The sequence below is a fragment of the Hypanus sabinus genome, chromosome 11 (genome assembly GCF_030144855.1).
Source record: "Hypanus sabinus isolate sHypSab1 chromosome 11, sHypSab1.hap1, whole genome shotgun sequence".
NCBI classification, from domain to species: Eukaryota; Metazoa; Chordata; class Chondrichthyes; order Myliobatiformes; family Dasyatidae; genus Hypanus; species Hypanus sabinus.
In genome coordinates this window covers 77,708,707-77,940,708 of record NC_082716.1, presented here as the reverse complement: position 1 = coordinate 77,940,708, position 232,002 = coordinate 77,708,707, and the positions used below count along the sequence as shown (strand labels likewise).

Below are 232,002 nucleotides of genomic sequence, written 5' to 3'. Positions count from 1 at the left end.
TTACTGGAAATTGGAGAATTCAATGTTCATACCTCCAGGCTGGAGCCTACCCAGACGGTAGATGAGGTGTTGCTCCTCCAACCTGAGTTTGGCCTCATCACGGCCGTAGAGGAGGCCATGTATGGACATATAGATGGGAATGAGAGGCAGAGCTGAAGTGGGTGGCAACCGGGAGGTCCTGTCTATTGTCACTGACATCTTCTGCAAACCCACTGATTCCCATAACTATCTTGACTATACCTCTTCCCACCCTGCCCAATGCAAAAATGCCATTCCCTATTCCCAGTTCCTCCGTCTCCACCACATCTGCTCCCAGGATGAGGCTTTCCATTCCAGGACTTCTCAAATGTCCTCTTTCTTTTAGGATCATGGTTTCCCTTATGGCATCATCAAAGATGCCCTCACCCGCATCTCCTCCACTTCCCATACTTCTGCCCTTAACCCATTCTCCCGTCACCACAACAGCGATAGGGTTCCTCTTGTCCTCACCTACCACTCCACCAGCCTCCGGATCCAACACATTATCCTCTGCAGCTTCCGCCACCTTCAACAGGACCCCACCACCAAGTACATCTTTCCCTCCCTACCCCTCTCAGCTTTTCGCAGGGATCGTTCCCTCCGCAACTACCTGGTCCACACATCCCTCCCCACAGAACTCTCACCTGGCACTTATCCCTGCAAGCGCAAATGCTACACATGTCCCCATACCTCCCCCCTTACCACCATTACAGGCCCCAGACAGTCCTTCCAGGTGAGGCAACACTTCACCTGCGAGTCTGCTGGAGTCATCTATTGCATCCGGTGCTCCCGGTGCGGCCTCCTCTACATCAGCGAGACCCGACGCAGATTGGGGGACCACTTCGTCGAGCACCTCCGCTCCGTCCGTCACAACAGACAGGACCTCCCAGTTGCCACCCACTTCAACTCTGCCTCTCATTCCCATCTCGATATGTCCATACATGGCCTCCTCTACTGCCATGATGAGGCCAAACTCAGGTTGGAGGAGCAAAACCTCATCTTCCATCTGGGTAGTCTCCAGCCTGGTGGTATGAACATTGAATTCTCCAATTTCTGGTAATTCCCTCCCCCTCCCCCTATCCCAGGTCCCTCTCCCCTTTCAACTTCCTGCTTCTTTATCGCTACAGTTCTTTCATGCTAATCTCCCCCCTTTTATCTTTCCTCTGATTGGTTTTCCACCTGGCGCCTCTGGGCCCTACCCCCTCCCCTATCTCTATTACTGGGCTTCGGCCCTCTCTTCCCTCCCATTCCTGATGAAGGGTTTCAGATCGAAACATTGGCTACTCTTTTCTCACAGATGCTGCCTGATCTGCTGAGTTCTTCCAGCATTGTGTACATATTCTTCCCTTACTACATCTGCCTATCACAAGCCATTTCACTGTATCTCAATAAATAAAACTAAAACATTTGATTCCTGTTTCTATCCTATATCATCATTCTCATCTCCAAAGGGATCCTGTCACCAAACATACCTTTACGTCCCTCCCCTCTGCTTTCTGCAGGGATCACTCCCTCCACGATTCCCTTGTCTATTTGCCCCCCCTCACCCACTAATCTGCCTCCCAGCACTTATCCCTGCGAGCAGCCAAAAGTGCCACCCCTGGCAATTCATCTCCTCTGTCAACTCCATTCAGAGCCCCAATCGGTCCTCCCAGGTGAAGCAGCTCACCACCTGTGAATCTGCTGGGCTCGTCTATTCTGTCTAATGCTCTCGAAGCGGCCTCCCCTACATCGGCGAGATCTGTCGTAAATTGGAGGGGGGCCCTTTGTTCAGCACCTCCGTTTCATTGCTGGTCATTGAATACCCCACTGGGGAAAAAAATTCTTTTCCTACTACTCTGTTTTATGTCCTTTAACCAATCCTCTATCAATGCCAATATATTACTCCTGATCCTGTGAGCCCTTAGTTTGTGGAAACTTTTGTGTGATGTCTTTTGAGAATCAAGTACAGATCTAAATTCTACAACTTTTTACATTATATATTTGAAGGCAATTTGAATTTGACTTTTATGGGATGATTAACAAGTCTGTCCCAAAATGCCTTTGTTGTTTTATTTCTAACACCGACAGTGCTGCAGCAGTTAGCACAACATCGTTACAGCTTGGGGCTCCAGAATTCAGAGTTCAATTTTGACGTCACCTGTAAGACGTCTGTATTTCCTCCCCATGGAATGTGTAGGTTTTCTTCGGGTGCTCTGGTTTCCCCCCATGTAAAGACGTACTGATTAGTACGTTAATTGATTATTGTAAATTGGCCCATGATTGTTCTGGAAAGAAAAGCCTCATTTTGAGAGCAGATGCTGCAGAGATGAAGGAACTGAGAAAAGGGATTGGCATTTTTGCAAGTGATGGGTTGTGAAGTGGTATAGTCCAGATAGCAGTGAGAGTCAGTGGGTTAATTAACTGTCCAGAAATGGAGACAGGGAGGTCGAGAAAGGGAAGAGCAGTGTCAGAGCTTGTTAGGAATGTGATAACAAGAGTTGATAAGTTAGCCCCAGGGACTTGCTCCCATTGAATTCATGGCTGTTTTGAACCCTAGCTGATCTAGCCCTCATTTGCTGCATGTTCCTTGACAGCCCTACCCAAAAAAGGTCTTACATGACCAGTGGAAAAGCAAACCACTGCAGATGCTGGAAATCAGAGATATAAGTGGGAAATGCTGGCAATTACTGGTGGGCCAGACATAATTGTGAAGGGAGAGTGACAACTTAAATGTTTCAACTGGAGCTAGTGTCAGCTACGTCCGAGTGCTGGTCTGACACTTGCATGCTCCCTAGGTCTGACCAGTAATATATGACAATTTCTGCATCCCTGGAGACTTCATGGAGCCACCTGCATGTAGCCAAGAGCAAGATTTACATCAAAGAGATCACATGATCCGATTCTACAAATGATTTTAGGCAAGTGCTCATAGGCACCCAACATCAAGGGCTGTCCGCGTGCCAGTTGAGAACTACAATGTTCAGGTCTCAGAGTGGGTGCTCTCGGAAAGATCCAAAGCATGGTTGATAGGAGGTTCAAGTCCTGTTGGGTTGATCACTTCAGGTCAGCACTGAGGGAGTGCTGTGTGCTGCCATATTATGAGAGTGTTGCAGCCAGCGGAGTCACCTCCTAGACAAGATACAAAGCTGAAGCCTTTTGAGATTGTGTACTAATGATCCCATGGCACGATTCAAAGGTGAGTAGGAGAGTTTTCTGTTCAGTACTCCAGCCAGTATCTAGTTCCAATATCTAACCCCCAGCACATAAACTGGTCATTTTTTTTCACTATCACTTGAGGGAAGTAGCTCTACTTAAATTGGTAGCTACATTGTTTACAATAGTACTACAAAATTAACCGCATATTAATAATATTTCTGCCGCTGCCTGTAAAGAGTTTGTACTGTGTGTTCTCCGCATGACTTCATAGGTTTCCTCTGGGTACTCTGGTTTCCTCCCACAGTCCAAAGACGTACCTGTTGGTAGGTTAATTGGTTATTGTAAATTATCCTGTGATCAGGCTAGTGTTAAATCAGGGGTTGCTAGGCAGCATAGCTCGAAGTTACAGAAGGACCTATTACGCTCTAGATCTCATTAAGTAAATTTAAAAAAATTTTAAAAACATACAACACTTTGTAAAGTCCTGGGGGCCATGAATGGAATCATACAAATGTAAAAAAAAACCCAAAAGATAGGAAATAACCAACAGTTCAAGCAGCGTCTGTCACGAAAGAAAAACTCAGTTAACATGAGAGCTTTCTGATATGAAGTAACATCTCTCATCAAAATCTTATTCTTATTTTTATGATATTTTGTTGCAGAAGTAAGTTATCTTTAGGTTTGTTTCAGTTCTTCTGCTCATTATCTTAAACTGGCAGCAACTTATTAAAGTTGTTCCTTGATGAAATGTTCTTTCAGAGCAACAGGTAAAGTAATAAGGAGATCAGATCAAATTGCTAGAATTTCCAAAATAATTCATAGAAATCAAAATGCTTTAAGCAAAAATATTACTAGTATTATTTATTATTAAAGTTATTTATAATCTGCATTGCTTTCATTATTTGGGCAACACAGTAGTACAGGTAGTGGCATTGTTGCCTCACAGTTCACGGGCCCAGGCACAATCTTGACCTCCAGTGCTGTTTGTCTCCCTATGACTATGTGGGTTTTCTCTAAGTTCTCCAGTTTCCTCCCACTTCCCAAGTTGGGAGGTTGTTTGGCCAATTACATTGCTCCAAATGAGTGGTAGAATCTGTGTGAGGGGATGGGAAGTTGCGATTAATGTCGGAGTAGGTGATTAAAACATAGAACAGAACAGCACAGCAATAGGCCCTTTGGCCCAGAATATTGTGCCGAACCAGCTAAAATCAAATCAGAAACACCCAAGATTGAATCCCTCCCACCTACACGGTGTACATACCCCTCCATTTTCTTCATACTCATGTGCCTATCTAAACATCTCCTAAAAGTCTCTAATGTATTTGCTTCTACCATCACTCTCTGAGTAAAAAACTTACCCCTCACATCCCCTGTGAACCTACCCCCTCTCACCTTCAAAGCATGCCCTCTGGAACTAGACAATTTCACCCTGGGAAACAGATACTCCCTGTCCACTCTATCTGATGATAACATTGTTGGGTTACAAGAAAAGGTCGACTGAATGAATTGAAAAAAAAATCAAGATAATTGCAATCAATGTTTAATTTGCTACTATGTTCATATTACCATTCTTTGCTGAAAATTACAATTGAAATGTTTAAGTGTACTTAGTTCTGTATACTTCATGCTGTTGTTTCCAAATCTGAATCAATTGTTTCAGCCAAGTAAGGCAGCATTTTATGAGCGGATAGACAATAAGTTCCAGCCTGGACAATGGTGCTCATGTCACGTGACCAAGCAAATTTAATGAAGTTATTTTGTGTCAATCTCTTGTATTTGGCCTACCATTCAAAAAAAAATCATGACTGATCTTTTTCCTCAGCACCACTTTTCTGCATCAACTTTGTATTCTGTGATTCTTGAATGTTGTAAAGTATTTTCCTCCACCATCTCCTCAAGCAGTGCACACTGGATTATAATCACTTCTAGGTCAGGAAATTCTTCCTCAGATCCACTCTAAACCTCACCTTAAACCTACATTCTCTACCTTTAGACACCTCAGCATGCGGAAAAGTTTGTTATGATCTACCCTATCTTTGTATATCTCCATTTAGATCTGGGGTTCCCAGAGCTCTTTATGCCATGGACCAATACGTTAAGCAAGGGGTCCGGAGACCCAGGTTGGGAACCCCTGATTTAGGTACCCCCTTCCCTCCAATGTTACTCTTGCTAAAGAAAATATTCTAGCCTTTTCAGTTCTCCTAGTGGATGCCCTCTGCACCCTTTTCAGTACAATTACATCTTTCTGTAGTGTGGCAATTGGAATCATATATAATATTCCAGTGGTAGCCCTATCAATGTGTTTTGAAATTGTATCATGACCATCTGCACTTCTATTCTATACCTTGGCTAATGGAGGCAACCATCCCATATCAATTTTTCACCTACTATCTACCTTCAAGGATCTTTGGACTTGTACACCAGGGTCTCTTCATTCCTCTATACTCGCTATGGTCATTCATGGTTTCTGTCCTATCCCTGTGTGATCCCCTCCCCCAAATGATCTCCCCCTTGAATATTACTCAACAACTGTACCTCTACAGCTTGGGCAGAGTGTTCCAGAAATTCAGCACTCTCAGGGTTAAGAAATTTCTTTTTATCTCTGTCCTAGCTAGTAACCCCTTATTTTTGAGGCCAGGGCAAAATCAACTCCACATTTATCCTGTAAAAAAATTATGCTGCAGTGAGATTACCTCTCATTCTATTGTACTCAAGAAAGCAAAATTAAATATAAAATATAGATTTATATACTATGAAAAGAATAATAAAAAATAATGCCCTGTGCTCTGAAAGGGATGCATAACTCTTAAATGCATCGGTAAAGATTTATAAAAATGTGACTTTCTAAGCTGTATAAACAGGAGCACTGGTTATGAAAGAAGAGGAGTAATTACATGCGACTGACGAAGCTGAAGATGGAAGACCGTGGCCAATGTTGTGAACTTCGAAAACAATATTGAAGTACCATGTTAAATGGCCTAACGTTCTTCATTTGTGAGACAAATAAAGATGGTGGAGCTCATTATATTGGAAATTAAAAATCTTCAAACTTACATGTATGTTGTATATAGAAAAAGCTGGAAACAGTATTCAATTTCTTTGTCTTTGTGATTTTGATAAACCATGTCGCCTGTACAACATAATACCTTATTTGACTTTCATTCCACTTGTTCTGGATTTCATCAAATGATCAAAAGATCTCTAAATTGGACCATGTGTGACCCATTGATTCATACTGTTGCAGTATGAAAATTATCATTTTGCAAGACCATACCCAACATACAATTTAGAAGCAGTGTACATCTGAACGGTAGACACTGTCTGTTTATAAAACTTCAGCAGAATAGCTATATCAGGGAAAGAGAACTATTTATTTCAATAGATTGTATGCACACTCTTGTAATCACTCACAATTGCAGAGATATACAGCAATGCCGAAGCTGTGTACAAAAGGGTTATTAACTCATATGCTTTTTGTGAATTTATTCATTCATGGCTGGGGACCACTTAGCACCTATTGTCTATCCCTAATTCCCCCATCATGCTATTTCAGAGAGTAGTTAACAGCCAAATGTCTTGCAGACACAAACATGCCAGAGTAAAATTGGAAATTTTCCTTTGCCAAAGGGCATTAATATCCAGTCATTTCATAATCGGTACCATTGATAAATGGTTTTTAATTTCAGATTTATTCAATTACCTTGACTATTGCAAACTACAACTGCCTTTAGTGGGATTCAACCTTTTGATCTTCAGGGCTATTGTCCAGATTTCTAAATGTAGTCAAGTAACTATCAATTATGATAACATACCAGGAATGCTATTTCTGAGTTAATTGAAAGCTTGGTTTGCAGTTTAATCAAGGGAATAAGATTTTATTGTATAAATTGTATACAATTTTATTGTATAAAATTGAATGCTCACATAAAGAAGGCCAATACTTGTTCACATTTTTATAATAGTGTTATTAACTTTTTAAAACTTTGGAATGTTTTTGAATGAAACATTCTCCTTTGATGGCATCGGTACATTTGTACAGGGCCCAGGTGAGACCATACCTGGAGTATTGTGTACAGTTTTGGTCTCCAGGGTTAAGAAAGAACATCCTGGCTGTAGAGGAAGTGCAGCGTAGATTCACAGGGTTAATTCCTGGGATGTCCGGACTGTCTTACGCAGAGAGGTTAGAGAGATTGGGCTTGTACATGCTGGAATTAAGGAGATTGAGAGGAGATCTGATTGCAACATATAAGATTACTAAGGGATTGGACAAGATAGAGGCAGGAAATATGTTCCAGATGCTGGGAGAGTCCAGTCCCAGAGGGCATGGTTTGAGAATAAGGGGTAGGTCATTTAGGACAGAGTTAAGGAAAAACTTCTTCTCCCAGAGAGTTGTGGGGGTCTAGAATGCACTGCCTCTGAAGGCAGTGGAGGCCAATTCTCTGGATGCTTTCAAGAAGGAGCTAAATAGGTATCTTATGGATAGGGGAATCAAGGGATATGGGGACAAGGAAGGAACCGGGTATTGATAGTAGATGATCAGCCATGATCTTAGAGTGGCGGTGCAGGCTTGGGGCCGAATGGTTTACTTCTGCACCTATTGTGTATTGTCAAAAGGGAAAAGGGATGGATTGCATCTTAATAGGCGGGGGACCAGCATTCTGGCAGACAGGTTTGTCACTGCAACACGGGTGTGTTTAAACTGAGTAGTGGGGGGGGGGGGGGGGAAGGGGATGAACTGGAAATATAAGAATGGAGTTAAAGGGAAAGTGAAAATAAGAAAAGTTAAAAAGGACAACAGAATCAATGAAGTAGAAAGCTCAAGAAGAGATCATACAGTATGGCTAAATGAAATAGGAATTGATATGAAAGGAGAGGGGAGTACCGAATTAAAAGTATCATATATGAATTTACGAAGTCTAAGGAATAAAGCTTGAGGCTCAGTTGGAAATTGGCAAGTACGATGTTGTGGGAATAACTGAGACATGGCTTCAAGCGGACAGGGCCTGGGAAATGAATATTCAAGGGTATACATCTTATCGAAAGGACAGACTGACTGGCAGAGGGGGTGGGGTGGCACTGTTGGTGAGGAATGATATTCAGTCCCTTGCGAGGGGCCACATAGAAACAGGGGATGTAGAGTCAGTATGGATAGAACTGAGAAATTCTAGGGGTAGAAAGACCCTAATGGGAGTTTTCTACAGGCCCCCAAACAGCAGTCTGGATGTAGGGTGTAAGTTGAATGAAGAGTTAAAATTGGCATGTCGCAAAGGTAATGATACAGTTGTCATGGGGGATTTCAACAAGCAGGTAGACTGGGAGAATCAGAATGGTACTAGACCCCAAGAAAGGGAGTTTGTGGAGTGCCTCCGAGATGGATTCTTAGAACAGCTGGTACTGGAGCCTACCAGGGAGAAGGCAATTCTGGATTTAGTGTTGTGCAATGAACCGGATTTGATCAGGGACCTGGAGGTAAAGGAACCTTTAGGAAGTAATGACCATAATATGATATATTTTAACCTACAATTTGAGAAGGAGAAGGGAAAATCCGATGTGTCAGTATTACAGTTGAACAAAGGGAACTATGGAGCTATGAGGGAGGAGCTGGCTAAAGTTCAATGGAACAATACCCTAGCAGGGAAGACAGTGGAACAAAAATGGCAGGTACTGCAGAAGGTGCAGGATCGGTTCATTCCAAAGAGGAAGAAAGATCCTAAGGGGAGTAAGGGGCGGCCGTGGCTGACAAGGGAAGTAAAGGGCAGTATAAAAATAAAAGAGAAGTATAACATAGCAAAGATGAGCGGGAAACCGGAGGACTGGGAAGCTTTTAAAGAGCAACAGAAGATAACAAAAAAGGCAATATGCCAAGAAAAAATGAGGTACGAAGGTAAACTAGCCAAGAATATAAAGGAGGATAGTGAAAGCTTCTTTAGGTATGTGAATAGCAAAAAAATAGTTAAGACCAAAATTGGGCCATTGAAGACAGAAATGGGTGAATTTATTATGGGGAGCAAGGAAATGGCAGCTGAGTTGAACAGGTACTTTGGATCTGTCTTCACTAGGGAAGACACAAACAATCTCCCAGATGTAATAGTGGCCAAAGGAACTAGGGTAAAGGATGAACTGAAGGAAATTTATATTAGGCAAGAAACGGTGTTGGATAGACTGTTGGGTCTGAAGGCTGATAAGTCCCCGGGACCTGATGGTCTACATCCCAGTGCACTTAAAGAGGTGGCTCTAGGAATCGTGGATGCATTGGTATTCATTTTCCAATGTTCTATAGATTCAGGAAGAGTTCCTGCTGATTGGAGGGTGGCTAATGTTGTCCCACTTTTCAAGAAAGGAGGGAGAGAGAAAACAGGGAATTATAGACCGGTTAGTCTGACATCAGTGGTGGGAAAGATGCTGGAGTCAATTATAAAAGAGGAAATTACAACACACATTTGGATAGCAGTAGAAGGATCAGTCTGAGTCAGCATGGATTTATGAAGGGAAAATCATGCTTGACTAATCTTCTGGAGTTTCTTGAGGATGTAACTATGAAAATGGACAAGGGAGAGCCAGTGGATGTAGTGTACCTGGACTTCCAAAAAGCTTTTGATAAAGTCCCACATAGGAGATTAGTGGGCAAAATTAGGGCACATGGTATTGGGGGCAGAGTACTGACATTGATTGAAAATTGGCTGGCTGACAGGAAACAAAGAGTAGTGATTAATGGGTCCCTTTCGGAATGGCAGGCTGTGATCAGTGGGGTACCACAAGGTTCAGTGCTGGGACTGTAAAGTTACGTACCCCGTAACTAGGTCACTTACCAGCAAAGATAGATAGGTCCGTTCAAGTCTGATGGTACTATTTTTAAAAGTCTTTATTTATAAGGGGGCACAAAAATAAGATTAATACAAACATTCAGATAATAAACGTCGTCACTATTCAATCTAAAAGCGCGGGTATAATAATAACCATCAATAAGAAATAGTTCGATCGTTTGGCTAGGGGATAATATATTGTCCGATGGAAATATAAAAGTCACTCAGTTCCTGCAGGCTTCAGCCTTTGGGGACCGCTGGGTTTTCACTTGTTGGAGAGAGAGAGATTTGTGAGAAAAGAAACTTGCCCGGGTCTTTCATGAAGCAAATCCGTTGAATCGGGGAAGTTGGTTCCCCGTTGTTAGTTCAAGAAAATTGTTTCTGTGGTACCTGCCACCGGCTCCCAGGCGAGGGAACCGAACGCATGTGGCTTCCTTCAAATGGCTTCCCGCTACTACGGGATCGTTAGCGTTTCTTCTGGTGCGTCTGAAGGGGTTGTTCCCCCAGACTCTCTTTTATACTTCCTCATGGGGTCTCAGATGTCAATCAGGTTGGGATGATGCAATCTCTCTCTCAACCAGCCCACTTTGCCCAAGGGCTTGCACGTAGCATAGTCCCCAATCCACAAACGTGGTCTCCAGGAGACAATGGTCAATGTCGCGTTATTTGGCATCGCCGGGGAACGAGGCATCCGGCACGTCTCTCTCCCATTGCCTGGGTCTACTGACCCCCCCTCCCCCAACTAGTGCTCTTGCGATTCTCACAAAGGAGGGGGCTGCGGGCATAACAGTAGCTCTTTACAATATACATTAATGATTTAGATGAAGGGATTAAAAGTAACATTAGCAAATTTGCTGATGACACAAAGCTGGGTGGCAGTGTGAAATGTCAGGAGGATGTTATGAGAATGCAGGGTGACTTGGAGAGGTTGGGTGAGTGGGCAAATGTATGGCAGATGCAGTTTAATGTGGATAAATGTGAGGTTATCCACTTTGGTGATAAGAACAGGAAGGCAGATTACTATCTAAATGGAGTCAAGTTAGGAAAAAGGGAAGTACAACGAGATCTAGGTCTTCTTGTACATCAGTCAATGAAAGCAAGCATGCAGGTACAGCAGGCTGTGAAGAAAGCTAATGGCATGCTAGCTTTTATAACAAGAGGAATTGAGTATAGGAGTAAAGAGGTCCTTCTGCAGCTGTACAGGGCCCTGGTGAGACCCCACCTGGAGTATTGTGTGCAGTTTTGGTCTCCAAATTTGAGGAAGGACATTCTTACTATTGAGGGAGTGCAGCGTAGGTTCACAAGGTTAATTCCCGGAATGGCGGGACTGTCATATGTTGAAAGATTGGAGCGACTGGGCTTGTATACACTGGAATTTAGAAGGATGAGAGGGGATCTGATTGAAATACATAAGATTTTTAAGGGATTGGACACACTAGAGGCAGGAAGCACATTCCCGCTGAAGGTTGAGTCCAGAACTAGAGGCCACAGTTTTAGAATAAGGGGTAGGCCATTTAGAACAGAGATGCAGAAAAACTTTTTCACCCAGAGAATGGTAGATATGTGGAAAGCTCTGCCCTAGAAGGCAGTGGAGGCCAAGTCTCTGGATGCTTTCAAGAGAGAGTTAGATAGAGCTCTTATAGATAGCGGGGTCAAGGGATATGGGGAGAGGGCAGGAACGGGGTACTGATTGTGGATGATCAGCTATGATCACAGTGAATGGCGGTGCTGGCTAGAAGGGCTGAATGGCCTACTCCTGCACCTACTGCCTATTGTCTATAAGAGGAATAATGTAGGTGAAAGTGTGTGATAAACTTGGGCAGCTCTTACAGTATGGAAAATATGTAAATGTCTGGACTGCACATGAGGGGTTTTATTTTAGATAATGTCATTATCTAAGTTAAAACTTCCCTAAACAATGAGATGAACCTTAACCTTCATTTTCCTCATCACAGGCATTCTCCACACTTGTGGAATTGTGACTCCTGCACAGGGAAAATAGGGGGTAGTTTTGTAAATCTTCTGCCTTCATTTTGATAGCACTTTAATGTTGCAAAACGTCTCTAGGCACCAGACAAGGTCTGAGATCAGACTATTTTGGTGTACTTTAGCAAAAAGGAACCACATTTAAATCCTTAAAATCCTGAGCACATAAGTGAAAAAAATAAATTCCTGCCACCACAAACAATTTGAGCAGGAAGCTATTGCCAGGAAGAATCAAATATTAAATAAGAACCAGGTCAGAAAAGTATGTGCAAAAGATTTAATCTCACTATTTCAATTGTCTTAAAAAAAACTTTACCTCAGTACTTAGAACATTGGCAATGTTTGCCATTCTTGAATCATAATACTGTGGCGACCCACTTCCCAGCGCACTCGAACCAGCTTACAAAGTGGCGTGCACCAGCATAGAGGCCGGTCCCAAAAAGGGCGCCAAGTCTGCTGCACCAGCAAGGGGAAAAGCCCGCGCGCAGGATGGGACTGTGAATATGCGCCCCCTACAGCATTCCCGCCTGGGGAGGGCGGGATCAGGAAGGCTTTAAAGTGAGGCCGCAAAGTTTGAATAAACCTCTTTTGCAACTGCAGCTCACCGCTCCATGTCATTATTTCAGCGCTGCGTGTAGCACACCGCTACAATTGGTGACCCCGATGGCCCAAACGATATTTGAGCCGAAGATGAATGACACCACATCTGTTCAGGCAGTTTCGTTAAAACTGCCAAGCTTCTGGATGCTGCGACCTCACCGATGGTTCCAGCAAGCAGAAGCCCAATTCCACATTCGGCAGATAACATCTGATGACGCACGTTACTACTACGTGGTGAGCTCCCTCGAACAGGAGACAGTCGCCCAGGTTGAAGAGTTCATACAGTCGCCCCCAGTGGACGGCAAATACACAGAATTCAAACCCTGCTCATAAGGACTTTTGGACTCTCACGGCGCGAGCGGGCTGACCGTTTACTGCACCTGGATGGTTTGGGTGACAGGCCACCATCGACTTTGATGAACGAGATGCTCTCCCTAGCCGGGGGTCACAAGCCCTGCCTCATGCTTGAGCAGGCGTTCCTGGAGCAGCTGCCAGAGGACATACGCCTGCTGCTGTCCGACACGGATTTCAGTGACCCCCGGAGGGTGGCGGCCCAGGCAGACGTGCTGTGGAAAGCCAAGAAGGAGAGTGGGGCGTCCATCGCACAGATTGCCAGGCCACGCTCCCAGCAGCAAACCTGCCCTGCAAGTTCCCGGGAAACGCCAGGGCCAGCTGCCGCTGATGGCTACGGCAGCTGGCCATCGGGATAGCCTCCTGTATGTCTGGGACAAACGGTCGGGACACCACTTTTTAGTCGACACCGGAGCCGAGATCAACGTCTTACCTCCGATGAGTTACGACACCCGCAACAGGGCACCGGGTCCCCCCGAGGGCCATGAACGGTAAGGACCTATGGCACCCGTCAGGTGCAGCTACAGTTCTGCTCCAGCCAGTTCACGTGGGACTTCACACTAGCTGCCGTAGCCCAACCGCTTCTGGGTGCGGATTTTTTGCGAGCTCACAGCCTCCTGGTTGACCTGCCACGGAAGAGACTGGTCCACGCTGAGACCTTTCAGACGTTCTCCCTGGGTGCAGTCCAGTTGCCAGCCCCTCACCTCGGCTCCATCACGCTGTCCGACAACGACTTCACTAGGGTCCTGGCGAATTTCCCATCGGTTCTGGCACAGCAGTTCACGGCAGCCATGCCCAGACATGGCGTACAGCACCACATCCTGACCCAGGGTCCACCCCTCCACGCCCGTGCTCGAAGGCTTCCTCCGGACAAGCTCCGACTGGTGAAGGAGGAGTTCAAGAGGATGGAGGAATTGGGGATCATACGGTGGTCCGACAGCCCATGGGCCTCCCCCCTGCACATGGTGCCCAAAGCAACAGGGGGCTGGAAACCATGCAGCGACTACCGCAGGCTGAACGAGGCTACAACACTGGACCACTACCCTGTGCCGCACATTCAGGTCTTTGCAGCAAACCTGCACGGCGCACGGATCTTCTCCAAGGTAGACCTCGTCCAGGGATACCATCAAATCCCGATGCATCTGGACGACGTCCCCAAAACGGCTCTCATCACCCCGTTCGGCCTTTTCGAGTTCCTCCGCATGCCGTTTGGCCTAATGAATGCTGCACAGACATTCCAGCGGTTAATGGACACGGTTGGACGCGACCTGGACTTCGCTTTCATCTATTTGGACGACATCCTCATAGCCAGCAGCAGTCGTCAGGAGCATCTGTCCCACCTCTGTCAACTCTACGCCCGACTGAGTAAATACGGCCTGACAATCAACCCGGCCAAGTGCCAGTTCAGGCTCAACACCATTGACTTCCTGGGCGACAGGATTACTAAAGACAGGGCAACCCCTCTGCCCGCTAAGGTAGACGCGGTCCGCCATTTCCCCTGACGCAACACAATCAAAGGTCTTCAGGAATTTGTGGGTATGGTGAATTTCTACCACCGCTTCCTCCCTTCAGCTGCCTGAATCATGCACCCCCGTTCGCCCTGTTGTCGGGTAAGGGCAAGGACATTACCTGGGACGAGGAGTCCGCCGCCGCTTTCATTAAAACCAAAGAAGCCTTGGCAAACGCCGCGATGCTAGTGCACCCCAGAACGGACGTCCCTACCGCCCTCACAGTGGACGCATCCAACACGGCAGTCGGTGGGGTGCTGGAGCAGCTCATCGAAGGACACTGGCAACCCCTGGCGTTTTTCAGCAAACACCTACGACCACCTGAGCTTAAATATAGTGCTTTCGACCGGGATCTGTTGGCACTATACCTGGCAATCCGGCATTTCAGGTACCTCTTAGAAGGTCGGCCCTTCACCGTGTTCACGGACCACAAACCACTCACCTTTGCGTTCACGAAGACATCCAACCCCTGGTCGTCACGCCAGCAGCGACATCTGTCCTACATCTCCAAATACACAACGGATGTCCGACATGTCTCGGGAACGGACAATGTCGTGGCGGACGCCCTCTCCTGCCCTAACACCCTAGCCCTGTCCCAGGGGGTAGACTATGAAGCGCTGGCGGAGGCGCAGCAGGCAGACGAGGAGATCCCTAGTTACAGAACTGCAGTCTCTGGTCTGCAGCTCCAGGACCTCCCTGTAGGCCCAGGTGAGAGGACCCTACTCTGTGACGTCACCACTGGCCAGCCCCGTCCCGTCATGACGCATTTTCGACTCCATTCACAACTCAGCGCACCCCTCCATCAGGACAACTCTCCAGATGGTTTCCAGCAGGTTCGTTTGGCACGGACTCCGCAAACAGGTCAGTGAATGGGCCAGACCGTGCATGCACTGCCAGACGGCCAAGGTGCAGCGGCACACCAAAGCCCCACCGCAGCAGTTCCACCCCACCCACTGGCGTTTCGACCACATTCATGTGGATATCGTGAGCCCCCTGCCAGTGTCGCGTGGAGCACGGCACCTCCTGACTATTGTGGACCGGTTCACAAGATGGCCAGAGGCGGTCCCGCTCACCGACACCAGCTCCGAATCTTGTGCTCGGGCACTGATTGCCACGTGGGTATCTTGCTTTGGTGTACCGGCCCACATTACCTCTGACAGAGGCGCCCAGTTCACCTCCAGCCTGTAGTCAGCTATGGCCAGCCTTTTGGGGACTCAGCTGCACCACACAACTGCCTACCACCCACAATCGAACGGGCTAGTGGAGCATTTCCACCGTCACCTGAAGTCGGCTCTCATGGCCCGCCTCAAAGGGCCTAACTGGGTGGACAAGCTTCCCTGGGTCCTGCTCGGAATCCGCACAGCGCCCAAGGACGACCTGCACGCCTCGTCGGCCGAGTTGGTATACGGCGCGCTCCTGGCCGTCCCCGGGGAGTTCCTACCAGCCCCAAGGGGGCAAGAGGAAGAACCCGCAGCAGTCCTGGGCAGACTATGTGAGAGGCTTGGTAACCTGGCCCCCATACTCACTTCACGGCATGGGCAGAACCCGACCTGTGTACCCAAAGACCTACAAAACTGTACGTTCATTTTTGTACGACGGGGCGGACATCGGGCACTGCTACAGCAGCCCTACAAGGGGCCATTTACAGTGATCAGAAACAACGGGTCCACATTCATACTGGACATTGAGGGGAAAGAGGAGGTTTTCACGGTGGACCGACTCAAACCGGCCCATGTGGACTTGGCGCAGCCGGTCGAGATTCCGGCACCGCGGCGCAGAGGCAGACCTCCCAAACAGAGGCTGATCCAGACCGTGGACATTGGGAGGTGTATCACCGGTTCTGGGGGGGGGGGGGGGGTTATGTGGTGACCAACTTCCCAGCGCACTTGAACCGGCTCACAAAGTGGCATGCGCCGGCATAGAGGCTGGTCCCAAAAAGGGCGCCAAGCCTGCTTCACCAGCAAGGGGAAAAGCCCGCACGCGGGACGGGACTGTGAATCCCAGGGAGGGCGGGATCAGGAAGGCTTTAAAGCGAGGACGCGAAGTTTGAATAAATCTCTTTTGCAAATGTAGTTCATGGACTCCCTGTCATTATTGCAGCGCTGCGTGTAGCCACACCGCTACAATACATCCATTTCACAATCCTTGTTTGCCTGATCAGCTGCATCTGTGTATTTCTCTGGGTCAACATTTACAGATTGAATCACCCCCTAAATGTATGTAAACATGAGAACAGAAGCCAAATATGTTTATTCTGCAAGCATACAAACAGAATAGGTAGCCTGCATAAACTTCAGCTGTCAATTTACCCCAATCTTAAAAAATATTCTTAAGAATTTTCTGATAATTGAAAGCCTGAATATTATTAGGTAAATATCTCAGAATGTTCTCAACACACAAATAAATAGTATTATACTTGTAACCCCCTGGGTCGCCCCAGGCTCGCTCAGCTCGTTCTCGTCTAGGGGTAGTAGCCTTCGGCCCTGCCAAACTGGGTAATCAGCTGATGTGGATGCTGTGTGATGTCCCCACCCCGCCCAGAAACAGACAGTACACCATATGCGATTAAATGAGTACAATTTATAAAGGTTACTATAACTAAGTGATTAATAACGATACAGTATATATGAAGGGAAAAAAAATAAAGAAAAGGCGGCAAACTTATCAAAGTCCAAACCACTTCGTGCACAACCGTTGGAGCTCAATTACTGAAGTCTTCTGGCCACCAGTCGATACCCTCAGACCTCCTCAACTCGCAGCTTAGGACCACCTGAAGTGGTCAACTAAGCACATCTATCTTTGTCTCCTCTCCTCGGGGTACCTCCTGACCTTGGACCCCCACTTAGGGTCTGTTCCTCGCCCAGTTTACAGCATTGTGTCCTCTCTTTCTCACCCCCTCGCACCGATCTCCCCAAAAGCCCGCCAACAATAGCTTACAGACTCAGAAGAAAGAACAACATTAATCCCAATTGGTTTACAAAGGAATACAACTCTTGTTATCAGTAAATTTTAACCCAAACAAGCTTCCAGCACTCTCTCGCAACAAAGAAGCATTCCTACTTTTAATAAAATCACAGGTAGATCCCTCCAAATACAACAGAAATTTCTAGGATAAAACTGAATGATTTGCCATTAGTTGAGTGAAGAATATTGGTCAGGGCATGAGAAGAACTGATCTATCATGCCTCAGCCTTAAATTTGATAATTAAGTGTAGCCAACAACACTGAGTTGAGTATTTTGATACAAGATTACGAACTTCCACTTCTGGGATAACGCACAACTTCTGTGAAGAAGTATTTTTCCATAGTCAGACAAGATCACACTTTTTCACCTCTTTCATTTCCAAATTGCAAACTCAAAATGGAGTGCAGATCCCTCAGTCACTCAAGTTAGTGTTGTCTGAGCATTTTAAAATAGCGTTTGATTCATAGTGTTGGCGTGTGGCATCGGATAAGGCATTGGACCAATAACCTGAATGTCACTGGTTCGAGCGTCAGTGACATTCGAGCCTCAGCTGCGGTAACTTGTTGTGAGCACTCAACAACACACTAAACAAAGCACTTCACACCACATTGCTCTGCGATAACAACAGTGCCAAGCTGCTTGGCTCCTAAAGCCCTTCCCTTGGACACCATCAGTGGCGTGGAGAGGGGAAGGCTTGCAGCTTGGGCAACTGCCGGTCTCCCATACAACCCTGCCCAGGCCTGCGCCCTGGAAACCTTCCAAGGCACAAGTTCATGGTCCTACGAGACTAACGGATGCCTATATGATTCACATTTACTTAAATGCCCAGCTATATACTTACAGTTCCTGAATGATAAAAGGACATTTTTAAAATTAGTGATTATGAAAAAAAGGCACATTTTGCTCATTGAATGAGCAAGACTGTTTCTTGGCAAGATGTTCCATTCAATATAAACAATAGAACCAAACCTCAGGTTTGTTTCATTCAAGGCACTTGAGTTCTTTCAAAGTGTCATCAATAACATAATTAGTTACAGTTCGTTTGAAACGATTGGATGCGAAACAATCTCCATTGTTATTTGGCTTGGCAACAGAAGCCGAGCTTGACTAATAGAGAAATAGATAAACAGCACAGAGTGCCACCAGTATGGGCAAGAATTTCAGCAGGATTGGCCAAGAGGCATTTTGCTGACCACTGGGAACCACACGCGTTTTAGTGGGCTTGATGGTGCGGTGCCACTGTGTCAAGATGGTTTCCCGGGCTTTTGGCCATTTTCCAGGTCCCATCAATCGAAACTGGAAAGGTGTGCAGGGGCCAAGGAAAACTTGAAATGCCAGCTGTGGATCAGTGAGGAGGAGGTGCTTGATGTTGGGTTTTACACCGATCAGCTCAGCTATCTCATCCATGTAGGGTATGAACTCGACTTGAATCTTGTGCCTTTGGGAGCTGACGTATCTTTTGCATGGAAAGAGAAACAGAAGGGAATTAAAGTCAAAAACAATACAATGCAAATGGCTATAGTTGGAAAACAGAAAACTGCTGAGAATCATCAATGGATTAACAGCAACTGCGGAGAGAAACTGCATTACTGTTAGCAACCTTTCAGCCGAACCTCTCTGCTTCGTATGAAACTTGTATGAAACTTCATATGAAAATGTAACCCCGCTTTTTAAAAAAGGAGGGAGAGAGAAACTGGGGAATTATAGACCAGTTAGTCTGACATCGGTGGTGGGGAAAATGCTAGAGTTGGTTATCAAAGATGTGATAACAGCACATTTGGAAAGAGGTGAAATCATCAAAGTCAGCATGGATTTGTGAAAGGAAAATCATGTCTGACGAATCTTACAGAATTTTTTGAAGATGTAACTAGTAGAGTGGATAGGGGAGATGTGGTATATTTAGATTTTCAAAAGGCTTTTGACAAGGTCCCACACAGGAGATTAGTGTGCAAACTTAAAGTACACGGTATTGGGGGTATGGTTTTGATATGGATAGAGAATTGGTTGGCAGACAGGAAGCAACGAGTGGGAGTAAACGGGACCATTTCAGAATGGCAGACAGTGACTAGTGGGGTACTGCAAAGCTCAGTGCTGGGACCCCAGTTGTTTATAATATATATTAATGATTTAGATGAGGGAATTAAATGCAGCATCTCTAAGTTTGCGGATGACATGAAGCTGGGCGGCGGTGTTAGCTGTGAGGAGGATGCAAAGAGGATGCAGGGTGACTTGGATAGGTTAGGTGAGTGGGCAAATTCATGGCAGATGCAATTTAGTGTGGATAAATGTGAGGTTATCCACTTTGGTTGCAAGAACAGGAAAACAGATTATTATCTGAACGGTGGCCGATTAGGAAAAGGGGAGATGCAACGAGACCTGGGTGTCATTGTACACCAGTCATTGAAGGTGGGCATGCAGGTACAGCAGGCGGTGAAAAAGGCAAATGGTATGTTGGCATTCATAGCAAAAGGATTTGAGTACAGGAGCAGGGAGGTTCTACTGCAGTTGTACAAAGCCTTGGTGAGACTGCACCTAGAATATTGTGTGCAGTTTTGGTCCCCTAATCTGAGGAAAGACATTCTTACCATAGAGGGAGTACAGAGAAGGTTCACCAGATTGATTCCTGGGATGGCAGGACTTTCATATGAAGAAAGAGTGGATCAACTAGGCTTATACTCACTGGAATTTAGAAGATTGAGGGGGGATCTTATTGAAATGTATAAAATTCTAAAGGGATTGGACAGGCGAGATGCAGGAAGATTGTTTCCGATGTTGGGGAAGTCCAGAACGAGGGGTCACAGTTTAAGGATAAAGGGTAAGCCTTTTAAGACCGAGATAAGGAAAAACTTCTTCACACAGAGTGGTGAATCTGTGGAATTCTCTGCCACAGGAAACAGTTGAGGCCGGTTCATTGGCTATATTTAAGAGGGCGTTAGATATGGCACTTGTGGCTAAAGGGATCAGGGGGTATGGAGAGAAAGCAGGTACAGGGTTCTGAGTTGGATGATCAGCCATGATCATACAGAATGGCGGTGCAGGCTCGAAGGGCCAAAGGGCCTACTCCTGCACCTATTTTCTATGTTTCTATGTTTCTAGCTCTTCAGTTTGGTGAAGAGCTAGAAGTTTCACCAACCAGAAGAGGTAGAAGTTTCCTTCTATAATGGGTTCAACTGCAATACTTAAGAGGCATTTGGATATGTACATGGAGGGTTATGGGGTGAACGTGAGAACTGGGACTTGCAGGGAGGACGCTGTGATCACTATGGACTACTGGGCTAAAGTGTATATTTGTGAGCTGTATTACTCTAGGAATCTCTAGATTCTGTTTAACCTTCTCTGTATTTTAAGTACTTTCTGCTTTACAAATCTGGTTTTGCCTTGAATTTACCAAAACCAACTCCCTGATAGGCAAAGTTCTCACAATGGGGTGCTGTAACAGAGATAGCATCAGTTTCCACTGCAAAAGGCACCCTCGCTGCATGAGCTTTGACAGAGATTGAGAAGCAGGTGATGTTGCCATCATGTCTGAGACTATCCCCTGTTCTTATTCAATGTTCTCAGTGTAATTTCAGAGTCAAATAAGAGGACCATATTTGTCTACTGGCTTAGGATAACACTCAATAATGCATTTACCCAGCTGGAAGCTCGCATAGTAATCAATACAGTTGTTGACAGTGAGAACGAATTGACTCACTCACAACAAGCAGTCAGCCCCAGCATTATATGAACCTCATTGCGAGAACATTTTGGGGATATATAAACAGTGAAATAATGGTCAAAACAGAAAGAGGGATAAAACAGTCTAGTAACAATTTACATTGAGGTCTCACCTGTATTAAAACACACTAAAGGAATTGGAAAGACAAGCTAGCTCGTTTTTACTCTCATATAAATCCTGTCTGTGATAGATGCCATTCGGAAGTAGCCTCTTTGACTCATATGTTCTGGTTTTGCCCTCTTTTGAAGAAATATTGGAAAGACATTCTTGAGATTATTTCAACAGTTTTGAATATTGATTTACATCCCCATCCTATTACTGCAATTTTTGGCTTACCAATGGTGGAACATAGTTGTCTATCCACTTCAGCTTGTCAGATGATTGCATTTGTCACATTAATGGCCAGAAGATTCATTTTATTGAATTGGAAAGAGATTAATCCTCTTACTACATTTCAATGGTTCTCCCAAACTATATCTTGTTTAAATTCAGAAAAAATCAGAAATGTCATTTTCGATCCTTCAGTTAAATTCGAAGAAACTTGGAGACCATTTATTCAACACTTTCATATGATGTAACTTGACCTTTCCCAAATCCTTTTTATTATCTTTAGATATTTGGATAGATGAGCGGAGTTATTGACTGTATCCGATGCAATATAATAGCCCAGCTTTGTTTAGCTTAGTTTTGTTTAAATTAGTTAAAATTTTTTTTTGATTTCTAATTTGGGGGTTTTTCTCGATATGTTTTTTTCTATCATGTTTAATACATCTAGAGTTTGGGAGGCTTAGTATACCTGGGTTATTTATAGCTTGTATATGTTGTTTACCAACTATGTATTCCCAATCTCTCTGTATTAATATTATAACTATGCCTATGTATTTGAAAATTAATGAAAAGATTTAAAAAGAAAGAAAGAAAGAATTGGAAAATGGCTTTGCAGACAGGGAGTTAATAGGCCAGGCCCTGAGGTACAAATTAATCCTGATTTTAGAGGCTTATATTTACATTTGATTTTATATTAACAATTTATCTTGAAGTAGTGAAATATTTGCTACATTATTTTAACCTTTCTTTGAAAAATGAAGAATATTGTGACAGGGTAGATTGAAGAGAGTTGGGAAAAGGTCATTTAGGGTCTCAGAGCAAGGAAACAGTGACCAACATGTTTAACTGAGCACTTACCCCATCTCTTTCTAAGCACTGCCTTTCACATACCTGTCCAAGGGGTTTTTGAAAGCTGTCAATTTACCTACTTCAATTACTTTTTCTGGCAGTTCATTCCACTATACTGGCTACTCTCTGGGTGAAAATTATATGCCACAGTATTCCGGCTGAATAAAATAACCAATCTCTGTGCTGTCAATTTTGTACAACACTATGTAATACCATATATGGTATTACATATATGGTAAAGTTACCATATATGTAACTTTGATAATAAATTTATTTTGAACTTTTAATACCTTTTGACCCTTTGTTCTTTTTTCTCCAATATTTCTGCCATCATGCTGTTAGCACAGGGTAGTGTAGCTGAGCCTACAACACAAAATACAACATTAGAGAATGGGGTTTACCTCAGTGAATAACTTAAACGTAGTACAGCACTAAATGTGGAAGGAATCTGTTGCCCTAAGTTCACTGATAATACAGAGCAGTCCTATGTACCACAAGTGACTGGCTGCTGACAGGATGGCTTTAGCAGCCAGCAACGTCCTACAACACCCAGTTCACGCCCATTCCTGTGCAGCCACTAAACTTGCAGGATGTCCAAACCACCACTGAATTACCTTGACCTACTTCAATGCACTGTGTAATGATTTGGTTTGTGTCAATGATATGCCAAACAAGCTTTTCATTGTACCTCAGTACATATGACAATAATAAACCAATTCCAATTTCAACGTCACTGCTTGTGGTTGTGTTTCACCGTCCATAAAGTATGGAAAAATAAACATATTACAAAGTATTCAATAATTTTTACTAAATAACTCACAATTCTCTAAATAATTAAACACATAAATTACGTGAAATAAGTCACAAAAGAAAATTGATAGGCAATGTCCTGGCTGCCCAGATCAGAATTGTCGTTCAATCCCTTTGACTACTAAATTTTGCCTTGCCTTCTCAAATGTGTAACAGCTCATAATTGGACTCAAACAAGGGGAGAAATAATTTCACCAACACAGAGAGCTGTACGTTCAGAGAGAAAAAAAAATTAAAGATGATGGTTTCCTTATTATCATAGCAACCACAACCACATCTATTAATCTGAGAGGTCATCTGAGGAACTGCTCATTAATTAAATCAGGGCTACGATCATTGACAAAGTCATGAACTGTGTCATTTTGTGGCAGCTGTACAGCACAAGGCATAAAGAATTACTGTAAATTACAATAAAATAAATAAGCCAGCTGTGCAAAAGAGGATTAGTGAGGTGGTGTTCAGGGTCTGTTTAGAAATCTGATATCAGAGAGAAAGAAACAGTTTCTAAAATGTTCAGCGTGGGTCTTCAAGCTCTGGTATCTCTTTCCTGATGATAGAAATGAGAAGAGGGCCTGTCCCAGATGATCCATAATGTTGGAGGTTGCTTTCTAGAGGCACCACCTTTTGAAGACGTCCTTGATGGTAGGTTGATTTGGAGCTGCTGGAGTCTACAACCTCTTTTGATTCTGTGTATTGAAGTCTCCATACAAAGGTGTGATGCAATCATTCACAATATGCTCCACTGTACATTTGTAGAAATTTGTTAGGAGTCTTTGGTGGTATAACAAATCTCCTCATACTCGTAATGAAGTATAAGCGCTGACGTGCCATCTTTGTGACTGCATCAGTATGGTGGGCCCAGGACAGATCCTCTGAGATGTCGATGCTCACCTTTTCCACCACTGATCCCACAGTAAGAATCACGTGCTCCCGTGACTTCTTCCTCCTGAAGAGCCAACCAATTCCTTGGTAATGCTGACGTTGAAGGCAAGATCGTTGTTGCATCTCTAACCAGACCATCTATCTTGCTCCTGTGTGCCTCCTCATCACTATCTGAGATTCTGGAACAAGTGGTGCTCTTGATGAATTTATAGATGGCATTTAAGTTGCACCTAGCCATACAGCCCTGAGTGTAGAGCGAGCAGAACTGTCAGAAAGGAGGAGATCTTACTACTGATCTGCACTGCCTGTGGTCACCTGGTGAAGAAGTTGCAGTACTTAAGCCCAAGGTTTTGAAGCCAGTTGAATTGTATTGATGGAACGATGGCATCAAATGCCAAGCTGTAGTTAATAAACATCAGCCTTAATGCAGGTATTGTTGTTGTCCAGGTGGTCCGAGACTGAGTGGACAAACAGTGAGATTGCATTTACAGCAGACCTTTTGTAGTGATAGGCAAATTGCATTGTGTCCAGATCCTTGCTCAGTCAGCAGTTAATTTTAGCCATGACCAACCTCTTAAAGCATATTATCACCGTGGATGTGAGCGCTACTGGTTCATAGTCATTGAGGCAGCTTACCCTGCTCTTCTTGGGCACTGTATAACTGATGCCCTTTTGAAGTAGATGGAAACTTTTGAGTGCAGCAATAAAATATCCCCATAACTACATCATCTCAACAACCAATGGAAAATATGTATAATGCATATTATCAATGAAAAATGCACACAATGCTTGTTATTGATATTTTCAAAAAATGCCTGCATACCTTTAAGCACCCTTGTGGCCCAACGAGCCTGCATTTCAGATACTGGTATAATGGATCCAAATGCCTGGATAAGGCCAATGATGGCTAGAGTCGGCTGCTCCAGCTGAGGTGGAAAGACATTCTTATAAAGAGCAGCATGGTTTCTGTTAACTTTGATGACAGACTCACTCAGAAATGGGAAAGCAAAACTGTATCCTGTTGCAAAAATAACAGCATCAATATCTTCCACAGTGTCATCTTCAAAGATGGCTGCTGATTCAGTGAACTGCTTCACGTTAGGTTTCACAAGAACACGTCCGGATAAAATGCGATTTGGCAAATCGTCATTAACTGTTGGATGTTGGCTGTATAAACTGAAAAAAAAAGAGAGAACATCCCATCTGCACTGATCTTAGGACATTAATGTTAATCTTTCAGAATTGACACAGATGGTTGATACAATAAAATCAGCATGAGATAATCAAAAGCAAAAGGACTTTATTATTGGACTATATTGGGAAGGCGAGTCCTTTCATGGGATTCTCCCAATTGGTGAAAACTAGTAGTGGATAGAGCATAGGGATAATGCAACAGTGACAGAAGTGTGGAAGTTGATATACGATAGACTGGAGATGCAGTTAGATGATACACTCTCATAAATGATCAGAAGTGGAGAAAAACCATTTTGGGCAATGAATGCAAAATTCGAGTGCTGCATTGATCTGGTAAAAGAGAAAACCCTTACAAAATAAAAGCATATAAATAAGTAACTACGTCCACAACTACCTGTATGGAAAGTAAGTTGAGGCTGATCAGAATCAAGGGAAAGGTGATGCTAAGATGCGCAGCAATTAAGTACATAGGAGAAAAAGGAAAATTAAAATTAGCTTGGGTGCCATGGCATAGAAATTGAACACATGTGCGAGTATTGGCTTGGTCTTTGCTCCATGTTCCAATGACCCTTGTTTCTGGACGACATATGGGATCTGGATTAGTTTGCTCCGGTATAGAACAAATATACACCAGAAAATTGGGAAATTAGGTAGGGAAGAATAAGTAAGATGAAAGCAATTGTCACAATGAGCCAGTCACTGAAAAATTGCAAACTTCTGCCCACTCACAGTTAAAAATAAAAGCTTATCATTACAACCTACAGCAATCTTATGATCCAAACTTAAATGGTGCAGATGCCGAAAACTCTGAAATAAAATAGAAAATGCTCAGCAGCTCCGGCAGCAAATGTGGAGAAAGAAACAAGAGTTAAACTCAAGCACAAGAAAATCTGCAGACGCTGGAAATCAAAGTGACACACACAAAGTGCCGACGGTACTCAGCAGGCCAGGCAGCATCTATGGAGAAGAGCAAACTGTTAACATTTTGGGCCAAAACATCAGGTTTCGTCTTTCAGGTCAATGACTGGTCATCAGTTCATGGGAATTCCTTCTGCTGGAGACAACCAGTTCAAGGGAGCACAACTTAAAAGCAATATTAGACCATTAAAGAGAAAACCCAGAGGTTTGTTCAAGGGTTGAACCATCTGCTAAAAAATGGAGCAGAAGACAGATTAATTTGAGATTGACTGACATTTGGCCAGAAAAAGATATAAAAGTACACAGAGCTGATTTGACAGGTGAGGTACTCCTGCCAAAGGGTTTTAGTCCGAAACGTCGACTGTACATTTCCTCCAGCGTTTTGTGTGCGTTACTTGAAATATTATCTTGTGGCGACCCACTTCCTAGCGCACTCGAACCGGCTCACAAGTAGCCAGCGTGCAGGCACAAAGACCAGGTCCGCAACAAAGGGTGAAAAGCCTGGGGGGTTTGTGAGTACGTGTCTCTTGGAGAATCTGCGCCCAGGGAGGGCGGGATGAGGTAGGCTTTAAAAGCAAGGCTGTGAAGTTCAAATAAAATTATCTTTGACTGCAGTTTACCGACTCCATGTCGTTATTTTAGTGCTGCGTGTAGCACACTGCTACAATCTCTTGTTTCTCGCTCTTCACAGATGCTGGCTGATACTGTGATTATGTCCAACATTTTCTGTTTTATTTGCAATTCTATAGCCTTTGAAGCATTCCCAAATGCCTCACATGAGAATGAACAAATAAAGTGTGACATTAAAGCACATTTAAATAGGACAAGGACAAAGTGAGGTTTCTAAGAGCAGTTTAAAGCAAAATGAAGATGAATCTGCATCACAAAGTTTAGCCCCATGAGCAGAAAGCTGCCTGGTATTACAGACCTGTGGGTAGATTGCAAACCATAGTTTGCATGATCAAATCGATTGTTTAGCTTTCTCTGCATTAGTGAGGCAGTTAAAGGTGAAAAAAACAGGCTATAAATGCGACGGTTATGCATCATGTCAGTAGGGTATCCTCTTTCAGCCACACGATTAATTACCCAGTTACCCCTTCTTGTACTCAGAAACACCTGCAAGACATTTGAGAAAATAAAGGATAGTAAATTGTAAAATTTTGCAACGTGGACATACGTCAAGATACACTATCAAAAATGCATTTATTTTTCCCTCCAGAGAAAGCTATGTTCTTTTGATTCTGGAGGATGATGGGGAAGAAGATGGCAAAGGTAATGTCACAGTAGTTATGGGGGATTTCAACATGCAGGTGAACTGGGAGAATCAGGTTGGTGCTGGTCCCCAGGATAGGGAGTTTGTAGAGTGCCTACGGGATGCATTCTGGGAACAGCTTGTACGAGAGCCAACCAGGGACAAGGCTATTCTGGATTTAGTCTTGTGTAATGAACAGGATTTGATAAGCGATCCTGAAGTAAAGGAGCCATTAGGAGGTAGTGATCATAATATGATAAGTTTTTATCTGCAATTTGATAAGGATAAGGGCAGCTCAGAGGTGTCAGTGTTGCAGTTGAACAAAGGAGACTATGGAGCCATGAGGGAGGAGCTGGCCAACATTAACTGGACGGATATCCTAGCAGAAAAGACAGTGGAACAGCAATGGCAGGTATTCTTGGGAATAATGCACAAGGTGCCAAATCAGTTCATCCCCCGGAGAAGGAAGGATTCAAAGGGGGGAAAGGGGCCAAAGTGATTGACAACGGAAGTCAGAGATTGCATAGCATCAAAAAAAAGGAAGTATGACAGAGCTAAGGTGAGTGGGAGGACAGATGATTGGGAAATTTTTAAGGAACAGCAGAACTTAACTAAAAAGGCAATATGGGGAGAAAAAATGAGGTACAAACGCAAGCTAGCCAGGAATATAAAGGAGGATAGCAAAAGCTTTTTTAGGTATGTGAAGAGAAAGAAGATAGTTAAGAACAATGTTGGGCGCTTGAAGAATGAATTGAGTGAAATTGTTATGGGAAACAGAGAAATGGCAGAAGAATTTAATAAGTACTTTAGATCTGTTTTCACTAAGGAAGACACAAGCAATCTCCCAGATGTATGGATGGGCCAAGGACATAGGGTAACAGAGGAAATGAAACAGATTGACATTAGGAAGGAAACGGTGATGAGTAGACTGATGGGACTGAAGGCTGACAAATCCCCAGGTCCAGATGGTCTGCATCCTAGGGTACTAAAGGAGGTGGCCCTGGAATTTGCGGATGCATTGGTAATCACTTTCCAATGTTCCTTAGATTCAGGATCGGTTGCTGAGGATTGGAGAATGGCTAATGTTATCCCACTTTTTAAGAAAGGAGGGAGGGAGAAAACAGAGAACTATCGACCTGTCAACCTAACATCAGTAGTGGGGAAGATGCTAGTCCATTATTTAAGATGAAATAGTGGCATATCTAGATAGCAGTGATAGGATTGAGCCGAGTCAGCATGGATTTACCAAGGGTAAATCATGCTTGACTAATCTATTGGAGTTTTTCGAGGACGTAACCAGGAAGTTAGATAGGGGAAGATCCAATGGATGTAGTGTACCTCGATTTTCAGAAGGCATTTGATAAGGTCCCACATAGGAGATTGGTGGGTAAAATCAGAGCTCATGGCATTGGGGGCAAGACATTGACATGGATAGAAAACTGGTTGGCAAATAGAAAGCAAAGGGTAATGGTGAATGGGTGTTTCTCTGAATGGCAGGTGGTGACTAGTGGGGTGCCACAGGGCTCGGTATTGGGACCACAGCTGTTTACGATTTACATCAACGATTTAGATGAAGGCATTGAGAATAACATCGGCAAGTTTGCTGATGATACTAAGCTGGGTGGCAGTGTGACATGTGATGAGGATGTTAGGAGAATTCAGGGTGACTTGGATAGGCTGGGTGAGTGGGCAGATATTTGGCAGATGACGTTTAATGTGAATAAGTGTGAGGTTATCCACTTTGGAAATAAGAACAGGAAGGCAGATTATTATCTGAACGGTGTAGAGTTAGGTAAGGGAGAAATACAAAGAGATCTAGGAGTCCTTGTTCATCAGTCACTGAAGGTGAATGAGCAAGTGCGGCAGGCAGTGAAGAAGGCTAATGGCATGTTGGCCTTTATTACAAAGGGAATTGAGTACAAGAGCAAGGAAATCCTCTTGCATTTGTACAGAGCCCTGGTGAGACCACACCTGGAGTATTGTGTACAGTTTTGGTCTCCAGGGTTAAGGAAAGACATCCTGGCTGTAGAGGAAGTGCAGCATAGATTCATAAGGTTAATTCCTGTGATGTCAGGACTGTCTTACGCAGAGAGGTTAGAGAGACTGGGCTTGTACACGCTGGAATTAAGGAGATTGAGAGGGGATCTGATTGCAACATATAAGATTATTAAGGGATTGGACAAGATAAAGGCAGGAAATACGTTCCAGATGCTGGGAGAGTCCAGTACCAGAGGGCATGGTCTGAGAATAAGGGGTAGGTGATTTAGGACAGAGTTAAGGAAAAACTTCTTCTCCCAGAGAGTTGTGGGGGTCTGGAATGCACTGCCTCGGAAGGTAGTGGAGGCCAGTTTTCTGGATGCTTTCAAGAAGGAGCTAGAAAGTTATTGCAGTTACTTGGAAATCTGATTTATACTTAACTATGGATCATTGAAATAATGAAATATATAGTTGTATTCCACTTGAAAAAATTACATACAATCTAAGAAATGAATATGATATATTTTTGAAAATGTGGCTACCATACCTACAAAAGATAGGATTAAATACATAGGTCCTTTGAAGATAAAAGTATAAAGTAATTGGGGAAAGTAAAAATAAATATTAGAATTATTTTGAACTCCATGGAGCATGTGGGGATCCTCCGATATCCAGGCAATCTTTTTCTTCTTTCTTTCTTTTTTTTCTTTCTTTAGACAAGGGTTAAGGGGGGGGGGGTTAAGGGGAGGGGGAAGGGTTAATATTATTTTTCTCTTTCTTACTATTTTATCATTACATTTATTCTTTGTAATTTTCTAAAAAATTAATAAATAAATAAATAAATAAATAAATGAAAAGGAGCTAGATAGGTATCTTATGGATAGGGGAATCAAGGGATACGGGGACAAGGCAGGAACTGGGTATTGATAGTAGATGATCAGCCATGGCTCGAAGGGCTGAATGGTCTACTTCTGCACCTATTGTCTATATTGTCTAATGATTGCATTAGGGGTTTCCACTTCTCGTCAATAGTCAAAGACAAGAAAATCTGCAAATGCTGCAAATCCAAGCAACACACACAAAATGCTGAAGGAACTCAGCAGGTCAGGCAGCATCTATGGAAAAGAGTAAACAGGTTGGAGGCTACCCAGCTAGAATATAAAGTGTTGCTCCTCCCTGATGGAATATAAGTGTTGAACATTGATTTCTCTAACTTCCATTAATGCACCCCTCCCCTTCTTACCCCATCCCTCATTTATTTGTTTGTTTGTTTATTTATTATTTTTTCCCCTTTTTTTCTCTCTCTGCCCCTCTCACAATCACTCCTTGCCTGCTCTCCATCTCCCTCTGGTGCTCCCCTCCCCCCTTCTTTCTCCCTAGGCCTCCCGTCCCATGATCCTCTCCCTTCTCCAGTTGTGTATCCCTTTTTCCAATTAACTTCTCAGCTCTTAGCTTTATCCCTCCCCCTCCTGTCTTCTCCTATCATTTCAGATCTCCCCCTCCCACTCTCAAATCTCTCACCACTTCTCCTTTCAGTTAGTCCTGACGAAGGGTCTTGGCCTGAAACATCGACTGAACTTCTCCCTGTAGATGCTGCCTGGCCTGCTGCGTTCCACCAGCATTTTGTGTGTGTTGCTGGAATATAGGTGTTGTTTATATTCTCTCTGGGTAGCCTCCAACCAGGTGGCATGAACATTGGTTTCTCAAACTTCTGGTATTTGCATCCCCCTCTTTACCATTCCTATTCCCGTTTCCTTCTCTCACCTCATCTCCTTACCTGCTCATCACCTCCCTCTTCCTTTTCTTCAATGGTCTTCTATCTTCTCCTATCAGACTCCCCCTTCTCCAGCCCTTTATCTCTTTCACCTATCAGCTTCCCAGCTCTTTACTTCACCCCTCCCCTCTCCCAGTTTCACCTGTCACCTACATCCTTGTACTTCTTTCTCCCCTCCCCTACCCCTTCGCTCTAACTTCTCATCTTTCTTTCCAGTCCTGACGAAGGGTCTCAGCTCAAAATGTTGGTTGTTTACTCTTTTCCACAGATGCTGCCTGGACTGCTAATTAATAGTCAGTTCCTTTAGCCTAAGAAAATGTGTAAACATCACATAGAGAAAATAATTAGTAATGATTCTTAAGGAGTCCATTTAGAATGTGCTGACACAGAAAGAACGTGCAAAGCAACTTGCAGGGCAACGTATAAACCAATTTGCAAAATCAGGATGAAACAATAGCTTGCTGATTAAAGAAGCGATACGGGTAACGGGAAGACATGCTTAACGGTTGAACAATAACGGTGTTAATGCGCTGAGGCTGATAAATGGGCCAAAGGGGTAATCACATTTGTAATTTTGTAATGAGATTAAAGAAGAATGTAGGGTATAAAAAACTGTGCAAAGTGTAATTCGGCACTCAATCTAGCAGGAGCTGGTTGGGTCCGACTCTGCAGACTCGAAAAATAAAGTTTACCGTTCTGCAAATTGCTGAGACTCAGTGTGTTTCTGACAACGTGGGGGCTCGTCCGGGATCCACACTCCGGCCGCGGTGGACACGAGGAAGGACATCGGAGACGGTGCACCCCGCCGAGTTTGGCGGTCCCTGACTCCTTGCTCGTCGCTCCAACGCGGCTTGAGCGAGTGATATCCGGACAGCGCAGAGCGGTAAACGGGGAGAAGGGGATAGTACCTGGTACTGGAAGTCCCCAGGACGCACCGGGTAAGTGCCTACTATTATAGTAGAAAGGTGCGGGAATAAGTAAGGACGGAGAAGACCGGGATCGCTACCCGGGGGTCCTCCTGATTAAGTAAGAGCGGAATAAGATGGGAGGGGGTGGCTCTAAAAAGAAAGAGGAAACGGAGAGACCGGGACCATACCCGGGGGTTCCTCCTGATAGCCCCCTCGGTAGAATGTTTGAGAATTGGGGATGTGGAAGACTAAAAGGGAAACAAAAGAAAAAAATGATACAGTACTGTTTAATTTGGTCGAAACAGCCGATAGAAAAACCTGCGGTCTGGTGGCCGCGGCTTGGGTCTGAGGAGGATTGGGTACGACAAGCCTTAAACATTTACGTTAATTCAAAACCAAATGTAAAACCGGAAGAAATTGCTTATGCTTTTTGTTGGGCTCCCTGGCCAGGAGTAACAACAAAGAGTTTTAAGTTGGGCATTAAAGGGGAGCGGAAGTGGGACCCACTCGATCATTTACCCCCTCCCTATGTCCAGCCTTCTGCGCCCCTTGCCGGAGCAGAGGGAGGACGTGAAGAAAGTAAAAAAAACAGAAGAAATAGACCCGGAGAGGGAAGGAGGATGAGGAGGGCGGCACGATGTTTTTACTGCAATGAGGAAGGCCACTTTAAGAGGAAGTGCCCAAGATATCGAAAAGAAGTCCGAGCTTATGCCCTCATGGAAGAAGAATAGGGGTGTCAGGGGTCCCAACCCTTGGGGACGAGATACAAGCAGGAACCCCTGGTAAATTTAAAATTAGGTCCTCAAGGGTCAGAAGTAACCTTTATGGTCGACTCAGGAGCTGAAAGAACTAGTATAATCCAAGCCCCTCCGGGAACCAAGATTGGGACCAAAACCATTGGGGTTTCCGGAATAGGAGGAAAAACTATGCAGGTCCCAATAATAGAAGATGTACAGATAAAATGCGACGACCGGGAAGGTATCCAGGATGTGTTATTACTTCCGTCAGCCGGATTCAACTTATTGGGAAGAGATTTGCAGGCACTGCTAGGGATCGGGACAGTGCCATATCAAGGTGAAATTCAGGTGAAACTGTTCGTAATGACTGAAAAGGATGATCAGGAAATAAAGGCCAGTGTCTGGTATCAAGAAGGTAATCGGGGCGGCCTGGACATCACCCCACTGAAAATCACCCTGTTGCCAAACAGCCGCCCGGTGAGAAGACGGCAATATCCCATTGCCATGGAAGGGAGGAGGGGATTACAACCTGTAATTGAGACATTAGTATCAGATGGACTCCTGGAAGAACGTATGTCACCCTTTAATACCCCCATCCTACCGGTCCGAAAGCCCGACGGCACGTATCGAATGGTTCAAGATCTGAGAGGCTTAAATGCGGTAGTCCAAACACGATACCCGGTAGTGCCTAACCCCTATACATTAATGAGCAAAATACCTCCTGAACATGAATGGTTCAGTGTGATAGATCTAAAAGATGCTTTTTGGAGTTGCCCGTTGGAGGAAGGTAGCCGAGATATGTTCGCATTTGAATGGGAAAATCCCTTCACTGGGCGGAAGAAGCAACTCCGGTGGACCGTCTTGCCCCAAGGGTTCACGGAGTCCCCAAACCTATTCGAACAGGTACTGGAGCAAGTATTGGCTGGATTCCATTGTACCGAAAAGAACCAACTATTACAGTATGTCGATGACCTACTACTATCGGGACCAGCAGAGGAGGTAGTGCGAGACGATACTATAAGACTCCTGAATTACCTAGGAGAAAAAGGATTGCGGGTGTCCAAGAAGAAACTGCAATTTGTCGAGAAGGAAATAACATATCTCGGACACAGAGTCAGTAAAGGGCACCGCCAAATAACCCCAGAAAGAATAGCGGGAATAACTAAAATACCGCTTCCCAGGACAAAGAAGGAAATAAGACAATTTCTGGGCTTAGTGGGCTATTGCCGGATTTGGATAGAGAATTATACCCCCCTGGTGAAGTTTATGTACGACAAATTGGCAAAGGAAGACCGGGGAATAATCAGCTGGACCGAAGAAGAAGAACAGAAGTTCAGGAAAATAAAAGGGCAACTAATTCGGGCCCCGGTATTAACACTGCCAGCACTGGAAAAGCCCTTTCAGCTGTATGCAACAAACAATGAAGGAACTGCGTTAGGAGTACTAACCCAAGAAAAAGGAGGAAAGCGGCAACCTGTGGCCTTTTTATCAAAAATGTTAGACCCGGTATCCCGGGGATGGCCGACGTGCATACAAGCCGTAGCGGCAGCAGCCGTACTAGTAGAAGAAGCACGGAAATTAACCTTTGGGGGAAGAATGACGGTGTATACCCAGCACTCCGTTAGCACCCTCTTAGCCCAAAAAGCTCAGCGGTGGTTGACGGACTCTCGCATACTGAAATACGAAACCATTCTGATGGTCGGGGATGATGTAAGCTTTGAAAGGAACAATAGTTGTAACCCGGCACAGTTCTTATACGGGGAATCAACAGGGGAGCCCGACAAACATCAGAAGGCGAGTGGAAGACCCCCGACGGACGGCAAGTACTGAATAAGGAAATAACTCGTCATATACTGCAACAACTACACCAACAAAGCCATTGGGGAGTGCAAGCTATGTGCGACACTATCCTAAGGGACTATGTTTGTAAAGGGATATTCACACTAGCTCAACAGGAGGTGTGGGGCTGTTACACCTGTCAAAAGGTAAACAAGAAAATGATGCGTGCCACCCAGAAGGGGGGACAAACACTAGCCGTCCGACCGTTCCATCGGATCCAAATAGACTTTACGGAACTACCACAAGTTCAGAGATGGAAGTACCTGTTAGTAATTGTGGATCACTTCACTCAGTGGGTGGAAGCATTCCCAACCACTAAAGCGGACGCCCCTACAGTGGCACGGATCCTATTAGAAAATATAGTCCCGAGATATGGAATAATGGGGTCTATTGATTCAGATAGGGGAACACACTTTGCCTCAAAAACACACCAGCTAATCTGTGACGCCTTAGGAATCCAGTGGAAGCTGCACACCCCCTGGCACCCTCAGAGCTCAGGAAGAGTTGAGAGGATGAACAGTACTTTGAAGACGCAATTGACAAAACTAATGATGGAAACCAAGCTACCCTGGACCAAGTGTCTACCCCTGGCCCTACTAAGAATCCGCACGGCTCCTCGAAAAGATACAGGAGTATCCCCTTACGAAATGTTGTTTGGCCTTCCATATTGGAACAAGGTGGAGGGCTATCCTTCCCTGCAAGGGGGAGATGTCTTTGTAAGGGACTATTTACAGGCACTGTCTCGTTCTTTTGCAGAATTGCGCAGGAAGGGGTTACTCGCACAAACCCCACCTCTGGACTTCGCACTCCACCGAACTCAGCCCGGTGACTGGGTCCTGATTAAGACTTGGAAGCCAGAGAAGTTACAGCCGCAGTGGGAAGGCCCATTCCAGGTGCTACTGACCACTGAAGCCGCAGTAAGGACAAAAGAAAAAGGGTGGACACACGCCGCGAGAATCAAGGGACCCGTAAAGCCCGAAGAAGGTGCAGAATGGACTTGCGTCCAGGGAGAAGACCCGATGGTGCTAAAGCTCAAAAGACGGACAGAATGAACTTTGGGACTGTAATGTATATACTGCTAGTGTTGAGAAGCGCTGAAGGGGGATGTGATAAGTGCAGGACGACGGTAAGGGTGGGCATGACGGTTTTTCCAGGGTCCTTTGTATCACACTCGCATGTAAACGAGAAATGTTATGACTACAACAAAAAGGAGGAGTATGTGGAAAGTTTAATCTAACCAACTGCTGCTTAAAGATAGATGACAACGGAAAGGTGGTTCAAAAAATATCAGATAAAATAAGGAAACTGGCCCACGTGCCGGTACAGACCTGGAAGCCGCTGGGGTATTGGGACTGGCTGGACGGATGGTTGAAAGGAGGCTGGTGGCGAACCGCTTTAGGGGTTATAGGAGGGGGATTGATGGTCCTCCTTCTGCTACCATGTCTGATCCCCTGCTTGAGGGAGCTAGTAGCTCGGGTGGCAAGACAAGTCATGCAACCAGGGGCCCCAGCTGATCCTGTTCAGGTACTCCTACAAAGGGAAATAGAGCTAGAGGAAGAAGCCTATGTAAACCCGTGGCAAAAGCCCAACTGATAGCACATTCTAAAAAGAAAAAGGGTGGATTGAGAGAAATGATTCTTAAGGAGTCCATTTAGAATGTGCTGACACAGAAAGAACGTGCAAAGCAACTTGCAGGGCAACGTATAAACCAATTTGCAAAATCAGGATGAAACAATAGCTTGCTGATTAAAGAAGCGATACGGGTAACGGGAAGACATGCTTAACGGTTGAACAATAACGGTGTTAATGCGCTGAGGCTGATAAATGGGCCAAAGGGGTAATCACATTTGTAATTTTGTAATGAGATTAAAGAAGAATGTAGGGTATAAAAAACTGTGCAAAGTGTAATTCGGCACTCAATCTAGCAGGAGCTGGTTGGGTCCGACTCTGCAGACTCGAAAAATAAAGTTTACCGTTCTGCAAATTGCTGAGACTCAGTGTGTTTCTGACACTTCACCCCTCCCCTCTCCCAGTTTCACCTGTCACCTACATCCTTGTACTTCTTTCTCCCCTCCCCTACCCCTTCGCTCTAACTTCTCATCTTTCTTTCCAGTCCTGACGAAGGGTCTCAGCTCAAAATGTTGGTTGTTTACTCTTTTCCACAGATGCTGCCTGGACTGCTAATTAATAGTCAGTTCCTTTAGCCTAAGAAAATGTGTAAACATCACATAGAGAAAATAATTAGTCCTTGAAATGCAGAAGGAAGAATTTCTAGGTAAGGTATTTAAATTGGCTTTATTAAAGGTGTTATAAGTGTAAAGGGGGTTTCTTCTTTTTCTTTGTCACTTCGTATGTTAATCAAAATGGCTTCTTTGTTTTGTTAAAAGTAGGAATGCTTTGTCGCGAGAGAGTGCTGGAAGCTTGTTTGGGTTAAAATTTATTGATAATGAGAATTGTATTCCTTTGTAAACCAATTGGGATTAATGTTGTTCTTTCTTCTGAGTCTGTAAGCTATTGTTGGCGGGCTTTTGGGGAGATTGGCGCGAGGGGGTGAGAGGCCAGGAGGTACCCCGAGGAGAGGAGACGAAGATAGATGTGCTTGGTTGACCACTTCGGGTGGTCCTGAGCTGCAAGTCAAGGAGTTCGGAGGGGATCGAATGGTGGCCAGAAGACTTCAGTAATTGAGCTCCAACAGTTGTGCACGAAGTGGTTTGGATTTTGATTAGTATGGCGCCTTTTCTTTACTTTCTTTTCCTTCATATATACCGTATTGTTATTAATCACTTAGTTATAGTAATCTTTATAAATTGTAATCATTTAATCGCATATGGTGTACTGTCTGTTTTTGGGCGAGGTGGGGACATCAAATAGCATCCACACCAGCTGATTACCCAGTTTTGTGGGGCTGAAGGCTGCTCCCCCTAGACGAGTACGAGCTGAGCGAGCCTGAGGTGATCCGGGGGGGGGGGGGGGTGCATAAACATAAATCGAGCAAAGAATTCAGAAGAAATTCTTTTATCCAGCTGTTGGCTAGAATGTGTAATTTGCTACTGTTGGAATAGTTGAGACAAACAGCATGAAGCACATTGGGAGAAAGAAAGGAAAAGAAGGACATGTTGATAGGGTTAAATGAGGAGTTTGAAGGAGGATTGTGCTGTGGGTAATATAGGAGTATAGCAACAAAAGGACTACCTCCCCCTTTATTTCTGGCATTACAAGGTCGACAACATTTACTGTTCTCCCTGTGCTCCAAATCTAACAACGTTTCTGATTAATGCAGATCTAGCCACCTTAGATTTTAAGTTTTAAATTGCTTTATTATTGTCACATATACTAAGACAGTGATAAAATTTGTTTTGCAAGCCTTCAATGCAAATTATGCCAACATATCAGTACACTGTGTTAAAACAAGGCAAAACCAATAACAGGTTGCAGAGTAATCTGGTTGCAAAGAAAGTGCTGTGTAATAAATGATAAGGTGCAAGGCCATAATGAGTTCAAGAGTCCATCTTATGCACGGTTCTACTCTGGTCACACAAATAAGCAATGAGAGGAGCATTAGCTGTCATTATGGAGTCACAGAGTTATAGACCATGAAAACAGGCTCTTCAGCACAGCTCCGCCAAGTTCATCCCATTTCCCCACATTTGGCCCACATCCCTCAAATATTTCTTATCCATATACCCATGTAAGTGTCTGTTCAATGTTGTAATTGTACCCACCTCTACTACTTTGTCTGGCAGCCCTTTCCATTTACTCACCATTCTCTGTGTGAAAGTGCTGCCTCTCATAGCCCCTTTTAAATCTCCCCCCTCACCGTAAACCTATACCTTCTAGTTTTAGACTCCCCGACTTTGGAAAAAGACTGAGCATTCGCCTATCTATACCCCTGATAATACTGTGTACAGTGGATTCCAGTTAATTTGGAAGCATCAGGACCAGTACATTGTAGCCCAATTAAACGGCTGCTCCAATTAGCTGAAGCTACATGGAAATAGTTAAAAAGGTATAAATAAAGGCAAATTGAACAATAAATTATGTATTTAAGTGAGTACAGAATGAATCAGAACACTACCAATACTACCACCATACTATAAAGCTGTATTAGTTCCTAATACTAATTGACAGAGGAACTCATCTGTCTTGCTTTCTTTTTATCCATGGAAAAAAATCAGCAGATGAAATGGACTGCCTTAATACGATGTTATTGATGATAGCATCCACCAAGTCTTCATTTTAATTGTCACATTCAAGGTTATTATTGATACCTTCAAATTCTTCATAGTGCTTTACTTGATGAAGTAGAGAGATTGTTTCATGTTCTATCCTGGCCATTTGTAGCACCGCCAAACCTGAATGCTTGAAACCGCAGCGAGCAAAGCAGTTCTGAATGATCTTACTGCTTACTTCGTACCAACTATCAGTGACAAAAACCAATACATCTTGAAAACAAACAGGCACAACTGACGTTACTTAAAAACTGTTGGCTCTAAGCATGGTGTAGTGTCTAACAGCAATGCAAGTGCATGTGACTGACACTAGTTAGAAACTGTTCGGTAACAGCATCCTGCCACAATTAAATGGCTTAGTGTCCCAAATAAATGAGGGGATTATTTTTCTAGTAGTGTTTGTTCTTTAAGAGTTGTCCCAAATAAGAGACTGCCCCGATTAGCTGGTGGCCCAATTAACCAGAATCCATTGTACCTCTCTAAAAGCTCACCCCTCAGTACCCAATACGTAAGAGAGCTAATTCTTTAGACGTTTATTCAATATAAAAGGATGAGTTAATTTAAGTTTATAATGACTTTTAAAGAAATTAGTAGCAAACAGGGGAACTTTTTCTGCTTTTGGGGAACGTTTAGTTAGGTCATTATGAAGAAAAGCTAAAATACTTCACCCAGAGAATGATAAAAAAAAATTCTCTTGAAAAGGGCACTAAACGCTTGTTCAATTAATAAATCTTAAATTTGAGACTAGACTGGATTTTAATGTACAGTGACATAAAGGGATACATATGGATGGAACAATGATATATCTCACAGAACACAGACCAGGTTTAGATACTTTTGTCTGTGCTGCTCCTCACCTGTTTCGCATGTTGGCTGATTTCAACTGCAAGGTCGCCCCCAGTGCTCCCAATTCCAATTATTACCACTCTTTTCCCTTCGAATTTTAAGGGTTCTTTATAATCTTTACTATGTATGTATTGACCCTTGAACTTTTCTATGCCTGGGGAAAATCAGGAGAGACAATGTTAGAGCATTTGCTTGGTGAGTATACTCGGTAATTATAGTAAATATACATTACACAGTAAGCTAAATAAATTTCATATTTATGCTTGTGCAGTAAATTGTCATCAAAATTTCAGTACAGGAGGTGGTTATTTACTCATTGACTCTGGCTGTTTGCTCAAGCCTATTTTCCTACTGTGGTGAACTGCATATACCTGTCTGGACACGCCCCCTGCTGACTGCTCCTGTGGCTCCTCCCACAGACCCCTGTATAAAGGCGATCGAGGCCTGAGCCCGGCCTCTCAGTCTCCAGGATGTAGTATGGTGGTCACTCACTGTTTGTTCCTTCTTCCAGTCAATAAAAGCCGATATCTCGCCTTACGTCTCAGAGTGAGTTATTGATGGTGCAACACCTACTGCTTTACATTTTCTCAAATCCCTGGTCAAGTTCCACCAATTGGGCTCAACAAGCACAAACTCCATAAATATATTTTGTAAAGAACATGCTAAATATGTCCACGCTGTCCAATCCCACTTGAAAAGTACTGTTCTTTTTCTCACACTTTTCTGTCTAAATTGGGTGGGATTACAACTAGAGGTCATGGGTCAAGGGTGAAAGGTGAAAATTTTAAGGGAAACATAAAGAGACACTTCTTCATTCAGAGGGTTGTGAAAGTGTGGAATAAGCTGCCAGTGCAAGTGATGCATTCAAGCTCAATTTCAACATTTAAGAGAAGTTTGGACAGGTACCTGGATGGTAGGGGTACGGAGGGCTATGGGCCTGGTGCCAGTTGACAGGAGTAGGCTGCTTAAATGGTTTGGCATGGCCTAGATGGGCTGTAGGGCCTGTTTCTGTGCTGTACTTTTCTATGACTCCATAACTCTAAACATGTCATACATGTTAAATATTTTCTTTCTCCCCTATCAAATTGTTTAAGATTTCCCAACACTTAAAATATTCTCTAATTTTCAAAACCTTTCCTGTTAACACTTAGACTGATAGTCATTTTTTCCCCTCATTTCTACTGATCTCCTCGATTTGCTTTTCTTTCTGCTTGCTGTATTTTCACTGTATTGTGAACTCTCATTTTATGGTAAATCTTTCGATTGGATTTTATTTTTAGTCTCATATCTTTATCCCTCACACCTGCAATGCCGTTTATATTTGGCAAGCCAGATTAAAGCTGCATCCTAATGTTCTTTTAATGTTTCTTTACTAATGTCGCCACCTAGAAAAAAAGTGTCATTGTATCTCCTGTCACTGAATCCTTCTACATTTTACTAATTTTTAAAAAAAACTTAGAAGTGTACCAAAAATAGCACACATTGAAAATTTGTTGCTTAATCCATACTTTGAAATAGTTAAGTTGTAAATTCCTGCTAAAGTCAGGATTTGAATAATGAAAATCATTGTTTTAAATTGAATTCAGAAAATATTTGAGAGCTTCTGGGGCTTCCAGTTCTCCATGCCAAATCAAGATAAATAGAGAAAATGTGCAGCAAAGGTATAGGACCTCTGTTGAGGTTGCAGTTGGTGGATGGAGTGGTGAAATGGTTAGGAAAGAGGAAACAGCAGCACCCAGGTCTATTTTCACAAACACACACACACACACACACACACACACACACACACACACACACACACACACACACACACACATGGTTTGGTCTTAATTAAAACATTTAGTGATTTATATATTTGCTCTCTCAGAATCCTTTGACCCACAACTTCATTTATATTCTTCTCTTGCCATGTAAAACGTGGCCTCTTAATTTTTTCTTACCAAAAATAATATTTTGCAGTTGTCTATTTTAAAACTATTTTCTAATTACACGTCTGTTGTACATGCAACAAATTACCCAAAGAAGAAATATTTAACCAGTCATCATCCAAGCTGACCATTCCTCCTCGTATGATCTCATCTAAAAATTTTGAAATTGTTATGGAGTCCGGTTTCACAATTTATATTAAAAGTAGGTTTCAGCTGGTGGTGTCAGCTCTCATCTTCGAAGGAACTCGCTTCCCAGTTCCTGCCACTTTGGAAATTACACATTCCTCCTGCTCTGTGTTCTACCAAGGACCTAACAAGCTACTTCACAACTTGTCTCCCAACTCTGGATGTACTGACTTTATCAAGAGTTTTGGTTAGTATCACACTGCTCTTTGGGTGACATTGCTGACCATAGACTAGTAGACGGGTGACGTAAAAAAAACATTAAATATAATATTTGCAATGCAGAAGCTGCTTTATGAAACACTGTGCAAACAGAAATACTTTCACTAATTTCTTACACTGTATGTTCAGCTTAATTCCCTCAACCTGTGCTTTAACTGATGAATTGTGGTGAACTACATATACCTGTCTGGACACGCCCCCCCCAACTGCTCCTGTGGCTCCTCCCACGGACCCCGGTATAAAGGCGATTGGAGACACTGCCCCGGCCTCAGTCTCCAGGATGTAGTATGGTGGTCAATTGCTGCTTGTTCTTTCTTCCAGCCAATAAAAGCCGATATCTCGCCTTACGTCTCAGAGAGAGTTACTGATGGTGCATCAGGAATATACTCATTTTACTCACCAGGAAATGTATCCAGAGGTAAATGAGGGTCAGCGTGATGACCGATACAGACCAAAATAGCATCAAAGGTAGTCGTTTCCAAATTTCCCTCAGTGTCGCTCGTCACTACATCCCACTGTCCAGTGGTAGAGAAATCTGTCCGCTGTGTAATACTGCAGACATTGGTCTAGAGGAAATGCAAAGGGAAGTGGTTAGATAGTGATTGTGAAGGGAGTTTTCTAAGACAGCATTAAGATGCAAGTAAGAATTGCCATGTCATTAAGTTAAATAATAAATATTCCTCTTCCAGTTTTCTGCATTTTCAATGACCCAAAGAAAGCATTGCTACTTTAATAATTCTCTTGTTTAGGCTGACCAGCTCTTTGTATTTGACTCTCACACTACATCTTTTTTGCTGGATACCTGTTTGAGTTAGAAAGTTAATCAGACAACGAAAGTAATTACATTTAAAATAGGTCTATTCACTTCCCCAATTTGACCTCACTGGAAGGAGACTATTAATATTATACGTGAGTCTCATGCATCGGAAATACAAAAACAATGATTTGGGCATCATCTAGTCCAAACTAGCTTCCTAGACAAGTTTGCATTTGTAAAGATGTAACCATCACAAGTTTCCTTTTGACGACAATCTCTAAACGCACCAATGTCTAACTAGTTTCAAAGGCTAGTAAGAGTAGAATGTGCCTAATAATCATTTTTCACAATTGTCTCCACTGCTCAGTGACACCCTTGTTTTCCAGCTGTGCCCAATAATGTGTTTGGGGTTCTTGCTGAGTTACATTGCAGAATCTTGTGCATCTGTGGAGTGTAAAAGGGGGAAAAATCTTGTTGAGTAAGGGAATTAGGTTAATGGAAAAGGAAAGCTATGATTGTACTTAGAAACAAAGCATTGTGTTCAGTCAAGAACGCACAGCAGTGCCTCCACTTCTTTTGGAGACTGAGGCGAGTGAGGCTTCCCACCCCCATTCTAACCACATTGTAATGGAGCATCATTGAGAACATCCTGGCTGGCTGGATTACTGAATGGGTTGGGAATTGCTAGGCATCTGACTGCAAGTCACTGTAATGGATCGTGAGGACATGAGAGAGTCAGAGAGTCATCAGGCTCTCTCTTCCATCACCTCCCCCCCCCACCCCCAGGACATGTAACAGAAGTGCTGCGTTCGCAGTGCCCTCAACATTGTCTACCATCCCTCTCTCAATCTCTTTGACCTCATACCCTCAGGCAGAAGGTACTGCGGTATAAGAACAAGGGCTGTTAGGCTTCTTACCCCAAACTGTGAAGTTTCTGAACACCCTATTTATGACAGCACCCATAGCATTATACTGTTATATATTTATCTATATGTCATACATGCACTTTCTTCAACCTATACTTCTACAGAATATTTTTTAATCTCTTAATACTGTTGTGTAAATATCATTTTATGTGTGTATGTGATATATGCACTGTCTTTTGCACCTTATTACCTGGGAATATTGTTTCGCTTATCTGTATACATGGGCATGGTTGAATGACAATGAACTTGAACTTCAACCTTCAGATAGCTGATTCACTGATTCCCTGCTGAGCACCCTGGATTTCTCCCTAGCATCAAGAGTGCTACTGGAATCAGCACTAAAAGTGGTATCTCCCAATAACAGTAATAATGATAATAATCCAAAATAGTGGTCTGTTCTATTATTCCTATTTTTGCAGCATTCAATGTTTTATAGCATGCTGAAGAATTTAAGATTGCTATCCTCATCTTAGATCCTTCCAGGTCCTTTCCTTGCTTGGCTCCGTTATTTTTTTGAAGCTTAGTTCCTTCAATAAGATTCTTACTAGTTTTTTTTCCAGCATACAGAAGGAAAAGGGAGTGAGAAAGGCTATAATAAGCACAAAGTAGACAGCGGAGGTCAGTTAGAATAAAGAGTGTTGGGCAAGTAGAACAAAGTGCAGAATATAGACCCAGAAGTTATTTTAAGTTCATGAAGATCTGAAAAGGGGAGTTTACCACATTCAGCCTGGTAATGGCAGTGATGTGGAGGCATTGGTGACTATTTCTATATTAGATGTGTTGAGAAATGTCTAATATAAGCAATGTTATAAAGTAAACTTACTCTAATTTCGAGGAAATTATATTGCAAGCTCCCAACAGCATGAAGTTCAATAGTCAGATTCATCATGATAATGGCTGGAATGGTAAAAATGTATGGACCCAATTAATATTGAATAGCTTATAGGAAATGTTCAGAGGTGAGAGAACATACCAACTTCCATAAAATTATGTCGTTATTTTCTGGATTTCAATTCTCCAGCATGTCTTGGAAGGCAACAAAGGGAGCCTGAATTGGTGAGGTGATACAACAAGCATGTCGTTTCCATCTGGTTATAGATGGCATCAAACAGAGTCACCAGGTCATAGGAGCACAACACAGAAACAGGAGCTCCCAAGGGGATCATGCTACTTGCATCTAGCTGAGAAGCAGTACCTGTGGAGGATTCAGTTGTTGCTTTAAACTACAAGTGAAGATCTGACTGGAATTTACTCTGCTGGATCACCACTGCCTGTTGCTTCAGTGACAAAGGCTGATTCCAGACACCACTGGGGCAGCTGTACCAAAATACATTAAATCACTCGACATAGTGGTGGCTACATCAGAAATATCGCCAAGTTTGATGATACAATATGTAATTCACTGGTGTATACTGAGCTATTGGGACAGTATTTTGAACCTAATGAAACAGTGAGTGCCAATTTTGCTGAGCCCATCAGGTCTAAAGGTATCCAGTTTGCTTTGGAGTTTGACTGTTCCAGCTGACCATCAGAAGTGAGTTTTTCTGAGATTGAACATTTGGAAACATCAGGACTGGATGAAGAGTCTCGGCCTGAAACATCAACTGTTTACTCTTTTCCATAGACGCTGTCTGGCCTGCTGAGTTCCCCTGGCATTTTGTATCTGTTGCCTAGATTTCCAGCGTCTGTTGATTTTCTTAGTTTTGACATTTAGAACCAAAGCCATTGTTGATTGTAGAAGATTTTAGGTTTCATAAGTGGAATCAAATAGAAAGGGAGCCCACTTCAGCATATGTGGCTGAATTGCAAAGATTGTCTGAGCATTGTCAGTTCAGTAATGGGCTTAATGATAGTTTGTGGGATCTTAAAGGAAAGCATTCAAAAACAGCTCCTAACTGAAACACAGCTTACATCGAAATGAGCAGTGGAAATCACTGTTTCAATGGACACTGCAGACAGAGACACAGTCAGGAACAAAAGTGAGCATAGGACAAGCGACTATAAACAGAAACCAGCCTGGCCAATCAAATTGTGCCACCGTTATGGCAGGGGCTCCCATGAACCAAAGAAATGCAGATTTAAAGACAGAACATAGAAAATATAACAAAGTAGGACAAATACAAAGAGTTTGTTGGGCAGACAACAAAAGGAATGTCCAGGGAAGAGAAAAAAGCTAAAAAGTCAAGTTGCAGTTTCAAGAAGAGCACTAATGTGTATGCTGTTAACATAACATAAGAACATAAGAGATAGGAGCAGGAGTAGGCCAATCAGCCCCTCAAGCCTGCTCCGCCATTCAACAAGATCATGGCTGATCCAATCTTAACTCTAGTTTTCACCGAATCCCACAAGGCAACAGTGCCAACCAACAGGGCACCATGCCGCCCATTTTATTTTATTATTCATCCCGCCCAAACCCATGTGATCACCCGGGGAAAAAAAAACGATTTGCCAATTGAGGAGAAAAAATCTGGAAAATTCCTCTCCGACCCATCCAGGCTATCGAAAACTGGTCCAGGAGATCTAAACCTAGCCTCATGTCCACTTACCTGCTCGCTCACCATATCCCCTAATGCCATTTTTATCCAGGAAAATGTCTATCTCCGTTTTGAGTTTATTGAGTGTAGTAGCTTCCACAGCTCTCTGGGGCAGTAAATTCCACAGCCCCACTACCCTCTGAGTGAAGAAATTTCTCCTCATCTCAGTCCTGGAACGACATCCCCTTATTTTAAGATTATGCCCCCTAGTCCTAGTTTCACCCCGCATCCACGCGATCAAGCCCCTTCACTATCTTATATGTTTCAGTAAGATCGCTTCTCATTCTTCGGAACTCCAAGGAGTAGAGTCCCAATCTACTCAACCTCTCATCATACATCAACCCACCCATCCCCGGAATTAACCTAGTGAACCTTCTCTGCACTGCCTCGAGAGCCAGTATGTCCTTTCTTAAATATGGACACCAGAACCGCATGCAGTACTCCAGGTGTGGTCTCACCAATACCCGGTACAACTGCAGTACAACATTTTGAGTGTCCACTACTGTAAAAACTGATACAAAATATTTGTTCAGCGTTTCCACCATCTCCATGACCCCTACCATTAATTTCCCGGTCTCATCTTCTAGGGGACCAACATTTACTTTAGCCACCCTTTTTCTTTTTATGTAACTATAAAAACTCTTACTATCTGCTTTTATGTTTTTCACCAATTTACTTTCATAATCTATCTTCCCCTTCTTAATCAATCTTTTTGTTATTTGCTGCTGATCTTTAAAAGCTTCTCGATCTTCAATCTTCCCACTAGATATAGCTACCTTATATAACTTTCTTTTTAGTCGTATACTTTGCTTTATTTCTTTACTTAGCCACGGATAACTATTTTTTCTTTTACACCCTTTTTTCTTCAGTGGAATATATTTTTCTTGATAGTTGTAAAATAACTCCTTAAATATACACCACTGATCAAGTACCGATCTACACTTTAATCTATTTTCCCAATCCATCTTAAGCAATTCCGTTCTCATACCATCATAGTCTCCTTTATTTAAGCTCAGTACGCTTGTTTGAGATCCAACCCTCTCATCCTCTAATTGAATATGGAATTCGACCATGTTATGGTCACTCACTCCAAGGGGATCCTTTACTAGGACATTTTTTATTAGTCCTGTCTCATTACACAGGACCAGATCTAAGACTGCTTGCCCCCTTGTCGGCTCAGTAACGTATTGTTCAAAGAACCCATCCCGAATACACTCAATAAACTCTTCTTCAAAGCTGCCGTGTCCAATTTGATTAGCCCAGTCAATATGAAAGTTAAAATCCCCCATAATTATAGCTGTTCCCTTATTACAAGCCCCAACTATTTCCTGATTTATGCTCCGACCAACTGAGTTACAGCTGTTTGGAGGCCTATAGACTACTCCCACCACTGCTTTTTTCCGTTTACTATTTCTTATTTCTACCCAACTTGTTTTGTTATCCTGATCCTTTGAGCCAATATCATTTCGCTTTATTGCAGTGATTTCTTGCTTTATTAACATAGCCACCCCACCTCCTTTTCCTTCTTGCCTGTCTCTCCTAATTGTCGAATACCCTTGTATGCTTAATTCCCAGTCCTGGTCACCCTGCAGCCATGTTTCCGTAATTGCCACAATATCATAACCATACGTAATTATTTGTACCTTCAACTCATCAATTTTATTCCTAATACTACGTGCATTCAAATAAAGGACCTTCAAATATGTTTGACACTTATTTTCTACCTTTTCCTTTTGTACAACTTTATGCTTATCTCCGTACATTCTTTCCCCTCTTGACACACTCTGTCTTTTTATTCCTCCACTTTTACCTACACCCATTACCTTCTCCATTGTCTTTTTAATTATTTGCTCTCTAGAATCCTCCCCCCCACTAGTTAGTTTAAAGACCTCTCTGCAGCCCTAGTTATATGATTCGCCAGGACACTAACCCCAGCCCGGTTCAGGTGAAGCCCGTCCCTCCGGAACAGTTCTCTCCTGTCCCAGTACTGGTGCCAGTGTCCCAAGAAGCAAAACCCACTTCTCCCACACCAGTCTTTGAGCCACGCGCTTAACTCCCTAATTTTATTTAACCTAGCCAAACTTGCTCGTGGCTCAGGTAATAATCCAGAGATTATTACCCTTGAGGTTCTGTTTTTTAATTTGACCCCTAGCTGCTCATATTCCTGTAACAGAACCTTCTTCCTTGTCCTATCTATGTCATTAGTACCGACGTGTACTAAGACAACTGAATCCTCGCCCTCCCACTGCAAGTTTCTCTCCAGCCCAGAAGAGACGTCCTTAACCCTGGCACCAGGCAGGCAACATAGCCTTCGGGACCCTCGCTCTCGGTTGCAGAGAACCCTATCTATCCCCCTGATGATACTGTCCCCTATTACTACAACATTTCTATTGTCTCCCCCCTCTGGAATGGCCCCCCCACTCCATGGTGCTAAGGGCAGGTTGCTCATCCTCCCCACAGTCCCCGCTCCTGCCCTCACAGGGAGTTAAAGCCTCGAATCTGTTGGACAAGAGCAAGGCCTGCATCTCCTCCAGTCCTACCTCCTGGATTCCCCTACTTTCCTCACTCATAGCCACACCATCTTGTGCTTGACTGCAATCTACATTAGTTAATCTATTAGGCGTGGCTATCTCCTGGTACACAGAGTCCAGGTAACTCTCCCCCTCTCTGATGTGTCGCAGTGTCTGAAGCTCGGACTGCAGCTCATCAATGTGAAGCTGGAGTTCCTCGAGCAACAAACACTTGCTGGAAATGTAGTCGCCATGTCCCTCATTTGGGTCTACTGGTTCCCACATCTCGCAGCAGTAACACATCACAAGAAAAAATCTATTGACAAAAAAAAATCTAATAATGATGAAAGTGACACAGGATTGTGCAGTCTTGAGATTTACAATGTTAAAATTAATAATACAAAGCACGGAAACAGGCCATCTCGACCTTTCTAGTCCATGCCAAACGCTTACTCTCACCTAGTCCTACTGACCCACACTCAGTCCATAACCTTCCATTCCTTTCCTGTCCATATACCTATCCAATTTTACTTTAAATGACAATACCAAACCTGCCTCTACCACTTCTACTGGAAGCTCGTTCCACACAGCTACCACTCTCTGAGTAAAGAAGTTCCCCCTTGTGTTACCCTTAAACTTTTGCCCCCTAGCTCTCAACTCATGTCCTCTTGTTTGAATCTCCCCTACTCTCAATGGAAAAAGCCTATCCACGTCAACTCAATCTATTCCCCTCATAATTTTAAATACCTCTATCAAGCCCCCCCTTAACCTTCTACACTTCAAAGAATAAAGACCTAACTTGGTCAACCTCTTCCTGTAACCTAGGTGCTGAAACCGAGGCAACATTCTAGTAAATTTTCTCTGTGCTCTCTCTGCCAACTGAAAGCAAATTAAGGAAGGTACTGGATGATGCCACAGCTCTCTCCATGCTGTACGCTATGAGCCATTGTCCAAAGGAGGAAAAACAGGCATTGGTGCCAACCTCTGTGTGCCTCCAGTTGGAAAGCATATTGGATCAAAGAAGGACTATGCTGCTCAGAGGAACTGTGGAAGTGATGAAGGCAAAGGTCCAACAACACAGTTTTTCTAAGCAACATATCTGAGAAAGCTTCTGATATGTTAATCAGGCAGATACTTGTGAAATGTGGCTTGGTGTTACTTATTGGAGTATAAAGTTGCATTGTTTGCTGTGTAACCAAAACTACGTAGTCAGCTTTGTGTTTGCTATTTGCTATGTATGTATCCAATTTAGTAGGAGAAAGAAATCTCTGTTTTGTCTCTGTACTATTGAACACATCAGTGACTTAAGAATGTAGCTAAATAAGAAGATAATGGTGTGTTAATGAGAGGCTAGCTAAGAGATAACTGTGGCCAGGGATGAGGTAACAGGTGGCCGGAAAAAGTAGATTAGAACATGATTAAGTTAATGGGTAGAAACAATAGTGGGAAGTAGGGAGCTGATGTACTGGTGATATGCAACTGTAGACCGATTGGATATGCTAATGAAATTAAAGCAGGAGATTGCTATAAAAAATGCTATGCACAAGGATGGGGGGGGGGGGGGACAATCAGCGACTAGCTCAATGACTGTCTCAGCTTTGATTTGCAAATTAAAGTTTAATACTTCTTGAAGAATCTACTGCGTCTCCTGGTCATTTGTGGGGCTGAAGAAACCACGACGTATGCTGGGAGTTCAAAGAGCTTCTGAAAAATTGCAAGCATTCAGCTTTTGTGAGTATAAAGATCCAGAATCTACACTGCGTGCATAAAAGTTATTGTATGAATTTCAAATGGGAGACAAAAAGCTGCTTGTAAAAGTAGATGCGAAGACCAAAAGTCCAGCTGGATGAATGGAAGGCCGAAAAGAAAGGAGTCAATAGAGATATGATAACAGAGGTTTTGTCAGAGGATGTTGTGGATGAGAAAATGGACAGGAGAGATCAGGTCATAAAGGGAGCAATAGAACAGTTAATAAGAAAATATCCCAGTGAAACTAAATGGACCTTCCTAAAATCAAGGTGCACGATCTAGAATGAGAAAAACAAGGTGACGAGAAAGGGAAAGGCGTGAGAAGGAGTGCAGTGAAAGAGAATAGGAACATGAGAAAGAAAAAGAAAGGGATTGAGGTATTTCCAGAGAGGGAAAAGGAGAAGAAAGTTGTGCAGAGTTGTCAGAAATATTTCCTAGAATATCAGAATCTTGCAATGACCATGGAAGAGGCCCCAGAATCTGAGGCTAGTTCCACACTACACAAGATAAATCCATAACTGAAGCTTTTTCTCTTCGTTTTGATCCTCTGTCCACACTAAAACAGTGTTTTCATCCCCCGAAAACGGAGATTTTCTGAAATGCTCTCCAGAGTGTGCAATTTTGAAAACGCCGGATTTGCCGGAGCAGTGTGGACGGGGTAACCAGAGAAATCTGAAAATGCTGTCATGACGTGCCAGAACAGATGGTGACGGCAGGGCGCCATTTCATTGTTTTGTTGAACGCAACCTAACAATTTCAGAACAGACGGCAACCAGACTGAAGCTAGAAGAGTTAGAAATATACTCACCAAATACTTTGACCCATAACTTACTGAATAAATAAGTATACTCAGTTTGCCCTGTTTTCTGTCCTTGCTCGTATGAAGATGGTTCACCTATTTATGCAAGAACTTCTCTGACAATAGATGTGTAACAGCCTAATGTAACGTTGTATGGAAATACAAGATAATACTGATGCAGACATGTTTTATACATTTAACAAGGGGCTTTATTAATGCGACAGAGTTAGTGAGTTTTTCAATGTTCATCCTCAGCCGGGTCCTACTGTCCGTGAACTCCCTGTTGGTTGCCTCCGTATGCTCCAGTATTTGTTTTTTTTTCACTTTTAAGTTCTCCTGCGCGAGAGCCAACAGCTGTCCGTTGTTTAAGTTTTTCTAGTCTATAACTGAACAAACGCGCACCAAGACTTTCACAGCGAGATTCGACACCAAACATGTCGCTTCTTTTTGGTAGATGTGTCCCGTGCATGCACAGTAGGAGGAGATTCGCCGAAATATCCGTTTTAATGTGGACAGAAGTATTTTCAAAAACGCTTAGTGTGGATGCCTATCATTCTTATGCGAAACCAGCGTTTTCAAAATTATCCGGTTTGGTATGGACATAGCCTGAGATTGCTTTCAGAGCCACAAGTCTCATCTACCAAGCAGAGTGATCCCTGTTTCAGGAAAGACATTATTCTGCAAGAGTAAGAAATCCTCCACAGTGATAAAATATTTCAGCCTGAATGGGACAAGTTAAAATTTACTATGCTGTGGATGTCTCTGTATAGTAGTTGTATTACATAGTACACAGTGTATATAGTTAAGATGAGTTCTTTATTGAGTTGTTTATACCTAAACAGGAAGGAGTATTGTATAGTATTGTTGTATTTCAACACACACACATACACACACGCACATGCACATGTTAATTGCATATGTCAACATGCTACCATGTGATACATGTACACCTTGCTAAAAGTAAAGATGAAACTAGACCTGCTTTCCCAGACTCCCAGGTTTCCTTTGAATTAATTTAAAATTTTGATAATAGACAACAGATAACTTTCCTCAAAAATAGATGTAAATTTTACCGCAAATCGTATATACTTCCTCAGATTGAAATGTGTAGCATAAAGGACCAAATACTCCATAACTTTGGAGTGATGCATATAGTTTGAACAATCGTCAGGAAATGGGAAGTCACTGTAGCACATCATCTCTTTCGAGGTATTGCTGATCAGCGACTTATAGATGCTAGCTCTCCCATCTGACACTTCTTCCTGAATAAAGTTAAAAAGAATACATTTATTAGCAAGTTAATACAAAATTACTAGTATGATTCACCCCACCCTCAAATCAGTTCTCTAGAAAATCAGCTGCTTTGTTTTGAGAATGAAAGTTTTATGCACATTTTCCTTGTACCTCTTTCTCAATGGTACGGCAACCAAGACTGCAATTTCCCCAAGTCACAATAATCAGACTGTTCATGGTTGACCTATAATCACAGTGTGGCTTGGATTTTGCTTGGCTTTAGTTCACTTGCAGACTGTTGGCAAATCCAAACACAAAAGTTGTCAAAATTGCCGACAGATTCCTGTGGACAAAACCAATTGTCACACTCAGTTGTTGGTCTTATGTACAGAACCCTGCTGCGTACCACAAACAGACTGCAATTAACCAGTATTTAAAATCTGCTCATTGATCGTACAACATGCACAGGATCCATAAGCCCAGTGCATAAATGGAAATTTCACAGCAGAAATCATGAAAGCTAAATAAATAAAAGGAATCCAGCTATTTTCTCAATTCGTTTTTGTTCTTTAAGAGTTGTCTCAAATAACTGGCTGTCTCAATTAACCAATGGCCCAATTAACCAGAATTCACTGTATTTTCAAAGGCATCTATCCAATGTCAATTATTCTTTCTCTTGGAGGAAAGAAAATCATTTGTTATTTTTCTCCTTATCATTTGGTAGCCACAGCTTAAGTTTTGCTAGTTGTTCATGTTACATAAATACAACAATTCGGAATTCTAATTTCAAGGAATGTGGAGGGAAGAAGATCTTAATAATGTTCATGTTCCACACTTTAACTTCTGACTCTGGATCCACAACAAGAAGAGAATGCGACTTGATGTAAACATTTCAGTATTGCTTCTGGATACTTTGAGCATCTTCCTGTGCTTACTGTAGCCAATAAGTGGCCACGAGGTACATGCTCATGGTCTTCTAGTGCTGTAGACCATCCACATCAAGGTTTAACATGTTGTGAATTCAGAGATGCTCTTCCGAACACCACTGTTGAAAGCCATGGTTATTTGAGTTGCAGTCACCTTTGTGTCAGCTTGAACCAGTCTGGCCATTTTCCTCTGACTTCTTTGCAGATCAGCTATTTGCATTAATGAGCAGGTATACAGCTGTACCTAATACAGTGTCCACTGAGTGTATATTTCCAATACTTTTAAATGCAGAAAAGGTGTGCATAATTTGTGAAATATTTAGCAAACTGTGCTTCAGTGTGCAGGACACCACCAAAGTACAGTTAACAGAGACCATCCTCCACTGCCTACATACTATGTCCTCTTTGTGCTCCCATTGCAAAACCAAGGTTCTCAGTCCCATTCTGAATGGAATGCTATTGGACCCCTCAATGTAAATATTCATCCTAAATTGTCAAACCAGAACAATGAGAATTCCATAGTTTTGGATCATTGTCACAATTGTACCTCTGACACGTGACAGTGTTACACAATCCTGGAGTTGTATTCCCTCTTCACAATGAAGCTTCATTGTGAGAGCTGGATAGAGAAGTGAGGAGTCAATTTCGAGAATTACTCAGATATAAAGTTAAAAAATCAAACCCATGGCCAATCCAAACCAATTTGAAAACTGTAGGAATTTGCAGAAAAGCAGTAAATGTGTTGTTGTGCTAAACGAACTTTGTTCTGGGGCACAGAACAGAAGCTAACCATCTTGACCATCATCATTCAAGATGGCACCAGTGACCGATGATCCCTTGGGAAACATCTTTCAGATAGTTAATCCCTTCAATTATTTCACTTTCTCTGCGATTGTTCTTTTGGTCTTGATTGTGTTACAGAAACTATTGGAGCCTGCGACATGCAGTTTGGAATTCGATCGAATGTTCTAACGCTCTCACCAGGTCCAGAGAGGACCGAGGGCACAAGTTGCATCGTGGAAAAGATGAGAAATGGGGCGCGGGGGTGGGGGGGCCATGATGAACTCCATTTCAAAGTGCTGAGGAAGATTGAAGCACCAAAGCGAAGGAGATCGGCAGTCACTCTTCACAGAGGCCGTGGGGTCGACAGCGGCTGGCAGCCCGATCGGCAGCTTTCAAACCCGGCGCGGCAGTCGCTCCTCGCAGAAGGACTGAGTTTGTGCAGCTGCTCTCCTCAATGCTGACAGGAAGGTGTTTCCGAAAATCTGAGATCTCTGTGATTATTGGACTGTACTTTATATTGCTGTCCTTCAGTTTTTGGTGTGTTCTTTCTTGTTGCCGGCTGGCAGATGGGGGATATGTTACTTTCTGTGCAAGGGAGGGGTTGGGCTTTTGATGCTAGTGTCACTATTCTCTCCTGTGAGGGAGGAGGTTGGGGGTTTGATGTTACTGCCACTTTCATTTTTTGAGGGAGGGGTTTGATGTTACAGCTGCCGTTTTCCATGTGGGTGATCTGTTAGCTTATGTGCGAGGAAGGGGGTGGGGGGTTTTGGGGTCTGCGAGTTTTGTTTCTTTTTTGTTTCCATGTTGGGGGAGGGAGATTGAGGTTTTTTGTCCTTCAACAACCCCCATGGTTTTTCTGTACTTTGTAGCGATCTGGAGAAGATAAATATCAGAGTTATGCTGTGCATGCATACTTTGACAATAAAATGAATGATTCGAGGTTGAGAAAGTACCGAGTTAGTTTGGTAAAACATGACTTAAACTGAACTCACAATTTCAACCTTAACGCAAGTCATCAAGGTCCCTTGGGACTGGGTAGCTGTGCACCAGGTAGAAAAGTTAATATACATAAAAATAATATTTTTGTGGAGTTACACCCATTTTAAATTGATCTCAGTGAAAGCAGGAGATTTTTTTAAAGTGCAAATGTTGGATATGTGGAATAAAAACAGGTGTGCAAAAACTCAGGCCAGGCAGCATCTGTGGAAAGAGCAATACAGTTAACATTTCAGGTCTGGGATCCTTCAACAGAACGAACTTGGTGGAAACTCACTTTCTTCCACAGGATTACTCAATAACAAGTAGGTTTCATTGGTGCCGAGGGCAGTGGTCACTAGCGGGTCGCGAAGAAATGATGTGATTAGGCGATATGAAACGATATGAGTCAGCTGCACCTTTTCTCATTGCCTGTCACGCAAACTGTTGAAATTGAATGCATGCGAGGTCATTACCCATGCGAAGTCATCAGTCGCCTAAACGCAGTGACACCCTCGCGCCAGGGATCACTGGTTGGCCTCAGGTAACCAGCTGGCGAGAAGTGCCGTTGATACTGGCCTGGAGCAAGGACCGATGGGCGCCGCCTCTAAACCTATTTGGTACACCAAACGTTCGTGGGGAACCCGGTGCTAAAATAATTGCAGACAACCTAATTCAGGCTCAGGGTTTCGTAAGAAGCAGAGCAGCTACCTTGCTGTGATCTACTGAAAATCATCCCTTGAGCCAAACTTTCATTGGCCAATAGATTCTACCTACCTACAAGGGGGCTGGGCACAGTCACACTCCTGTCACACTCCTCGCTCGGTCGGTTGCTCTCTCTGGACTGCGACCGCCACGGCCCTGGTACGGGGACCACCTTGTCCTCTCATTGGTGTGTTGCAATGATTTTATATGTTCATATGAGGAAAATATGTGCTGTGTGTTTAATATCCAAACGTTACTTAAAATGTTACAATGCTATTGACTTAAAAGTGAGTTATAATTAGCTTATCACTATGTTCATGCGATGAAAACACGCACTGTGTGTTTAGTATTAAATTCGTTAGATAAACCCTTTTAAAAATGAAATTGAGTGTATTAGCCACTTATAACTGACATAGTAGTTGACTTATCACCTATATTCTGGTTGTTATTAACAACCCCCCCACCCTCCATCGGCTGGTCCGCAAGAATATTGTCAATATTAGCTGGCCCGCGGTGCAATAAAGGTTGGTGACCCCAGGTCTAGGAGTTCATGCTGTTACCATATCTGATTAGGTCTCCCAGGCCTGAAACATTATCTGTTTTTTTTCACATATGCGGTCTGATCTGTTGAGTATTTTCTCTTTTTATTGGCAAGGGCTGGCATGGAAACAGCAAAAAAACCAATAAAACACCCAAACGTACCTGGAAGTTCCAGAGCCCTCCAATGTCGTTGCTTTTTTCAAAGCATACAGGCTCCAAGCCTTCATCCAAACAGCATTTTATACATGCTAGCCCACTGGCTCCAGCCCCAATGATAGCGACTCGCTTGGCCATCTTCACCTGACAAAGGAAAAAGCCAGTAGCTTGACTTCATTTTACAAAATAAGAATAGATCTGGAAACCATATCTATCATGTTCCCCAAATATTTACAGCTATACTTTAGAGCACAGCCACACTATACTTGGGGCAGCATGGCAGTGTAGTGGTTAGCACAATGCTTTACAGTGCCAGCTACCTGGGTTCAATTCCCACCGCTGCCCGTAAGGAGTTTGTATGTCCTCCTCGTGACCGTGTGGCTTTCCTCCAGCTGCTCTGGTTTCCAAAGATGTACTGGCTGGCAGGTTAATTGGTCATTGTAAATTGTCCTGTGATTAGGTTAGGATTAAATTGGGGATTGCTGGGTGATACCGGTTGAAGCCTAATCTGTGCTGCATTTCAATAAATAATTATTACACAACACAGCATGAACTCTTTTTAGGGTCGTTACACCAAGCTAATGGAAATGTTGGGCTCTTTTAGGTTTAAATTTTTGTTGAGTATTGTCTATGGTTGTTAATTGATAATAATGGATAAAATGTTGGGGTTCCTGTTACAACATGGTACACATTCTGCGTAACAACACTAACCACCCCCCACTTCATCATCTGGAGCAAAATCTCGGTTAAGTCTGCACAATGGCATTAGCTGTTCCCAATCAGCGTGTCTGTCAGAAATGTGTTTAATTATCACCTGTTTTTAAAATCATTGGACAAGAAGCATATCCTTCAGAAACACAAAGCCACCCAGGATAACAACACACACAAAATGCTGGTGGAGCACAGCAGGCCAGGCAGCATCTATAGGGAGAAGCGCTGTCGATGTTTCGGGCTGAGGCCCTTTGTCGGTACAGGATGACAGCTCTGGAAATTGTGACTCAACCTTTGCTCTGACTGCGAGGTCCAGCAGATCATGTTTACTAAGCCTCTAACCCTGGTCTTTACCCATACCAGAAAAAAAGCATTTAAATTTGTTTTTTCTGTTCTTATTCTAAATGCCTGTTTAACACGCTGTTTTAAACAATGCACTGCATTAGCCCTTCATATGACAATAAAATCCAGTCATCTTTATTTTTCTTTGTTCTATTCATTGACAATACATGTGCAATCTTAACTGTGAGATTCTATTTCCATAATGTTAAATCAGACTTTAGATCCAAATTCCCTTGAAGATTGAGATTAACATAGGATTAGTGACAGTGGATGACTGATGGTCAGTAAAGAACCGATGGGCCAAAGGGCTTGTCTCTATGCCAACCTGGAGCAATCCCATTCCTCCAGTTATTTACTGGAACACTAACTGTCCCCCCCCCCCCCCCCCAACCCCATGGAAGCTGTTTTACGAGCTGAGTTCTTCCAGTGTTTCAACGGCTCATTCCTTGAGAGAACTACATTAAGTCACTGTGTTTTTAAATTTAAAATAAGAATCTAAGCAGTTATTTAAAAAAATCTCCCGATTGCTCTTCTTACTGGGTGAAATTTCAGCAATATTTTGGTTCTTTTGTATAATCAAACTTATTTATTTATAATTATAGGGAAAAAATGGCTCTCTGGTGGGAATTGAAGTTGATGTAACAAAGTTTAGCTTTGGGTATTCATTCTTAATAATGGCAAGTAAATAAAACATGGTTAGCACAACTGATACAGACTTTTCTTTTGGAATTTGCATAAATAGTACGGCAGAATCTTCAGATTAGTTTATACCTCAGATTGCAATAAAAATTCTTGCTTGTATGAAGCTTCTTAATTCCTTGCAGTTTTCCCTGGAAGTGAAAATTATGCCGAATCTATTGCAATTATTTCATCTTATTTATCTCTGAGAGATTGTAACTGACAAAAAAAATCTTCTGTGTCCACTGTTAATAATTGCTGGAATCCCACAATATTAAATAGTTCAACACGTTCAGTGTAAAACGTTGAAGTACACTTAGCTTGATGGTCTATCAATATGTAATTTTCTCCCATTTATTTTATATATAGTTGGAGGGAGCACAAATTCTTAAACGTGTTACCATCAGAGGCACTTCCTGACAGATAGGCAGAGTGAGTTTATAATTACCCTGCTCTGCTGCCAAATATTAACTTACATTAAGTCACTGTGCCACCAGCCGTGATGTCCACAGAGTAGGAAGGTCATGATGTTAATCATCACAGCCTGTAACTAATGCACTCTCTTAATCACATGTGGCTGAAGGTACATTTGGCACAGGAGGAATGCCATCTAACTGACCCATCCCCATGCTGGCTGGTAAACTGTTTGGAGGGAATCAATGAATCTGACAGATATTTCGACGAATGTCAAGTGCAGTGAGGATTTTAGAACTGGCAAATATTTTGGTGACAAGAAGGACGGGGTGTCCAGTGTTTGAAGGGTGTAATAAAGACAGTACTGGCAGCACATATTGGAGTCGGTTTGTGAAGAGCTGAGGAAGTGAAACAAGAGGGAACTGGCCCAGAGGAGTTCAGCTGAGATCAGCCATGATCATATTGAATGATGGGGCTGGCAGGCTTGAGGGGCCAGGCAGCTTAATCTATCTCCTAGTGTTTTTGTGCAGTCCAGCGGTGGGTAGGAAAGGGTGAAGCAGTCAGGCTTGAAATCAGAGTAAAGTCGAGATTGCAGGTTAGTGTGAACCATGGTGAAGGAGCCAGGTTGAAGATGCTATCACCTTACAGACCTCCCAACTGTTGTATTCCAATGATCAAGCGATCCTGGAGTGTTCAACAACAGACAACCCCAAGCCAACCCGATCCAAGCTCCAAACTATGTTCCTAAGGGAAAAGTGTAAGGAGAGTGAAGTTATCCCAAGTGCTTCATAGCTGGAAATTTCATTGGACACACAAGTGTGCCTCACATTGGGAAAAGTCTGTTCGTATTTTTTTCAAGTGACACACTATAATCCTGGAAATGGACATCACTGTGTGTTGGTCAGAAGCAAAAAACAGCAATGACACTGATATACAACTGGATGCACCTGAATCATAATCAGAATCAGGTTTAATATTGTGGCATACATTGTAAAATTTGTTGTTTTCCAGCAGCAGTACAGAGCAATACATAATAAAAACCCTATGCATTACAATAAGATACATACATATATATATAAATTAAATAAGTTAGGCAAAAAAGAGAGCAAAAATAGTGAGAAAGTGTTCAAAGGTTGGGTCAGAAATCTGATGGAGGAGGGGAAGAAACTGTTCCTAAAGCATTGAGTGTGTGTCCTCAGGCTCTTGTACCTTCTCCCTGATGGTAGCAATGAGAAGAGGGCATGTCCTGGGTGATGTGGATCCATAACGATGGATGCTGCCTTTTTGAGGCATCGCCTTTCGAAGATTTTATTTATTTAGTGATACAGTGTGGAGTTGGCCCTTCTGGTCCTTTGAGCAGCGCCGCCCCGATTTAACCCTAACCCAATCACAGGACAGTTTACAAATGACCAATTAACTGACCGGGTATGTCTTTGGATGGTGGGAGGCCACTGGAGCACTGGGGGGAAACACATGCATTCCATGCAGAGGACATACAGTCTCCTTACAGAAGATGCTGGGATTGAACTCCAAGCTCCCACGCCACAAGCTGTAAATGCATCATGCTAACCACTATGCCCTCATGGTGGCCTCTATGTCCTCAATGTTGTGGAGGCTAGGGCCTGTGATGGAGCTGCCTGTGTTTTCAACCTTCTGCAGTTTTGTTTGATTATGTGCAGTGGTCCCTGGATACCAGATGGTGATACAACCATTTATCTCCATTGTACACATGTAGAAACTTTTCTGGAGTCTTTGGTGACACAGAAAATCTCCTCAAACTCCTCATTTTCATGCCTTCTTTGTATTTGCATCAATAGATTAGGCCCAGGATAGACCTTCAGAAATGTTGGCACCCAGGAATTTGAAACTGCTCACCCTTTCCATTGCTAATCCCTCAATGAGGATCGCCTTCCTGAAGTCCACAAACATTTCCTTGGTCTTACCGATGTTGAGTGCGAGGCTGTTGTTGCAACATCATTCAACCAGCTGATCTATGTCGAGCTGTGGGTTAAGCTGCCATCTTTTGAGGTGTGCTGGTGTTGATGGCTAGCAAGGAGGAGACGCTTTTTCTGATCTGCACTAACTGTGGTCTCCCGGTGAAGAAGTCAAGGATCCAGTTCCAGAGGGAGGTACAGAGGTCCAGGTTTTGAAGCGTGTTGACTCATACTAAGGGCATAATGGTTTTGAATGCTGAGCTGTAATCAATAAACAGCAGCCTGACGTAGGTATTACTGCTGTCCAGATGATGCAAGGCTGAGTGAAGCGCCAGTGAGAATGCATCCACTGTAAATCTACTGCAGTGATGGGCAAATTGCAGTGGGTCCAGGTCCTTGCTTAGGCAGGAGTTGATTCTAGCCATAACCAACATTTCAAAGCACCTGATCACCATAGATGTGAGTGCTGCTGGGCAATTGTCATTGGGGCAGCTCACCCTGCTCTCCTTGGGCACTGGTATGATTGTTGCCCTTTTGAAACAGGTGGTGGGAACCTCCAGTGAGAGGCAGAAGATGCCCTTCAACTTTTCTGCCAGTAGGTTGGCACAGATTTTGAGTGCCTACAAGGTTTCGCCTGCTTGAAAGATGTCCTGATGTTGGCCTCTGAGACAGAGGTCTCAGAGTGGCCAGATGCTACAGGGATTTGCACAGTTTAGTTTTATTCTCTTCTTCGAAGCATGCATAAAAGGCATTGAGCTCATCTGGAAGTGAAGCATCTCAGAATTTCATGCTGTTGGGTTTTGTTTTGTAGTAAGTAATGGTCTGCAAATGCTGCCAGAGCTGGCATGCATCCAATTCAGTCTCTAACTTCAATGGGAATTGTTTTACCTCTCTTAAAATAGCCTTCATATGGTGTGCCTGGACCTCTTGTAGAGTTCTAGATCACTGGTCTTGATCACCACAGGTCTAGACCTCAGCAACTGCAAATCTGCTGTTTTTTTTTACCGAATTGCATTTAATTGACTTTATTACTTACACCTTTCATATACATGTAGCAAAAATCTTTACATTACGTCTCTGTCTAAATGAGCAATGTGCGATTTATAGTAATTTATGATAAATATTATGTACAACAGGATAGTCAATATAACAGAAATACAGTTGCTGTGGTACCATTTTCTGGATGGTAGTAGCTGGTTGGGTGACTCAGGTCCCCAATGATCCTTAAGGCTCCTTCTACACACCTGTCTTTGTGCGTGTCCTGAATCCATGGCTTTTGGTTTGGGTATGTCCGGTATGTTCTCGGAGGCACACACACATCCCCACAGGTTCTGATGAAGTTGGTGACAACTGTGGTGTATTCACTCAGAATCCAAGATGAATCACTGAATATTGTCTGGTCCTCCGAGTCGAAGCAGCCCTGCAATCGCTACTTTGCTTCCCTTCATCACTAGTGCTGTGGTCTTTAGCGTCAGCCTGGAAGCCAAGAGATAGAAGCACAGCCAGATAATCGGACTTGCCAATGTGATGGCACGGTAACAGCTCCTGACTGTGATAAAACAGTATTCAAGTGTGTTGGCTCCTCTGGTTCCACAGGCGATATGTTGGTGGTAGTTATTCAGAGACTTCTTCAAGCCGGCCTGGTTGAAGTCCTCTGCAATGACAGGGAAGGCATCAGGGTACACTGTTTTATGGCTGCTGATCACGGTGCTCAGCTCCTCCACTGCAGGCCTGATGTTGGCCAGGGTGGAATATACACTGCTACCAGGATGACAGCAGAAAACTCACTCGGCAGATAAAATGAATGACACTTGGCTGCTAGAGGTTCCAGGTCTGGTGAGCAGGACTGAGATAGCACTGGGTCTGTACACCACAATGAGTTAAACATGAAGCACACTCCACCCTCTCTACCTTTAAGAGTCTCTCCAATCTGTGAGTGCAGTGAATGGTGAAGCCCTGGGCTGCAGCACTGCATCTGAAACAGTGGGAGTAAGCCATGTTTCCATGAGGCAAAGTACACAGCAGTCCCTGATGCCACTCAGTTCCTGCAATCTTGCTCTGAAGTCCTCAGTTTTAATTTCCAGAGCACGTACATTCATCAGCAAAATGCAAGGGGAAGGGGGTCTTAATCCTCTGTGTGTCAATCTTACTTGCAGCCCAGTACGTTTCCTGCAATTCCTTTCTCTTAAAGGGAAACAGCACTCGTGACCTGAGTTGACAGTCCAGGGTCCATCAATTTTGTGGATTAACAGATTTTTTAAACAGTTGCTAACTGATGTACCCAAGGCTGTGAGTGTGAATTTTGTAACACCAACAGTTCTAAACAAAAGTCCTTATCTGCACTCATTGTCATATAGATATCACATTGTATATCATCTTTCTTTTGTTTTACTGATGATAGGATACCAAGGATAATTAAAGTAACTAATGGTTATTTTTAAGTTGAAGATAAGATCAATACATGTATTCACCATCCAACAAAGTGATTAAATCAGTAAAAGAGAGATACTTATGTGGATGTTGAATCCAAAAGAATAATGGGTAACAAATTCAAATAAGAGAAAATTTGCAGATGCTGGAAATCCACGCAGCACACACAAAATGCTGGAGGAACTCAGCAGGCCAGGCAGCAGCGACAGTCCATAGGACCGGAGAAAAAAAGATGAGGGGTAGAGTTAAAAGGTGGGGGAGAGGAGGGAGGAACACAAGGTGATAAGTGACACTGGGAAGGGGTGGGGTGAAGTAAAGAGCTGGGAAGTTAATTGATGAAAGAGATACAGGGCGGGAGAAGTGGGAGTCTGATAGGACAGGATAGAAGGCCATGGAAAGAAAGGGGGGAGGAGAGATGGGCAGGCAGGGAGATAAGGTGAGAGAGGGAAAAGGGGATGAGGAATGGTGGGGGAAGGGGGTGCCATTACCGGAAATCGAAGAAATTGATGTTCATGCCATCAGGTTCGATTGCTTATAAAATACATAATCCTGAAGCTTCAAACGTTGAAACTACAGGTATTCACAAATGAAATCTTAACGTAATACACTTGCTGCAGGGAAGATTTAGCTCCATTCTTCACAAGTAGTAGTATGACATAAAAGATGCGGATTTTGTCCTGTGGTGTTAGATAATTATCCACAAGAAATCAGAGTGTGTGAATGCGGTCCAGTCTATCACACACACCAGCCACCCCTCCACTGACTCAGACTACACCACCCGCTGCCTCAGGAAAGCGGGACCGAGGATCCCGGCTATTCATTCTTGTCCCCTCTCCCATCAGGCAGAAAGTACACAACCTTGAGATCACCTGCCATCAAACTCAAGGGCAGCTTCTATTTCATTCTTATTAGATTCTTGAAAAATACTAAAAGAACTCGATCGCCTAATCTGCCTCGTGGCGACCCTTTCTTTGTACTTTATCTGTCGGACCTGCAGTCTCTCTGTAACTATCACGATATTGTTCTATTACTAACTGGATGTCGTGGTCTGTCGGCGTCGCTCACAGCGGTTTATCGTTGTCTCGGTACACGTGACAGTAATAAAACTATCCAATGGTTTTTTGATTTACTACTTTCAGGAGTTTTGTGGCAGGTATCACTTTCTCCTTCTTGTTTTCACTGTCCAGTTTCACTTCCTCATTCTCTTGCAAAGCTTTAATCTCAGGCCAGTTTCTGCAGTTGGATCGCTTGCTGCGAAGAGTGCAAGTCCAATCCCAACACTCACCGAATGACAGGCAGTGACCAGGGTTTGTCCGGTCCCAGTAGGTGGACACGGTCTGGACTGGTTCAGCCCCGTTCGGTAGCCAGTCTGATCTGTGTCTGATCCTGGAATCAAATAAACTGCAAACAGTCCTTTCTGCCGAAGTTGCTCGGGCCAACCATGATGCCTTCTTGACATCCTGAGCTAGTTTCCTTGATCTGTATTTAGCCCACTTCTCTCCGAGTCTTTCCTGTCCACATGGCTGATCCTATCTGATGGCTAAGGTTTGGATGGGTCAGCCCCGGGCGGGTGTGGGGGTTTTGGTCCAATGTGGTCTCCTCTGGACATCGGGAGTCTGACCTGATTAGGGCCGGTCTGCCTCGGACCTTGACTTGAATCACTTGTCAGTCGGAGACGGTAGCAGGTTGCCGAGTCTCCGCTCCTGGCGGGACAACAGCTCACGACCTGACCTCTCTGAACGGCTGATCTGAACTAGTCCCACTTAACCTGCACCTGACCCTGCACCTGACCCTGCACCCCGCCAATCCTTTCCTACCCATGACCTATCCAAATATCTTTTAAATGTCTGATTCCCTCTAATAGCCAGATTTTGGCCATTAAGACATTGACTGCTCATTTCAACGGTTGCTGCCCGACTGCTGAGTTCATCCAGCTTGTTTGTACGTGTTGATTTGACCACAGCACCTGCAGTGTACTTCGTGTTTAGGTCGTTAGGTCAACCTTGGTGGGTGTGGAGATCATCGTCTGGGGAATCGGGAATCTGACCAGGTCAGCCTCGGACCCCAACTTGATCACCGGTTAGTCAGAGGTACGGAGTCACCAGCTCTTGGGCAGGACAACAGCCCACGACCTGGACTTCTCCGGCAGAATGAATGAAATTCAAATAGACCAGAGCGGCGCGGCGGGGGAGGGGGCGAGGCACACCTTCGGTTATGGGTAATACAAAATAAATACTCTGTAATTCTGTAATATGCTGTATTAGTTAATTTTCACCTTGGTGAAAATTCCCAGAAGGATGGGGGTGTTATGAGTGATGAATAGATCTGATGGACAATGGGGTGCAGAGTTACCCGTTTCCCTCACCCCCCCCAGAACCACGAACCATTCCTGTTGCTATGCTGCTCTTGAGAGAGAGATGGAAAAGAAAACATGCAAGAACATCTGCTACAGATAAGAGAGAGGAGAGAGACTGTTGATTTACTGTATTATGACTTCTGCAAAGGTTATTTATCTTCTACTATTTTTGCTCATTACTATTCTTCAGTGGACTGCAGGAGTGGGCTGGTTTGATGGACACAGTCATTCAAAATTAATTGATAGCTGAGACCCCGTGAGTGGGGATAAAAAGACAGGTCTGGAGAGACACCCTTCAGACACACCAGTGGACCCTGACTGAGGGTAGTGAACCCACAAGGAAGGAGGGGGCATCGGAGACCGGACCAGGAGATCGGTCAGTTAAACTCAGTGTTAAAGCAGGGCCGGTGGGGACGTGTGTGTGTGTGTGTGTGTGTGTGTGTGTGTCCACTCATGCCAGAGTGACGAGTCCACCACAGAAGAACGGTCTAGCTGAATGACGGAGGGTTCATAATTGAATGGCCACAACGACATGACAGATCAAGAAAGGAGTAAAAGGTTTGCCTGCTACAACAGTCGCTGTTACATCTCGCTCTCTCTCTCTCCCCAACGATTACAACACAACAACCATAACTACATCAGCACTCATGAACTGAACTGAACTTTGTACTTTTCTATGACATTTCATTTACCCCTAGACATCGATAGAGCTTGTTTATTATTGCGTATTATTATTCCTACACTTTTAGGTTTATTAATGCTAACTTGTGTTATATATATATTTTCATTATTGGTATTGTTTTGCCTATTTTACTAATAAACACCTTTGAATACAGTACCACCAGACTCCAAAGGATTCTTCTTTCTCTGCTGGTCAGACACCTAGTTACGGGGTACGTAACATCCAGGACTTTTGAAATTTCTGAGTTAGAGAAAGTGGAGCAGAGTTGTCTGAAACAAATGGCGGTCGCATTCCAAAACAGGTTGAAAACAACGTTCGGGTCAACTTCACCATTCCGTGTGACCTACTCACCCGTTGAATCACAGCCCACAACCTCGGCTGCCGGCGGGACTCATTCCCAGGACGACCCGACGTCGCTCTCTCTGCGCAACGTGTGAAGCTGCAGCGAATCGGATCTGATTCTTGCTTCGCCACTGTGTCTGTTCGGTTGTACCTACACCCTCTAATGCGGGCTAGCTGCCAAATGCGTACGGGTTGGTACATTCATTGGTGTGTATGTGAGGCAAAATCAGTGGGGGGAATTGATGAAATCATTGTAAAGATAAAATTGTATTAGAGCCAACAACTCAGTCGTCCGTTTCAACTACTGATTTGCCTTATTATTGAATTAAACGTCTATTTTAAAATTATAAGGGAAAAAACTGCCTTTTCCAAATGCTACCCAACCCCCTTTCCGATCTATTGGTCACCAATTTGTGTTGAGCTACTAACACAGTATTTTTTGTTGTTTGACATTGGAGACACTTTCTTTTCCAACTGACTTACATTTAAAATTCTGTTCTCTGGTTAACAAATTCGGAAATGTACAAGATCATACTACAGTGAAAATTAAAAGTTCAAATAATAAAATGTACTGTAAGTTGAACTTTGAATGCTTAACTCTCAATGCATAATCTTGTGTATTTCAGAATATAAATTGTTTTAGAGTAGTCCTAACTGGTCTACAGTAACCAAAGGTGAGCACAATGCGTAATCTTATTTATCTGTATTTGCCCATTTCCCTCTAAAACTTGATTGTCAGTGTAAATTTTATTACTGTATCTGCCTTAATGACTTCCTCTGTCAGCTCATTCTATACACTAACCACTCTCTAAGTGAAAATTACTTTACTCTTCAGGTCCCTTTAAAAATTTTCCTCTCTCACTTATGCACAGACCTTGAGTTTTAATTTAATTTATTTATTTATCTAGAAATACAGTGCAGAACAGGCATCTCCAGCCGCATCTCCCAACAACCCTCAGTTTACCCCAAGCCTAATCACAGAGCAATTCACAATGACCAATTAACCTACGGACTGGTAGGTCTTTGGACTGTGGGAAGAAACTGCATTTCATTGGGAGGACATATAAGCACCTTACAGAGGACAGGAACCTATCTGATCTTTGGCCTCAGCTCCCATTTTACTCTTTGAATCTCAGTATCCTTGATTTTCCTGTTAATCAATAAAATTAAGTGCAGCTTTGAAAACACAGTTTGAGCCAACCTCTACAGTTCCCTGAGTGGAAAATTCTGAAGATTCATTATTTGAGGGGAATAAATTTCCCTTCATCTTAGTCTTGAGTGGTGAACAACCTTTTTCCCGAGACTCTACTCTATTGTTCTAGACTTTGGATGAGGAGAAACATTCTTACAGCACCTATCCTGTCAAGAACTTTCAAAATTTTCCGTGTTTCAACAAGACTCTCAATCTCTAAAACTTCAGAAAGTTTTGGTTCATATCACTCACTGTTTCTTCATATCGTAACCTCATGGCAGGAGTCTTCATTAACCTTCACTACAGAGCCTGGCTATGCAAATGAAGGAATTAAACTCTATGTTTCTGACTCAAATTGGGTTGTGGGTATAACCTTACGAACCAGTTGGGTTCAGTTGGATCTGGCTAAGTTGTGATTTGAGAAATGAAAAAGAGAGAAAATGAGATGGGTACATGGAGAAAGGCAAACAATGTACATGAAAGAGGTGGAGAGATGGGCTGGGGGATAGGCAAGCAGAGAGAAGGCATTGGGTCAGACTGACCTTACACCTATACAAAACTTTATTTAACTGCACTGCCTCTAAGTTAGTACATGTAGTACTCCAGTTGTGGCCACATTTAAGTTCATAATGGTTAGGTAAAACAGCCTACTCTTACTTTCTATTTAGCCCATGTGGTAAACTATGTATACCTGTCTGGGCACGCCTCTCTGCTGACTGCTCCTGTGACTCCTCCCACAGACCCTTGTATAAAGGCAATTGGGGCACTGCTCCTCCCTTAGTCTTCGTCATGCTCCCTTTTCACTGTTAATAAAAGCCTATCATTCACTTCCAGTCTCCTAGAGTTATTGATGGTGCATCACCCCACAATAAGGACCAACATTTAATCTGCCAATTGACTACAGTACTTACAAAGACTAATCTGACCTTTGGCCTCAGCTCCCATTTTACTGTTTGAATCTCATTATCCTTCATTTCCCATTGATCAATAAAATTAATTGCAGCCTTGAAGATACTGAATGATGCAACCACTAGAGTTACTCCATGCTAACTTTCTGCAATCCTAGCTGCACTGCACATTCTTTGTAACTGCAACACCATTATATATTATGCATTCACTTTTTAAAAAAAAACCTTGATGTAATTGTGTATGGCATAGTCCACCTGGATGGTATGCACAACAAAAGCAACTCATTGTATCTTCTCACATGCAACAGATCGTTTGTTATGTGCCATGTCTATGACGTGCGAGATCATGATCTTTCCGTGACCATGGTTGTTCTTGGAAAACTTTTCTACAGAAGTGGTGTGCCATTGTATTCTGGGCAGTGTTTATACAGGACAGGTGACCCCTATCATTATTAACATTCTTCAGTGATTGTCTGGCATCAGCACTTGTGATATGCACCAGCTTCTCATATAACCATCCATCACCTGCTCCCATGGCTTCACATGGCCCTGATCAGGGAGCTAAGCAGGTGCTACACCTTGCCCAAGGGTGACCTGCAGGCTAGGGGAAGGAAGGAGCGCCTCACACCTCCTTTGGTAGAGACGTATCTCCACCCCAACACCCAACTTGCGGCAGTAATAAACCAATATTAATTATCTTGTAAAAGGATTTCTCTGAACAATAACCTTTATCAAAATTAGAAACGGGATTTCTAGAAATCTAAAATAATGGCAAAAAAGTGTCAGAAAGTCTCAGCAGCTCAGGCAACATCTGTGGAATGAGAAACAGTTAATTTTTCAGCTCTGGGATTCTTTGTCAGAACTGGGTATTTCACGAGTACACTTCTGACAAACAGCATAAAAGGACAGAGATAAATTTTCCATCAGTCATGTTTGATTCCTATTTGGTATGTACTAAGATGTGATTGTAAAACAAAATCAGAATCAGGTTTACTATCACTGTCTTACATAATGTAAAATCTATTCCATCAGTATGTGGACTTTGCCACGAGGGGGGAGAACATGTTGAACCTGGTTTACACAAACATTCCCGATGCGTAACGGGCAGAGCCCCGCCCCCACCTCAGATACTTAGACCACATCTCTGCTATGCAAATCCCAGCATACAGACCGCTCGTCAGGTGCTCCAGACCAGTTCAGAAGCAGCTGAAAACCTGGCCAGCAGGAGCCATCTCCGCTCTTCAAGACTGCTTTGAGCACATTGACTGGCACATGTTCAGGGAGGCTGCAATCGATGGCGACTCTACCAACTTAGAGGAGTACACAGCATCAGTGACCAGCTACATCAGCAAGTGCATTGACGATGTTACTCTGTCCAAGACCATCACTATACGTGCCAACCAGAAGCCATGGATGATCGCAGACGTGCGTGCACTGCTGAGGTCCCGCGACTCTGCCTTCAGAGCAGGCGACAAGGCAGCTCTAACAACAGCTTTTTTAATAGTTATCAGACCACTGGAAAATGATGCTGTAAAAGTAGTAGTAGAAAACAAGGAAAGGTCTGATGCACTGCAGAATACTTATTGCATCAGTCTTCACTGTCGAAGGCACTAGCAATATGCTGGATGTTTGAGAGTGTTGGCAGTTGCTATTACTGGGGACAAGGTGCTTGGGAAGCTGAAAGGTGTGAAGGTAGTTGAGCTACCTGGACCAGATGGACTACAGCCAGGGTTCTGAAAGAGGTAGTTGAAGAGATAATGGAAGCATTAGTAATGATCTTTCAAGAATCAATAGATTCTGGCGGCATGGTTCTAGGGGACATGAAAATTGCAAATCTCACTCCGAGAAGGGAGAAAGGAAATTATAGGCCAATTAGCCTGACCGCAGTGTTTGGGAAGATGTTGGATTCAATTGTTAAAGATGAGATCTCAGGATATACTTGAAATAGGCTAAAGTCAGCATTATTTCCTTAAGGGAAAATTTTCCCTCACAAATCTGTTGGAATTTGAGGAAATAACAAGTAGGATAGACAAAGGAGAATTGGTGTACTTCGATTTTCAGATGGCCTTTGACACATGAAGCTACTTAACAAGACATGAGCCCGTGGTATGAGAGGAAGGATACTAGCTTGGATAGAGCAGTGGCTGATTGGCAGGAGGCATAGCGTTGGAATAAAGGGAACTTTTTCTATTTAGCTTGCGGTGTACTGCAGGGGTAGGGGTTTGCTTCTTTTTACATTATATGTTAATAACTTGGATTATGGAATTGATGACTTTGTGGCCATTTGTGGATGATATGAAGATTGGTGGAGAGGCAAGTAGTGATTAAGAAGCAGGGAGTCTTAGATTAGGAGAATGTGCAAAGAAGTAGCAGATGGAATACAGTGTCAGGAGTGTATGATCATGCACTTTGATAGAATGAATAAAAGTGTAGACTGGTTTCCAAACATGGAGAAAATTCAAAAACCTGAGGTGCAAAATGACTTGGGAGTCTTCGTGCAGGATTTCCTAGAGGTTAGACTAGAATAAAAAAAAAAGCAAGGATGTAATGCTAAGACTTTATAAGGCACTATAAGGCCTCACTTGGAGTGACACGAGTAGTTTTGGGCCCCTTATCTAAGAAAAGGTGTGCTAACATTGGCGAGGGTTCAGAGGAGGATCACTAGATCGATTCCAGGAATGAAAGGGTTATTGTATGAGAGTATTTGATGGTTCTTGTCATGTACTCATTGGAGTTTAGAAGGGTGGTGGGGGGGGGGGTGTTGAGGGGAGTAATCTCATTGAAGCACATCAAATGTTGAAAGGTCTAGATAGAGTGGATATGAAGAGGACATTTTCTATCAGCTGTATAGGATCAGGGAGAAGGTATATCCTCAGAATAGAGGGGGCACAGCCTCAGAATAGAGGGAGATTCCATTTAGAATGGAGATGAGGAGGAATTTCTTTAGTCAGAGAGTGGTGAATCTGTGGACTTCGTTGCCACAGGTGGCTGTGGAGGTCAAATCATTGGGTGTATTTAAGGCGGAGATAGATAGGTTCTTGATTAGCCAGTGTGTGAAAGGTGATGGGGAGAAGGCAGGAAAATGGAGTTGAGAGAGAAAATGGATCAGCCATGATGAAATGGCAGAGCAGAGCAGACTTTGCTCGGCTGAATGTCCTAATTCTGCACATACGTCTTTTGTTCTTATTATTGAATACTAAAAAAATTCCTACATACCATATTTTGGAAGGTGGCCCATGTTAAGCCAAAGGACCTGGATATTCCTTTCTCAACAATGACTCAACATGGAAGTGTACTTCAAGATGTTACATCAAGCCACATTCTTTTGGTTCATTGCCCTGGTTTCTACATTTGGCTTCAGAAACTAGAAGTTGTTGTTACAAGAGCAGTGGCAGATGGAATACAGTGTAGGAAAGTGTATGGTCATCAATGCAAGAAGATCACTGCTGTGAGCTTAACACCCCAAGATACACAGCAGACCAAAAGGACAGGCAGACAGGAAGAGTGGGTGTGGTGGCTTTATTGCTAACAATGAAATCAAATCCTTAGAAAGAGGTGACATCGGATCCGAAGATGTAGAATCCCTGTGGGTAGAATTAAAGAAACTGCAAGGGTAAGAAGACCCTGTTGGGAATTATATTCCCAACAGTAGCCAGGTTGTGGGGTACAAATGAATAAGGAAGACAGAAAAGACATTTAAAAAAGGACAATGTTATGATAGTCATAGTGGATTTTAATATGCAAGTAGATTGGGAAAAACAGGCTGGAACTGGATCGCAAGAAGGAATTTGTAGAATGCCTATGAGATAGCTTTTTAGAGCAGCTTGTGGTTGAGCACACTAAGGGAATGGCAATTCTTGACTGGATGCTGTGTAGTGAACCAGATTTGAATAGAGAATCCTTCGGAGGTAGTGATCATATTATGATAGAATTCACCCTGCAGAATTTATCTTAAACTTCCAGATTAAGATGGCCCGGCTGAAGATGGGCGACAGCTTACTGGCAGTTCATATAGCAAGAAATGCAATTAAATGCTCTATTAATAACAGTTTTCTGTGGAAAAGTGTAATATGTAATCACCACACCGCAAACAACGAAAAGCTGAACAAAGGTGAAGCTGACTCCAGGGTCGAGGTGTAATGCAAAGTCAAAGCGAGGTTGAGGAGAAGTGATCAGAGTGAGGTGGAGACATGTTCAAGCCAGAGTTGGAGCAAGTGGAGCGGAGAAAAATCGGAGCAGAGGAGTTTCGGAGCACTTCCATCTAAATCGAGAGCGAGGTATGATTGATTTAAGCACCGGGCCGATTTGGAAAGGTCGGGGATGGGCCAGAATGTGGAGACAATAGAAAATAGACAGTAGGTGCAGGAGTAGGCCATTCGGCCCTTCTAGCCAGCACCACCATTCACTGTGATCATAGCTGATCATCCACAATCAGTACCCCATTCCTGCCCTCTCCCCATATCCCTTGACCTCGCTATCTATAAGAGCTCTATCTAACTCTCTCTTGAAAGCATCCAGAGACTTGGCCTCCACTGCCTTCTGGGGCAGAGCATTCCACATATCCACCGCTCTCTGGAGTCAGCGGGGCCTGGGTCCTAGCGTGGGGAACAACCTGATGTTTGGATGATCTAAGTGCCAGACCAGATGGTTTAAAAAGGCAGAGTGCTGGGACCGGAGGCTAGGGTCAGGCTGGTTCCGCTTGCTGCCGCATGAAATTTACTCCACTCTCTACTGAGGCTGAGGCTCAGGCTGTGGGCCTGCTCTGGGTTTCATGTCTGCTGGCTTCGTGTCTATGAATTCACTTTCGTTCTCAATGGTGTTGCTTGCTTTTATTGGTTGCACAATTTGTGTCTTTCTTCTCTCTGCATTTTGGGTGCTCGTTGGTCTTTTTAAACTTGGGTTCTTTCAGATTTCTTGTTTTGTGGCTGCTTGTAAGGAGACAAATCTCAAGGTTGTATAACTTACACATACTTCAATAATGAATGTATTTTGAACTTTGAAAGGGAGATCTAAATTAGATCACAGTTCAGCGAAGGAGACTACAGAGGCATGAGAGAGTAGTCAGCCAGTTTTTTGAAGGGGGATGCTAGCAGGGATGACCGTGGAACTGCAATGGCTCTGGTTTCTGTGAGTAATTTGGAATCAGGATTGGGTCATTGCAAAGAAGTAGTATTCTTTCTTTTCCAATCTTTTTATTATTATTAATAATATGAACAAAATACAATTGATATATTAATAAAGGGATTACAAACATACACATTCCCATTGCACATGAAAGAATACATAAGCAATGATTACAGTATAAATGAGTATTCCCAAAACATGAACAATACAGTATATATATGAACAAGGTAAATCTAGATATTTCATAATATATAATATAAAAACAGAAAAAAGAAAAGAAAAAATATGCAAAAATAACTAAACTACTAATCTAATAGCTAATAAAGAAAAAAAAAGCAAAAAAGAAAAGAAAGAAAGAAAAACTAGAAAAAGAAAAAAAAAAGGGCTGTTTATAATATCTCGCAAGAATACATAATCATCAGTGTCGTCAACTCCGATCCTCTCAACATAAATAAGATTAAAGCTGGAAAAACAAATAGGTTTGGAACAGGGTCATATTACATCATATGAAAATATTGAATAAATGGTCTCCATATCTTTTCAAATTTAATAGAAGTATCAAATACACCACTTCTAATTTTTTCTAAATTTAAACATAACATAGTTTGAGAAAACCAATGAAATACAGTGGGAGGATTAATTTCCTTCCAATTCAGCAAAATAGATCTTCTCGCCATTAGAGTGAGAAATGCAATCATTCGACAGGCGGAAGAAGATAAATGAAGTAAGTCCATCATTGGTAAACCAAAAATTGCGGTAATAGGATGGGTTTGTAAATCGATGTTCAATACCGCAGAGATAGTATCAAAAATATCTTTCCAATATTTAGAAGTAGTATTCTAATGGAAGGATGAGGCAACCATTGCTGACAAAGGAAGTCAAAGTGGGGTGCTAGACAATTGGGATGCTTTTAAAAACCAATAGAAAGCAACAAAATAGCCATAAGGAGAGAAAAGACCATAAGACATTGTGGTAAACTATGTGTATACCTGTCTGGACACGCCCTCTGCTGACTGCTCCTGTGGCTCCTCCCACAGATCCCTGTATAAAGGCGATTGGAGACACTGCTCCACCCTCAGTCTCCAAGATGTCGTGGTCACGTTTGCAGCTAATAAAAGCCTATCTTTAGCCTCCCGTCTCCGAGAGTTATTGATGGTGCATCAATTTTATTAGCTGCAATTTTAAACTATGGAGAGCATTTTACGACTGGACCGGTTTGACATTGATCCACAAGCTCCAGAAGCAGCCATTGCCTTTGAACTCTGGCTTTCATGCTTCCAATCCTACCTGGAAGAGATTCCCATGACTGAGCCTGCTATCATGCACAAAGTTCTGCTTTCCGGGGTCAGTCCGTGGATATACTCCCTTATCAGAAACCTGCCGACCTACCAAGGGGCACTGGACACCCTCAAAAGACAGTACCTGCAGCCAGTGAACACCATCTATGCAAGACATCGCTTAGCGACGTGGCGGCAGTGGGCCTGAGTTTGTCCGGGCCCTACAGACACTCATGCGGGCCTACGACTGCAGGGGACTGACAGTAGAACAGCATGTGGAGCTCCTGGTACGAGATGCCTTTGTTACGGGGATCAGGTCAGTGTACGTGCGCCAGCGGCTGCTGGAAAACGCCGATCTTACTTTACAGTCGGCGATCGAGCTGGCCGACATGATGGAGGCTGCTCTGCACAACGCTGTTGCTGTCCAGCCACGTAATCTCCTGCCAGTCCCATGGATGTCGCAGATCCCACCACCCACCAGTGAATCGACCACAGCTGCTGCCAGTCGCGAGTCCGTAAACTCCCCGCAACCCTCCAGCGAATCGACCACGGCTCCTGCCAGTCGCAAGTCCGTGCAGTGTTACTTCGGCAGACTCAAAAAGCACCCCTGAAAACACTGCCCGGCCTGAAAAGCTACCTGCTCCAGCTGCAGAAAGAAGGGCCATTTCACCAAGGTCTGTAAATCTAAACCACAAGCGGTGTCGAGCAGCGCCGCATGCGAGGCATGGGGGTTACCATCTTGGTCGCCGCCATCTTGCCCACCTGCCTCGTGCGAGGCATGGGGGTGGCCATCTTTGTCGGCGTCACCTCGCTCCGCCTCCGAACCACGGGTGCTTACCGGGCACAAAGACGGCGATTCAACTCTGGCCTCCGTGTCCCTCGACCAAAGCGTCCCACACCAGCTCGCAAGGTCAATGATGGACATCCTGGTGGGGGGGGGGGGCACAGGACTAGCTGCCTGTTTGACACGGGCAGCACTGAGAGTTTTATTCACCTGGACACCGTGCAATGCTGCGGACTCGTGACACAGCCAGTAAGCCAGAGGGTCACCATGGCTTCTGGATCGCATTCCACAGACATCCCGGGGCGTTGTGTAGTGACACTGGTGGTGCAGGGCACAGAATATTGGAACTTTGCGCTACTGGTCATGCCTCAACTGTGCTATTGGGGCTCGACTTCCAGAGCCACCTCGAAAGTGTGGCTATGAAGTATGATGGGCCCCTCCCACCAATCACTGTCAGGAATCCTCAGTTTTGTGGAGCTTCGTCATATACCCCACTACTGACCACACACACACACCGACCCACACATCCCACCCAGCACCATGCCGACAGCTGCGCTACTGACACCACTTGCAGCCTCTCCACCCTCAAGATCCCTCCCCCACCGCTGTTCGCCAACCTGACCCCCGACTGTAAACCTGTGGCAACTAAAAGCAGGAGGTACAGCGCGGGGGACAGGACCTTCATTCAGTCAGAGGTGCAGCGGCTGCTCAGGGGAGGGGATCATTGAGCCAAGCACAAGTCCTTGGAGGGCCCAGGTGGTCGTTGTTTGGACAGGGCAGAAAAATAGGATTGTCGTGGACAATAGCCAGACCATCAATAGGTTCATGCAGCTTGACGCGTACCCCCTACCCCGTATCGCAGATATGGTCAACCAGATAGCTCAGTACAAGGTGTACTCGACAATGGATCTGAAATCCGCTTATCACCAGCTCCCCATCCACCTGGAGGACTGCCCCTACACCGCCTTCGAGGCGGGCGGCAGGCTCTATCACTTCCTGCACATCCCCTTTGGTGTCACAAATGGTGTCTCTGTCTTCCAGAGGGAAATGGACCAGATGGTGGACCAATGCCAACTGAAGGCCACGTTCCCATATCTGGATAACATCACCATCTGTGGTCGCAACTGGCAGGATCACGACACCAACCTCCAATGATTTTTCCAAGCAACCAAAGCTCTTAACCTCACCTATAATAGAGACAAGTGTGTGTTCGGAAACACCTGACTTGCTATCCTTGGGTATGTCATGGAGAACGGGGTCATTGGCCCTGACCCCGACCATATGTGCCCCCTATTGGAACCCTCTCCCCACCACCCTCAGAGCCCTCAAACGGTGCCTGGGCTTCTTTTCCTATTACGCCCAATGTGTCCCTCATTACGCAGACAAGGCCCGCCCCAGGTCAAGTCCACTGCATTTCCACTGTCAGCTGAGGCCTGCGCGGCCTTCAGCCGCATTAAAAGGGACATTTCCAAAGCAACGATGCATGTGGTGGACGAAATCATTCCCTTCCAAGTAGAGAGTGACGCCTCCGATTTCGCGCTTGCTGCTACCCTCAATCAGGCAGGAAGGCCGGTAGCATTCTTCTCTCGTACCCTTCAGGGCTCTGAAATTCGGCACTCCGCGGTGGAGAAAGAAGCCCAGGCCATAGTGGAAACTATTAGGCACTGGAGGCACTATCTTGCTGGCAAAAGGTTCACCTTGCTGACCGACCAGCGCTCTGTTGCGTTCATGTTCAGCAACCAACAGCGGGGCAAAATCAAAAATAATAAAATTTTGAGGTGGAGAATAGAATTCTCCACCTACAACTATGATATCCTGTACCGGCCTGGAAGGCTCAATGAGCCCCCTGATGCCCTATCATGGGGAGCATGTGCCAGCGCACAGCTCGACCAGCTATACACCCTCCATGCAGATCTTTGCCACCCGGGGGTCACCCGACTCTACCATTTCGTGAAAGCCCGGAACCTGCCGTACTCCCTTGAGGACATCAGGACGATGACCAGGGACTGCCAAGTCTGCGCTGAGTGCAAACCACACTTCTACCATCCTGAAAAGGCGCAACTTATCAAGGCCACCTGCCCCTTTGAGTGACTGAGTGTCGACTTTAAGGGCCCCCTTCCCTACACCGACCGCAATGTCTATTTTCTCAACGTCATCGATGAGTACTCACGGTTCCCCTTTGCCATCCCCTGCCCCGATACCACTACCACGTCTGTCATAAAAGCCCTGCGCCAGCTCTTCACTCTGTTCGGATATCCCTGCAATATCCACAGTGATAGAGGGTCCTCCTTTATGAGTGACGAGCTGCGCCAGTACCTGCTGGCTAGGGGCATTGCTACTAGTCGGACCACGAGCTATAATCCCCGGGGGAATGGACAGGTGGAGAGGGAGAATGCCACTGTGTGGAAGGCCACACTTTTAGCCCTTAAGTCAAAGAGGTTGCCGGTCTCTCGCTGGCAGGAGGTCCTCCCCGAGACACTCCAGTCCATCTGCTCCCTGTATGCACGTCCACCAATGCCACCCCTCATGAGCGACTCTTTTCTTTTCCCAGGAAGTCTGTCACTGGGACCACCCTACCAGTTTGGCTGACGTCCCCAGGGCCAGTGCTGCTCCGGAAACTTGTGAGGAGTAATAAATACTCCCCGCTGGTCGAGAGGGTTCACCTACTTCATGCGAACCCCCAGTATGCCTACGTGGTCTTACCCGATGGGTGGGAGGACATGGTCTCTGTCTGCGACCTGGCGCCCGCAGGAGCACCAGACCCCTACCCCGAACACTCCAAGGTGACTATGCACCCCGTACCCACCGATATAGATATATATATATATATTTATACCACGAGACCCCGTGCACACTCCCCTCTCAGCCGAGGCCCACGCGCACACCAAGCCCTACGCAGACTCCTCACGACACTCCCATACCGGGTGCCAGGCACATGCATGAGAGATTACTGACGCCTAATGGGCTGGCGCCTCAAGTCAGGCCAGAGCCAGCACAACCACCGTCACCGGTGCAATTACCACTGGCACTGGTTCAATCACCACCGGTGCTACGTAGATCACAGCAACAGACTTGGTCACCTGATTGACTTAACCTGTAAATATACTTGTGAGAAACTTTGCCCGTGGGGACTCTCTTTTAAAACAAAGTGGTAAACTTTGGAATGTGGTAAACTATGTGTATACCTGTCTGGATAGGCCCCTCTGCTGACTGCTCCTATGGCTCCTCCCACAGACCCCTGTATAAAAGCGATTGGGGCACTGCTCCTCCCTCAGTCTCCAAGATGTCGTGGTCACGTTTGCAGCTAATACTTTTGCCTCCCGTCTCCGTGAGTTATTGATGGTACATCAGACATAGGAGCAGAATTAGGCTATTCAGCCCATCGAGTCTGCTCTGCCATTTCATCACGGCTGATCAATTTCCCTCAACTCCTTTGTTCTGCCTTCTCCCCGTAATCTTTCATGCCCTCACCAATCAAGAACCTATAAGCCTTCACCTTAAGTACATGCAATGATTTAGCCTGCACAGCTGCTTGTGGCTCTGAATTCCACAGATTCATCACTCTCTGGCTAAAGAAATCCCTCATCTCCATTCGAAATGGAAGTCCCTCTATTCTGAGGCTGTGCCATTTGGTTCTACAGACCCCACAAAAAGAAACATCCTCTCCACTTCCACTCTATTAAGGCCTTTCAACATATAAAAAGCAAACACAAGGAAATCTGCAGATGCTGGAAATTCAAGCAACACACACAAAATACTGGTGGAACGCAGCAGGCCAGGCAGCATCTATAGGGAGAAGCAGTGTCGACGTTTCGGGCCAAGACCCTTCGTCAGGACTAACTGAAATAAAAGATAGTAAGAGGTTTAAAAGTAGGAGGGGGAGGGGGAAATCCGAAATGATAGAAGAAGACCGGAGGGGGTGGGATGAAGCTAAGAGCTGGAATGGTGATTGGCAAAAGTGATACAGAGCTGGAGAAGGGAAAGGATCATGGGACAGGAGGCCTAGGGAGAAAGAAAGGGGGAGGACAGCACCAGAGGGAGATGGAGAACAGGCAGAGTGATGGGCATGCAAGTAAGAATTGGTTAAAGATAAATGGGGAGATTGGAATCAGAACCTAGAGACAGCACTGGCTCAAAGGACTGAATGGCCTACTTTGTGAAATAAATAGACATGAAGTCAAGTCCTCCCAGATTTGTAAATCAAATTTTATTCGATAAAATCTAAATCCCAATTGTTTCCTATGTTTTATTTCTACTTTTACTCTTCAGGATAAATTTTGCCAATAATAACTTACATTAAACCTTAAAATCAAAGACAATCAAGAACCTCCCCAGCACCTTTACTTAATAACATTTTCCAATACTAGGACACTATTTGAATTTTGTATTTCAATTTAACTGATTGACATGGTCATCAAATAAATAAAAAAGTCACAATTATTTTATATAGTTCAAAAGCAAACCTGTCCAACTATTCATAAAGTTGTTTTATACTCTATTTATAAGGCCTTTTAACATAAAATGTATAATTCAGAAACAGTTCAAAAATGCCAACATTTCTGCTGTACACTAGCCCCCTTCGAAATTGTTTCAACCAGTCTCAATGTATTCCTTCCCACCTCTTCTATTCATATAGCTTCTCTTTTTTCACCTGTGCAGCCTCGAAGTGGAGATCAACAGTAATTGATTAGTAGAGTAGGAAATGCACCTTATCCATTTCTTTTACACAAACACCTTAACCATTCCATATTTGTGAAATGTTAGTCATAATAGCATACGCACCTCAGAAGGTTGTGCATCTGCCCTATTTCAGAGACGAAAACCTCAGCACCACTTAAATCTATCAGAATTAAAGAACAGGTGCAATGTCAAAGGCTAGCTTCTTCAACTGAGATTAAACATGAGTGGCAACATGAAATATGAAGGTAAGCTAGCCGATCATATAAAAGAGGATTCCAAAAGGATTTTCATATATGTAAAGAGTAAGAGAGGCACGACTGGACATTGAACTGTTGACAAATGAAATCGGAAAGGTAGTAATAGGGTACAAGGAAAGGATGGATGAACTGTATAGGCATTTAGCATTAGTCTTCGCTGTGGGAGACACCACCAGCACGTTAGAACTTCAAGAGTATTCGGGAGCAGAGGTGAGTGTAGTTGCTCTTACTAAGGAGAAGGTGCTTGGAATGCTGAAAGGTCTGAAGGTAGAGAACTCACTTGGACCAGATGGACTAAACCCCAGGGATCTGAAAGAGGTAGCTGAAGTGATTGTGCAGGCATTATTAGTGAGCTTTCACGAATCACTAGATTCTGGAATGGTTCCATAGGACTGAAAATTTGCAAATGTCTTTCCACCGTTTAAGAAAGGATGGAAGCAAAAGACAGGAATTTATAGGCCAGATGTTAGAGTCCAATATTAACGATGAGGTTTCGGGGTACTTCAAGGCTTCCGATAAAATAGGCCCAAGTCAACATGGTTTCCTTAAGGGGAATGCCTGACAAATTTGTTGCAGTTCTTTGAGGAAATAACAGGCGGGATAGACAAAGGAGAATTAGTGGAAGTTATTTGCTGAGATTTTCAGAAGGCCTTTAACAAAGTGCCACACACGAAGCTGCTATATGAGAGCCCGGGAAAGATACTAGCATTGCCTGACTGGTAGGAGGCAAAGAGTGAGAGTAAACTGGGCCTTTTCTGATTGGTTGTTGGTGTCTAGAGCTGTTCCACAATGGTAGGTGTTGGGTCTGTTACATTTCACTTTATATGTTAGTGATCTGGATGACAGAATCGACGCTTTCTGGTCAAGTTTGTGAATGATACAGATATAGGCAGAGGGGCAAGCAGTGTTGAGGTAGCAGGTACTTTGAAAAAGACTTGAACATATTTGGAGAATGGACAAAGAGGTGACAGTTGGAATACAGTGTCAGGAAGTGTATGGTTATTCACATCTGTAGAAGGAATAAAGGTGTGGACGATGTTCCAAACGGGGAGCAAGTTCGGAAATCAGAAGTGCAAAGGACTTGGGAGTCCTTGTGCATATTCTTGCAAGTTAACTTGCAGGTTGAGTTGGTGGTAAGGAAGGCAAATGCAATGTTAGCATTTATTTCAAGAGAACTTGAATATAAAAGCAAGGATGCACTACTGAGCCTTTATGATGTCAGGCCTGCACAGGCAGGCACCTCCCAGTCTCCACCCAACTAACGAGTCACCAGCCATTCGTTTCCATCTCATCACCTGCAGCCTATTTAAACCCAACTCTCATCCACAGTCCTTGTTCACCCATTGAACCAGCCAGCCTCAATTAATTGCACCTGACCTTCAGGTACCTTGTTGTCCAGTCATGTTCAGTATCTGCTCTCTCTTGTTTTGTGGCCCCACATTATTGACACTTTGGAGTTTATTATTAAAGTTATCACTCACTGCTAAATCATCTCTGCTGCTCTGCTTTTGGGTCAAGCCTTCTCTACATTCCCTGAGAGGCTGAATGAGCCAATGATTGGCCCAGCAGAGTTTGCTTGCCTGAAGGAAGTTGTTCATCAATGTGAGAACATGATCTAGAAGGTGCAGGAAACCATTGACCAGTGAGGAATTCACTGCTGAGATGCACCGTTTTCCACCAGTTGGGAAGTGGATTAGATACTTTGCCTGCATTGAGGCTCATACTCTGCATTGGATTACACTGTGGAATTCAGGATCTTCATGGCAGAGTGCAGCTAGAAAACAGACATGCTGTGGCTCATTACTATCTCGGACTCTTGGAGCACTTGAAGGATGAGCTGTCTACCCGGGAGATGCTCTCCGACCTCAAATGCCTCATCACTCCGGCCCTCCATATTGACAAGTGTCTTAAGGAATGACCCTCCAGATCACCAGCCAGAACTGCAATTCCATTCCCAGGACCAAGTCAAGCTGCAGGTGATTGATCATCAGCAATGCCCCCAAAACCCATCTAATTAGGGAGAGTTCCCTTAACCCCAAGAGTGTGAGCACCAGCGAAGAAACAACTTGTGTGCTTACTGTGGAAAAATGCATCAAATGCCCACTACATCTGGGAAATGGCACCACCAAGTAGAGACAAGGACCTGCTAACTGGTAAGATAAACCTGTCCCCTAGTTCCAGCTCCATAGTCCAGCTCACTCTATCTTCCTCCACACTCTGATGATTCTACACACTCAGGAGGCTCTGGTGGATTTCAGCTCAGCAGGCAACTTTCTGGATTCTGTGTGTGCAACTTTGACTCCCTACTGAGCCTATTTCTCACCCCTACTTCTTCCCAGCCATTAACAGGTGGCCCTTGGCATGGGGGATGGCCAGAGTATGGTGGGATTCACCAGTTCTGTTGACAGAACTTAGAACAGAAAGGGACAGATGTCAAGGAGGTCTAACACCACATGGTCTTCACCACTGTACCTGCCTGTAATTTCTCAAAAAGAGCTATGAGAATAGTATGAAGCCCCGAAGGTGTAGGAAAAGCATATTCATTACTAGAAGGTCTTGGTTTGAAAGGAATACTGTAGATTACAGTCAGTAAAATGACTATGGAGTGTGATAATTTGGACAGCTCTTTCAGCATGCAAAATGTGTAAATGTATGGGCTAGACATGAGGAATCTTATTTTAGATAATATCAATGGCACCTAGCCAGCTTCCCTGAACAACTTCCCTGATACACCTTAATCTTCATTCTCATAATCACAGTCATGAGCGTGACTTGTAAAATTGCAACTCCTACACAGGAAAAATGGGGAGGGTCGGGCCAATTTTGTAAGATTTTTTTTCCTGCATTTAGATAGCACCTTTGATGTAGTGTAACATCTGTAGGTGTGATGGTTTTGGGATCCTTGTGCACAAAGCACTCAATTCAAATGAAAATTTTAAGCCCTAGCCAATAAAGATAAAGGGGTAACCCTCACTATAGGGAGGTAATATTGTATCCACCTAATCTTCAAGGACCAACTACTTCCCTGTCTAACTTCTGCGGTGAGAATTTAGCTGCCAATGCCCACTGCTGGAGTAGTGGGTGGCCCCTGCCTACCAAAAACAAGAATATTCTCGGTAACAGCGTAGTTTAAACAGTTATTTTATTTTTAATGTTACATATTTAAATATCATTCTTAGCCCACATTCATAGAGGATTTTTAATTTATTAGAGGTTTACAAATTACAAAGGATTTTCAAACACAGGAACAATTCTGTCAAACTAGAAGAACACCAACAAATTACAGATGAACAATTGTCTGAAGCAGAGAAAGAAAGCTGTGCAAGAAAGCAGAGTTTAGCAATAAGCCTCTTGAGTACTGGGAAGTGAATATTCATCACGTAGGCACTATATTGTTTTGTTATCAGTTTATTTCAAGAAGACTCAGCAAAAAAGAACTCATTTAATCCTTATAATCCAGAGCACGTAAGTGAAAGAGAATTTCCTGCAATCATAAACAATTTGGCAAGAAGAAGTTGTTAACAATACTCAAATAAATAATATTAAATGATTTATACTAAAAATTGATATAATTTGCAAAGGATCATATTTGGAAACAAAAATAAACATATCAGAACAAGAAGTGCAAAAGATTTGATCTCACTTATATTATGGTCTTAAAAGACTATAGACTATATCTTAGTGCTTATAACAAGTACATTTACAAGTTATTGTTATGCTCCAATTCTTTGTGTATTTTCAAATTATTAATACCTCCCTATCACAATCCTTGTTTACTGAAATCGTCTTCCTCTGTGGACTTTACTGGGTCAACATTTACATCTTGAATCACTCCCTGAAAGAGTTCTTCAGGATGGCGAGTGCAGCAAACTCAACCAAGCTGAGAGCTTGTGATACAATCTGATAACTCCTGCTACCGGGATAAAGTACAACCTCAGGGAAGAAGTTTGTAAATACTTTTCCCAGAGTCAAGTATGAGAATAGAAAGCCAGCAATGTTTATGTACTAATTACTATGGTTATAGCTCAATTGTAGACTGCATTTGCTTCAACTTTCAATTTAGTCTAATTTTTGAAAAATTAAGTTAGTTTTTAAAATATTTGTAAATATGAATATTATTAGGTGAACATCATTTAGAATTAGTTTAACAATTCACAGAAATACACACAGCACACTATTACACCATTTTTCAGTAAAGTATACAATTAAGTTCTGTACTTTTCAGTGAGATCCATATATGTCAGTAAGATCACAGCAAAATCCCAGATTACAAGAGAAAGGTCTGTGATAAAACTGCCTAATTGGGCATTAGTTGATGGAGAAATGTTGGTCAGGATGTGAAATGAACCCATGGACCATGCTCCATCCTTGGTCTGGGATCTGAAATTTAACAGTTGTCGAGTATGACCAACACAGCCAAACTTCCACTTCTGGGATAAAGTACAACTTCTGTGAAAAAGTGTGCAAATACTTCTGGCATATTCAGATCACAACATGCTTGTTCACCTCGTTCATTTCCAAATTGCAAACTCCAAATGGAGTGCAGATCCCTCAGTCACTCGTGACACCTCAGACAACTGGCTATCTCTGAAGGGATTTATTCAATGAATGTTAAATATTAGAATACAAGATTAGAGTTGTCTGAACAGTTAAAATGCGAATAGTACGCTAGGTGTGTTTCATTCAAGGCACGAGCTCTTTCAGAGTGTAATCAAGAACATAATTAGTTACAGTTCATTTGAAACGATTGGATGCGAAACAACCTCCATTGTTATTTGGCTTGGCAACAGAAACCGAGCTGAACTCCTCGTTGGACTTCTGACTAATAGAGAAATAGATAAGCAGCACAGAGTGCCACCAGTATGGGCAAGAATTTCAGCAGGATTGGCCAAGAGGCATTTTGCTGACCACTGGGAACCACACGCGTTTTAGTGGGCTTGATGGTGCGGTGCCACTGTGTCAAGATGGTTTCCCGGGCTTTTGGCCATTTTCCAGGTCCCATCAATCGAAACTGGAAAGGTGTGCAGGGGCCAAAGAAAACTTGAAATGCCAGCTGTGGATCAGTGAGGAGGAGGTGCTTGATGTTGGGTTTTACACTGATCAGCTCAGCTATCTCATCCATGTAGGGTATGAAATCAACTTGAATGGTGTGCCTTTGGGAGCTGACGTATCTTTGCACAGAAAGAGAAACAGGGAATTTAACAAGACTTGCAGCATAAACCAAAGGCAATACAATCTAGCCGTCTATAATCCAATAATAGAAAAATAGTGAAAATCATCAACAGTTTAACAGCAACTGTGGAGAGTAACTGCATTCCTGTTAGCATCCTTTCATCAGAACTTCTTTGCTTTGCATGAAACTTCCCCAACTTGATGAGCGAGAAGTTTCCTTCTGTAACGAGTTCAATTGCAACACTTGGGAAGCATTTAGATATGTACATGGAGGGGTGCTGTGATCATTATGGACCAATTGGGCTAAAGTGCATGTTTGTGAGCTGTATTACTCTAGGAATCTCTAGATTTTGCTTAGCCTTCAGAGTATTTCAAGTACTTTCTATTTTACAAATCAAAACTGACTTGGCCTTGAATTTACAAGACCAACTCTCGTCAGTATTCAATGCAAAAAGCACCCTTGCTGCATGAGCAAATGAGGAATTAACTTTGTCGAGTGCCTCAGGATGACACTCAATATTGCATTTGCTCAGTGGCGAAGCTCGCACACTAAACAATGCATTCATCAACCGGCCCAACAAATTAATCACTCACTACCAGCAGCCAACTCACATTATTATATGAACTCCCATGGAGAACATTTTGGATTATATAAACAGTGGTAGTCCCATAGGTCACACATGGAGTTATGATTTACATTGAGATCTCATCTGTAATATAACAAAATACGCAAAAAGAGTTGGAATAGGTGGGTAATAAATAGGCCAGGCCCTGAAGTACAGGTTAATTACCATTTTAAAACTGTATATTCACTATTTATCTGATATAAATAGTCTCTCTTCCATAGCTTTTTTTACAATAAATTTGCCGTCTCATTTAAAAAAAAATAACTATTAAATGCAGATGGAGCACTTGAGAAACTATATAGGTCTCGTCCTCATTTAAATCCTTCTAAATTAATTAATTCTGTACTTTATTATCAGTTAAGTCTGCACACTTCTAAGGGTGTTTTGAAATGTTGCTGCTGTAATGAAATAATTTCCCATCTGGGATTAATAGGTACTTATTATTATTATTTTGGATTTGTCCAAAACAGTGGGATTGAATGCAGTGTCTATTATATCCCGAACACTGTGGTTTTAGTAGGGATTTCAGGTGGGCTAGAAGGTTAAGCCGAAGGAAAACTTAATGATATTAAATGAAAATTAAGGAGTTTAGTTGGTTTAAAGAAAGTGTTGGGGAAAAAAAAGCCCTAGGTTCAGAGTCAACAATCAAAAAGTACCACTTGAAGAGACACAAAGAAAGTTGTAATATTGACTCTAACCAAATGGCTGTAGTAACAGCTTGTTTATGAGATCCGAGTAAGGAGAATACTAGCATTTGGAATTTGTACGGTTTACCACTGGCTCTAAGTATATTATTAACTAGACTCGTGGGTACAAGCAATGAGAGTTAAATTTGCAGATGAAACTAGAATGGCCATTAGTGTGAAATGCCAGTGAATAGTGATAATAAACAAGAGATTTTGTAGAAGCTGGAAATTCAGAATAATCTGTGAAAAAATAATACTGGAGGAATTCAGCAGGTCAGGCTGCATCCATGGAGAGGAATAAAGAGTTGATGTTTAGAGCCAAGGACCTTAATCAGAATTGGATAGGGAGGGATAAAAAGACAGAATAAGTAGGTCGGGGGAAGGGAAGGAGTACAACTGGAAGGAGATAGGTGAAGCCAGGTAAGGAGGGAGGTAGGTGGGTTGAAGTGAGAAGTTAGGAGATGATAGGTAGAAAAGATAAAGAACTAAAGGAGGAGGAATCTGGTAGGAGAGGAGAGTGAACCATGAGAGAAAGGGAGGAAAGTGACAGGCAGGTGAGGAGATGAGAAGGGGTAAGAAGCATAAAAACATAATAAAAAATCATAAAATGACAAGGGTTTGAGACAGAGTGGATAGTGGGAAGCTGTTCCAATTAGAATAAAGAGTAGCTCTGATAGAGAACTAGCATGGACACAGTAGGCCAAATGGCCTTTTTCTGTAACTATTCAATGATTCAATGAAAATGAAGAATATTATGAAAGGGTTGTAAAGCTATATTGTCTCAGAGCAAGGCCCTGGTTCATGCTGACTAACATGATTATCTGAGTGTATCCCATTTGCCTGCATTTATCCCGTATTTCTCTAAACCGTTTTTATCCATGTACCTGTCCTAAAGCCTCTTGAATGTTGTCAATGTACCTGCCTTAACCACTTCCTTTGGCAGTTCAATCCAATATACTGACCACCCTATGGATGAAAAATATATGCCACTGGTAATTCTGCTAAATGAAATACAGTTGGCCCTCCTTATCCACGGGGGATTGGTTCTGGGACCCCCCACAGATACCAAAAAATGCAGATGCTGAAGTCCATTATTTAACCTGTCTGAATGTGGTGACCTTTAGGACCCAGGGGAACACAGGACTTTATTTAACCTGTATTAGTGCAGTGGTCTTTAGGACCCAGCGGCAGAGCTCTGAATCTGCAGGGTTTCCGTTCATGAAAATAATCATGATCACGATTGAAAATAAAGTGGAAGTAATAAGGCGATCGGAAAGAGGTGAAACACCATCAGTCATTGGAAAAGCGTTAGGCTACAGTCGGTCAACGATTGGAACAATCTTAATGGAGCATTTGAAAGGCCCTGCCCTGATGAAAGCTACAATTATTACTAAGCAATGCAGTGGTTTAATTATTGAAATACGTATGTTTCTTATGAGTTTTATATGCATAGAAAGGTAAAATATATACTATACACTAAGACAAACATTTACTGACTGAAGCTACATAATACCGGATGTACCTGTCCTGACTTCAAATCCGACTTAAAGACTGTCTCAGGAACAGAACTCGTTCATAACCTGGGGACTGCCTGTACTTTTAAATCATCTCTAGATTACTTATAATACTTAATACAATGTAAATGTATGTAAATAGTTGTTATACTGTGTTGTTTAGGGAAAATGACAAGAAAAAATAGTCTGTACATGCTCAAACAATGAGTGCTGGAGAGAGAACTTCTGGGTTTTAACTTATGGTTAAATCCGCAGATGCAGAACCTGCAGACAAGGAGGGCCAACCGTAGCCCATTTCTCTGCAGTCAATTGTGTATAACTCTTTGTTGTGTCATACCTTTTGGCCATATTTTCCTTCTTCTCCAAAATGTCTGCCATCATGTTGTTAACAGAAGGTAGTTTCACCAACCCTAAAAGAAACAGATTAAGACAATGGGGTTTACTTCAGTGAATGACTTAAATATGGTACAGTGCTAAATTTATTAGGGATTTGTTGCCCTAAATATACAGAGTAGTCTTGAGTTCCACAAGTGGCTAACTGCTGACAGAATGGCTTTGGCAGCCAATGAGGTCCTACTGCACCTCTTGTCACTCCCATTCTCTTGCAGCCACCACAAGGCTACAGGATGATCATCACTGAACTGCCTTGTACAAGCTCAAAGCACTGTGCAATGATCTGGTCCGTGTAAACAGTATGTAAGATGGCCATTCCTCTGTACCTTCGTACAACTGACAATAATAAACCAATTCCAATTTCACCTTGGGTGTCTGTGAATGTGTTTAACCATCCATGAATTATTAAAATATTACAAAGTAATCAATAATTTTGAGCAAATAAAAAACAGAAATCACAAATTTAATAATAATTGAACATATTTAAATTACCTGAAGTAAATCATATAAAAGTCAACTTGGTATTGTCATGGCCAAGGTGATGAACGGTTTAGACCAGAATCCTTGATTAAATCCCTGGTAGTTACTGTATTAATATTTATTCTCTTTGTTTACTTCATTTTTCCTTGCCTTCTCACTGTGTAACACTTTTTTCACATGCAGTCTCCCCAAACAAGGGGAGAAATAATTTCTCCCAGAGAGCTGATAAATAATCTTTTAAGATGATAGTTTCATAGTTCTTATAGCAACCACACCTAATAATTTAAGAGGCCATCTGAGGAGTGGCAGATTATCAATAAGAAATCCCCAAAATGATATCATGTCAACAACCAAGCTACGTTATCAATGGAAAATTCACACAGTGCAGGTTATCGCTTTTTTCAGAAAGGTCTGCACTGCCTGCATACCTTTAAAAACCCTTGTGGCCCAACGAGCCTGCATTTCAGATATTGGCATAATGGCTCCCAATGGCTGGACAAGGCCAATGATGGCTAGAGTCGGCTGCTCCAGATGAGGTGGAAAGACATTCTTATAAAGAACAGCATGGTTTCTGTTAACTTTGATGACAGACTCATTCAGAAATGGGAAAGCAAAACTGTATCCTGTTGCAAAAATAACAGCATCAATATCTTCCATGGTGCCATCTTCAAAGATGGCTGCTGATTCAGTTAACTGCTTCATGTTAGGTTTCACAAGAACACGTCCAGATAAAATGCGATTTGGCAAATCGTCATTAACTGTTGGATGTTGGCTGAAAACACTGAAAAGAAAGATAAAATTCCATCTCCATCAGTTTGAGAGCATTAATATTTAAGAATTAATTCAGTTGATTGATGAAATAATTAGATTGTACACTCTTACAAAGCACTTTCATAAAGCAATAAAGAATAATTATTTCGGCAATGAGTGCAAAACTCAACTGCAGCATTTATCTGATAAAAGATAGCCCTAACTGAATAAAAACATTTACATTGGTAACTATGTACACAAAGTCACATGAGTGTTTGACCAATAAAGAAAATGAGTTGAGATTCTGTTTAACTAGCTGATCAGAATCAAAATGAAAGATGACACTTAAATGCACAGCAGTGATTTATATGGGGAAGAGGAAAAAGTGGCCTGGGTGCCTATGGCATAGAAAATAAGTATATGTCAGAGTATTGATTGGATTGGTCATCACTCAATGTTCCATTGATCCTTGGTTCTTGAAGACAATTCAGGATCAGGGTCAGTCTTCCCAGCATGGAACAAAGTTGCCTTAATGAATGGTGTAGAGTAATAACTAATGAAGAAGACAAATGTCAGAATGAGCTGGTCACAGATAAACGTGTTTAGGATTCTGTCAACTCATTGTTAAAAATAGAGTTAATCTTTCAGGTCAATGACAGGATGCTGGTATTACATGCAGTTATAATGGGTGACTTCAATCTACACATAGATTGGGTGAACCAAATTGGTAAGGGTGCTGAGGAAGGGGATTTCTTGGAATGTATGCGGGATGGTTTTCTGAACCAACATGTTGAGGAACCAACTAGAGAGCAGGCCATTCTAGATTGGGTATTGAGCAATGAGGAAGGGTTAGTTAGCAATCTTGTCATGTGAGGCCCCTTGGGTAAGAGTGACCATAATATGGTGGAATTCTTCATTAAGATGGAGAGTGACATAGTTAATTCAGAAACAAAGGTTCTGAACTTAAAGAAGGGTAAATTTGAAGGTATGAGACGTGAATTAGCTAAGATAGACTGGCAAATGATACTTAAAGGATTGACAGTGGATATGTAATGGCAAGCATTTAAAGATCGCATGGATGAACTACAACAATTGTTCATCCCAGTTTGGCAAAAAAATAAACCAGGGAAGGTAGTGCACCCATGGCTGACAAGGGAAATTAGGGATAGTAATAAGTCCAAAGAAGAAACATACAAATTAGCCAGAAAAAGCAGCACAGCTGAGGAATGGAAAAAAATCAGAGTCCAGCATAGGAGGACAAAGGGCTTAATTAGGAAAGGGAAAAAAGATTATGAGAGAAAGCTGGCAGGGAACATAAAAACTGACTGTAAAAGCTTTTATAGATATGTAAAAAGAAAAAGATTGGTTAAGACAAATGTAGGTCCCTTACAGTCAGAAACAGGTAAATTGATCATGGGGAACAAGGACATGGGAGATCAACTGAATAATTATCTTGGTTCTGTCTTCAATAAGGAGGACGTAACTAATCTTCCGGAAATAGTAGGAGACCGAAGGTCTAGTGAGATGGAGGAACTGAGGGAAATACATGTTAGTAGGGAAGCAGTGTTAGGTAAATTGAAGGGATTAAAGGCAGATAAGTCCCCAGGGCCAGATGGTCTGCATTCCAGAGTGGTTAAGGAAGTAGCCCAAGAAATAGTGGATGCATTAGTGATAATTTTTCAAAACTCTTTAGATTCTGGATTAGTTCCTGAGGATTGGAGGGTGGCTAATGTAACCCCACTTTTTAAAAAAGGAGGGAGAGAGAAACCTGGGAATTATAGACCGGTTAGTCTGACATTGGTGGTGGGGAAAATGCTAGAGTCGGTTATCAAAGATGTGATAACAGCACGTTTGGAAAGAGGTGAAATCATCGGACAAAGTCAGCATGGATTTGTGAAAGGAAAATCATGTCTGATGAATCTTATAGAATTTTTTGAGGATGTAACTAGTAGAGTGGATGGGGAGAGCCAGTGGATGTGATATATTTAGATTTTCAAAAGGCTTTTGACAAAGTCTAACACAGGAGATTAGTGTGCAAACTTAAAGCATATGGTATTGGGGATATGGTATTGATGTGGATAGAGAATTGGTTGGAAGGCAGGAAGCAAAGGGTGGGAATAAACGGGACCTTTTCAGAATGGCAGGCAGTGACTATTGACTGGTGACTTGTGTCTAGTGACTAGTGACTCAGTGCTGGGACCCCAGTTGTTTACAATATATATTAATGATTTAGATGGGGGAATTAAATGCAGCATCTCCAAGTTTGCGGTTGACACGAAGCTGGGCGGCAGTTTTAGCTGTGAGGAGGATGCTAAGAGGATGCAGGGTGACTTGGATAGGTTAGGTGAGTGGGCAAATTCATGGCAGATGCAATTTAATGTGGATAAATGTGAGGTTATCCACTTTGGTGGCATGAAAAGGAAAACAGATTATTATCTGAATGGTGACCGATTAGGAAAAGGGGAGGTGCAACGAGACCTGGGTGTCATTGTACACCAGTCATTGAAAGTGGGCATGCAGGTACAGCAGGCAGTGAAAAAGGCGAATGGTATGTACAAGGCCTTGGTGAGACCACACCTGGAGTTTTGTGTGCAGTTTTGGTCCCCTAATCTGAGGAAAGACATTCTTGCCATAGAGGGAGTACAGAGAAGGTTCACCAGATTGATTCCTGGGATGGCAGGACTTTCATATGAAGAAAGACTGGATCGACTGGGCTTATACTCACTGGAATTTAGAAGACTGAGGGGGGATCTTATTGAAACGTATAAAATTCTAAAGGGATTGGACAGGCTAGATGCAGGAAGATTGTTCCCGATGTTGGGGAAGTCCAGAACAAGGGGTCACAGTTTAAGGATAAAAGGGAAGCCTTTTAGGACCAAGATGAGGAGAAACTTCTTCACACAGAGAGTGGTGAATTTGTGGAATTCTCTGCCACAGAAAACAGTTGAGGCCAGTTCATTGGCTATATTTAAGAGGGAGTTAGATATGACCCTTGTGGCTAAGGGGAACGGGGGTATGGAGAAAAGGCAGGTACAGGGTTCTGAGTTGGATGATCAGCCATGATCATACTGAATGGCGGTGCAGGCTCGAAGGGCCGAATGGCCTACTCCTGCACCTATTTTCTATGTTACTTTGTTTCTATATTACAGACCTGTGGCTAGGTTGCAAACCATAATTTCCATGATCAAATCGTTTGTTTATGGATCGCCGAATTAGCAGCTCAGGTAGAAATGAAATTAATAGGCCATTAATGCGACGGGTAAAGATCAAGTCTGCAGGGTAACCGCTTTCAGCCACACGATTCAATACCCAGGCACCCCTTCTTGTACTCAGAAACACCTGCAAGACATTTGACGAAGTCAAGATGGTCAGTTTTAATATTTGCTGCTGGGACAAACACCTAAAGACACTATCAAAATTGCATTTAATTTTCTCTCAAGAGCAACAGTTATGCATTTCTAAATCTGAATGATGAGGGGTAAGGAGAGCAATTGCAATAGGATTTTTCACTTCTAATTTATAGCGGCTTGTTCAGCTGAAACAACACAGTCCTTAAAGTGCCAAAGGAAACATTACCATGTAAACACAGGAGATCATATAGATGCTGGAAATCCAGATCAACACACACACGATGCTGGAGGAACTCAGCAGATCAGGCAGCATCGGTGGAAATGAATAAACAGTCAACTTTTCAGGCCGAGACCCTTCTTCAGGACTGAAATGGAAGGGGGACGATGCCAGAACACAAAGGTGGGCCAAGGGGAAGGAGGCCAGCTAGAAGATGATGGCTGAAGCCAGGTGGATGGTAAAGGGCTGGAGAAGGATTCTGATAGAAGAGGAGAGTGGACCATTGGAGAAAGGGAAGGAGGAGGAGCAATGGGGGAGATGATAAATCTGAGAAGAAAAGAGATAAGAGGCCACAGTGGGGAATAGAAGAGGAAAGAACAAGCAGAAAAGAGAAAAATATATCGGAAGGAGAAATACATGTTCATACCACCATGGTGGAGGCTATCTAGATGGATTATGAGGTGTTGAGCCTGATGGCAAAAGAAGAGGACATGTTGGAACAGGAAAGGGAATCAGAATTAAAATGGTGCATCACTGGGAAATTTTGTTTTTGGTGGATGGAGTGAAGGTACATCCTGATTTACATTGGGTCTCACCATGCAAGCAACAGAAATGCTACATTTGCCCAACTATCTCCTCTCTGATCTCCATTTAGTGCTCCAAACAGTCCTTCTGGGAGCAGCAATACTTTATCTGCAAATCTGTTGGGGCTGTCCATTGTATCTGGTGCTCCTGATGCAGCCTCCTCTAAAATGGTGAAACCCGACATAAATTTAGTCCGTGAGCCAGTAGGGTTGGTCGCTCCCATCTGAGGGGAATGATGCTAATAGTGATTTTTGGCAAGGTACACATCTCTAGAGTTAGAAAATATGTGACAGCATTGCACAAGTGGTAGCTTTATGTGTCCTTCACCCCGTAGAGATCTCTCACTATTCTCAGTAGAGTTCTCCTTGTATGTGTCGAACACAACATCTATTCTGCTACTCTGACTGCCTTCCCTCAGAGCCGTGCCCAGAATTGTCATGGCAACATCTCTGAAAGTAACTTGATCACCTTTCACTCTTTGGATCAAGTTCATTCCATTAACCACTGTAGCAGAGTTTCCTGGGAGTTGCTCTTCTACTGCTATATTTTTCTGCAAGGTTGTGGCTAAAGTAGCTTTATTCATCTTTCTCAGCAATCCTTCTGGTGTGGACAGGGCCCAGGGCAATGGTCCAAGGGGATGAGAAAGGATATCTTCCATACATAGACTGCGCCCTTGTGCCATCACTATGATGCGTCCAAACAAAGTCCTGTCTGCTTTCAAGATGATCGCCCGCCCATTTGATTTCACTTCTCTCTTCTTACACATATCACTGAACGTTTTCAGCTTGTTGGTTTTCATTGGGTCATGGAATTTCTTTGCTGGTGGGTCTTCCTCTAGTCTCTCATCTTGAAGGTTGCATAGCATTGCTCACCAATCTCATATGCCTTCATCAGGTCGGAGGCAATGTCCTTGGGGGCTGCCTTTGCCATAGAGACGCTAATGAGGTCCTGCTTCTCTGCAAGTGGGTTGACCCATTCATGTATGAGGATAACCACTGCTGAAGCTGCTTCCTCATCTTTCTGGATTCCTGGCCATTGTAGCTCTACATGACAAAGCTCTGATTTGCTGCCTTGTACCATCTCCTTTAACTGTCCCAGGAATGCACTGCGGTGCTCAGCTGTTATGTAGTAACGCTCGATAGCCCCAGCATTCAGGCTGAACCGTGATGTGCCTCCAGGAGTCTGTGTGTCTTTGTTCACTGTGGCTTCGATAGCCTGGTCCACCGGGATCTGCCCAAAGGGGTTGTTATTTGACAGCTGCACTGAGAATTGGCCTGTCTTGAAGGCCCCATACACGGAAGGATTCTTCTCTGGGAGGTTGATCATCTGAGCACAGTAAGTAAGCGGACAGGTACCTGGCATAATTTATCTTATCATAGACAAAGTACCATGGGATCATGTTTTTATAGCATGGAGGTGCAACTCCCAGTCCCCCTCACAAGAGGTGTGCAGTAGCCCAAGTACTACGTTCTCTACCATGTCAATGTATGATATCCAGAATGCGGACAGCTCTCCATTGTTGTGACGGAGGTGTTCCAGAAAGTCTGCCCACAGGGTTATCAGCTCAGCTAAGAGTGGACTTTGCAGCAGATTGTTCAGCTTCTGATGGTTCCAGTTACTGGCCATGTCGTTCACATGGTCTGAGAATGATTTGATCATCCCACTCCTCTCTGGAACGTTGTCCTCAACCCACGGTGTGAAAGCCACCACCGCTGCAATGCTATCACATATTTTCTAGCACCAGGGGTGTATACCTTGTCAAAAATCACTATAAGAATTATTCCTCCCAGATGGTACAGGTGGCCCAAGTTTGGGGTCCTGGCTCACGGACTAATTGGGGGATCACTTCACCAAACATCTCTGCTCCGTCCACCAAAAGCAATATTTCCTAGTGGCTAACTATTTTAATTCCTATCCCCATTCCCCTTCCAAAATCTCAGTCCATGACCTCCTCTTCTGTCACGATGAAACCACTCACAGTGTGGAGAAAATACACCTCATATTCCATCTGGGTAGCCTTCAACCTGATGGTGTAAACATCGATTTCTCCTGGCAACTTTCCCCACCCCCTCTCCCCTCTTCTTCTATTCCCCATTCTGGCCTCTTCTCCTCACCTGCCTATCACCTCCCATCAGTGCCCCTCCTTCTTCCCTTTCTCCCATGGTCCACTCTTATTTTCTATCAGGTTCCTTCTTCTCCAGTTCTTTTCCTTTCCCACCCACCTGGCTTAAACATATCACCATCTAGCGTGTCCTCCCTTCCTACCTTTTCATTCTGGTGTCTTCCCCCTTCCTTTCCAGTCCCAATGAACGGTCTCAGCTGAAACGCCGACTGTTTATTCATTTCTATAGTTGCTGCCTGATGTGCTGAGTGCTCACCCAGCATTTTATGTGTGCACTCAGGTTTTCCATCTGTCTTTTCAATGTTCTATCAACCTCTACCACTTTCTCTGATAGCTCATTCCAATTCAAGGGTATTGGTGTTTCCAAACCAGGCTGTGAAGTAGGCAGTAGTACTCTCCAGCACACATCTATTGATGGCATGCCAATTCTTCACAAAATCCTAAGGAAGTAGAGGCACTGTCATGCTTTCTTTGTAATTGCCCTTACTTATAGGGTCTAGGACAGATCCTCTGAAATGATAACACCGAGAAATTTGAAGTTGTTGACCTGCTCCACCTCTGATCCATCGATGAGGACTGGTTCATTGACCTCTGGTTTCCTACTGCTGAAGTCAATAATCAGTTCCTTGGTCTTGCTGACATTGAGTAAGAGGTTGTTGTTGTGGAACCATTCAGCCAGATTTTCAATCTCCCTCCTGTATGCTGATTCCTCACCATCTTTACTTTGGCCAGCGACTGGTGTCATCAGCAAACATTGAGCGGTACTTAGCCTCACAGTCAAAAGTATAAAGTGCGTAGAGAAGGGGGCTAAGTACACAGCCTTATGGTGCACCTGTGCTGATGGAGATTGTGGAGGAGATGTTGCTAACTCGAAATGATTGGGTTCTATAAGTGAGGAAATTGAAGATGCAGTTGCACAAGGAGGTATTTGGGCTGGGTCTTGAAACTTATTGATTAAGTATAAGAGGATGGTAGTATTGAATGCCAAACTGTGGTCAAAGAAGAGCACTCTGATAAATGCATCTTTGCTGTCCAGATGTTCCAGGGTAGAGTGAAGAACCAATGCGATGGCATCTGCTTTGGACTTACTGTGACAGTAGGCAAAGTGAAGTGGGTCCAAGCCACTTCTCAGGCAGGAGTTGATGTTTCATCACCATCCTCTCACTGTGGATGTAAGTACTACTGGACAATAGCCATTGAGGCAGGTTAATATGTTCTTCCGAGGCACTGGTATAACTGAAGCTTGCTTGAAGCAGATGGATACCTCAGACTGCCAAAGGAGGAGGTTAAGGATACCGGACAACGTTCCAGCCAGTTAATCAGCACAGGCCTTTAGTACATGACCAGGTACACCATATGGTCTGGATGTTTTCTCTGGGTCCATTCTCCTGAAGGATGCTCTCCCATCAGCCTCAGAGACTGAAATCACAGGATCGTTGGGGGCTGTGTAAGTTTGTGAAGGTGTCACCATGTTTTGAAGGTCAAAGCAAGCGTAAAAGGCATTGAGCTCATCTGAGAGTGAAGCCTTGCTGTCACCTATGTCACTGGGTCTTACTTTGTAGGAGGGAATAGCATTCAAGCCCTGCCACAGCTGTCGAGTGTCCTTTAGTGACTCAAATTTGGTCTAGAATTGCCACTTTGCACGCGAGATGCCTTTCTGGACATTGTACAGTGCTGTGATATACAATACCTATAAAAAAATATTCACCCCCTGGGAAATTTTCATATTTTATTGTTTTACAACACTGACTCACAGTGGATTTAATTTGGCTATTTTTGACACTGATCAACAGAAAAAGACTCTTTCATGTCAAAGCGAATACAAATCTCTATAAACTGACCTAAATTAATTACAAATACAAAACACAAAATAATTGATTGCATAATTATTCACCCCCCCGCCTTTAATATGATACACCAAATAATCACTGGTGTAGACAATTGGTTTTAGAAGTCACATAATTAGTTAAACAGAGATCTGTTTTTGGAGACCTGTGTGCAGTCAAGGTGTTTCAATTGATGTAGTAAAAATACACCTGTATCTGGAAGGTCCAAATGCTGGTGCGTCAGTATCCTGGCAAAAACTACACCATAAAGACAAAAGATCACTCCAAGCAACTCCATGAAAAGATTATTGAAAAGCACAACTCAGGAGACGGATGCAGGAAAATTTCCAAGTCACTGAATATCCCTCGGAGTACAATTAAGTCAATCATCAAGTAATGGAAAGAATATGAACAGCTGTAAATCTGCCTGGAGCAGGCCATCCTTGAAAACTGAGTGACTGTGCAAGAGGGGAATAGCGAGGAAGGCCACCAAGAGACCTATGACAACATCTGGAGGAGTTACAAGCTTCAGTGGCTGAGACGGGAGAGACTGCACATACAACTGTTACCTGGGTGCTTCACCTGAACCAGCTTTATGGGCGACTGGCAAAGAGAAAGCCACTGTTGAAATAAATTCACATGAAATCGCGGCCAGAATTTGCCAGAAGGCATGTGGGAGACTTGGAAGTCAACTGGAAGAACATTCTATGGTCTGATGAAATCAAAATTGGGTGTTTTGGCTGTCAGACTTAACACTACGTTTGGCTTAAGCCAAACACTCAACGTCATCAAAAATACACCATCCCTACCATGAAGCATGGTAGGCATCATGCTGTGGGGATACTTCACTGCAGTAAGCTCTGGGAGGTGTGTGAAGGTAGAGGGTAAAATGATGCTGCAAAGAACAGGAAAATCCTGGTGAAAAACCTGATGCAGTCTGCAAGAGAACCGTGACTTGGGAGAAGACTTATTTTCCAGCAAGACAATGGTGGCAAGAACAGGAAGGCAGATTCCAATCTAAATGGAGTCAAGTTAGGAAAAGGGGAAGTACAACGAGGTCTAGGTGTTCTTGTACATCAGTCAATGAAAGCAAGCATGCAGGTACAGCAGGCAGTGAAGAAAGCTAATGGCATGCTGGCCTTTATAACAAGAGGAATTGAGTATAGGAGTAAAGAGGTCCTTCTGCGGCATCATCAGCAAAGAGTATCTCCCGGATAAGGACCTGACGCACTTTGGTCTTGAGGTGTGCAAGGGTGAAGAGCTTACTGTCAGACCTAGTGTGCAGGTATGTTCCATCATCAGGTGTCCTAAAAGCGTACAACAGAAGATCCCAAAGAGCGTCAGGCAAGGATGTAACCCTGCTTCACTCCGCTTTGGATGGGGAAGGGCTCTGAGGATGATCCATTGAACTGTACCGTCCCCTGTATGCCGTCATGGAAAGAGACACTGAGATTCAGCAGCTTTGATGGGCATCCAATCTTCTTCAGGAGTGCGAAGAGGCCTCTGCTGGTAACCAGCTCGAAAGCCTTGGTCAGATTGATAAAGGCAACGTACAAGGGCTGCCTCTGTTCCTGGCTCTTCTCCAGAAGCTGCCTGAGTGAGAAGATCATGTCGATGGTGAATCTCTCTGCTCTGAAGCCACACTGGGACTCAGGGTAGATGTGTCTGCAGTCGCTGCAGAACCACTCGGGCAAACGCCTTGCCAGTGGTGTTGAGCAGGAATATGCCTCTGTGATTAAGACAGTCGTTGCGGTCTCCCTTATTCTTGAACAATGTGATGATGTTTGCATCTCGCATGTCTTGGGGAACTGATTCCTCCTCCCAACTCGTGAAGGTGGCTTAGGAGCACTGGTTTCCCGCACTGGATCACTTCTGCAGGGATGCTGTCTTTGCCTGTTGCCCTGCCGTGAGCAAGTGAGTCGATGGCCTTGCTGAGTTCTTCCTCTGTTGGGGGTAGGTCCAGTTCTTTCATGACAGGTAGGGCAGGGTTGACTCAGTGACCATGTTCTCAGTGGAGCAGGTTCTGGTAGTGCTCGGCCCACCTCTCCATCTGCCTGGCACGGTCTTTGATGACTTCACTGTCCTTGGGCTTCAGCGCAGCAATCTTGCTAGCGGTGGGCCCGAAGGCTCCCTTCATCCCCTCATACACGCCTTGCACGTTGCCACTGTCGGCACAGGTCTGGATGTTCTGGCACAGGTCCTGCCAGTAGTCGATAGCGCAGCATCTAGCCGTCCTTGGAGCGTTGTTTCTCACCATTCTCAGTGCAGTGAGATTCTTCTCTGATGAGTCTCTTTTGTAGTTGGTCAGAGCTTCTCCCTTGGCATTGATGACAGGTTCCATCTCAGACAGGTGAGATTCAAACCAATCTTGGCGTTTCCTCTCTTTCCTCCCAAGGGATGACATGGTAGTGTTATAGATGGTGTCGCAAATGAATTGCCACCTCTCCTCCATGGTTGTGGCTGTATTTGCTTTGAAAGCTTGTTCCATTTGGTCAATGAGTTTGGTGCGAAGTTCTGGATACACTGCCTTATATACCTCTATAATCTCACTACACTTCAGAGAGAACGTCCTAGACTATCCAGTCTCTCCTTATTGCCCAAGCCCTTCAGTCCTGGTAATTGTGATACTGTTTCATCAGAAAGTTACTGTTCTTTGGATTGGATTACAAGTGAACCCTGCTAGTTTCCTTGGCTGTGTAAGCCTAGGGAAGACACTCTCCGGTCCTGCCAAACCCATGAGACTGTGACAGCTCTCCCACACCAAACCCCAGTTTGTGTGGATGCCCCAAATTCTTTACGAGGACTCACTCTCCAAGCATTAGGTGGGAGAACCTAACCTTTTGATCTTACCTCCTCTTATTTCCTTGATTCTGCTTGCTAGCCAAAACTTCAGCTAGTTCATAAGCCTTTTGCAGCTCCCTTCTCATATCAGCCACATAATTCAGATAAATCTTCTGCTGTAGATCTTCCCTGCCAGTCCCAAAACAGAGGTCAATGGGCAACCTCGCTCCGTACCCAAACATCAGTTAATATGGTACCTGGTAGCTTCATTCTGAGTATAGTTGTATCAGTCGAGCAGATGTCCAATATGTTGGCTGCACTTGTTCTTTTTACAGATCTCTAAGGTTCCGAGCATGTCTAGCAAGGTCCAATTGAACCTCTTGGGCTGGGGACCACCCTGTGGGTGATAAAGCGTGTTCTTCAACTTCTTGACTCCAAGCATGCTCAGTAACTCATGTATGAGCCTACTCTCGAAATTCCATCCCTGATCACTATGTATCCACCCAAGGATGCCATAGTAAATGAAGTACTTCTCCCATAACACATTGGCCACAGTGGACACCTTCTGATCGTTGGCAAGGAAGCTTGCGTATATCTGGTGCTGGCATCATTGATAGGAAATCCATTCACACAAGAACAAGTGTCCCCGCACTCTGCAAGTAGGATAACAGAGTGGCCCTCCAAGGCAGCGTCTTCCTCCGTATACATCAAATGCATGACTTGCAGTACTCTTTGACTCCATTCAGGGCCAGTAGAACCGGTCTCTGAGCGATCCATGGGTCTTGTCAACCCCCAAATGACCGGAATCACCATGAAGTGACTTCAACACAATCCTCTGATACTTCTCAGGCAGAACCAGCTGGTGACGCCGAGGATGGTCTGGAGGCAATGTGACCTGGTATAGGATCTGGTTCCACAACTCCCATCTGGGCCACTCTCTCAGTAGTAGAGATACCACAGCGTGTTTCATCTTGCCCACTTGGGCCAGGTCCCCTTTTGCAACCACTGACCAAACAATACCAATGCAAGGGTCATCGTGCTGAACAGTGATGGTACTTCCCCGGGACACAATTCTGGCAATTGCCTTGTCTTCAGAGCAGCCAGGTTGCAATAAGCTTGTGGAATGGTACCATCAAAAGCTCCTAAATGTTCTACCTGACTTTCCTCTGCCTTTCCCATGATGGGAAACTGGCTTTGACTTCAGGGGCAGGAACACTCTCTCACTCTCCGTCCCTGTCCAGCCCTTCATTTGCCCGTTAGGATAACACATCGGTATCAATGTTCTAGCTTCCCGGCTGGCACTCCAGGCTGAAATCATAGGCAGACTACGCCGCCAACCACCGATGGCCTGTGGAATCCTTTTTTGCCGAGGTCAGGATATGAGTTAGTGGGTTGTTGCCTGTCCTCACCTCAAACTTGACACCATAGGGGTAGTCACAGCTTATCCACCACAGCCCATTTTAATGCCAGGAACTCCAATTGGGTGCGTGGGGTAGCTTTGCTCAGAGGGTGACAGACTTCGCCTGATGAAAGCGACAAGTTTCAACCCCATGCCCTGATCCTGAATCAGAACACCCCTAAGCTCTGTCTGCTGGCAACTGTATGCAATACTTACGGCAACCGGAGGTCTGCAAATACCAGCACAGGCGCTTTTATCAGCAGCTCCTTCAGCAACTGAAAAACCTCTTCACATTTCACATCCCATCTTGCTCCAAAAGGCTCTGAAGGGCTAATATAGTCTTTACCATCCCCCCCTTTTGTTCTCTTTCCTTTCTTCCCCAAGGGACTGTAACCACACAGAAGCTGATTTAAAGGGTGACCCTCTTTAGAGTAGTCCTTCACAAACCTCTGATAGTACCCACAGAACCCAAGGAATGAGTGCAGGGGCCTTGGCCATGTGGCCACCCCCTCTATCTTAGACAAATCCGTAGCTATTCCATCTCATGAGGCTATATGCTGACCCCTGCTGTATCCATAACCAGGCATCTTTATCACTTTACCAGACAATAGTTTAACACAGGCTTAAACACACAACCCACTGGATCAACGCTCAGGGCAATCACACAGTATCCAACAGAATCAATCTGGGATAATACCCCCACAATTGAAACCCCACTAGTTTCCTTGCCTGTATGAAATTGAGACAGCTCTCCCACCCCAAACCCCGGTTTGTGTGGATGCCTTGTAATTTGCTACCCTTTTACAATTCTGTGCCAAGAAACAATAGACAGCACACTGCATATGATTAAAGGAATTATTTTATGAATCTTAACTTAAGGGTTAGTAAAGAAAAGAAAGAAAAAAGAACTAAAACAGCCCATTATAATTGGACCGTCAAATAGAACCATAGAACCTTACAGCACAGAAACAGGCCCTTTGGCCCTTCTTGGCTGTGCCGAACCATTTTTCTGCCTAGTCCCACTGACCTGCACCTGGCCCATATCCCTCCATACTCCGCTCATCCATGTACCTGTCCAAGTTTTTCTTAAATGTTTAAAGTGAGCCTGCATTTACCACTTCATCTTGCAGCTCATTCCACACTCCCACCACTCTCTGTATGAAGAAGCCCCCCCCTCAATGTTCCCTTTAAACTTCTCCCCCTTCACCCTTAACCCATGTCCTCTGGTTTTTTTCTCCCCTAGCCTCAGTGGAAAAAGCCTGCTTGCATTTACTCTATCCATACCCATCATAATTTTATATACTTCTATCAAATCTCCCCTCATTATTCTACGCTCCAGGGAATAAAGTCCTAACCTATTCAACCTTTCTCTGTAACTCAGTTTCTCAAGTCCTGGCAACTTCCTTGTAAACCTTCTCTGCACTCTTTCAACCTTATTAATATCCTTCCTGAAATTAGGTGACCAAATTCAGCTTCACCAATATCTTATACAACCTCACCATAACATTCCAACTCTTATACTCAATACCTTGATTTATAAAGGCCAATGTACCAAAAACTCTCTTTACGACCCTATCAACCTGTGATGCCACTTTTAGGGAATTATATATCTGTATTCCCAGATCCCTCTGTTCTACTGCACTCCTCAGTGTCCTACCATTTACCTTGTATGTTCTACCTTGGTTTGTCCTTCCAAAGGACAAATATGGACAAGTTGGAGTTCAACTCTTCCCATCGTGTCAAAATTCATATTCACCGATTCTCAGTCGATCTCAGTGCCTGGCTTCATTGAATCACGGTCCGCCACCAGGTCTTATCCTACGACTGGCTTTCTCCAGTATCTTCTGTGTTTATCTCCCGCCTAACAAAAGACCCAGGACACATTCCAGAGCACCTGTTACCTCTACTATAACCCAAACACTGCTTCTATAGAAAGATTATTGCATTAGCAGTGAAACCTTTTCCAGGGTGTTACACAAGGAGAGAATGTAAACTTGGCCATTTATTCAAAATTCAAAGATGATTTTATTTATGTCTAATGCTTTTAAGGTAATTGGACAAGAGAGGGAAACTGCTTTTGCCGGTGGGGAATGTCTAATTAGGCCATTAAAGAGAGAAGGCTTCTTCCAGTCAATGATCATCAGAGAACTGCAGTAAATGCTTACTGAATCTTAAACCTGAAACTTGACTGGATCTTAATCTACTGGAGCATAGAAGGAAACATATGGATGAAACAGACATAGATCAGCCCTTGTCTTATTGTAAGGGAGAACATGCTGAAGTGACTAGTGGACTCGTGGACATTCCCGTATCCTCATTTGTTGTATCCATTGTCACATCAGATTTGTGTCACTTGATTGGAAAGTGCTGATGCAAAGGGTGGTGAAGAGAAGGAGTTTTTGTAACATCATATAATAGATGAGGCTTGGAATGGCACCTGCCAGGCAGATACAGACAGATGGAAGTTTCCTTTCACGCATACAGTATTTAAAAAGCGAATTACATTCTGTGGTCTGTGTTCTCCTCACCTGTTTCGCATGTTGACTGATTTCAACTGAAAGGTCGACCCCAGAGTTACCAATTCCAACTACTACCACTCTTTTCCCTTCGAATTTTTGGGGACTTTTATAATCTTTACTATGCATGTATTGACCCTTGAACTTGTCTATACCTGGGGAAAATTAAGACAGTCCATGTTAGAGGATTTTGCTTGGTGAGTATACAATACAACTCTGTAATTATGGTCAGTATACATAACACAGTAAGCTAAATAAGTTTCATGAAAAGTTAAAGCATCATTGAAATTTCAGCACAGAGTTATTATTTACCCTAAGTCTCTGGCTGGTTTATTGTCTGTTCTCTTTACTGTCTGCCTTAATTTTTCCTGCTCAATTTCTACAACTAATCAGCTTCAATATACCAGTTGTAGACTGAACCTGGGGACTCAAATAATCACAAAACCCATCAGTATTTTTTAGCCATGTTAAATATGTCCATGCTCCCCAACCCCACTTCAAAATTACCGTTCTTTCCCCTTTCACATTTCTATCAAAGGTGTTATACAGGCCAAATGTTTTCCTCCTATAATGATGTTTTATCTTTCCTATCTCTTAAAATATTCTTTAATTTTCAAAACCCTTTCAACAAACCATTAGGCCGATAGTCATTCTTTTAAATCAAAGAGTACCAAAAATAGCACACATTGAAGAATTGCTCCTTTATTCATACTTTCAGATAATTACATTATGAATTTTTTTGCTAATGTGAGAGTTTAAATAATGAAAGGCATTATTTTAATTGAGTTCAGAAAATAATTGAAATTTCTCAGAGCTTTCAAAGCTCCATGTCAAATGGAGATAACAGAGAACATGTACAACTAAAGTATAGGACCAATGTTCAGCGAGTGGGTGGGAGGTGGTTGGTTGGGTGGCTAGGAAAGGGGAAATAACAGAATCCAGGGCTACTTTCACAAATCACGAGTGTTGGAGCAGTGCACAATGCTTCCCTTTTCTAAACATGCAACTTTTGGAATTGCTGGCATGATTAATGCTCAAGGCTTATTGACTCACAGAAAGCAAGAGCTAATTTCTAGGAGCTGTTGGCAAAACAAATTCAGGGATCATTACCTGTGATTATGACCTATGCAATGCTGGAAAATTGCTTCAGCTATCTGGGCAGTCAAACAGAGAAAACAAACAGATAATACCTTTGTTTTATAAAATGAAATATGGAGTATGCACATTTTTGCTTGATGAAAACATTTAGGGATATAAATATTTGCTCTTTAAGAACTCTTTGATCTACTTCTTCATTTAGACTCCTTTCTTTCCAGGTAAAATATGGCTTCCTATTTTTTTCCTACTAAATGTAATTCTTCGCAGTTGTCTATTTTTAGAACAATTTTCCAATTACACATCCATTCCATATTCACCAAATTACAAAAAAGTCATGGTCATTATCCAAGTTGAGCATTCATATATGGTCTACAAATTTTTAAATTATCATTGATTCTGAAGTATCGTATTGTTTAGTATAAAGTGTCAATAGTGGTGTCATCTCTCATCCCAGAGGGATCACAATTCTTTTTTCTCGCCACCTTGGAAACTACTCATTCTATCGGCTCTCTATCTTTCACCAAGGACCCAGCAAGCTACTTCACTACTTGTCTCCAAATGCTGGATCTACTGAATTTTTCAGAAGGCTTGGTCATTATCACTTTGCTTTTTGGGTGACATCGCTGACCATAGATTCACAGCAGGGTAGATGTAAAAAATTGTAAACAAAAATATATTTATAGTATTTGGTATACAGAGGTTGCTTCACGAAACACTGCAAATGGAAATCCTTCTTATTAATGTCTTACACTGTAGATAAAGTGTTTTCAGCTTACAGAGAGGAGGTGCAGTGGCTAACGGACTGGTGCAGGACCAACAACCTGTCTCTTAATGTGAACAAAAGAGATGGTTGTTGACTTCAGGAGAGCACGGAGTAACCACTCCATGCTGAACATCGACGGCTCCTCCATAGAGATAATTAAGAGCAACAAATTTCTTGGTGTTCACCGGCGGAGAATCTCACCTGGTCCCTCAACACCAGTTCCATAGCCAAGAAAGCCCATCAACATTTCTACTTCCAGCGAAGGCTGAGAAAAATCCATCTCCCACCCCTCAATCTATGCTTTAACTGATGAATATACTCATTTTACTCACCAGGAAATGTATCCAGAGGTAAATGAGGGTCAGCGTGATGACCGATACAGACCAAAATAGCATCAAAGGTAGTCGTTTCCAAATTTCCCTCAGTGTTGCTTGTCACTACATCCCACTGTCCAGTGGTAGAGAAATCTGTCCGCTGTGTAATACTGGAGACATTGGTCTAAAGCAAGAACCAAAAAAGACCATAAGACATAGGATCAGAATTAGGCCATCTGGTCCATCGAGTCTACTCCACCATGACTGATCCTTCTTTTTCCCTCCTCCTCAACCCCGGTTCCTGGCCTTCTCTCCGTAAACTTTAATGCCATGTCCAATCAAGAACTTATCAATCTCTGCCTTAAATACACCCAATGACCTGGCCTCCACAGCTGCATGTGGCAACAAATTCCACAAATTCAACATCCTTTAGCTAAAGGAATCACTCCGCATCTCTGTTTTGAAAGGGCGCCCCTCTATCCTGAGGCTGTGTCCTACATTAAATCGCAGGGCTCTGCAGAGAGTGGTGCAGACAGCCCAACCCATCTGTGAATATGAACTTCCCACTATTCAGCACACTTACAAAGACAGGTGTGTAAAATGGGCCTGAAGGATCACTGATGACCCGAGTCACCCAAACCACAATCCATTCCAGCTGCTACTATCTGGGAAATGGTACTGCAGCATAAAAGCCAGGATCAACAGGCTCCAGGCCAGCTTCTTCCACCAGGCCACCAGACCCATTCATTCATGTTGATACAATTGTACTTCTATTTTATTTTGGCTGTCTTGTTCTACATACTATTTATTACAAATTACTACAAATTGCACATTTAGACGGAGACATAACACAAAGATTTTTACTCCTCGTGTATGTAAAGAACGTAAGAAATAAAGTCAATTCAATAACTGATCAACTGGCACCTTGCTGAGCATCTGGATTTCTTCCCAGGAATAAGAGCGTATCCACCAATAATTGTGGTAAAAATAATCCAGTAATAGTGGATCAACTTTATTATTCCTGTCCTTGCACCATCAAATGGTTTATAGCATGCTGGAGAATTCTAGACTCCTCACCTCATCTCAGATCCTTCCAGGGCCTTTCTCTGGTTCTGTGATCTTCTTTGGATTTGTACTACTAGCGTTGTGTCAGTTGCTGAATCTTCCTATTTTACCACATCATCTAGAAAACTATTCTACAGGGCTCCACTCAGTTTCTTCAACAAAATTCTTACAAGCCTTTCTGCTCCAGCATTCTGAAGAAAAAGGCTACAGATGGACGCGAACACAAAAAGGTCATGGAGCCAGTGAAGGTCAGTAAGAATAAAGATGCTGGGTGAGTAGGACATCATGCAAGATATAGTCTCAAGGGCTAGTTTAACTTCATAGAGACGAGAAAATGGGGGTTCACCAGGAGTGTTTGGAATAGTTCAGCCTGGTTGTGGCAGTGATGCAAAGTAATAGGTAACTGTTCCTGCATGAAGTGTGGAGGTGATGTTATATAGTGTAAATAAGTGCTTATTGTGATTCTGGGGCAAACTCAAACTTCTACAAATGTACCATGAAGAGCATCCTGACTGGCTGCATCACCATCTGGTATGCACAAGATCTAAGTAAGTTGCAGAAACTTGTAAAATTAGTTAGCACCATCATGTGTGCTACCTATCCATAGTGTCCAAGACATCCTCAAGGAGTGGTGCCTTAGGAAGGTAGCATTCATCCTTAAGGACCCTCACCACCCAGGATATGCCCACTTCCCATTGTTTCCTTCAGGAAAGAGGTTCAGAAGCCTTAAGGAACACACTCAGTGATTCAAGAATAGTTTCTTTCCCTCTGCCATCAGATTTCTAAACTGAATTTGAACCCATTCTGATACTGCAAATTCCAATCTGCATGAGGCGGAATAGCCTGGTTCGTCAGCTAGAGCCCGATTAATACCAAATAGTCTACAGGAAATGCTCAGAAGTGAGTGAGCATACCAATTTGTATGAAATATATTCACTTATTGAGGTACAGTGCAGAATAGATATTAGTGTTATTACTTTAGGTAGCCTACAGGGAAGAAGTCATCTCTCTGACACAGTGGTGTCAAGAAAACAACCTCTCCCTCAATTTTGCAAAAACAAAGGAGCTGGTTGTGGACTACAGGAGGAACGGAGACAGGCTAACAATGGATCTGGGGTTGAGAGGATATAGATGGCATCAAACAGAGTCACTGGGTAATAGAGTCACTGAGAAGCACTACACAGAAACAGGGGATCATTGCTACTTGCATCTAGCTGAGAAGCAGTACCTGTGGAGGACTCAGTTCACAGGGGAAGTTGTTGTAGCTTTAAACCATAAGCGAAGATCCAATTGGAATTTACTCTGCTGCATCACCACTGCTTCAGTGACACAGGCTGATTTAGACACACTGGAGCCAGCTGTACCCAAATAACCCTTCATAGAGATATCAATCACTCATGGGTTTCCGCTTACAGGATAGGCAATTTTACAACTGATCCCATGCAGAATAAGTTCCAATTTAATACAATCTGTAATATCTTTAGAAAACAGATCTAAACATTACCGCAAATCGTATGTACTTCAACAGATCGAAATGTGCAGCATAAAGGCGGAAATACTCCATAATCTTTGAGTGATGCATATAGTTTGGATAATCTTCAAGAACTGGAAAATCACTGTAGGCCATCATGTCTTTGGAGGTATTGATGATCAGTGACTTGTAGATGCTAGGTCTCCCATCTGTCACCTCTTCCTGAATAAAATTAATAGAATACATTTATAAGGAAATTATTGTAAAATTGTTCGTGCATTTTTCTCCATCTTAAAAACAGTCCTCCAAAATGTTCATAACTTTTTGTACTACAGTAAAGTCACCAACAAGTTATTTCATTTTGAGAATGAAGGATTTTTTTTGCAAATTTTCATTGTACTTCCATCACAAAGGAACGACAAGCAATAGTCTAATTTCTCTGAGCCATAATAATCTGACTGTTCATAGTGTGACCTATAATCACAGTGTGGCTTGGATTTTGCTTGGCTTTAGTTAACCTGCAAACTGTTGGAAAATCTGAACACAGGTGTCAAAATTGCTGACAGATTCCTGCAGGCAAAACCAGTTGTTACACTTAGTTACACACACAAAATGCTGGAGGAACTCAGCAGGCCAGGCAGCATTTAAGGAAAAGAGTAAGCAGCGAACGTTATGGGCCCGAGACCCTTCATCCAGTCATGTTGACTATACTCTTTTCCATAGATGCTTCCTGACGTGCTGAGTTCTTCCAGCATTTTCTGTGTGTTGCTTTGGATTTCCATTATCTGCAGATTTTCTCATTTTTGTTACACTCAGTTGTTGGTCTTCTGTACAGTCCTGTAGTGTACCATAAACAGATTGAAACTGTCCAGCACATAAAAATTTGCTCATTAATCATACAACAAGCGGTATTGTCCAGTACTTTAATGGACATTTCACAGCAGAAAGAATGAATGCTGTTATTTGAGAAATAAATGGTCAGAACATCGAAAGACATTTATCCAACTTCAAGTACTCTTTCTTTTGTAAGGGAAAACATCTATCATCTTTTCCTTACTGTTTGATCACATCAGCTTAAATTTTGCTAGTTCTTTGTGGGTTACGTAAACACAACAATTGGAAATTCCAATTTCAAGGAAGATGGAGGGAAGATCTTGATAATGTTCATGTTTCCCGGTTTAATTTCTGACTCTGAATTCACAACAAGAAGAGAATGCGGCTTGACTTAAACATTCCAGTTTTGCCTCTACAATTATATATTTCTAATACTTTTAATGTAAGTACAGGAGCGTATGACTTGTGAAGTACTTTGGCAAAACACTTCAGTGTGAAGAGGAGCATTGTAGCACAGTTAACAGGGCCATTGCCTGATAGCACTGGAGACCCAGTTCAATTCTGACCTCAGACACTGTTTGTGTGGAGTTTGCATGTTCTTCCTGTGACTGCATGGGGTTCCTCTCGGTGCTCATTTACTCTCACACCACAAAGGCTGTGAGGTTCCTTAGCCATCACAAAGTGTCCCTTGTTTGTAGCAAATAGTAGAATCTGAGTGGAGTTGATGAGAAGGTGGGAAGAATAAAAAATGGGATTCGATGAATGGATGATTGATGGTCACCATTGACTCGAAGCCTGCTTCTAATGCCATATCTCTGTAACTCAGTGCTGTGGACGCCTAGATTAACAATGTCACTTTCTTATTACTGAGCAGAATCTCAGAATCAAGCAAAGTTTACATCCATTGATGCTGTAGGTAGCTAAACATGGGAACCTCAGACAGAATGGGATGAGGTGACTAAGGGGAGAGCAGATGGGCATGTTGTGAGATGATGCTCTCTTCCTACTGCCTGCATACCATAAGTCCTCCTTGTACTCCCAGTGCATGATTGAGGTTCTCAGTCCCATTCTGAATGGAATGTTATTGGACCCCTCAATGTAAATATTCATCCTAAGTTGTCAAACCAGAACAATGAGAATTCCATAGTTTTGGATCATTGTCACAATTGTACCTCTGACACGTGACAGTGTTACACAGTCCTGGAGTTGTATTCCCTCTTCACAGCTTCATTGTGAGAGCTGGATAGAGAAGTGGGGAGTCAATTTCGAGAATTACTCTGATATAAAGTCAAAAAATCAAACCCATGGCCAATCCAAACCAATATAAAAACTGTTGGAGCCTGCGATTTACAGTTTGGAGATCATTTGAGTGATTCAGTGCTTACTGGCTCCGAGAGATTCCGGGAAGCGGGCGCCTACTCGGACGGCTTCGATGCCAAGAAACTTTGAGACCATGTTTCAAAAAGGTGAACATGAGTTTTAGCATCAACTGCTTGCCTTTTGATTGCTGCTGGAAAAAGAATCTGTAAGCGGCCGATCGCTGTGTGGCTGGCTATGGTAGGCGGGTAGGCCTCTCTGCCTCGTGTGGTGTCCCTCACTTTTGATGAATGTCGGTGGTATGGTGGTCCTGCACGTATGGATTGGACTGTTGTGTTTATGGACTATGAACTTTTTAGCCTTATGGATTTTATACTTTTCTGTATTTTTTAAATCACCTGTTCCTTTTCCGTTCTGTTATGCAAGGGGAAAAGGGGTTTTGGGGGGGGGGGGGATGATGATTGAGATGCTGCTCTTTTTTGTACGGGGTGGAGTGTGGGTTTGATGTTTCTCTTTGAATGACTTTAACCTTCTTTCTTTTTTATCATGGCAATCCAGAGAAATGCAAATTTCAGAGTTTATATGGATACATGCTTTGATAATAAATGAACCTTTGGACCTTTGGTGGTCTAGGAGTTCATGATCTTACAATAACTCCATAATGGATTAGGTCTCCCAGGCCTGAAACATTATCTGTTTTTCTTTTCACATATGCTGTCTGATCTGCTGAGTATTTTCTCTTTTTATTGGCAAGGGCTGGCATTGAAACACTAAAAAATATAATAAAACTCCCAAACATACCTGGAAGTTCCAGAGCCCTCCAATGTCGTTGCTTTTTTCAAAGCATACAGGCTCCAAGCCTTCATCCAAACAGCATTTTATACATGCTAGCCCACTGGCTCCAGCCCCAATGATAGCGACTCGCTTGGCCATCTTCACCTGACAAAGGAAAAAGCCAGTAGCTTGACTTCATTTTACAAAATAAGAATAGATCTGGAAACCATATTTATCATGTTCCCAGATAATCATCCAATTATATATTTACAGCTATATTATACAGTGCAACCACACCATTATACAGCACTGCATGAACTCTGTTAATGGTTGATGAGTTGTGAACTAACTTTTTCTTCAACTGCTAGATCCAGCAGTGCATGTAATCTTGACCTTTCCCCATACCAGAAAAAAAGTTTAAATTATTTTTTCTGTTCTTACTCTAAATGCTTGTTTAACATGCTGTTTTACACAAAGCCCTTCACACAAAAATAAAATCCAGCCATCATCTTTTTTTTGCTCTATTCATTGACAATAAATGTGCAATATTAACTGTGAGATTCTATTTCCATAACGTTAAACCAGACTTTATATCTGAGTTTCCTTGAATCTGCACCCGTTCTGGATTCCCAGTGTGATCCAACAACACACGTTTCCTCGCAGAAGCAGCATGTTAGGAGGTTAATTGATTATAGTAATTATCCACAGTGCGTACATGATGGGTAGAATCTGAGGGGTGGTTAGTGTTAATGAGAATATGGGGAGAAAAAAATGAGATTAATATAGGATTAGTGACAGTGGATGGCTGATGGCCAGTAAAGAATTGATGGGCCAAAGGGCTTGTCTCTATGCCAACCTGGAGCAATCCCATTCCTCCAGTTACTTACTGGAACATTAACTGTCCATCCCCATAGATGCTGTTTGACAAGCCGAGTTCTTCCAGTGTTTAATTTATTGGTGCTCAAGTATCATTGGGGTCATAAACTGGAAACACAATAATATTCTAAGCAACAGCTGATCATTCAGTGAAACAAAACATATTCCAAAGTGAAGGCATCAAAGCTATAATATGATCTGCCTTAATGTCTATCATCCGGTAGCACACACATCAACAGTGATGAAATGCTTTGGAAGGTTGGTTCTGACCAGACTGAACTCCTGCCTCAGCAAGGACCTGGACCCATTGCAATTTGCCTATCACCACAATAGGTCAATGGCAGACACAATCTCACTGACTCCCCAAACAGCTTTAGACCACCTGGACAACACAAACACCTACGTCAGGATGCAGTTCATCGACTATAGCTCAGCATTTAATACCATCATTCCCACAATCCCGATTGAGAAGTTGCAGAACTTGGGTCTCTGTACCTCCCTCTGCAATTGGATCCTCAACTTCCTAACTGAAAGACCACAGCCTGTGCAGATTGGTGATAATATATCCTCCGTGCTGATGATCAACACTGGCACACCTCAGGGGTGTGTGCTTAGCCCACTGCTCTACTCTCTGTATACACATGACTGTGTGGCTAGGCATAGATCAAATACCATCTACAAATTTGCTGATGATACAGCCATTGTTGGTAGAATCTCAGGTGGTGACGAGAGGGTGTACAATAGTGAGATATGCCATCTAGTGGAATGGTGCCACAGCAACAACCTAGCACTCAACGTCAGTAAGACGAAAGAGCTGATTGTGGACTTCAGGAAGGGTAAGACAAAGGAACACATACCAATCCTCATAGAAGGATCAGAAGGGGAGAGGGTGAGCAGCTTCAAGTTCCTAGGTGTCAGGATCTCTGAGGATCTAACCTGGTCCCAACATATTGAAATAGTCATAAAGAAAGCAAAACAGCAGCTATACTTTAGTAGGAGTTTGAAGAGATTTGGCATGTCAACAAATACACTCAAAAACTTCCATAGTTGTACCGTGGAGATCATTCTGACAGGCTTCATCACTGTCTGGTATGGAGGGGCTAGTAACCAGGACTGAAAGAAGCTGCAGGAGGTTGTAAATCTAGTCAGCTCCATCTTGGACACTAGCCTACAAAGTACCCAGGACATCTTTAGGGAGCGGTGCCTGAGAAAGTCAGCGTCCATTATTAAGGACCTCCAGCACCCAGGGCATGCCCTTTTCTCACTGTTACCATCAGGTAGGAGATACAGAAGCCTGAAGGCACACACTCAGTGATTCAGGAACAGTTTCTTCCCCTCTGCCATTTGATTCCTAAATGGACATTGAAGCTTTGGACACAACCTCACTTTTTTTAATATACAGCATTTCTGTTTTTGCACATTTTTAATATCTATTCAATAAATGTAATTGATTTACTTGTTTACCTATTATTCTGTTTTATTTTATTTATTATTATTTTTTCTCTCTCTGCTAGATTATGTATTGCATTGAACTGCTGCTGCTAAGTTAACAAATTTCACGTCACATGCTGGTGATAATAAACCTGATTCTGATGTTACATTTCTTTAGTAAAAGCAAATATCTGCATGGGTGGCATCATTTTCTACTGATGAAGATGGACATTTAGACAATAGACAATAGACAATAGGTGCAGAAGTAGACCATTCGACCCTTCGAGCCTGCACCGCCATTTTGAGATCATGGCTGATCAATTACTATCAATACCCGGTTCCTGTCTTGTCCCCATATCCCTTGATTCCCCTATCCATAAGATACCTACCTAGCTCCTTCTTGAAAGGATCCAGAGAATTGGCCTCCACTACCTTCCGAGGCAGTGCAATCCAGACCCCCATAACTCTCTGGGAGAAGAAGTTTTTCCTTAACTCTGTCCTAAATGACCTACCCCTTATTCTCAAACCATGCCCTCTGGTACTGGACTCTCCCAGCATCTGGAACGTATTTCCTGCCTCTATCTTGTCCAATCCCTTAATAATCTTATATGTTGCAATCAGATCCTCTCTCATTCTCCTTAATTCCAGCATGTACAAGCCCAGTCTCTCTAACTTCTCTGCGTAAGACAGTCCGGACATCCCAGGAATTAACCTTGTGAATCTACGCTGCACTTCCTCTACAGCCAGGATGTCCTTCCTTAACCCTGGAGACCAAAACTGTACAAAATACTTCAGGTGTGGTCTCACCAGGGCCCTGTACAAATGCAAAAGGACATCCTTGAACTTGTACTCAATTCCCTTTGTAATAAAGGCCAACATTCCATTAGCCTTCTTCACTGCCTGCTGCACTTGCTCATTCACCTTCAGTGACTGATGAACAAGGACTCCTAGATCTCTTTGTATTTCTCCCTTACCTAACTCAATAATCTGCCTTCATGTTCTTACTCCCAAAGTGGATAACCTCACACTTATTCACATTAAACGTCATCTGCCAAGTATCTGCCCACTCACCCAGCCTATCCAAGTCACCTTGAATTCTCCTAACATCTTCATCACATGTCACATTGCCACCCAGCTTAGTATCATCAGCAAACTTGCTGATGTTATTCTCAATGCCTTCATCTAAATCATTGATGTAAATCGTAAACAGCTGTGGTCCCAATACCAAGCCCTGTGGCACCCCACTAGTCACCACCTGCCATTCCGAGAAACACCCATTCACCGCTACCCTTTGCTTTCTATCTGCCAACCAGTTTTCTATCCATGTCAATGTCTTCCTCCCAATGCCATGAGCTTTGATTTTACCCACCAATCTCCTATGTGGAACCTTATCAAATGCCTTCTGAAAATCGAGGTACACTACATCCACTGGATCTCCCTTGCCTAACTTCCTGGTTACATCCTCGAAAAACTCCAATAGATTAGTCAAACATGATTTGCCCTTGGTAAATCCATGCTGGCTCGGCCCAATCCTATCACTGCTATCTAGATATGCCACTATTTCATCTTTAATAATGGACTCTAGCATCTTCCCCATACTGATGTCAGGCTGACAGGTCGATAGTTCTCTGTTTTCTCCCTCCCTCCTTTCTTAAAAAGTAGGATGACATTAGCCATTCTCCAATCCTCAGGAACTGATCCTGAATCTAAGGAACATTGGAAAATGATTACCAATGCATCCCCAATTTCCAGGGCCACCTCCTTTAGTACCCTAGGATGCAGACCATCTGGACCTGGGGATTTGTCAGCCTTCAGTCCCATCAGTCTACTCATCACCGTTTCCTTCCTAATGTCAATCTGTTTCATTTCCTCTGTTACCCTATGTCCTTGGCCCATCCATACATCTGGGAGATTGCTTGTGTCTTCCTTAGTGAAGACAGATCTAAAGTACTTATTAAATTCTTCTGCCATTTCTCTGTTTCCCATAACAATTTCACCCAATTCATTCTTCAAGGGCCCAACATTGTTCTTAAATATCTTCCTTCTCTTCACATACCTAAAAAAGTTTTTGCTATCCTCCTTTATATTCCTGGCTAGCTTGCGTTCATACCTCATTATTTCTCCCCGTATTGCCTTTTTAGTTAAGTTCTGTTGTTCCTTAAAAATTTCCCAATCATCTGTCCTCCCACTCACCTTAGCTCTGTCATACTTCCTTTTTTTTGATGCTATGCAATCTCTGACTTCCTTTGTCAACCACTGTGGCCCCTTTCCCCCCTTTGAATCCTTCCTTCTCTGGGGGATGAACTGATTTTGCACCTTGTGCATTATTCCCATGAATACCTGCCATTGCTGTTCCACTGTCTTTTCTGCTAGGATATCCGTCCAGTCAACTTTGGCCAGCTCCTCCCTCATGGCTTCTTTTACGAATGTGGAGCCACTCTGAGGGGCCGAAGGGTACAAAGTCATCCCCTCCTTTTTGAGAATCACAAGATCGCTATTATTTTGGGTCTGAGACCCGGGAAATGAGAGAGAGACATCCAGAATACACAAGGTTTGGAATGCATCCTGACATCGGCGGAACGGAACCACTGATAAAATGCCATTGTCTCTTGGAGAAGGAATTGTGTATTGAGTACTGTACTATTCATTGAAACCCCTCAGGGGAGAACCAGAGTGGGCTGGTTGAGGGATTGCATCATCCCAACCTGATTGATATCTGAGACCCCATGAGTAAGGATAAAAGAGGGGTCTGGGGAACACCCCTTCAGACACACCAGGAGAAACGTTAGAGATCCCGTGACAGCGTTTTATAGCAAAAGCCATTGAGGACTCGTGTGCATCCTCCCTTGCCTGGGTGGTGGGTTCATCACGGAAGAACAATTGGCCACAATTGAATGGCCATGACAACGAGACACCTGACGGATCGAAATCATAAAGGTTGGAAAAACCCGTAGCGGTAAATGTTCCCATGATCTCTCTCTCTCTCTCTCCAACCATTGCAACACAGCGGTCCCCAACGGCTGCAGCCTGCAAGAGTTGAACAAACTATATATTTCAATCAGACAATACATTATCCCCTAGATTATTATTATACCTGCACTTTTAGATTTAATATTGATGACGTATACTATCTGTATATTTGCATTGTTATTATTTTTGTGTATTTTTACTAATTCTGTTAAAAATAGTATCATCAGACTTCAACGGACGTCTCTATCTTTGCTGGTAAGTGACCCAGTTACGGGGTTTGTAACACTCCATAGTCTCCTTTGTTCAACTGCAACACTGACACCTCCGATCTGCCCTTATCCTTCTCAAATTGCAGATAAAAACTTAACATATTATGGTCACTACCTCCTAATGGCTCCTTTACTTCAAGATCACTTATCAAATCCTGTTCACTACATAACACTAAATCCAGAATAGCCTTGTCCCTGGTCGCCTCTCGTACAAGCTGTTCCAAGAATGCATCCCATAGGCACTCTACAAACTCCCTATCCTGGGGTCCAGCACCAACCTGATTCTCCCAGTTCACCTGCATGTTGAAATCCCCCATAACTATTGCGATATTACTTTTGCCACATGCATCTGAGCACAGCAATCTGGTTTACTGGCAGAAAGTCTCCATTGTGGTCTGGGTAAATAAATTTAGGATTCAACCTCCACTTAATCAAGAAATTTTACTTTACTTGCTTTACCAGGCACTTTAGAACCATTTTGGTGTCAGGGCAACACTAGGTATGAAATTTAATAGGTGGGTGAGAGTGGGCTCACAGTTCTCTCAAAGGAAAGCTCACTTCTTAAGAAAACGACACTAAATCACTGAATCAACATGAGGAATCCTGCAGATGCTGTGGTCTTGGCCCAAAGCATCAACTGCCAACTGTAATATGTGGTTCCTTTGTGCAATCAAACAATTCATCCTAGTTATAGGAAAAGAAAGTGGCTCGCTGGTCAGAATGGAGGTGACCTTCAGGTTTGTTAATTGTCATATGCATCAAAGTGCAATGAAGAGTCCTGCTTGTGTGAAACTATTTAATTCCTCACAGTTTTCCCTAGAAGGGAAAATTGTTTTAATGCAATTGTTTTAGCTCGTTTTGTTCATTATCTCTGAGAGATTGTATCCAGCTAAACTGCTGAGTTATCGGCTGATGCCATTACATGACAGACGATAATCAAAAACTTCTGTATCCACTGTCAGTGAATGCCCAAATCCCACAATATTAAATGCATTCTCTTGCTCTGTGTAAAGTCTTGATATCCACTCAGCCTGTCTATTCCCCCACATTATGTCCATATGTAGTGGGTGGAGTAGAAATGGTTAAATGCTTTACCACCAAGGACATTTTCTGACAGGTAGGCAGAGCTAGATTATAATAATTACCCCACTCTGCAGCCATGCAATAACTTGCATTGAGTCACTGTGTCACCAGCCGTGAAGAGCACAAAGTAGTTTGGTCATGGTGTTGAACAGCACAACCTGCAGCTAATGCACTCTTCTAGTTGCTGAAGATACACTCAGTGGTCATCTCATTAGGTACAATTGTGCTGGTTAACACCAATACCTAATCAGCCTATCATGTGACAGCATAAAAGCATGCAGACATGGTCAAAAGGTTCAGTTGTTCACATCAAACATCAGAAATGTGATCTAAGTGACTTTGACTGTGGAGTGGCTGTTGGTGCCAGATGGGGTGGTTTGAGTATCTCAGAAACTGCTGATTTCCTGGGATTTTGACACATAACAGTCTCTAGCGTTTACCGAGAATAGTGTAAAAAACGAAAAAAAACCATCCAGTGTGCAGATGTGGGTGAAAATATCGTGTTAATGAGAGAGGCAGAGGAGAATGGTCAGACTGGTTCAAGCTGACAGAAGGTCGACAGCAACTCAAATAAACCTGGATTATAGCAGTGGTGTGCAGAGCATCCCTGAATAGACAACATGCCAAACCTTGAAGTGGATGGACTACAGCAGCAGAAGACCACGAACATACACTCAGAGGCCACTTTATTAGGTGCAGAAGGTAGCTAAGACAATGGCCACAGAGCATACATTTGGTACAGGAGGAAAGTCATCCACCTGACCCATCCCTTCACTGGCTGGTAAACTGCCGCAGGGAATCAAGGAATTTTAATAATAATTGGAGGATGGGTCAGTGGAGGACGGGTATAAGGATTGGTAGATGTTTTGGTGACGAGGATTCCAGTGTTTAAAGGGTGCAATAAAGTCAGGACTGGCAGCAAATTGGAGAGTGGATTTGTGGAGAGCTGGGGAATTGAAGCATCTAGGAACTGGCCAGGCGGAGTTAAGCTGAGATCAGCCATGACAATATTGAATGATCTGGCAGGCAGGCTTGAGGGACCAGGTAATTAATCCCTCTCCTATTGTTTTTCTGCAGTTTGACAGTTGGGGTGAGAAAGAGAGAGGCAATCAGACTTGAAATCCGAGGAAGCCGCGTGAGGTTGCGGGTTAGTGTAACCCATGGTGAAGGAGCCAAGTTGAAAATGGTATCACTTTACAGACCACCCAGTTTGGTGTGGTGTTACAATGATCAAGCTTTCCTGGTGTGTTCACCAACAGCCAACCCCAAGATGACCCGATTGAAGCTCTCAGCCATGGTAAAGATGAAAAGAGTATGCGGTGATCCCATGTGACACAAACCTGGGAACCTCACTGGATGCACAGGACATTTGAAAATGTCTGCTCATATTTTCCGAGTGACGTGATATAGCCTTGGAAATCGATGTCACCGTGCCTCCGTCAAAAGCAAAAAAGCATCATTGCAAGACACTAATATCGAACAGAGCTTGATGGAACTGATTTTGTGACACCAACAGTTCTAAATAAAAGGCCTTACCTCCACTCTTTGTCAGTTAGGTGATCACATTATATCATCTTTGATTTGTTTTGCTAATGATAAGATTCCAAGGATAAAGAAAGTAAAGTTGAAAATATAATCAATACTTGTAATCACTGTTGTTACGTACCCCATAACTGAGTTAACAAACCAGCAGAAATGGAATTATACATTGGAGTCCGGTGGTACTGTAACTGAATGTGTTTATTAGTAAACTAAGCAATACAGTATGAAAAATGGAAATATACATATAAAAGACGTTAGCAATGATATGTATATTTATATACATATCATTGGGAGGGAGAGGGAGAGAGGGAAGTGGGGGGGGGAGAGGGAGAGAGGGAGAGAGGGGGAGAGGGAGAGAGAGAGAGGGGGAGAGAGAGAGAGATCTGTAACTATCACGATATTGTTCTATTACTAACTGGATGTCGTGGTCTGTCGGCGTCGCTCACAGCGGTTTATCGTTGTCTCGGTACACGTGACAGTAATAAAACTATCCAATGGTTTTTTGATTTACTACTTTCAGGAGTTTTGTGGCAGGTATCACTTTCTCCTTCTTGTTTTCACTGTCCAGTTTCACTTCCTCATTCTCTTGCAAAGCTTTAATCTCAGGCCAGTTTCTGCAGTTGGATCGCTTGCTGCGAAGAGTGCAAGTCCAATCCCAACACTCACCGAATGACAGGCAGTGACCAGGGTTTGTCCGGTCCCAGTAGGTGGACACGGTCTGGACTGGTTCAGCCCCGTTCGGTAGCCAGTCTGATCTGTGTCTGATCCTGGAATCAAATAAACTGCAAACAGTCCTTTCTGCCGAAGTTGCTCGGGCCAACCATGATGCCTTCTTGACATCCTGAGCTAGTTTCCTTGATCTGTATTTAGCCCCCTTCTCTCCGAGTCTTTCCTGTCCACATGGCTGATCCTATCTGATGGCTAAGGTTTGGATGGGTCAGCCCCGGGCGGGTGTGGAGGTTTTGGTCCAATGTGGTCTCCTCTGGACATCGGGAGTCTGACCTGATTAGGGCCGGTCTGCCTCGGACCTTGACTTGAATCACTTGTCAGTCGGAGACGGTAGCAGGTTGCCGAGTCTCCGCTCCTGGCGGGACAACAGCTCACTACCTGACCTCTCTGAACGGCTGATCGGAACCTCACACGGGCAGGTTACATTTCTCCAAAAAACGGGCAGGGGGAAGAAGCCCCGTGGTTATGATTATTTCAAACTATATTTTTCCCTGGAGCTTTGATGTCGTCGAGATGGAGAAAAATGAGCAGGGTTAACAAAAGGAAATAGCAGTCGCATTCGAGGAACAGGTTCTGTTTAACTTCCCCATTCTGTGTGCACTACTCACCTATTCAACCACAATTCACAACGTCCAGTGCAAGTCTGCTTCCAGCCCGAGCATTGTTCACTTATATAGGGGCGTGGGCTTTAAAATGCCGCCTTCGAAAGGCAGTGCCATCGATCCGAGCGCTGGGCACAGATCTTGGACAGTACGTTTACTTTTTGAAGTGGGTAGATCGCATGTGCGCCTGTATTGGTGCATTTATTGGTGTGTATGTGAGATAGGTGATTGAAAGGAAAGTGGGGAGAATAAAGTAGGATTGTGGCACTGTTGTGCAAAAACTCAGCCGCCCACCCAATTGCCTTCTTATTATTAAATTAAAAATAAAAAAAAACCTGGTCTTTCCAAAGCTACCCAGCTCGTTTTCCGATCGACTCGTCATTAATTTGGGGTTGAGTTACTAACTGACACGGTTATTTTTGTTGACCGTTTTCAAAGAAAAAGACAGTTTCTCTTCCAGCTCACTTATATTTGAAATTCTGTCCTCGGGTTAATTCTCAATCTTGTATAATGGATGCACAGCATGGAAACAAATCCTTTAGCTAAACTCATCCATACTGTTATGAGTGATGAACAGACTTGATGGACAATGGGGGGCAGAGTTAACCATTCCCCTCCTGAGAAACACAAACTATTACTGTTGCTATGCTGACCATGAGAAAGAGACGGAAAAACAAGCAAGAACATCGGCGACAGATAGGAGAGAGGGGGAAATTGCTGATTAACCGTATTATGACTCCTTTTTGAATTATTTACTGTTTCGTTGCGAGGACAATAGTTTGCTCATAAACATTCCTCAGTGGACTGAAGGAATGGCCTTATTTGATGGTCACAGTCATTCAGGAGTGATGGATAGCTGAGTCCCCGTGAGTAGGGATAAAAGACACGTCTGGAGAGACACCCTCCAGACACGCCAGTGGACACTGATTGAGTGTTGGAATCCACAAGAAAGGTGGGGGCTTCGGAGACCGAACCAGGAGGTCGGTCATTAAGGCAATCAGTGTTAACGCAGGGCCGGTGGGGACTTGTGTGTGTGTCCACTCATGCCAGAGTGACGAGTCCACCACAGAAGAACGGTCTAGCAGAAGGACGGAGAGGTCATAATTGAATGACCACACCGATACGACGGATTAAGAAAGCAAAGGAAGGTTTGCCTGACTGTAGCTGTTACATCTCGCTCGCTCTCTCTCTCTCTCCAATGATTACAATACAACAACCACAACTGCATCAGCACTCATGAACTGAACTGAACTTTATACTTTTCTATGACAATTCATTTACCCCTAGACATCGATAGAGCTTGTTTATTATTGATTATTATTATTCCTACACTTTTAGGTTTATTACTGCTAACTTGTTTTGTATGTATATTTGCATTATTGATACGGTTTTGCTTATTTTTATTAATAAGCACCTTTAGTATAGTACCACCAGACTCCAACGAATTCTTCTTTATCTGCTGGTTAGACACCCTGTTACGGGGTACCTAACAATACTAACTAAGATGTCAATATAAGCCAGTCCCATTGGCTCATATTTGGTTCATTTCCTTCTAAAATTTTATCTGTATACTTGTCCATTTTTCTTAAATGTACCTGCCTTAATCACTCCTCCTGGCAGCTCATTCTATATATTGGCCATATTCTATGTGAAGGTAACGTTGTCTTAAACCTATGCCCTCTAGGTTTTGATTCCCAAACCACTGGAAAGAGAATCCGTGTTTACTTTTTAAAAATTCCATCAAGGTCACCCCGCAGTTCCCAATGCCCCAAGGAATAAAGCCCTAGCCTGCCCAACCTCTCTCTATAGTCCAAGTTTTAGCGATAAAAAGTTTGGACTTTTTTTTGGAAAACAAACTTGTTTAATCTCTAGCTAGTATTTTCCCCTTCTTTATCTCCCATTGTTCTATTTTCCTGCAGCACACCTGGCCACATTCTTTCCCTGTCCATTTCTCTGTTCTGACCCATACAAATTCACTTGCTGTGCTTTTCCTGGCTGATAACCTCATAAGTTGTCTGTAGTCTATAGATGACTGACAGAATCTGATGGGAAAGTAATGAGAATAAAAAGGGATTAGTAAAGAATTTTTTCTCAATGGGTGCTTGATGATGTCTTTGGTGAGGTGAGCAGTCCCCTATCGATGTTGTAGGACACAAGTCTCATTGTGCACATAAGCTTATGCCAGTGTCTAATTCTTCTACTGAACTGATAGACACATGAATGTGAGGAACATGGAAGCATGTGGCATTGTGTGGGCAGAGATGTCACAACCACGGATCCGGCAATTCCGCTCGTGAACATGCATGCATCAGCTAATTGTTATTTAATTGTGGTAATATTTAACTACATTCATTTTGTTGTAGTATTTGTCGAGTCTTGGGCACAGCAATGCTTCGCTGCCCGCTTGTATTCTACCTTGCCTGAGCAATTGGACTGTTGAGTTAACTGACTCTGAAGACTAGCGGTATTCATTTTAATCTTAGTGGTTCTTTTCAGCCGCAGTGTAGGCTTCGTTTTCCATTTGAGAGCTTTAGTTCATGGCCCTGTTGGCCTAGCATTTATTATTTTCTTTTCCCTTTAACACTGTTCGCGTTAAAGTCTGTGAACTATCGACCTGCTTCAGTGTCTCTCACTCGCCACTTGGGCCATATCTGCATCGGGTGGTAGAAGGGATTAGTTAGGTTGCCCATTTGATTACTAATTTACTTGAATTACAACAGTGTGGGCCACAGGATCTGTTCCTGAGCTGTACTCTTCATTGTTCATTGCAGAATCTGAGGGGAGTTGGTGGGAATGTGAAGAGAATAAAAGGTGATGATTAATAAAAGGTTGAGCTTTGGAGAGCTGAGCAGTCTGTATCCATGCTGTGTGACCCAATGGCAGCATGGTGTTTCATTGTGCACACAAGCGTGTCAGCTGCTAACTCTTATATTAAATTACAAAGTCCAAATTCTGCCAACAACTATCACCATGCAATGCTGACACAAAACAATTTGAAAGTTCAGGACTTGTATTTTCTCCCCATTGGGAAATAACCTGATAAAATACTCTGGCCCCATGTGCTGGGTAAAGTCTGAGATCAGAGAAATAATGTTTTATAATATACAAACTCCATACTCTGTGCCAAGTATGAATAGGTGGAGTCAAAGACCTGCAAAATCTCTTTTCCAAATAGCTCCACCATATTCTCAGTGGTGAAACTTTTTCAGATGCCTGCTTGCTAGACTTCTCTGTAGAAAATGCTCTAGATTTGTTGTATTTAGAACTGCCAAAAACTGTGGACCTGATTGTCCCTTTCCCAGTGTCCTAATTAATCCAGATTCCAACTGTCCCACATATACCTTTCCAACCTACAGCACATCGAGAATTTTTTTGTGTGTGTGTGGTGTTGCTTTGGATTTTCTCATGTTTGTGGCATACCTAGAATTGTTATGTTTGCAGCACAGTGGACTCAAAGCCAGGTAGCCCATATACAAACTGAATGATGAAAAGGTTACTCACACAGGGACTAATACCGTTTGTCACACATAGGCTAATGCAATATCTCACAGTCTCCACGTAAATATGCTTTATCGAGTAGTTGACCACAGCAGCAAAAACTGGACAATAATATTCCTTATGACCATAATACTGGAGACCATTATGGTTGAACAGGAATATGCAGACAGAGAGAAAGGACTCTATGCAGTGAGCAATGAAAGGATGTATTTTCTTCAAAGTAATTCTAAAGTTGGAGCTCTTGGTTACATACATGTTATAAGCCGGCTATGGGAAAAAAATCAACAAACACTAAATGGGCATTGTGGGTCAACAAGGCCTGTTTCTCTGTCTTATGATCAATCTGGATTCAGTCAAATCTGGCCAAGACATTATGTGAGAAAGGAAAGAGAGAAAATGAGGCTGGTAAATGGACAATATATATGGCAGAGGTTGAGAGAAGGGTTGGTGGCGGGCAAGCAGAGAGAAGACACTGGGTCAGACAAACAAGAGAAAACCTGCAGATGCTGGAAATCCAGGTAACACACCCAAAATGCTGGAGAAATTCAGCAGGCCAGGCAGCATCTACAGAAAACAATACAGTCGACATTTTGGGCCGAGACCTTTCAGCAGGATAAGATCGGTTAGACCAGTATTATACCCATACAGTGCTTTACTTCACTGCACTGCCCGTAAGTTGGTATATGTATACTCCAAGTAAAATCACATAATTTTATAGAAACTAGCATGTTCTCTAAATTCAGAACATTTCTTGTCAACTATATTTGGCTCTGGTCAGTGAACTAGACTATTCCATCTCATGCTGATTGGAGCTAACAGTATCATTTCCCCAGAATCACAATAAGCACTTATTTACACTATACAGTCAGCCCTCCTTATCCGCGGGTTCTGCATGCGCGAATTCAACCAACCGTGGATCGGGAAAACCCGGAAGTTCTCTCTCCAGCACTCGTTGTTTGAGCAAGTACAGACTATTTTTTCTTGTCATTATTCCCTAAACAATACAGTATAACAACTATTTACATAGCATTTACATTGTATTTGGTAGTATAAGTAAACACAGATAATTTTAAAGTACAAGCAGTCCCCGGGTTATGAATGAGTACCGTTCCTGAGTCCGTCTTTAAGTCGGATTTGAAGTTGGAACAGGTATTATTTAGCATCCGGTATTATTTAGCGTCAGCTAGTCAATCGTTTGTCTTACTAAATAGTATATATTTTACCTTTCTATTCATATAAAACACTTAAGAAATGTATGTATTTCAATAATTAAACCACTGCGTTGCTTAGTAATAATTGTAGCTTTCATCGGGGCAGAGCCTTTCACATGCTCCATTAAAATTGTTCCGATCGTTGACCGACTGTAGCCTAATGCTTTTCCAATGACCAAAGGCTGTTCACCTCTTTCTGATCGCTTTATTACTCCAACTTTATTTTCAATCGTGACCGTGATTACTTTTGTGAACAGAAACACTGTGGATTCAGAGTGGCGCCGCTGGGTCCTAATGTCCACCGCACTGAGACAGGTTAAATAAGGGACTTGAGAATCCGCGTTATTTGGTATCCACAGGGGTCCCGGAACCAATCCCCCGCGGATAAGGAGGGCCGACTGTATAACATCACCTCCACACTTCACAAACCAGCCAGTCTCAACAAGTTGCTTTTAGTTTTTTGTTTATCCTGTTGTATTTAATGTCTGTTCCCTCTTGTTTTCTGGCCCATCTTGGATTGTTATTTTGCAGTTGATTACTAAAGTTATCACTCACCACTTAATTGTCTCTGGAGCTCTGTGTTTGGTTCTAGCCTCAGCTCATTTCCTGGCTAGCTAATTATATAAAAGAGGATACCAAAAGTTTATGAAGAGTACAAGAGAGGCAAGAGTGGATATCAGACTGCTGGAAGGTGATGTTAGTGAGGTAGTAATAGGGAACAAAGAAATGGTGGATAAGCTTAATAAGTATTTTGTATCAAACTGTGGAAGGTCAGCAGTATGTCAGAAATTCAACAGTGTCAGGAAGCAGAATTGAGTGCAGTCATTATTACTAAGAAGAAGGTGCTGAAAAAGTAGATACGTCACTTAGATCAGATGGACTATACCCTGGCATTCTGAAAGAAGTAGCTGAAGAGATTATAGAGGCATTAGTTCCCCATAATGGAATGGTTCTGTAAAATTTCAAATGTCACTCCACTCTTTAAGAAGAGAGGGAGGGAGGAATCGACAGGAAATTGTAGGTCAGTTCACCTGACTTCAGTGGTTGAGATGATGTTGGAGTCCATTATTAAGGATGAAGTTTTGGGGTACTTTGATGCACATGATAAAATAGGCTTAAGACAGCATCGCTTGCTTAAGGAAATCCTGCCTGACAAATCTGTTGGAATTCTTTGATGAAATAACAGGCAGGAGAGACAAGGGAGAGTCAATGGATGTTGTTTAGTTGGGTTTTCTGAAGGCCTTTGACAAAATGCCTCACCCAAGGCTGAAAATCAGGACAATTGCTAAAAAGGATGGAAGATTGGCAGGAGGCAGTGAGTGGGAATTAAGGGGGCTTTTCTGGTTGTTTGATGGTGACTAGTGGTGTTCTGCAGGGATTGATGTTGGGTCTGCTTCCTTTCATGATATAGGTCAATGATCTGGATGATGGCATTAGGGCTTTGTGGCCAAGTTTGCAGAAGATACAAATAGACGGCAGGTGTGGGGGGAGGGACAGTGTTTTAGAAATAGGAAGTCTGCAGAAGCACTTTGACATATTAGGAGAATGAGCAAAAACTGGCAGATGGAATACAGTGTAGGGAAGTGTATGGTCATGAGGTATGGTAGAAGAAATAAAGCCATAAAGTATTTTCTAAATTGGCATTAGAGAGGGGTCTGGAGGAGGTTCTTGAGAATGATAGGGTTAAGACATGAGAAGCATTTGATAGCTCTGGGCCTGTACTCACTGGAGTTTAAAAGAATGAGGAGGGAACTCATTGAATATTGAAAGGCCCAGATAGAGTGGACAGTGAAAGAATGTTTCCACTAGTGGGGGATTCTAGAAACAGAGGGCACAGCCTTAAGTCCATTTAGAAAACAGATGAGGTGGAATTTCTCTAGCATGAAGGTGGTGAAACTGTGGAATTCATTGTTGCAGACAGCTGCAGAAGCCAAGTAATTGGATATATTTAAAGCAAAGGTTGATAGGTCCTTGATTAGTAAGGCTGTCAAAAGTAATGGGCAGAAGGCAGGAGACTGGGGTTCAGAGGGCTAATAAATCAGACAAGATGCACTGAATTGTCTAATTGTGCTCCTGTGTCTTATGGTCTTACTATCTGCTACACAATCCTTCTTAAAATTCCACATTTATCCCTATCAATAAATCCTTTTCTTCCTCCCAATGTGGCTCATGTAATTTGTCTCACCTGTTCCAACAGTAACACATTACACATTATAGCAAGAAGTTGGATAAAGGAATTTCTTCTGAATTCGTTGGTGGACTTAAGTTCCACATCATCTCCCTGCTGTGCGTCAAGGCAAATACCTTCTTCAGCACTATTTCCAATCGGCTGTGCACCTACCCAGCAAAGAACATCAGTCCAGAAGGGTGGCACTTCAGGGATGTCTGGAGCACACCGGTGTGGTGACACAGCTCATTAGGGAGGCCAGAGAGAACAAGGGCAACCTATCAGTGCTGTGGTTTGACCTGGCAAATGCATATGGTTCTATTCTGCACAAGCTGGTGCAGCTCACACTGACCAAACATCAGAAAGTACACTGCAGATGCTGTCGTCAAATCAACACGTACAAACAAGCTGGAGGAACTCAGCAGGTTGGGCAGCATCCGTTGAAAGGAGCAGTCAATGTTTCGGGCGGAGACCATTCGTCAGGACTGAAGAAGGAGGGGGCAGGGGCCCTATAAAGAAGGTGGGGGGAGGGTGGAAGGTGCCAGGTGAAAAACCAATCAGAGGAAAGATCAAGGGGTGGGGGAGGGGATAGACCGGAGAGGTGAAGAAGGAATGTAATGGGAAAGCACTGTGGGTGGTAGAAGAAGGCAGAATCATGAGAGAGGTGATAGGCAGCCAGAAGAGGAGGCAGAGTGAAACTGGGATGAGGGAAGAGAGAGGGAGGGAATTACTGGAAGTTGGAGAATTCGATGTTCATACCAAGGAGCTGAAGACTACCCAGACGGTATATGAGGTGTTGCTCCTCCAACCTGAGTTTGGCCTCATCATGGCAGTAGAGGAGGCCATGTATGGACATATCCAAATGGGAATGTGAAGCAGAGTTGAAGTGGGTGGCAACTGGGAGATCCTGTCTGTTGTGGCGGACAGAGTGGAGGTGCCTGATGAAGCGTTCCCCCAATCTGCGTCGGGTCTCGCCGATGTAGAGGAGGCCGCACCGGGAGCACCGGATGCAATAGGTGACCCCAACAGACTCACAAGTGAAGTGTTGCCTCACCTGGAAGGACTGTTTGGGGCCCTGAATGGTGGTAAGAGAGGAGGTGTAGGGACAAGTCTAGCACTTACACTTGCAGGGATAAGTACCAGGTGGGAGATCTGTGAGCAGGGATGTGTGGCAGGAAGTCGCAGAGGGAACGATCCCTGTGAAAAGCAGAGAGGGGTAGAGAGGGAAAGATGTGCTTAGTGGTGGGGTCCTCTTGCAGGTGGCGGAAGCTGCGGAGGATAATATGCTGGATCCGGAGGCTGGTGGGGTGGTAGGTGAGGACAAGGGGGACACGGTCCCTGTTGTGGTGACGGGAGAATGGGGTGAGGGCCGAAGTGCGGGAAACAGAGGAGATGCGGGTGAGGGCATCATTGATGGCGGCAGAAGGGAAACCACAATTCTTAAAGAAAGAGGACATTTGACATGTCCTGGAATGGAAAGCCTCATCCTGGGAGCAGATGCGGCGGAGACCGAGGGACTGGAACCAAACACCACGTTCCAGCAGAATCAGAGACCTTATCGTTGATTATTACAGCAGCTTCAGGATGAGAGTCTCTTCAGGAGCAATTACATCAAGCTGGCACAAGGTGGAGATCGGCATCATGACGGGATGCACTATCTCAGTGACACTGTTCTCCCCAGCCATGAACGTGCTCACTAAATCTGCTGAGCCAGAGTGCAGAGGGCCCAGAATGAATTCCGCTCAGCGGCAACCACCCATTAGGGCTTTCATGGATGACTTCACAGTCACCACAGAATCAGCCCCAGGCTGCCGGTGGATTCTGCAGGGGCTTGAAAAGCTGGTGGAGTGGGCCCGGATGCGTTTCAAACCAGCCAAATCAAGATCAATGGTGTTGAGGAGAGGGAAGGTGGAGAACAAGTTCCGGTTCAGCATCGCAGGCACAGCCATCTCAACCATCACAGAAAAGCCAGTCAAGAGCTTAGGTAAGATTTTTGATAGCTCTTTAAGGGACACGACATCCATTCAGGTGACCTGCACAGAGTTGGATGGCTGGCTGAAATCCGTGGACAAGTCTGGCCTACCTGGGAAGTTCAAAGCCTGGATGTATCAGCATGGCATTCTTCCCAGAATCCTATGGCCCCTCCTCGTCTATGCAGTTCCGATCTCGACGATCGAAACCTTAGAGAGGAGGGTTAGCAACCACCTCAGGAAATGGCTGGGACCGCCAAGGAGCCTGAGCAGCATCGCCCTCTATGGACGCCACAACAAACTGCAACTGCCCTTCAAATCCCTGGAGGAGAAATTCAAGGTAACAAGAGCCAGAGAAGTGGTACAGAACAGGGACTCAAGTGATCCGAAGGTGGCTAGAACAGGGATCCAAGTGAGGACTGGTAGGAAGTGGAGGGCAGAGGAAGCTGTTCAGGAAGCAGAGGAAAGGCTGTGTCACAGGAGGCTGGTGGAAGTGGTCACACGAGGCCAAGTTGGGCTAGGATCCTTTCAAACTCCCCAAATGGACACCATCAGAGGGCAGGGAAGGCGCCGCCTAGTTCAGAAGGAGGTGAGAGCAGCAGTGGAGGAGAGGAGAACCTGCAAGGCGGTGGGAATGAAGCAACAGGGAGCTTGGGCAAGATGGAGGAATGTGGTTGAGAGGAAAGTGATCTGGGCTGAGCTTTGAAAAGCCGAGCCTCACCACACATCCATTTTCTCATCCAGGCAGTGTATGATGTGCTTCCAAGCCCATCAAACCTGCACACATGGGACAAAGCAGAGTCATCTGCATGCCCACTGTGCTCCAAGCGAGGAACCCTGGAGCACGTCCTCAGCGGCTGTACAAGGGCACTTGGTGAGGGACAGTACCGACAGAGGCATGATCAGGTCCTGAAGCCATCAGCGCAGGAGTTGAGTGGGCGAAGCGGCAGCTGAAGTTTCCCAACCATATCGCAGCCTGCGACCAGACATTGTCCTTGTGTCGGAGTCTACCAAGCAAGCGGTGCTGCTGGAGCTGACAATCCCACGGGAAGATCGCTCGGAAGAGGCCTTTGAAAGGAAGCTCTCCAAGTACGCAGGACTGGTCAGCAACTGCCAGCGGGCTGGATGGAGAGCGAGGTGTCTCCCACTGGAGGTTGGTTGTAGGGGATTCGCAGCCCGTTCCTTAGCCAGAGCTTTCAGCAATTTGAGCATCGAGGGAGAGAGGAAGGGGAGAGCTATCCGCAGTACCACCGATGCAGCAAAGAGAGCCACAAGATAGGAACATCACTGAAGATGTGTCGAGACATCAGTAGATATATGTACACAGCATGTTTATATACCCCTTTTATTAATTTATGTCATATTTAAATATCTTCTCCGTAAAGCCTTCCTTCTGCAATTTAAGGACCAATAATTTCCCTACCTGATATTTATATATGATTTCAGCTGAAGAAGCTACTATTAATTAGAAGTGAAAAATCCTACATGAGGAAATCTGCAGATGCTGGAGATTCAAGCAGAGGAACAACACCTTATATACTGGCTGGGTAGCCTCCAACCTGATGGCATGAACATTGACTTCTCTAACTTCCATTAATGCCCCTCCCCTTCTTACCCCATCCCTGATACATTTAGTTTTTTCCCCATCCTCTTTTTTCCTCTCTCTGCCCATCCTCCATCTCCCTCTGCTGCTCCCCTCCCCCTTTCTTTCTCCCTAGGCCTCCTGTCCCATGATCCTCTCACTTCTCCAGCTCTGTATCCCTTTTGCCAATCACCTTTCCAGCTCTCAGCTTCACCCCACCCCCTCCAGTCTTCTCCTATAACTTCACATTTCCCCCTCCCCCTTCTACTTTCAAATCTCTTACTATCTTTCCTTTCAGTTAGTCCTGACGAAGGGACTCGGGCCAAAACGTCAACTCTGCTTCTCTCTGTAGATGCTGCCTGGCCTGCTGTGTTCCACCAGCATTTTGAATGAAATATCCTATTGCGATTGGTATCCTTACCCCTCACCATTCAGATTTGTAAACACATAACTGTTGCTCTTGAGAGAAAAATAAATACAATTTTGACAGCATCTTTTGGTGTTCCTCCAGCATTTTGTGCGTGTTGCTTGGATTTCCAGCATCTGCAGATTTTCTTGTCTTAGACTATTGATTAGAAGTGGGGGAAACCCCTAATGCAATCGGTCTTCTTCCCCATCATCCTCCAGAATCAAAAGCACATAGCTTTCTCTGGAGGGAAAAATAAATGTTTTTGCTAGTGTCTTTTGGTGTTTGTCCCAACAGCAAATATTAAAACTTATTATTCTTGATTTCTTCAAACATCTTTCAGGTGTTCCTGAGTACAAGACAGGGTGCCTGGGTAATTAATTGTGAGGCTGAAAGAGGATACCCTGCTGACGTGAGATACACCCACCACATTTGTAACCCATTTGTTTCACCTGTAACTGCTTCCCTAATTCAGAGATCCTTAAACAGTCAATTTGATCATGGAAAGTATGGTTTGTAACTTGGTGTGTAATGCTAGATGATGTCCTGTCCATGGGGCTAAATTTGCCGTGTGAATTCATCTTTGTATTCTTTTAATTTGTTCCTTGAAACCTCATGTTCTGTGTGGGAGTACACAGGGAAATCTTTTCTGTGTAATGGATTTGTTCACTGACTTTTATGAATACTGTAATGGGGGCCCTCAACTCATAAGTAGGAGGGGTTATCCCCCACAGCTGGACATTTCCTCTAGCTCAACGGAGGGTCATCTACTACAGACCTCAGCCTTGGAATCACACGTTCGTTGCCATTTTTGTTATTATTTGAGTTTCTTGGTTCTTATTGTTCAGGGTGTAGATTGATTAAATTTTATTCTAATTTCAATGATACATTGACAGATAAATAAAGATGGCTAAGGACAAGGTAAAATTCATTTCTTTTAATGTAAATGGGCTATTCAATCCAATCAAACCCAAGAGAATTTTATCCAAAATGAAAAAAGAACAAGCACATGTAGTATATTTAGAGGAAACTCATTTAAGTGATAATGAGCGTAAAAAAACTAAAGAGAATGGGCTTCACTAATCTGTTTTTCTCCTCATATAAATCAGGACATAGGAGAGGAGTTGCTATTCTTATCTCAAGTAAGCTAAATTTTGAAAAATATTCGAAATGGGAGATAAAGAAGGCAGATATATTCCGGTAAGGGGGAATATAGATGGCAATTCAGTTACTCTATTGAATATATACGCATCCCTGGAAGTGAAATTGGTTTCTTTCAGAAAATTACTGATATTATGGTAACGGAAACAGAAGGTCTCCTGTTATGTGGGGGAGACTTAAATTTACAAGTACAACCAAACTTAGTCTCTTCCAATAGAAAAACCTATGAAACAAAATCTTTACATAAGAAAGTTAATACACTTTTTGAGGATGTTGATATATGGAGGGACCTTTTCCCTGACAGAAGGGATTACACTCATTATTCTGCTCCACATTCTGTATAAACAAGAACAGACTATTTCATAACATTTGGAAAAGAGAAAGACAAAATAAACACCTGTGGAATTGGGACAAGAGATGTAAGTGACCATGCACCTATATAGTTATCTGTTGATTTTGACCTACAACCGAAGAATACTATTTGGAAATACAAGTCTACTCAATGATCCATACTTTAAGGAACAAATTAAAAAAGAAATTGGTTTCTACTTAGAACTTAATGATAATGGAGAAGTCTCACCTCCCATTTTATGGGATACTCTGAAGGCGGTCTTAAGAGGGAAAATTATAGCGATATCATATAAGAAAAAAATAAGGAATAAAACATTAGAGGAATTACAAAATAGGCTGAAGGAACTAGAGAAAAAAACACAAATTGAATTTGGCACAGGATACATTAAGGGAAATTAAAAGAATTAGGAATGAAATAAATAATTTGGCTACGCAAGAAATCAGGAAAAAACTTAATGTTTCTGAAACAGAGACATTATGAAAGCAGATCGAAATCTATGAAAATACTGGCATGGAAACTGGAAAAAAATAGCAGAAAATACAACTCATAGAATTAGGGACCCAAGAACGAAAATGATAAAAGATAATCTAAGTGAAATTCAAGAAGCTTTTGAAGTGTTTTACAAAACGCTATATTCCAAAGTTCCAGGGGGAAGCTTAACCCAAATTGACACCTTCTTGAATTCCCTAGAGTTACCCACTTTAAGCGAAGAACAAAATAGAAGATTGGAGAGTGGCTAATGTTATCCCACTTTTCAAGAAGGGAGGGAAGGAGAAAACGGAGAACTATCGCCCTGTTAGTCTAACGTCAGTTGTGGGGAAGATGCTTGAGTCCATTATTAAGGACGAAATAGTGGCATATCTTGATGGCAGTAATAGGATTAGGCCGAGCCAGCATGGATTTACCAAGGGCAAATCATGCTTGACTAATCTGTTGGAGTTTTTTGAGGGTGTAACAAGGATGTTAGACAAGGGTAAGCTAGTGGATGTTGTGTACCTAGATTTTCAGAAGGCATTCGATAAGGTGCCACATAGGAGATTGGTGAGTAAAATCAGAGCTCATGGCATTGGGGGCAGGGTTTCAACATGGATAGAAAACTGGTTGGCAGATAGAAAGCAAAGGGTAGCAGTGAATGGGTGTTTCTCGGACTGGCTGGAGGTGACTAGTGGGGTACCACACAGCTCTGTATTGGGACCACAGCTCTTTACGATTTATGTCAACGATTTAGATGAGGGCATTGAAAACTATATCAGCAAGTTTGCTGACGATACTAAACTGGGTGGCAGTGTGACATGCAAAGAGGAGAATACAGGGAGACTTGGATAGGCTGGGTGAGTGGGCAGATACTTGGCAGATGTCATTCAATGTGAATAAATGTGAAGTTATCCACTTTGGAAGCAGGAACAAGAAGGCAGAGTATTGTCTGAACGGTGTAGAGTTAGGTAAGGGAGAAATGCAAAGAGACCTCGGAGTCCTAGTTCACCAGTCAGTGAAGGTGAATGAGCAAGTGCAACAGGCAGTGAAGAGGGCAAATGGAATGTTGGCCTTTATTACAAGGGGAATTGAATACAAGAGCAAGGATGTCCTTTTGCATTTGTACAGGGCCCTGGTAAGACCACACCTGGAATATTGTGTACAGTTTTGGTCTCCAGGTTTAAGGAAGGACATTCTGGCAATTGAGGAAGTGCAGCGTAGATTCACTAGGTTGATTCCTGGGATGGCAGGGCTGTCTTACGCAGAGAGATTGGGCTTGTACACGCTGGAATTGAGGAGATTGAGAGGGGATCTGATTGAAACGTTTAAGATAATTAAAGGATTTGATAGGATTGAGGCAGGAAATATGTTCCAGATGATGGGAGAGTCCAGTACCAGAGGGCATGGATTGAGAATAAGAGGTCAGTTATTTAAAACAGAGTTGAGGAAGAACTTCTTCTCCCAGAGAGTTGTGGAGGTGTGGAATGCACTGCCTCAGAAGATGGTGGAGGCCAATTCTCTGGATGCTTTCAAGAAGGAGCTAGATAGATATCTGATGGATAGGGGAATCAAGGGATATGGGGACAAGGCAGGGACTGGGTATTGATAGTGTATGATCAGCCATGATCTCAGAATGGTGGTGCAGACTCGAGGAGACGAATGGTCTACTTCTGCACCTATTGTCTATTGTCTATTGACTGCTGACATAACTGAAGTTGAATTAAAAACTGCAATTAGTAGGCTTAAATTAAGCAAGTCACCAGGATCAGATGGGTATATGGCAGAGTGGTATAAAGAATTTAAAAATGAGTTTATTCCTGTTTTTCTCCTCACACTGAACTGGAATCTAAAAAAGGCACAAATGCCACCCAGTTGGAAGGAAGCGATAATCTCAGCTATACCAAAAGAAGGCAAGGATAAAATGGAATGCAGGTCATTTAGACCAATATCCATTCTTAATGTGGATTATAGGTTATTTACCTCCATCTTGGCCAAACGATTAGAGGAGTTTCTACACATACTAATACGTAATGATCAGACAGGTTTTATACGACAACACCAGACACAAGACAATATACGAAGGACACTTCACATTATGGATCAAATACAAAAAAATAAAATTGAAGCAATAGTGATAAGTGTGGATGCTGAAAACGCATTTGATTTGGTTAACTGGAATTTTCTTTACAGAGTTTTACATAGATTTGGTTTCCAAGACACAATTATTAAAACTATACAGACACTATATGACAATCCTACTGCTAGGATTAAAATCAATGGATATTTATCAAATAGTCTTACCCTAGAAAAGGGCACGAGACATGGTCGTGCATGGTCACCACTACTCTTTGCATTATATCTGGAACCATTAGCTCAATACATCAGACAAAATGAAGATATCAGGGACAGAGCATAAGCTGACAATCATATTGAACGTTACAATAAAAATGAAGATTTGGAGGATGCAGTTGTCACAAGCATTGTATGAAACAGACCATTATCTACATTAGGCATCGGTGTTGATTTTGTTCATTAATATTTAATCAAAAGAACAGGGCAGGGTACATTTGATGAATTATTAAGTTTTATAGTACTGTAGTAGTGTTGCTAGTGTTCCAGTTTGTTCTGTATTTCAATTAAATTATAATTTGTTACTCAATAAAATGGAAGTTTGTTTTACATGTTTTAATTCTTTCCATGAAACTTCAACTAACGGGCAGACGCTTAATAGGGTCAAAATGTCCTGGTCCTGATGTGTCCCAATTAACCAGAATCTACTGTACTTCTTTTCTGTGCCATGGGCACCCAGGATATTATTTCTCTTCCCTGTCTAATTCACTGCTGTGCATTCAATCACCACCTCTCATTTTGATTCCAATCAACTGATTAAACAGAACTGCAATGCATTTTCTTTATCAAACACTGATATGATCTTGTGTGCATAGTTACCAATTGAAATGTTTCTATTTAGTTTTTCTCCTTCACCAGATCAATGCTGCATTTGACTTTGCACTCATTGCCAAAATGTTTATTCTCCAGTGCTGTATGAGAGTGCTTTGTAAAATGGTTTATTTCATCAATCATCTGTTAATTCTGAAATATTAATATTCTCAAGTCAATGGAGAATGGACGTTATCTCTTTTTTTCAGTTTATACAGCCAACATCCAAAAGCTAATGACAATTTGCCAAATTGCATTTTATCTGGACGCTTTCTTGTTTAACCTAATGTGAAACCGTTCACTGAATCAGCAGCCATCTTTGAAGATGACACTGTGGAAGATATTGATGCTGTTATTTTTGCAACAGGATACAGTTTTGCTTTCCCATTTCTGAATTTTATTTGTCATCAAAGTTAACAGAAACCATGCCCTTCTTTTTAAGAATGCCTTTCTACCTCACCTGGAGAAGCCAACTCTCGCCATCATTGGTCTTGTCCGTTCATTAGCAGCCACGATGCCTATATCAGAACTGTGTAGCAACAAGGATTTCCTGGTGGACAACCATGTTTATTCCATTCCACATTCACATCCATGGTCCATGCCCTCCATTGCTGCCATAATGAGGCCGCTCTCGGGTTGAGATCACACACCTCATATTCCATTTGGGTAACCTCCAACCTGACAGCATGAAATTGATTTCTCCAGCTTCCAGTAATATCTATCCCACCTCTCTCCCTTTTCCATTCCTCATTGTGGCTCCCTCTTACCCCGTCTTTACTCCTCACCTGGCAGTCACCTCTCTCTGGTACTCCCTCCTCTTTCTTGCAACGTCCCTTCTCCTAACAGATTATTTCTCCTTCACCCCTTTGCTTTCTACCGATTGCCACCCAGCTTCTCACTTCATCCCCCTCATCTGTCACCATCCAGCTTGTACTTCATCCCCTCCACCCACCTTCCTGTGCTCACTTCTACCTCTTCCTTTCCAGTCCTGATGAAGGCTGTTGTTCCAAAATATTCACTCTTTATTTCTCTCCGTAGATGCTGCCAGACCTGCTGAAATCTTTTAGCATTTTTTACATTGTGTTGTTCTGGATTTCCAGCATCTGCAGAATCACTTGTGTTTATGAACAATATTCACTTTACTTTCACACTATTGGCAAGTATTGTGTAATCTGCAAATTTAAAAATGTTTGCTTGCACCTCCAGGTCAGGTAATTAATATAGATGGAGGCGGGGGGAAAATCAATGGTCCAGTATCATGTGAATGCCAATATCCACCTTCCTTGGGTCTGATCAACAAACATTTACTATGGTCCTATGTTTACTGTTAGTTAGGGCAATTTCTTCTGCCCACTCAAGTGGTACTTTTTGACTGTTGACTCTGAACTCAAAACCACATCTTCTATTTCAACATTTTACTTACCAACTAACTTATTTAATCTTTCACTATTATTGTTACGCTTTCCTTCACCTCACCCCTCCAGCCCATTAAAGTCCCTACTGAAACCACAGAGTGAATGACATAATAGTCATGATGTCATAATGTAAGACAATGGGGTTATGTTAATTGGCCTGTATCAAACCAGACAACACTGTCTAACTTATTTAGTTCAAGGGAGCTTGCAGACCAGACTGATACTATCACTTACCACATGAAATAACTGATCTATCAATAGTTGGGAGACTCGAGAACTCGGTGTAAGTCCTCACAGCGTTAATTGTAGGCGTTTGGGGTCTCTGTCACCAGAAGCTTTGGTGTGAAGTTACCAAGTAGCAGAGAAACAGTATAGATGTTAGAGAACAGTCAGGCTTGTTAGGAATGTTTACAGTACAACAAGAAGAATGAAAGAAAGAGGAGGTGACCAAAATCCATTTCTTTGCCTTCTATTTCTGATTCAGGCGACTCTTTCTTCAGCAATTTGGTATGTCTTTTTAGCTTAAAGGAATTGTATCTGTGGTTTGGAAATCCTCTATGTTTGTGATGTGGAAATCTTTTATAAGATAGTATTATGTACCCCATAACTGGGTTGTCAAACCAGCAGAAATGGAACACCTGTTGGAGTCTGTAATTACTAGAAACTAATTACTAGAAAAAAATTACTAAATTAAGTAATACAGTACACTAAATGCAAGGATATAAATGTAACAGGTTAGCAATGATGACATACACATATACACAGAAATATGGGAATAGGAATCAGCCAAGCTCTATCGAAGTCTCGGGGTAAATGATCAGTCTTCAGGTGAAGCAGAGTTCAGTTCAGTTTAGTGTAGTTCGAAGTAGTTGTTGTGGCACTGTTGGAAAGGGAAAGAGAGTGAGAGATACAGCTGAAATTTCAGGCAAACCTTCCATTGTCTTCTTGTCCCATTGCTGTCACCTACTGTGACCCCTCTGTTCCAGATGCGACCGTTTTTCCGTGGTGAACCCGTCACCCAGCCAAGGGTGGACACACAACAGGTCCCCATCGGTCATACCTTTACACCCTGTGAGCCTCTGGCTGATTCCCGCGAATCGGTCCTCCAAACTCCCACCAACTTGTGGGGGCACAAAGCTCTCTCCAGGATCTCGTGGCATGTCTGCCTGTGTCTTAGCAAACCCGCTATTTTATCCACCCCTGATGGGGTATCACCTGTCCATCAAACTTCACCATATCCTGTTGTCTCAGTAGGAGTGTTAACGAACAGTTCAGGTTCAAAGCAAATGTCTGTGGCAGTATCAGTGCAGATGCCAAAACACTGAATTAAGTGTCTCTCTCCCTCTCCCTCCCCCTCCCCCCCTCTCTCTCTCTCTCTCTCTCTCTCCCTCCCCCTCTCTCTCTCCCTCCCCCTCCCCTCCCCCTCCCCTCCCCCTCCCCTCTCTCTCTCTCTCTCTCTCTCTCTCTCTCTCTCTCTCTCTCTCTCTCTCTCTCTCTCACTCTCTCATTAGCATTTTGAATGGCTCTCCCTTATCTCTCTCTTATCAGCAGCATCCCTTCTGCAGCTCTGCTTGGCTTCACACATAACAATAGAAAGATAGAAAACCTACAGCACAATACAGACCCTTTGTCCCACAAAGTTGTGCCAAACACGTCCCTACCTTAGAAATTATTAGGCTTACCCATAGCCCTCTATTTTTCTAAGCTCCATATACCTATCCAAAAGTCTCCTAAAAGACCCTAACGTATCCACCTCCACCACCGTTGCCAGCAACTCATTCCACGCACTCACCACACTGCGTAAAAAACTTACCCCTGACATCTCCTCTGTACCTACTCCCCAGCACCTGAAATCTGTGTCCTCTTGTGGCAACCATTTCAGCCCTGGGAAAAATCCTCTGACTATTCACACGATTAATGCCTTTCATCATCTTATACACCTCTTTTGGGTCACCTCGCATCCTCCGTCGCTCCAAGGAGAAAAGGCCAAGTACACTCAACCTATTCTCATAAGGCAACATACTGGTAAATCTCCTCTGCACCCTTTCTATGGTTCCACTTCCTTCCTCTAGTGATGCGACCAGAACTGAGCACGATACTCCAAGTGGGATCTGATCAGGTCCTATATAGCTGCAACATTACCTCTCGGCTGCTAAATTCAATTCCACAATTGATGAAGGCCAATACACCGTACACCTTCTTAACCACAGAGTCAATCTGCACAGCTGCTTTGAGCGTCCTGTGGAGTGTTAGCATCCTAAGGCTCCAAGATCCCTCTGATCCTCCACACTACCAAGAGTCTTACGATTAATACTACATTCTGCCATCATATTTGACCTACCAAAATGAACCACCTCACACTTATCTGGGTTGAACTCCACCTGCCACTTCTCAGCCCAGTTTTGCATCGTACTGATGTCCCGCTGTAACCTCTGACAGCCCTCCCACACTATCCACAACACCCCCAACCTTTGTGTCATCAGCAAATTTACTAACCCATCCCTCCACTTCCCCATCCAGGTCATTTATAAAAATCAAGAAGAGAAGGGATCCCAGAACAGATCTCTGAGGCACACCACTGGTCACTGACCTGCATGCAAGTCCTCTGTGAGTTTTAAATGTTTTAAGAGATTTACCTAAATTTAAAAACGTATCACTAAAAATAAATGAACTGTGTTTAAACTACTTAAACAGCTGGAAGTGCATTCTCCTTAGTGGGAGGAAGGGGAATCCCTATGCTTAAAGAGTGGGTTTTGGCAGCTAAACATGCCATGGAGCTCAAACAGGGGAATGATCAAGCCTTTGAAATGTAGGTGGCTACAGTATAACATCTCTTTAGTGAGCATACCTGTAGCTAGCTATATTGTATAAGGCTTCCGATCTTCGAGTTCAGAATTTCACAGGCAGCAAACCCAATATCATCGCACCTAAACTACCTTATTGTAATCCTTACACTTTATTTGCCTAACTGTGCCGTCCCTGTAAATGCAACAGTATAGTCTGCTTTCCTTTGACCCCTTCATGCAATGATGTGCCTACGTGGCACTCAAAAGGTTATCTCTGTAACTCAGAACATTGGGACAGCAAAAGTAAAAGTGAATCAACATTTGATTCACTGCTTTCAGGTGCTTGTGTCTGACATTAGTTTCTCCTTCTTGTTTTCACTGTCCAGATGCACTTGCCCTTTCTCTAGCAAAGCATTAATTTCAGGCCAATTTCTGCAGGTGAAATGCTTCGGCCCAACGGCTCACCTGGTGGTTTTCTGATTCAGGGCCTAGGCCTGGAAAGGGGTGGGTGGGTGCGTGCGTGCGCGTGTGCGCGCTGTAACCAGAGAGCTGTGCCTGTCCTTTGACAGCACTGCCCTCACCTGGTCGGAGGTCACACCACCTGCCAGTCAACATTTTGCCCCTCCCAACTACTCAATGCACACTTAACCACTGGCCACTTTAATTGGATTAACCTGTCTAGCACCAAGCCGTTGGCCCCCTGACCTATAAAGGGTGCTACATGTGCTTGGCTCCCTCTCTTTTGCCATCCTCGAGGGACCACCCTGCTTCACTCCAGGTAAGGTGTGCATTGAATAGGGTTGTGGGAGCGTTTATTGTTGTCCCTCTAGCAAAGAGCCATGCTTGCCCATAGCCAAAGGGGGGGGGGCAAGTATTGTAGTTACTTTTCCCCTGCTTGTATGTGTACCTGTACTCCGTTCCCACACCGTTTTCCCGTGTATTGTACTGCCAACCCGACTTTTCCCATGCTCCTCTATTCTAAGCGTGTTTGTACGAATACTGTAGCTGCTTGTGTTGTTCCCAAGCTTTTTCTCCCCTTGTAAGTAAACTCCTTATTGTTAAAACTGTGTCCAGAGCTCTTGCCTTGAGACCCAAAGAACCTTTCTCATTTCCATCACAACATGCGCGCACATATATGCATGTGTGTGTATATATGTGTGCGTGTGTGTGTGTGTATATATATGTGTGTGTGTGCGTGTGTATATATATATATATATATATATATATATGTGTGTGTGTGTGTGTGTGCGCTTTGGCGTGTGGCCAAGTGGTTAAGGCGTTCATCTAGTGATCTGAAGGTCGCTAATTTGAGCCTTGGCTGAGGCTGCGTGTGTGTCCTTGAGCAAGGCACTTAACCACACGTTGCTGCTCTGTGACGACACCGGTACCAAGCTGTATGGGTCCTAATGCCCTTCTCTTGGACAATATCAGTGGCATGGAGAGGGGAGACTTGCAGCTTGGGCAACTGCCGGTCTTTCATTAAAATAAACAACTTTGCCCAGGCAACTTTCCAAGGTCAAATCAATGGTCTATCAAGACTAATGGAAGCCTCTCTATATAATACACACACACACAGAACATGGAAACATACCATTTGGCCCAACTTGTCCATGCTAACCAAGGTGCCTTCTTTCAGATCAATGAACTTTCATAAGAACTGAAGAAGTTCTGATGAAAACATGAGGAAATCTGCAGATGCTGAAAATTCAAGCAACACACACAAAATGCTGGTGGAATGCAGCAGGCTAGGCAGCATCTATAGGAAGAAGTACAGTTGGCGTTGGGGGCAAGACCCTTTCATCAGTTGCTAACAGTAATCAAGTTTCTCTCCACAGTTGATGCTTAAATTGTTGGCGATTTTCAGTACTTTTCTGTTTTTCTGCCTATAAACATCTGCAATATATTAGACCATAAGACATAGGAGCAGAATTAGGCCATTCGGCACATTGAATTTGCTCCACCATTCAATCAAGGCTAATCCTTTTCTCCCCCTCCTCAGCCTTCTCCCCGTAACCTTTGATGTCCTGTCCAATCCAGAACGCATCAAGTTCTACCTTAAATACACCCAACGACCTAGGCTTCACAGCTGCCTGTGGTAATAAATTCCACAAATTCACCACCCTTTAGCTAAAGAAATTTCTCCACATCTGTTTTAAATGGATGCCTCTCTCTCCTGAGGCTGTGCCCTCTTGTCCAAGACTCCCCCGCCATGGGAAACATCCTGTCCACATCTACACTGTCTAGGCATTTCAACATTTGAAAAGTTTCCATGAGATCTCCCTCATCCTTCTAAATTCCAGCAACTACAGACCCAGACCTATCAAGCATCCCTCGTACAATAACCTTTTCATTCCAGAATCATCTTTGTGAACCTCCTCTGAACCCTCTCCAATACCAGCATATCTTTTCTTATGAGACCAAAACTGTTCACGATACTCAAGGTGAAGGCCTCACCAGTGCCTTATAAAGCCTCAACATCACATCCCTGCTCTTGTATTCTAGACCTCTTGAAATGAATGCAAACATTGCCTTCCTCACCACTGACTCGACCTGCAAGGTAACCTTTAGGGTGTTCTGCACAAGGACTCCCAAGTCCCTCTGCATCTCAGATTTTTGGACTTTCTCCCCATTTAGAAAATAGTTCCCACATTTACTTCTACTACTAAAGCACAAGACCATGCATTTTCCAACATTGTATTTCATTTGCCACTTTCTTGCCCATTCTCCTAATCAGTCTGTCCTTCTGCATCCTACCTGATTCCTCAACACTACCTGCCCCTCCACCAATGTTTGTATCATCTGCAGATGAGGCAACAAAGCCATCTATGACATCATCTAAATCATTGATATATAACATAGAAAGAAGTGGTCCCAACACCAACTCTGCGGAACACCACTCGTCACTGGTAGCCAACCAGTAAAGCAACCTTTTATTCCCACTTGCTGCCTCCCACCAATCAGCCAATGCTGTAACCATACCAGTAACTTTCCCGTCCACCTAAGTATTACATCTATCACAAATAGCATTAATATTGGGAAAAATATGGGTTAATTAATCCTTTGACATATGTGCCCGATGCACTACCCTGAACTGTATCAAGGATTGATGGGCACAAATAGATGCAGTACTTACCGGATGAAAAATTTTACTCCATTGATTATCTGAAGGTAACTCTTGAAATTCCAATTCCCAGACAAATTTAATTTTATCATTAGATATCATTCATAAATTCAGTAACCATTTATAAATTGTAGCTATTGATCCTTTTGGAGTGGTTTAACCTGGAAGAGGATATCTATTATATTAGACGGATAAGCAGAGAGATAATTTGGAAGCAAAATACGTTAAAAAAAAATACCTAATTTGTAAATATCTAAAAAACTGTACATTGGATAAATCAAATTTATCCGCTAGCTGAGTAAAAGACATTAAACAATCCCCTATAAACAAATCCGAAAAAGTTATACCTTTGGTTTTCCAAATTAAAAAAGCCTGATTTAAAATTGAGATCCTATTAATGATAGATGTAATACTCAGGCGGCCACCTTAACTCATATGTTTTGGTCTTGCATAAAGTTGGGGAATTTTTGGAAAGATGTTTTTAAAACCTTATCTAAAATGCTGGATCTGGATTTACAACCAAACTTATTTACAACTATTTTTGGGATTATTCCATCAGAAGCAGGATATACTCTTGCTTCCGCTCAGTGGACAATAGCCTTTTCAACCTTATTGGCTAGGAAAGGAAGGACCCTAACCGTCCTACCGCCTTTTATTGGCTTTCCTCTATCATGTTCTATTTACATCTAGAGAAAATAAGTTGGACATTGGATACATTCTTTAAATTTGAAGAAATCTGGCGATCTTTTATTTAATATTTTCATATGATCTGATTTTTGTACTGATTCTCTTCCAGCTATTTTTTCAGAACCTTGGATTTGATCAGAGTCTCTCTTCTCTTGGTTTTTCTCTCGGGATGGACTGCCCAGTCCTTTTTTTTCTGTTTAGAAGTGTTTTTTTTCCTTCTCTTTTCTTTTATACAAAAATTTCTAATAGTCCTTCCTTTCTTCATAAATTGATAAGAGGAGTTATACATTCTATATCAAATTCATACTTTGTAGATCAACACTGTGTGATTCTGATATTGTTTATTTTACCTTCTGTATGTACTGCTATTGACATGTATACCAGATATTCTCCTCCTGTTTGTATACACACTTTTTTAAAAATCGAAAGAAAGAAAGAAAGAAACTTTCCTGTCATACCATGGTCTCCTAACTTGGTAGCAGCCTCATGTGTGGCACCTTGTCAAAGGCTTTATGAAAGACCAAATATACACCATCTACTGCATCCCTTTATCTATCCTACTTGTAATCTCTTCAAAGAATTCCAACAGATTCATCAGGCAAGATATTTCCTTAGGAAACCAGGCTGGCTTTTCCTATCTTGTCCTGTGTCACCAAGTATTCCATAACCTCATCCTTTACAACTGACACCAACATCTTCCCAACCACCAAGGTCATGCTAACTGGTCTATAATTTCCTTTCTGCTGCCTTGCTCCTTTAGAGTGGAGTGACATTTGCAATTTTCCAGTCCTCTGGCACCATGCCAGAGTCCAATGATTTTTTTTTTGGAAGATCAATTTTAATGTTTCCATAATCTCTACCGCTACCTCTTTCAGAACCCTAGGGTGCAGATCATCTAGTCTGGGTAACTTAAGTACCCTTAGGTCTTACAGCTTTTTGAGCACCTTCTCCCTTGTAATAGTAACTGCACTCTCTTCTCTTCCCTCATACCCTTCAACATCTGGCACACAGCTAGTGTCTTCCACAGTGAAGACTGATGTAAAATACTCATTTAGTTCATCTCCCATCTCCTTGGCCCCTGTTATGATTTCTCTGGCCTCATTTTCTAGTGGACCTACATCTACTCCCAGCTCTCTTTTATGTTTTTTTTTTAACATACTTGAAAAAGCTTCACTATTCACTTTGATACTGTTTGTTAGTTTGCTTTCATATTTCATCTGTTCCTTTCTAATGATTCTTTTAGCTGCTCTCTATAGGGGTTTAAAAGCTTCCCATTCCCCTATCTTCCCACTAATTTTTGCTTTGTTGTATGCCCTCTCTTTTGCTTTTACATTAGCTTTGACTTCCCTTGTAGGCCACAGTTGTACTACTTTGCCATTTGAGTATTTCTTCACTTTTGGAATAAACATGTCCTGCACCTTCCTCACTTTTCACAGAAACTCACACCATTGCTGCTTTGCTGACTTCCCTACCAGCAGCTCCTTCCAAATTACTTTGCCAGCTTCTCTCTCATACCACTGTAATTTCCTTTACTCCACTGAAATTTTGCTACGTCAGACTTTACATTCTTGCCATCAAATTTCAAGTTGAACTCAATCATATTGTGATCACTGCCTCCTAATGGTTCTTTTACCTTAAGCTCTCTAATCTCCTCCGGTTCATTATATAACACCTGATCCAGTATAGCTGATTCTCTAATGGCCTCAATGACAAACTGCTCTAAGAAGATATCTCATAGGCATTCAACAAGCTCACTCTCTTAAGATCCATTTTCAACCTTATTTTCCCAATCGACCTGCATTTTGAAATCTCCCATGGCTATCATAACATTGCCCTTTTGACACGCCTTTTCTATCTCCCATTGTAATCTGTGGTCCACATCCCAGCTACTGTTGGGAGGCCTAAAAATAACTGCCATCAGGGACTTTTTACCCTTGAAGTTAATTAAATCATCCCACAAGGATTCAACATCTTCCGATCCTATGTCACATCTTTCTACTCATTTGATGCCATTCTTTACCAATAGATGCACACCACCCCCTCTGCCTACCTTCCTATCCCCCTGATATAACGTGTAACCTTGGACATTCAGCTCTCAACTATAACCATTCTTCAGCCATGATTCAGTGATGGCTAGAACATCATATTTGACAATCTGTAAAAGTGTAACAAGATCATCCACCATATTTCTAATAACACTTTGAAAACTGTATTTGCTGCTTTTGTTGATTCTGCATCCCTAATACACTGATACACACCCTTGTGACTTATCATCCACCTGCCCTTCCTGACTGAATGCTTTATTATCATTTGTTCTATCCCGAATCCCTTCACTCCAGTTCCCACCTCCTGCCAGGTTAGTTTAAACCCTCCCAAACAACTCTAACAAACCTGCCCGCGAGAATATCGGTTCCTCTCAGGTTCAGGTGCAACCCGTCACTTTTGAACAGGTCAGAGCTCCCCCAGAAGAGATCCAATGATCCAAGAACCTGAAACCCTGCTCCCTGCACCAGCTTCTCAGCCATGCAGTAATTTGCCAAATTATCCTGTTTCTACCCTCACTGGTGCGTGGCTGAGACAGCAATCTAGAAATTACAACCCAGGAGGTCCTGCTTCTCGGCTTTCTACCTAGTTTTCTAAATTCTCTTTTCAGGACCTCATTGCTTCTCCTTCCTATGTCATTGGTACCAATATGTACCAAGACACCTGGCTGCTCCCCCTCCCTCTCCAAAATGCTGTGGATGTGATCTGAGACGTCCCTGACCCCGGCACCTGGGAGGCAACATACCATTTGGTGTACCATTCATGTCCACAGAATCTCCTGTCTGTTCCCATGACTATTGAGTCCACTATCACTACCACTCAACTCGTCTCCCTCTTTCCCTTCTGCACAATGGACCCATGCTCAGTGCCAGTAATCCAATCTCTGTGGCATTCCCCTGGGAGGTCATCCCCACGACAATATCCAAAACAATATACTTATTATTGAGGGGAATGGCCACAGGGGTGCCCTGCGCTTACTGCCTATTCACTTTTCCATTTCTCCTGTCAGTCACCCAGCTACTCGCCTCCTGCAACTTCGGGGTCACTCTGATCGATTATCTCTGCACTCTCCTGTACAAGCCCAAGGTCATCCAGCTGCTGCTCCAGATCCCTAACATGGTGTTCCAGGTCTATTGCAAGTAGCACCAATGACCCAGGTTCAATTCCTGCCACTGCCTGTAAGGAGTTTCTCTGTTCTTCCTTTGACCATGTGGGTTTCCTCCGAGTACTCTGGTTTCCTCTGGTTAATTGTGTGGTGCAGGGTCATTGGGCTGGAAGGGCCGGTTACCGTACTGATCTCTAAATAAATAAATTCCCTTCTGTTTCTCTTTCCATGCAAAAGATACGTCAGCTCCCAAAGGCACAAGATTCAAGTCGAGTTCATACCCTACATGGATGAGATAGCTGAGCTGATCGGTGTAAAACCCAACATCAAGCACCTCCTCCTCACTGATCCACAGCTGGCATTTCAAGTTTTCCTTGGCCCCTGCACACCTTTCCAGTTTTGATTGATGGGACCTGGAAAATGGCCAAAAGCCCGGGAAACCATCTTGACACAGTGGCACCGCACCATCAAGCCCACTAAAACGCGTGTGGTTCCCAGCGGTCAGCAAAATGCCTCTCGGCCAATCCTGCTGAAATTCTTGCCCGTACTGGTGGCACTCTGTGCTGTTTATCTATTTCTCTATTAGTCAAGCTCGGCTTCTGTTGCCAAGCCAAATAACAATGGAGATTGTTTCGCATCCAATCGTTTCAAACGAACTGTAACTAATTATGTTATTGATGACACTTTGAAAGAGCTCAAGTGCCTTGAATGAAACACACCTAGCGTATTATTCACATTTTAACTGTTCAGACAACTCTAATCTTGTATTCTAATATTTAACATTCATTGAATAAATCCCTTCAGAGATAGCCAGTTGTCTGAAGTGTTACGAGTGACTGAGGGATCTGCACTCCATTTGGAGTTTGCAATTTGGAAATGAACGAGGTGAACAAGCATGTTGTGATCTGAATATGCCAGAAGTATTTGCACACTTTTTCACAGAAGTTGTACTTTATCCCAGAAGTGGAAATTTGGCTGTGTTGGTCATACTCGACAACTGTTAAATTTCAGATCCCAGACCAAGGATGGAGCCTGGTCCATGGGTTCATTTCACATCCTGACCAACATTTCTCCATCAACTAATGCCCAATTAGGCAGTTTTATCGCAGACCTTTCTCTTGTAATTTGGGATTTTACTGACATATATGGATCTCACTGAAAAGTACAGAACTTAATTGTGTTTTTTTCTGAAAGTGGTATAATAGTGTACTATATTTGTTTCAGTGAATTGTTAAGTAATTCTGAAAGATGCTTACCTAATAATAATCAGATTTACAATTATTTAACAACTCTAACTTTTTTAAAAAAGATTACACTAAAGTGATAGTCGAAGCATTCGCAGGGAACAATTGAGTAATTAGCGAATAAACACTGCTGGCTTTCTATTCTCATACTCGATTAAGGGGGAAAAGTATTTACAAACTTGTTCATATTACATACTGTAGCCCGGTAGCGGAAATTACCAGATTGCATCACAAACTTAGTGTGGGTCAGGTCACTGCACTGAGCAATTTATTCCGGAAGTGTTTGTGTTGGCAGAACATTCCGTGCTCAGGATTATATCGATTAAAATTTTTTCGCGAAGTAGATCAAAGTAGACCTTTTGTAGTGCCAACAGGTATTTTGGGTCTAAACGCAAAGAGAAAGCCTCACAAAACTGCTCCTCCCCTATTACCCCTGTGTAGTGGGAGGGTCATGCCCGTGTTGTCGGCTGTCGCACTCGAGCAACGGGTTTGTTTTAACCACAAATCCGAGCAACGCACTCAAAATGCTGGAGGAATACTGACGGGCCAAAACTTTTTTCCACAGATGTTCCTGGCCTGCTGAGTTCCTCCAAAATTTTGCGTGTTGTTTGCGTTTAAAATGATCAGTCTGTGTAGCGGCCTTACTCACCCGTTCAGTTACAGTTCACAACCTCAGCTGCCAGCAAGTCTCAATAACACTGGCGCAGTGCGTAAAGTTGCAGTCGGGTACGATCTGTGCCAGAGCGCTGTGTGTGTTTAGTTGTACATCTTCCCGCTGTCATGGAGCAACCCCCAATTGTAGTATTGATGTGACTCGGACACCGCTGTAGACTGAACAACCATAACAGACTTACATTTTCCTTATTCCGCCCCACCCCGCCCCGTCCTTTCCCTTCCCGTCCTGTCCTGTCCCGTCCCGTCTGAACATCATACGCACTCTGACCTACGAATACTCACACAATGCATTACATCCTCCTTCTCAAGATATTTTTTACAACTCTGAATTACCAAACCAATGCCTTTCTTACATTGCAACAGACATAACATAAACTAAAAAAATAACTTATAATTAGCTTTCAAGAAGGACCTAGATAGGTATCTTATGGATAGGGGAATCAAGGGGTATGGGGACAAGACAGGAACCGGGTATTGATAGTAATTGATCAGCCATGATCTCAAAATGGCGGTGCAGGCTCAAAGGGCCGAATGGTCTATTTCTGCACCTATTGTCTATACTGTATTCGACATTGTATCTTACAATACTAACAACAGTGTATTTTCTTTTACTAACATAAACTAATAAACCTTTTATTTCACACCTTGGAACTTATAGCATGTGTGACTTGTCGTGGTTACTTGAAATGACCGGGAGACACAGACAATTCTTCGAGAAGTTTAAACCTTTATTTGCAAACAAAGGCTGAGGCAATCAATGAACTTGTCACTGAAAGCCCGCCGAGCTCCGGTGTACAGCATTCTTTATAGTAATTTCTTATCTCAGTTACATTTCGGTTTCATCGGCATACCCAATCAATTTATAATTGCACATCATCTATATATTAACTAATCAATCGCTGTTGCCTAGCTCTCGGTGCGTCACCATTATTTTTCACCCATTCGCATTGGGACCTTATTCGTGGCCAAGATTATGTTTTCCAGACAACCTCCCTCACATTACATTCCTGCTCGCAGCATCCTGTCCGCCACCGTTATCTCGTACTAAACAAAGGCTGAGTGTAATACATGGGATACATCTCAGCTAATAGTGCTGCTAAACAAACAGGTGTTCTGTAAGTGCCATAATATGCAGCTAAGAGAGTACAAAGTATCTAGTGAAAACAACACATAACAAAATGTGTCTAGTAAAATAATACATATTAATATTCAGTACCTGGAAGTGATTACATAGTATAGTAAATAGCTAATACATAGTGATTATATTTCAGGTATATATAGTGGTTATGTCAGATATATTTCTCAATAGACTTTGCCTCAAACTGTGTGAGACTGTAGGTAGACTCTGTATCCAGCTGGAAGTTTGACTTGTCTCCCAGACCGTGTGTAACACAACTGTGACTGTGCTTGTCCTTCATCAGTGTCAGTCTCTCAAGTGACCTCTGTGTCTTTGCAGTCTGCATCACTCTTGGTGTCATTTATTTCTATGTCTGTATCCGTGGAAATGTCCTGTGTATCTGTACGTGGAAACTCCCTCTTGTCTGTCTTCAGCAGATGCTTCCTGTTCTTCCTGTAGAATCTTCCATCCGGCGTGCGAACTATGAAGGATCTTGGTTGCTGATGCCTGTTCACAATCACAGCTGGCTGCCAAGTGTCTCCTCTCTGTATTCTGACATTTTCACCTGTATGCAGATCTGGTAACTGTCTTGTATGTCTGTTATAGTAGCTCTTTTGCTTTATTTGCTTGTACTTTAGCTTGTCATGTACTTGAGCATTACTTTCAGGAGTCAGTAGAATTGTGGATGTTGGCAGTATGGAATTCAGATGACGTCCCATCAACAGCTGTGCAACCCTCGATCGGTGTGTTGCGGTATTCAAGCACAGCAATGTACGGGTCACTGTTGCTGCTTTGTGCCTTCTTGAGCATGTCTGTACAGTTTGCACAGTTCTCTCTGCTTGTCCATCACACTGACCTTGCCCTGGACTGCAAGTAACATGTCGAAATTCCCAGCTTTCTGACAACCCTCTAAACCAGGGGTGTCAAACTCAAATACACAGTGGGCCAAAATTAAAAAATCGGTACAAGTCGAGGGCCGGACTGGTTCAGCATTTATTGCAAAACTTATTGAAATGAATTTATTACACATATTAACCTGGAACTAACAAAGCTTAGGTTATTGCCTACAAAAACAACATTGAACATTAAATAAATAAAAAATCAGTTGCATTTATTTCTTATGCCTTTATCTGCAGCTTTTCTGGAGTAATTTCTAATGAAAACATTTTTCCACAGGCCAACACTCTGTGATTCACACTAGTCTAAGCCAGATACTTGGCATCTCATCTTGGATGCAAGTTCATCGATGTTTGGAGTCAGGCTCTGAGCTGAGGAAATCCTCAGAATTGAGTGAAGGTGTTCATCAGAAAGACGACTCCTGTGTGATGTTTTGTTTATCTTCATTAAAGAGAACAGTTGTTTACACAGATACGTGCTGCCAAACATAGAGAGCATTTGAGCAGCTTGGGTACGCAGCTGGGGCATTGTGTCGGGAATGAAACGTAGAAACTGTGCAGCGCCCACCGAGTCACACTTTGCCTTGAGTGTGTCACTACATTGGAGTTCAATCAGCTCCATTTGTATGTTGGTTGGTGCGCTTTCCACGTCAGCTGCAAATGGATTACTGAGCAGTTCAAACCTGCTTTTTTGGGCTTCAAAGTCGGCAAATCGCCGTGTGAAGTCGGCACCAAGTATGCTAAGTTTTTCAGCAAACTTTGCACGTGGGAACACTGCGGTAGAAACCTGCTCTTTCATAGTTCGGCAACACGGAAAATGGCTCAAGTTTTCTTGCTGCATCTGTGTCTCCCACAGGCACAGCTTGGTTTCAAAAGCCCTCACTGCAGCGTACATGTCTGTGATCACACGACCCCGCCCCTGAAGCTGCAGGTTAAGTGCATTGAGATGGCTCGTGATGTCACACAGAAACGCCATTTCACAAAGCAACTTTTTATCCCGGAGCTCTGTTATGTCTTTCCCTTTGCTTTCCATGAACTGACAGATCTCCTCATGCAACTCGAAACATCTTTTCAGCACTTTTCCTTGGCTTAACCATCGTACCTCTGTGTGATAGGGCAAATCATTATATTCTGAACCCAACTCCTCCAGAAACAACTCGAACTCGCGGTGATTTAAACCTTTGGCTCTTATGAAGTTAACTGCTCGTGTTATGGTGCTCATTATATGTTCCATTTTCAAGGCTTTGCCACACAACGATTCCTGGTGTATGATGCAGTGGTAAGCTGTCAGCTCACCTGCGCCGTTTTCCTCCCACATCTTCTCCCGGATCCTGCCCACCAATGCACTCTTTTGATCGCACATCGCGGGCTTCTGATTCTTGTCCAGATGCTTGTATTTGTCGTGGTGTTTCGTTTCATAGTGTCGTCTTACGTTATATTCTTTAATTACAGCCACACCGTCTCTACACACAAGTCAAACAGGTTTGCCCTTTATATCTGCGAACATATACTCTACCGCCCACCTGCCTTGAAAACCCCTGTTTTCAAAGTCCACCTTTCGTTCAGCCATTTTTGGGGTGAGGGATCGCTGAAAGTTGACCACACGTGACTAGCGCCATAAGGATGCTGATGAGAGAGGAAGGCAAGCACGAGCAGTGCACTGGCAGTGCATTGTGGGATTTGTAGTATTAGTGGTGCATGCAATATACCGGCGGGCCAGCTCTAATAGAAAAAAAATTTATTCATTAATGATATTCAGGAAATAAACCAGAGAAACCGAATAAACACTAAAAACCCTGAAAACCTGGTACCTGAATAAACTCAGCATTAGCCATATCATACGCCATAGGCGCTTCGATTGCTGGGGCCAGCTTTAATAGTAATTAGATATTATCTCGCGGGCCAGATTTGGCCCGCGGGCCTTGAGTTTGACATATATGCTCTAAAGTAACCACTGGCATATTGTGGACCATTGTCACTGACGACAATATCTGGAATACCATGTCTTACAAATGTCGACTTCATTGCGGTAATGACACCTTGACTGGACGTGTCACTTAACTTGGTGATCTCCGGATATTTTGAATAATAGTCCACACAAAGCAGATATTCTGCACCATTGAAAGAGATCTGTGCCAATCTTCTCCCATGGTCTTCCTGGGGAAGCAGAGGCTCTCTTGGATTGCTGTTTTTATTTACATCACAAACAGCACACAGACACAACGTCCTCTATCTGAGTTGACATGCCTGGCCAATACAGAACGTCCCTTACTCTTTCTTTACTTTTCACTAACTAATGAGGGGTGACTCATGAATTCTGTTCAGCATTTCCCATCTCACTTGGTTTGGTACGATGAGTTTTGCCATTTTGAACATTAGTCCTGATGCATAGCTGATTTCCTCTTTAAATTTCCAGTATTTCTGCATTTCCTATGGAACATCTTTTCTTTCTGTTGGCCATCCATTCATTGTACTGTTTTTTAGCGTTTGCATTTCAGGATCATCTGCAGTTGCTTTCCTGAACGTGTTCAGCTTCTCCTCAGAGATGGGTAGCTGAGGTGTAACCCAGTTGACCTCCAGCTCTCTTCCTAGCAACTCTTCCTTTTGCTCTTTGAGGTAAGCACGGCTCAAAGCATCAGCGATGTGCAGTTCTGTTCCTGGCTTATAGGTGACTGTGAGAGTGTACCTCTGTAGCCTGAGAAGCATCCTTTGCAGCCTCATAGGAGCCTGGGGAAGTGGCTTTTTGAAGATGCGCTCAAGTGGTTTGTGATCACTTTCAACCTGGATTCCTTTGCCATACACATGTTGGTAGAACTTTTCACACCAATAAACTATGGCAAGTAATTCCTTCTTGATTGGAGCATATCAGCATTGACAGTCCATAAGTGCTCATGATCCATACGCCACAGGCCTCCCATCCTGCAGTATAACAGCTCCTATTCCCTCTGAACTGGCATCCACAGACATCGTCACCAGTTTATTGACATCATAGAACTTGATTGCTGGTGCATTGGTAACCAACTACTTCAATGTGTCAAAACTTTTCTTTTGTTCGTCTTCCCAATGCCATTCAGTATTGCTCTCTAGTAGCTTTCCAAGTGGAGCACTGACCTCTGATAAGTTGGGAATGAATTTGGCAAGATACCGTATCATGCCCATGAATCTTAAAAGTCCTTGCTTGTCTTCAGGTGGTGGTAGCTGTACCACAGCCCTGACCTTTTCATTATCTGGTTTTAGCCCATCAGCGCTGAGTACGTAACCTATGTATTTGATCTCTGTAGTTCTGATCCTACATTTACTTTTGTTCAGTTTTAGGTTGTACTCATGTGGTCTCTCCAGAAGCTTCCTCAATCTCTGATCATGCTCCTCAATGGTGTCACCCCGTATCAGCTAATCATCAATGATACTGACCACTCCATCCAAGCCTTCAAACATTTGTGCCACTGACCTCTGGAATACCTCTGATGCAGAAGAAATCCCAAGGAGTAGACGCAGGAAATGATATCTCCCTATGGGCGTGTTGAAAGTGCATAATTTGGAACTTTTCTCATCCGACTTGATCTGCCAGAAACCTTGATTTGCGTCAAATACTGAAAAGTGTTTCGCATTAGGCACGCGGGAGACAACCTCTTCAACTGTGAGCAGCGCATAGTGCTCTCTTTTGAAGGCTCGGTTGAGATCTTGTGGATCCATGCAAATCCTAATCTTTTTCTCTGTGACCACAGTCACCATACTATTCACCCAGTCGGTCGATTCTATTTGTCTTGTTATGACTCCCATCTGTTCCATTCTGTGTAGCCCCTTCACTACTCAATCCCTGAGAGCTACTGGAACCTTCCTCAGAGCATGCACAACTGGTGCAACAGTTGGATCAATCTGGATATGGTGTTTCCCTGGTAAACATCCTAATCCAGAAAACAAGTCAGCAAAGTCTTTGAGAATGTCATTTTCTTTCTCAACACCATAGATTCGCTTCACCAATAGACAATAGGTGCGAAAGTAGACCATTCGGCCCTTCGAGCCTGCACCGCCATTTTGAGATCATGGCTGATCATCTACTATCAATACCCGGTTCCTGCCTTGTCCACATATCCCTTGATTCCCCTATCCATAAGATACCTATCTAGCTCCTTCTTGAAAGCATCCAGAGAATTGGCCTCCACTACCTTCCTAGGCAGTGCATTCCAGACCCCCACAACTCTCTGGGAGAAGAAGTTCTTCCTTAACTCTGTCCTAAATGACCTACCCCTTATTCTCAGACCATGCCCTCTGGTACTGGACTCTCCCAGCATCTGGAACATATTTCCTGCCTCTATCTTGTCCAATCCCTTAATAATCTTATATGTTGCTATCAGATCCCCTCTCAATCTACTTAATTCCAGCGTGTACAAGCCCAGTCTCTCTAACCTCTCTGTGTAAGACAGTCCAGACATCCCAGGAATTAACCTCGTGAATCTACTCTGCACTTCCTCTACAGCCAGGATGTCCTTCCTTAACCCTGGAGCCCAAAACTGTGCACAGTACTCCAGGTGTGGTCTCACCAGGGCTCTGTACAAATGCAAGAGGCCTAGCTTTGTGCATGTTACTTTAAAGCTCAGTATTGCTGGAACATGTTGCTGTACTATCTCAAACTCTATCTTGTGTTTTTGTCCTTTGTACACACAGGTGAGAGCTTTCTTTCCCAATGGCACCGTCTTGTGGCCTAAATATGCAACAAGCTTGCAGGTGGATTTTCTGTCTTCCTGATGTCCAGTGAGTTGAATGTTTCTGCTGACATTACATTGCACTTTGCCCCAGTGTCAAGCTTAAATGACACATTCCTCCTGCTTATTATCAGATCTTGAGTCCAATCATCTTCATTCTCCATCTCTGCATTGCCAATATTCTTTATGTATACCTCCTGTTCCACTTCAGCTGTGCCAATGAACATGTCACTGTTGCCCTCACTCTGTTCCACAGCATGCATTTTCCTTGCATGCTCCTGCGAATTGCACATCTTTGCAAAGTGATTTCTTTTCTGGCATAACTTGCATGTCTGACCAAAGGCTGGACATTTTCTGTATCCATGTTTATAACCGCATCTGTTGCAGTTAACTTCCTTTCAATCATCCTATGGAGCTGGTTTTGTTCTACTCTTGTCGGTTTTCAGTTTTTATTTTGTGCACTTCAATCTCTTCATTAGGCACTTTAACCTGACTTGAACTGATCTCACTGGCACGGCAAACATCAATCGCCTTTTCTAATGTAAGCTCCGCCTCTCTCAATCGCCTGCCTCTCACTTGATCATCTCGTATGCCGCATACAATCCTGTCACATATTAAAGAATCATGCAGTTTTCCAAACTCAGTCTTTTTTCCTTGTTCTTCGAATCTGACACATAGGCATCTATGGTCTCTGTTGGTCCTTGAGCCCTCATGAAAAACGTGTCGGATGTACGGTTGTTTTTTTCTCGGTTCGCAGTAATCTTGAAACTTTTTCTTCAACATTTCAAGTTTATCTTGCTCATCATCTTAGAAGACAAACGCATTGCAAACCTTTATTGCCTCTGCTCCAGCCACATGCAGAAATGTAGCACATTGCACCTTCTCTGTCTTTTCAGCTACGCCGCTAGCGGTGCGAAACAGCTCAACCTTCTGGATCCATATTTTCCGGTTCTCAGCAAGATTACCTTGTAGGCCTAAACTTGACGGGTGGCTGTAACTGTGACATCTTTAACGTGTCTTCTCTTCCTTTTTTCCACAATTTCTTCTGACACCATGTAGTATTGATGTGACACGGACACTGCTGTAGATTGAACAACTGTTTGTTCAACAGGCTTCCATTTTTCTTACCCCCGTCGTGACATCATATGCACTCTGACCTACGAATACTCACACAATACATTACAGGTATATTCTCTGGTGTGTATGTGTGAGGCAGAATCAGTGGGTGGAGTTCATAGGGACGTGGAGAGAATCAAATGGGATTGAGCTGATGCTGTGCAATAATTCTGTCGCCTGATTCAACTTCCCTTCTTGTTGAATTAAATATCTGCTTTTGAAATAAAAGGAAAAGACTGACCTTTCCAAATGCTACCCAGCCCGCTTTCCAATCTGCTCATCACTTGTATTGAGCTACTGCCTGACATGGTTATTTTTGTTGATTTTTACATGAAAACAGTTTCGCTTCCAATTTACATTTAAAATTTTGTCCGCGGGCTAACCTCAATTTGTGTAATCTTTTACACTGCAGAACCTAAATGGTTATAGAGTAGTTCAACATGGAAGTAGGCTGCTTGGCCCAGCTGGTCCATACCAACAAAGATGACCATTTAAGCCAATTCCATTGGCCTATACAGGTGTCCGCTGCTTTACAAATGTTCACTTTACGCCACTTCACTTTTACAGAAGACCTACATTAGTAACCTGTTTTCACATTACAAAGAGGATTTTCGCTTTTACGAAAATTTTTCCTATATAAATTAATGGTTCTTTGCTTTACGCCATTTCGGCTTAAGAAAGGTTTCATAGAAATGTTCTACCTTTCTAAAGGGGGGGGGGGGAACACCTGTATTTAGCTCATACCCCACCCCCAGCTCTCTTATCAGTATACCTGCCCATATGTTTTTAAAAATCTTGTTACTGTATCTGCCTCAACCACATTCACTAGCAGCTTGTTCCATGCATTCTTTTCACTTTATGTGAAGACAATGTTCCCCTTCAGGTCTGTAGTGTACAGATCTACTTCTTTTAGCACAATAACCCGCCTTAGCAGTAATTATTGACTGACATCCATGCGCTTTGATTTGTTGCTCTCTCTGCAAGGTAAATATAAAAGTTAACCACCTCCTACTGCATGCCTTAGTTTTATTTTGATATGTAGTGATACAGTCACAGCAAACTGGCGACGAGTATGAAGCTGAATGTCAGCGAATATCACCAAATGCACTAGAGGGTTGAACTATATTGTAATATTGATGGTGTGGATAAGGTGAAGAAAGCCTCTACACTTCTTAGCTTAGTATAATCTCTTATTCAACCTAGTAACAACCTGGAAAGCCAGCAAGCAAGATGTTTGATGAAATTGTTGAAATTTTACAAAATCTCTTGAACACAAAACTGCTAATAATAGCTGAGAGAGTTAGGTTTCACAAAAGGAAACAGTCAAAGGATGAAAGCATTTCTGAATACTGTACATGGCAGAATTTTCTAATGTCCTAATTTTCTCAGTACTCTGACTTCAGAGATTGGCTTTCTGATGAATTAAAGGGCAGGCCTGTATACTCATCAGAAGCACCATCAGAAAGAGACCTAACCTTGGAATGGGCATTGATCACTGCAATATCAATTGAGACAGCAGCAATGGATGTGTCAGAATTAAAGAGTTTGGAATGTGAAATGCACAAAATGTCCTGAATGGTGCAAAGGGCCAAAACTGTTATTGATGTGGTAGATTCTTCATGATGTAAATGACTGTTGTTCAAAGAAAAAGTTTGCAGAAAGTATCACAGACAAAGCCACATAGAGAGAATGTACATGTCTGACAATAAGCACAACGAAAGAGAAAAACCACACTGAAAAGTTTCAAACACAAAACCAAACAAATGCATAAAGTGACTGAACATGAAACTGAATCAGACAATAGAGACTCTGACAAAGGTGAGCTGTAATGCCTAGAATTGCATAGCATTACCGAAGCAGATCACAAAATCAAATGGATGACAATAATGTGTCTGGTGTAAAACTGAAAATGGAGCCGGAGACAGGGTCAGCTTCCTCTGTAATTTCAGAGGCTGACTACAACAGACTGTTTTTAAGCTTCCATTAGAAAAGACCTCGATGATGCGAAAGACCTACATGGGCATAAAAGTGCCTCCCAAAGGCAAACTGAAAGTGAGTATGATGTGTGGAGGTAAAACACTGCATTTAGAGCTCTATGCATTGAGAAGTGGAGGGCCAGCACTTTTTAGATGTGAATGGTTGAGAAAAATCCAACTAGACAGGTACACAATCAAAGCTCTCAATGTGTCATCAACAGGCAACTGCAACCCAAATGGTAGCACTAACCAGAGACTGTCACAGCTGCTTAATGCTAATGAGTAGGGGAATGGTAAATGTAAAGGCATAAAGGCCAGAACTGAACAGGATGAGGCGGCAATGCCGAGATTCCACAAAGTGTGTCCATGGTCTTGCGCATTAGTTCCTAAAGTGGATGCTGAACTTCAGATTGGAGGCAGCTTGTGGTCTCTCCAAGGTTGAGTGGGGCGATTGGTCCATGCCAGTTGCCCTGGTGATCAAGAAAGGGAAGGTTGAAGCTGTTCACATATGCAGGCACTTCAAAGAAAGCATCAGCCCTGTGCTGTGCCCTGTAAAATACCCCCTGCCACAAATTGAAGGCATTTGGTAGGCAGGGAGAGGTTTTCAAAGGTCGATGTCACAAGCCTAGCTGCAAATAGAGACAGAGGAGCCAAGCAGGAAGTACCTCACAATCAACACTCAGAAGGGTCTGTTCCAATATAATCATCTCATCTTGGGCATCAAATCATCTCCAGCATTTTAGCCAAGAGCAATTGACCAAGAGCTCCAAGGTATCCCAGGATCAAGATATCCCTTGAGGACATTAATATGATTGGCAAGAATGATGACGAGCACCTCCTGAACCTTGGTAAAGTGCGTACCAGGCTGAGTGAATGTGGTCTGTGTGCAAAGAGAGACAAATGCAAGCTTTTCAAGAATGAAACCTCATGTTGTGGACATGTCATTTTTCAAGCATGGCGTACAAATGTCACAAGAGAAGACTGAAGCACCCAAACTGGAAACTGTGTGACAACTCGGGTCATACATCGGTCTTGTAAATTGCGACCACAGGTTTCTCCCAAATCTTGCTACAGTGCTGCACCCATTGAATGCCCTGTTGCAGACAGGAGCAAAATGGGAGAGGTCAAAAAGATGTGAAAGGGCATTCATGGTAACAGAGACTAATGACATCAGATGAACTGCTCACCTATTATGACCCATCTCTGCCCATCAGACTGACGTGCAATGCGCCCCCTTATGGCATTGCTACCTTTTTGTCACATACTGTGAGAGATGGATCTAAATTGCACTTGCTTCAAGATCACAGACAAGCACAGAATGCAAGTATGCATAGATCAACCGAGAGGCCCTTAGTCTAGTATGGCGAGCAAAGAAGCTTCACCACTACCTCTACAGACGAAACTTTACTCTAGTGACAGACCACCAGCCCCTTGTGTCATTTTCAATCCCAGAAAGGGATTTTTAATGATGTCTGCTACCTGGTTGCACTATTCCTTGGAGTCCACTCTTATGACAGAGTTCAAGGGTACTGAACAACACAGCAATACTGACAGCTTGGCATGTCTTCCACTGTTGACCCAGCAGAGGTGTTCCACACAGCAATGGTGGACTAGCTGCTGGTAACAAATTCTGAAAGACAAAGAGAAACAAGGAATGACCCTACATTGTCACAAGTCTATGACATCACCACACAAGAATGGTCAGCTCATGGTAATCCTACATTTCCAGAGTACTCAGTGAGATGAGACCAATTATCTGTATGTCAAAGATGTGTGGATCTCGTGTTGTGGTTCCCTCTAAACTGCACCAGAACGTTAGAGAGCCTGCATGAAGGACACTCGGGTACAGTCAAGATGAAGGGTCTTGCCTAGAGCAATGTGTGATGGTCAGGAATAGACAGACAGATTGAAGACTTGGCCAGAAAACCATTTGGGATGCCACAAATTTAAAAATGCACTCCAACAGGCACCGTTACACCCGCAGGAGTGACTGTCATCACCATGGCAAAATGTACATATTGACTTGGCTGGGCCATTCATGGAGTCCCTGTTTCTGATTGCTGTAGATACTCATTCGAAGTGGCTGGAGATCATGCCAAAGAAGTCAACCGTATCAGAAAAGACTATTTCTGCTCTGAGGACTATCTTCTCCAGAAATGGCTTAACTGAACAAATTATGAGTGACAACGGACCACAATACATGACAGAAAAGTTCAGACTAATCATGAAGAAAAATGGCACCAAACATTTCAAGTCAGCTCCTCACCACCCAGCAACAAATGGATTAGCTTGAAAGGTTTGTCCAAACCTTCTAGAAGTCCATTAAAGATATGGACAAGGAGGACATTTCTCTACAACTTATTTTTGTCTATCAAAACTCTTCATTCGACGACATCAAACATCTGCAATATTGTTCATAAGCAGGAATCTGAGATTTTGCATAGACCTCCTGAAACCAGATCTACGGAGGGAAGTGCAGAATAAGCAGTTCAGCCATTTGCCAAGTGAATCAGCAAGGAGCTTCGAGATTGGACAGGAAGTCCTAGTGTGTAACTACAAAGAAGACAAGTGGACACCCAGTAGGATAGCTTTAAGATCCGGACCACTGATGTACACAATGGATGTTGGAGATCATACATGGAGATGTCATGTGGACCAGCTACTGGATGCTCCGTCGAAAAACACACCCGAGTCGACTGCATCCAACAAGATGGACACATTACAGCCACTAGACTTGCCTCTCAGTGATGACCACATCGCAGATAGTGATGTGACACCAGCAACTGAGAATGTTCCCTTTGACACCTGATGCCGCTCCACAGGTCCAGATGCACTATCCTGAAAGAAACAGAGCGCCACCCAAAAGACTGACTCTTTCGTATAGAGAATTTTAGTTATGGACTGTTATTTTAAAAAAAATCAGATCAACACTGTTGTTGTGAAAGCATATTTATTTGAACATGGTCTGTAAAAGGGAAATTGTTACATATAGATCTAAAGGGGGAGGAAGCGTAACAAACAGATCTATATCTTTTAATGCAATGACTTCCTTAGCACTAATTATTGACTGATATCTTACCCATTTGTTGCTCTCTTTGCAAAGTGAATATACAAGTTAACTTCACCTCTGAGTGCGTGCCTTTATTTTCTGATATGTAGTTGTATAGACAAAAAAGGTCCTTCTAAATCTTTCCCCTCTCACCATAAACATAAGCCCTCTAGCTTTAAGGGTGTAGGGTTTCAACCCATGGAAAAAGACTCTGTGCATAATTTTTAACCATTTCTATAATGTTGCCCCACAGTCTCTTATGATCCAAGGAATAACATCCTACTCTGCACAACCTTTTCATGTAACTTGGGCCTTTAACCTGCCCAGCCTTTCTCTACAGGAGGAGCTTGCAACCTTGTTTATGTCATTAAGCAAGAGGTCGGAAGGCCCCAGGTTGGGAAGCCTTCAAGTTTTATTGATAATAAGTTCGGACTTTTTTCAGACTTGTTCTTTCTTTCTTTCTTTACCAGCAATTCCTCCTCCCTGATCTCCCATTCTTCTATTTTCTGAAGCACATCTGACCACATTCTTTCCCTGTCCATTTCTCCGCTGCCCTTTCTGGATCTATGTAAATTCAGTACTTCATTTGCTCTGGTGTTCCTGGCTGATAACATCATAAATTGTCCCTAGTGTATACATGACTGATAGAATCTGAGCGGAGCTGAGAACAACAAACAGTAAGGAACCTCCTGATGAAGGGTTTCAGCCCGAAACGTCGTCACTACTCCTCTCATAGATGCTGTCTGGCCTGCTGAGTTCTGCCAGCATTTTGTGTTTTTATTTATTTCCAGCATCTGCAGATTCACTCGTGTTGACAGTAAGAAACATGTTCTGCTGCAAAACATGATGACTATATATTTAAATTATGTGCTTGGGGCAAAGCTCATGTGAATTAAGAGTGCACAGGGAGGTATTCTGATTGAGAAAAATATTAAGACAGAGGATAGAAACAAGTGAGAGGGTCGGACCAATACACACAAAATGCTGGAGGAACTCAGCAGGCCAGGCAGCATCTATGGAGGAAAGTACAGTTGATGTTTCAGCCCGAAACCCTTCTGCAGGACTGGAGGAAAAAGCTGAGGAGCAGATTTAAAATGTAGGGGGAGGGGAAGGAGAAACACAAGGTGATAGGGGAAACTGGGAGGGGTAGGGATGAAGTAAAGAGCTGGGAAGTTGTTTGGTTAAAGAGATACAGGACTAGAGCAGGAGGAGTCAGATGGAAGTGGACAGAAAACCATGGAAAAAAAGCGGGGGTGGGGAAGCAAGGATTTAAGGTGAGTGAGGAAAAAGGGGATGTGGAACGGGACTTACATGTTCACATTTTCACTGAACCGTACAGCTTGGAAACACACCCTTTAGCACAACGAATCTGTATTTATTTATTTGAATCTGTATTTCCAGTGGAAACTGAAGCTGTCACAGGGAAATAATACAAACTCCACATTGGCAGTCCCCAAAAGTCAGGATTGGACGTGACCACTGGACTTGTCAGGCGACAACTCCAGCAGCTGCAAAAGTGCTGCATCTTGTGAAATTTCAACCGGAAACCCTGTGAGTGAAGTGGAAATACCACCAACTCAGTTCAGATGAAAGATTGAATGTTATGTTACTTTTGACAATTTTATTAAATTAAGTTTATTTAAATTCAGTTCTGAAGTTGTTAAAAGCTACTGGGACTGAAGCCCACAAGAATGTTGAGGTAACCTAACAAGGGAAGGTCTACAGCATTTAACAACAATTTAAAAACAAGCGGAAGTCTACAGAAGCTGGAAGACCTAAGTGCTGAGGACTGCTGAGGACTCCTGAGGAAGGGCCTTGGCCCAAAATGTCAACTGTTTATTCATTTCCATAGATGCTGCCTGACCTGGTGAGTTGCACCAGTATTTTCAAGATTCAAGATTCATTTAGAGCAGAAAGCCATAAGATATAGAAGCAGCGTGAGGGCATTTGGCCCATCAAGTCTGTTCCACTATTTAATCATGACTGATCAAATTTTCTCTCAACTCCAATCTCCTGCCTTCTCCCTGTATCCCTTCATGCCCTGACCAATTAAGAATCTATCAACCTCTGTCTTAAATATACATAAAGACTCAGCCTCCACAACTGCCTATGGTAAAGAATTCCTCAGAGTCTCTACTCTTTGGCTAAAGAAATTTCTCCTCATCTCCATTCTAAAAGGACACTCCTCTATTCTGAGGTTGTGCCCTCTGGTCTTAGACTCTCCCACCATAGGAAACATCCTCTTCACATCCACTCTATCAAGGCCTTTCACCATTTGATAGGTTTCAATGAGGTCACCCCTCATTCTTCTGAATTCTAGTGAATACAGACCCAGAGCCATCAAACACTCTTCCTATGACAAGCTGTTCAATTCTGGAATAATTTTTGTGAACCTCCTTCGAACTCTCTCCAGTTTCAGCACATCCTTTCTAAGAAGAGAGGCCCAAAACTGCTCACAATACTCCAAGTGAGGCCTCACCAGTGCTTTATAAAGCCTCAACATTACATCCTTGCTTTTATATTCTAATTCTTTTAAAATGAATGCTAATATCACATTTGCCTTCCTCATCAGAGACTCGACCTGCAAATTAACCTTTAGGGAATCTTGCACAAGGAATCCCAAGTCTCTTTGCACCTCAGTTTTCTATATTTTCTCTCCATTTAGAAAATAGTCAGCCCTTTTATTTCTTCTACCTAAGTGCATGAGCATTCACTTCCTGACACTGTATTCTATTGCCACTTCTTTACCCACTCTCGTAATCTGTCGAAGTCCTTCTGTAGTCTCTTTACGTCCTCAAAACTACCTGCCCCTCCACCTATCTTCATATCTTCCGCAAACTTAGCTACAAAGCCATCAATTCTGTCATCAAAATCATTGACATATAGTGTAAAAAGAATTGGTTTCAACACAGACCCCTGTGGAACACCGCTCATCACCGGCAGTCAGCTGGAAAAGGCTCCCTTTATTCTCGCTCTTTGTCTCCTGCTGTTCAGCCACTGTTCTATTCATGCTAGAATCTTTCCTGGAAAACCATGGGCTCGTAGCTTATTAGGCAGCCTCATGTGTGGCACCTTGTCAAAGGCCTTCTGAAAATCCAAGTACACAACATCAACTGATTCTCTTCCATCCTGCTTTTTATTTCTTCAAAGAATTCCAACAGATTTGTCAGGCAAGATTTTCGCTTGAGGAAATCATGCTGACTACAGCCTATTTTTTTTTACAGCCTATTTTATCAAATGTCTCCAAGTACCCTGAGACCTCATTCTTAACAATCGACTCCAACATCTTCTCAACCACTGAGGTCAGACTAACTGGCCTAGTTTCCTTTCATCTGCCTTTCTCCCTTCTTGAAGAGCAGTGTGACATTTGCAATTTTCCAATCTACTGATCCTTAAAAGATCATTACTAATGCCTCTATGATCTCTTCAGCCACCCGTTTCAGAACTCTCTGATAGGATGTGCACTATCTGGTCCAGGTGACTTACCTACCTTCAGACTTTTCAGTTTCCCAAGAACCTTCTCTATAGTAATGGTAACTTCATACGCTTCCTGACCCCTGACACCCAGAACCTAAACCATACTGCTAGTGTCTTCCACAGTGAAAATTAATGCAAAATACTTATTCGGTTCATCCACTATTTTGTTGTCCCCCATTACTACCCCTCCAATGTCGTTTTCCATCAGTCCGATATCCACTCTTGCCTCTCTTTTACACTTTATGTATCTGAAAAAGCTTCTGGTATCTTCTTTAAAGTTATTGGCTAGCTTACTTTTACTTTCTTATTCCATCTTTAGCTTCTTAATGACTTTTTTAGTTGCCTTCTGTTGGTTTTTAAGAACTTCCCAATCCTCTAATTTCCCACTAATTTTTGCTCTATTATATGCCCTCTCATTGGCTTTTAGGTTGGCTTTGACTTCTTTTGTTAGCCACAGTTGTGTCATCTTTCCTTTAGAATCCTTCTTCCTTCTGGGATGTTTATATCCTGTGTCTTCCAAATTGTTTTCAGAAATTCCAGCCATTGCAGCTCTGCCATCATCCCTGCCAGTGTTCTTTTCCAGTCAATTCTGAACAACTCCTCTCTCATGCCTCTGTAATTCCCTTTACTCTACTGTAATACTGATAATACTGATGCATCTGACTTTAGCTTCTCCTTCTCATATTTCAGGGATAATTCGATCATATTATGATCACTTTCCCCAAAAGGTTCTTTTACCTTAAGTTTGCCAATCAATTCTGGTTCATTGCACAACTTCCAACCCAGATTAGTAAACGCAAAGTGCACTGCAGATGCTGTGGTCAAATCAAGACGTACAAAAAGGCTGGATGAACTCAGCAGGTTGGGCAGAGTTCCTTCTGGAATCCATTACCAACTTGATATTCCCAATTTACCTGCATATGGATCCCCATGACTATTGTGACACTGCCCTTTTGAATGCATTTTCTATCTCCCATCGTAATTTGTAGGCCATATCCTTATTACTATTTGGCGATTTGTATACAACTCCCATCAAGGTCTTTTTTACCCTTGCAGTCCCTTAGCTCCTTCCACGATGATTCAATATCTTTCAGCCCTATGTCACCTCTTTCTAATGATTTGATATTATTTTTAACCAACAGAGCAACACTGCCTCCTTTGCCTTCCTGCCTGTCCTTTCAATACAATATGTATCCTTGGACATTAAGCTCCCAGCTATAATCTTCTTTCAGCCATGATTCCATGATGCCTACAACATCATGTCCGCCTTTCATGTTGCATCTCATCCTGTTGACTGCAGTTTTGCCCTATCAATGGTCTGTTCTCACTACACTTTGCCACTGTTTGTAAACCAGCTACCTCATCTTCAGCACTATTATCCACCTTTCCTACGATACTTCCTGCATTGAAATCTACACAGCTCAGGACACTAGTTGTACAATGCTCACCTTTTTGATTCCAGGTCTTACCAACATCTACCTCCACAATCTCTCCACCAACTGTTCTGCCACTCTGCTTTCCATTCCCCTGCAACTCTCGTTTAAACCCCACCCTGCGGCACAAACAAACATTCCTGCCAGGAAATTAGTCTCCCCTCCAGTTCAGGTGCAAGCTGTCCCTTCTGTACAGGCTGTCCCTTCTGGAAGAGAGAGCCCAATGATCTGAAAAGCTTATGCCCTCCCTCCAACACCAACTCCTTAGCCACGTCTTAAGCTGTATAATCTTCCTAGTTCCGGCCTCACCAGCAAGTGACATGGGTAGTAATCCTGAGATCACAACTCTGGATGTCCTGCCCTTTACTTAGCATGCCAACTCGCGTATATGGCTAACACGAGAGGGCACAGTTTTAAGGTGCTTGGAAGTAGGTACAGAGGAGATGTCAGGGGTAAATTTTTTACGCAGAGAGTGGTGAGTGTGTGGAATAGGCTGCCGGCGATGGTGGTGGAGGCGGATACGATAGGGTCTTTTAAGAGACTCCTGGATAGGTACATGGAGCTTAGAAAAATAGAGGGCTATGGGTAACCCGAGGTAATTTCTAAGTAAATACATGTTCAGCACAGCATTGTGGGCTGAAGGGCTTGTATTGTACTGCAGGTTTTCTATGTTTCTAACTCCCTGACCTCTCTATGCAGAACCCCATCACTTGTCCTACCCATGTCATTGGTATCTACGTGGACTACAACTTCTGGCTGTTCAATCTCCCATTTAAGAATGCTGAGGACTCGATCCAAGATATCCCGGACCCTGGCACCCAGGAGGCAACATACCATCCGCAAATCTTGTTCTCATCCACAGAACTTCCTATCCGTTCCCCTGACTAATGAGTCCCTATCACCACAGAATGCCTCTTTATTCCACCCCCCCCCACTTCCCACTGAGACAGTCTCAGTGCCAGAGAGTTGACCACTGTGATTGTCCTCTGTTAGGTCATCTCCCCCTCCCCACCCCGACAGTTTCCAAAGTGATATACCTTTTGATGTGGGGGGTGGCCACAGGGGTACTCTGCACTGACTCCTTAACCCTTTTTCCCTTCTTGACTGTCACCTAGTTTCCTGTGTCCTGCACCTTGGCTGTAACTACCTCTGACTGTGTCCTATCTATCAACTGCTCAGCCTCCCGAATGACCCGGAGTTCATCCAGTTGCAGCTCCAACTCCTTAATGCTGTTTGTTAGAATCTGTAGCTGGATGCATTTCTCGCAGTTGTAGACATCAGGGACAGTGGAGGACCTCCTGCCGTCTACTACCCTGCCTGTCATCACCACTGTCCTAGCTGAACAGATATGAAGAAGAGAATGAAAAAAATTGAGCTTTTCTTTCCTTCGCTTTCTCTGATTGAAGCCTCACTTTGCAGAAGGACTGAAGCTTCAAGATCACCTCTCTGACTATGTTCACTCCGACGACAGCTGCTGTGACGATGGCCACTGCACCTGCTGCTGCCTACCTTCAATTTGCTCTTGCTAATTAATCCCAGTCACCCATTGATCATTGGACAAAGCTTTTTCACTGGATTAACCCGCTGCTGCCTTTCATGTTCGGGCAGTGGACCTGATTGATGACCCTTCCTCTCTAAACTTCCAGTGTCTGGATTGGCCACCGGTCAAAGCTCTTTTCTGTTATCAGAGAATGTACATATTATACAGCCTTGAGATGTGCTTGTTCACAGGTAGCCACAAAGCAAGAAACTCGAAAGAACCCAATTATTTAATTGAATAAGAACAGAGTGAAAAAAAGAACACTCAATGTACGTGTGTTGCTAAGGTTAATTTAGGTCCCTCCAGTGAATGAAACCTATTTCTTCTACCAAACGTTTAGTTACGCTACATAGAATCTACTTCCCAGATATTGTGTCAGAATTTGTCTCATTATATTGCTGCATGCTACCTTAAAACATTTCCCTGTATTAGAGGCACTAGCTGGATATAACTTCTTATTGTTGGAATGTCTAAGTGAGGGCCTGATACAATATTTTGGTAGACAATCTGAAGAATATTGATAATCGCTGGTGTCACTTGTCTTGTAAAGACTGCCCAGAAGAAGGCAATGCCAAACCACTTCTGTAGAAAAATTTGCCAAGAACAATCATGGTCCTGGAAAGACCATGATCATCCACCCATGTCATACGACACGGCACATAATGGACAATTCCAACCCTGTCCAAAATCTACATGTATTATCATGGAATTTGTAATGTATAACCACAGCTATATTATCAACTCAGAATAATGCCAGGATATCTGTGTAAATACAGTCTATTAGTGAAAACCCAAATCTGTTTTCAGTGACTCATTGCTTTTTCTCAAGATTACTACCTCTGATGTGACATAATCATATTTACAAACTACTGTGGTTGTAAAATACCTAAAATGTTATACCTTGTATTCTGAGATCAGAGTTTTTTGATGGCATTCAAAGCCATAAATAACAATGTTTGTTTCCCCAAAATACTAGTTCAATGAATGTATTTTATAAATCCTTCAGAGAAATATTTCGAAGTGTCAAGCATTTTTTAAAATCGTAATTTTAAAAATTGTTTAATTATGGTATTTTAGCTTGCACCTTAATCATTCCTCTAAGATCAAGTTTTGATTTAGAACTTTGTAAAATGTTTAAAAAGGTAATTAATTTGTTGTTCTCTTCCTGCTTTCTGTGACACATTTTCTATTTAACTTGTTGCTTGGCCTTCATGACATCACGGCTGTCTCCTTGTACTCTTTTGACTAAGTCCTGCATGGGGGGCTGGTTCAGAGGGCTCAGTCACTTGGCACTCAGGACAAAGTTGTAAATTGGGTTCAACTCGGGCTTTGTGTGAGAAGCCAGAGAGTGGTGCTAGACAGTTGCCACTCTGACTTTGGGCCTGTGACTAGTGGTGTACCACAGGAATTAGTGCTAGGTCCATTGTAGTTTGTCATATTAAAATGCGGTAAACATCAGCAAAATTGAGGAAAACATCAAGAATGGGGGCATAGTGGACAGCAAGGAAAGCTATCAAAGCTTGCAGCAGGATTCGGACCAGCTGGAAAAAGTGAGCTAAAAATGTCAGACAGAATTTAATGCAGACAATTACGAGGTGTTGCACTTTGGGAAGACGGACGAGGGTAGGATTTATATAGTGAGCGGTAAGGCACTGGAGTGTGGTAGAACAGAGGGATCTGGAATACAGATCCATAATTCCTTGGAAGTGGTGTCACTGGCTGACAGAGTTTTTGGCACAATGGCCTGAGTATAAGAATAGACAGTTGACGATTCAGGTCGAGACCCTTTGGCAGGACTGGAGTGGAAAGGAGAAGAAGCCAGAATTAGAAACTCGGGGTGGGGAAGGTGTAAAAGCAAGAAGGTGAGGCCAGGTGGGTGGGGGAGAGGGGAGGAAATGAAGTGAGAAGCTGGGAGGTGATAGGTGGAATAGGTGGGAGCTGAAGAAGAAGGAATCTGATAGGGAGGGAGAGTGGACTATGGGAGAAACGGAAGGAGACGAGGCACCAGGAAGGTGACCGGCAAGTAAGGTGCAGAGAAGAGGTAAGAGGGGAACCAGAGTGCAGTATGGAAGAAGGTGGAAGGGGATGGGGGAAAATTACTGCAAGTTAGACAAGTCAAAGTTTATGCCATCGGGTGGGAGGCTATCCAGATGGAATATGAGATGTTTCTCCTCCAACTTGAGAGTGGCCTCATCATTTCAGTGGAGGAGGCCAAGGCTGGCATGTCAGAATGGGAATGGGGATTGAAATAGAAATGGTTGGCCAATGGGAAATCCTGCTTGTTGAGAATGGAGCGGAAGTGCTCTACAAAGCTCTGGTTGCTTTACATTTAAGACTATGTGGCTAAACACAGCTCGAGTGCCATATTTAAGCTTGCTGATGACACCACTGCCGTAGGCTGAATCAAGGGTGGTGAGGAATCAGCATATTGGAAGGAGATTGAAAATCTGGCTGAGCGGTCCACAACAACGACATCTTACTTAGCGTTGGCAAGACCAAGGAGCTGATTATTGACCATGAGTAGGAAACCAGAGGTCCATGAGCCAGTCCTCACTGGAGGAACAGAGGTGGAGAGGGTCAGCAACTTTAAATTCCTCAGTGTTATTATTTCAGAGGACCTGTCCTGGATCTAGCACAAAAGTACAATAATGAAGAGGGCATGGCAGAGCCTCTACTTCCCTAGCTGTTTGTGAAGATTTGGCATGACATCTAAAACTTTGACTAACTTCTATTGATGTGTAGTGTAGAACTGGTTGCATCACAGCCTGGTATGGAAACATGGTATGGTATGGTATGGAAAAAAGAGGTGAATATGGCTCAGTCCATCATGGGTAAAGCCCTCCCCACCATTGAGCACTGTTGCTGCAAAGCAGCATTCATTATCAGGGACCCCCCACCCAGATCATGTTCTCGCTGCTGTAATTAGGAAGTAGGTAGAGGAGCCTTAGGACTCACACTCACACCACCACGTTCAGGAACAGTTATTATCCCCCCCCCTCCCTTAACCATCAGGCTCTTGAACCAAAGGCAAAAACTTCACTCAACTTCACTTGCTCCATCACCGCAATGTTGCTATAATATAGGGACTCAGTTTCAAGAACTCTTCATCTCATGTTCTGAAGGTCTATTGCTTATTTATTTATTAATTATTGTTCTTTCTTTCTGCATTTGTACAGTTATCCTTTGCGCACCGGTTGAACACCCAGTTAGTGTGCTCTTCCATTGATTCTATTATGGCTATTATTCTATTATAAATTTACTGAGTATGCCTGCAAGCAAAAGAATCTCAGGGTTGTAGATGATGATGTATATGTACTTTGATAATGCATTTACTTTGTATTTTAAACTTTGAAAGCAGTCCCCTGATCTACGTGGGTCTTACTGATGCGGAGGAGGCCACATCGGAAGCACCAGCTACAGTAAATGACTCCAACAGATTTGCAGTGATCCCTCGCTCCATGATTCCTTGTCCATTTGTCTCTCCCCACTAATCTCCCTCTTGGTGCTTATCCCTGCAAGTGGAGGAAGTGCTACCTGCCCATTCCTCTTCTCCCTCACTTCCATTCAGTTCCCCAATCAGTGCTTCCAGGTGAGGCAAAGCTTCACCTGCAAATATGTTGGGGTCATTCACTATATCTGGTACTCCTGATGCAGCCTCCTCAACATCTTCAAGTCGGAACATAAATTGTGAGTCCACTTTGTCGAGCACCTTCACTCCATTCGTAATGAGCAGGAATTCCCAATGACCAGCCATTTTAATTCCAATTGCTATTGCCACTCAGACACGTCAGTCCATAGCCTCCTGTACCGCAGTGTTGAGGCCATCTTAGGTTAGAGGAGCAATGCCTCATTTTCTGGCTGGGTAGCTTCTAACCTGATGGCATGAACATCGATTTTTCCAACTTCCAGTAATTTCACTTCTCCATTCCTCACTCTGGCTCTCCTCTTCTCCTCTCCTAACTATCTCTGCCCCCCCCCTTCCACATTTGTCTTCTCCCATGACCCTTCACCTTTCCCATCATATTTCCTCTTCAGCTCTTTACCTTTTTCACCTATCAACTCCAAGCTTCTCACTTCATTCCCTCCCTTGTCCCCCACCCACCTGGCTTCACCTATCACCATCTAGCTAGTAGTCCTCCCCCTCCCCTACTTTCTAGTTTTGGCTTCTTACCCCCACTTTCCCATCCTGATGCAGGGTTTCTGTCTGAAATGTCGACTGTTTATTCTTTTCCGTAGATGCTCCCTGTCCTGCTGAGCTCCTCCAGCACTTTCTCCGTGTTGCTCAGGATTTCCAGCATTTGCAGAATCTCTTGTGTTATTGAGTACAGGAGTTGGAGATGTTACGCTGAAGTCATATAAGATGTTGGTGAGATCAAATATGGAGCTTTGTGTGCAGTCTGGTCCTCTACTGTATCTACAGGAATGATATTAAGATTTAAAGAGTACAAAGAAACTTGTTGCTAGGATTTGAAGACCTAACTTATAGGACTTTATTCCCATGAGCCTATGAAAAAAAGGGGAGATTTCACAGAGGTATACAAAATTTTCCAGGTATAGATAAGGTAAATGCAAGCAGGCTTTTTCCACTGAGGCTGGGTGAGACCAGAACGAGAGGTCATAGGTTAAGGGTGAAAGGTGAAATACTTAAGGAGCACCTGGGAGGGAACTTATTCACCCAGAGGGTGGTGAGGATGGGGAATGAGATGCCAGTGGAAGCGGTGGATGCGGGTTTGCAATGTTTAAGAGAGGTTTGGATAAATACATGGATGGAAGGGTTACGGAGGGATATGGTCCAGGGTGGGACTGGACAGAATGAAAGTTCAGCATGGACTAGGTGGGCCGAAGAGCCTGTTTTTGTGCTGTAGTGCTGTATGACCATGACTCTACTACTCTAGGATGCCTGATGTCACCCTTTGTTGAAAGGGATCATGCTTTTACTGCATAGATCATTGCATCTTTCTGGGGGATGTTTTTTCAAGGTCAGTGGTGAATTTTATTGTTTTTCAGCCAAGCACCTACTCCAGGCTGTATCATCTTCAGCTGAGAAGTCTTGTGAATTGCTGGTGAAGATCAAATAATGCAGGAAAGCAGTGCAGTCTGCAAACTGAGCCAGAAACTGTCATTATTCTAAATTTTATCAGCTAATTAATAAAGGAGCAGTTGTACAATCTCTGATCTCATATAGATAAAGCACCCCCAGAATCAGTTTTAATTTCTTTAGTCAAGTTGAAGTCTAAAGTTTATTGTCATAGGCATACACGCACTAGGTATAAATTAACCTTTTTTGCCTCAACAGCACAGCGCATTCCAAGTATGACAACATAAATTATGCATAAGTAACATGGGAAAATTAACAAAGATAAGCATAACAAAGCACACACAAAATGCTGGAGGAACTCAGCAGGCCAGGCAGCACTAAGTTATGGAAGTGACTTTACTTTAATTCACAATATTGTCTTCCATTATTTACAACCTATCGGGTTTTAATTTCCAACTCTCTACACCACAGTCCAGTCCGGTTGGTGGCGGTATTGTATCTTTAGATTGGACTGGCAACTACCTTTAAAATTCAGAAGAAAGTGGCCAGGCAGCATCTCTGGCATAGAGTAAAAAGTGTTGCTTTGGATTTTCCAGCATCTGCAGATCTCGTGTTTGTGATAACATAACAACATTCATTTCAATAGTTCAAACACTACTTGTGAAAATTGTTAACACTTTATTTATAAGTACTGTTTTCACCATGTTGTCAGCATTTTAAATTCATTTCTTGTTAAACATTGAAGTATTAAATTTTGCTTTTACTTGAAAGCAGCTGCAGTAGTCACTAATATCTGCCACTTGGTGGTGTCCTATACCAACTCCTGTCAAGTTTGCGGTGACAGTGGGTGTTGCTAAGGCCAGCACTCTACCATATTGCTCTTTGTAAACAACACAAAAGTTCACAGCATCCTCAAGGTTTCTATGCAAACCCAGTTTAAAGCTGAAATTATGCAGTTGCTTCAAGTGACTCAATGCTCGGCTTGCTGCAGTTTCTTCAATGGAATTAGGAAATTTTAAAGGCCCCAGCAATATTAAATACCTCATCCAACAGAATCACACTCTCTAAATGTTACAAATCTTCATTTTCTTGGAGCCGTAACATCAGGCAATTTTCTGCAACACATTTCTTCCACTCTTGCAGAATTTTGAGGGCGTCACCTTATTGCAAACCGTTATCAACTACAGCTTTTAGAACACCGCTACAACATATCATTTTCATTCCTATTTTTGTAAGTCACCTGACTCTTAATTAATTCAATGCTAATTGCTCATGAATAAAAAAGGATGTGTAGGTTCTAAATTACTAATTATTTGCATCTCACGGAACATTTTGATCACTAAATGAACACCCACAGTTGGCAGTCTGCATCTTGATGAAAAATTCTTTTTTTTCCCCATTCAACACAAAGGCTGAACCAGAAATGGAACTTGTTTCAATCAAGGCATTTGGAATAAGACAGGAATCAAAGTACATCAGGTAAGTCATTATCACCGGCCATCTCTGGGATTTAGGGTGATCCCTTTCATGGGATCATCCCTTTAATGAGTTTTTAAGTGGTTGTCAAGCCTGATCTTGGAGCCATAATGCATTACAGGTTATCCTAGAGGCCAAATTACACTGTGATTCCTACCAATATTATTCTCTTTCCAACATTTGTCTGTGACTAGAGAGAAATAGTTTTCCTGAAAAGTGGACACTCCCTTTCTGCCAAGTCTTTCTAATAGCCGTGACCCAGTCCAGTGTCTCATAGAATGCAACATCGATGCAGCATCTCCTGATAATTGTTTTGAGGGTGACTTTAAAATGTTTCTTTAAGCATAAGCATTTGCTTTCTCCATTGGTGAGTTGCACACACAGCAATTGTCTAGATGGACGTACATTAACAAGAGTTCCTCCATCATAACAAAGAGTGCTGATAATTGAGTGTTGTTTTTATTCCTACTTGCAACCTTGTTTATAATGAAGTAATGCATGTCTGCATGAAACAAAACCAATACTAACAATGTGTGAACAGAAAGAGTCCAGTCACCTTCCCTTGACATTCAGTGATTGCCATTGACTGGAACAGAAAGAGTCCAGTCACCTTCCCTTGACATTCAGTGATTGCCATTGACTGGAATTCGAACAACTACACACATACAAACTGTGTGAGATCAGAAGATGGATATTTTGTATTCAGCTACTCACCTCCTGATTTCCTGAAATCTTTCCCCCATTTACAAGCCACTCCTGTGATGGAATCATTCTCACTTCCAGATGAGAGTGTCTCCAACAATGGTTAAGAAGCTGAACATCATTGCCAGTTCTTTTCAGACCCACTATGTCTTAGAACAGAGAGGCAGCTGGTTCCTGGGGCACCATCACCTGGAAGTTCCCTTCCTAGTCATAAACCAGCCTGGCTAGGACATTTCTTACCATTCTTTACCCTTGCTGTGTTATGGAACTCACTCACTGACAACACAGTGGGGGTATCTTCACCATGAAGACTACTGGAGATCAAGATAAGGCTTACCATCTTTTCAAAGGTGGCTAGCATTAGCCAACTAATGCGATGTCCATGGTAAGAATAAATAACTCCAAGAATGCACTGCAGCAGTTAATTCAAATTTTTTTACTTCATGTAACCAAAGATTGCAGCCTGGTCCGGCAACAGAAGAATAATATGAAGATAGTTATGAAGAAGTCAGTGGGGATGGAAGTCAGTAACAGGAAGAAAACAAGCAAATCTATTGGAAATATCATATAGGCACCCCCCCACCCCCCCATTGCAACAAAGACAGTGAGGAGCAGATTGGTAAGCAGGTCTAGGAATTCCATCGAGATGCAACACAGAGCGTCATAGGAAGTCATTCCTGCCTGTGGCCATCAAACTTTACAACTCCTCCCTCAGAGTGTCAGACACCCTGAGCCAATAGGCTGGTCCTGGTCTTATTTCCACTCGGCATAATTTACCTATCATTATTTAATTATTTATGGTTTTATATTGCTATATTTCTATGCTATTCTTGGTGCGACTGTAACGAAACCCAATTTCCCTCGGGATCAATAAAGTATGTCTGTCTGTCTGTCTGTCTGAAAGAAGCAAAAATAATGGGGGTTGTAGTCATCGGTGACTTCAACTCCCCTGATATTGATTGGTATCTCCATAGTGCCAAAGATTTCAATGGGGCAGAATATATTAGGTGTGTCCAGGAAGGATTCCTGACACAATATATAAACAGGCCAGCTAGAAGAGAGGCAAAGTAGTGGACCCAGTACTATGCAATGAACCTGGTCAGGAGACAGATATGTCAGTGAACATAGGTGAACGTTTCTGCGACAGTGGCCACAGCTCCCTGATCTGACCTAGGGCAGGGGTAGGAGCAGATTTCATGGGAAAATATTTAATTGGGGGAGGGTGAATTATGATGCTATTGGGCAGGAACTTGGGGGCATAAATTAGGAACAGATATATTGATGGAAATGTGGAGGTTGTTTAGTGAGCACGTATGGGATCTGGATAGATCTGTCCCATTGAGGCAGGAAAAGGATGGTCTGGTGAAGGTACCACCATTGACAGAAGAAGTGGAACATCTATTCAGAATAAGAAGAAACCATATTTAAGATTTAGGTGTTGCGTACTCAGGCAACAATAAATATATGAGTTCAGCAAGGGTTTTTTATAACAAACATCATGTTTATTAAACACAGAAAACAACCCCCCCCCCCAAATGTAAACAAACACCAACGCAACCGGAAACAGCTGGTGTGCGGCAGCCCAAACAGTTCTTAAAGCGATATTGCAAAAACAGTTCTTTAAAGTGGTATTGCCAAAAGTTCGATATGCTCACATTCCATTTAAAAGGAGAGACTTTATAAGACGATTTAAATTCTCCTTCACGTCGCTTGGCTTCGATCCCCGGTGTCGAACTTCCCACGAAGAATTTACGAAACGAAACGGCTTAAAGGCACTGACTTTTCCTTCCTCACTATCTTCAATCCTTTCTGGTTAAACCCAGGGATTAACACAAAGATAGTCAACGAAATCCTTCCAAATAAGGATCAAAGGTCAAACCCCGTTTCACTGTAGAAAGCGATTCTCCTCGATCTTTAACTCCCGAACTTCGATCTTCACTCTCCACTGTCTCGAACTAGCAGAATCATAAAGAACCTGCTGGCAATGACCTTTTAAACTTTAGGCATTAGATAAAACTTCATCTTTCAACTAAACTGCATCATCACTTAAATCACGCAGTGGCATGAAGTCAACTTGGCAAATCCAGCCACGAACTGCCCCTCCTCACAGGGAGGGGTCCTCCTTTTATACCCTGTAAAAAAAAACCTGTCACATGATCTCTACTGGTGGGAAAATGACGTCACTCCGCCATCACAAGACCATTACCTCAAGTCCAGTAAAGCTTCAACCCCAGTCACGTGACAAGGGCACCACTGTCATGTGTCACGAGTACGTAACATAGGAAACAAAGATGGGACAGAGCTCTCGATAGTTATAAGGTAGCCAGGAATGAACAGGAGAACTAGAAGGGAATATGCAAAGGCCTTGATGAGCAGGATTAAGGAAAACTTCAAGGCATGCTACACATATGTGAAGGACAAGAGTGAGAGTAAAGATCAGGGATAAAAGAGAAAACATGTGCATGGAGCTGCAGGAGATGGGGGAGGTCTTTAATCAATACCTTTCTTCACTATTCACCAATGAGAGAGACCTTGATGATTATGATGTCAGTGTAGAATAGACTAATATGCTGGGACATGCTAGTGTTAAGAAAAAGGATGTGCTGGAGGGTGATAAATGCTATTCCTTTGTTCAAGAAAGTTAATAGGGATGACGCTGGGAATTACAAACCAGTAAGTTGTACATTAGTGGTGAGAAAACTATTGGAGAAGATTCTTAGAGACAGGATTTTAAAGCATTTGGAGAAGCATAGTTTAGGGAAAGTCAGCATTGCTTTGTGAGGAGCAGGATGTGACAAAACAAATTGATAAAGGTAGAAAGGTGGATGTGGTGTACATTTTAGTAAGTCATTCAACAAATTTCCCCATGCTACACTCATTCGTAATATCAGGTGGCATGGGATCCAGGGAAACTTGGCTGTGTGGATTCTGAATTGGCTAGCTCACAGAAGACAGAGGGTGGTAATAGAAGGAAGTATTGTGCCTAGGATTATGGCTAGGGGTGCTCCATAGGCATCTGTTCTGGTACCCCTGCTCCTTGAGGTCTTTAGAAATGACTTGGATGAGGTGGTGATAAATTTGCAGATGACATGAAGGTTGGTGGTCTTGTGGATAGTGTGGAAAATTGTCATGGGTTACATTGGGACTTAGATAGGAGCTGAGAAGTAGCAGATGTTCAACCCAAGGAAATGTGAAGTGATTTACTTTGGAAGGTCAAATATGCAGGCGGAGTACAAGGTTAATGGCAGGGTTCTTAAGAATGGAGGAATTTGGGATCTATAAGCATAGATCCCTCAAAGTTGCCATGCAAGTTGATAGGGTGGTTAAGAAGGCATGTGGTGTATTGGCCTTCATTATTTAAGGCATTGAGTTCAAGAGCTGTGAGGTAATGCTGCAGCTCTATAAAACTCTGGTTAGACCATCTTTGGAATATTGTGCTAAGTTCAGGTCTCCTCCTTGTAGGAAAGATGTGGAAGCTTTGGATAAGGTGCAGAGGAGATTTACCAGGATGCTGCCTGGATTAGAGGGCATTCCTTATGAAGAGAGGCTGAGTGAGCTCGGGCTTTACTCTTTGGAGTGAAGGAAGATGAGAGGTGACTTGATAGAGGTGTACAAGGTGATAAGAGATATTGATAGAGGAGACAGACTGTGCCTTTTTCTCAGAATTGCAATGGCTAATATGAGAGTACATACTTTTAAGGTGATTGGAAGAAATTTAGGGTTATGTTAGAGGTGGATGTTTACAAAGAGTGGTGGAGTGTGGAACTTACTGCCAGGATTGGTGCTAGAGGCAAAAAGATTAGGGGAATTTAACAGACTCTTAAATAGGCACATGGATGAAAGAAATATTGGAGGGCTATGTGTTAGGGAAGGGATAGATTGATTTTGGAGTAGGTTAAAAGTTCGGTACAACATCTTGGGCTGAAGGGCCTGTATGGTGCAGTACTGTACAGTGCTCTATGTTCTAAGCCATACCTTATTTAATTCCACATTCACAAATGTGGTTCAGGAACCAACATCCAGCAGGCGGTGAGATGCTGGGTACGGGTATCTTCACCGTGTGAAGTCGGAGGGGGAGGCGAGGATGGCATGAGTGACAGCTCACTGAAGGACAACTGCTTCCGCAAATTCCTTTGCAGAGGACAGTGATGGAAGATTTGATGGTGCAAGCTACAGAAGAAGATGTAAACAGTAAAATGCCTGGTGCATTGCAACACTCCCAAAAGCCTCAAGTGAAAAAATCAGGATATCCCAAAGGGCTGCGGCATCAACTTGCTTTGCACGACGCTTCAGGCTCATCCTTTCAAATGCAGAACAGATAGCCAGCTCTCTCGTCCCAACCCAACAGCAGGGTCTGATACTGCAATATCAATATAGCAGAGTCAGATCTGAGTGCTGTAGTGGACGTTCAGACAGCTATCAAGCAAGCTGATTGTACTGCCACTGCAGTCCTGCATCAGTGTTTAAAGAGATTGGTAGGGGTTTTATCAGCAGCCTCAGCTCCGACAGATTACTGCAGTGCAGCGTTAGTGCAACCAGGGACATTTGCAATGTCTGAAATTTGCCAACGGCTATTCTTTAACAGAGGTCACCCAAGGTGTCTGTTTACAGAGAACAAAGCCTGGGCATCATTCACTCCTGCCGGAGACCAGCAGAGGGAGAAAACATACAGCTACATTTGCTCTACAGGCTTTGCCTAGGGCCAGGATGCCGGTAATTGTGTGTGCCTTGCATTTCAGGTGCTGCATTTCAACTTTGTTTTATACCAGAATCAAAAGGAGTTCAAGTCCATTCCCTCAACAAGCCTGGAAATACAATCACAAAACCTTGTTTTGTTTTCTGTTATGCATTGAAAATTAATTTTCCCTAGGGTGAAATGCAGTAATGCCTATCACTACCCAGATGGTGAGCGCTTCCTATGAATCATTGTTCAATGTCCTAAGGTTCAATGGGTCTTCCAGGTCCATGCTCTTCAATATTGTCGTGCATCACCTCTAGGAGCTCCACTAGTTTTGCTGCACTGTTCACCAGTCTGGTGGATTTTTTGTCCAAAGCTAATTTTAATCCCCTGAGATACTCACTACTTTCCATGACATCAACAAAACATTGAAAATAATGTGAAAATGTTATGAAAATCTAATCAAGAGCATGGGTTAATGTGAATTAAAATTGATTATTTTCAGTACTGATGCAAGCCTATTGGTCATTTTTCTTCCCTTTTTTTATATCTCTACCACTGTGGTGCTGTTAGACAGTTTAATCAAATCTGAAAAATCTCATTGAAAATAAGGAAGTATTCCAATAAACAGAAAATTAACTTCATTGGTGTTTGAAAGTATTCACAGTTGTAATCTATATCTGCATACAACAGAGGACAGTACAGTTTAACTTGCTATTCCACAGTGACAGAATCACCTAAGAGGCAGATTAGCTTGTTATTGGAGTTTGTGTTGAGATTGTTATACAAGTCTATGATATAGTTCAGTCCCAAAGTCAAAAGAAGGGTAAAGCTGAGCAAAATTAATCAATTGCAATAACAAGTTTATGCAATGTCCAGCAAGTCAACTTAATTTGCCCAATTTCTTAAAATTATTGCCAATTGCTGAATACCAACTACTTAATGGCAATTCTTTTTTCTGCAAGTTATAGATTGCGAGCTTACAGAATATAGAACATAGAACAGTACAGCACAGTGCAGGCCCTTTGGCCCATGATGTTGTGACAACCTTTTAAACTATTCCAAAATCAATCTAACCCCTTCCCTCACACACAGCCCTCCATTTTATTTTCATCTGTGTGCCTATCTAAGAATCTCATAAAAGTCCCTAATGGATCAGACTCCACCACCAATCCCAGAAGTGCATTCCAAACATTTACCAATCTTCATGTGAAAAAAACTAGCTCTGACCCCCAATACTTTCCTCCAATCACCTAAAAGTATGTCATCTTGTATTAGCTATTGCTGTTCTGGGAAAATGATGCTGGTTGTCCACTGTCTCTCTGTTCCTCCACACTGCTGAAAATCCTGCCATTAACTTTGAAAGCTGCCTTCAGGTTTGACCTTCCAAAGTGTATCACTTCACACTTTTCCAGACTGAACGTTCATCTGTCACTTCTCAGCACAGCTGTCCATCTTGCTAATGTTCCACTGTAACCTACGACAATCTTTTACAATATCCGCCACACTATCAACATCTGCAAACTTACAAGTTCTCCCTTCCTCTTCCTCATCCAAGTCATAAAGAGTAGGAGTTCCAGAACAGACCCCTGTGGACCACCGCTGGTCACCAACTTCCAGGCAGAATACACTCCATTTACCAGCACCCTCTGCTTTCTGAGGGCAAGCCAGTTCCAATTGCACCAGTCAAGCGTCCCTGGATCCTATGCCTCCTGACATTCAGATTGACTCTACCATGGGAAAGCCTGTGGAACACCTGGCTAAAATGCATATACTGTATGCACATCCACCATTCCATCTTCATCAATTTGTTTTGTCACTTTCTCAAAAAAGTCAGTCGGGCTTGTGAGGCATGACATGCTTCCTCACAAAGCCATATATCTATGTCTGTTCAGACTATGCTTCTCCAAAAACTCATAAATCCTGTCTCTGAGAACTCTCTCCAGAGGATCCTCTTATGTTAATTATTGAATTGAGGCAGCCTCATTCACCCTCAACTGCTCTCATCCTGTATCCATTGAATTCCAATTGATGACGATCAAGAATATGAAAGCAAACAGTATTTCCCTCCTAGTTTATGGCTATTTGTCACTCTTAACTGATTTCAGCTGATATGGAAACAAAAGAGTAAAGTAACAGTGAAATATATTTAACCTAATCCACACATTCTGGAACCTTTGAAACATACAAGGCAGTACCAAATCGTATGCAACCTTTGTCTTTTTGGTTGCATCTAAGGAGCTTTATGAGGTCATCTTTCCTTTAGCAACAGGGAATCAATTCAATACATGCCACTCTGGTTGACGAAAGGAACAAACAACACATTTTGCCCTTCACTTTCTGTATTTTCACACTTTAAAAACTGGCTGTGTGGCTCAATGTAGATTAAGAAAATTGTTCCTGGAAGAATAACACCAATGAATATCAAAGCTGGCTCTTCAATCAAAGTATAAATACAAACATGGAGATAAATATGGTTTTGTGGAATTTAATTCAGACATATCAAGGAAGGGAAAGAAAAGACAAATCTTAGAATGTTTGATGTTTGACCATGGCTGAAGTTTCAGTAAACTACTTCACATTAGATTAGATGTGTAGGCTTGACTTAGTGAGGTTATTAATATTTTGTTGGTTTTTATCAGCAGCTGCCCCTCTTCCCAGCCCACTGAGTCCCATTGCCTTACACTGTAGATATGTTTGACATCCTCAAATGTTCTCCTTTGACAATTAGAAAGAGTGAGAGAGCTATGTGCACAAAGTATCTCCTTTTCCTCTTCACAATGACTCTTTTGATCTTAAGAGTTCAATCCACATCATCCCTCGAGGATGCCGTCAAGAGATAGTTAATCATAACTGGACACATTCGCTGTCAATGTTCTCCAGCATGTAGCCCTGGGTACGTTTTTATAAAATCCACCATATCCCTCATATTTCCATCCTCCATCAATATAGACTGCAGCACCATTCGGGGAAAGCTGATTTTATTGCACCTTGATTATTTATCTGCAGGGTTATCTGTTTATAGTGGGCATGAAACTTCTCGCCATCAAATGACATTGAACTTCACCCCACAACTCTGCAGGAATAGTCATCCATTACTTTTAAAACACATTGTGTTATCTTATACCTTTGCTTTTCTTTATATTTGGTTCTAAAGATGTTGTCTCATCCACTCATTGAAAACAATCCCTATAACCACCCATCCTCTCCCTGCCAACCTGACCAATCCTTTGCAGGGGAGTCCTGTAATTTATTCCTCCTTTTAAAAGGAGACATGTATACTTGAGACTCGGGCCTTCACTAACTTAACGAACTTAAACTAATTTAATCTACCTCCATTTCAAACACTACATATTGCTATAATATTATTAAATTATTCTCAATTCTACACAGCAATTGCATCCTCTCCTAATGCAATTGTTTAGTTGCAAATAGAACTTCAATACTATCTTTTAAAAAACATTTTCTAATGCATTAAAAATAGACAAACCAGTCAGGGAAACATTTTTCCATTTCTCATCATCAGTCTGCTGGGAAATTGACCCATGTTTTTAAAAAAATGAAGAGTTGTAAATCTCCACAGGATGCACAAGAGTCAAAAGATTTACTGCACCACAGATGAAAAGTAAATACTTAGGCATGTTTCCATAGCAACAAGTGCACATAAACCATGAGTGCGTTGTGTAGTATTAATTTACTGACATTTAATATCATCAGCCAAGCTTGAGTGTTCCAGTCTATTTATAGGCAGCAATGACCAGAATGCTAACCTGCAACTCTTGGCTCACTGTAATCAAAAGCTGTCAAAGGCCATTAGAACGGTGTGGGAAAAATCAATCGCAACTTTAAGGGAGACCTCTGAAGGAAAATGCACAACACCAGGGACTATGTTGTGTTTGTGTTGATAGTAATGGATTAACGACCTGTGTTGGCCCAGGTTTTGCAGTGAGATGTTGGCAAAGTCGTGAAGGAACTTGCCTGTGACAAGTCATTGTCCACAACCTCCACCTTTCTGGGTGTGTGCATGTGAGTACAGAAATACTGAAATTGCTGTCATGCATTCACCTCTGAGCAGTATGCTGCACTCTGATACTGGGCTTCCTGTGGAATTCAGTGCGGAAGCAGGAACTTGAGCAGAATTCCCCTGTCCTCATGTTTTGCCTTTACCCACGAATCCTGGCTGAGACAAGCATCAGGATTGGTCGATATTTCTCAGGCTACATGGAAGGAAATAGTTGTGAAGGCCTCAAGTAAGTGTTCATTAATGTAAAAATGATCTTTGGAAAGGTTCTTCTAATGTTAAAACAACACTTCTATTTTGTAATCAGAATTTTTAAAACACCTTACAGATTGTTAATTTAGATTTTTTAAAATCCAGAAATATAGAGTAGAATGAAGAGTAGAAGTTTTGGGCTGAGACCTTTTGTTGGGACTGAAAGGAAGGAGACAAAGACACACACAAAATCCTGGAGGAACTCAGCAGGCCAGGCAACGTCTATGGAAAAGAGTGCAGTCAACTTTTCAGGCTGAGACTCTTTAGCAGCCCCTGCTGAATGGTCTCAGCCTGAAACTTTTGTAATCTTTTCCATAGATGCTGCCTGGCCTACTGAGTTCCTCCAGGATCTTGTGTATGTTGCTCGGATTTCCATCAGCTGCAGATTTTCTCTTGTTTGCTGTGAAAAGAGACAGAAGCTGGAATAAGAAGATGGGGGGGGGGGGGGCGGGGGTGGGGTGGGGGGAGGGGTAGTAGTAGGTGATAGGTGAAACCAGGTGAGGGAGAAGTTGGGTTTGTGGGAGGGCGGGGAGGGGAGTGAACTGAGAAGCTGAGAGGTGATAAGTGGAAGAGGTAAAGGGTTGAAGAAGTGAACTAATCTGATAGAAGTGAATAAGCATCTGCAGAATCTCTTGTGTTTAACATCTACAGTTTCGTAATAAAAACTTTTTAGAAGTGAACTTTGAACTTTAAAGCTAAGCTTTTTTTTCTTGCCTTCTAACTTGTTCTATGTTATCTTATTTTTATATATCTTTTGCATGTTTCTGAGTGTCCCAGAAGAATTCAGTACATTTTAAAAATGTTTTGACAGTTTGTGTCAGCTCCACTGAAGTGCGAAGTGTGGAAACCATTCCATGTTCAACTTCCAGTCCTGTAGTGGGCTCAGCAATAAGATAACCAGGGAGGGCAAACATGGCCTGAATTCTCGCTCTTGACAGTAAACAATGTTTCAGTGTCTGAGGCTTCAACCTTACTGGGAATTAGTTGGATCTTAAGCAGAAACCTGGATGATTGGTTAGGTTAAGAACAAGTTGCAGTGATTGCAAATTAGAGACAAGGGAAGATGGCACTGGATTACACATAGCTGCGTTCTTTACACGGCTGACTGGACTGAACATTGTGGCCAACCAGCGATGTTTAAGGAACTCATCAATCACATATCAGCTCAATATTGTAAGACAGATTTTTGTTAAATATAGCAAATAAAGGCATTTGCAACAGACTCAGAGATCTGGCCAGTAGCAGTGTTAGCAAAAAGGTGGTTGTCCCAGACACTGGTTGAGCTGATATAAATTTTAATTTGTAATCCATTGATATTATCACCATAACGTGCACATTCTTTGGCCAATGGGAAGAAATGCAAAACAAAGGCAGGAAACTTTATTTTAAACTGGAATTGAAAGCCTGAAGATTAATCAACAACAGTAATCACATTTACATTGTTGGAAACAGATTTTACAGTGGAGTTCAGAATTCAGAGCTTCATGAATAAAGCAGGGAGGGACAACTGCAATCGTCCATTGATGCAGTTGTCCATGACTACCAATATGGACTACCAAGTCCAAGTCATGTGTTACCAACTGCCGAGCTTTCTATGTAATACTAGGGTAAGAACCATTGGGGGATACCAAAGGAAAGTCACCAGATCTAGGCTGTACCTGTCAAGCAGCAGGTACCCGAGGCAGCCAAGATTTCTCTCTTATCTCTGTTCTGTTGTGCTGAATACAAACTAAGTTGAATGGAAATCCAGAAATTGTGCTTTACAGAGCTAAAGGCTGCCTGCCATTGGTAAAGAGGTAGACTTCAGAGACATATAAGATAGAAGCAGTAGCATAGAGGCTTTGATGAACTATAAGAAATGAGACAATTATAAAGGCTTTGGAACCTAATGCCCTTAAAATGCAAGGCTTTCCAGAGTGATTGTTGCTGGGAAGACCTAAATCCTCCCCCTCTGTCTCATCATCCTTTGCTAATGTTGATGGATCCTGCTCATAGGGACTTCTTTGTGCCACCTTCTGCCATTCTTCACTGCCCACTGTCTTCCAGGACAGAAATGTAGTTACAGAGACCATTTTAGTCAGACACATATAATCTATGTACCATCTTGACCTTAAGCTCTTAGTTTTTGATGGGGCCCACACCCTTGCTGGGTCACCTTTGTCTTGTGGCATTCGTGTGATAAACAACGTTGCTCTTCACACTTCTCTAACAACGGAAGACATGACCTGAACGAGAATGAAGTTCACATCATTGTTAGATAGGGAAGGCTTGAGGCTTCTGTGAAGTGCTTTACCAAATGTAAAGCATTAAATCAAAGGAACATTTGAGCATCAATTCAGATGGAGTTCAACCCAGATAAGTGCGAAGCGGTTCATTTTGGTAGGTCCAATATCTTGGCAGAATATAGTATTAGCGATAAAACTCTTGGCAGTGTGGAGGATCAGAGGGATTTCGGAGTCTGAGTCCATAGGACGCTCAAAGCAGCTGCGCAGGTTGACTCTGTGGTTAAGAAGGTGTATGATGTATTGGCTTTCAATCGTGGAATTGAATTTAGGAACCAAGAGGAAATGTTGCAGCTATATAGGACCCTGGTCAGACCCCACTTGGAGTACCATGCCCAGTTCTGGTCACCACACTACAGGAAGGATGTGGAAGCCATAGAAAGGGTGCAGAGCAGATCTACAAGGATGTTGCCTGGATTGGGGAGCATGCCTTATGAGAATAGGTTGAGTGAACTCGACCTTTTCTCCTTGGAGCGACATAGGATGAGAGATGACCTGATAGAGGTGTATAAGATGATGAGAGGCATTGATTGTGTGGATAGTCAGAGGCTTTTCCCCAGGGCTGAAATAGTTGCCACAGGAGGACACAGGTTTAAAGTGCTGGGGAGTAGGTACAGAGGAGATGTCTGGTGAGCGTGTGGAATGGGCTGCCGGCAACAGCGGTGGAGGCGGATATGATAGGGTCTTTTAAGAGGCTTTTAGATAGGTACATGGAGCTTAGTAAAATCAGCTTAGTAAAAATAGATAAGCCTAGTCATTTCTGAGGTAGGGACATGTTCAGCACAACTATGTGGGCCGAAGGACCTGTATTGTGCTGTAGTTTTTCGATGTTTCTATCCCAGTGAACCCTCTTGCCAGCTAACCTTGCAGGACAACACGAGAAGGAGAATAACAAGCAGTCAAGAAGTTGAGAGTGCAAATAAATTAAAGCACAGGGATATAAAGGTGGTGTCCATTATTAAGAGCACCACATACCCTCTTCTCATGTTACCGTCGGGAAGGTGGTACAGAAGCCTGAAGAAACACACTCAGCAACTCAAAGAAAGCCACGTGATTCCTAAATGGACATTGAACCCATGAGCATTACCTTACCTTTTAAAAAAATTATTTCTGCTTTGCACTATTTTAATCTAACTATTTAATATGCATATATATACTTAATATAATTGATTTACTTATTTATTTTTTCTCTATTATCACGTGTCACATTGTACTGCTGCTGCTGAGTTCACAAATTTCACGACACCAGCTGGTGATAATAAACTTGAACCTGAACCTGAAATCGTTAACTGGTAGCAAGGGCAGGACAGAGCTGGTTAAGGAGAGAGAAACGGATAATGGAGGGCAAGGAGTGAAAGGGAAAATGGTGAGCACGTAAAAGGGAACAACAGAGAAGGAAAGAAGGGAGGGACCATGATAATGAAGTGTAGGGAGAGTCAGAACGCATGGGAGTGAAGGAGACAGGGAAAGAGGCCACTCGCGTATTGGTGAACACAGACATGGTTTGCATGTCATCACAAAGCAAAGTTTTGGCAGACAGCTGAATTAGAGGGAAGGCACTCCCTGGAGTCTCCCACTTGACAGAGTGAGGGTGGGATGGAGCTGAAGGGGCATCAAAGTGTTCCTTCCAACGGGTGTCGATGATTTCCCTGTTCTTGACAGGTTCACCTCTATTCTTGGGATAGAGCATTAAATGTGGGCATTTAATGAGTGAGTACTCAAGAACCCGCACATGACATTGTTTTATTCCTGTACTCTTTACAGTCACAATCTCTTATTTTTTTGCTCATGGGGTTTTCTGCTAGATCTCAGGCCAGAGCCTGAGTGGATTTTCCCAACCAGGGATGACTTGTGTTTGTTGTGACTTAACTCCTGAGTGTCCTGGTCGTTCTCATCAAACCAATCCTGGTTCTCATTGGAAGCTAAAAGTCATTTCAAAGGTGACAATACTGGTTCATAAACTGTGAACAATGTGAGGTACAGGTACGTAGAAGTATAACACACACAAAATGCTGGAGGAACTCAGCTGGTCTAGCAGCAACTACGGAAGATGGCACTAAACAGTGACTCCTTTACTTTCATCTTAGGAAACAACTCTATTTTCATCTTTATTATCTTTATTTTTCCTTTAAAAGACCTTGACTTGGAGCTACATGCTGATTTTGGTTCTTTGCAGGAATGGGACCCGCTCTTGGGGTTTCACGACTGGCCTTTATCCAACATGCCAAGGGATGCTCTGGCTGCCCTTTGGAGGTCTAGGATCTCGGGGCTCTGGAGACGGGCGGATCAAAGGTCTGTGTCCCGACAGACCGGGGTGTCATGGGAGCCGGAACATCATTGGGCACAGAGCTCGGAAAAAATGATGCAATGGACGTTTAACGTTGTAAGCCAGAGAGTTGTTTGTTATCACAAAGTACACTGCAGATGCTGTGGTCAAATAAAGACGTACAAACAAGCTGGATGAACTCAGCAGGACTGATGAAGGGTCTTGGCCCGAAACGTTGACTGCTCATTTCAACGGATGCTGCCCGACCTGCTGAGTTCATCCAGCTTGTTTGTACATCTTGAGTTGTTTGTTATGCTTCCACTCTCGCTGTGAAATGGAGACATCTCTTTCTCCCTTATTAGGGAGAGAGAGAGCCTGTGGTATGTTGAATACCAGGTGAATATGTAGTCTTTGGAGTACTGCAAGTCTGTGTCTTTGCTGTTGCTTTGCTGCACGCTTGAGTGCTTGGTGGCGGGTGCCGATGCTTTATTTTGCTGGTGGGCGACGGGGGATCATTGCTTGCTTTTGCTTACACGCAGGAGGGAGGGGAGCTGGGGGACTTTGGGGTTCTGACATTTAACAGTCATTCATTCTTTGGGGCACTCCTCTGTTTTTGTGGATGGTTGCGAAGAAAAAGCATTTCAGGATGTATATTGTATACATTTCTCTGATGTTAAATGTATCTCTGAACCCTTTGAAGAATAAGTAGTCAACATCTTGGGCTGAGAGCCTTCATCAGGACTGGAATTGGAAAGGAAGAAGGTGGGGAGAGGAGGAGGAGTGGAAGCTGGAAGGTGATGGGTGAAGTCAGGTGAGGAGGAAAGTAAGTGGGTTGGGGAGGGGAGGAGGTAAGAAGCTGGGAGGTAATAGTTGGAAATGGCAGGCAAAAGAAGCAATCTGCTAGGAGAGGAATGTAGACCATGGGAGAAAGGGAATGAGGAGGGGCACCAGGGGTTGTGATAGGCAGGTGAGGAGAAATGGTAAGAGGGGAGCCAGAGTGGGGATTGGAAGAAGAGTTAGAGAAATCGATGTTCATGCCATCAGGTTGAAGGCTACCCAGACAATATGAGGTGCCTGGATAGTCTCCAAACTGATGGCATTGACATCAATTTCACTTATTTCTGGTAATTATTCCCCTTCACCTTCCTTCTTCTTCCATTTCTCATTCTGAATCCTCCCTACCTCTTTTTTTCTCACCTTCCTATCACCTCGGCCTGGTGCCCCTCCTCCTTTCCTGCTACTCTGGATTTCCAGCATCTGCAGAATCTCTTGCGTTACCAACAAGTACCTCATGAAGGTGGAAAGGGACCACCAACATTGTCTCTGCACATTTCTCCAAATCCTCTCGAAGAATAGGTGAACCCATGCCTGTTTCCTCTTGTAGACCAGCATAAGAACAAACAGATCACATTATTTGCATGCCCAACACCAAACCCTTGGATGGGGCACTTTATTCCAGGCTCTCACCTCAAGTCCAGTAGGCAGAAGGAGCAAGTTGCCTCACAAATCATTCTCCAACGCAGGTTGTTGTCTAATCCTGCCTCATCTGTGGGTAAGGTCTGCAGCTCCAACAGTTAACTTCATTACCCAGCAAGCTGGAAATGGAAGCAAGTTATCCACAATCCAAAGAGCCCACCTAGATCAGGAGGAGATGAAGGAAAAGATAACGAACAACAGGAAACAAAAGAAGAATGAGAGATGGAAACCAATTTAAAAAGTTACAAATGAGAAGTAGATTGTATCAACAGAATAAGATAGATATTATAACGATCAAGTGAGGAAAGGTCTCGGTGTGTTGAACAGCATTAGAGGATGGTAAGTGATTTTGAAGCTTTTGAGGTATGACCCTAAAATTACCAAAGGTTTTCAATATAAGCAGTTCAGCCACACCTAAAGTTGTCAAAGTTAATGACCTTAATCTGGTCAGCCTCAATTCGGAAAAGGCATCACATGACAAGGCTGACATTCTATCTCACAAAAGGGTAAAATGATTGCAGAGTTATTTTTATGTCTTTACTGAGGCTGATTAAGAGAGAAATTGAAGTTACTGAAGGTGAAACTGATTGTTGCAGGAGGTACAAATCAAGGCCAGGTTTAGAGTGCGAACAGTGCACCCTAACGATCATCCAGTTGGAGACAAAAACATAATCCAATACAGTCCCCTAATTAATAAACATTGATTTAAGACTTAGAGAAATTACACCTTGCTTCTTAATGATGCAGTTGCCCGCAAGTAAAATGCTGGGCTATAATATTGTGAACTTGCAATATATGATCATCAGACACTGAGTTAATGTACCCATGTGAACCAATAAAACTGAACTCAAACTGCAAGATTTATCTGGCCTTAAACTCGTTGTGTTGCCTGTGATTATATTTATGGTTTTTGCTGTATTATTTTTGCAAACGTAGAAATAATTACTAAAGCAATAGTACATATGTAATTGCTCATCATTCAGTTCGATAAGCCTCTGGCAAGCTGGATATCGAAAGGTTTACAGCCGACACTGCATATTAATCATGATGCCTGCACATAATGCCACAATAGTTCATGCTGCACAGTTCAAAGTTAATTAAGTTGGCCTTCCAATTAAACACTCCTCCACATAAGAACAATAAATTTCATTCTATATTTTCTGATAATTATAATAGAAGCTAATCCAAGGATTTCCAGTGTTTTCTTTTAACTACAGATTGCCAAAGCAACGCAGCAGCACCTCCTCCATTAGACAAGTACTTGATAAGCCCTTCTCTGAGGATCGTCATCTGCTCATGGTGGAGAGGCTGGTGAGTTCCTGAGGTCCCGAGAGCGATGCTGGCTGGAGCTTAGCACCTTGGTAGGGTCACCCACGGCGTTAAGGTCAAGTTGGAGGTTGTAAAAAAAAGCAAGCCAACCAAGGCCTCAGGGGTGGAGCTGGCGGAAGATGATGACACATCACAGAGGCTTTGAAGGTGGAGGAAGGCTGCAGCAGCGAAAGGTCCCCAGTTGTCCTGTGTGCCACGACACTCAGCTCTGACTCTGATCTGTGAAGGACTGTGTGGTGGTGGCTGCCTGTGCATCATTCTCCCCAAATGAAACAAATTCACACTCAGGCATTTTCCATTAAGGGAATAACCCCTTAGGAGAACATCATACACAACTTGAGTGACTGTACTACTTGGTTAGTTAATAGTGTTCACCAGTTTTCCAGGGGTTGGCAGTGGGATAGACACAGAAAGTTTTCAAATGGAGAGAAGAAGTTTATATGAGATTGGGGGAGATATATAGAATTAAACCAGAAACAAAAAGCTTTTAATATTGAAGCTTACTAAGAGGAATACTGCAAAGTTGAAGGTAGGTATATGGTGTGTGTACATAAACACAAGAAGTGTATTAAATAAGTTTAATGAGTTACGGCCAAATTAACAAGTTAAGATGATGTCTGAGACCTGGCTAAAACAGAGGCAGGTGTGGGGATTTAAATATTCCCTGATGCAAGGTTCAGAAAACAATAGGGAAGAGAAAAAAGGAGTGGCAGCAGAGATATTGGCTGATGTGGAGAGGGCGGATGTCCTGGAATAATCAAATACTAAATTATTCTGAATGGAGTTGAGTGATAATAGAAGTACAACGGTGATGCTATCAGAACTATAGTAGGGAAATCACAAAGATGTGCAAAAGAGTTAAAGGACCAAGATTCAAATTTAGACAGGAAGTCTGCTGCAGGACTATATGATCCCAGTACACCTGGCCCAGTAAGGATTAGTGGATTTGGTTTGAGAAATAAACTAGGCCATGTATATACAAGTATATATGAGACATCAAGGAACAGCAATCAGATTATAATATGGCTTAGAAAAAGATATAGGTAAAAATAATCCATTTGATAGGGGCCAATTTGAATGGGATGAAACGAGGTAAATTGTAATCAGTTCTTTAAGAAGGACAAACACAAGAAAATCTGCAGATGCTGGACATCCAATCAACAGACACAAAATGCTGGAGGAACTCAGCAGAACAGGCAGCATCTATTGTTGTTCCTTCTTATGCCTTGTGTTGCATCGGGCAGCATTTTTGCCACTTCTGTTGTATTTGACTGTTTTTTATGAGGCCGAGTTGCTAACTCAACGCTCAACCCAGCAGAGGTGGAAAGGAGCTGGCCGGATTCGATCTCGGGACCATTTGCCTGAAAGTCCAGCGCTAATGCCACTACATCACTGGCTGGACTGGAAAAGAATGATGAGAAGTCAGAGTAAGAACTTCTCATCTTTTTTTTTCCAGTCCTGATGAAGGGTCTTGGCCTAAAACGTCGACTCCCTTCCTTTTAAAAGGAGTTGCTTTAGAGTTTGGAGAAAGTCCTTGTGATGCTGTAATGTTCTATGGTTCTATGAAGAAACTACTAGGAAAAATAATCAATGAAATTGAAAGCCACTTGAGCAAGCTTGGGTTGCTTAGAGAAAGCAGCACTGACTTTTTGAAGGCAAATAGTGTCCTACTAACTTAATAAGTTTTTTGATGAAGTTCAAAGTTGAAGTAAATTTATTATCAAAGTACAGTACAGTGATGGTATTGATAAGAAAAATGCCACTGCTGTAGTAGATGTGAACTTGTAAATGGCACTTGTTACGGTGCCTCGCAATTGGCTGAAACTCATCTATCAATATAGATAAGAGATTAGCTAAGTACTAGCAAACAGAGAGTTGTAATGAAAAGTCATTTTTCAGGCTGGAGAAAAGTGTACACCTTCAGGTCCCAAATGTACTTCTCTCCAATCTGAAAACCCAGGTGGCCACTTTCTTAATGACATGAATTTGGGTTTCTAAGGAGTAATGTCAAAATTTGCAGATGACTTAAAATTTGGGAGTACCATGAACTGTGAAGAGGGTAATCAAGGATGTCAGAGATATTCAGACTTGCTGGTGCAATTGGCCTACAGGTGTCAAGTGAAATCTGACATTCTGAAATTCTAAGTATTATATGTTAGAGGGAAGAGCGCAAAAAAGTACTGTAATTTAAGAGGGCGATTCTAGAAAGAGTACAAGAAATACACCACCAGCAGTAGCAGAGGCCGCACATTAAAGTGTGGCATTTAGAAGGGAAGTGGACAAGAATTTACAGGGCTAGGAGAAGGTGAGAGTGGACTGCGAGCCAGACTCATCTTGCATGAAGCTGGCGGAGACCTGGCCTCTTCCCATTCTGTAACCAAATTACTGATTTTGCACACCTGTGTTCAGGCAGTCCAGAGGTTAATATTTGATTAAACTTTGTTATAATGTTACCTCTTTACAAGACTGGCAATGAAATGCTTGAGGTTGCAGTACTCACCCTCCTAGACATAACATCCTGAATATAGAATCCGAGTTGGTGCATTAAGATATAGAACTGGGTGTAATTAGTCATAATTGCAATCATATGGCCCCTCCAGTCTGAAGAAGTAACGTCTCATTTTTAGTTTTATTTATAGTTGGAGTTCTGTAAAATAATATTTAAAGTTGTTGTTTTTTAAAATCTGTCTCTTACTTCCATTTTTCTTTGTTTTTTTTTGTTTCCTTACTAAACGATCCTACATTAAACTAAATATTTTGATTTATCCTTCTGTACTTCTGCCCTGGTGACTGCATTGTTACATTTCAATTGATTGCTGGGCCTGCCCTGGATCCTCGACGCTCAGTCTAAGGCACCAAGCTGGAAAGGATCAATGACCCGTCAAAGTGTTTGTTGGCAGTCCCATTCAGCCCCATTCCTTCCCTGCTGATAAGAAAATTTTGTCCAATCTATCGTTTTCCATCGCTGGGTTTGGCTACAACTCAGAGATACTTGTAAAATGTATTAAGATTTGGTGTAATATTATTGGTTGCTATACAGGCCCTTCTCACCTATGAACACCTGACTTCGGTATCGCCCAGGTGTACAAATGAGCATTTGAGAGATGGTGGGATGCATTTGCTGGCTGCTGTAGAGCTGCAGATATCTTCTACTGAGTGGGAACTCGGTCTGTGGGTGCATTTATTTGTGAACTGTCTGGGTTGTGAGAACTGGAATGGAACATGACTTAGTACTGTTACTAGGTGAGGACATGTACTGGCAGGTAGTGACGTAAGTATAAATTCATTCATTTTCCAGAAATAATGTGCAGGAACAGTTAAAGGCATGCTAAACTTGAAGTTGCTGTGAAGTTGGAGCTATGAGGTATGAGCTGGTGGTGTGGGTGCTTTGAGGGATTGTAATGATGACTGTGAGTCAGAGGTGTGGACAATCTGAAGGCAAACTATGAACAGTAGCGGTGGATGCTGAACAGATGCAATGTTCATTATGCTAGGGCAGGAACTGAAGCTGCGAAGATTTCCTCTGAGTGTTGCTTGTTGAACAACAGAAACATGTTGTAAAGGAAGCATGCAAACAGAATGAGAGTATGGCAGATGGGGGAAGCTGTGGCTGGAGCTCAAACAACCTGCTGTTGTGCTTACTGTCCCCTTTACAGATGAATGGGAGGGACAAATAGGACATTGGGTGAGGGAGAGTGAGAGATGGGACATACAGCTTCTTCTCTCATTACTGTACTACAGTGTCTGCAGATGTGCTCAAGTCCCCTGAGAGGGAATAGTACTGTCATGGAGCTGTGGCGTAACCTAAGCGATGAAATAAGCAACAACTACTAAGGCTAATGAATTTTGGACAGCTTTCTACATATGTAGAAACTCAGCACCATTTAGACCATGGGTTCCCAACCTTTCTTATGCCACGGACCAATGCAATTAAGCAAGGGGTCCGTGGACCCCAGGTTGGGAACTCATCATTTAGAACGATCTTCTGAGCAAAGTGATGGAAGTAAAAAGAATTGAAGGTCCATTTGCTTAGTAAAATGGGAGTGAAGCTAATTCACAATTATATATAGCTTGTGCAGACTACTATCTCTCCATTTACTGCTCTTTAACTACTGGTCTAAATCATCTTAACTTTCTTGCCCAGCTACTTCAATTCACAGGCAAACAAACTGATAAATAAGTTAAAGTCAAGTTTATTGTCACATGCACAAGTACATGTATGCACAGGTGCAAAGAAAAACTTGCAGTAGCATCACAGGCACATGGGATAATATAAGAAGCATTCACATGAAAAATATAATCATTGTGGCTCAGAAGGGTGGGGGAAGGAAGAGGATGGCAGCAGTGATAGGGGACTCTATAGTTCAGGGATCAGACAGGCAATTCTGTGGATGCAGGAAAGAAATACGGATGGCAGTTTGCCTCCCAGGTGCCAGGGTCCAGGATGTTTCTGATCGCATTCACAATATCCTGCAGTGGGAGGGAGAACAGCCAGAAGTTGTGGTACATATTGGTACCAATGACATAGCAGGAAAAGAGAGGAGTTCCTGAAAACACACTAAAGGGAGTTAGGAAGGCAGTTGAGAAGCAGGACACAAAGGTAGTAATCTTGGGATTACTGCCTGTACCACGTGACAGTGAGTATAGGAATAGAGTGAGGTGGGGGATAAATGCATGGCTGAAGGATTGGAGCAGGGGACAGGGATTCAGATTTCTAGATCATTGGGACCTCTTTTGGGGCAGATGTGACCTGTTCAAGAAGGACGGGTTGCACTTGAATCCCAGTGGAACCAATATCCTGGTGGGGAGGTTTGGTATGGTTATTGTGGAGAGTTTAAACTAGAATTGCTGAGGTGTGGGAACCAAACTGAAGAGATGGAAGAAGAGGTGGTTGGCTCACAAATAGAGAAAGCTTGGAGACAGTGCAAGAGGGAGGATAGGCAGGTGACAGAGAATGGACGCGCTCAGACTGATGGTTTGAGATGTGTCTATTTTAATGCAAGGAGTATTATGAACTAAGTGGATGAGCTTAGAGTGTGGATCAGTACTTGGAGCTATAATGTTGTGGCCGTTACAGAGACTTCGATGGCTCAGGGGCAGGAATGGTTACTTTGCATGCCAGGCTTTAGCTGTTTCAGAAAGGACAGGAAGGGAGGGAAAAGAGGTGGGGGCGTGGCACTGCTGATCAGAGATAGTGTTACGGCTGCAGAAAAGGAGGAAGTCATATTTAGACAACACACACAAAATGCTGGTGGAACACAGCAGGCCAGGCAGCATCTATAGGGAGAAGCACTGTCGACGTATTGTCCTGACGAAGGGTCTCGGCCCTCCGCAGATTTCCTCGTGTTTGCTCTTTAAAGTCATATGTAGATAACCCTACAAGAGGATTGGGAAATTAACTTGGTCAGGTGTCAGGTCTCTCAGTGGGAGAGCATTTTGGAGATAGTGATCACAGTTCTATCTCCTTTACCATAGCACTGGAGAGGGATAGGAACAGACAAGGAACATATATTTCCCAGGGAAACGTATGGAAGAAATGAGGCAACTGTTCAGGGGATATTTGCGTGGAGTTCTGCATAGGTACATTCCAATGAGACAGGAAAGGATGGTAGGTACAGGAACCTGTGGTGTACAAAGGCTGTTGTAAATCTAATCAAGAAGAAAAGAAGAGCTTATGAAAGGTTCAAAAAACTAGGTATGATAGAGATCTAGTAGATTATGGCTAGCAGGAAGGAGCTTAAGAATGAAATTAGGAGAGCCAGAAGGGGCCTTGGCGAGCAGGATTAAGGAAAACCCCAAGGCATTCTACAAGTATGTGGAGAGCAAGAGGATAAGATGTGAGAGAATAGGACCAATCATGTGTGATAGTGGAAAAGTGTGTATGGAATCAGAGGAGATAGTAGAGGTACTTAATGAGTACTTTGTTTCAGTATTCACTACAGAAAAGAACCTTGTCAATTGTAGGGATGACTTACAGCGGACTGAAAATCTTGAGCACGTAAATATTAAGAAAGAGGATATACTGGAGCTTTTGGAAAGCAGCAAGTTGGATAAGTCACCGAGACCGGACATAATGTACCCCAGGCTACTGTGGGAGGTGAGGGAGGAGATTGCTGAGCCTCTGGTGATGATCTTTGCATCATCAATGGGGATGGGAGAGGTTCCTGAGGATTGGAGGTTTGCGGATGTTGTTCCCTTACTCAAAAAAATAAGTAGAGATAGCCCAGGAAATTATAGACCAGTGAGTAGAGATAGCTCAGGATATTATACACCAGTGAATCTTACTTCAGTGGTTGGTAAGTTGATAGATAAAATTCTGAGAGGCAGGATTTATGAACATTTGGAGAGGCATAATATGTTTAGGAATAGTCAGCATGGCTGTGCATGTTGACTCTGTGGTTAAGAAAGCATACGTTGCATTGGCCTTCATCTATCGTGGGATTGAGTTTAGGAGCTGAGAGGTAATGTTGCAGCTATATAGGACCCTGGTCAGACCCCACTAGGCAAACTGTGCTCAGTTCTGGTCGCCTCACTATAGGAAGGATGTGGAAACCATAGAAAGGGTGCAGAGGAGATTTACAAGGATGTTGCCTGGATTGGGGAGTGTGCCTTATGAAAGTAGGTTGCGTGAACTCGGCCTTTTTTCCTTGGAGCAACGGAGGATGAGAGGAGACAGACAGGTGGAGGGCAGGATGTTTTGAAGAAGGAGAGAGACTACAGAAGGACAGACAGATTAGGAGAATGGGCAAAGAAATGAAATACAGTGTCAGGAAGTGTATGGTCATGCACTTCGTTAGAAGAAATGAAAGGGTAGATCTTTTCTAAATGGAGAGAAAATACAAAAAACTGAGGTGCAATGGGACTTGGGAATTGTGCAGGATTACTTTGTGGGTTGAGTCTGTGGTGAGGAAGGCAAATGCTATGTTAGCATTCATTTCAAGAGGACGAGAATATAAAAGCAAGAATGTAATGTTGAGAATTTATAAAGCACTGGCGGGGCCTCACTTGAAGTATTGTGGCCCATTATCTGAAAAAGGATGTGCTGAAACTGGAGAGAGTTCGAAGGAGGTTCACAAAAATGATTCCAGGATTGAACAGCTTGTCATATGAAAAGCGTTTGATGGCTCTGAGCCTGTATTCACTGGAATTCAGAAGAATGAGAAGTGACCTCATTGAAACCTATCAAATGGTGAATGGCTTTGATAGAGTGGGAGAGTCTAAGACCAGAGGACACAGCCTCAGGTAGAGGGGCATTCTTTTAGAATAGAAATGAAGAGGAAACTTTTTTTATCCAGAGAGTGGTAAATCTGTGGAATTCTTTGTCACAGGCAGCTTGGGAGGCCATGTCTTTATGTATATTTAAGGCAGAGGTTGATAGATTCTTAATTGGTCAGGGCATGAAGGGATACGGGAGATTGGGGCTGAGAGGAAAATTAATCAGCCATGATGAAATGGTGGAGCAGACTCAATGGGCCAAAGGACCTAATTCTGTTCCTATATCTTATGGTATTATGGTATTTTATCCCCATGGCCACCATATTGTATTCCTAGAGTCATAACCAAAGCTTCTGAAGCTAGTTCTGTTATGTTCAAGGCCGCGGGTTTGAAAACATTTGAAGAGCACAAAGATTAATCCTTAACAATACTTTCAGTCCCTTGAATGTCACAAGCCTTTTACATCCAGCCCGCAGGCTTTAATAGAACCTCCACAGACACCCCACCATGTTACAAGCAAATCTCAGGACTACCAAGCATAAGAGCAAAATGGCTATAGTAACACCCCAGTGCATCTGAATAGCTCACCAGCCTCCAGGTATTCCGGAGGGCCACCAATGTTCTCCCGGGGTTTAATAGTTATGGAACTGATATCATACATTTTGAATCTGATCTAACGACTGTTGGATATGGTCAGCCAAATCTGTTATATTTTCTGCCACATCAGAGATGTACGTACAACATTCCTGGCCTTTTATGGTGCAGGCATCTACTTCCTTTGCCAGGATATAATCTGTTCTGTAGGGTTACTGCCCACACGGTTAGCATCTCAGCCGATAACCACATCAGAGCCTGTTTAGTTTGCTCCAAAGTCAGTGCAGTTTCATTGACTAACACCTCCATGACTGAGGTCATCAGGATGACCCGCCTCGGTAACCAGGCAGTACCATACCAGGGGAAAAGCAATCATCCAGAACCTGTGATATCAGACTCTGTGATACGCTTTCTCTTGTCAGTTGGCCAGATCATCAACGTGATACACATAACCAAGCCTTGGGGAGCAAAGGGTAGGCCTGGGAGCCACACACTCAGCACATGCCATTCAACTTGGGAAGCCAACCTGCCTGAAAACAGTATACTCCCACGGTAATAGTATCACACTGCTCTGTACCATTAAGCTGCATAGAGGTACACAAGCTATTCCCAATAGAACCTGTCCATCTGACTATTCCCGGATCATTTAATGTTGGTACTTTGGATTTACTCTGATCATAAGCTGGTACAACAGTTGGACAATGGCTGACAAGTTCACGATGGCTTCATTCCATACCCAGTATGTCTATCAGAGGGGCGGGCATCAGTGCTCCCATGCCTGTGTCCGTTGGAATCTGGGAGCACACCTAACACTTTGGTATGTTCAGATGATCAGCATACTCATGCAATATTCTGAGAATGGTATTAGCCGAGATCACCAAGGAGCAGCAGCAATGTAATGGCTATTTCTGCGAGGGAGAGAGGCACACAATCACTCCTGTTTACTTAGTGATTGGGTGCTCAGACACATCATTCCGTTTTCCCTTAAGTGCCACCCACCGCGTATTGCCCAGCCCCTCTGCCACAATCTCCCCCCACTCTGGCAGCCGGACAGGTGGTTGTGCCCATACCTTCTCCGACTCCTCTTCCAATTCCACCCCTCTACGTCTGGGTGGTCACACACTGCCAAATGTCGGGACGTCAGGGACCTTCCCTGAACTGCAGGTCTGGAGTTCAGTTTGTTTACTTGACAGTTCTGGCTTGTCCTGTAACTCTCTGGATTCATCCCCAGGGGCCCAGCAGCCATCCCCTTAGCTTCCCCTGCTGGCATGTTGGACAACTGGCTGCTGCAATCTTGGCTTCATCATTTATTTATTCAGAGATACAGCGTGGAATAGGCCCTTCCGGCCCTTCAAACAGTGCAGCCAGCAGCCTACCAATTTAACCCTAGCCTAATCATGGGGGAGTTTACAATGACCAATTAACCTACTGGGACATCTTTGGACTGTGGGAGGAAACCTTTGCACCCAGAGGGAACGCATGCGTTCACAGGGAGGATGTACAAGCTCCTTAATGATGATGTCAGAATCGAACTCTGAACTCTGACACCCCAAGCGGTAATAGCGGCGCGCTAACTGCTGCATCAATTTGGTGCCCCACAGTATGTCAGCACCACCTCTCAGGCCTCTGCCCATTTTCTTACTCCTGCCACCCCTAGATGCCCACTCTTCTGATGTGGCCACATGGCTAAACAACCCTGATCTTCCTCCTCTGGGGTTTCTGTGGCTCTCATTATCTGAGCAGCAGCATTGTATGCCACCTCCTCTGTGTCACAAGAAGTCTGCGTATCTACATGGTAGACAGTGACGAGCCGCCACTGGGCATTGACCCGTACGTTTTCCCAAGAGGATTGCCCCAAAAGGGAAGTATATGTATCTCCAAATTTTGTCCATCGAGGCATCTGTACAGCCATCCAATTTGTCACAGTCCAGGAATCAGTATACATAAGAACAAAAGAAATAGGAGCAGGAGTAGGCCATCTGGTCCGTCAAGCCTGCTCCGCTATTCAATAAGATCATGGCTGATCTGGCCATGGTCTCATCTCCACCTACCTGCCTTTTCCCCATAATCCTTAATTCTCCTATGATGAAAAAATCTATCCAACCTTGTCTTAAATATATTTCCTGAGGTAGCCTCCACTGCTTCATTGGGCAGAGAATTCCACAGATTCTATGTGAAAAGCAGTTTCTTCTAATCTCTGTTCTAGATCTACTCCCCTGAATCTTGAGGCAATGCCCCCTAGTTCAAGTCTCATTTACCAGTGGAAACAACTTTCTTGCCTCTATCTTATCCATTCCTTACATAATTTTATATGTTTCTATAAGATCTCCTCTCATTCTTCTGAATTCCATTAAGTACAGTCCCAGATGACTCAATCTCTCCTCATACTCTAACACCTTCATCTCTGGAATCAACCTGGTGAACCTCTTCTGCACCGCACTGATATATTTGTACTAATCCCGTGACCCTGCATAGGGGCAGCGTTACAGCCACCAGATCTACCAGCTCCCTCCCCTAGGCTGTTACCACTTTCCCCATTACAGGGTGGAGGGCAGTGGCCTCCCACCACAGTTTGCCACTCTTCCAACTGCTAGACCCATTGGTGAACCACGCAGTTTTTTCTCCTCTGGGTTTAGGTCATCTAATGGTTTGCCACATTGTGGGGGTCGCAAACTCATCGAAGATGTTATGGTCATTGGCGGCTATGGTCATAACCTGCTCATGGAGAAGGCTTACCCCATTGGGGTCTTTCTCTGCCCGATCTACTATGTACCATTGTCATTTGATGATAGCAGAGCATTGAGTTTGACCTTCTTTGTGGGTCACATTATCAGATTGCACCCATTGCATAGTGGGTAGGTGGGGTCTCAAGACCACCATCTCCCAACCTGCCTGGTGTCTGGTGGCTGAAGGTCCAGTAACAGGCTGAGAGCCGTCTCTCGAAAGGGTGTATCTGATTGTAGCCTCGGGATGGGTCCTAGTCCAAAACCCCAAGGGGACTTGATACCCTTTCATTAGCCTCCTCTGATTCCTGTAGTTCGAAAGGTAGCCAATGCTGTCTCAAAGCCAGGGGAAGAGTCTGTTTAACGGCCTGTTGACAACCTCAAAGGTGGCTTGCTGGTCAGGATCCGCTGGAAAGTGTTCTTTTCCAAGACGCCAGATAGAATGGTCTCAGTATCTTCGTTAAGTGGATAATATGTTGTCACTAATACCTGAGCAGCCCAACAAAATGCTGGCTCTTCTCTTTACGGGTGGGGACCACTGCCCCTAATATTTTTCATTTGGCTTTTTTCAGTATTTCCCATTGTCCAGAATGCCATTGTATTCCAAGGAATAACACATGCTGGCTCGAGCCATGGATCTTGTCGGGATTAATATACCATCATCCCCTGTTCCTCAGGGAGGTAACCTCCTTGTCCAGAGCCCTCCCCACCATCTCTTCTGAGAACCCCACAATGAGATATAATCCATGCAGTGAGATGGTTGGGTTGAACAGGTCCCTTGTAGGTCTTGAGCTATAATGCCATGACGCAAGTTTGTGCTATGCACATATCCCTGTAGAAGACGACAAAAGATCGCCTCCCTTCCCATGTAAAGGCAATCTGGTCTTTACATGGGGGGGGGTGGTGGTCAGGGGAATGGAGAAGAAAGCTTGGCCAAATCCACTACACCATACCAATGCTTCCCCAGCCTTACCCCTATGTCCCCTACAATGGTTACTACGTCCTGGACAGCCGTTGTGAGGGGGTAGGGCATGCTTATTTATTTGCCTGAAGTCCATTGCCATTGCCATGTTCTGCCCCCTTTCTGCACCAGCCACTCCAGTCTATTAAAGAGCGAGGAAATATTGCTGGCCAAATAACCTCTCCTCAACACTGCTTCCACTCTTTACCTGATCTCCTAGTGCCACCCAGGATGCAGTACAACTTGATGCCCTCCGCCTTGGTTGGGGCCAGAATAACAAGGGGCTCCCTCTTGGCCAGTCCCACCAGTAAAACATCCCCTTTTGGTCTGCAGGACGCACCTGCCAACACATTTGTACTCAAAATGCCGAGACCATCACCGGGTAGGTCCTGATTGTCCTAAGCCACTATCTGCCCTTACCATAACCATCTGGGTTGGGAAGAGTGACACTCCTAGTCGTTCATCATCATCCAGGGACTTTTCTACTAGTCAGGGTTGCCTGAGATAATAGTATGCTTGACCCCACTATCGACTAGCGCCATCCATCATTGTACATTTCCCTTCCCCCATGTGCCGCAATAGGTACTTAAGGGTTCAGGTCATCTGGATGAGAAAGGGAAATGAGCATATTCTCTGGGAGCTTTGGCCACATCCTCTATGGGAGCGGGCGAGAAGGCGTCGCCCACCGTTGCAATCCTGCTGCTGCAGGTCTCTAAGGGCTTTCTGAAATTCCTCAAGGGCGGGGTCCTTCTCCATCACTGGCTGGAGAGGTGAATCAGCAGAGGCCTCTTTCCACCACGCCCACCCCTACAACTCCTCTCCCTTCTCACTTTGATGATAGTCTTTTCATAAAGCATACAAGGCAGGGGTGGGTATACCACCCACCCGTTCCTTAGGATGCCTGCCTTGAGCAGGGCCTGAAATATCTCCTTATAGGTCAGGCGGGACTCCCCCACCACCACTCCATTCTGCTTCTCCATCATCCTCACACAGGTACGAGCCCCATGAGCACTGACTCTGTGAAACAGACTACACAGCCACCCTTAAGTCCCTCTGACAATGCAATCTTGCTCTGTAGTCTTCAGCCTTGTTTTCTAGTAACTACACATAATAATTATAAAAGTATTAATTTTCATTTATTCAGTCTTTTTAAAGCAAAAATGTTGAACTTCACATGCCTTTTATACAGATGAAGAAAAATTATTCAAACATACAGAATTATAATAGCTAATCACATTCTGATCTTTAGTAAATAATTTACTACAAATTAAAATAAAAAATGAAAGCATTTAAATTTTAACAATCGGGAAAGGGTGTGAAAGAAATGAGAATCACACAACTCAGTAAAATTTAGTTGTCAGTTTGAGATTAAAGATTAGCTGTGCAGCAAGCAACACGTCAGTTGTAAAAGAGTGGTATGCAAATCATTGTTGTACAAACTCTGGTTTACTTTGCAAACAATCAGAGACCTATGTTAAAAATTTATCTGCTAAACTCAAGGATAGCTTTAGCCTTCATTATTTGTAATTGCCCCATTTTACCACAATTGGTCTTCCACAGACATTTAAGAACATTGCATCTATATCAGAATAGAATTTTTTAAAATTCAGGTCTAAATTGACAAGCAATCCTTACTGTACTGCCATAATATTAGATCATTTTCAAGGCTAATTTGTGCAAATTCAGCCACTGTATATAATTTTCTTATAAATACAACTTACTTAAAAATTGGCAATAGTGATAAACAAATAGGCATCTGTTAGTCTCGAGAGACCATGGATTTGTGCCTTGGAAAGCTTCCAAGGCTTCCAAAAAAGCCTTGGGCAGCCTGGGCAGGGTTATATGGAAGATCAGCAGTTGCCCATGCTGCGAGTCTCCCCTCTCCATGCTGCCGATGTTGTTCAAGGGAAGGGCAAGGGCTGATACAGCTTGGCACCGGTGTCGTCGCAGAGCAATGTGTGGTTAAGTGCCTTGCTCAAGGACACAACACACTGCCTTAACCGAGGCTTGAACTAGCGACTTTCAGATCACTAGACCAACACCTTAACCACTTGGCCACGCTCCAACAGTGATAAACAAAGTAATATAGATGTAATATGATAACATTGTCTTTACTTGTGAACAAGCTTTAGAATTGTTTACTGATAAGGACAATGCCATCTGAGTAGCACAGTAGCTAGTAGAGCTGCTGCCTCACATCTCTAGACACACAAGTTCAATCCTGACCTCTGGTGCTGTCAGCATGAAGTTTGCATATTTCCTTGTGACTGTATAGGTTTGCTTCAGACCTCAAGGTCTCTTCCCAGATTCCAAAAACGTGACAATTGGTAGGCTAATTGGTCACTGTACATTGCCCCTAGTGTCTGAAGTTCAAAGTAAATTTATTATCAAAGTACATTTATGTCACCATATACAACCTGAAATTCATTTTATGTGGGCATACTCAATAAATCTGAAGAATAATAACCATAACAGAATCACCCTCCTTGGATGTTCAACAGAATCCAGAGGACAACAAATGGAAAATATTAAAAATAAATAAATAAGTAAACAATAAATATCAAGAACATAAGATGAAGAGTCCTTGAAAATGAGTCCACTGGTTGTGGGAAGATTTCAATGATGGGGCAAGTGAAGCTATTCCCTTTGGTTCAAAGTGTGTAGGTGATTGGGACACTCTGGGGGAAGTTGGTGGGAATGTGAGGAAAATAGAACATAGGGAAGAGTGGGAAATGGGACTGCTCTGTGAGTTATCATGGGCTTGATGGGCCAAATGGCTTCTCTGTTGTATGGAATATTGTAATCAGGATCTCTGCACCAAAATTGTTGCTCCTTTACCACATAAAGATTTCAGTTTGAAGTACAGCTCATGTATCAACGATAATAATCTGAAGCACATTTGATTTGCCTAGCAGGAATCAATAATGTTTATAAGCATCTTTGTTTACAAATTGCCTTCAGCCATGTCAACTTTAATTTTGTAATTTCTTGCTGGTGGACTCATAAAACCATGAAACAGATTGATTTTGCTGACAAGGTGATCTGAGTTCAAGCTGCACTTTAAGGACAGGGCCTGTCCAGCTTCAGGCTTCCTGCCATCATCACCACCTCATGATTGAACCTGCTGGCCAACCTGGACACTTACAATGACATACTCTTGGGGCCGTGTGAATTTCCAATTGGAACACGGATGAGATTGGTTGGCATGACCTAACTGAAAGCTGTGAATTAAAATAATTACAGGTTTATTTCTGGAGCAGTGCATAATTCACAGAATGCCATTCTGCTAGCCAAATTTTAAGTCAGTGTTATAATCCTCACACGGTGTGACATACTGTACAAACACCAGTATCCAAAGCCTGCACCAAATCCCGTTTCCATCAGTTCACAACTTTGCAACGCATAATACAGCTAAGGAGCTTAATAGGGGATTATCCAGGCAGTGACTGTTCAAGAATCTCCCAGGGAGATGGCTAACATCTGATGACTGGGATTAGTCTACGATGGACAAAAAAATGACTCAGAAGTTGTTACTGCACAAGTAAACTCTTAGTCATTGTTTTGTGTGTAATTCCCCCTGAATATGTGATGCATATCAATTATCTAGTGTTCTATTCTAGATTAGTATCAGGGATGCCACACAGAAACCATCCCAGATGTCCCACAACCAGTTCCATTATAAGGTTATGACTGACTCACCCATATTCAGCAGTTCACGTATGTGAACTTGTGTCTTTCATTCCCCTTGGTTGGCTATTGTGGATAGTACCCAATATTCCTACTGCAATATACTAAGAATAAGACTCTTATTTTAAGCAATCTCATTATGATTGCAGGATAGCTGGCCTCCGTGGAGTTATTTTGATCTCTTCACACTGAGCTGCAAGATATGACACAAGGAAACAATGACATTTCAGGGAACTGCATGAATACAAGTATTAAGACCAGACAGCTTTGTGGAATTTTCTCTGGTCCTTATGTTTAGTCTTTAAACCAATGACAGTTTTATTTTGAGAGTTTGACAGTTGGCTTTAATCCAGTTCCTGTAAGTTTTTACTTCTCCTGTATACAATTCAATTCCTTTCTGAATATTATTATACTAGTTTCTTGAACCAGCCTTTCAGGCTGTGTATTCCAGATTAAAACCATTCACTGCCTAAAAACAAATCCCATTTCTCCACTTGTTCTTCTGTCAATCACTTAATTTCTGGGTGGTGTGGCTGCAAACCCATTAGTTTTTTCCCTTATATACACCTCTTTTTTAATATTACCTTTCATCTCAAGATAAGATTTATTTTAACCTTATCTATCTTATGGAGAACTATTCAGCCTTTTCATTCAAAAGGAAAGATATATTAATAGTGCAATTATATTTCATCTTGGAATTAATGCATCTTTGATGTATATCGCGATATAGCCAACAGTATGTTTTTACTAGCATCCACTGTGCAGTTGGAGGGGACTGGGTTCTTCCAGTGGGATCAGAGAGTGAACTGGTAGATTCTGACTGTTTTTTATTGACTTAAAGCCATTGACAAAGGGGTTCTTTCCAACCCTATATGAAAATATGAAAGATAGTACAGAGGAGTTTTCAAAAACTACTCTAGATATATGCAGTGTGAAAAAATACTAATGGTCACAATGAGGTGAATAGGTCAGAAAGTGCTAGTGCATAAGGGTAAAGTGACCAACAATTTAGGTTTCTTTCAGGTTTAACTAGCTTTCAATACAGTTTTGAACAATACTTTAAGCCTGATACTTCTAAACAACCACCAAAATCCAATCTTCCTGGAGTGAGATTGCCCCAGTGAGCTGAGCTCTGCTAAGCTGCTTCATTGAACTTCCAGGAGACTTAACTCAATCGGTCAAACGAGGATCGGAGCATCAGGGAATTGGAGCAGGTGTTTTAACAGTGGTGGAACAATAAACTCATGCACGGACTGTTGGCAGTGATCTATGTAACATATGCAGTTTGTCATTTCCAATCTTCTTTGTGCATTGGCTGCAAGACAATGCCTCAGGTGTATAGATGCTTCATCACTGAGAAGCTCTTTGTTGTATGTGCCTAATTCTTTGATGTTTATGGATCCATAGTTTATGATGTAGATGATAGCATCTAAACTTATTATAAGACCATGAGACATAGGAGCAGAATTAGCCCATTTGGCCCAATGAGCCTTCTCTGCCATTCCATTATGGCTGATTTATTATCCCTCTCAACCCCATTCTCCTGTCTTCTCCCTGTAACCTTTGATGCCCTGATTAATCAAGAAACTATCATCCTCCACTTTAAATATACCCAATGACCTGGCCTGCACAACCGTCTGCGGCAATTAATTCCACATATTCACTAGCCTCTGGCCAAAGAAATTTCTCCTCATCTCTGTTCTAAATGGATGTCCTTCTATTCTGAGGCTGTGCCCTCTGGTCTCAGACTCCTTCACTATAGGAAATTTCCTCTCTATCTAGGACTTTCAATATTCGATAGGTTTTAATGAGATCTCCTCATTCTGCTAAACTCCAGTGAGTACAGGCCCAGAGCCATCAAACAGGATATTTTAATCCCTTCATTCCTGGGATCATTCTCCTGCACCTCCTTTTGATCCTCTCCGATACCAGAAAATTTTTTCTTAGATAAGGGCCCAAGATGGTTCACAATACTCCACAAACAATAGAAGACCTACAGATGCTGGAAATCTGAGCAACACACACAAAATGCCAGAGGAACTCACAATACTCCAAGTGCGGTTCAAGCATTGATTTATAAAACCTCAGTATTCCAATTTTGCTTTTATATTCTAGTCCACTCAAAATGAATGCTAACATTGCATTTGTCTTCCTTCCCACCAGCTCAACCTGCAAATTAACCTTTAGGGAATCTTGCTACAAATATCCCCAAGTCACTTTGCACCTCTGGTTTTTGAATTTTCTCAACTTTCAGAAAATAGCCCACACCCTTAGTCCTTCTACCAAAGTGTATGACCACATACTTCCCTACACTATATTCCATCTGCCTCGTCTTTGCCCAATTTCTCTAAGTCCTTCTGTAGATACCCTGCTTCTTCAACACTACCTGCCCCTCCTTCATATCGTCCGTAAATCTGGTCACAAAGTCATCAATTCCTTCATCCACATCATTAACATGTAACTCGAAAGAAAATCCTTATCATGGAGGCTTTGTGAGTAAACTTATGTTGCTCACGTACTTCAGTGCAAGATGAAATACTAAGTAGCAACACTTGGAAGTATAGGTTGAGATTAATATTCTTCTGTCCATCATATGCATACACAGGAATATTAATAATGCAACACTGCAATAAAAGTTCAATGCTGTGATAATGAGAGCACCAGGATACCAGAACTACTAAGCTACCAGCTGGTTAAATTGTTAGGTTTATTTTCTAGATAGGACAGTGGAAAATGAGCAGCTGATGTTCATCTTTGTGCCAAATTATATGTCTCCTCGCACCATTAATATGATGCACTGATTGGCTGTGGGTGATGATGCAATATATAATAGGCATAGAAACACACTCATGTTCCAGTAATGCTTATGATCAGTTTTGCTTCATTAATTTTAGCGTGAAGCTGCATAGAAGAGGGCTCTGGATACTAAAATATTTATAAGCTCAGAAGAAAGATTGACTATTATGGCACTGCTGTTCAGGGACGGTTCAATTTATACTGTAAGTCTCAATTCCAACATATACACACACACATAGATTTGCCTTTGGTTTAATTTCATAAGATTACAATTTTTAAAATATTTTACATAGCAGTACCTCATACTGTAGCAAGACAAGTCATTAAAAATCACATTGCAGAATGCGTCAGGATTTTGCTGACAAATTGATGGTTCTTAGAATTTGATCGCAAACATACGTACATATCACTAAGAAGGGCAGTGGCAGCAAACACTTGCAGATTCATCTCCAATTTGCATGATATCCTGAATTCTACATTTATCTCTATTTTTATTGTTGCTGGACTCATTTCCAAGAACTCCCCACCAATCAGCTACAATTACCTGAAAGACTCATGTGTTCAAGAAGACAGGTCACCTTGATCCACTTTAGGACAACCAAGATGGGCAACAAATACTGGCCTGCCAATGCCCAGGCACTACGAAATTAGAGTGAAAGAATTAAGTTGAAAAGAGATTGTTAAATCTTTTAGCTTTCCATCTATGTATTAGAAAGTATAGCTTAGAAATCAGATTGCCAAGTTCTTTCTTTTACCAGCATTCTGAGAACATTGGCAAAGCTGACTTGGCAATATGAAAATTCAAAGATCTTCTATTATCCACAAAGCGGGATTAAACATCAAATGATTTTGCCAACATGTAGCTATTGAGATACTCATTCGATTGGTGCTTCAGTAGTGACACTGTCCTTCAGTAGTGACACTCCTTAATAGAGTCACAGTATAGCTATGACAGAAACATAACAGACAACATAACAGCTTAGTCCATCCAGGCAAAGCCCTTCCCACCACTGAGTTCATTTACAAGGAGCATTGCCACAAGAAAGCAGCCTCTATCATGAAGGACCACCATCAACTAGGCCATGCTCTCTTCTTGTTTCTACCATCAGACAGGAGGTACAGGAGCACTACATCCCACACCACCAGGTTCAAGAACAGTCTTTATCCTACACCCATCAGTGTGGATAACTTCACTTCACTTATCCCAACTCTGAACTGATTACACAACCTATGGACTCACACTTCCAAGACTCTACAATTCATGTTCTCAGTATTATTGATTCACTTTTTATTTGCACAATTTGTCTTCTTTTGCACATTGGTTGTTTCTCAGTGTTTGTTTATGCTTCATTTTCCATGAATTTAATTGTATTTATAGAAACATAGAAAACCTGCAGCACCATACAGCCCACAAAGTTGTGCTGAACATGTACTTATTAGAAATTACCGAGGGTTACCCATAGCCCTCTATTTTTCCAAGCTCCATGTACCTATACAGGAGTCTCTTAAAAGACCCTATCATATCTGCCTCCACCATCATCGCTCGCAGCCCATTCCACGCACTCACCACTCTCTGCATAAAAAACTTACCCCTGACATTTCCTCTGTACCTACTTCCAAGCCTTTAAAACTATGCCCTCTCGTGCTAGCCATTTCAGCCCTGGGAAGAACACTCTGACTATCCACATGATCAATGCCTCTCATCGTCTTATACACCCCTATCAGGTCACCTCTGATTTTCTTTATTTTGTTGTAAATACCTGCATGAAAATGAATCTCAAGGTGGTATAGGTGCCAGATATGTTATTTAATAATAAATTTAAAAACAAAGACTGGCCACTCGGTAGAAAGAAATACAAGTCAATCAATGAAGAACCAATTTTTATTAAGCCTTTGGGATGCCACATACTGCCTAGACATATCTGATTAACAATGCATTCATAGGTTTGGTTTTTCAAACACTGAGATATTCTGCAGGAAGACTTTTAACTATGTTCTCATTCTCTCTTCTCTCCACAACCTCCCTCCACCTCTTGCCCCACTGCCATCGGGCAGGACACACAAACTCTAACAGCATGTACCACCAGCCTCAAAGACAGCTTCTATCCCTCTGTCATAAACTAATGAACTGTCCCCTTCAACAATAAGATGGACTCTTGACGTTGTCAAGGCCTTGCACGTTATTGTCTGTTTGCGCTTCACTCTGTGAGTCACATTATATACTTTTCCCTCATCCTATCTCAATGTATTGAGGTAACAAAAAGTTCCACATGCATGGAATACAACACAACGCTTTTGACTGTACATGTGACAATAATAAACCAATCTACAGTTACTGTTCATGTGTCTAGTGATGAGCATGTCACTGTTCTGAGATGAACACATGGCTGAAGGAGTTTGCACCAATGAACATTTTCAATGGCCAGCTCTCCTCGGGGATTTATCCTGAGGAACAAGGGCTACTTCTCTGCTTCTGTGACTCCAAACATAGTAATTAAGTGGGAACACAAGAGTCACCCATAATGACAGATGAAAAAGTCAATGGCTTCCTGAGGATGAGAGTGTGATGGCTGTGTTACTCTGTCAGTGCCATGCAGTACAACCCAGGCAGTTGTGCAGATTGCTTCATCTTGTGGTGCATGCTGCACAGTCTTGCCCTATGATCTGAGTATCCAATGCAGGAGAAAGAGCAGAAAGGAGTCCCGGAGCCCGGAAGGCAGGAGGAGAAAGGGATTGTCCTTGTTCCTTATCCACACTCACATGATCCAGGTGGGTGTAGGAATCAGGAAATTTATGCTTGAGATACAATGGATACTAATAGAGCAGCGCTTTTCACTGTTAATACTAATTTTCAATACAAATACATATGACAGGTTGCTGCTCAGCATTTAATACAATCATTCCTACAGTTCTGATTAAAATGCTCCGAAACCTGTGACTTTGCACCTCCATCTGCAAATGGATCATTGACCTCCTCACTGGAAGACCACAATCTGTGCGGATCAGAAGTAACATCTCCTCCTTACTGATAATCAACACTGGTGCACCTCAAGGATGTGTGCTTAGCCCACTGCTCTATTCTCTCTACACCCATGACTGTGCAGCTAGGCACAGTTCAAATGCCATCTATAAATTTGCTGATGTCATATCTATTCTTGGCAGAATTTCAGATGGTGACGGGAAGGCGTAGTGGAGGCAGATATATTGGCGGGTTGAGTGGTGTCACAGCAACAATCTTGCAGTCAACGTCAGTAAGTCCAAAGAATTGAATGTGGATTTCAGAAAGGGTAAGATGAGGGAACGCACACCAGTCCTCATCGAGGGATCAGAAGTGGAGAGAGTGAACAATCTCAAGTTCTTTGGTGTCAACATCTCTGATTATCCATTCTGGGCCCAACATATCGATGAAGTTACAAAGGAGGCATGACAGCAGCTACCTTTCATTAGGAGTTTGAGATGATTTGGTATGTCACCAAAGACACTCGCAAAATTTTCCAGATGTACACTGAAGAGCATTCTAACTGGCTGCATCACCATCTATTACAGGGGTGGGGGAGGGTGCTACGTGCACAGGATCGAAAGAAGCTGCAGAAAGTTGTAAGCTCAGTCAGCTTCATCATGGGCACTAGCCTCCGCAGCACTGAGGACATCATCAAAGAATGATGCTTCGAAAAGACGGCATCCATCATTAAGGTCCCCATCACCCAGGACATACCCTCTTCTCATTGCTACCGTCAGGGAAGAGGCACAGGAGCCTGAAGGCACACACTCAATGATTCAAGAGCAGCATCTTCCCCTCTGCCATCAGATTTCTGAATGGACATTGAATCCATGAGCATTATCTCACTACACTTTTTTCTCTTTTGCTCTACTTATTTAATTTTTTAATACATATGGAAATATACATCTGACAGTAATTCAGTTTTTAATATTATGTGTTGCAATGTACTGCTGCATAACAACAAATTTCACGACATATGCTAGTGATATTAAACCTGCTTCTGATTAGAAAGCTGCAAAATTATAGCCCCTGATACAAACGAAGTGACTGGCTCTGCACTCTAATCGATAATAACAACAGACCCCACCAGTAATCAGGCCCAGATGGCATATAATATTTGCTCACGTCCAGCTTTGCAGGTCCATCTGCACAGATTATCACACTTGAATGAATGAATCTCTAATCCAGTTACTGAAATGGCTCACCACAACATTTCTACATTTCTTGATGAGTGGCAGCAGCTCAGTTAAAGAATATTGACCTATGTGCCGAATATACCCTCTGCAGCTGCAGTTATAAAGGGGGGCTCAGACTTTCAGCTTGAACATCAATAGTGACTGGTTGCAGAGCCACTGTTATAGAATTACAAAGTTCATGGTTCAAAGTAAGTTTTCTTATCAAAGTACTAAAACAGTATATCACCATATACAACACAGGGATTCATTTTCCTGTGGGCATACACAGAATCCGAATCAGAATCAGGTTTATTATCACCAGCATATGTCGTGAAACTTAGACCATATAAGATCATAAGATTTAGGAGCAGAAATAGGCCATTTGGCCCATCTAGTCTGCTCTGCCGTTCAATCATGGGCTGATCCAATTCTTCCAGCAATCCCTACTCCCCTGACTTCTCCCCGTACCATTTGATGCCCTGGCTAATCAAGCACCTATCTATCTCTGCCTTAAATACACCCAATGACTTGGCCTCCACAGCCGGTCATGGCAACAAATTCCACAGATTTACCACACCCTGACTAAAGTAATTTCTCCGCATCTCTGTTTTAAATGGACGTCCTTCATTGGTCTCTTGTCCTAGACTCCCCTACCATGGGAAATAACTTTGCCATATCTAATCTGTTTAGGTCTTTTAACATTCAGAATGCTTCTTTGAGACTCCCCCCTCATTCTCCTGAACTCCACGGAATACAGTCCAAGAGCTACCAGACATTTCTTATACGGTAACCCTTTCATTCCTGGAATTATTTTTGTGTTTCTTTCCTGAACTCTCTCTAATGTCAGTATATCCTTTCTAAAATAAGGGGCCCATAACTGCACACAGTACTCCAAGAGTGGTCTCACGAGTGCCTTACAGAGCCTCAACATCACATCCCTGCTCTTATATTCTACACCGCTAGAAATGAATGCCAACATTACATTCGCCTTCTTCACCACCAACTCAACCTGGAGGTTAACCTTTAGGGTATCCTGCACAAAGACTCATCAAGTCCCGTTGTATCTCTGCATTTTGAATTCTCTCCCCATCTAAATAATAGACTGCCTGTTTATTTCTTCCACCAAAGTGCATGACCATACACTTTCCAACATTGTAATTCATTTGCCACTTCTTTGCACATTCTCTCTGCAGGCTCTCTGTTTCCTCAACACTACCCGCTCCTCCACCTATCTTTGTATCATTTTCAAATTTAGCCACAAATCCATTAATCCCATAGTCCAAATTATTGACATACATTGTACAAAGCAGCAGTCCCAATACCAACTCCTATGGAACTCCACTGGTAACCGGCAGCCAGCGTGAATAGGATCCCTTTATTGCCACTGTTCTCTGCCAATCAGCCAATGCTCCAGTCATGCTAGTAACTCCCCTGTAACTCAATGGAATCTTATCTTGCTAAGCAGCCTCATGTGCAGCACCTTGTCAGAGGCCTTCTGAAAATCCAAGTACACCACATCTCCTTTCTCTACCCTGCTTGTAATTTACTTAAAAAACTGCAGTAGGTTAGTCAGGCAGGATTTTCCGTTCAGGAAACCATGCTGGCTTTGGTCTATCTTGTTATGTGCCTCCAGGTACTTTGTAATCTCATCTCAAACAATCGATTCCAACAACTTCCCAACCACTGATGTCAGGCTAACAGGTCTATAGTTTCCTTTCTGCTGTCTCTCACCTTTCTTAAATAGCGGAGTAACATTTGCAATTTTCCAGCCATCCAGTACAATGCCAGAATCTATCGATTCTTGAAAGATCATCATTAATGCCTCCACAATCTCTCCAGCTACTTCCTTCAGAACCCGAGGGTGCATTCCATCAGGTCCAGGAGATTTATCCACCTTCAGACCATTAAGCTTCCTGAGCACCTTCTCAGTTGTAATTTTCACTGCGCAAACATCACTTCCCTGACACTCTCGAATGTCTGGTATACTGCTGATGTCTTCCACCCTGAAGACTGATGGAAAATACGCATTCAGTTCCTCTGCCATTTCTGCGTCTCTCATTACAATATCTCTAGCTTCACTTTCCATTGGTCCTATATCTATCCTCGACACTCTTTTACTCTTTTACAGTCCGCCCTCCTTATCCGCGAGTTCCACGTGCGCGAATTCAACCAACCGTGAATTGAGAAAACCCGGAAGTGCTCTTCCAGCACTCGTTGCTCGAGCATTGTTTGCCTCGCATCTCGTTCGTTCACTACTTCGTTCCTGTGAAAAAATGGCTCCTAAAAAGCAATTACGTGATCAAAGCAATTCCTCAAAGGCTAAGAGGGAGAGTAAAGTGCTATCTCTTGTCAAGAAAGTAGAAATCTTAGATCTTTTGAAAAGTGGCATGTTGCATTCCGAAGTGGGCTGTAAAGTTGGTAAGAACGAGTCGAGTATTGGCTCGATAAAGCAGAAAGAAGCTGAAATTCGTGGAGGTGTTATTGCTGCCCCTACAACAGCAAATATGGTCTCTCTGGTTTGTGATAAAGTGCTTGCGAAGACTGAGAAAGCATGAAGTGTGTGGCTAGGGGACGTCACAGAAGTATATCCCTGTCGATGGCAAAATTATACGTGAAAAAGCTGTTAGTCTCTATGAGCATTACTGTGACGGGGTTGAGAGCGAGAGAAAAGAGTTTAAGGCTAGTAAGGGATGGCTGGCTGGCTAAGTAAAGCGCTACAGCCTCAAGAACGTAAAGATCACGGGAGAATCGGCGTCTCGTTCACTCATTGCTTGTGTTTTGAATGAGAAGAACATGTAGTTTTATTTTCTTGTCAATATTCCCTAAATAAGACAGTGTAACATTAAAAGTTTTACTCGTTTTTTGATCACTGTTCGCCTCGTGTCTCGTTTGTTTGCTGCTTGTGTTGTGAGCGAGAGGAACATGTACAGTTTCTTTTGTGTCAATATTCCCTAAGCATTACAGTATAACAACTATTTACATAGCATTTACATTGTATTAGGTATTATATGTAATCTAGAGATGATTTAAAGTAGGTTATATGCAAAAACTATGCCATTTTATATAAGGGACTAGAGCATCTGCGTTTTTTGGTATCTACGGGAGGTCCCAGAACCAATCCCTAGCAGATAAGGAGGGTCGACTGTACTTAGGAAAGCTTTTAGTATCTTCTTTGATATTAGTCACCAGCTTCTTTTCATAATTTATTTTTTCCTTCCTAATGACCTTCTTAGTTTCCTTCTGCAAATTTTTAAAAGCATCCTAATCCTCTGTCTTCCCATTAGCTTTGGCTTCCTTATATGCCCTTTCCTTTGCTTTTACTTTGACTCTGACTTCACCTGTCAGCCATGATAGTGTCCTTCTTCCTTTTGAAAATTTCTTATTTGAAATATATCTGCCTTGCACTTCCCTCATTTTTCACAGAAACACCAACCATTGCTGCTCTGCTGTCCTTCCTGCAAGTGTCCCTTTCCAGTCAACCTTCGCCATTTCACCTCTCAAGCCATTGTAATTTCCTTTATTCCACTGAAATCCTTCTCAAATTTCAAAGTGAACTTGATCATATTGTGATCACTGTTCCCCAACAGCTCCTTAACCTTAAGCTCTCTTATCACCTCCGATCATTGCACGACACCCAATCCAACACAGTGATACCCTAGTGGGCTCAACATCAAGCTGTTCTAAAAACCTATCCCATAGACATTCTACAAATTCTCTCTCTTGGGATCCAGTAGTGGCCTGGTTTTCCCAATCCACTTTCATGTTAAAATCCCCAATGATTATCATGACATTGCCCTTCTGACATGCCTTTTCTATCTCCTGCTGTAAATTGTAATCCACATCCCAGCTGCTGTTTTGAGGTCTGTATGCAACTGCCATTAGGGTCCCTTTACCTTTGCCATTTCTTAACTCAACCTATAGAGACTCTACACCTTCTGATCCTATATTGTCCCTTTCTAATGATTTAATATTATTTCTAACACACAGGGTCACACTACCCCTTTGCCTACTAACCTATCTTTCTGATACACTGCATATCCTTGAATGTTCAGCTCCCAATGGCAGCCGTCCTTTAGCCAAGTTTCAGAGATGACCACAACGTCGTATTTGCTAGTCTGTAGTTGAAGTTCAAGATCATCCATTTTATTTCTTATGCTGTGTGCATTCAAATATAACAATTTAAGTCCAGTATTTGTTGCTTTCCGTTTTAACTACACCACTCCTCTACTGCCCTGTAACTCATCCCACTGGCTGTGATTATACCTCATCTCCTGCCTGTCCTTTCTATCATCTCTGTTGCATGTTATTTTTGATTTATTTCTGTTTTCCCCTTCCTCAGTCCTATCTCTCTGGTTTCCATCCCCATGCCAAATAAGTTTAAACCCTCCCTGACAGCTCTAATAAACCTGCATGCTAGGATATTGGACCCATTTGGGTTCAGATGTAACCAGTTCTTTTTGTAAAGGTCGTACCTCCCCCAGAAGAGGCTCCAGTGATCCAGGAACCCAAAGCCTTCCCCCTACACCAGTCTCTGATCATGCTATTCTTGTGCTCATTAGCACGAGGCACAGGCAGGAAACCTGAGATTACTACCCTGGAGGTCCTGCTTTTCAGCTTCCTACCTAACTCACTAAATTTTCTCTTCAGGACCTCCTCCCTTTTTCTACCCATGTCATTGGTACCAACGTGTACAAAGACTTCTGGCTGTTCACCCTCTCCCTTCTGATACTCTGCAGCCTATCCAAGACATCCCGTACCCTGACACCTGGGAGGCAACACACCATGTGGGTATCTCTATCAGGCTGACAGAACCTCCTGTCTGTTCCCCTCACTATGGAATCCCCTAGACTACCACATTCCTCATCTTCTCTCCCTCTGCACCATGGAACCAGGCTCAGTGCCAGAGACCCGATCGCCGTGGTCGTGCTGACAGGTCACCACCCCCCCAACAGCATCCAAAACGATATAACAGTTACTGAAGGGGTTGGTCAGACTGATGCTCTCTACTGTTTGAGCTCTTCCCATCCCTTCCCTGACCGTTACCAACTTGTCTACCTCCTGCAGCCTCGGGGTGACTAACTCCTGTCTACTTCCTGCTCACTTTCCCTGCTGTAGGTCATCAAGCTGCAGCTCCAGATCCCTAACACGGTCTCTCAGGAGCTGCATCTCGGTGCACCTGGCACAGATGTGGCCATATGAGAGACTGGAAGGTTCCCAGGACTCCCACATCTGACACCCAGAGCAAAGTACTAACCCAAAAGACATGCTCTCTATTCATCAAAAAAAAATGCAAGGGAAAAAAAAAGAGGTCCATCTATTCACTTACCTCACTGAAGCCTGTATGAGCCAAAGCCCTACCACTCTGACTCAGACCACTCCAACGATGACTGCTCTTTTGATGGCCGCTTCACTAGGCAGTGTTCTCCTTTTATGTTTAAACCTTCCCTGCTCTCCAACACATGACTGGTTCACTGGTTATTGCCAAGTTCCCACAAAACTCGCCCTTTTAAATGTCTGTCCTGGACCTGTGCACTGCCTCCTTGGTCAAAGCTCTCCAGCTCACGATTGGTTTGCCGGTTAAGTTTGTTAACTTAGCAGCAGTTCAATACAATACATAATATAGAAGAAAAAAAGTTAAAAAAATAAAGTAAATCAATTACAGTATATGTATATTGAATAGATAAAAAACCATGCAAAAACAATAAGTGAGGAAGTGTTCAAGGGTTCAATGTCCATTTAGGAATCAGATGGCAAAGGGGAAAAAGCTGTTTCTGAATCACTGAGTGTGTGCCTTCCGGCTTCTGCACCTCCTACCTGATGGTAACAATGAGAAAAGGGCATGCTCTGGGCGCTGGAGGTCCTTAATAATGGATGCTGCCATTCTGAGACACCGCTCCTTAAAAATGTCCTGGGTACTTTGTAGCCTCGTACCCAAGCTGGAGATGACTAAATTTACGACCCTCTGCAGCTTCTTTTGGTACTGTGCAGTAGCCCCCCCGCACCCATACCAGACAGTGATGCAGCCTGGTACATCTATAGAGGTTTTTGAGTGTTTTTGTTGACATACCAGATCTCTTCAAATTCCTAATGAAGTGTAGTTGCTGTCTTGTCTTCTTTATAGCTGCATTGATATGTTGGGACCAGGTTAGGTCCTCAGAGATCTTAACACCCAGGAACTTGAAACTGTTTCTGCTCTCCACTTCTGATCCCTCTATGAGGATTGGTATGTGCTCCTTTGTCTTACCCTTCCTGAAGTCCACAATCAGCTCTTACGTCTTACTGATGTTGAGCTTAAGATTGTTGTTGTGACACCACTCCACTAGTTGGCATACCTCACTCCTGTACACCCTCTCGTCTCCATTTGAAATTCTACCACCAATGGTTTTATCATCAGCAGGTGGAACTACTGAGGTGGCATTTGAGTTCTGCCTGGCCACACAGTCATGGACATAGAGAGATTAGAGCAGTGGGCTAAGCACACACCCCTGAGGTGCACCAGTGTTGATTGCCAGTGAGGAGGGGATACCATCATAATCCATCAGATTGTGGTCATCCAGTTATAAAGTCGATCCAATTGCAGAGGGAGGTCCAGAGGCCCAGGTTCTGTAACTTCTTGATCAGGATTGTGGGAATGATGGTATTAAATGCTGAGCTATAGTCTCACATAGGTGTTTGTGTTGTCCATGTGATCTAAGGCCGTGTGGAGAGCCTTTGAGATTGCGTCTGCCATTGACCTGTGCCAATAGGCAAATTGCAATGGGTCCAGGTCCTTGCTGAGGCAGGAGGTCAGACTAGTCATGACCAACCTCTAAAAGGATTTAATCACTGTAGATGTGAATACTACTGGGCGATAGTTATTAAGGCAGCTCATATTATTCTTCTTAGGCACTGGTATAATTGTTGCCTTTTTGAAACAAGTGGGACCTTCTGCACATAGCAGTGAGAGGTTGAAAATGTTCTTGAATACTCCTGCAAGTTGCTTGGCACAGGTTTTCAGACCCTTAACAGGTACTCCATCAGGACCTTCTGCCTTGTGAGGGTTCACCCTCTTTAAGGACAGCCTAACATCGGTCCCTGAGACAGAGATACAAGGTCAGTAGGTGCAGCAGGGATCTTCTCAGCTATAGTTGTATTCTCCCTTTCAACGTGGGCATAGAGGGCATTGAGTTTATCTGGTAGTGAAGCATCGCTGCCATTCATGCTATTGGGTTTCCCTTTGTGCGAAGTAATATCTTGCAAACCCTGCCAGAGTTTTCGAGCATCTGTTGTCACCTCCAACCTCATTCAAAATTGTTTCTTCGCCCTTGAAATAGCCCTCCGCAAGTCAGACCTGGGTCACCAGACTTGAATGGCACAGATCTAGCCTTCAGCAGATGACATACCTCCTGGTTCATCCACAGCTTTTGGTTTGGAAATGTACAGCAAGTCTTTGTGGACACACACTCATCCACACAGTAACAACTGCAGCATACTCATCCAAGTTCGAAGATGAATTCCTGAATACGGTCCAGACCACCGATTCAAAGCAATCCTGTAGGTGCTCCTGTGCCTCCCTTGTCCAAACTTTCTTGGTCCTTGCTGTTGGTGCTGCAGTCTTCAGTCTCTGCCTATACTCCAGGAGTAGAAGTACAGACAGGTGATCAGACTTCCTGAAGTGAGGGCGTGGAATAGCACAGTAGGCATTCTCGATGGTGGTGTAGCAATGGTCCAGTGTGTTGTTTCCTCTAGTATTGCAAGTGATCTGTTGATGGTAATTGGTTAGAGATTTTTTTTCAGACTGGCCTGGTTAAAACCCCAGGAAATCTATAGAATAGTAATGACAACAGGATCAATGAAAGATCAACCAGAGTGCAGAAGACAACAAACTGTGCAAGTGCAAATATAAATAAATAGCAATAAATAATGAAAACATGAAATAATAAGATAAAGAGTCATTAAAGTGAGATCAGTGGTTGTAGGACTATCTCAATGAATGGGTGAGTGTAGTTATCCCCTTTTGTTCAAGAGGCTGATGGAACTGTTCTTGAACATGGTGGTGCAAGTCCTGAGGCTCTTCTACTTTCTACCTGATGGCAGCAGCGAGTAAAGAGCTTGGCCTGGGTTGTGGAGATCTCTGATGATGGATGCAGTTTTCCTGCGACAGCATTTCATGTAGATGTACTTAATGACTTTATCAGTGATGTACTGTGCTGAATCCACAACCTTTTGTAGGATTTTCCATTCAAAGGCATTGGTATTTTCATACCATGCCATATTGCAGCCAGTCATTACACTATCCACAACACATCTATAGAAGTTACAGAACTGTCTCTTCACAGAGCCCTCAGCACATTGGGCATAGCAGATACAAGGAGGCAGAGAGCCATTGGCAATATTACTGAGGCAGCAAAGAAAGCCTCAGGATGGCTTTGGATGAAGGGAGAAAGTCCATGGAGACCTGCAGCACTTGCTATCTGAACACAAGTCAAGGCTTGACCATGGCTCGGTTGTCTGATGTTGAAACACACAAAACACACACCAACCTCAGGTTCAATCACTGATAATGTGTTCGGAGCATCATGAGATGTATGCTTTAAATCAGTACAGGATGCCATTCTGCCCATCATATGCATACTGATTCTCTATGAGAGCAACTCAGTAGTTCCACCTGCCAGCCCTTCCTCTACTCTCCTATGCAATATTGCTCACTATATAACTTTCCTATGCCCTCGTGAAGGCCACACTGACTCCAACCACATACATTACATAAAGAAGCTTTCCCTCACATCACTGAACTTCCTTCTATTTTTAACCCGTGGCTCTAGCAGTCTCCACTAAACAGAACGATGTTGCATTCTCCACTCTGTTTGGGCTCTAGTTGTTTTATATACTTATATCAAATTTACCTTCAGCTTTCTCTACCAAGAAAGCTGTTTCAGCATTTTTAATCCAAGCTGATAGCTCCATTCTCTTATCTCAAGAACCACTTTTCTCGACCGTCCTTCAATGCCCCCACGTTCTTCCTAAAACTAAACACAGAACCCCACTTGAGAGTGAACTGTATTTTATTAAGTTCCAGTAAAACCTGTTTTTATACTCTTTGCCTCTGTTGATAAACTTGTGTAAAACTCACTTTCTCAATCTGCCTTGTCACTTTCAATGAATGAGATTTTCAATATTGCAGCCAAAGCAGCTGAGAATAATGCACAACAATAATGAAATATCAGTAGTGGCAGCGTCATGTTTCACACCCACAAGATGTGATCATTGAATTGTCAAATGTTCCTGCACAAGCAATCAGTTTCAACTAACATCCTCTCACTTCTTCCTAGTGTTTCAATCTCACACTTAAATGGGGGTTCCTGGAGAACAGTTAAACACTTGACCTTCTTCACATTCCTCAGTCTCTTCTACAATCTGGCCCTTCCCCCTACTTGATGTCTTCTCACAGTAGTTATGATTTCAACCTTACAAGCGGTCTTACTCATATTAACTGCGAGAATAACATAACAGCTAAGGCTCGACCCCTTCAAGAGGCGGAGCCTCATGATGGTGGCATCCTTCACTAAGGACCCTCACCAACTCTTCGTATTACCTTTATCAGAGAGGAGTTACAAGAAGCTGAAGACCCAAATTCAACTATTCAGAAACAGCAACACACACAAAATGCTGGTGGGACGCAGCAGGCCAGGCAGCAACTATAGGGAGAAGCGCTGTCGACGTTTCTGGCCGAGACCCTTCGTCAGGACTAACCGAAAGGAAAGATAGTAAGAGATTTGAAAGTAGTGGGGGGAGGGGGAAATGCGAAATGATAGGAGAAGACCAGAGGGGGTGGGGTGAAGCGAAGAGCTGGAAAGGTGATTGGCAAAAGTGATACAGAGCTGGAGAAGGGAAAGGATCATGGGACGGGAGGCCTCAGGAGAAAGAAGGGGGGGGGGGGACACCAGGGGGAGATGGAGAACAGGCAAACAACTAAATATGTCAGGGATGGGGTAAGAAGGGGAGGAGGGGCATTAATGGAAGTTAGAGAAGTCAATGTTCATGCCATCAGTGGGGTCATGATCAAGGGGTAAATAAGAGGAGGTATCAGAGAGTTGTCGCTGTGCCTCGGCCAGGAAGAGGTCAGTACGGGTAGCCATTCCCCTCTCTTCCTTCGCTACATCGATGACGGCATAGGCGCTGCTTCCTACATGCATGCTGAGCTCATTGACTTCATTAACTTTGCCTCCAACTTTCACCCTGCCCTCAAATTTACCTGGTCCATTTCTGACACCTCCCTCCCCTTTCTTGATCTTTCTGTCTCCATTTCTGGAGACGGCCTATCTACTGATATCTACTATAAGCCTACAGACTCACACAGCAACCTGGACTATTCCTCTTCCCACCCTGTCTCTTGCAAAAAGGCTATCCCCTTCTCACAATTCCTCCATCTCTGCTGCATCTGCTTTCAGGATGAGGCTTTTCATTCCAGGACGAAGAAGATGTCTTCCTTTTTTAAACAAAGGGGCTTCCCTTCGTCCTCCATCAACTCTGCTCTCAAACACATCTCTCCAATTTCCCGCACATCTGCCCTCACCCCATCCATCTGCCACCCCACTCAGGATAGGGTTTCCCTTGACCTCACCTACCACCCCACCAGCCTCCAGGTCCAACGTATAATTCTCCGTAACTTCCGCCACCTCCAACAGGATCCCGCTACCAAGCACATTTTTCCCTCCCCCCACACTTTCTGCTTTTCGCAGGGATCTCTCCCTATGCAACTCCCTTGTCCATTCGTCCCCGCCATCCCTTCCCACTGATCTCCTTCCTGGCACTTATCCTTGTAAACGGAACAAGTGCTACATCTGCCCTTACACTTCCTCCCTCACCACCATACAGGGCCCCAGACAGTCCTTCCAGGTGAGGCGATACTTCACCTGTGAGTCGGCTGGTGTGGTATACTGCGTCCAGTGCTTCTGGTGTGGCCTTTTATATATTGGTGAGACCCGACGCAGACTGGGAGACCGTTTCGCTGAACACCTACCCTCGGTCCGCCAGAAAAAGCAGGATCTCCCAGTGGCCACACATTTTAATTCCACGTCCCATTCCCATTCTGATATGTCTATCCATGGCCTCCTCTATTGTCAAAATGAATCCAAACTCAGGTTGAAGAAACAACACCTTATATACCGGCTGGGTAGCCTCCAACCTGATGGCATGAACATTGACTTCTCTAACTTCTGTTAATGCCCCTCCTCCCCTTCTTACCCCATCCCTGACATATTTAGTTGTTTGCCTGCTCTCCATCTCCCTCTGGTGCTTTCCCCCCCCACCTCCTTTCTTTCTCCTGAGGCCTCCCGTCCCATGATCCTTTCCCTTCTCTAGCTCTGTATCACTTTCGCCAATCACCTTTCCAGCTCTTAGCTTCACCCCACCCACTCTGGTCTTCTCCTATCATTTCCCCCTCCCCCCACTACTTTCAAATCTCTTACTATCTTTCCTTTCGGTTAGTCCTGACGAAGGGTCTCGGCCCGAAACGTCGACAGCGCTTCTCCCTATAGATGCTGCCTGGCCTGCTGTGTTCCACCAGCATTTTGTGTGTGTGTTGTTTGAATTTCCAGCATCTGCAGATTTCCTCATGTTTGCTCTTTAGATTCAGAAACAGCTTCTTCCCTCTGTTACAGATTTATGAATGGCCCATGAATGCTGCTTGTTATTTTTTTTGCAATATTTATCTTTTTTTTCTAACTTATAGTAACTCATGCCGTTGTACTTTACTGCTGCAGCAAAACAATAAATATGTCATCTAAGTCAGTGTTAATAAATTTGATTCTGAGCAGTCATGTTAATCCACAACCTCGTGCTTTGCTGCAATGCGTTTATTGGTTATATTTCAAATGCAATTTTATTGGTCACATCAATTAATGCTTACCTCAGAGGTTCCCAACCTTTTTTTATGCCATGGATCTGAAGGGTCTGTAGTACCCAGGTTGGGAGGCTATGGTTTGCCTTAAGCTAGTTCGCTATAAATGACATTAACAGTCTTATAAGTTGAAGCAACTAGTAGATCACTGTAACTTCACTCTGCACAATAAAAGAAACATTTTCTAGCATATGGATCTTTGTGTAATGTTAGCTGGGTTAGAATGTCAACAGGGAGTCATCGGTGAGGGCCTGTAATGGAGAGGATGGGATGCAGGGGAAAATGGCTGGAACAATGTTTTCAGTCATCAGCAGCTCACTCTGATAGACCTCATGAGGATAGATGAGATTAAAGGTCTTCTTTTCTGCTGTAGCCATTCTATGATTCTGTCTGCCATGGCAGTAAATCTGCAAAGATAGATACCATTTGCAAAGAAACTGTTCATTTCAGCCTGGTTCTGCTGGGAACGGCACACTGCTTCCAGTTTGGCACTTCTTTCAGGATTTAAATTACCTGATTAATTAGCATCATTTTAAAAGATGACTGGGGTGAGGGTGGGGGTGGATAGCTACTGGACAAGAATAAAGTGAGTTGAAGAAACTTGTAAGATTAGTCAGCTCCATCATGGGCACTAGCCTCCATAGTATCCAAGACATCTTCAAGGAGTGGTGCCTTTGGAAAGTGGTGTCCATCATTAAGGACCCCCACCACCCAGGACATGCCCTCTTCTCATTGTTACTGTCAGGAAGGAGGTACAGGAGCTTGAAAGCACACACTCAGCGATTCAGGAACAACTTCTTCCCCTCTGCCGTCTGATTCCTAAATGGATAACGAACCTAGGAACACTACCTCACTACTTTTTTATTTGTTTTTTCTGTGCACTACTTATTTTAACTTAACTATTTAATAGACATATATATACTTGATGTAACTCATTTTTTCTCTATTTATTTATCATATATTTCATTGTACTGTTGTTGTAAAGTTAACAAATTTCACAAACTATGCCTGTGATATTAAACCCGATTCTGATTAATGGGAGACCCAATTTGGTAATAGTATTAAATGGAATTTCATTTTAGGGCACCCAAATTATTTTTCTTCTTCTTCTTACAGAAACATCTGCATGATGCTAAGCTAGGGCACATCATCAGTGATGTTACCTGGGGTCGTCAGGTGTTTCGGGTCTTTCAACATCATACACCCTTGCCCAGGCGACCCGACTGGGGTTGATCAGATCCCGGCCTGTTCCCTAGCAACAACCCATGGATCTGCCCTCTTTATCCAGAGCCATCTTGATGCTTTCTCTGCTGCATCTGTGCTGGTAGAAATGGCTCTCCTCCTTCTCTCTCCCGTGATTCCAAGTGCAGTGTATACTTTGCAGAGCAACTGGTCTGCAAAGCCATGACACCCGACCTCCACAGGCCAACACTTTGCTCTTCAGCCTCTTCTTTGGCAGTTGTTCTTCAGATCTTCATACTTGGCTCTTTTCCATTCGTAGGCCTCCTCCATGTGTTCTTCCCACGGCACGGTAAGCTCAAGCATAAGAATGTGCTTCGATGAGTCAGACCACAACACAATATTAAGCTGCAATGTAGTCTCTGTGATGTGGGGAGGGAACTGCAGCTGTTTTCCCAGGACTGCTTTTAGCCACCGATAATGGCCATCAGCAAGAGCTCTGGGGCAGAAGCTCAGAATATGCTCTTAAGAGAAATCCAAACTTTTTCGATGTACATTAATACAGCACCCTTTACAATACTTGTGATGTTTACTCTGAGGAGAACCGAAAAAGGAAAATGAATATTGAATGCTTATTTTTGGTATTGATTACTTCCAATGTCATTAGCATGGCTGAGCCACTCCTTGGACAATTCTTCACATCTCAATTTAGCAAAGAGAAGCACAAAGAACCAATGGTGAAGCGTAACCATCAGCAGCCTTATTTGACAACTTTCACCTATAGCACCCTTACAACTGAAATCCTCCTTCAACAGTAGGCTAATCCACTGGGCTCCTCAAATGAATTAAAATGTTTGGGTTGAGACGGTGACAGAGAAAGAGAGAGCTATAGTTTTGAAAACTCCCAACAATTCCATAACCAAATAAACAACATTCTGAATATTTCATTTTATAGGGAATAGAGATGAATAACTGACAAGAAAAATTATCACATTAATTAAACGGTAATTACTAGACTTTTTCTGCCAAATTGAATAACCAATTAATGTGCAAAGGCAATAACTTCATGAAACTCAGATTAAGGGCAAGTTGCTACTTTCAAAGATGACGGCAAACCACTCAACCTGCAATGATTCACAAATAATGAGGTGCCTCAATCATGCCGCTATTGATATTAATATTCAAAGAGTCCTTCCCTCACTCCCCCCAGCAATTGCTGGCATTCTGATGTAATTAGCCACTCTTTGAAGTTATGCCATTAAAGTTTTCTTCATGTTTAAGTTTATGTCACTGTTTCTTGATGAAGAAACATCTATCATTACTTTTGAGATCCAATTTATTTTTTAAAAAGGACTTAATAGCTGAAAAATACATTCAAGCATTTTCTTCTTCCAAACAAATATCTTTAGTTTATAAATTCCACAACTGCTGCTACAATTCTCCTTTTTTATTATCTTGGCATTAGGTGTTAAAACAAACCTAATGAATTTGTATTTTATTGTGTGTAGCAATCTTTTATTGCCTCACATATTTTGTAATGCTAAACAAAAAATAATATAATCAAGTTGCCTTCCTATTTGTTAATTTCATAAACTTTTAAAATGCTTTTCATTAGAGGTTTGATCACAGGATCTCAATTTAATAAAGGATACATTCTTGTATATTGCTTTCCACTGAAGACCCTTTCAATGCTTTTTATGCACCCACTGAAAGGGAGAATAAAACCTTAGCTATGACAATCCCTGCTGCATCCAGTGACCCTGTAATCTGTCTCAGAGGCTGATGTCAGAACGTTGTTGAAAAGGGAGAACTCTTGCAAGGCGACAGGCCCCAGTGATGTACCTGTGCCAAACATTCAAAGACATGTTCAAAGACATTTTCAATCTCTCATTGTTACGGACAGAAGTTCCCACCTGTTTCAAAATGGCAACATCTATATCAGCGCCCAAACAGAGCAGGGTGGGCTGTCCTAATGACTCTCGTCCAGTTGCACTCATATCTTCGGTGATGAAGTGCTTTGAGAGTTTGGTTATGGCTAGAATCAACTCTTGCCTCAGCAAGGACTTGGACCCACTGCAATTTGCATATCATCACAATAGGTCTACAGCAGATGCGATCTCAATGGCTCTTCACGGAGCCTTGGATCACCTTGACAATAGTAATTGTCAGGCTACTGCTTATTGACTAGTGCTCAGCATTTAACACAATCATTCCTACAGTTCTGATCAAAAAGCTCCAAAACCTGGGTCTCTGTACCTCTTGCTGCAACTGGATTCTTGACTTCCTCAGTAAAAACCCACAGTCAGTGAGGTTCAGAAATAACATCTCCATCTTGCTGATAATCGATACTAATGCAGTTCAAGTATGTCTGCTTCGCCCGCTGCTCCACTCTCTCTACACCCATGACTGTGTGGCTAGGTACAGCTCAAATGCCATCTGTAAACCTGCTGATGACACAACTATTGTTGGCTGACTTTCCGATTGTGACGAGGAGGTGTACAGAAGAGAGATGTACCAGCTAGTTGAGCAGTGTTGCAACAGCCACCTTGCACTCAATGTTAGTAAGACCAAAGAACTGCTCCTTATGCACTCATGACTGCATCATAAATCAGCTAGTTGTTTGCTTTATCTCCCCTCCCGCTGTGAAACAGTCACCTCTTTTTCCCTTATTAGAGACAGAGAGAGCCTGTGGTATGTCAAATTACCTGGTGAATGAGTAGTCTTTGGGGTGCCGCAAGTCTGTGTCTTTATTGAAGCTTTGCTGTATGCTTGAGCGCTTGGTGGAGGGCACTGATGCTGTTTTGCTTATGGGGGGGGGGGGTCGTTGCCTTGCTGCTACTTGTGCGTGGGAGTGGGGGAGCTGGGAGGGACTTTGGGGTTCTAACATTTAACTATCATTCATTCT

At 43.0% G+C, this 232,002-nt stretch overlaps 2 protein-coding genes across 9 annotated transcripts; both read right to left on the bottom strand.

Moving 5' to 3' along the window:
• Nucleotides 1-16,964: 16,964 nt before the first annotated feature.
• LOC132402146 (flavin-containing monooxygenase 5-like) lies at nt 16,965-66,935 on the bottom strand. Of its 4 annotated transcripts, XM_059984790.1 has the most exons (10): nt 66,454-66,545; nt 64,350-64,450; nt 56,562-56,699; nt 52,311-52,499; nt 42,363-42,528; nt 39,641-39,783; nt 26,996-27,183; nt 24,779-25,131; nt 22,554-22,626; nt 16,965-18,825 (listed from the first exon to the last, which is right to left on the bottom strand). In XM_059984790.1, exons 3-10 carry the CDS (start codon nt 56,691-56,693, stop codon nt 18,477-18,479), a joined length of 1,593 nt encoding a protein of 530 aa, XP_059840773.1. In that variant the 5' UTR covers nt 56,694-56,699; nt 64,350-64,450; nt 66,454-66,545; the 3' UTR covers nt 16,965-18,476. The 4 variants fall into 4 exon arrangements, with proteins under 4 accessions (XP_059840773.1, XP_059840771.1, XP_059840774.1 ...); XM_059984788.1 differs by lacking the exon at nt 64,350-64,450 and having other exon boundaries at nt 66,454-66,935; XM_059984791.1 differs by lacking the exons at nt 64,350-64,450; nt 66,454-66,545 and adding an exon at nt 66,245-66,341.
• A 16,916-nt stretch (nt 66,936-83,851) lies between these two features.
• On the bottom strand, nt 83,852-151,276 carry fmo5 (flavin containing dimethylaniline monoxygenase 5). Of its 5 annotated transcripts, none has more exons than XM_059984785.1 (9): nt 151,033-151,276; nt 112,747-112,884; nt 109,828-110,016; nt 107,277-107,442; nt 105,096-105,238; nt 93,439-93,626; nt 89,966-90,318; nt 89,002-89,074; nt 83,852-85,837 (listed from the first exon to the last, which is right to left on the bottom strand). In XM_059984785.1, exons 2-9 carry the CDS (start codon nt 112,876-112,878, stop codon nt 85,489-85,491), a joined length of 1,593 nt encoding a protein of 530 aa, XP_059840768.1. In that variant the 5' UTR covers nt 112,879-112,884; nt 151,033-151,276; the 3' UTR covers nt 83,852-85,488. The 5 variants fall into 5 exon arrangements, with proteins under 5 accessions (XP_059840768.1, XP_059840769.1, XP_059840766.1 ...); XM_059984786.1 differs by lacking the exon at nt 151,033-151,276 and adding an exon at nt 122,228-122,446; XM_059984783.1 differs by lacking the exon at nt 151,033-151,276 and adding an exon at nt 121,557-121,724.
• Nucleotides 151,277-232,002: the final 80,726 nt, after the last annotated feature.

Coding starts and splice junctions, on each gene's coding strand:
- fmo5 (XM_059984784.1), bottom strand. CDS start 117,438: ATGAGGGAGGAGCTGGCCAAAGTTGACTGGACGGATATCCTAGCAGAA. Junction 110,017..112,746: donor GAGGGCTCTGGAACTTCCAG/GTATGTTTGGGA, acceptor AATTTTATTCAG/GAAGAGGTGACAGATGGGAG. Junction 89,075..89,965: donor GGCCACAAGGGTTTTTAAAG/GTATGCAGGCAG, acceptor TGTTTCTTTTAG/GGTTGGTGAAACTACCTTCT.
- LOC132402146 (XM_059984788.1), bottom strand. CDS start 66,645: ATGTACCAACCCGTACGCATTTGGCAGCTAGCCCGCATTAGAGGGTGT. Junction 42,529..52,310: donor GGAAGTATATACGATTTGCG/GTAAAATTTACA, acceptor CATTTCCTCTAG/ACCAATGTCTGCAGTATTAC. Junction 22,627..24,778: donor GGCCACAAGGGTGCTTAAAG/GTATGCAGGCAT, acceptor TTTGTGTTGTAG/GCTCAGCTACACTACCCTGT.